This window comes from Peromyscus maniculatus, chromosome 23, assembly GCF_049852395.1.
Source record: "Peromyscus maniculatus bairdii isolate BWxNUB_F1_BW_parent chromosome 23, HU_Pman_BW_mat_3.1, whole genome shotgun sequence".
In the NCBI taxonomy this organism is placed as follows: Eukaryota; Metazoa; Chordata; class Mammalia; order Rodentia; family Cricetidae; genus Peromyscus; species Peromyscus maniculatus.
The window spans coordinates 13,808,637-14,052,429 of NC_134874.1; the positions used below are offsets into that span (position 1 = coordinate 13,808,637).

The 243,793-nt window shown below is 49.6% G+C and overlaps 9 protein-coding genes across 17 annotated transcripts; 6 read left to right on the forward strand and 3 right to left on the reverse strand.

Moving 5' to 3' along the window:
* The first annotated feature begins 5,171 nt into the window (after positions 1-5,171).
* Positions 5,172-21,226, forward strand: Ppp1cc (protein phosphatase 1 catalytic subunit gamma). Its single transcript, XM_076561020.1, has 8 exons — positions 5,172-5,359; positions 14,628-14,759; positions 15,463-15,693; positions 17,868-17,972; positions 18,719-18,942; positions 19,137-19,271; positions 20,001-20,061; positions 20,936-21,226. The coding sequence occupies exons 1-8, from the start codon at positions 5,305-5,307 to the stop codon at positions 21,004-21,006; spliced, it is 1,014 nt and encodes a 337-aa protein (XP_076417135.1). The 5' UTR covers positions 5,172-5,304; the 3' UTR covers positions 21,007-21,226.
* Positions 21,227-33,759: 12,533 nt separating this feature from the next.
* Hvcn1 (hydrogen voltage gated channel 1) lies at positions 33,760-66,993 on the forward strand. Of its 2 annotated transcripts, XM_006970756.4 has the most exons (8): positions 33,760-33,823; positions 34,189-34,327; positions 40,298-40,433; positions 56,711-56,980; positions 61,362-61,466; positions 62,657-62,888; positions 64,883-64,995; positions 65,303-66,993. In XM_006970756.4, exons 3-8 carry the CDS (start codon positions 40,413-40,415, stop codon positions 65,387-65,389), a joined length of 828 nt encoding a protein of 275 aa, XP_006970818.1. In that variant the 5' UTR covers positions 33,760-33,823; positions 34,189-34,327; positions 40,298-40,412; the 3' UTR covers positions 65,390-66,993. The 2 variants fall into 2 exon arrangements, with proteins under 2 accessions (XP_006970818.1, XP_076417207.1); XM_076561092.1 differs by lacking the exons at positions 33,760-33,823; positions 34,189-34,327; positions 40,298-40,433 and adding an exon at positions 47,401-47,776.
* On the reverse strand, positions 63,933-91,103 carry Tctn1 (tectonic family member 1). Its single transcript, XM_076561091.1, has 15 exons — positions 90,687-91,103; positions 88,303-88,423; positions 83,278-83,408; positions 81,307-81,458; positions 78,151-78,250; positions 76,070-76,179; positions 75,476-75,496; positions 73,994-74,128; positions 72,881-73,006; positions 72,481-72,568; positions 71,425-71,563; positions 70,453-70,615; positions 67,134-67,253; positions 66,306-66,469; positions 63,933-65,560 (listed from the first exon to the last, which is right to left on the reverse strand). Exons 1-14 carry the CDS (start codon positions 91,054-91,056, stop codon positions 66,326-66,328), a joined length of 1,920 nt encoding a protein of 639 aa, XP_076417206.1. The 5' UTR covers positions 91,057-91,103; the 3' UTR covers positions 63,933-65,560; positions 66,306-66,325.
* Positions 91,104-116,403: 25,300 nt separating this feature from the next.
* Positions 116,404-156,141, forward strand: Pptc7 (protein phosphatase targeting COQ7). Its single transcript, XM_042268553.2, has 6 exons — positions 116,404-116,849; positions 141,551-141,730; positions 146,457-146,655; positions 149,756-149,879; positions 151,517-151,646; positions 152,657-156,141. The coding sequence occupies exons 1-6, from the start codon at positions 116,618-116,620 to the stop codon at positions 152,713-152,715; spliced, it is 924 nt and encodes a 307-aa protein (XP_042124487.2). The 5' UTR covers positions 116,404-116,617; the 3' UTR covers positions 152,716-156,141.
* A 1,324-nt stretch (positions 156,142-157,465) lies between these two features.
* Rad9b (RAD9 checkpoint clamp component B) lies at positions 157,466-186,240 on the reverse strand. 5 transcript variants are annotated; one of them, XM_042267899.2, is made up of 11 exons: positions 185,542-186,240; positions 184,378-184,448; positions 183,473-183,622; positions 183,168-183,282; positions 174,390-174,489; positions 170,742-170,848; positions 166,526-166,632; positions 166,372-166,436; positions 165,621-165,743; positions 163,946-164,174; positions 157,466-158,136 (listed from the first exon to the last, which is right to left on the reverse strand). In XM_042267899.2, exons 3-11 carry the CDS (start codon positions 183,524-183,526, stop codon positions 158,026-158,028), a joined length of 1,011 nt encoding a protein of 336 aa, XP_042123833.2. In that variant the 5' UTR covers positions 183,527-183,622; positions 184,378-184,448; positions 185,542-186,240; the 3' UTR covers positions 157,466-158,025. The 5 variants fall into 5 exon arrangements, with proteins under 5 accessions (XP_042123833.2, XP_006970902.3, XP_015852199.2 ...); XM_006970840.4 differs by having other exon boundaries at positions 186,094-186,220; XM_015996713.3 differs by having other exon boundaries at positions 186,101-186,175.
* A 47-nt stretch (positions 186,241-186,287) lies between these two features.
* Vps29 (VPS29 retromer complex component) lies at positions 186,288-196,199 on the forward strand. The gene is made up of 4 exons (XM_006970755.4): positions 186,288-186,423; positions 191,954-192,145; positions 194,595-194,830; positions 195,711-196,199. The coding sequence occupies exons 1-4, from the start codon at positions 186,421-186,423 to the stop codon at positions 195,826-195,828; spliced, it is 549 nt and encodes a 182-aa protein (XP_006970817.1). The 5' UTR covers positions 186,288-186,420; the 3' UTR covers positions 195,829-196,199.
* Positions 196,200-196,913: 714 nt separating this feature from the next.
* On the reverse strand, positions 196,914-207,885 carry Fam216a (family with sequence similarity 216 member A). Of its 3 annotated transcripts, none has more exons than XM_076561294.1 (8): positions 207,816-207,885; positions 207,390-207,571; positions 205,649-205,707; positions 204,356-204,477; positions 200,541-200,670; positions 200,290-200,461; positions 199,246-199,328; positions 196,914-197,273 (listed from the first exon to the last, which is right to left on the reverse strand). In XM_076561294.1, the coding sequence occupies exons 2-8, from the start codon at positions 207,452-207,454 to the stop codon at positions 197,134-197,136; spliced, it is 771 nt and encodes a 256-aa protein (XP_076417409.1). In that variant the 5' UTR covers positions 207,455-207,571; positions 207,816-207,885; the 3' UTR covers positions 196,914-197,133. The 3 variants fall into 3 exon arrangements, with proteins under 3 accessions (XP_076417409.1, XP_076417408.1, XP_006970814.2); XM_076561293.1 differs by having other exon boundaries at positions 207,752-207,874; XM_006970752.4 differs by lacking the exon at positions 207,816-207,885 and having other exon boundaries at positions 207,390-207,743.
* A 126-nt stretch (positions 207,886-208,011) lies between these two features.
* Gpn3 (GPN-loop GTPase 3) lies at positions 208,012-221,725 on the forward strand. 2 transcript variants are annotated; one of them, XM_006970751.4, is made up of 8 exons: positions 208,012-208,170; positions 210,926-211,034; positions 213,774-213,941; positions 217,893-218,017; positions 219,583-219,698; positions 219,833-219,929; positions 220,916-221,044; positions 221,133-221,725. In XM_006970751.4, exons 1-8 carry the CDS (start codon positions 208,123-208,125, stop codon positions 221,193-221,195), a joined length of 855 nt encoding a protein of 284 aa, XP_006970813.1. In that variant the 5' UTR covers positions 208,012-208,122; the 3' UTR covers positions 221,196-221,725. The 2 variants fall into 2 exon arrangements, with proteins under 2 accessions (XP_006970813.1, XP_076417407.1); XM_076561292.1 differs by having other exon boundaries at positions 208,030-208,130.
* Positions 221,726-224,504: 2,779 nt separating this feature from the next.
* Positions 224,505-240,653, forward strand: Arpc3 (actin related protein 2/3 complex subunit 3). Its single transcript, XM_006970750.4, has 7 exons — positions 224,505-224,811; positions 229,955-230,054; positions 234,405-234,481; positions 237,186-237,254; positions 238,003-238,129; positions 239,313-239,407; positions 240,368-240,653. Exons 1-7 carry the CDS (start codon positions 224,806-224,808, stop codon positions 240,428-240,430), a joined length of 537 nt encoding a protein of 178 aa, XP_006970812.1. The 5' UTR covers positions 224,505-224,805; the 3' UTR covers positions 240,431-240,653.
* The last annotated feature ends 3,140 nt before the right edge of the window (positions 240,654-243,793 follow it).

Sequence of the window (243,793 nt, forward strand, 5' to 3'; positions counted from 1 at the left end):
TTGTTTGTTTGTTTTGTGTGTGTGTGTGTGTGTGTGTGTGTGTGTGTGTGTGTGTTTAGGGTCCTCGAGGAGTCCCATAAATGACCACCAGACATGATGCAATCAGCAAGAGTGTTTATTATCTCCAGAGTAAAGGTACCAGCATGCTGGGGCTGTGCATCCAACACGAAGGCAAAAATGGCGACCCCCCAAAAAGCTTGCAGACTCTTTTATACACAACTAAAGGAATTCTAAAGGCGGTGAGGTCATCCTATCTAGGATTGGCTTACACAAGTGGCAATCATATTAGTACATTTCTAATTGGTTAGGGCTGGGGGTGGGGGAGGCTAAGGCTATAGCTTTTCTATTCTTGGGAAGGTCTGGACAAGTCCCAGGATTTGTTCCCAGGATTTGTCCTTAGTTGGTTATTACCTGTGAAGGGGGTGGGAAGGGGTTTGGCCCAGGCTACATGCAGCTCCCCTGCATTCAAGAGGCAGGAACTGAGGTCTAGTTCTTAACTGAGTGATTAGGAGCCTGTCACGGTATTTGCCTGGCCCTCTCATGTGGGTCCATAGAGGTCAGAAGAGGGTATTGGATTGATAGCTCCTGGAACTGGAGCTACAGACAGATTTAAGCTGTCATGTGGGTGCTGGGAATTGAACCCAGGTCCTCTGGAAGAGCCAGTGCTCTTAACCACTGAGCCCTCTCTCCAGCCCCAGGTTTTTTTGTTGTTGTTTGTGGCTGTCTTGGAAATCTCTGCAGATTGGACAGAACATTCTTTTAAAACCTGTTTTTTTTTTTTTTTTTTTTTAAGGAAGAAAGAGTTTATTTTGGCTAACAGTTCCGGGGGATAGAGTCCATCAAATTGGGGAAAGCATGGCATGTTAGCATGAGCAGGAAGCTGGCTGATCACATTTTCACACACACACCAGAAGCAGAGTGTGAGAGCAGGAAGTGGGGTTAAGGCTACGAACCTTCGAAGCTTGACCCCGCCGTGACAAGGCTCCACTTCCTAAAGGTTCTTATGACCTCCCCACAGTGCCATGAACTGAGGGCCAAGTGTTCAATAAATGAGTCTGTGGGGGACCTTCTAATCACCATAGTCATATATATATGTATATATACACACACACACACATATATATATATACACACATATATATATATTAGGTTGAACATCATTTTTGGACCTGCTGAGTCTGAAGTGGCCCATGTGTTCAATGGAAATGATGTGTAGCAGGCAGTTGAACATAGAGACAAGAAAGCATGGTTGGAAATAATGATCTGGACACCACTCACAGAAAGACAACTTGTGGAATTACGAGAGTTGTAAACAGAGCATGGAGAGTACCTGGCATGACACTCGATGGGCATGTTCGTGTCTTTAGTCTCATTCCCTAAAACACCCAGAAGAATTTGTTTTCTTTCTCCTGTCCATGCCAAGAGTAGGATGTGTGCATTCTTGCCTCAGAGGGCTCTTGTGGTTTCCTTGTGACCCGGAGCTGAATGCCAGCTTCCAGACACCTGGAAGTCCACCCACATTCAGATTTTGTTGGGAAACTGTATGAGGGTTGAGGATGTGAGAAAGATAGATGTTGGGAGCTGGCCCTACAAAATGACTCTATAGTAATGATAGGAAGTTTGGTTTGTTTTTTTTGTCAACTTGATACAAGCTACATACAGTTATCTGGATAAAGGAACCTCGGTTGGGAAAATCCTCTTTTAGATTTCCTGTAGGCAAGTCTGTGGGCATTTGCTAGACTGCTAATTGATCAGAGGAGGGCCCAGCCCTGTGGAGCGTATATCAAGTCCTGAGTCAATGTGTACTGTTGACTTGAGCATAGCCATGCCAAGGACTCCAATGCCTCAGACCCGTGGGAATGGCAGGGCCTTCCCCTGGTCTGAGGGCTGATGTTCACAGTGTGAACAGGAAGTATCAATCACGGCTTCCTCCTCCTGGGTGATTATAGCCCGAAACTGCCTCCCGTACAGAGACTTCCTCCCCAGATCAGCTAACCTGCCTCCTCCTTCAGCTGTCTATAATAACCCCACCCCCTTCCTCCTTCACCTGTCTATATTAAACCTACCCCCTCCTCATGCCGCTGTCTATAATAAACAAGCTGAGTTTCTGAGCAGCTAGTGTGTCTCCATCGAAGCACATGCCCCACCCAATCCCAGCTTTTCTGATTAAAAACCTGTATTTTTAAGTAAAATTTCCTGAAGGGACTGTGATAGTGGTCTCCCAGCATGGGCTCTGTCTCCAGTCCGGCCCAGAGCAGGTTTGGCAGCCACTCCTGGAATTTCAACCTTCTGGAGGCGGAGGCAGGAGGATGAGTAGCTGAATGTCATCCTCCAAACAGCTATGGGTTCCTGGATGCAGCTGGGGCTCTCAACTTGACCTTTGCCACTCTCGAGGGAGCCAGCTCTCTGTGAGGCAGGCGTGGTTATGGACTCTGGAGGGAGAGTGTCCACTGAGGTTGCCCCATAGACAGAAACTGTCCCCTGTACCGGCTCGCTCTGTAACTTTCCTTCAGATATCACCACGTGGACTGCGTGACCTACACACACCTACTATTTGGCAGCTAGAGAATTAGGACTGTGTGTGTGTAAACATTTAGATCATTCCATCGGTTTCCCCATCGTGATACACACAGCGTATGCCACAGTTTATTGGGCTCCCGAGGCCCCATTTAGGGATTTCTTAGACAAAGGACCGTGGTCTCAGGCCGTCCCCAGTTCTAGCCCTGCCCTGGAACTTACCAGCTGCGTGACCTTCAGCAAACAACCTAGCCTCTCTGTGCCTGACTTCATCTGTAAAATGGGCGTGATGGGAACATATAATCTCCAGGGTTGTATTGGGGATTCAATGATATGATTTTTCTTTTGTTTAACACGGGTTTTGTTCTGGAGCCTTGGCCAGCCTGCGACTTCCCTCAAACTTACAAAGATCTGCCTACCTCTGCCTCCCCAGTGCCGGGATTAAAGGCATAAACCACCAACCATGCCTAGCCTTGAAGTAATTTTTTTTTTCATTAAAATATTTTATTACATTTTAATTTATCTTGTATATATGTCTGCGTGGAGGTCAGAGGACAGCCTGTGGGCGTTTTCTCTCTTCCTCCATTAGGGTGTTGGGGCTGGAACTCAGATTGGCAGGCTTGGTGGCAATCACCTTCGCCCACAGAGCCGTTTAGCTGGCCCCCACAATGAGACAACTCCTACAGATAAGAATGCAATGTGTTTGTCTCTCCATCCCACTGTATGAATCTCCCGGGAAAGAGAGGTTTTTCTGCCTTGTTCACCCTGCTCCACGCCTAGGAAATACTCAGGAACGGAGTAGGCAGTCTGTAAATATTTGCCTCCTGAGTGAACCTGTCTTTCATATTGCTGCCCCCAAAGTGTCATAGGGAAGATGCACCCCGCCCTGGAGGCGCCCAAGGTCCCAGAAACTGGGTGAGCGACGCACATGTAGACATTCACAGCAGGGCTTGGCACCCACCCCAGATGTCTAGATGTCTACTGAGCCAGGTGCCTTGGGCTCACGGCATGACATTTGTGGGACTGGTGGGCAAAACCATAGCATGCGAGAGTGAGTTGGTGACGGATCAAAGTGGAGCAGACAGCTGAGGGGAGCTGGGGTGAATCCCGAAGCTCCACCGTTGGCGCCAGCAGCAGGAAGGGGGCCAGGGATCCGGAAGGGTGCGCGCCACGCCATGTTGCTGCGGCCTGGGAAGGCAATTGCTCGCAGAAAAGGAATCTCCAGATGGGGAAGCCACCTTGCAAGGCACACATGGAAGAGAATCCCGGCATCCCTCTTGCTTGGAGAATCACAGGCTTCTGGAGTGGGGGTGGGGAAGAGAACTTTGTAAACTGTGAAGAGCTGCCTGGAGAGATCAATGGGTCAGGCGGGTGTGCATTTCCAGATCCAGGTAGCCTGCTGGGCGGCAGAGTTGGGGACCCCCTGGGGAAGGGGGCTCTTGGGGAGGCGAGGAAGCCAGAGGCAAGCAGCGGCCGAATGTGCTGAATGAAGCCTGGCGCGCACCGCGGCCTCTAACCCACATTCCTCCGGCAAAATGTGCAAATTCCCATCTTATCTGCGGCCGCGCGCTCATTCAATCCAGCTTGGGCTAAATCCAGGGGAGAACCTCTCAGCTATTATATAACTTCCTGGGTTCACGAAAGATCACGCCAAGATAGGTGGCACCTTACAGAGTTCTCCCAGCCTCCCCCTAAAAATGTAAAATCGCAGAAGCGCGCACAAGGGGTACGCACGTTCCTGAAAGATGTGCCTCTCGCAACGGATTAACATTTTAGTTTATCTGGGGGAGGCTTTCTTCTTTCAAATACTGGATCTCAGAGACTTCATTGCAGTATTACGAAATCTTGGCAGCGCCGGGGATTGAACCCAGGGTCTCGCACCCACGAGACAAGCGTTCTTACCCCTGAGCCATATATCTAGTTCTTCCGGTTCACCAATACGAGCCAGCAGCGTATTCGAACCGTCAACACTCCACAAAACCTACTTCTCCTAAGGATCCTTCTTCTTCCTCCATGGGCAACCCCAACCCAGATTGGTTCCCAGGGGTCACTGACTCCCTGGGTGGGCTCCCACCCCGCCAGGTCGGCCGGCCGACATCGGTCCCAAATGAGCGGGGACCTGGAAGGAGCTCTTGATCCTTGGCGGCGCGCGGCCGCCAGGCAGGACAATGCCCCCCAGCTCCAGCTCGGCGCGCGCCAACTTTGCAACTTCACTCCTCCCGCCACGGCGGGTGTCCTATTTCCACCACCACCCCCCGCTTCCCGCCCTCCCGCCCGTTTGGCGGAAGGATCCCGCGCGCGGCCGCGGCGACGCTCAACCGTCCCCGCCCCCTGCGCGCCGGTCGGCCGCCCGCTCGGCCGGCCCCGCCCCGGCCCCGCCCCCGGCCCCGCCCCCGCCCCGCGCGCCCTTATGGGCCCGTAAAGAAGTCCCGGCCGGGCCGCTGCACTCCCGCGCGCGCATCCGTGCGCCGCCCGAGGCTGGCCTGACGAGTCGGCGGCCATCTTGTTCTTCTCGTGGTTCCAGTGGCGAGAGGAGGAGGAGGAGGAGGAGGAGGAGGAGGAGGAAGCCGGGAGCCGGGGGCGGCTGGGGGGGGGGTGGACCCGCCGCGGCTGCTGCTGCTGCTGCTGCTACCGCTACCACCACCGCTACCGCCGCCGCCGCCGCCCGCCACCACCACCACCACCACCGCTCGTGGGGCTCGCGGCGTGAGGAAGGAGGGGGACGTGTGAGGCCCGGGCGCGAGCCGGCGGCGGCGCCGCTGCGGGAGGGCCGGCGGCGGGACGGCGATGGCGGATATCGATAAACTGAACATCGACAGCATCATCCAACGGCTGCTGGAAGGTGAGCGGCGCGGGGGCGGCCGGCGGGCGGGCGGGCGGGCAGGGGCCGGCGGGAGGGCGGGCGGGCAGGGACCGGTCCCTCTCGGAAGCCTCTCGCTGGGGTCTGGGGTGCGCACACAACCAGCGCCTCCGGGGTCTGGGGACTCCCGTCCTTTTTTATTTTATTTTATTTTATTTTATTTTATTTTATTCCCCTTCCCTGCGCCCTTGCTTTCCCATTCTCATCCTCCCGAGTGTGCAAGGGACCCATCCGTGTGACTTGGCGGGGCGACGTCCCGGGGCGATGATGAGAGCCCATCTCCTGCATTCTCCTTCCTCTACCCCCCACCCCCCCTAAAAAAAGAAAAAAAAAGCGATCCTCCCTCCGGCTCTCTTTCCCCTTGACCGTGCATCCTCTGCACACGGACCCAGCCCCGGGCCCGGGTGACCGTGTGGCCTCCCTGCTCATCATCAGATTGTTGGCCTGAGGATAGAGGGGGGGCACGCTGCTGCAATTTCAGCGAGCGCCCTGCCAGGTAGGTAGGTAGGTGTGCTGGTCGCCTGGGAAGTGCCTCGCAGGGGGAAACTTCAAAGACCTCGCTGGACCAAGGACGCAGTGAACAACAGTCAGGGTTTCCAAACCACCGCCACCATCCCCCCTCCCCCCCGGTAGCCAGGATCTAGAGAGAATCTGCTGCCCGCCGCTGTTCACTCCGTGAGAGCGCAGGGCATGCCCAGTGGCTGAGGGAAGGTTAGGAAATAAAGCTTTGCCTTATGGTCCGACCTCAGACGGGCTTGGGTGGGCTGGGTGGGGGGGGACACGCTGCAGTGGGCTCCTAGTTGTGAGAGATGAAAATTTTACATTGGACACTCGGGATCCCGCTCCCCCACACATTGCCGAGCTAATGCCGAGGTGTTCCGAGCCCCCCTTTTTGATTGGGGCTCTTAATGTTAACTAGCCGGCTTTCACTGCTTCCGCCTAAAATACTGTTGGGAGCGTAACGCAGAGGGCTGGAGAGCGGCCACATAGTTCTGCTGGTAGATGTTTTCCAATAAGTCATTGAAGGAAAAGTAAAAAAGGCCTGTCTTTTAAAAAATGTGTGCATTTTCTCCCTTTAATACTGTTTTGTTTAGATAGGGTCTCTTTTGTTTTTGGTTTTAATGAGACACTGTCTCTCCGGTCCTGGCTGTCCTGGAAGCTCTCGATGTGTAGGTCAGGCTAGTCTCAAACTCGCAGATCCATCTGCCTCCCCTTCCTGAGTGCTCGGATAAAAGGCGCATATCACCATACCCCCTAGATAAAGCCTCTCGGAGCCGGAACTGGCCCTGAACTCCTTGATCCTTCTGCCTCCCCAGTACTCGAGTTTATAAGCCACCAAGCCTGGTTTATGAAGTGCTGGGGATTGAACCCAAGGCTTCTTACATGCTGAGTAAGCTCTCCACCGTGACCTGGGCTGCATCCCCACCCAGCTTTTGATTATCTTTTTTTTTTTAGTGTTTACAACCTTGCTGAAAGTTCTGGCAGTCAAGTTTGCTGATCTTTTGTTTTAGAATTTATTTACTTATTTTTTTCGTGTGGGATGTGTGTGGGATTTGTGTGAGGACACGCAGGGCACAGGTGGGCATTAGAGGACATTTGGGGGTAGTTGGTCCCTATCTTTGTGTACATTCTGGAGCTCCAACGTAGGTCAGGCTTGCCTCACCAGTTTCCCTTTCTCCCCCTTTAAAAAGAAGTTTGTTTTTAGATTGTACATTTAAAGTTTAGTCTACATGTGTGTGTATGTGCACTGAATGCATGCCTATGCCCAGAGAGCTCAGAAAGGGACCTTGAGGCCTCTGGAACTGGAGTTCCAGATGGTTGTGAGCTGGAAATGGAACCAGGATTGTCCCCAAAGAGCAGCAAGTACCCTTAGCTGCTGAACCACCACTTCAGCCTCCCCCAGCACTTTTCTTTTTTTCAGGGGGGGGGGGCGGTTCAAGACAGGGTTTCTCTGTGTAGCCCAGGCTGGCCTTGAACTCAGAGGTCCGCCTGCCTCTGCCCCCAGTGCTGGGATTAAAGGTGGGCACCACCACTCTTTGTCCCCTATAGTTTCTTGACAGTTATTTTTAAAATTTTGAGACTGAGTATCACTACAAAGCAAAGGCTAGACTGAAATTCAGAGATCTGCCTGCCTCTGCCTCCTCAGTGTTGGAATTCAAGACCGTACCACTGTGTCCAGGCCGGTTTTTTATTTTCTCTTGAACTTAATAGCGTAAGGTACTGTATTTAATTGCATTGAGAATAAGCTAGCTACACAGTGTGTGTTTCTTCTTATTTCTGTCCATGAACTTAACAGAAACCACAGCCATCTGTTGAGGACGTGTGCACTTCTCCTTTAGAGAGTGTGGCATTGTGCTCTCTGTGACACCCTCGTCTCTAAACACTTAAGTAGTTCTCAGACTGTAGAGACGGCTCAGGCCTTAACCCTGAAGACCTGATTGGATCCCTGGGACCCCCACGGATGGAGAGGAGAGCCAGACTCCTGGAGGTGTCCCAGCTCCCCACAAATGCTCCTGGCAGGTGTGTGCTTCCACACGTGCACACATAATAGAAGTGCTTTTTTAAAAGTTTAATTCTGAAAGGGAGAGGTAAAGATTTGTAACTTAAGCCATTTTTTTCTCATTGATAATTGATCTTTTGTAGTCGGGGACATCTTGCTACCCCAACACTCTGGAGTCTGAGGCATGAAAAGCCAGACATTCTAGTCCAGGCTCTGTTGGTTAGCAAGGTGTTTCTCATTAGTGGAACCCTTCCCAAGAAATTCCAAACTTGAGGGCTGTATGAACTAGTTGAGAAGGGGTTCTTTAATAATAAAAGGTGACATTTGGTGTGGTGTCACACACCTTTAATCCCAGAACTGTGGGCTGGAAGGCCAGCCTGATCCACACAGCAAATTTCACACCAGCCAGCTACACATAGTGAGACCCTGTCTCACAAAGACAAGGGCTGGAGAGATGGCTAAGGACATACATTACTCTTTCAGAGGATCCAGCCTCAGTTCCCAGCACACACACAAGACTGCTCAATGCCTACCACAGCTTTAGGGGATCAGACACCTGGTTTCTGATGGCACACACATACATGTATGTATTTAAGCTGGGCATGGTGACACACACCTTTAATTCCAACCCTGGGAAGCAGAGGCAGTGGATCTCTGAGTTCAAGGCCAGCCGAATTTACAAAATAAGTTTCAGGCCACCGATGGCTCAATAGTGACATGGTATAGACCTATAGTCCCCTGGCACTTAGATGGAGTCAGGAGGTCAAGACTAGCCTCTGCTACATAATGAGTTTGTTAGAGGCCAGCTTGGACTACAGAGACCCTGTCCAAAAAAGAAAAGAAAAAAGAAAGAAAAACACCAAACCAACAGGAAATTGGGTTTGGATCAGAAGCACAGTAGCTTTGCGGCACTCTGAAGTGCAGTAGCTTTTCCTGAGCCCAGTTCCCTGTGTGGTCAGCCACTCTGGTGGAAGGTCTGTGTGGCGCTCCTTAGCACGTTCTGATGTTGGCACATTGCTAGCCCCATACTCAAGCAGAAGAGATTTAAATAGAATATAGGCTAGCTGTGTTTGCACTTGATCTCTTGCTCTGTTGTTTTGGTTTAAAAAAAAGGGGGGGGGGTGGAGTTGGGGTGCTTTCTTCATGAATCCCCCAGTGTTTTTCTTGATTGAGTACCAAGTGATTGCAAGTAGTAAGTGATTGTAATTGCTTCACATCTTGGTGTTCCTGTAAAGGAAGGTCATTGTCAGGGTGCATTAATATAGAGTGCTTCCCACTTCTCATCTCTGAAGACAAGTCTGAAGTCCTGAAAGTCTCGGTGGCTTCTCAGTGCTTCTGCTCTAGAGGTTCCAGAAGGCTGTAGCTAAGGTCCTGTACAAAAGATAAGTGAAGACCGTGAGCTTGATGCAGATCTTCAAACTGAGCAGAGTGCACAAGCAAGATCATTTTAACAAGGACATCCTGGCTTAAAGCTCTGCTCTCCGGTATGGACAGGTGTGTGTCCCCATACTTCACCTGGAAGGCAAGGCAGGACTCCCTCGTGATCTGCAGGTGCTTTGGGGTCTGTTTAAAACCCCACTTTGGCAGATGGCTCCCAGAGCCCCTTTGCTTGGGGGAGGTGGGGCAGCAGGGCAGTCCTAGGCTTTCATTGACTTATGCTAGGGTTGCTGGAAACCCCACAGGCCCCTTAAAGTAAGGCAGATCCCATTTTTTTGAGCTGGAATTCTGGTCTGTCTCCCCCCCCCCCCCCCCCACACACACACACACACAGGGTTTCCTTGTGTATCTCTGGCTGTCCTGGAACTTGCTCTGTAGACCAGGCTGGCCTCAAACTCACAGAGCCTTGTGCCACCACCACCCAGTGAGATGTCTTTCTAACAATTTCTAAAATACTATGAAGGTAAAAACATTTTATGTTTTAAACAGGGTCTTACTGTGTCGGTCAGGCTGACCTTGGACTCACAGATCTGCCTGGTCCTGCCTCCCGAGTGCTGGGCTGACTGCTGCCTGAGGAGGCCTGTCTTCAGACAGAAAGGGCTGCTGACTTGGTCCTTTTGGGCTGCTCTTGGTTTCCCATGGCCTGGGCTGGCCTGGACACTTCTGTGTAGATGAAAATGACCTTAAGTTTCTGATTCTCGGTACCAAGTCCAGTTTTAATGCAGGGGTGGACCCGGGGCTTGGTGCACTATGGGCAAGGGTTCCACCAAACCTGTGGAGAAGGCTTTTCTAGCCCCAGTTATTCAGTGTCCTCCACCTCCTCCTGTAATTTCCTTTGCTTGTTGCTAGGCTGTGGAAAGTTACTGCTGTCTAGAGATGCTAGGGCTTCAAATAACCATCATCAGCATCGGTTGATCTCGGGGTTTATCAGCTCCGGTTGAGCTTTGTGTTGGCAGTGGGGGTTTTGGTGAAACTTCTGTGATATACAGATGTTATACTGATGTTAGTGATGTTCGCTCTGGTAAGTAGTTTCTACAGAACAGCCTTTGCCGACAGCTACCAGCATTCCTAAATGCCTCACTGGGAGGGGCAGGCAGACACAGCAGCAGTGAGCTAGAGCACACCAAGCTAGGCAGACAGTAGGTCCCCCGACTTAGCTTCGGGAAGAGTCATTCTCCTTGGGGACACAGAACTAAAGCAGATCTTGCTGACTCGGCAGCTTTTAGAACATACTCAGTGCTCACTAGGAATGCCTGGCAAAGCCCATTTTGAAGCGTGTAGTCCTGTGCATATTGTGATTTGGGGAGCTTTTCAAGGTGGGGTTTCTCTGTAAATCGTGCTGGCCTTGGACTGCCTGCCTGTGCCTCCCAAGTGCTGGGATTAAAGGTGTGTCTCATGTTTTCCTTTGAAGGTTTTAAGTCAGCAGGAAAGATGGGTGAGACGTCCTCCTACATCAGGTGTCCCAATGAGCAGGCCAACCAGACTGACCATTGAGGCTGGTTCGCAACCATGTGTTGCCAGCAGTTCAGAAAGTGTGTGTTCTTGGAGCAGGGAGTGGCTTCTCCAGAAGTCTGGGCAGTCCTGGAAGGAGAGCAGTTGTTACCAGCTGTGGGAGGTGCTGCGGCAGTGGGTGGCTTTAGTTTGTTTTCCCTTGACTTACCTAGATGGGGTTAAACTCTGAGGCCATGTGTAATGTGCACTGGTTTTCAGATAGAAATCTGTTAGGAGATATGCATCTGATCTTTACATCAGAAGGAACAATACTCAACTCCTGTCCCATTCTGGCGGGGTGGGGGTAGGGGAGAGGAAAAGAAGGTAGAGGGAGTGAGGCTTCAGGAGAATTGTGAATTTCAGGGTTAGCCTGGGCTACATGGTAAGATCCTGTGTCAAGAATAACTGGTTGTGGTGGTATATATATCTTTAATTCCAGCATTGCAGAGGCAGACACAGAGAGATCTGAGTTCAAGATTGGCCAGGGCTACATAGTAAGACCTTGTCTCAAAAATCTTAAAAGAGAGAAAGAGAGCTCATAAACTGTCTGAAGGTGGCGGTGGATGCTTTCGCAACCAAGGAATATTAGCAACATCTGACTTTGTCTGGTAGAATCCTGTAACAAAGCAAGCCTGAGGGCTGTACCAGGAGAAGCCAGATAATGGAGATCCTCATCAAAGACACAAGAATGGGTCACTCATTCACAAGTGTGGAGCTCCACTGAAGAAAATTCCTATTGAAACCAGAAGCTTCCAGGAGTTTCCTCCTAACCAAAAATAAGTCTCCTGCTGGGCAGCCTGCCCAGATTTGTGCTCAGTAAGGCAGAGATCCCACCGTCTCTGCCCTGAGTGCTGCTGGTCTTGTCTGTGGCTCTGGTGGCGAAGGAAAGCTTTTGTGCTTGCCTGTTAACTCCGGCCCTCTCTCAAAGACTATTGCTGGACTGCTTCCGTCTCAAAATTGACCATGCCCGCCATATGTGCTAGCCAAGACTACACCAACACAGAAGGGACCGGTGACGGTGGACAGTGGGCAAGGGGCTGGCTGTGGAAGCCTGGGGACCTGAGTTCAGTCCCCGGGACTCCATGAAAGGGTGGAGGAGAGAGAGAACCAGCTCGACACATCTGTCCTCTGAGTCACACTCACACTCACCAGAATAAAATTGGGGGGGCGGGGCGGGGCGGGGGAAGATGGCTCAGTGTAAAGATTGTGTAGAAACGAGACCTGTTTGGCCCCACCAGAATCTACTTTTTTGGTTGTTTGTTTGGTTTGGTTTTTCGAGACAGGGTTTCTGTGTGTAGTTTTCGTGCCTTTCCTGGCTTTCGCTCTGTAAGCCAGGCTGGCCTCGAACTCACAGAGATCCGCCTGTCTCTGCCTCCCGAGTACTGGGATTAAAGGCGTGCGCCACCACTGCCCGACCCAGAATCTACTTTTTAAGGTTTCTGTTAGCCTAGTACGTGGGGAGGCAGAGACAGGATTCTTGAGTCCTTCAGTAGAGCCAAAAGTAAGGTAGAGAGTAAAGAAGGAAGGACCCCTGATGGCCTCAGTCAACTCCCAGCCCACGTTTTTTTGTCCTGAGTCCATCTCTTTTGGGGTGGGGCGAAGCTGTGCATGGGTCCACTCCCATGGGTTTGTTTTGTTTCTCTCCCTGCTTGGAGAGCTCACCCTTTCCTCATCTTTCCTTGCTTATTTGAAAAAACGGATGCTGCTCTGTGCACCATTCCATTTCTGATCAACTTGTTCCTTCAGAGGAGCGGGGGTGTCTGCAGCTCAGGCTGAAGGCCAGCTGCCCCGAGGCTCCGTTTTCCGGGCAGAGGTGCAGCCTTGAGTGGACTCCGCGCTACATAGCAGGCCTCTTCCGGAGTGTCTGCTCTATTGCAGACCCAAAGCTACATAAGCCTTAGACTTTGTGCTGTTACTCAGCTCTCAGGCCAGATGATTTTATGACTGGAAGACAAAGCCCACAACTGAACAGGATTTAATAAGCTAGTGAGATCATTCAGGGTTAGGGTTCTGCTAAAAAGAAACCCGTTGATGCTGGCTTATGGTGGACAGGTGCAGCCTTAAATGGGCTACTTAGCCTGCCTGAGGAACTCAAGGTCCTGCTTCATAGTCTTCTGGACCAAAAGGCAGAGACTCAGATTCCAGCCCACGGAGGGGATCAGGCCCCTGGGCCAACCAGACGTGCAGCAGGCGGGCCTGTGGCAGCCTTACCATGAACTGGAGAGTTCAGATCCTTGGCAGGTGAAGCTCTTTCTTCAGTCCACGTGACTGTCACGTGCGCTCTTGTCACCGGAACCCCCACAGCGTCTCCACTGCTGTTACACTTGCCTCCTGCGGCAAGGGCAGAGCTCAGGAGTCACTGTGACTGATCCTGGCCCAGGGCGGTTTTGGATGTCTGGGAAGAGACCTTTCTCTCAGCGGGTGCTGACATTTCTCATTGTGTGCAAGTTTATAGTGTGCACGCCAAAGTAAACATGGGGAGCGTGTGGCATATTTTGGATATGGATACCAGAGGACAACCTCAGGGTTTATCGCATCATTCGTTCAAGATAACCCCTCCCCCATAGGATCTTTCACTGGCTCACCAATTAGATTAGGTGGCTGCTACTGGTTGGCTGCCCAGTCCCAGAGCTGCCTGTTTCTACCTCTGCAGCACTGAAATTGTGGGTGTGGGCCATCAGGCTTGGCTTTTCTGTGAGGTTTGGGGCTCAAACCTGTCCTCAAGCATTGCTTGCAAGGCAGGCTTTTTTACTGACAGGGCCATCTACCTTCTTCCTAGCTTCTAGTGCATTCTTTATAAATTATTTTGTGTGTGTGGTGGTTTTGCCTGCGTGTGTTTGGGCACTGAGTACTTGTCTAGTGCCCTCGGAGGCCGGGAGATGGTGTTGGATCCCCTAGAGCTGGAGTTACAGACAGTTATAAACTTCCAGGTGGGTGCTGGGAATCGAACCTGAGCTCTCTGCAAGAGCAGCCAGTGCTCTGAACCACTGAACTCTGCAGCCGCTACTATGGCTGCAATGAAATGCAAACTACAAATTAAAATGAAATGCAACTGACACTCAGACCTCGTAAATTAGAGACCATGGCATTGCACCCGACCCTGAGAAAGTAGCGATGGGTAGATGATTCTGGACATTTCTGTTCCGTCAGGCTGCTCTGAGGACAGACTAGTGACATGACATGACAGGTGACCTTTCTCACTGCAGAAAACTAGAGAGGCTTGGGAGTAGAAGGCACTGTCATGGTGTCTTGAATGTGGCACAGGGTAGGAGTGTGTTCAGGGGATGGCACTCTGACACATCAGATCCGGGCCCAGCCAGGGTGACATTGGGACTACGCTAAAGGATTCCAGTTGAGACCATCTAGGCCAGCCAACTAATATCTGACAGGTGTTTAATTAACATTAAAAGGAAAATTATATCACACCACTCCCCCCCTTATCAAATTAAGTTTTGGTTTGGTTTGATTTTGGTTTTTCACGACAGGGTTTCACTGTGTGGCCCTGGCTGTCTTGGAACTAACTCCCTTTGTAGTCCAGGCTGGTGGGGATCAAAGGTGTGCGCCACCAAGCCCAGCCTGGTTTTTAAGATTCTTTTTATTTTAACGCATGTGGACTGTGCATTTGAGTGTGGATGCCAGCCAAGGCCAGAGACCTCTCTGGCCCCACAGATCTGGAGTTACGGGTAGTGATGAATTGCCTGCCGTGGGTAAAGGGACTGGAACTTGGGTCCTCGACAAGAACAATAGGGGCTCTTGGCCCCGAGGGCTGAGAATGAGATGTTTCTGTGTGAAGCTGTGTCCTGACTGCCGTTCTCTCCACAGTGAGGGGGTCCAAGCCAGGCAAGAATGTCCAGCTACAGGAGAACGAGATCCGAGGACTCTGCTTGAAGTCTCGGGAGATCTTCCTCAGTCAGCCTATCCTCCTAGAACTTGAAGCACCACTCAAGATATGTGGTGAGTGTGGCCGTCGCTCAGCTGACCCTCGGTTGTGGCACCTTGATGGCCCTTAATGTTGAGTGAGATTGTAGCTGTTGAGGAAGTTTTGAGTTTTAAAGTTGTTCTCTGAAGGATTATGGGTACTGCGGGGGGGGGGGGGGGGGGGAGGTGTGTGTGGCCCGGTCTAGTTTACCTCACTGCTGTATAGAGCAGGTGCAGGGTCATCCTGTAAAGCTGGGCAGTCGGGGTGGGTAGGGGATGCATCTCTGACTCTGGATAAACCATGTGTGTTTAGAGTGAGCCGCCATTGGCTTTGCTATGGCAGCAGTTAAAGATTGTGGCTGCGGCTGGTGCTTGGCTGCTAGTGTTGTGAGGGGCCAGGCTAACTGGCCACGCAGAAGGAAGTGCTGACACAGGACCCTGAAACTGAGCCCAGGTCTGAGAGGGACCCACAGGACTTGGCAGGAAGCTTCCTAAGACAAGATGCTCTTTACTCTTTACCACAGATAAATTAATTAGTGTGTCTGGGGGGGGCTCTGGACATGTCAATTTGCTTACTATGGTCACTTGGACTAAATATGCTACAAGGTTGGGAATTAGTGTTGGCTGTGAACTTGTTAGAGGCCATTGTCATGTGATGGATGTTTAGGGGGTCTTGCCAAGGTTTTGTCAGTGAGCTGATGGCTGTGCAGACGGTAACACTGAGAGTTCTTGTCTCCAGGTGACATCCACGGGCAGTACTACGATTTGCTCCGGCTGTTTGAATATGGTGGCTTCCCGCCAGAAAGCAACTATTTGTTTCTCGGGGACTATGTGGACAGAGGCAAGCAGTCACTGGAGACGATCTGCCTCTTGCTGGCCTACAAAATCAAGTATCCGGAGAACTTTTTCCTTCTCCGGGGGAACCATGAGTGTGCCAGCATCAATAGGATCTACGGCTTTTACGATGAATGTAAGTACTTGTGAGTCAAGGACAAGGGCTTGAAGGGCTGTGGTGGCAGAAGCTGGTGAGAGCGGAGCTGCCCGCCTCCCTTACCCTGGTCTTGGGGAGTGCTGCCTGAACGCAGGTGCTGATGGGATTGATGTGAAGAGCCCCCTGACTGTGATGGCACACAAAGCTTTGTTCTCAGTGCAGCTCTGAGACTGTCCACATGATTCCGCTTTCACGGCTCCACTTAGATTGGTTCTGTCGAGCGCCTGTGGAAAGCATATGAGTCAGTGGCCTGTGAATTGAGAGCTGGGCCACAGCCGCAGGTGATGCTCTGCTCTGTTGCTGGCTTGACCTGCTAAGGGCAGTGTGGGGAAGTGGGGCTTGCCGTGAAACAGTTGGTTTTGAAATGTATGTTATGTTCTTTAAGCATACATCTTTAAGCATGTATTTAGGAAAGGAGCATTAACTTTGTCTGAAATATGCTTAATGGAGAAAGAAATACTGTAAAAACTACATTTTGTGGGCCTGAAGAGATGGCTTAGCAGTTAAGAGCACTGTCTGCTCTTCCAGAGGACCCGGGTTCAATTCCCACCACCCAGGTGGCAGCTCACAACTGTCTGTAACTCCAGTTCCAGTGGATCAAACCCCCTCACACAGACATACATGCGAGCAAAGCACCAGTGCATGTAAAATACAAATAAAGAAGTTTTTGGTTTTTTGTTTGTGTATTCGATGTGGAGGGTGAGGAGGAATGGAGGAGGTCAGAGTTTGTGGAGTCGGTTGTCTCTACCCTTTCTTGGGTTCCAGGCTTCCACAATGAGCATCTTACCCCTAGCCATCACACTGGCTCTCCATTTTACCTTAAAGTAATATTTTGTGTATTTTCTGGTCCATTTTGGGTTATCTTACTTTGAGTTTTTCTGGAATATTCTTACTGAATAGCTCATGCTGGCCTCAGCCTTGTGGCTCCTGCTCCAGCTTCCTGACTGGGGGTCCTTCAGATGACCACCCCACCCAGCTCTGCATTGTCTAGTGAGGCTGCACTTTAAGTTGGTCGTTGACAAATAAGATGCTTCCAGAGCCTTGAAAAGAACTGGTGTGGGAAACCGGGCAGTGGTGGCGCACGCCTTTAATCCCAGCACTCGGGAGGCAGAGGCAGGAGGATCTTTGTGAGTTCGAGGCCAGCCTGGGCTACAGAGTGAGTTCCAGGAAAGGCGCAAAGCTACACAGAGAAACCCTGTCTTGAAAAAAAAAAAAAAAAAACAGAACTGGTGTGGGAAAAGGAGACTGGTTTGGTGGAGGGTTTGGATTGTTTCACACAAACAGAATGTCAGTTTTGAGCCTTTGGTTGCACTGTCCTTCGGGCTGGAGTGGCAGGTGCTTAAGGGAGTCTCGTGGCTGAGCGCTTGTGAATGTGTCTCTCTCTCACACACACACACACACACACACACACACACACACACACACACACACACACACAGCGTTTGTAGTGAAGTCCTGTGGGCTGTGGAGGGCTGGCCATGTGTCCTAGAAAGCTGCAGGCAGCTTGGGCACTCCTTCCAGGTGAGACTCTCCAAGAAGTGGGTGTAGGCCGTAGCTGTCCCTGTGTGCCATAAAAAAGGCAGTCTTAGTGTGGGGACAATACAAACATGGTACTTGTGTGGCATGGCCCCGGAGGCAGGGGCTCCCCAGCCTTGCAGTCCTTAGCCAATTGAGAGAATCAATCGGGTAGTTGCTGACTAAGGCGTCACTCAGAAGGATGCTGAAGGGCAAATGGAGGTGGGCCCAGAACCCTTATTCTTGCTTCTCCGGGGAGTTCTGAGTGCACCCATCCCCAGAGTCCCTAGACCTCCTTCCAAATAGGGGTTGGGGTTCTGTCTGGTTGTCTGGTTGGGGTGAGTGCTGGAGCTCAGCCCTGTAGGGAGAGTGACGCACGTGAGGATGTGGTGGCTGTCTTGAGAGTTGAGTTCCCTCTAGGTGAAGGCAGACAGAGCAGCCCAGGCTTTAGGAGAATGGCTGCTGCCCACGAGTTGTGGCGCTCTGAGGTGCCCCTGTCTAGAACTGTGTGGGATGTGTTGTTGCCTCTGATGGGCCAGCTCCAGGGGTCCTGCCCCAGCCTCCTGGGGCTGCAGGGCCTCTTGATGCAGGCGTGTTTCAGGTATTGAACAGTGAGCTGACCTTCTGCATTCTCACAGGCAAAAGAAGATACAACATTAAGCTGTGGAAAACGTTCACAGACTGTTTTAACTGCTTACCGATAGCAGCCATCGTGGATGAGAAGATATTCTGCTGTCATGGAGGTACGTGGCTGCCTTCACCCAAGTAGCTTGCACCCCTTCTGAAAGGTAGACTGGGCATGATGGCCTCCGCAGGCCACTGTGGTGCATGCTTTAGGGCTCGCCCGTGGTGACACAGCCAGTGTCGTTTGGGTCAAGTGTGAGGGAAGGTTGAGAGTAGAGCGTGTTTTTAATGCCAAACGAGCCCTAGTGCGTCTGCTCGGCTGTGTGTTTGCCTGGACCCTTCTGCCTGGGGCTCCTTCCAGAAGCGGGTTAGCTCTGCTCCGCGGCCTGCTGTGTGTGAGGTCGACAGAAACTGCAGAGATGGGGGGTTTGGGGTGACAGTGGGAATGAGGCAACTGTCAAAACATAAGACCTGCATTAAGGACAGTCTCGGCTCTGCCCTCATGGATGGGTACATGCAGTCACAGACTGTCGTGGCTCTTCATGTCCATTTGTGGTCTGGACAGCAGAGGCTCTGGAGCCCTGTCCCTGGGCCCGCCTTTCTGTGCTGATGGTGCACCACCTGGTGTGTCCACCGGGCTGCCCTCGGTTGGGAGGGAGGCCTGTGGAGTCTGGTCACCGGGTGCTGACTCACCAGTGCGGCAGATTTCGGGCATACTATTTGGTGGCGGGTTTTTGTTGCATTGTTTTCACCAAAACCAACTAAACGAAAGAGCCCCGGGTTTGCCTGCAGCAGCGTTTGGCAGCAGTCTCTATGGGCGGGAGAGCTGCCGGCGTGCTTCATGTTCTGTCCTCTCCCTTGATAGGTTTATCACCAGATCTTCAATCTATGGAGCAGATTCGGCGAATTATGAGACCAACTGATGTACCAGATCAAGGTCTTCTTTGTGATCTTTTGTGGTCTGACCCCGATAAAGATGTCTTAGGCTGGGGTGAAAATGACAGAGGAGTGTCCTTCACATTTGGTGCAGAAGTGGTTGCAAAATTTCTCCATAAGCATGATTTGGATCTTATATGTAGAGCCCATCAGGTATTGATTTTGAATTTTACATGTACACTTAGAGCATGTGTGTGAGCAGATTCTCCTTGTTGATTTTGGTGGGTAGGTATGGCTTGCCACACAGTGTGCCTCTGGGGAGAGCGAGCGGCAGGAGGCCGAGCTCAGTGGGGGCGAGGGCGTGGCTGGAGCTGGCGGCCGCTCACACCGACACCGTCTCCCCGCAGGTGGTTGAGGATGGGTATGAGTTTTTCGCAAAGAGGCAGTTGGTCACTCTGTTCTCTGCACCCAACTACTGCGGCGAGTTCGACAATGCCGGTGCCATGATGAGTGTGGATGAGACCCTCATGTGCTCATTCCAGGTGAGGCCGCGTGGCCGACTTCAGGGCAGCCAGTCTTGCGGTTGTTTCTGTTTGTCCATGGGGTGACATGTGGGGCCTTCCCCAGTGTTGAACTTGGTGTAGTTGAATTCTTGAAGTAGGTGAAAGCACCGGGTTGCATCATCACTTTACAGTTAGTGCTTTTGGGGAAGGGGTGGCTTTTTTGAAACAGTCTTTGTAGCCCTGGCTGGCCCAGGACTCCATGTGTAGGCCAGGCTGGTCTCTAACTTAACAGAGCTCCACCTGCCTCTGCCTCCTGTGTGCTGGGGTTAAAGGCGTGCGCCACCACCACATGGGGCTCCTTTTCTGTAACATCATCTCTGGCTCTTGGGCTGTTTCTCACATTTGCTCTGTGTGGTAGGCGTGATCCATTTCAAGTGTAGCCATGGAAGTCCTGAGGCAGCCCTCAGCATCCCCAGAGACTGCAAACGCCTGTGCCTTCCACAAAACTCCCCAAGGTCATGGGAGCTCTCTAGACTTTCTCATTTTACCCAGACAGGAACTTTTTTGCCAAGTCACATATTTTGGCAGTATGTCATGCATGTCTCCACCACAGTACTCATGCACTGGTAGCTCTGAGGGTGACGTGCTGGAGGGGTTTCTGAATGTGGGGTGGGGGTGGTGTTAGGCAGGAACTTCGAGTGAAAGATATGAAAAGACTTGAGACCCCGAGTGCATTTCCTAAGGTGCCTGGTGTCTTCATCTTCGCAGATTTTAAAGCCTGCAGAGAAAAAGAAGCCCAACGCCACGAGACCCGTCACACCGCCAAGGGGTATGATCACAAAGCAAGCAAAGAAATAGATGTCACTGACACTGCCTAGCTGGGACTTGTAACATAGCGTACATAACCCTCCTTTTTAAACTGTAATGTGTGCTGGTCAGCCTGCCGGGGGCCTGCTGGCCTCCTCCATTTTGGTTACCGCTGGCACTTGCTGGTTATAGCAGCGAGTGAGAGGCACTTCATTCTCAAGAAAGCCTTTTTGTTTTTAACCTGTTCCTTTGCAGACAACTGATGATGGTGTTAAGCTGCACACCTCGGCAGTTTAGCCTGTCCGAGGAGGAAGTGTACAATTGATCTTTTTTTAATTTAGTACAAATCATGAATAATGTCAATGCTTGTTTTCTTTAGGAGATAAAGAAAGCCCTAGGGTGCGTGAGTCTGTACGTGTAATTGTCATAACTGCATTCTGTTGATACGAACCACTGTGAACCATTTTTAAGTTTGTTTGAAAGGGGACTGCTCTTCCTGTCTTGTCATGTACAATAGTGTCGGCGGCAGCGGCCGGCCGCAGGAGTCCCTGCCGCCCGCCCGCCCGCCCGCCCCACTGCCCAGACTGTCTGAAGCACACACCCCCACCACCCCCCCCACCGCCCCCCAATGACGATTAAAGCCATTCTTTCCATGTTTGTGACTCCTTCCTGAAGCCAAAGGTTCTGTTGGACTGTATTGGCACACCTTGGACACGAGGTGGCCAGGGCATCGAGGCTGCGTGCACAGGCCGCCTCCTCCGTGGGGACGCAGAAGCAAGTTGTTTTTATTTTAAATAGCAGTAGTGATGTAGTGCTGGGTAAGCTCTTAGTGATGGAAGTTAATGACACTTTGTACCGTTCCCAGATAGTCTATTCACTGAGTAATCTTTTCACAGTTGGATCAGGCCTGAACCCGTCCATTCAGAAAGCTTCAAATTATAGAAACAACACTGTCCTATACGAGTGACCGATAGCGCTTTCTTTGGCTACATTCTTTATTCTGCGGTGACGCTGAGGCTTATAAATCAAAAGGAACTAACTTGCCGTCCACCCGTTTATACAGAACTCACAGTATCTATGACTTTTTTAAACTACGACCTGTTAAAATGAATCTGTTTCCACAGATGCCCGTGTACAATGCCATGTGCTGAGAATGACTTCAGACTTATTAAATGCAAGCTTGTTAATCTGTCCGTGTCTGTCTGTCTGGCGGCGGCCCCTCTGAGTCCTCTTCTCTTTCCTTATTCGGTCAGTTTGGGTCGGGGTGGGCTGTGGTGGGGCCTGGCTCTGCCATGTAGCCTGGAAGAGGGAGGAGGGCCGCCCTGCAGAGCAGGTGAGTTTCTCACTGTCGTGAGCTCCACTGTCCTTTCTGGAAGTTCTTTCTCTCCCGGTTCTAGGGAAGGAATGCTGTGTGTGTTAAGCCAGATGCTTTGATTGAAGCTGGGTCCCTGTTGCTTGGGGACAACCTCTGGTAGTGGGGGAGGACCAGAGATGAGGGCTGGCCCTGGTGCTTTTCTGTTGCCCACCCACCCACCCCTGCACACTTTGGCTTTGTTGAGCTTGATCCTAATGTTCTGCAAACTCTTCTGAGCCATTGATTAGGTCAGAGGCAGTTCAGGGGCATCGGGCTGGGCCTTCTGACATAGGACCCTGAGCAGAGAAAAGAAACGTGAACTTGCTACAGGGTGACACTCTTGAGGCTTTCCCCGTTTATCTGCATACACCCTGGTAACCCAGAGAGAGTCCTGCCCCTCTCAACTCCAGCTGGGGGAGTGGCTGCCTGGCCTTGACTGGCCTGTTGAAGAAGCCGCAGTTGTGAATGTTCAGGCATCCCTGCTGAGTAACACCTCCCGGACCAGTATCCACTGTTCCTGACACCATCCAGAAAGGGAGCACAGAGGGAAGTCACAGTTCCCCTCGGTGGTGGAGTTGTGAACTCACAGCCTCTGCTGCAGCTGGTTTGGGCAGTCTGCCATACTGCTCTATACAGTATGCCATAGACACAGAGCACACCTGTGTGGAGAAACCTGGGGCCAGGGACAATTGCTAATCCAGGAGGGGAGGGCTGGCTTTAGACTTCGGGGAGGAAGCAGAGGCCCCTGTGCCCTAGTAGGGGCCGGCCAGGCAGCCGAGAGAAGCCAAGGGTAAGCTGAGTATCATGGGCTCGGCAAGGGGCTGAGGCAGGGGAAACTGGGGAGACAAGTATGAGGACTGTACAGATGGATTGGTAGGGAAAAGGCAAGATGGGCCTTCTGAGGACAGAGATGGGATGTTGAGAAGACGGAGTTCAGGGGTAGAGACCAGCGGTTGGGTCCAGACCACCACGGGTCAGTCCCTGTCACCCATGTTGGGATGCACAGCTGCCCTTAGCTCAGGTTCTAGGATTCCAACGCCCTCTTCTGGCCTCTGTGATCCCCTACACACAAGACACATAGCTAAATTTTTTATTTTTGACTGAAAAAGGCTCAAGTTGGCTTAGGATGCTGGTGGTTCATTTAGAAAATAGTTTTCTACTGGAAGGACCAACCAATTGGTGTATGTTTGGGGGGGGGTGATGACTTTGAGGAATGGGGCTGAGTTCCGTTCTGCATGTCAGGTGTGTGGTCTAGGCAGACACCAGCCCAGACCGGCTTCCTGCCCCAGGCTGACAACAGCTGGAATATTCCCTGGCAGGATTAACTCACAGAAAACTGGAGGCATGACCACACAGAACAAGCAATCAGGCACCATCAGCCAGAGCAACAGCAAAGACTCAAAAGATTCAAGTCAGTGATGTGGGTTAGGGGAAGCAGACAAGCAAAAGCCACTTTCCCGAAGTTCCCTAGGAAGGATGCTTCCTGGAATGCTGTCTCGTGCATGCCTGACCACAGGTTCCTCTGTCCCTTCAGAAGAGCACACCCACAGGCGTGGTGTGTATACCGAGTTCTGAGTGGTTGCAAATATAGGTAGGTGTTTTCCCATGAGAGAATTCAGTTTTTGTCAGTTAAAGTACAGATATGTGATGGGTTCACTGAAACCTTCAACAGTTTAATGATCCAAAAGTCAGAAGGGCTGGGGAGATCCAGGTAAAGTGGCTGTACAAGTGTGGACCCCCAGCAGGACCCCCAGAAACCCTTGTAAGAAAAGGCTGGTGTAGTGGCGTGTGCTTGTGGTCCCAACAGGGCAGGACAGGTCCTGGACGGCCTGCCCTCACTGGTGAGGTTGATGCCAAGGGGAGGCCCTGTCAAAAAGGAGAAAAAAAGTCATGGCACCTGACCAGCACCTGAGGAATGACCCCCAAGACAGACAGACACGCATGCCCACCTGTGCTTGTACACACAAAAATGTTATGGGATGAGGTTTGCAAGGATTTAATGAACTACTAACCCACACATTCAAGAAGTTTTAGCTTGAGCTAAATGAGATCTTAGATGGGGCTGAAGAGGTGGCTCGGCAGTTAAAACTGTCAGGTACTCGGGAGGCAGAGCCAGGCGGATCTCTGTGAGTTCGAGGCCAGCCTGGGCTACAGAGTGAGTTCCAAGACAGGCACCAAAGCTACACAAAGAAACCCTGTCTCGAAAAACAAACAATAAAAATAAAAAAGTTTTAACATGTATATTTTAATCCGAACACTTAGGAGACCGGTAGCTCTCTGAGTTCAAGGTCTACATAACAGTTCCAAACTAACCAGAGCTTCATAGAGAGACCCTGTCTTTAAGAACAAAAAAGAAATTAAGAGGACTGGGGCTGGGGAGACGGCTCCGCAGTTAAGGCCACTTGCTGTTCTTGCAGAGGACACAAGTTCATTTTCCAATACCTATGTCAGGTGTCTCAACGACCTATCACATCAGTTCCAGAGAGGGTCTGATGCCCTCTTGCGGCCTCTGGGCACCAGCATGCATGTAAATATACGCACAAACCAACATGCACGAAGTACATTATAATCTTAACATAAAAGATTTTGCCAAATCTTTAATCCCACCCAGCGCTTGGGAGGTGGAGGCAGGCAGATCTCCATGAGTTCTAAGTCACCCTGGTCTATGCATTGAGTTCCAGGCCAGCCAGGGATGCACAGTGAGATCCCGTTTCAAATGCCAGAAGATACTTTTTCAAGATAAAAGGCCTGTAGAATATTGGAAGTGGCTCTGTGGAAATAGCCAGGTGCTTCTGGGAATAGCCTGGAGGTATCATGGAGAGCTTAATGTCCAGGAGTTGAGAAAGGTGAACGTTCCCCGAGGTGGACAGTCCCCTCCATGTTGGGATGGAGCACAGAGGAAGTTTGCTGTCCACCCCACCTACCACAGGAACTACTGACGAGACTAAGAAAATTTCCGCTGCCCGATGTCAAATGGGAAAAGCCTGGGACCCTAACACAGAAGGTAGCATGGATTTTTGAGGTAACTAAAACCTCAGATTCACCCTAGTACCTAAAACCAGTTCCCTGACTTAGGACCTCATACGTGTGTGGTGTGTGTTGTGTGTGTGTGTGTGTGTGTGTGTGTGTGTGTGTGTGTGTGTGTGTGTGTGTGTGTGTGTGTAATATGTGGGTGCACAGGTGGCATGTGGAGGTCAGAGGACCATCCGTGTTGGTCTCCTGTTCATTGCTGCATACTATTCATCCATCTCTGCATAGGAGCAAACCCTCCACCCACTGAACCACACTCTCAGTCCACCTGTGTACCCCGGGTTAGCCTGGAGCTCACATCAGGCTTGCCTTGGACATGTGATCCTCCTGTCTCTGCACCCCTCCCCCCCGCCCCGTCCAAGTTTGAAGGCATGTGACATGTTCCTGGGGACAGGTACTAATTTTAATACTCACTTGGCCAAGATGTAATTGGGAGGCAATTCAAGGTACCATTTAAGAACACTTTCTCCTTTTCCGCCGTCATCCAATTAACACAGTGGCAGATACTGTGTACCCAGTGAGGACCAGCCCACACACCAGTTGTTCAGGGCTCAGGATCCAGTGAACCAATCATTATGCTCTTGGGCAGCCTGGTGGCTTGGCCTTCCCAGCCATTTCTATTACCACGCATATGTGGTAGGGACAGCGGGTGGGCTAGAGGGGCTCCTCCAGGCCCTGGCAGTGAACTTGCCATCTGCTGCCTTCAGCCGTCAGCTCCTTGGCACTTGGGAGGAATCAGATTCCGAGTCCGAACCCCAAGTCACTTCCTGCCGAGCATGGAGTTCCCTTACTCCCCCTCACAGCTTCCTTCTGGTCCCCGGTGCCAACATTGGAGATTAAGAGAGAGCTGGAGTTTGACAGGCTGTGGACTCCATCCGTCTCCCGGGTGGAGGGATTCGGAGCTGGGCAGTGTGATAAGATGCGGGCTCCACCATCCGCTGGGTGGGTGGATGTAGCTGGGAGCCTGGCTGGATAGGTCTCGGGTCTGTTGGATGTCTCCGGTTTGTGCGTATGTGTATCTTAACTCTATGTCCGCACATGTGCAGGGGGTGGTCTAGTATTTTATACATTGCTCTGTTTTATCTTTGAAGGATTTTTTTTTAAAGAATTTTCATCATTCCCAAGTATGTTTATATGGGGTGGAGTTGTGGGCACATGAATGCAGGTGCCTAGGAGACCAGAGGCGTTGGGTCCTCTGGAGCTGGAGTTACAGGTGGTTGGGAACCCCTCAACACAGATGCACATCCTCCATTTTTCCCTTGTTTATCAGACGTGGTCTACAGCCAGCTAACTCCACAGACAGCCAATATGGCAGAATTCTGGGCACTTCTGACCTCCTCTCACAAGTTTACCAAGGACAGCATGTGAGCCACTGCCCTCGGCTCCCAGCCCCCTTCACTGTGGCCAGGGGTTCCTCCTCAGCCTGCAGCACTGTGGGGTGTGAGTCCGACTCCCCTCTCGTGGCTGTTAAGTGGGAGAATGTGTTTTTCCTTCTCCATCATTTTCCTCTCCACTCTTTTGTTTGTTTTTCGAGACAGGGTGTCTCTGTGTAGCTTTGGTGCCTGTCCTGGATCTCACTCTGTAGACCAGGCTGGCCTCGAACTCACAAAGATCCGCCTACCTCTGCCTCCCGAGTGCTGGGATTAAAGACATGCGCCTTCATGGCACCAATGTTGTAAAATGGCGTGCGAGAGGCCAGGGGGACATGGCAGAAAGTTACCGTGGAAGCAGTGCACCCTCATGGAAAGTTTTATTATTAAAGGGGGAGGGAGCGAGGAGGGAGGGAGAGAGAGAGAGAGCATGAAGGTGCACACCTGATGAGGATGGGGGGGGAGGGTTTTTTCCTCTTAAAGGGGGCTTTACATAAGATGACATCAGGACGCTAGCTGGGTCCCCAAGGGGCAGTTCAGAATGCCAACCACCCCCACCCAGCTTCCTCTCCACTTTTTGATGTGACATTCTGTCTGACTCCGCTTAGCCATTGCCCAGACATTTTTAAAGTGTTAATTCATTTGTGTGCGCACATACCACAGCACACATGTAGAGGTCAGAGGACAACTTGGCAGGAGTCAGTTCTCTCCTTCCACCAGGTGGGTCCCGGGGATCGAACTCAGGTCGTCAGGCTTCACTGCAGGCCCCTTTACCTGCTGAGCCATTTCGCCAGCCCTCTTTCCCACCATAGCCTCAACTGCTTTCCGGGACTCCGGTGATTTCACCAGGCTAGTGAGATGCCTACAGCATTCAGCACTGTCATGATTTGGGGCTTAAAAACACAGCAGCTTCCATAAATGTCCCACCTTCGATCACGCCTGGGCTCCCTCTCCTGTCCCGACACCAGAGTAGAATCTGAAGCGGACGCTTCCAAAGGCGCCAAGCACAGAGCCTCTATGCTTTTACCTCTTCCTCCTAAGTTTTGGAACTGGCCTGTGGATTTGGGATGGCTGAAGAGATGGCTCTTCAGTTCCTGAGAGTACTGGCTGCTCTTCCAGAGGACCCAGGTTCGATTCCCAGCACCCACATGGCCGCTCACAACCATCTGTTAACTCCTGTTCTAGGGGATCTGATGCCCTCTTCTGGCCTCCATGGGCACTGCACACATATGGTGCACTACATACACTCAGCTAGAACACACACATAAAATAAAAACAAGTCTTTAAAAACATGACCTTTGGGGGCTGGTACTGGAGATGGAACCACTAAGGGACAGCCTAGCCTTCTTTTTGCTTTTTGCAACAGGGTCACACTAAGTTGCCCAGGCTGGCTTTGAACTTGAGATCTCCTTGCCTTTACCTCCCAATGATCTGGATGACAGGCCTGGCTAGAAACAGGTTCTTCATCGCTCAGCATTTCTGCTGTTGTTATTTATTTATTTATTTATTTATTTATTCGTTTGTTTATTATTTATTTATTTGGCTTTTTTGAGACAGGGTTTCTCTGTGTAGCCCTGGCTGTCCTGGAACTCACTCTGTAGACCAGGCTGGTCTTGAACTCACAGAGATCCGCCTGCCTCTGCCTCCTGAGTGCTGGGATTAAAGGTGTGCGCCACCACCACAACCCGGCGAGAGTTTCTTATGCATTTGTATCCCACTCCAGAAAGTGAAGCTTCTATAATAAAAAGACTGTCAAGACTTACAGAATCCGCCGGGCGGTGGTGGCACACGCCTTTAATCCCAGCACTCGAGAGGCAGAGCCAGGCGGATCTCTGTGAGTTCGAGGCCAGCCTGGGCTACCAAGTGAGCTCCAGGAAAGGTGCAAAGCTACGCAGAGAAACCCTGTCTTGAAAAAAATAAAAAAATAAAAAAGACTTACAGAGTCCATAGGGGCTGGGGATGTAGCTCAGCTGGGAGAGTACTTGCCTAGTATACATGGGGCCCTGGGTTCGATTCCTAGCACTGAATAAACTAGTTCACCCCTGTAACAGCAGCATTCAGGAGGTGGAGGGAAAAGAGTTAGAAGTTCAAGAATGGACCAGTGAGATGGCTTGTCACCAACCTGAGTGACGATGAGCCTGATGACCTGAATTTGACCCACAGGAACCTACATGGAAGAAGAGAACAGTCTCCTGAAAGTGATCTTCTGTCCTCCACATATGGTGGAACCTTCTTCTCCCTCCTGGCCAGGCCAGGCCATGCCATGCCAAGGACGGTCATTTCCACCAGTGACCAGCAGGTGGAATAAGGCAGAGCTGCTGGTTGCCAGTGTGGACTCTGCCCAGTGTGATACCCTGTCTGGAAGACCCCAAGGAGACTCAGGGCCCAACCAGTCCTGGCACATGGCTCCCCTCCCTCTAGAGGCCCTTCTTCTAGCTTCCAGAGCCCTGGGCTTTCCCTTCTACCTCTGCCTCCTCTCTGTCCCCGGCCGCTCCTTTGTCTTCTCCACCAGGCTCAGCCCCTGGTGAGCTCCCAGCCCATATCTGCAAGACCTCCTGTACACCAAGGATGCTCACACACCTTGGCCGAGCTCCAGACCTGGACCAACTGCCCAAGCAGGATGTGGTGGCACATGCCTATAATCCCAGCACTTGGGAGATAAAGGGTAGAAGGATCAAGAGTTCAAGGACAGCCTCAAGTACTTAGTAAGTTTGAGGCTGGGCTACATGTAATACCTCCACAACAGCAATAGAAATAGCAGAGCGTAGTTCAGTTGGCAAACGCTGGCCATGAAAACAGGAGGACCTGAGTTCAATCCCCAGCAGCCGAATGAAATAATCCAGGCATGGCGGTTCATGTTTGTGATCTCAGCGCTGGGGAGGCAGAGACAGGTGGAAGCCTGAGCCTAATCGGTGAACTCCAGGCCCATGAGGGACTCTTCCTCAAAAAACAGTGTAGATGACTCTTGAGGAACAATACCCAAGGTTGGAGTCTCTTCTCCATTTCACACACACACACACACACTGCCTGCCTGACACCTGCCCACTGGCTGTTCAGATCATAGGATTGCACAGGTAAGCCACCCCTCACAGCCCTTCACAGCCCCTCACAGCCCCTCCGGACTCCCCATGTCATGCATGCCACTGCTGAGCATACCGCCCTGTCTCCCCTCCACAGCCAGCCCCCAGCTGCCATCCAGCTGCTCTCTCCACACCCCTCTTCCTGCCCATCTCCCCACAGGTCATCATCGTCGACCTGCACTTGTGATCTTTACCTTCCAGGAACCCCGATCCACCAAGCAACCAGAGCCAGCGTTGATGTTTTGGTTTAGAATTTAAAATTTGTATTTATTTGTATATGTGGTGAGTGTGTAGGGATAGGGGTGTGCCTCAGCGCGTGTGCGTGTGCGTGTGCGTGTGCGTGTGTGTGTGTGTGTGTGTGTGTGTGTGTGTGTGTGTGTGAAGTTAGAGGACAACTTGTAGGAATTCCAGAGTTCAAACTCAGGCCGTCAGGCTTGGCAGCAAGCTCCTTTATCCACTGAACCATTTCACCTGCCCCAACCAGACATTTTATTTATTATTTTTTCTTTTTGGTTTTTCCAAGACAGGGTTTCTCTGTGTAGCTTTGCACCTTTCCTGAATCTCGCTCTGTAGACCAGGCTGGCCTCGAACTCACAAAGACCCGCCTGCCTCTGCCTCCTGAGTGCTGGGATTAAAGAGGTGTGCCACCATACTTGACTTTTTTTTTTTTTTTTTTGGACAGGGTCTCAGACTGTAGTCCTTCTGACCTGGAAATCTCTGTGTATTCTAGGCCAGCCATGAACTGACCATCCCCCTGTGTCAGTGTTCTCAGGGTTAGGGCGGTAAGCACGTCCCGTCACCACTGGCTCGTGTTCTGTCTGTCTTACCACACACATCACAATCGAACTGTGTCCCTCCCTGCTTCAAAGGTCCATGACTTCTTGGTTCGTCAGTCACCCTGGGTCCCCTTTGGTCTTAACCTAGCCTTTACCCACCTCAGGCCCTTTGCGACTGCTTCTTCCTCTGCTCCAAAGGTTCTCCCTCATCTCAGGTGGGTTTCGCCTCATTTCCAGTAGCACTGAAATGTCACTTCCCTGAGAGCCCTCTCTTTTTTTTTTTTTTTTTTGTTTTTTGTTTTTTGTTTTTTGTTTTTTGAGACAGGGTTTCTCTGTGTAGCTTTGTGCCTTTCCTGGATCTCGCTCTGTAGACCAGGCTGGCCTCGAACTCACAGAGATCCGACTGGCTCTGCCTCCCGAGTGCTGGGATTAAAGGCGTGCACCACCACCGCCCGGCGAGAGCCCTCTCCTGACCTCCGTGCCTCGACGGTCCTCATCTCCATCCCCACCTCTGCCACGCTCTGCCATGAGCTCCCCGCATCCTTCCTTTTTCAAGGCTTTTGCTGTGTCTCTCTGTACAGAGCAGGCTTGATGCAGACACGTGGTACCCACTGGCCTCCGCTGTTTTGACACTCAGAGACTATTTGTTGAAAGATCGCTTGCCCAGCTAGCATGGGCAGGATGGAGGCCGGATTGAGCCCCACCCAGGCCTCCCTGAGGCCAACTGCTGTCCTGTTCCTCCACAGCATTCTGAACAACATGGCAGAAGTCAGTCAGCATCAGAGAATGGGGGTCATCCCGCTCACTTTGGTGGTGCCAGGGATCGAACCCAGGGACCTCACATGCTAGACAAGTGCTCTCCCACCGAGCTCCATTCCCAGGCCCAGCCATGCTGTGTCATCCCACGCAGGTCCCCGAGCGTCACACAGACATGGTCATGGGGCTGTCACAGCTGGTAGTGAATCACACGGAGTGGGCCCAGACAACAGATGTAAGTCTGGGAAACCCAAACCCACCCCTGGCTGAAACCTCATCCACTTCTCTCTTCAGTTTCTCATGTGCTCCCAGAGCTGGGACCTGGCTTGTGCTTTGGAAAGGGAAGTGGTGGATTGCCTCAATTGGAAGCACCGGAGACATGTGAACACTTAGAGGCAGCTTTCTCTTCCTGCTGGGGGAGACGGAAGAGCTCTGAAGTAGACACATCCTCCAAGGACTGAGTTCACATCTTCCTTGACATGCCCTATGAGCATCGGGAGGAGGGAGGGCAGGACCCCTAGAGAGAGCTACTGAGACCGTGGCCGACCCCCAGGCAGGCTGGGGAAGACATGTGAATGATGCGCGGGGGCAGCGACCTGAGTAGCGAACCGATCAGCTATCGAATCGCACAGTTCCGAAGCGTTTGCAAACTGTGGCCTCTGCTCAGAGCAATGTTCTTCTCTCCAGGCACAAAGTGACCTGGAAATGCAAATATTAAAACAATAGGCATGAGAAGCCCTAGCACTCGGGAGGCAGAGGCAGGCAGATCTCTGTGCATTTGAAGTCAGCCTGGGCTACATATAAGTTCCAAGACAGCCAGGGCTACTTAGAGAAACCCTGTCATAAGCAAACCGAAGGATGAAACTCCAATCCACAGCTACTCTTAACTACTATGATAAGTAGTATTTTGAAGTTGTATTAAGATATTTACCAGGGCTGAAGAGATGGCTCAGAGGTTAAGAGCACTGGCTGCTCTTCCAGAGGTCCTGAGTTCAGTTCCCAGCAACCACATGGTGGCTCACAACCATCTGTAATGAGATCTAGTGCCCTCTCCTGGCACGTGGACAGAATACTGTATATATAATAAATAAATAAAATCTTTTTAAAAATATATTTATCTATTATTATTATTATTATTATTAATTTTTTGAGACAGGGTTTCTCTGTATAGTCCTTGCTCTATAGACCAGGCTGGCTTCGAACTCAGAGATCTGCCTACCGCAGCCTCCCGGGTGCTGGGACTAAAGGTGTACACCACCACTGCCTGACTCTGTTGTGATTTTTATTTATTTTTTTTTTTTTTGGTTTTTTAAGACAGGGTTTCTCTGTGTAGCTTTGCGCCTTTCCTGGGACTCACTTGGTAGTCCAGGCTGGCCTCGAACTCACTGTTGTGATTTTTAAATGGTGGTATTTTTAAATGGTGGTATTGGTGCCGTGAAGGCAAATCTGGTCTGCTGCTTACCACAAGTTAATAGACATAAAGATGCATTTCCCCGCCTAAGTCCACGGGCCACTTGAACTCTTCCTGTGGGTGCAGGATGTTCCATCTTACCGATCGGTGGCCTTGCCTCTCCACCCAACTCCAGTGCGAGTTCTACAGGAACTGAAGTTGTTCTGTCGCTGTCCCCTGAGTGTCTATCAAGGACCAGGCATCCGTCCGCTGTCTGTGGGATTTTCCAGGCAGGGAATCACAATGGTGTCAGAGGACAGCTTCCCTCTTTAATCTTCGACCATCCTTGTTTCTTGCCTTAACTGCTTTGGCTGCAATGTTTGTTTGTTTGTTTGTTTGTTTGTTTTTTGAGACAGGGTTCCTCTGTGTAACTTTGGAGCCTGTCCTGGAACTCACTCTGTAGACCAGGTTGGCCTCGAACTCACAGAGACCCGCCTGCCTCTGCCTCCCGAGTGCTGGGATTAAAGGCGTGCACCACCACCGCCCGGCGGGACCTGGATCTTTTACAGTGCTGAATAGCAGCAGCGATCACAGGTGTTCATCGCCCAGTTACTAATTTATACAGTGATCTGGTTTCATCTCTGTTTCTGTCACAAAGACACTGACAAAAAAACTCACAATTCCAGTCACATTATAGTAGGGACATCAGGGCAGGAATTTAATGCCTCATGCCAGTAATCAAGAGTAGAGAGAGACTAACTCATGAATCCTGCTTGCTTCCTTGCCTCCTCTCTTGCTACCTTTCTCCTCTCTCGTGTGGCACAGGACCCCTGCCAAGGGGATGACGCCGCCCATAATGGGCTGGGTCTTCCCACACCAGCTAACAATTAAGAATCCCCTCCAGACATAGTCGCAGACAACCTGATCTAGAAGTTTCCTCGAGACTCTCTGCCCAGGGGGATTCTAGGTCCTGTAAAGCTGAGAGCTAAAGGGAATACAGCAGGGAGTCCGCCAGAGAGGCCAGAGCTGGAGGATGAGTAGCGGAAGCCACCTCCTGTCTGGACCGTTTGTAACTCCCAGCAGGACCCACTGCTGATGTCAGACCACAGCTCTGAGGTGGTCCCTTAGACGAGGGTCTGAGAGTCTGGGGGGAGGTGGGGTAAGGCTAGCTCACAACCTACAGGTGCTTACAATGAAACAAGTGTTGTAGATGACCCGCTCAGTTAGGCCGGATTGACATATTGGTTGTTTGAAGCTGAGGTCATTGGAACTGTAAGGTGGGAAAAAAGGCTTTAGGGTCTCATACGCAGGAGCCATGAAGGGCTGGAGCTCTGGAGAGCCTGGAGCATGGTTTCCATTTTGGAAATAAGCATGCTAGGAAACCCACTCCTTCCTGAGTGTCACCCCCCACCCTCCCTCCAGACTCACATCCATCTCTTAGTGATACCCCCCAAGCAGGCTCACATACAACATCTCTCAGTGATCCCCCGTTTACCCCGCCTCCAGCCCAGAGAACATGGGTGCGGTCATTCCTTTCCCAGCTTATATAATCCGTTTCTCCTGCCCTGACTTTTCTTGGGACTGTCTCCCTGGGCCCAAAAACTTTTCACTTTAATCTGCTCTTGTATCAATTCCCCCCCACCCCAAATCCAGCTAGGGAATGCATCTCCTTCAGGAAGCACAGAGACTTTGGAGGAGGGAGGGAGGAGGTGATCCTTGGGGAGGCAGGCCCACAGGGGGTCAGGGGAGCACGCAGTCAGCAGAAGAGTCCCAAGCCCTGTGCACAGCCTGGTCTTTGTCACTGGAGAGCCGCTTCAGAGTTGGGGGCCTCTCAGCTGTGTGGGAGGACACTGGTCCCCCCACACACACCTCCCCTTTGGAGTCTGCAGCAAGTTAGAGCAGCTGCGGAAACTCCCGCCACGCCACACCCCCCCACACCCCCACCCCGAGGACATGGGACCGCCCCCTGGGCTCCGCGGAGCAAGGGGTGTGCGTGAGTCTCTGCCCTGGAAGAAGAGAGCTGAGCAGGTAACGAGGACCGGGCTGGGGCCGGGGCCGGCCGGGGCTCCCCTCTTCCCTCCGGCCTCAGCCGCGTCTCAGACTGAGGGTGTCCTGCCCTGCAAAAAGCGGCTGCTGCTTTTCTGCAGACCGGCCTAGGGGCCTGCAGGGAGGAAGAAAGCCCTGGCCACCCTCCATCCTCGGTGATTCGAGATTCGCGGCTGCTCCTAGGCCGGACCTTTGTCCATCCTGGCTGGGGCCTGGCTGGGGGTGTTGGGGGCAAACCAGGCGCCGTGGGGGTGACTTGAGGTCCCGTGCTGCTTTGTGGACTGTGACTGCCCACCCCGCTGATCCTCCCTGGGGAATGGGGCACTGACAAGCACTTCCTCTCCTAGTGGGTGTTACCAGGGTCCACCGCCCTACCTCGGACACGCACCCACACACACCGGTGGAAGAGATAGCAGTGTTCCCGCTCCGGCAGGTGGACAGAGCCAGCCAAGGAGGCGCCCCCAACTCAGCAAGCCCTGCCAGCAGGTGGGTGTGAAGCCCCTGTGCCCTGTTCCCCGTCCCAGAGCCCCCCCACAGCCACTCCAGGGGGACAGCAGGAGGGAAGGGGGTCGGGGTAGTGAGCCAGCCCACCGGGGCATCCTAGCAGGAGGAATCCCAACTCTGCTGCAAACAACTTGAACCCCCATCTGTTGCGTTCAGGGGTGCCAAGGAACAAGAATGGTGGGTGGGCTGGGGCCAGGGTATACACTATAAGACGGAGAGCAGCCTGCATCCGCTCCGGGGCCCCCACCTTTACCTAGTACCTATGCCCACTGGGTACAGGGCTTTCTACACCTCAGCTGTGGGACTGTGCCTCTCTGTGTCTTGGTGTCCTTTCCTGCCTCCACGGCGTTCAGAGTGGTGCCTACCTCCCAGGACTGCTGAGATCACTGGGGGCGGGGGGGGGGGGCACCCCATCTAGCAAAGGGTCGCTTGGGAGCTATTCTGTGTCTCTCCACTTCGCCTTGCCCCTCTGAAAGCACTTCTGGCTCCTGGTCACCTCACTTCAGGCCGGCGGGGGACTCTCCAAGCTTTGTAGCGTTTCCTCACCGCCCACCAGCCGCTTGAGGTTTCTTGAGTAAGGCAGAGTTTGGCTGGGGACAGCAACTTCTGCCTGCAGGGCTCCCCTGGCAGAAAGGCTGGTCAAGGCAGGGTTTGAACATCTCCACGTTAAGACTTACCCAATTCCAGAGCTTCCTTTGGCCCACAACCCGCCCCTGGCCATGGTTTAGAAGGAGGAAGCCCGGACTGTTCATGTCTCCAGACTTCCTTTCCCAGCCTCTCCATCCCGTGGCTGGGGTTTCCATCATCTCTTCCTAACTCCCACTCCATCTAGGCCAGCCACAAGTTCTGTGACGCCCAAGTCCAGACCTCCACCCCCTTGCTTCTCCCTGTGATGTCCCCCGCTGTGACTCTTGAATCCCCAACTCCTCAGCATTTCTCATAAGCTGGGAGCCATAGTAGATCCCCCCCATCCCACCCTCCTTCCCACAATTTGTCTTTTTTTTTGTTTGTTTGTTTTGTTTTGTTTTTCAAAGAGATGGGGTTTCTCTGTGTCGATTTGGTGCCTGTTCTGGATCTGCAGCCCAGGCTGGCCTCGAACTCACAGAGATCCTCCCGCCTCTGCCTCCCGAGTGCTGGGATTAAAGGCGTGCGCCACCACCACCCCCCAGGCCCCACAATTTATCTTAATTCCTATCTCTCGCCCTGCTTCTCTGGTTCGGTCCACTCCCCACTCTGTCCTCTTTAAGTTTTTCCTGTCAAAGGACCTTCCTCTTAACTGGGACTCTTGTCCAGCCCCACAATCTCTTGAAATTCAGGAGGTCCCTGTGTCACTTCCTCAGGAGTCCGGCCACTCCACCTGAAAGAGCCAGGCTTCCCTCTTGTTCTTCTCTACTTTCCTCCTCCAGGGAGGCCGGGGAGTGTGGCCTCAGCACTGTGTGTTGTCCTTGGGCTGCCTGTCATCTCCAGGCTTCGTCCTTTTGTGCTCCCTGAACCCAGCCTCAGTGCCTAGCACAGAGGAAACGCTCAAATGGCCCCATATCTTTGCAAGCAATGAGCACAGACTTGGGTCACATTTATCAGTTCTGGTTGCTCAATGGCCTGCTTTCTCCACCTCTGCCCCGACCCTAGTGTGTCCTTCCTCCCCGCGTGTGTGTGGCTCTCAGCTTCCCCCATGCAGGTTTTGGGGGGTTGGTCACACCATTCGCTAGAACACTGCTGCCCATGGATGTGCCAGGGAGTCCTTTGGGATCGGTTCGCAGGCACAGTGATCAAGTCTAGGATGTAGCCGTTTGGAAGGTGCTGGTCCCTGTTACTAGATGTCTGTCTAGGTCACACGTCTCTCCAGCCACAGTGAGGTTTCTCCATAGCCACTCAGGCATTAGGTTTTACCATTTTTATTTGTTTGGGCTAGTTTTTTGTGGAAGACCTAGGAGTTTGAAACCCTCTGTCAGATCTGGAGAGATGGCTCAGGGGTTAAGAGCCCTGGCTGCTCTTCCAGGGGTCCTGAGTTCAATCCCCATCAACCACATGGTGGCTCACAACCACCTGTAATAGGATCTGATGCTCTCTTCTGGCATATAGGTAAACATGCAGAACATTCATACATAAAATATAAATAAATACATTTAAAAAAAAAAGAAAGAAACCCTCTGTCCTCAGTTGGTGAGGCCAATGTTTTTCTGTGTGTGTTAGTTTTGTTTCTTCGAAAACAAAGGAAATCTCAAGGGTTCTTTAGCTTCCCTTTGACCTACATGGAAGTTGTTTGCGTGTTTTGTTCTTCGAGACAGGGTTTCTCTGTGTAACAGCCCTGCCTGGCTGAACTGGAACTCACTCTGTAGACCAGGCTGGCCTCGAACTCACAGAGATCCACCTGCCTCTGCCTCCTGAGTGTTGGGATTAGAGGTGTGCACCACCACACCAGCAGGTTTGGTTGTTTAACTATACTTTGTGTGTTTGCGTGCGTGCGTGCGTGCGTGCGTGTTTGACACAGTGTACATGTGGCGGTCAGAGGACAACTTGCCCGAGTTGCTTTTTCTCCTGGGGACCCACCTCAGGTCATCAGGCTTGGCGGCAAGGTCTTCTACTAGCTAAGGCATCTCGCTGGCCCTTCACCTGCGGCTGTGAAGACGGAGCCCAGCTCCTGCCTGTGTGGGAGCACGTAGCGGAACCCCACTGTCCCCAAGCTGCTGGGACCCTTGACAGCCGTTTGGACCGCAGAACACAGAAGAGAAGAAGGGGATCCGGGGAGAGTCAGGTTGGGGAGGGGTTAACTCTTCGAATATTTTCCTCAAACTGATGACATTTTGTTTTTGTGGCTAGGAAAAAATAACTCGGGGTGGTGAGGAGAGAGCTGGGCTGGCAAAGTGCTTTGGCGTGCCAGCCGAGGACCTGTGTCTGACCCTGGTTCTGATGTAAAAAGCTGTCGGTGATGCTACATGTCTAGAATCCCAGCTCTGGGCGGTAGAGACAAGATGGCCGGTGGGCTCATGAGCATCCAGGCTCGCTGAATTGCTCAGCTCCAGGTTCAGTGAGAGAGCTTGTCACAAAACAATCACGCGGAGAGAGATCGAGAAAGACGCCCGATACCGGCCTGGCTCACATTCGGGAAAATGCACAATCTCACACAATGCAGAGTTAGTTAGTTACCCAGGAGGGTTCTGGGATGGGAAGGGGATGCGAAACAGCCAACGTGGCCACCAGCAGCCTGGCTGCATTCCCACAGTGGAGTACCGGGCATCAGAGTGAGCACCTCCGTCTAGAGCGAGCTGCCACAGTGGGGTCCCCCGGGACTGTGAGTGGCCTCGGTTTGCAGCAGGGACTATACATTTGGTGGTTCAAAAAAGTCCCGTCTATTATCTCACAGTTCTGTGGGTCACAAGCCTAAAGGCAGTTTCCATGGTCCAAACGGAGAGGCCTCCAAGCCCCGCCTCAGAGGCTCCAGGTGGGTCTAGGGGTCCTCGACAGGTTTTTTTTTTTTTTTTTTGTTTTTTTTTTGTTTTTTGAGACAGGGTTTCTCTGTGTAGCTTTGTGCCTTTCCTGGAACTCGCTTTGTAGGCCAGGCTGACCTCGAACTCACAGAGATCTGCCTGGCTCTGCCTCCTGAGTGCTGGGATTAAAGGCATGCGCCACCACCACCACCACCAGGCACTCACCAGTTTTTTGTTTTGTTTTTTTTAAATTACATTCATGATATTAATCATATTTGTGATATTCATAGATTACATTTGCAGTATTCATTCAATTATATATATATAATATATATATATATATATATAATATATATATATATATATTTAATTTTAAATGTCGAATGTCATTTCTTGAAGGGGGTAGGAGGTCTTAATTACAGGCTTACAGCACAATGGGAGGACCTTGGAGGGCAGAAGTTCGCTACTGATGTTTTACAATCTTGCATCTAAGCTGTTAACGCCCATTATTCAGGATACACATACAAGGAACTTCCCTTAAGCATTCAGGAAGGTGGAACCTGGCAGGGAATTAGCATTGGGAGGATATCAAGGTCAAGGTCTGCAAGCAAGGCAACAGTTACCCAAAACGGGGGCTAGGGCCCTGCAGGTCCCCCTTTTATTAAAAAGTGAGCTTCTGACTTGGGTTGCCTGGGACATCAGCAGGTCACCTTACCCGTCATGAAGACGCCTGCCAAGGCCACACAGGTGCTCTGTCTTAGGTTGGGCTCACCAGTTTTTAAGAGTGCACACAGCACGCACAAGCCTCCACTGTGGCAGCCACTCAGCATCTTCAGGCTTCTCTCTGCTGGCAGCTGCGTCACGCTCCCACCTCTGCTTCTTAGACAGACCCTCCTGATGACAGCATGTCCAGCTGGGCAGTCTCCTGTTGCACACTCCTGAGTGTAATCACGGTGCGCACACACCAAGTAACCAACTCCTGGGTTTGAGGGAAAAGGACCTGGGTGCTCGGGGGGACACTCTGTCATCTACCTACTCCACCCTAAAAGGAAATAAGAACAGTTCTGAGAGAGGAGCACGCCACTCACACGTGTGTAAGAAGAGAGTGAAGGGGCGGTATGCACACCCCTTCCGTGCGAAGAAAGGTCACCTCCCAGAAGGCCACAGAGCTGCTGGTCAGAGTGGGTGCTTCTGGGAAGGAGGCGCAGGGTAGAGACAGGTTCACCAGCAGAAAGCTGTCTGTAGGGTTTAAAGTTTTACTAAATGCCTCTGTCACCTATGTTAAAAATACTTTAGAAAAGTCACACATAGTCATTCCAGAACCAAAGAGAAAGCAAAGAGCTACCAAGGCCCCAAGTTTTCCTTTAAAGGGCGGGCCAGGACCTGGAAAGATGGCTTAGAGCTAGAATGTATGCTACCCTTGCAGAAGACCTGAGCTTGTTTCCCAGCATGCTGAGCAGCTGACGACCACATGGAACTCCAGTTTGAGGGGAACCTCTGTCTGGCCTGTGAGGGCACTTACTTTCACATGCACAATTACCCCCCACACACACACACATGCTTTATAAGTCTTAAAGGAAAATTATTTGTTGGCGGTGGTGGTGCACACCTTTAATTCTGTGCTAGGGAGGCAGAGGCAGGTGGATCTCTGTGAGTTTGAGGCCAGCCTGGTCTACAGAGCGAGATCCAGGACAGCCAGGGCTACATGTTACAAGCTTGTCTCAGAATTTCTCTTCAAAGTGTGTGTGTGTGTGTGTGTGTGTGTGTGTGTGTGTGTGTGTGTGTATCATAGCGCATGTGTGGAGGCCAGAGGGAAACCTGTGGAGTCTGATCTCTCCTTCCACCATGGGGTGGAAGGTCCCAGCGACCGAACTCAAATTGTCAGATATGGTGGCGAGCACTTTTACACCTGCTCATCCATCTCACCATCTCAGATTTCCCTTTTTTGTTTTTTGTTTGTTTGTTTGTTTTTGGAGACAGGGGTTCTCTGTTGCTCAGGCTGTCCTGGAACTTGCTCTGTTCGAGGCTGGCTTCGATCTCACAGAGATCCACCTGCCTCTGCCTCCAGAGTGCTGGGATTAAAGGCGTGCGCCACCACACCCAACCTAATTTTCTTTTTTTAATTTTGAGACAGGGCCTCACTCTGCATTCCAGGCTAGTCTCGAACTCATAATCCCCCAGCCTCAGCCTCCTGAGTGCCAGGTTACAGGTATACCACCATGCCAGGCTCAGCATACAAGATTTTGAATTTAGCCATCTGCCCTTAGTGTAGTGTTTTCAGGGCTCATCAACACTGTAGCAACTGTTAGTGTTTCCTTTTTGAAGGCTACATAGTATTCCATTGTGTGACTCTTTATCCATTCCCCTATGGACAGACAATAGTTGGTTCTCCTCACTGGCCACAGTGACTACGTCTCTCACAGATGCCTGAAAATGGATCCAGCGCTCAAGCAGGTGTTCATTAATATTTTGTTTGTCTTCCCGGATCGTACCCTTCCAACACGTTTTGTGACCTCCTTTTCAGACGCTGTTCACACTGACCTGTGAGGACAGATTGCGAACGAAGCCACACTCGGTGACAGCCGGGTGACACGTCAGCCTCCAGTTCTCTCATTGTTGGGTCCGGAGACGACAGGAAAATGACGTCCAATGACCAAAAGGTAAATCGCGTCTGCAGGTTCCCGCTGCGAGAGGAGAATCCTGCCGAAGTTTCTCGCAGGTCAGAGAGAAACCCCAGCGTAAGGTGTTGCGCCATGCCTGCAGCCACGGAGGAGAAACTGCTGCCGGGTTTCACAGAACCCAGTATCCGGGGAGCCAGGCTCCACCGTGCACACCATGATGTCAGAGCCTGGCTGGGTGTGGTGGGGCAAACCTATAATCCCAGTACTCAGGAGGTCGAGTGAGAAGGTCTGGCAGGGTCAAGAGTTCAAAGTCACCCTCGGCTACACAGTGAGTTCGAGACCAGCCAGAAGCGGCTCGATGAAGCAAGGCAAGGATTCCTCGATGTCCAGCTTCGAGAAAGCAGGGTCACAGACTTGACACTGTGGGTACTCACAGCGAGGCGCTGGGCTCTTGGGGAAGGTTCTTGGCCTCCAGCGAGGCAGGGGTCTGCTACCTACAACTAGTGGGATGGTGTTGACCTCAGTCTTTGGTGATAGTGAGATGGGGGACGTGAGGTGGCGGGAGGCGGGTGACATGGTGGGGGTGATGGCGACCCTGGCCCGGGGTCTCGCTTTGGTTTGCTCATGTGTTTTTGGGCTAATGACCGTGAGCGTTGATGTAGGCAGAGAGGTGTGTTCCAAGAGGAAGCAGCCACAGCTGAAGCTAGGATGGGGGGTCCAGGGGGGTGAGTCTGGGGATCCGAGTGAAGCTGGACAGTTGCAGGGGTGAATGATAAGGTGCTGAAGGCTTTGTCACCAGGCCGTGTCAGGGTGTGGGGCCAGCAGGGGAAGTGGACTGGAATGCAGAACCCAGCTAGGACACACCTTGGGGGGAACCGGAGCCAGGTGGGGCATGCTGTGGCCACAGAGGGGCTGTCTCCATTGTTGACGAGCCAGCTAGGACCCCTTGTGGCTGACTGGCCCTTGTCTGGTCAGATAGCATGTTCCTGCCATGGCTGAGCCTGGCCTGGGACACCATGCTTTGGAATGCTTGCGTGAAGAGTTTACCTTTATGGCCTTGAACTTGTCCAAGGCTTGGTGGCAGGTACTGTACCTGCTGAACCATGTTGCTGGCCCCTGGCCCACCTAGGTTTTGAGAACACAGGCATGGGGGGGCAGAAGGGGGGTGAATGTGCATCACTACACAGACCTGATTGGCAGTTGGGCCTGGCCACCTGTCTGGACACTCACCTGAGAGTCCCTTTTTCCTTCTTCCTTCCCCTGCTCCTCAGTTTCCCATTCTGGGAAATGGGGGCAATAACATTAGCCCACAGAGGTACAGTGATAAATATACCTAATAGTGATCTGTGGCATTAGCCGGGTACCCGGGGACGGCTGCCACTTATGCCGCCCGCTGCTGACTCCGTGACGGGACAAGCAGGGGTTGTAACCCATCTGCTGACCTTATTCCGCAGTTCAGATGAATGCACGTGCCTGGCCCATCTGCAGGGCTCGGGGAGCCAGGTGTGCAGAGTCGGGGGTGGGGTACCCCACGGGCTCACTTCCTCTGGAGGCACTGAGCTTGGCCGTGGCCTGTGGCGCTCAGCCTCACTGCACTTACAGGGTGCTCAAGAGCTGTGAGCGTGTGACCGTGTGACCGTGGTGTCCCAGGTGATCCCGGGTGTGGCTCAGTCGGGGAGCTTTGTCTGGTGTGCGTGAGGCCCTGGGTTCCACTCCCAGCACCGCAGGCATGTTTCCTGGTCATTCCAACATGCAGCTGGGCCTCTCTGTGAAACTGGGGGGGACACAAGCCTTGAGGGCTCCCTTCCCTGTTGGGAAGCGCCACTCAGATAAAGCCAGCTCCTTGACCGTGGCATGGAGAAAAATTTCAGGGGCTGGGGATTTAGCTCAGTGGTAGAGCGCTTGCCTAGCAAGCGCAAGGCCCTGGGTTCCGTCCTCAGCTCCAGAAAAAAAAGAAAAGAAAAATTTCAGGACAAGTCAGACTGAAACATAGATAGGGAGTTTATTAAGTATTTAGACAGACGTCTGTATAGAAGGAGGACAGACACAGCCTTAAGGCACGGGTTTCAGCTCCTTATGGGAGATGCACTTGGGTGTCTTCATAGCTGCATATTTTAAAAAAGTGGGGTGCGCTCTTTAGGCTGAGGGATGCGAGCAGGCACTAATCCAGGAGAGGCTCGAAGTCACACACGCCCCGGCCCCGAGTGAACACCATTCACTTGTCCTTGACGTTCACGGTCCAGGCGTCTGTCTTCAGGACAGCACACATTGTCCCTGTGGGTCATCTTTGCTCTGTTGGGGTGAAGTTTTTCTCGGGTAGCTGGAGACACAGTCTGGATGACAGAGAGTGCCTTATTTCTCTTTTGCATGTCCCCTCCCTGTTCCTTGGCTCATTCCAGAAGGGAACAGCAAAGGGGAGGGATCTGAGGCCTCTCCTCTGTGGACGCCATGGCTGAAGCATCACCCCACATTGGCCCCCTAGGTGACAGCATGAGGCTTCTAGATGGAGAACTCGCCCTTTCTCTGTTTGTGATGCAGTCCAGCCTGTGGTACCGAGGGATGTGGTGTGGCTGGTGTATCGGGCTTTACATGTGTCTCCCATTCCCTACCATCGTCCTCTCTGTCCTCTAGGGAGAGGAGCAGGACACTTCCTGGGTGGCCATCAACCCTTTAGAAATGCAATGGAAAAAGGGTGGACATTAGGAGGGATCCCACCTAGGGTAATGTGTCAGGGTGTGCCAGGGGTAAGGTATGACAATTCCTCTGTCTGGGGAACCTCTGTCCCCGGCCCCCACCAGCATGGGCTTCAGCAGCCCCGGGCCACATTCTCAGTGGGCCATGTAGGAAGCAAGGGGCCCTCCACAGGGCAGCTGGATTACAGTCCAGCTCTGTTTCTCCCTAGCTGTGTGACTTCGAGCAAGTCTCTTGGCCTCTCTGTTCTTGGTTTTGGCATAGGTAAATGAGGCCAAATTGGACCCATGTGGTAGGGATGCGGCATTGTTTTGGGCAATTCGGTATAGAGCTCCCGAGTTAGTGGATGTTCTAGAGCTGGGAAGCATGAGCCGTCATCCCATGCCTGTATGAAAGTCCTTGCCCCATACAGCCCCTCCCTGACCCTCCAGGTGAAGGTGAGGTGAGTGAGGAGCATATAGCTCTAGACCCCGGGTCACCAATACCCCCCACCTGAGCCAGTCAGGCGCAGAGGGGTTGTTTTTGCAAACCTCAAACTTCCTCCCCACCCTCAAGAAGGAAAGATTTCAACGCCTATTTACAGACTTCCCTGATTTTATAAATAGGCATTCCTCAGAACACGGAGCCAGCGTGGGGGTGGGGCAGGTGGGCTCACACAGTGCCCGGCCTCTCACGGGGAGACACTTGCTGCCCCCGGGGGGGTGTTCATGTCACTGTCCCTGGGTTTGGAGCCTGTGGTCCTGTCGGGCCTGGAAGGTCACGGTGTGAGCAGGAACCGGTGCAGGCCTGTACCCTGGGGTGTTCAGTCAGGCGTGAGGGTGACAGAGGAGATGCAGGAGATGGAGGGGGTGGGCTGGCCAGCACCCCTGAGCTGGGACACTTGGAAGGAACCTAAAAGAGGAGAGAAGAGCTAGAGGACAGTGTGAGAGAGGGGTTATGTATTCCAGGCCCGAGGAAGCTGCTTGTGCAGAGGCCCTGAGGCCAGACCAACCTGCCTGGTACAAAGGCTGAATGGAGGCAGTTTGGCTAAGCAGGAGGAGGCAGGTGAGACCAGCTAGGTGGGCCGAGCTGCAGCAGGAGGAAGACGGGGAGCCCAGGGGAGCGCCTTGTTCTTCACCATTTACAGTAGTAGGGAGCCAGAGACAGTTTTAAGCAAAGGACTATGGCAGGGGTCCCCAACACCATCTCGGCGCCTCCTTGGCAAGGCTGCAAGAAAGCGGACGTGTGTACCACACAGGTTAAGCCAGCCAAGGGGAAGGCACTGGGCTGAGACGGCAGGAAGCTGGCCACACGCAACAGACTCCCCTCCCTGGGGTTACACAGGACACACTGTTTCCTCCAGCAATGGGCTGTGACAGGATGCGAGGTGTTCGGGACCAGAGAAGCCCGTTAGGCACCAGACCACACCCACACACGGGTTTTAGTTTTATGAGACAGGCTCTTGTCTGGAGTTTTCAATCCCCCTGCCTCTGTCTCCTGAGAGCAAGGATCCCAGGTGTGCATTAGCGGGCTCAGTCCTATGAGGAAGGCGGTCCCTTGGGAACCCCCCCCCCGGGGGGGGGCAGTCACAAAGCCCCCGGCTAAAAGGACAGCAGGAGGTCACGTAAAGGAGGCTGCTTTCTATAGGAAGGAGGGGTGGAATGCCCAAGTTCTGAGATGTCCGGAGACTGAAAGGCAGGCAGGTCATTTGGGGATAGCAACTGCCAGCCGCCTGAGCGCTCTCTGTTCTGTACAGGAGGAGACAGGTTCTGTAGCTGTCCTCACTGCAGGTGGGGACATGGGCATGCGGCTGGGGAGATGACTCGGGTGTGAGAAGCTGAGTTCCAGTCTAGAAGCCTCAGGGAAAGCTGGGTGTGTTGGTGCACGCTGTAATCTCAGGGCTAAGAGGAAGCGGGAGAGGGCAGATTGCTGGGACCCACTGGCCGGGCGGTCTAGTCTGTACACTCTAAGTTCAGTGAGAAAGCCTTTTGGGGGAGGGAGTGAACAGTACTTGAGGAATGACCCCCTCAGGTGGACCTGTAGCTTTCACATGTGTGTGTGTGTGTGTGTGGTGTGTGTAGTGTGTGCACATGCACATATATGGATGCAGGGTGGGCAGCACAATGAGATCACATTTTAAAAAAGGACTAAAGCCGGGCGGTGGTGGCGCACTCCTTTAATCCCAGCACTCGGGAGCCAGAGCCAGATGGATCTCTGTGAGTTCGAGGCCAGCCTGGTCTAGAGAATGAGATCCAGGACAAGCTCCAAAGCTACACAGAGAAATCCTGTCTGGAAAAAACAAAAACAAAAACAAACAAACAAAAAGGACTAAAGAAACAGCGAGGTACCTCCTTCAAAGTATTCCTCTCCAGGGGCCCCCTTTTCAACACCTGTCTCCCACCACTGACTTGTGACCTATGACCATAGGCCAGTGTTCTTGCCTCCCCTGGCCTCAGTTTCCCCTCCTATGGAATGCAGAAATTGTTCCTCCTGCCCTGCTTACTTCTCAGGATTATGTGAGAGCAAGTGGGGTGGCCTGCGTATCCCAGCAGAAGGGAGTGGCTGGAGTTGGCTTCAGCTCCCTTTGGCTTGTGGAATCCCTGCTTCTGTCAACATGTGACCTGGTCCTCTGGGTCTCTTCTGCTCCTCAGGACACTGGCTGCTAACATCCAGAGTGAGTCCATCTTAATATCTTAGTGATATTGTCAGCAGAGACCCAAGTTCCAAAGAAGGCCACTTCCTGTTGCTCCAGAGGGGCCCCGAAGTTCAACTTATTAATGCTCTGGGCAGGGAACCACTAGCTGCCTGGGTTCTCTTTACCCTGTATTCTAGAACATGGTCCCTGAGTTCACACAGCCCTGGGGCTGAGCCTGACTCCGCCATCTCCCCCATACTGAGACCCTCAGTGCTAGCCTGGGCTACTATGGGAGGGAAAATCAGGTGTGGACTTGTGATATATATATATATATATATATATATATATATATATATATATAATGATAAATGGGCGTGGATGATGGTAGATGCTGCTGCTGTAGAGTCTTGTGGAGTTCTGGGATCAGGGATTGTGGTCAATAAGCAAATCAAGGCCCCCAGAGTATGAGGAGGGAACAGGGACATGGGGCAGGCTCTTGGGAACAGGGACTTGGGAGTTGTCCATGTTTCTTTTTTTTTTTTTTTTTTTTTTTTTTTGGTTTTTCCGAGACAGGGTTTCTCTTGTGTAGCTTTGCGCCTTTCCTGGATCTCACTTGGTAGCCCAGGCTGGCCTCGAACTCACAGAGATCCGCCTGCCTCTGCCTCCCGAGTGCTGGGATTAAAGGCGTGCGCCACCACCGCCCGGCTGGCCATGTTTCTTAAAAAGCACCCTTTTCTGGGGTGTTGGAGGCCATTCCGCAGGGAGGTAGGGACTTTCCGCTCCTCCGGGTGGCGGTTTGGCCCCTGTGAATGCTGACAGCCTCAGGAGACATGCATAGGTCTCCATTTACTTTTTCCCAGGTGAGTCATTTGCCTGGTGCGGCACCTGTCGCGTGGCCATTACAGGGCCTTGGAGGGACAGCTCCCTGGTTCCATTATGTGCTTAATTTGTTCATTAAATGTTTGTGGAGCCCTTCCCCAGGGCACAGGGGCACAGTGAGTTGACACCATGTGGTAGCAGCTAGTGGTGGAGGGGACAGCTGGGGAAGGGACATCTAAGTCCAAGACTTGGATGATATCCAGGGGAAGGTGGGTCCCAGTCCCGAGCCAGTGAAGTTTTGTTGTTGTTGTTGTTATTGCTGTTGTTTTTGGGTTTTGTTTGTTTGTTTGTTTGTTTGTTTTTTCGAGACACGGTTTCTCTGTGTAGCTTTGGAGCCTGTCCTGGATCTCGCTCTGTAGCCCAGGCTGGCCTCGAACTCACAGAGATCCGCCTGGCTCTGCCTCCTGAGTACCTTCCATAGGAGGGGAAACTGAGGCCAGGGGAGGCAAGAACACTGGCCTATAGTCATGGGTCACAAGTCAGTGGTGGGAGACAGGTGTTGAAAAGGGGGCCCCTGGAGAGGAATACTTTGAAGGAGGTACCTCGCTGTTTCTTTAGTCCTTTATTTTTTTTTATTTTTTTTTTTTTTAATTTTTTTGGTTTTTTCTAGACAGGGTTTCTCTGTGTAGCTTTGGTGCCTGTCCTGGATCTCGCTCTGTAGCCCAGGCTGGCCTTGAACTCACAGAGATCCGCCTGCGTCTGCCTCCCGAGTGCTGGGATTAAAGACAGGTGCCACCACCGCCCGGCGACAATTCTTCTGTAACCGTGTGGGTGGGGCAGTGGGGAAGATGGGACCCAGCCTGGCTGTGCTGAGCGTGGGGACCTGGTGTGGGGAGACACAGAGGATGAGTGAGGAGAATGGATCAGGGCCAGGCCAGAGACAGTGGCCGCCGCAGGGACCCATGAGCTGGGAGTTGTTAGGGCGACATATCAGAACAGGGGCAGTGGGAGGGAACCCAGCCGGATCTTCAGTTCTCAGCTTGGGCATGGTGGCGGTGATGCTGTGGCCCCAGAGGAGCAGATTTGGTGAGGAAGTGAGCTGAGCTCGGGCAGGGCACGGCACGGCACACTGGCCACTGAGATGGCGGCAGCTCGGACCAGGCTGGGCACTTGAACAGGAGCAGCACTGAACACCGGGCTGCGGAGACCCCCGGAAGTGGAGGGACCACCGGAAGTGGAGAGGCCCCAGCCTGCCAAGGTCAGGGTTGGGCTGCCAAGGAAGCCGGGCATGGTAGCCTGAGCAAGGAGAGGAAGAGGAGGGGAAGGGCCGTCGAGAAAAATGGGGTCAGCTGTCGGGGTAATGATTGGCAGGTCAGAACCTGGGGGGCCGAACTCCTGTGAGTGTGTGTGTGTGTGTGTGTGAGAGTGTGTGTGTGAGAGTGTGTGTGTGTGAGAGAGTGTGTGTGTGAGAGTGTGTGTGTGTGAGTGTGTGTGTATGTGTGTGCGTGAGTGTGTGAGTGTGTGTGTGTGAGTGTGTGAGTGTGTGAGTGTGTGTGTGTGTGTGTGTGTGTGTGTACACTCTTACAGAGGTGCAGGTAGAGGCCAGAGGTCAACCTTGGATGTTGCATGCTGTTCCTCAGGAGCCACCCACCATTTATTTGTTTGTTTGTGAGCAAGAGCCTCTCACTGGCCTGGAATTCGCCCTTTAGGACTGTAGACTCATGCCAGCATGCCCAGCTTTTAATTTTGTTTTTTTTTTTTTTTACTTATTTCTATTCTTAAAATTCTGTGTATGTCTGTGGGTATGTGCACATGAGGGCAGGTGCCGGAAGAGGGTGTCAGATCCCCTGAGGCTGGAGCTACCAGCAGGTCTGAGTGGCCTGGCTTGGGGGCTGGAAATTGAGCCTCGCTCCTCTGCAAGAGCAGCCCTTGCTCTTAACTAGCCAGCTCTCTCTCTCCAGCTGCTGTGCCCAGTGTTTATGGGGGTGCTGGGTATCGAACTCAGGTCCTTACACTTGCACATCTCTGCAGCCCTGGCCTGGGCTTTGATACAGGAAGGTGAGTGACCTCAGGGTCAGGAACACCAGGGCAGAGGAGAATGTGGATAGCGGGGGCTCCCGTGGAGACGTAGCTGCAGGGTGTCCACTCCAGTCACTCCATTGTAAAGCCCACAAGCCACAGTAGCACAGCCCTGGGCCCATGTGACAGGATCTTCAACGGCAGGGGACCAGGTGGAGCAGGGGAGAAATGATTTTCCGCACTGGTGACACAGAGTTGCCATTGAGGTCCACAGGAGCCTGGCCTGGGCAGGTGTTCAGCGGGAGTCCCAGAGCCCATCTTTCTAGGTTTGTGAGAGGCCGGGGTGACGGAAAGGGCTGTGGTCACAGCCCTTTTCTGGAACTTTCCTGCTTCTGACAGGACAGCCCTGACTTAAAACCAGAATTCTTTTTTGTTTTTTTGCTCGGCTGGACACCACATGTATTTTCATCCCAAGTCACATCTTGACTGGTCAGAAGGTTTCCGAGCGTAAACTTGCCTCTCCTGTGACGTGTGGTTTTGGTCGGGCCTCAGTGGCCTTTGCCTGAGGGCTGAGGTGTTTCCTGGGGGTGGGGTGGGGGTGGGTGGGGGGGATTCATGGTGGTCTTGAGGAGAGGGAGACTCGGGCAGATGCCTCAGTGGGCTCAGGGCACCCGGACCCTCCTTTGTGGTGCTTACAGGCTAAGGAACACTATAGTTAGGTACCGAGGGGAGGATTCTAGGGAGCGGAAGGGGAGGCTGGGGGACTGGGAGAGGAATCTGCCTTTGGCTCAGGGTCCGAGGAAGTAGCACTGAGGTCTATGAGGAAGAATAGACCAACGTCAGGCCGAGGCAGGTGAGGAGCAGCCAGGTTGCAGGGCTCTGAGGGGGGGGTCATGTGAGGCTACAGGGATGAGGGGGGGGCACGCTGCCGGAAGCAGAGAGGCCGTGCCCACCATGGGAAGGGGCTGGGAGGTTTCCCTCGGGCTTTAGTTGGAGACCACAAAGGAGCAGTTCCAGGGGTGGAGAGGGCCGAGGTGAGACCTGCCCAGGCCTGGGCAGAGAAGGGGGAAGCCAGGCATCAGTAGGAGGCCAGGCAGCCTCCTGGGCCACAGAGGACAGAGACTAAGAAGATGGGGGAAGGAGCTGGGCTGGCCTCTGTGGCTAGGACACAAGATGGCTGCTCCCAGGGGCCCATGCACTGTCTCAAGCTCTCTTTGGGCCTCCTGACCTTTGAAGACATCTGAAGCCTGCCGCTCCTGAGGTACCCAGATTATGGGGGCGGGGGGGGGGGGCAGCGAGGCAGCCTGGGCTTTAGATGCCTGCAGAGTCCCGGCTTCCACACTCCATGTCAGCTGCATCTCAGCTCTGACAATGGGGCCTTCCCCTCCATCCCCCCCAACTCCCCCCCGCCACCACCACCCACAGCACTTAGCTAGAAAACGCTGGGGCCGTGGGAAGTGTTTGTTGACCCAATCTAGTGCCTGGAAACATAAGGCCACACAGAACCCAGGGCAGTTCGTGGGCAGGGGGCAAGACATACCCCGCTTCCCCAGTCTGCTCTCACATGCACAAGCTGTCTTGCTAAGGACAGAACCCAGGGCCTAGCGGGCTGGGCAAGCAAGCACCCTAACCATTGTGCTTACATGCCTCTGTCCATTCTCTTGTACGGCCCTCTGGCTGGGAGTCCATTGTGTTTCAGTCCACACGTCTATCCTATCGAAGGTGACTGTTTTTTTCATCCATGTCAAATGTACCTTTTCATTTGTTGGTTGGTTTGTGTCTGGGCCTGGGGGTGTGTGTGTGCCACAGCGCACATGTTGTGGAGGGCTCACAGGAGTTGGGCCCCTTCTTCCACCATGGGAATGGCGGGGATTGAACTCGGATCATCACCTTTGCTCACCAAGCCATGTTGCCAACCTCAGCCATTATTATTATTATTATTATTATTATTATTATTATTATTATTATTATTTTAATCTCCCTGTCATCTTTTGGTACCACAGGTATCCCTACGGCCAGAATACTTGTTAGCGTTCCCCAGGCTCCTTTTGTTCTTTGTACTTTCTGCCAACTGATACTTTTGCACTTAAATGTTTGTGTGTGCGTGCGCGTGTATGTCGGGGTGAATGCGGGTGTATTCATACCACGGTGCGCGTGTGGAGGCCAGAAGACAGCCTGCCGCCTCCTTCCTTGATACGGGGTCTCTTGCTCCTCAGGGGGCACACCAAATTTCCAGGGATTGTCTCTACACCTCCCCTTGTGGCAGGAATGTGGGGAGGCCCCACATGGGATGCCCTGCTTGGCCTTAGGGTTCTGGTCATCTACACTCAGGTCCTCGCACTTGCAGGGCAGGCGCTCTGCAAGAGACCACTGAGCCATCCCCCCAGCCCTCCCACTGGTATTTTCTGTGGCTCTCTCTTGAAGGTCACTGATCGTTCCTTCTTGCATCTTGTTATTTTGTCTTTGATTTTTGGCAGGGTCTTGTGTAGCTCATCCTGGCTTAGAACTTGCTATGTAGCCAAGGCTGGCCTTGAACTCCTGATCTTCCCGCCTCTAACCTCCCAAGTGCTGTATTATGGCCATTCACTACTATACTGGCTCTTAAGCCTGTTCATTGAGGTTTTTTTTTTTCCTTCATTTATGTGTGTGTGTGTGTGTGTGTGTGTGTGTGTGTGTGTGTGTGTGTGCGCGTGCATGCATGTGTGCATGCTACAGCTGATTTGGTGGCCAGTTTTATTATGTGTGTCCACTTTGTGAGTTTTGTTCAATGGTCATTTCTTTAACCTGGGATCGGCTGATTTTTTTTCTTTAAGGGAAATGTGGACTTTCTTGTCTCTTTTACATTTACTTATTTGTGTTTGAGGGGACACACACATACCACAGCATACGGTCATGAAGGTCAGAGGATACCCTGTGGGGGTCAGCTCTCACCTTCTATCAGGTGGGTCCCGAGGATTGAACTCAGGTTGTCAGGCTTAGGGGCAAGCGCCTTTACCCGCTGAGCCTGCTCGCTGGCCCCGGGTGATCTTTTCAAGGCTTGTTTCCGGCTTGTTTGTCGGGAAGAGTCTGTTGGGTGCAGTCTGCCGTTTTTTCTGGAGTTCCCGCTGAAGGCTTGGGCTTGTGAAGAATTCTCTCCTGGCTGTTGGAGACAGACCACCCTCACCCAGCCTGGAAACATCTCTGTAGCCCTTCAGTCCCTCACACGTCCCTGAGAGGTGTTTTGTTTTGTTTCCCGAGTTAACATTTTACCTCACAGCGTCTGTGACAGACATTTAGGGTCCAGCAAAGGGGCATTTTTGTGTGTCCTTCTCCTTGCCCCAAGATTCCTGAGGAAGTAGGGGAGCTACAGTCTTCCTGGGCTCCTGTCTTCCTCTCCTCGTCTAGAAAGCTCCTCCAGTTCTGCCCTCCAGGCAGAAAGCAGGCTGGAGGGCTCGTTCCTTTCTCGGGAGCACAGTGTATTTTATTTGGTGACCACGGAGGGAATAGGGAGAGCAGCAGTTACTGTATCAAGGCCAGGAGTCAGAATCCATCCTTCAGGCCTCACACTCCTGCTTAGACTTCTACATCTTCTTTTAAAAAAACATTTAAATTACACATATTCACTTATTGGCACGTGTGGCAGTGTGTCTGTGGTGATCAAAGGTAAGTGTGAGTTCTCTCCACCACGTGGCTTCTAGGAATTGAACTCAGGGCTGGTGCCTAATGCCTGAACCTGCAGAACCATCTTGCTGACCCTACAGTGAGCTTTTAACATGTTGATTTATTTAAAATCTTTTAAAAATTAGCCAGATGTGGTGGCGCACACTTTTAATCCCAGCACTCTGGAGGTAGGGGCAGGCGGATCTCTCTCTGTGAGTTCGAGGCCAGCCTGGTCTATGAAGAGAGTTCCAGGACAGCCAGGTTCCAGGACAGCCAGAGTTCCAGGACAGCTGTTACACAGAAAAACCTTGTCTCCAAAACAAACAAACCTGGGCTGGAGAGATGACTCAGTGGTTAAGAGCACTGCCTGCTCTTCCAGAGGACCCGGGTTCAATTCCCAGCATTTGGGTATTTTGCTTGTGTGTACGTCTGTGTACTGTGTGCATACCTGGTACCTACAGAGGCTAAAAGAAGCCATCAGACCCCCCCAGAACTGGAATTATAGACGGCTGTGAGCCATTATGTGGGAAATGAGACTTGAACCCAGGTCCTCTGGAAGAGCAACGAGTGCCTGTAACACTTGAACCGTGGCTCCAGCCCCCAAAGAACTTCTTTAAAGTTACATGCGCATGTCTGTGTGTGGGTATGTGCTTGTGAGTGCAGGTACCTATGGAGTCCAGAAGAGGGCGTCAGATCCCCTGGAGCTGGAGTTACACATGGTTGCATTGCTATGTGGGTGCTGGGAACTGAACTCGGCCCTCTCAAGGACAGCATTTGCGTTGACCACTAAGCTGTTTCTCCAGCTCCCTTAGTTAGTCTTTGAGACAGAGTCTCACTCTGTAGCCCCGGCTGGCCTGGAACTCACAGAGATCCACCTGCCTCTGTCTCTGAGTACTGGGATTAAAGGTGTGCATCATACCTGGCTATTTCTCCAGCTTTTATTTCTCCTTGCCTGCCAGACATGGAACCCGGGGCCTTAGGCCTGCTGGGTAAACATGGTCCTACTGAATCACACCCCTTGCTACGCTGAACAGATGTCTAAAGATCTGATTGTGGACACATGAGATGGCCCAGTGGCGCACACGAGGACTTGAGTTTGAACCCCCAGTATCTATAGAGAAGCAGTGTGGCCCTGGACGCCTGTAATGTCAGTGCTGGTGGAGACAGAGGCAGGAGATAACTGGAGCTTGCTGGCTGCCAGCCTAACTCGAGCTTGTGAGAGACCCTGTCTCTAGGAAATAAGGTGGAGACTGAAAGAGCAGGATGGTTGATACCACTCTGACCTGTGCGTGTGTGTGTGTGTGTGTGTGTGTGTGTGTGTGTGTGTGTGTGTGTGTGTGTGTGCGCGCGCGCGTGCGCGTTCTGGCCACATTTAAAATTTAAAATTTTTATTTTTATTATTTTTATTTATGTGTGTGCCTGTGTATGATGTGTTTGCACGTGAGGACAGGTACCAGGATCAGATCCACCAGGAGCGGGAGTTACAGGCAGTTGTAAGTCACCTGACATGGGTTCTGGGAACTAAAGCCAGGTCCTCTGGAAGAGCAGGAAGTGCTCTTAATTGCTGAGCGGATCCGACCCTCTGGCCACATTTCTGTGTCCACTTAGTCACCTAACACCAGAGTGCTGCTGTGTGTACCATGGAGGGGGCGTGGGGAGGGGCACTGTTCAGGGTACAGCTGTACAAGATGGCAGACATCTTACTTGTCCCAGAGCTGAGAGCAAAGTGCGGGGGGGGGGGGGGGGGGGGGGGGGCAGAGAATCCACAGGCAAGTGCCATGTCATCACGGTGTCTCAGCAGCAGGGAAACACAGCCTGACAGCAGCCAGAGAGGCCACCCCACCCCAACCAGGCATCCAGTAGGAGACATCCCCAAATGAGCCTGAGCAAAGCAAATCCCAGCACTCGGGAGGCAGAGGCAGGCGGATCTCTGTGAGTTCAAGGACAGCCTGGTCTACAGAGCAAGTTCCAGGACAGCCAGGGCTACACAGAGAAACCTTGTCTCAAAAGCCAAATAATAAATAAACAAACAAACAAACGTTAAGTTTAAAAGTTAAATTTTCTTGAAGAATTCCCTTTTTTTAATGGAACCGTAAAGTGATGTGTGGGAGTGTGTGTGTGATATCTGTGGGTATCAGCATGTGTGTGCAGAGGTCAGAGGACAACCTGGGAATCAGTTCTCGCCTTCCACTGCTTGTGTACCTGCTGGGTGTGTCTACCTTGCTCAAAATCATAAGTTCACGCTGGGTACAGTGGCTCATGTCTGTAATCTCAGCACTCAGAGGCAGAGGCAGGTGAGTTTCAGGACAGCCCAAAATACACAGAGAAACCCTGTCTCAAAAAAAGAAAGACAAAAGAAGAAAGGAGTCATAAGGTGATTTTGAGGTTCAGTAGAGAGTCTGGAATGAGTGAAGAGCGTTAATATGTTGGAACTCAGGGTCACAACACGTGGCCCAAAGTGAACATCGTTTGGTGTTCTTTTTTTTTTTTTTTTTTTTTTTTTGGTTTTTCGAGACAGGGTTTCTCTGCGTAGCTTTGCGCCTTTCCTGGAGCTCACTTGGTAGCCCAGGCTGGCCTTGAACTCACAGAGATCCGCCTGCCTCTGCCTCCCGAGTGCTGGGATTAAAGGCGTGCGCCACCACCGCCCGGCCTCGTTTGGTGTTCTTAACACTCTTTTTTGCAATGTCTTCAGGAAAGCATGTGTGCAGGTGATCTTTGCTTTTGTGGGTGGCATTGAAGTCTCCCAAGGCTCAGTCAGCAAGAGAGGCAGCCTGGATCCCAGGGGGCGGGGCTTCTTTATCTTCTTATCTCCTATTAATTTCCCGCCTCTCTTTCCTGCCTCAACATAACTTCAATGACGCAATAAAGAGAAGCCTCCCCAGGAGCATGAATGACGGGAAGGACACCAGCAAGAGGGACTGTGGAGGACCACAGGAGAGCTTTTAGGCAAAGGCCTGCCACAGGCTCATTGTATGTTAGTTAGTTCTCTATAGTTCCCTACAGAAGGGGCGGTGGCAGGAGGCTCCTGCCATACTGCAGGCAGAGATGGACGGGAATGATGTTGGGACCAGAGATGCCGTGAGTGGGTCCTCTTCGGATCGGAGTCTAGAGGCAGAACCTTCAGAACCGCCTGTGTGGATTACACGCTTTAGTGGTTAACTCCGAGTCACCAACGATGCCTCGATGTCACATTAAGGAAAGGAAGAAAAGCACTTCCCCTTCGAGTCTTTTAGCCAAGAGTGAGTCCAGATTTGAATTCCTTCACTACATGTTCCTCTGCGGGAACCTGTGCATGCCTGATGGAGGCTGTCTTGGGAGTTTGTCTGTCCCTGAGTGTGACTGTGTGTAAGGGTGCCTTTTGTGTGTCTATGTCGGGTGACTGTGTCTGTCTCCCACAAAGCGTCCCTCTGTCTTTATTGAGCAGCACTGGAAGCCATCACACAGGGGAGGGATGGGGTACTTGACAGGGATCTTACCCCAGACTCTGCAAGGATCACGTCACCCCGACTGACCCAGACAACTATAGCAATACGAACAATGGTTTATGAACCGACTTCCATAAACGGATATCCACTTTAGAAGGTGGCTTCACCCTCTGTGTTTGCTGCTTTCAGCCAATGGCACACACGCACTGTTCTGGGGCAGGGGCAGTGAAGAGTACATGATTTAAGATTACAGCTCTCTGTTAGCTTAGGCTCTAAAAGTTGGTTCCACAGGAAGTCCAAAGCAAATAAGGTTGGTTGCCACATTTTTTTTTCTCGAGACAGGGTTTCTCTGTGTAGCCCTGGGTGTCCTGGAACTCACTCTATAGACCAGGCTGGCCTCGAACTCACAGAGATCCTCCTGAGTGCTGGGATTAAAGGCGTGCGCCACCACCACCACCACCACCACCACCTGGCTCTCAGCATTATTCTCTTAGAGGTAGATTAAACAGGCTGAGTACACAGCGGGATAGCATTATTATTATTATTATTATTATTATTATTATTATTATTATTATTATTTTTGCGATAGGGTCTTACTATGTAGCCTGGGCTGGCCTTGAACTCCTCATCCTCCTTGCCTCTACCCCTCAAGTGCTGGGATTACAGGTGTGTGCCGTGCTGGCTAATCCTGGGAGAACTCCCCTTTCCACCGGCCTGGCCAGGACTGGCCTGCGTCTGTGAGTTCTCTGTGAAACTGGACTTTTACTTTTGGATGCTTCCTCCCCAGCCCTCACCCGCTCTCAATTTCTCTGCGTGTGCAGGGCTTTTCTCGTATCTACACGTGGGCCTCCTGATGAGACCGGGCTGTAGTTGGTGACTGCCCGTCAGACCGCAAGGACATGTCTGGTGGGATTGGGGTTTCCTGTTGCCTCATATACAGAGATACTAGATTCTAAAAATAAGTGCCCCCCCCCCCCCCCCCGCCCCGCAACCTGACTTTTTTTGACCTGGGCTAGGGTACTCTGAGCACCCTAGGGCCCGGTTTGGGCCCCCTGCTCTCCATCACAGCTATGGGATCCTCAAGTGCTTGCTCTGTCCCGCCCCTCCAGGTCACTCGCAGAGCCAAGGTGGCTCCTGCCAAGAGGATGAGCAGGTTCCTGAAGCACTTCACCGTGGTCGGGGACGACTACCACACGTGGAACATCAACTACAAGAAGTGGGAGAACGAGGAGGAGGAGGAGGAGCCGGCCCCCACCCCAGCGGAGGGGGAAGGCAGTGCCGTGGGCGCTGATGCCGAGGCTGGCCCTGTCCCCGCACCCAGGCCGACCCTGGACTTCAGGAACAGGCTGAGGAAGCTCTTCACTTCCCACAGGTTTCAGGTAGGAGGCTGACGTCACCGGGTCTACCAAGGTGGGAGCCCCCCCCCCCACTTCTGCCGCGGCCACCCACCGGTGCATCCTACCACATGCAGTGCTCCGTGGTCCGACCTGTATTGACAGTGGGGGAGGGGAGGTAATAAAGCGAAGGAAGGTTAATGGTCCTTCGGTGGCCTGTCCCTCCGGATGGCGATGGCTTGGGCGGGACCAAGGAGGACATGTGGGGATGCATGCTGCAACTTTGAAAACAGGACTTGAGTGACAAGCCAGACAGGGGAGGTCCCAGGAGTGTGTGTGATGCCAGGTAGCCGAACCGTCCAGAATACTCGCAGCCGGGTAGACAGATGGGAGGCCGTGGGAGGGAGGAAAGAATGGCGGGGGTGGCTGCATGAGAGAGATGGGATTTCCTCTTGGGGCGGGGGTGGGAACACACTGGAACCAGCCCGTGGTGGCGGCTCTACAGCCTGGCGACTGTTCCCGCTGCCACAGAGCTTGATGGCAACCTATGAATGGTTACTTCACACTAGTCATTTTCACATTTGTGTGTATACTCCACGTGCACTGTGAGAGAGGCAGTCATTCTAACAGAGCGCCTGCTTCTGGACAAGGTCATGTGGGTTCCCTGCCTCAAAAATCTCAGACCCTTCCTTATGGAGCGGTAACAGAAACACGTGGGGCTGGGGAGATGGCCGAGTGGGTACAGTGCTTGTTGTGAAGCATGAAGACCCGAGTTTGGTTCCCCAGCGCCCAGGGCATGGCAGTCAGCACTGGGGGGCACAGACAGGCGGCTCCTTGGGGCTCTCTGGCCACTTGGTGAGCCCCAGGTTCCATGAGAGTTAGGGTGGAGAGTAACTGAAGACACTAACATGGACCTCTGGCTTGTGTGTGTGTGTGTGTGTGTGTGTGTGTGTGTGTGTGTGTGTGTGTGTGTGTGTGTATGCATGCGCGCGCGCACGCGCGCTCCACACACGTGCCTGGCTCTCACTGTTAACCTCTCTCCAGATGCTGCCGTAGGGAGAGGTAAGGGACTTCCTGGCTGAGCTCTGGGGGGACCATCTATCCCAACCTTGTGAAAGGCAATTTTTGAAAAAAGACTTATTATTTTATTTATGTATGTGTGCGCCTCCACAAGTTTATGTCCACCATTTGCATGCAGGAGCCCTCAGAGGCTAGAGGGTGTCCGATCCCTGGAGCTGGAGTTACAGGTGATTGTGAGTCACCTGATATGGGTCCTAGGAACTGAACCTAGGTCCTCTGCAAGAACAGCAAGCATCCTTTTTTGTTTGTTTGTTTGTTTGTTTGTTTGTTTGAGACAGGGTTTCTCTGTGTAGTTCTGCACCTTTCCTGGAACTACTCTGCAGCCCAGGCTGGCCTCGAACTCACAGAGATCCGCCTGCCTCAGCCTCCCGAGTGCGGGGATTAAAGGCGTGCGCCAACATCACCCTGAGGTAGCAAGCTGGTGTCTAGAAGCATGGCTGCTCCAGGAAAATGCAAGAGACCAAGGGCGTGGGAACAATCACAGCTCCTGGTGGGTCCAGTCCCACAGGGAGGCACTTTGGGGACGCCACTCTGGGCATCAGAGCTCAAGCCCCTGCTGGAAGCGGGGAGCAGCGCCACACTCTTCACTGACACTGTTCTCAGGGGGGTGGCGGGGGTGGTGGTGGTGGTGGTGGTGGTGGTGGTGGTGGTGGTGGTGGTGGTGGATGATTACACTGGTCTCCCCCCCACACACACTTCAGGGAAGCCCACAACCCAGCATCCCTTGCGTTCTGCCAGCCCCTCTGTGGCTGCGGCAGGAAACATGGTATTATGCTGTTGGGGTTGAAATCCAAACCTGCAATTTCAGAGCAAACAGAGGGAGCCAGCTTCCTTCCAGCTGTGAAGGGAGCCCCAGACCTACCCCCTCTGCATGTCCCTGCCTCTGGAAGGGGCTCAGCCCGCCACTCAGCCCGCCGGCCTTGGGTCTGACTCTCAGGCTGGAAAAAAAAGAGGACTACCATGAAGGCATCCCCTGAGGGGACAGTGTCTATGTATTGTAGATGGCAGCAAGCTGGATGTGACGGTCTGGAGTGGCGGGAATGTCCAATGCCGCTTAGCATGGCTACAGGGTCCCCTGTAGTGGGGCAGGGATGAGGTCTAAGAGTCTGGACAGGGACTGGGAGTCAAGAGATCCATGGCGACTGTCTCCTGACATTCACGGTTGAGCGTGGGGGTGGAAGGGCATGTTTCAGGCAGGGGACTGAGTTGCTCATGGGCCTGGGATGAAAGGAGACTGTGGCCTACTGAGTGGGGGAGGGGAGGAGGGGTATAAGGTTCCTTGGCTAAAGCAACAAGGTTATTCGACGAGGCAGGCAGGGGCTGCTGTGGATGGGCTGTGTGTGGGGGCGGGACATGACCAGATTTTGGATGGAAGCCAGATGGGATGGGAGCAGGGGACAGCGGTTCAGGAGTCTTACTCTCCGATGGTAGGATCTGCAAGACAGTGACAGAGCGTGCTGTCCCTAGTCACGAGATGGACATGGATGAGTCAGCCTCCGGGGAAGGCGATGTGAGATGGGTCTGGCACTTTGACCTTAATCCAGGGGTGGCCAGAGCTGAGGCTTTGGCTCCAGTGCGCCCCACAGGGCAGGATCTGGGTTAGCAAAGGGATGTGACTCCCCTCTCACAGAAATCGGCCGAGTAGAGGGGCAGATTTGAGGTTTGGGGGAATCAGTTCATAGAGGCCAAGCATTAAGATCCATCTTTGTCTTTTCTTGGTCTCTCTCTTTCTCACTTCTAACTTCAGGTGACAGTCACATGATATACAATTAATCTTTTTTTTGTTGTGTTTTCTGAGAAAAAGTTTCTCTGTGTAACAGCCCTAGCTGTCCTGGAACTTGCTTGTAGACCAGGCTGGCCTTAAACTCACAGAGACCTGCCTGCCTCTGTCTCCCTAGAGCTAGGATTAAAGGTGTACACCACCACTGCCTGGCTAAAATTATTATTATTATTATTATTATTATTATTATTATTATTTTGTTTTGTTTTTTCGAGACAGGGTTTCTCTGTGTAGCTTTGGAGCCTGTCCTGGAACTTGCTCTGTAGACCAGGCTGGCCACAAACTCACAGAGATCTCTGTCTCTGCCCCCCCACAAGTGCTGGGATTAAAGGCATGTGCCACCGCTGCCCAGCTAAAATTAATCATTTTAAAGTGAGTATTTCTGTGGTGTGTAGTGCACAGAGTACTGGATAGCTCACCACTAACCAGTTCAGAATATTGTCACTATCCATCCTGCCCCACCACCACCCAGCAGTCTGCATTTTCCCTGTGTTCTGTGATCACATCACAGGTGACCTGAGGGGCTGACTGCACGCAACACAGCATGTTCACAGCTCATCCACACAGTAGCACAGATCCATGCTTCATGCCTTTTGGTGGTGTGTGTGGTGGGCCTGTTCTCAATGCAGTAATGCTTTGGTTTTAGATCATGTGACTTTGCTTATCCCTCTGGTTCTAAAATAAACAAAAAACAAAACAAAACAAAATCCTGGCTGGGAAGATGGCGCTGTCAATAAAGTGCTTGCTTTCCAAGCAAGAGGACCCAAGTTCTGGGGTCCAGAACCCAGGCTTTAACAGAAGACAGAAGAACCTGGCATGGTATCGCTAAAGCTCTGAGACAGGAGAACTCGCTGGCTGGTTAGTCTAGAGAGCCCACTCCAGGGAGAGACCCCACTTCAAAACATAAGGTCAAGCTGGGCAGTGGCGCATGCCTTTAATCTCAGCACTCATTAGGCAGAGGCAGGTGGATCTCTGAGTTCCAGGCCAGCCTGGTATATAAAGAGAGTTCCAAGACAGCCAGGGCTACAGAGAAACACCGTCTTGAAAAATCAAACAGAATGGGACTCCTGAGTGCACTGTGGGGAGCTTGGGAACTCCTCTCCCTTTGGGGTCCACAGTCTTATTCTTGGTCACCCAGTCTGTTTCTCCCGTACCATCTCGCAAAGCAAATGCCACTCCTAACAGGCAAATAGGGTTTTGGTTTTAAGTTTCATTTTTTTTTTCTTCTTTTTCTGTGGTTTGCTGTTGCCGGGGTACACACAGAGCAGATGCTCATAAGTTATTCAACACACCCCAGTCTTGGGACTCTGAGTTCCAGAAGGGGCCCCCCAAAGGCTGCCTGTCCTCAGGGACTGGGGTGGCAGTGTTCTCACCCAGTGGGCGAAGCAAGCTGCTCCCAGAGTGTGACAGGCCCCCCCTGCATGGTCAGGGGCGAGGGAGGAGAAGGCAGGGCTTCCTGGAGAGGGGGAGGAGGGGGCAGGGGTCCCATTCTTAACCATTTCCCAGTGGTTCCTGAGAAAGAAGTGGTCCCATCCTGGGCTCACGTCCTCTGCTCCTCCCCACCAGGTCATCATCATCTGCCTGGTGGTCCTGGATTCCCTCCTGGTACTTGCTGAGCTCCTCCTGGATCTGAGGATCATTGAGCCAGACAAGAAAGACTATGCCGTCAAGGTATGCACGTGGTGCAGGCACGCATGTGGTACAGGCGCAAAGGTGGTACAGGCACACACGTGTACAGGCACACACGTGGTGCAGGTGCACGCCAGCCCCACCCGAGCCATGCATGCACCCAGCTCAGGTCCACAGGCAGCCAGGGCATACATAGGGCCCTGCGGATGGGGTCACTATCTGCGGGCGGGGATGGTGTCGACCGAGTCACCGGACGCTGCTCGGTGCACGTGAATGAGCCCATCCTCCTCCTGCTCTCTCGTTTCCCGGGGGCATGCCTTACTGTGGTGTGTTACAATCAATCTTACACCCTTTGTCCCCAGTGTGGTCACTGTGAGCCTCAGTAAGGCGGGCTACGTGTCCCTTTGACATGACCGCGGGAGCTGGAGTATGCCCTTGCTTCCCGGCTTCCTTAGAAAGAAACTGGGAACTCTTCAGGTACCACTAGTCTTTACCGCCGCCTCAGGGAGTGTGTGACTCTCCCCCAGGCCTCAGCAGTGGAGTAACAGTTACAGGAAGTGCCACTGTCTGTCTAGCAGGTGCATTCATTCATTCATTCATTCATTCATTGACAGGGTTTCTCTGTATAGCCTTGGCCATCCTGGAACTCGATTTGTAGCCCAGGCTGGCCTCAAACTCAGAGATCCACCTGCCTCTGCCTCCCAAGTGCAGGGATTAAAGGTGTGTGCCTTTTATTGGACACTGACATTGTCCCCTCCACACAGTTCGGCCCACAGTACTGCAGTGACCGGCCAATGTGCCTGCCCATCCATAGGCTCTGTTCCTCGCAGTGGGGTGGCTGGGCCAGAGGACACTGAGGGCTGGGGTTGTTGTTCTCTTCAGCACTGGAAAGCAAAGCCCCGGCCTTGCGTGTGCTGTGAAAGCGCTCAGGACAGAGTGCGGCCGGCCGCAGCCCGTCTCTATGGCTAGTTTAGCCAGTTTCACTCTGTGGCCCAGGCAGGCCTTGAATCCTTGCTCTTCCTGCCTCCGCTTCCCAAGCACTGGGTTGACAGCCAGGCCTGGCCAGCAATGTTCAAGTCTGGCATTGCCTCATTATCCTCAATGGGTGGAAGCCTTGTCTGTGATGGGGACCAGCACTGAGTCCTCTCTGGCACCAGGCTGGTGTGCTTGGGGTTGGCAGTGGTGGCCAGGGACTGCCCCGTGACGGCTCCCGGCCCGCTCTGTCCCCGCAGGCCTTCCACTACATGAGCTTTGCCATCCTGGTCTTCTTCATGTTGGAGATTTTCTTGAAGATCTATGTCTTCCGCCTGGAGTTCTTCCACCACAAGTTTGAGATCCTGGACGCCATCGTGGTGGTGGTGTCCTTCGTCCTCGACCTCATCCTCTTCTTTAAAAATCACCAGTTTGAAGCTCTGGGCCTGCTGATCCTGCTGCGGCTCTGGCGGGTGGCCCGGATCATCAACGGTGCGTCTCCCATGCTCCTAGGCTGCGGGGAGGTGAGGGGTGGGGGTGGGCACTGTGGTGGGTACCAAGGTGGCAATACAGTCACCAGACGCCCAGGATCTCATACCCGCTTTCTGTCATGGCTGCTGCCTCCTTGGAATCTGGAGAAAGGTAGATGGTAATATTTGGTGACAAGCTGCCACCTCTGGCTGAGGACCATGATTGCTCCCAAATCGTCTCACACTGTGGCCATGTTTTCATGGTTACCAGAAGGTAGCTATGAGCCGGGCAGTGGTGGCACACGCCTTTAATCCCAGCACTCGGGAGGCAGAGCCAGGTGGATCTCTGTGAGTTCGAGGCCAGCCTGGCCTACAAAGCGAGTTCCAGGCAAGGCGCAAAGCTACACAGAGAAACCCTGTCTCAAAACAAAAAACAAAAAACCAGAAGGTAGCTATGGACGTACGGGACTCTTGCCCCGGGCAGCACAGGAGGATGGCATCCTCCAGAAGGGAGGCAGGTGGCTGAGCAGTGCTCTGTGCTGACTGCCCAACCCCAGGGGCCCCTCATGGAGCTTCCAGTTTCCGTGAGTGACCACTGTTGCTGACCCTTGTTACCATCCCCTGGCTTCTGGCTCTGGAGAGGACACTCGGGGGAATCTGGGTCTGAGGAGCAGGGCTTCTGCGGGGCCATGGCTGCCGGCGGGTGACGCTCTTCAGTCTTCCAAAGAATTACTACAGTCACTTCCCAAGCTCTGTGCCCCTCAGCAGTTTTGCTGCCGAGAACCTGGGGCGTCCTCAGGGGATCGAGGTAGTCAGCTAGGCTTGGGAAGGCTGAGGTGAGGGAGTGGCAGTGACCTCGGGGGCTCTGGATGGCCACCTCCTGTCCCGCTGCCCACTCAGTTCCCCAGGGGCTGCAGGTAAAGAGGGCTGCTGTGGCCTGGGACTGCGGGTGGTCGCAGCTCAGCCAGCTTAGCTCTGGGCAGAAGAGAAAAGCATACGAGGGACACTCCTTTGTGTCGTGTGGAGACGGAGGTGACAAGCTGGTGACACATGGGGTTTACACGAATTAATCAAAAAGACAGAGGTAAAAGGTTTATTAAATACACCACAGTGCAGCCACAGTGAGTGGGCTGCTGATGGGGCGCCCTGGCTGAGGGGCTGGCAGCCTCACGGTGCAGCCGGGGCAGGTGCCCTCGTGGGCCTTATCTGGGTTTGTATCTGAGGGGCAGCACTGGTGTTTCTTGAGACTGGCCGTGGGGTCCGGAGCCGTGGGTCACTGGAGGTGAGCAAGGCACCCCAAGTTAGCAGGTCACGTGCCAATCAGTCAGGGCCAAGCACCAGCATAGGGGTCCCTGCTTTAACTTTTGGCCTTTTTGTCTCCACACTCTGGACCCAGGGAAGGCAAGCAGCTTCCAGTTACTGCTGGGGACACTGTCCTTGGGGAATGGGAACACAGGGGTCTGCAGAGACTGCCATGGGGGCCACAGGGAAATACTACCTAACTGCCCACTCTCTGGCTCAGAAATGGCAATCTTGAACCGGGCGGTGGTGGCGCACGCCTTTAATCCCAGCACTCGGGAGGCAGAGGCAGGTGGATCTCTGTGAGTTTGAGGCCAGCCTGGGCTACAGACTGAGTTCCAAGACAGGCACCAAAACTACACAGACAAACCCTGTCTTGGAAAAAAGAAAGAAAGAAAGAAATGGCGATCTTGCCCTCCTGGCTGAGGCTGCCAGTGACAGTTGTTGCTGGGGTCCCAAGTACATACAGGAATTAGCACACAAGGTCTTGGGGCTGACGAGAGGGCTCAGTCAGTAGAGACACTTGCCACTAAGCTTGATGACCTGCGTTCAAGCCCTAGGATCCACATGACAAGGCAAAGAACTGACTCCTACAGTTGTCCTCTGATGTCCACGAGTACCCCCCCCCTCACGCACGCACGCACATGCGCGTGCACACACACACACACACAGTTAAAACAAGCTGTTGTACCGTCACGACCCTCTCCTCCCTTCCAGGCATCATCATCTCGGTGAAGACGCGCTCGGAACGGCAGATCTTAAGGTTAAAGCAGATAAACATTCAACTGGCCACCAAGATCCAGCACCTGGAATTCAGCTGCTCTGAGAAGGTGAGGCTCAGGGACCGGTTCCACTGCCGTCCCTTCCAGCCCATGACTGCCTGTGCTCCTGTGGCCCACAGCCCTGCCTGCTGCCCCCCGTTCCCAGTCTTTCTGGCTTACGCAGCGGCTCCTGGAGCCAGGCCCAGTCCCTCCTCAGGGCATCTTGTTCCTGTGTCACTGCCCAGGGCCCCTCCCGGGAATGGCTCCCCTCAGCAGCCAGAATGCCACAGACTGGCTCTTAGCTCTCTGGAGCCCCAGGCCTGTGGGAATGTGGCTCAGAAGCTCATCACCCGGTGTCTGTCTGCTTTTACAATAGGAACAAGAAATTGAGAGACTCAACAAGCTGTTGAGACAGAACGGACTTCTGGGGACGGGAACTAGCCTTCCAGAAGCTCTACCCTAGAGAACTGTGTGCTGCCAAGTCCGGTCCTCATCTTTGCCTTGGCTTGCGCTCGCTGGATGCTGGGGACACACCTCCGTCCGCTCCGCTGCCTCTTCCGTCCGACCCGGAGCCACCCATCCACGTCCTCCTCCCGCAGTGAAGGAATCATGACCACCTTTTCTCAGCTGGACTCTGCTCGAAAATGGACAAGGAATTGGGCTTGTAAAACTTAATGCCACTGCTTCCCTCCGTGTGTAGGGGACCGGCCCACCCTTTCGTAAGCACATTCTGAAAGGAGGAGAAGCTGGCACCTCACCCCAGCCCCTTCTAGAAAACCTTTCTTGGCCGGCCCACAGCTTCTGGCACTGCATCCCCTAGGGGAGGCATCCTGGTACCCAGCCCCTCCTCGGCAGCATCCAACTGTGTCAGCTTCCAACTGACTCTGCTCTCATCAGCATCCCTCTCAATTACTGTACAATTACTGTATAAAATAAGCGCCCTCTTTCTCCTGGGCCTGCCTACCACACTCTCTCCCGGGTGGCAGCCCACACCAGCCCACCAGTTATAGAGCTAGCTCACTGCAGGGGGGGGGGGGGCAGGCGGCCCTGTAATTAGCATCATCTTGGGGTACAGTGCCCTTGTGGGCACACGTTTTTACACAGCCTCTTGCAGGTTTGTACTTCTCCAACATTGATGGGCATTTTGAAGACAGCTCCCGAGAGAGGAGGGGTAATGCACTGAGGAGGCTCTCCATGCATTGCTACATTAGGCTCTGTCCCTCCCAGCTCTCCAGAGGCGACGAGGCCCGTGACCACCAGACCTGACCCCCTCGCCCAGCAGGGTGAAGTTTCTGAGAGGAAAAGACAGCGGAGATGGGCAAAGGGCTGGCTTAAGGGGACGAGGACCTGGGTCAGGGTCCGTCAGGGTGGGTACTCACTGCTGCAGGGGCCACCCGCATCACACAAACGGGAAGAAGAAGCTGAAGGGTAGCCTGGCGTTGATGGTGGGCGGGGCGCGGAAGCCTGCCTCCGCAGGGGCCGACACATCCACAAACGTCACTGTGGTGGAGATGACCACCGTCCTCTCGGGCCCTGGCGGGGGCTGTAATGGAAAGACAGAACAGGCACGGTCATCCTCCTCCTCCTCGCTCAGCTGGAGTCTGGCAGGCCTGTGGAGTCGCTGAGGCCCGGCGCAGGCGAGCTGCACCACGCTGCAGGCTGACCCAGCAAGAGCAATGACGGTTCGGGGTTGACAAGAACTGGGACCCCCAAATAAAACCTGTCAGTGAGTTTTCCCCTCGAAGTACAAGTTAAAGGATGATGATGAAACTGTTTTAAGATTCGAGATGACCGTGAGGCACGATGGCACTTGCCCCTTATTACTCAGGAGGCTGACGCCAAGAGTCGCAAGTTTGAGACCAGCCTGGGTTACAGGAGACGAGCCTATGTCAAAATACCAGATTCCGCCAGGCACAGCAGCACTAGCTTCCTGTCCCTGAACGTGGGCTGTGACATGAGGATTAACAGCTCAAGTCCAGCCTTGAGACCCTGTCTTAAAAAAGACTGAAATCTAAATAGAAATTATAATCCTTCACACAAGTAATAAACTTTTCCTGTCACACCTGCTCTCACCTCGTCCTGTCTTCACCTGCTCCTCTCACTCTGTTTCTTTCTTTCTGTGCAAGGTTGGGGGTTAGCCCGTGCTAATCCTGGGCCTACCGTCAGGCCACACCCCAGCCCGTGGAGACCGTCGCCAGCAGGCCTACCTCTGGAATGGAGAAGAGCTGGGCAGTGACGTTCACTATCCTGGCTTGGGGATTCATCAGGGACCCATACTTAGTCCATTTCACTTCTATCCCCAGAGCCACGGGGAGCTGGCACGGGCCCTGCAGGAGAAAACTAGATTAAACCAGAATATTACACAACCGTGATCCGCAGCTGAGCACTTGAATTCTGTGTGTAAGATGTTTACCAAACACAAAACGTTCGGAACACAAGGGTGAACGCACTATACGAGTTCAGGTACAAATAAGTTTCCAGAGCCTGAGTCGTTACAGCCCCTCGGCTCCCACGACTGTACCACCCAGTGAGAGACAGGGTCCAGCCCCGCTATCCAGCAGTGGGACCTTCAGGGCCTCGACCGGCCCACATCCACCTCAGAGGAGCTTCTGGAAACTGGCCAGAGGGACAGTAGGGGAGAGACGGACAGAATTCAACAGAGAAAAGGTGAATTTGATTGTAGCTCGGGTTCAAGTGCGAACAGAGGAAACAGAAGCATGCTTTTATCTCATTTCACCAACTAGCAATGGAGATACAACTTGGGCGGGAGATGGCTCTGCAGTTCCGAGCACTGGCTGCTCTTGCAGGACCGACCGCCTGGGTTCAGTCTCCAGCACCCACACAGCAGCTCACAACCACTTGTTATTCCAGTTCCAGGAGATCCACCACCCTCTTCTAGCCTCTGAAGGCCCTACGCACCCGTATGGTGCACATACATACATATGCTTACACACAGAATTTTCTTTTTCAATCTTAAAAAAAAAAAATGCCGGGCAGTGGTGGCGCACGCCTTTAATCCCAGCACTCAGGAGACAGAGGCATGTGGATCCCTGTGAGTTCAAGGCCAGCCTGGGCTACAGAGTGAGTTCCAGGAAAGGGGCAAAGCTACACAGAGAAACCCTGTCTCAAAAAAAAAAAAAAAAAAACACAAAACAAAAAAAAAAGCTGGGCATGGTGGCCCACACCTTTAATCTCAGCACCCAGAAGGCAGAGGCAGGCAGATCTCTGTGAATTCAAGGCCAGCCTGGTCTACAAAATTGAATTCTAGGGGATTGGGGATTTAGCTCAGTGGTAGAGTGCTTGCCTAGCAAGCACAAGACCCTGAGTTCAGTCCTCAGTTCTGGGGTGGGGTGGGGGATAAAATAAAATAATTGAATTCTAGGACTCAGGGATTATACACAGAGAAACCCTGTCTTGAACCCCTCTCCCAAAAACAAGACAAAACAGCGAGAGACAGAGTCAGTGTCTGTATGCTAAGAAAGGTAATGGTGCAGGGCAGGTATAGTGGTGCACACCTTTAATCCCAGCACTCGGGAGGCAGAGGCAGGCGGATCTCTGTGAGTTCAAGGCCAGCCTGGCCTACACAGGGAGTTCCAGGACAATCAGGGGTGTAGAGAAAGACCCTGTGTCCAACAAACAAAAGAAAGGTAACAGTGCTTCATCTGCACTGCGGGGGCCAGCATGGGGCTACCCGAGCTAAGGCTGGATCCTGACTCTGTCCCGGGACCTTGGCTTGGACAGTCCCAAGGGAAATGGGCACTGGGCCCTCCAGACCATCCATCCTTTTGCTGATAACTGTGGAACTGCAGAAGCTACACAGTGGGTAGACGGGGAGCCCACGAAGCTATGGTACTTCCCATAGGTTTGACTTTCCACGTATATTTTCTGTAAATTATGTCCTGGCATTAAAAGCTAGCAGACCTGTGAAACTGGAGACCATCAAAAGCAGTAACAGGTTCCTTAGCTCGCAAGAGCCTTTAGAAACCCTGTCACGGAGCCGGCTTTGCCAGTATCCGGTTGCTAGGAGAAGCTGCAGGTGCAGCGGGTGTGAACAGCAGATGCCCTGGGCCTGCTGCCCCTGGCACTGAGGACTGGTGTCTTTACCCAGTGCCAGAAAGCTAAGAGTCATCCCCCAGGTTCACTGGTGGCTGAGCGCAGGAGTCAAGCGATCCTCGGAGTGGGGGTCTGGTGAGGTTCTTCTCCCCACGGCGGGTGCCACTCCTTAAAAATATCCCAAGCTGATAATGAGAGGCCTGCCGCAGGCAGCTGTGACAAGAAAGAGCTGGGCAATTAGGGGAGAATGGAGTGCACGCCTCCGCTGAGGACAGCCCACACTCGGCTGCTGAGACAAAAGGAGGAGGTGGGCGGAGGAGTCACGTGTGACCAGGAAGCTATTTGTAGGATGTCAGCTTCCATTAAACTCTTTGGGGAACTTGGGAACTGAAAGAGCTCATGTGTGGGTGGGCTGCCATTATAGCCCCCAGGCATGGGATGGAAGTGGTGGTGGAGACAGGAGGCCACATCCCATGTCCCTCCTGTCACCAAATGCCTGGGGAAGGCTTACTGCATCACTGCTGTCCAGGCCGACCATCCTGGGGTTTGGAATATTTGCAAAGCCGTGATGACTGAGAAATTCAGGAGGCTAGACAGGAAATCCATTGTTCATGTCCACCTCACTCAGTCTAGAAATAATGATACTTCAGTGGGCCCAAGTTTTAACCATCGCCACCATGGTGGTGACATGTTGTCACTTAAAGTTTCAGACTTGGATGTCATTTTTTTGGATTAGGAGATTTATTTCTCAACCACAGTGACGGTGGTGGTCACTCGCACTTCCAGTATATGGAGTGGCCCCTTGTCCTGCCAACAGCCAAACAAACTTAGCCCTCTCAACAGCCCTGTGGGGTCAGTGATGTTGTTTCTGAAGGGCTCTGGCAGGCCTTGCCCTCCCCCATTCCCTCTGCCTTGTTAAACGGTGAGATCACATTCCTAAAGCTGGCCACCAAGGTCCATTCCCTTATCTGGCCACTCCCTCGTCCTGAGGCTGACCACCAAGGTGCAGTTATCACAGGATTGAAGTCCAGTCATCAAAGCTCCCTTTGGCTACCCTAATTAACACGCCCAATTAAAACACACCAATTCATCCTAACATGGGGTTTCCTTCTCCCCTTTTGCCTAGGGACCATGTCTCCTCTATCAGAGGCAGGCCTTTGTCTCTCCAGAGCAAACATTCCTTCCCCTCTCCCTTCTCTCTCTCTCTCCTGTCTTCGTCTCTCACTCCCTGGTCTCTGTCGCTCCTTTGTGCTGAGAACCTGGTCTTGGGGTGTCTGGTGCTGACTCTGGTCCTTTCAGTTCCCACGAGCTGGGGAAGCCAACAGAGGCTGGACAACTGCTGACAGAGGCATTGTGAAGAAGTGAGAGCTGGAAAGCCTAGCCAGGCCACAGCACCCGACTCCCACCCCATCTGTGATCCAGCTGGCAGAGGAGGGCACACTAGCAGGTGGCCAGCAGCCTCCCCCTCTTTACCTTCACGTTGGAGGAGTGGGTGATATAACGCACAGGCACCCAGTCCTGCACGTCCTGGGCCCGGGAATTCCCAAACGCAGCCACGTAGTCGGGGAAGGCCTGGCCTCTCAACAGGCCCTGGATCTTCTGTGCCAGGAGCCCACAGGGGATGGCTCCTGTCAGTCTTTGGGAAGGAAAGAGGGGCCAACTCAGGGAGGCACTGATAACCTCCAGCCTTTCTTCCTCTCCAAAAATGCGATCTTCTAACCCCTGGTCATGGAGATGTCCCCAACAGCTTCCCAACCTGTATTTCACCCCCACCCCCCTCTACGATGTGCCAGGGCCAGAAGCCGGGCAACACAGTGGCTTTCCCATATCCTGTCCTCCTGAAGGGTGCTGGCACATGCGAGTTCCACAGGAGGGACCCGGGGTTTATCCTGGGCTGCTGCCCCCTGGCATCCTGTGGGGAAGTGTTCAGTGGAACCCTCAGGAAGAACTTGCTGCTCTGAGATCAGAGCCAGCAATCATACTAATGACCGAGTCCCTCCAAACCACGTGGGAAGGGCATGGGTGGAGACGGGAAATGAAGGGGCAAAGACGTGTGTTTTCACAGAGCGGAGATTCAGCCACAAACACACAGACCCAAAGATCCAGAAATGCCACTGCCGCGCCCGGGAGGCTGCGGTATGCGGCAGGAGGATCAGCGGTTTGAGTCTAGCCTGAGCTGTGCAGGGAGGCCTCACCTCCCATACCACGTTCCAGTTTTCATTCAGTGGCTCTCCTGTGCTGCAGTTAAAATCCAGAAACAGGAAGGGCTTTCAAGGGAAATGTGTTTGCTGAGAACTCAAAAGCTCTTAACCACAAGACACACACACACAGCTCTGCGATCGGTCCTCTGCCGTGCTGGGGACTGGCAGGGCTACAGTGGTTTTGCTGGTGACTGGGTGAAAATAGGGGAAGGGAGGATGCTCTCTCTGCCACGGGCACCCTCACCTGAGCTGACAGCCAGACTGCACGTTGTAGCCAAACAGCACGGGGTCGCGGAGGCCCCCGCTGGCAAGGCAGTCCTGCGCGCCTGCGCTGCGAAGAACGGTAAACTGGCCGTGTCTGTTGGCTGTCTGAATAATCCCAGACATTCACAGGCTGTTAAGGGAGGTAACGGTTCCCGAGCAGCCAGACTGTGCAGGAGGAAAATGGCTTCCCGGTAGGACATGAGACACGAGCGAGGTGCAGTGCCCTGCTCTGGGCCTCTGGGTTGTTCCCGGGAAGGGACAAAGAGATGCCAGTAAAATCTCTTCCTTGCCTGGCTCACCTTCACAGTTAACTCCAGCCAGGTGTGGTGGCCGGGCTGCTAATCATGCTACTAAGAAGGCTAAGGAGGGTTGCACACGTGAGGACTCCTGAACGAGTGAGTTCAAGACTAGCCAGGGCAACTTGCCACAACCTTGTTTCTAAATGAAGGGTAAGGAATGGGCTGAGGGACAGCTCAGTGGCAGAGTGCTCTCCTGGTACGCTCAAGTCCCCAAGGAGGATCTGTGAGACTGAGGCTAGCCTGGTCTACATAGTGAGCTTCAGGACATGGAGAGATCTGCTTCAAAAAAACAAAAAAAGTGAAGGAATAAATGATTCCAACCCTCCTGCCTTCGGGTGTCCTTGGTGCTGCTGCGTCTTTCTTTTGTTTTTGTTTTTGTTTTTTTTTCAAGACCAGGGTTTCTCTGTGTAGTCCTGGCTGTCCTAGAACTCGCTCTGTAGACCAGGCTGGCCTTGAACTCACAGAGATCCGCCTGCCTCTGCCTCCTGAGTGCTGGGATTAAAGGCGTGCGCCGCCACCGCCCAGCTTCGGCGTCCTTGGAAATACACTGTCATCTTCCCCCAAGTGTCTACTCACACCCAACCCCACCACATCTCACTGGCCCCGGGGAAGCTCTGGCCAGTCAGGTGCTTCCCTCCCACAGGCTGCCCACAGCATCCTCGGCAACAAAGGGAAACACGGTCCATCATCCATGCAGACAGGGAAGGTGACCGTCTCCACAGATTCAAACAAAGGATACCCCTTCTGAGGCTGGAAGCCAGCGGCCAGCGGGAGTCCCACTCTGTAACCGGGGTTGCCACTGCGAGGAACAGGCTTGCCGCCATGCTGAAAGACAAGGGCACGTCCTGTGCTACATCACTTCGGCAGCAGCGGGGGCAACACGGTGCTCCTCGTGGTAACATCTGGAAGACAGCTCCCCTGCTCTGAGGTATAAATGGATCCCGGAGAGAGTAGGAGGACAGCACTCTGAGCCCGTGAGGCCCGGGACAGCACCCGGCTTCCCGGCAAACCCCACACACCACGGCGAGTGCAGGCTGGGGAGCTGGGGCATGCTTCTAGACTGCGCCTCCCCCAGAAGTCAGGCTCTCCTTCAGCTTGGCAGCGGAACAACTGAAGAGAAAGAACACTGAGACTTACCTGAATAAAGTGAATCTCAAACTTCTGCTGCAGGAGAGTCACTGTGCTGCTGAATGTCCCCAGCACGAGGGAGAGGCTGGCTTCCCGGATCTGGCCTGTGGCCGTGTACAGCAGACTGTACTTCACCTGGGACAGAACGGGGCTCGTCCACCTCTGCCCACCACCGCTCAGCAGCCACAGAAGAGCCACAGACCCGACTCTGCTGTCCAGTCACACCAGTGATGTCCCCTTAGCATCCCAGGAGACAGAGCCACCTCAGCCTCGCTGTGACCAATTGTTTGATCTTTCAGATTGGTCGACTCAAGCCCAATTTGAACAGCCTATTTCTGCAGAAGAAATGTGTCCAATCGAATAAATGGTGGTGACAATAAAGTGTGTGTGTGTGTGAGTGTGTGTGTGTGTGAGTGTGTGTGTGTGTGTGTGTGTGTGTATGTATGTGAGTGTGGCCAGAGCGTGACGCGGTCTTCCTCTGTAACTCTGCCTTCCTGCCTTGAGACACAGTCTCTCATGGAACCACAGGCTCTCTATTTCAGCCAGGCTGGCCAACCAGTGCACGCTTGGGATCTGCTTGTCTGTCCCTAATGCTGAGGTTACAGCCAGGTACAGTAGCCATGCTTGTTTTGGTTTTGTTTGTTTGTTTGTTTTTCGAGACAGGGTTTCTCTGTGTAATTTTGGTGCCTGTCCTGGATCTCGCTCTGTAGACCAGGCTGGCCTCGAACTCACAGAGATCCACCTACCTCTGCCTCTTGAATGCTGGGATTAAAGGCGTGCACTACCACTGCCCGGCTCCTCCCATGCTTGGCTTTTTACATGGGTGCTAGGGATTCGAACTCAGGTCCTTATGCTTGTGGAACAAACATTCTTACGCCACTGAGCCATCTCCCCAGCCGCCGACAAGAAAATTGTGCCGTATTCTTGTAAGGTGTTGGGTTTAGGGAGACATGTAAAGACATGTCCTCCACTGAGTCAGCGGAGCAGCAGCAGAAACAACTCAGAGTCTGGGCCAGAGTTCTCCCTGGGGGGGGGGGGGGGGGCGGTGTGTGGCTCCCCTGCAGGCCGACGGCTGGAGTCGGGCAGTCAGAGCAGAACTGCGAAGACACACTGGGCACCTACCTCGAGAACAACGTTGCTGCAGAGTCTGTCTTGCCCAGCGCTGACCAGAGATGGCCGTAAGACGCCATGGCCTTCTAACCGGGTCAGCGTGTGATTGAGAGACCGATACATGACAGACTGGATCTTGAGGGAAACCTGAGAGGGAAGACAGCCTTGGTTATGAGGCTACTCCGGGCTACATATAGCACCGGTGACTGTTATGGCAACCAAAGTCTAAAATGAACCTTTAGTAACAATGATGCAAGGCAGAGGACATGCACACTGCCATGCACTGCACTGTGCGTGCTGTGAACCCACTTCTGCAAGAGTGCGGGTATTGCCTTGAAAACACACATACATACACACGACCTTCAGAGAAAAGTCGGAAGGCGGCGTTCTCAGATGTCTATTCATCCCGAGATGGAAACAGCCCAACAGTCCATCTGTGCAAGAAATGCTACTCACCCATAAAAATCAAACCCCAGGCAGGAGAGAGGGCTCAGCAGTTAAGAGCACTGGCTTCTCTTCCAGGGGACCCAGGTTCGAGTCCCAGCACCCACATGGCGGCTCACAAGTGGCTGTAACTCCAGTTCCAGGGGATCTGACAGCCTCTTCTGGCCTCCAAGACTAGCAGGCATGTACGTGGTGAACATACATGCATCAAGCAAAACACCCATGCACATAAAATAAAAACTAAAAAAAAAATTTAAAAAAGCAGCCGGGTGGTGGTGCACAATTTTAATCCCAGCACTCGGGAGGCAGAGGCAGAGGCAGGCGGCCAGACAAACTTTTGAAGGGACATCTGTCATTGTGACCAACACCAGAAGAGTGAAAAAGCATCAAGCAATCCCCTAAGGACAGCCACGCTGCTTCTGACAAGGGCTCTCCATTTCAGTCGTTGGAGGCCACTATCCGGGAAGGTGCCTGAGACACCTGCTCATGTCACTGTGTTCAGGGAATGCGGAGCTGTTTAAAACTTCAACTGGCAAGTGCTGGAGCCGTCACTCTGGAAACAGAGACGCAGTCTTTACATGCCTGCTCCCATGCTGCCCCAACAGCTTGAGTCAAGTGGGAACCCTGGGCTGTGTCTTACAGACACCATGCGGACTGGGCAAGTTTGGAACGGTAGAATCAAAGCACTTTCGAGCGGCTGGAGGGATGTCACAGAAAGGCCTGACATATGTTTTGTTGGAGAACAGGATCTCACTACTGTGTTGCACTGGCTGGCCTGGAACTCTCTATGTAGACCACACTGGCCTTAAACTCACAGAGATCTGCCTGCCTCTGCCTCCCGAGTGCTGGGATTAAAGTCATTTGTTTCTACGTCTGGGTAAAAATAAGTGTTAAGAAAAAAAAAAGGTGGATGACTTGTGGAATGTAATACTCATGGGTTGACCGTTGGCCAACAACATATGCACACACACATAGGCACCCCTGCCATGCCTACCCTGGGGGGGGGAGAGAGAGAGACAGACAGAGACACACAGAGAGAGATGCTTTTACCTGTGTTGTTGAATTGGGCACCTAGACAAAAGAAACCACACTAAACTTAGTTAGGCACAACAAACATGCATTTTTACAGCCCTTTCAGGCTTCAGCTAAGCCATTTTCATCCATCAGAGCCATCGCTAAGACAACAGCAGTCCCCCACTCAGGACTGGCCCTCCCGGGCTTCTAGCTCTGCGCCCATCACTGTATTTCCCTCTACAACCTCGTCCTTCCCATCAGAAGCATCTTTCCGCAGGCCTGCCCGCTTTGGTGCCACTGTGCCGAACCCCCTCATGGCCCTGCTGATTCTGAGAGGCCACCTTTGATGGTGGCGATGGGGCTGTCACCATCACAGCCATCAAAACACCAGATGATTTCTAAAGGTGTGAGCAGTCACTGAAGACCTGGCCTTGGTCAGCTGCTGCCAAGGTGAACGAACAGAAACGAGGTCCACCTGGAGCCCATACAAACATCCTGAAGACGACTCCGGCAGCCACCGACGCCATGGTGCTAGAGAACACAACCTCCCACCCGGGCCAGGCCCGTGCTGAGATCACTACATCTTTGTGCCAAGAGCAGAGCACAGTCGTGCGTCCAGGTGACCCTTACCCTCAGAATGGCAGGGCTGCTGTAATGAGCCATGCTGAGGGCTTCCATTCCTTCGCACTCTTCCATGTCCACCCTTCGGCTGCATTCGAAGGCCTGGCTCACCAGGAATGCTGGAACAGGGAACATCCCGGGGTGGGGGAATACAGAACATATCAGCTAATGAATGGGAACTAAAGCAGTCATGTAAAAAAGGCCACATAATCATCAACACAAATGCAGCGTGTTTCAAATGGGGCTTTCAAGCCGGGTTTCAAGTAGGAAATGCACACGCAAAATATTCTAAACTTAAAAGGCACAAAGGATACTGAACAGTGTCTCCCCCCAATTCTGTCCCCCACCTAGGTCCCTGCCCCAGAGGGAGCAGTGTGACTAGCTGCTGAAGCTTTCTGAAACACTATGCAAATAAAATAAAACACATACGTAAAAGGTTGGCTTTTTTTAAACAATTATTTTCCCCTTTTGGCCACAGATGCATGCACGATACTCTATAATGGGCATTTTTTCCACGAGCAATGACTGCATCCTGAAGACTCTCCAGCAGCCGTGAAGGGATAATTAGTGTTCTCTTGTGGATGTAGCGTAATTACTCCCCAGTTCCCTGCTAACGGCCACTGCGCTTGTCTCTGCCTCGGCTGCTGCTGTCACAGGCTGCATGGGGCTTTTGCACGTGGGCCAAGCCTTCCTGCAGGAGCTTTGGGAACGTGGATCCGTATGTTCCACTGCCCTTGGCAGGGTGGGACCAACTGTTCCACGAGCTACGGCAGGAGAGTATCTGTCCCCCACGGCTCCAAACTCTGAGCTTTGCCACACTCAAAAGTGGAAATGGCTTCTTAGTCTGGCTTGTTTGCTTTTGGAGACAAGGTCTCACTATGTAGCTCAGGCTGGCCTCAAACTGGTGGTCCTCCCTCCTCTCCCAAGAGCTAGGGTTCGAGGCTTGCCCACCTCACCAGGCTGCAGTTGGTTTTAACTGGCAGTGACCTACTATGTGCAGGAAGCTGCTTCTCAACAGAACCTGTTACTCAGTTGCTCATTATGGTCGCTCCCAGCTGGCTGTGGGTTAGACAGCCATGGCCTTAGCCTTCTGTTGCCCAGGCCCTAGGCCTCGGCTCCTCGGCTCTCCTGGAAGAAGTGAGTCTTACCCAGGCACCTGAGCACAATGGTCTCAGTGTTCCCACTGTGAGACTCAGCCCAAGAAATCCTGCACAAGCAGGCCTAGAGTGCGCACGTGGGATCCCAAAACTGGGGAGACTGAGTTGGAAAGACCAGGGTGAGATACACTGGGAGACCCTGACTCAGAAACCAAGTGAGAGCCAGCCATGGTGGCAGTGACTTGACCGCCAGCATTGGGAAGGCACAGGGAGGCACAGAGGCAGGTAGGTCTTTGGGAGCTCAAGGCCAGCCTGATCTATGTATTGAGGTCTGAGCCAGCTGGGGCTACATAGTGAGTCTCAAAAACTAAAAATAAATAAATAAACAAACAAAACAAACAAATAGACAAAACAAATGAAAAGAAACTGAAAGCCTCACCGTTCCACTTCTGAGAAGAAAACAAAGAACTAGTGATGTTAGCTGACCCCAAGGGATACTGTGTAAACCATTTTAATTTTGTATTACATTTGACCTGTGGGTGGGTGGCCGCACAAGAGATAGAGCATGCGAGTGGAAGGCAGGGGGTAACCTATGGGAGTCGATTCCCTCCCTCCACTCCACTCCAGGAGTCTCAGGGAGAGAACTCAAGGTGCCAGGCTTGGCAGCAAGCACCTTTACCTGCTGAGCTGTGTCTCTGGCTGCGGGATGAGGGTTAGCCAGAGGAACCAGCCTCATGCAACATGGCAAGCAGCACACATAAGGGCTTAATGGAATGCTGCAGAGATCTGCAATCCCCGAAATGTGTCTATGTGTCACTGTTTACAGGTGCTTACCATGCTTACTGCAGAGTTCAGGCAGCCATCGACCAGGGTAGAAAGGACCTCTTCAGGCAGGACCTTTGAGGCCTCTCTGCCTGAAGCGTCCTTAGGTTATGAAGCCTGTTTAACTGGCAAGCGTACGTGACTGACGGGAGGAGCAGGGCACGCTCTTACCGGCAGGGTTCTCATCTGTGCACAGAGATGACGTCAGAGGCGAGGGCAGGCTAAGAAACGAACCTGAAGACGCGCCCGCAGTCTGCAGAGGAACTCCGTACTGCAAACACAGAACCCACAGGTGAGACAGGCGTTCCTTCAGCATGCACTGGACACATGGCAGTGCCCATGGGGCTTGGGGTTTGAGGACACGTGCTGAGCACAGTCCCTGCCACACAGGGCTCATTCTCAGCTGCCAACCACATCCACACACACCTTTTTCAAATAAATTTTAAGTTTGTGTGATAGTGCACAGCTTTAATCCCAGAACTTAGGAGGCAGAGGCAGATGGATCTTTATGAATTTGAGGCCAACCTGATCTACATAGTCTCAGGCCAGCCAGGGCAACACAGCCAAACCTGTTGTGTTACAGTTTCCTCCAATATCGACACCTCAAAGAAGCTTCAGGAAGTCCCTGAAACTGACCAGATTCACTAGGCTCCATCCTGCCGGAGTAAGCAAGAAAAGCTGAGAGTCCTTTTGAGACAGGCAGAAGAGCTGGAAAGGAGACTCTCAGACCAGCCAGCGCCTGGTAGGAGCAGAGACCAGCTGAGCTGCCCGGAAGAGGCTTAGAAGAGTGGTTCTCAACGTGGGAGTTGAAGGACCCTTTTACAGGTGTTGCTTAAGACCATCCTCGTGTCAAATATCTACATCACGATTCATAACAGCAACGAAAATCATTTTATGGTAGGAGCTCACCACAACATGAGGAACTGTATTAAAGGGTCACAGCATTAGCAAAGTTGAGAACCACTGCTCTAGCCCCTTAATTAGCTAATTTATTTATTCATTTATTTATTTAGACATGAGGTCTTACTACATTGCCCAGGCTGGTCTTGAACTCCTCCAGGGCTCAAGTGGTCCTCCTGCCTCAGCCTCCCAAAGGATGGGATTAAAGTTGCTTAGGGCAGGTGTGATGATGCATGCCTTTGACCCAGGTTTAACTGTGTCCTCTACTTGGGAGGCAGAGGCAGGCAGATGTCTGTAAATCAGAGGTCAGCCTGGTCCACATATGGGGTTAGGTGAACCACGGCTGCATAGCGAGAGCCTATCTCAAGTAAATAAACCGAGGCTTGAGAGAACGTGAGCGCCTGTGTGTGCCTGCCACTGTACTGTTGCTTGTTTCATTATGGGATGCCCCTGGCACAGGATGAGAAGCTGAAATAGCGTTTACCTCTGTGGACAGGAATCGGACGGCTGAACACAGGCATGAACAAGTCACCGTTCAGGAACACTCATTTAAATGGCAGTTGTGATACTCATTAAAATCTTACAAGATTTTTGTGTGTGTGGATGTGGGGGAGGGGCCCGTGGAGGTCAGAGGTCAGCTGGATGTCTTCCTTAATTGCTCTTCATCTTAAGTTTTTGAGATCAGGTCTCTCTATTTACAACTGGAAGCTTGTGTCTGCTAGGAAAGAATGGTGGGGCAGGATGTTAAGAGCGCAGAGGGCACTAGGCGGTGGTGGCGCACGCCTTTAATCCCAGCACTCGGGAGGCAGAGGCAGGCGGATCTCTGTGAGTTCGAGGCCAGCCTGGGCTACAGAGCAAGATCCAGGAAAGGCACCAAAACTACACAGAGAAACCCTGTCTCGAAAAACAAAAACAAACAAACAAAGAGCACACAGTGCTTTTGCAGAGGATCCAATTCCGTTTCTAAACCGCCCCTCATAAGACAGCTCACAACCACCTGTAACTCCAGCTCCATGGGATCCAACGCCCTCTCCTGGCCTCCGCAGGCACTACACTCACTTGCACATGTCCCCACACACAAACATAATTACCCCGGCATGGAGGTGCACACCTTTGTGCCCAGCACTCAAAGGCAGAGGCAGGCAGATCTCTAAGAGTTTGAAGTCAGCCTGATCTACATAGCAAGATCCAGGACAGTCAAGGCTACATAATAAGACCCAGTCTCCAAATAAATATAAACATGCAATTAATGTTTTTAATTAAAAAAAAAAAAAAAAGAGTGGATAGTGGCTGGTGTAATCCTCCACTCAGGAGGTAGAGATGGGAAGATTATCACTTCAAGGACAAGCTGAACTAACTATACAGTGAGACTCGAAGGTGAAAAATTAAAAATGGATAGAAGGGCTGGGCCTGGGGTGCTGGGGAATGCATGAGCACTAGGGTCCCTTCCCCAGTGCTGCCAAGACTGGAATGCTGGGACACACAGCAGGCAGGCTTGTCAGGATGTCCTGACACTGGTCCCCAAGCTCTTTTCCTGCACCTGTTTCTCTCAGTTCAGTGGCACCGCCGTGTGTCCTTCCCAGCAGTGTGTCCTTCCCAGGCTGCGTTCGGCAATGCTGAGAAAGCCCTCCACAGTGCCTGGCACACAGGGATGCTCACAGAACAGCAACCAGCCTTCATATGACATGGGAAGACACAAAGTACTTAATCCCTCAGTTCTGCTTAGAGGCAGGGTTTCGTGTGGCTCAGGCTGCTTTAAACTTGAATTCCTGCTCCTCCTGCCTCCACTCCCCACCACTGAGATTATAGGTGGGTACCAGTACGCCCAGCTTTGGAAAAGTACATCCAACATTAACGGGTTTGCTAATGAAGGGGTATATAAAATAGCACACAGACTCCTAACGTCCACAAAACAGAAAACGACTCTGAGAGGACCTGGCATCCAGGCGGTGCACTCCTCATGCCCAGAGGCAGGCTTCAATCATTTTCCTACACTCTCCTGTGCTGAAAAGAATAGAAAATTATGCAGAGATAAAATTCAACTGCAGAGCTGAGCGGTGCTGGCGCATGGCTTTAATCCCAGCACTCGGGAGGCAGAGACAGGCGGATCTAGGGAGTTTGAAGCCAGCCTGGTCTATGAAGTGAGTGAGTTCCAGGATAGCCGGAGCTGTTACACAGAGAAACCCTGAACAAAAAAATCAAACAAACAAAACAAAACAAAAAATCCAACTGCAGAAGTGACCTGAAATCCTGGGTTCAGAATTTGAACATCACTTGAATTCCCATGCTCTTTGAGAGGACAGCAGTGACTCTCTGGTGTCATCCATGTCCCAAGGGCTGGCAGTTTGGCTTTCTATATTGATACTGAAATTAGCTTATGGAGTATTTCAGGACAGATGAGAGACTGTCCTCTAGTTGTTGGCTCACCTCGTATTTAGTGGGCTGTGGGGCATCTGATGGGGCCGTGGAAGGAACATCCGACTCGACACTCGGCGTAAAACCACCTGATGCTTGCATCAGTCTGTCAAAATTGTTCTCGTCGGGCACTTCGGGATTAGCAAAGGACAGTGCGGACTTGTCTGTTTTTAGACAAAGCGTTAAAAATCAGAAGAAAGGTGTGGAGTACGTGACAGCTCAACTTGGAAACCCCTTCTCAGTAGCAACGAGACTGATGTTAAGAGCCTGGCGGTGGTGGCGCACACCTTTAATCCCAGCACTCAGGAGGCAGAGGCAGGTGGATCTCTGTGAGTTCGAGGCCAGCCTGGTCTACAGAGCGAGATAACTACACAGAGAAACCCTGTCTTGAAAAACAAAACAAAACAAAACAAAAACAAACAAACAAAAAGATTGATATAAGAAAGTTTTTCTGGGCTATCTAGATGGCTCAACAGGTAAAGGCGCTTGCCACCAGGCCCGGTAACCTGAGTTTGATCCCCAGGACCCACATCACTAAAGAGAGAACTGACTCCAGAAAAGACCCCTCTAACCTATGCAAGGTTACACACACAAACAAAGGTAATTTAAAATGATTTTTTGTTGGATGGTGGTGGCACATGCCTTTAATTCCAGCACAGGCAGAGGCAGGTGGGTCTCTGAGTTCAAGGTTTACATAGTGAGTTCCAGGACAGCTAGGTTACACAGAGAAACTCTGTCTCAAAAGAAAAAAAAAGTTTTATTGTATATTTGCCTCTCCTGGGATTTCTTGAGGCTTGTTAAGTGAACAGAATCCCTAATCATAATGAGTTCAAGACCATCCTGGTCTATATGGCGAGTTCCAGGCCAGCCAGGATACACAACGAGACCCTGTCTTGAGAAATCAATGAACAAACAGAATCAGTAGACCTGGCTGCATCTAACAGTGTGGTCGGTAGTGATTGCTTCGAAGGCCTGCAGGGAAACAACAGCAGAAACCAAGAGACAGAGCTGGTCACTTTCTCCAGCGCACAGACAAGCGTCTGCTTCTTCCCGCTTCCAGGGATCACTCTCTGGGGGGCTGTGGGGAGATAAGACTCATTCATCTCTTGGCAGCCACCTCCTGTGCTGGGTATGAAGGGAGAAGAAGAGGCAGGCTCCATGTCCACTGGGCTGCTGTTATGGCTTAGACAGTCATCGCCACCGCCGCCGGACGGTGGTGGCGCACGCCTTTAATCCCAGCACTTGGGAGGTAGAGGTAGGCGGATCTCTGGGAGTTCGAGGCCAGCCTGGTCTACAAAGCAAGATCCAGGACAGGCACCAAAGCTACACAGAGAAACCCTGTCTCAAAAAACAAACAAACAAAAAAAGACAGTCATGGCCAGTTGTCACTGAGGATAAGTCACAGCACATTCCCCCAAGTCTTTAATCACGGGGGAACACTTTGGGATGAGACGATGAAGCTGGACTGCCAAAGCCATGAGTGTGCCTCTGCTATCCTGAGAACGGCACACACTCACGAGCAACACACTGCCTAGGCTGACTGCTCAGGTAAAAATACAGATCCTGTAGTCATGCAAATACTCTCAGTAAAAATAACAAAGAAAAAGGAAATGGAAACCACAGGTAACATTTAAAGATGAAACTGACTTTCAACTATTACTCCAAGAGGAAATAAACGTGCATGCACACACATGTACATGTATGCACACACGCACACACACCCCAGATTCCTATGTCTACAGCACATAAACCTCTTTGAAGTCAAGCATAAGATAAAGACAGCTAACAGCGTAAGGACTTGAAGACAGTGTGTGCCAAGGACCTATAAAGTTACTGTAAATTCAGCCTCCAGCCTTGAATTATTCACACAGCCCACACCCAGGATGGGCGCTTTAAATGGAACTGAATGAAGTGCTTTCCCCAAAAAGAAACTTTTAAAAGAAAGACAGGGCTTCACAACATCTATCAAAGCCAAATACTTACAGTTTGAAATATGGACGCAGAAGACGGAAGGGTTGATCTGGTCAGTGAGTCTAAAGACGCGGTGAGGAGGGTCTGCCGTCAAGTTCATCGAGTAGACGGCTGCCTTCTGACTACAGAACTGCCCATTACCCCTGAGAGTCGAAAACGACAGTGAGTTGGCTGTGCACAGTCTACGCCAGGCTTGTCTCCAGATCCTTCACTACACTAACAGGAACCACGAGGACGCCGATGGAGTCGGACGTCACAACAGACTCCGTTTGTGTTTATTTGCTCTTACAAGTGGGGCCCTGAAGCTTTTATCTCGAACAGAAAGAAGACAGGCACAATAACTTTGGCCAGGCATGCTGGTGCACGCCTGTATTCCCAACACCGGAGCGGTCGAGACAAGTGGGTCTCTGAGTTCAGGTCTACACAGCAAGTTCCACGTCAGTCAGAGCTACACAGACCCTATCTCAAAAATATATAATAACAACAACAACAACAACAAACAAACAACATTTAAGGGAAGGCTGCTGGGTGTGGAGTAGAGTGCACTTTTCCATAAACTTGAACAGCATTAAGATTTTTGGGATGATATTTTGGGAGCTGGAGAGGCGGCTCAGTGGTTAAGCATTTCCTGCCCTTACAGAGAACCTAGGTTCAGATCCCAGAACCCACATCAAGGCAGCTCATGCCTGTAACTCCACTTCCAGGGGATCTGACACTCTCTTCTGGATTCTGTGGGCACTACATGTAACCGGCACACACAGCACACACAGGCACACACACATCTAAATAAAATAAATATAAAAGCATACCAGGAAGATTTGAATGTATTTTTATTATATTTGTTTGATGTGTGTGTGTGTGTGTGTGTGTGAGAGAGAGAGAGAGAGAGAGAGAGAGAGAGAGAGAGAGAGAGAGAGAGAGAGAGAGAGAGTGCTTTTTCCACGGCACACATGTGAAAGTCGGAGGACAATTTACATGAGTCAGTTCTCCTTTTACTATGTAAGTCCTAGAGCTCAAGCTCAGGTCAGCAGGCTTGGCAGGAAGCACCTTTACCCACTGAGCCATCCTGCCCTGCTCTCTTCCCCATTCTTCTCTATCTCAGCTACCTGTTTGTTCAGTCAATGTCACAGCCTACAATGCCTGTCCCCCAGCTTGTGCTTGACCCTCAGGACTCAGCACAGCTCGGATGGTCTTTTCTAGAAAGCCTTCCCCGCCTAGCTGAGGTAGACGGCGTTCTCTGGGGTTCCTCAGGGCCTGCCTCGTTCACCCCTCTGGCTCATACAACAGTAAGCTCTTAAAAGCAGCACGGGCAAACTCAGCTCCATGTCTCGAGTGCTCGGAGGAGGTGCTCAAGAAGGCCCAGAAGGTGGCCAAGCGTAGAGTCCCTGCCTAGCCACACCTATCCTTTCCCCTGCTTTGCCATTGGCCGTTCAGCTCCTTTAGACCAATCAGGTGTCTTAGACAGGCAGAGTAACATAGTTTTACAGAGTTTAACAAATGCAACATAAAAGAACACATCACATCTTTGCATCATTAAACAAATATTCTACAGCATAAACAAATGAAACACACCTTAAACTAATATTCCACAACAGACTCTCAAGTCCACAGAGGAGCTGTTTTTATAAGATTTATAGACTACAGGCCTGCCTGCTCAGTCACACATTGGTGGCAGCTTTTGCTCAGCTACAACACTCATGTGACTGGTGAAGACTAACATGTTGCCCGGCTGGCCCTTTACAAAGCCTGCCATTCTCTGTTCTGAAAACTACAGTTTACATCTAGAATTACTGTATTTGGTGGCCAGGAAGATGGCACATAAGGTGATCAGCACCTGCTGCCAAGCTGATGACGTGAGTTAGATCCCCGAGACCCACCTGTGCTGGGGATGTTTTTCTATAGGCTGTGAATATATGCTGCTCCATTGGTTAATAAGGAAGGCTATCTGGCCAATGGTGAGGCACAATAAGGTTAGGCGGTACATTCCAACTGAAGATGGAGAAGAATAAGGGTGGAGTCAGAGGAGATGCTGCGAGCCGCCACCAGGAGAAGTAAGATGTGAGAGAGCAGATAATGCCATGAAGCCACGTGACAAAACACAGATTAATAGAAATGGGTGGAGTCGAGATGTAAGAGCTAGCTAACAAGAAGCCTGAGCCATGGACCATATGGTTTGTAATTAATATAAGCCTCCGGATGATTATTTTATAAGCAGCTGTGAGAGCTCAGGTGGGAGAGATTCGTCTGAACCGTGGGTCTAGGAGGGACCAAGAAACTTCCACCTGGGCTGGAGAGATGGCTCAGAGGTTAAGAGCACCGACTACTCTTCCAGAGGTCCTGAGTTCAATTCCCAGCAACCACATGGTGACTCACAACCATCTGTAATGAGATCTGTCACCCTCTCCTGTATATATAATAAATAAATAAATCTTTAAAAAGAAAGAAAGAAAGAAAGAAAGAAAGAAAGAAAGAAAGAAAGAAAGAAAGAAAGAAAGAAAGAAAGAAAGAAGGAAACTTCCAGGCTGGAGAGATGGCCCAGTGGATAAGAGCACTGGCTGCTCTTCCAGAGGACCCAGGTTCAATTCCTAGGACCCACATGGCAGCTCACAACTGTCTGTAACTCCAGTTCCAGAGGATCTGATGCTAATGCACATTAAAAAAAAAAGTTAAATAAATTTGAAAGAAACTTCCACCTACACACATGATAGAAGGGGAAAACTGATTCCCTAAAGTTGCCCTCTGACCTCCACTTGGGCACCATAGTTTGAGCATACATATACATAAATATAAAAAATGTATATATTTATTTATATACAAATAAATAAATATGTAATTTAATAAGGCTGCACAGGGGCTGGGTGTTATGATACATGTCTTTATTCCCAGTCTTCAAGAAGCAGAGACAGGCAGATCTCTCTGAGTTCAATGCCAGGCTGGTCTACAAAGTGAGTTCCAGGACAGCCAGGGCTGCATAAAGAGACCCTGTCTCAAAAATTTAAGGGGGCCAGAGCAATGACTCATCAGTTAGTTAAAAGTGTATACTGCTCTTGAAGAAGACCCAAGTTTGGTTCCCAGTACCTATGCTAGGCATCTCACAGCCTCCTATGACTCCAGGTCCAGGGAACCCAACACCCTCTTCTGGCCTCAGCAGGCAACTATACCCATGTGCATACCCTCCCCACACCCCGCCTAAGACACACATGCATACTCATAATTAAAAATAAAAATAATAAAAGGTAGCTGGGTGGTGGTAGCGCACGCCTTTATTCCCAGCACTCGGGAGGCAGAGGCAGGTAGATCTCTGAGTTCAAGGCCAGACTAGTCTACATAAGAAGTTCTAAGCCAGCTAGGGATATACAGTGAAACCTTGTCTCAAAAAAACTTAATTACTGTATTTTAATAAATGGCACTCCAATTCAAAAATGACATTCTTTCCCCACCCCCCTCCGGAGCTGAGGACCAAACCCAGGGCCTTGGGCTTGCTAGGCAAGCGCTCTACCACTGAGCTAAATCCCCAACCTCAAAGATGACCTTCTTACAGGGCTGGCGGTACATGCTTACAGACCCAAGACAAGAGCAGACTTATTTTCAAGGAAGGCTAAATCAATCTCTGGTCCTGGAAGCCAGAAAAGGACCCCCTCCAGCAACCTGCTCTCCAATCTTCTTCACAACATTTGAGGGGGATTTGGTTTCTCCCAAGGGTTGATAAAAAGGATTTCCCATGGCAAGAGTCCACTGTGTTTCCAAAAGGACTAAGCCTGCCATGTGGCTGTCACTGAATTTCAGTCAGCTCTCTCTGCAGTAAGCTGGTCCCACCCTGAATGCATGAGCCTTTTCAAAGGGCTGCTGTTTTTTGCAAAAAAAAAACACTGAAAAACAAGATGAGATTACTCAGAACTGATCGCTTCTTCACCTTGTATTCCCATGAGAAGGTCTCATCATTTCCCATGCACTGTGAACTGAGAATCAATCCTTGCTTTGTTTTCAACCAGAGAGGTGCACACCAAGTATCCCAACTAACTAGTTAGTGTCCACAGAAAGAGCTGGGAAAGACAGGGGCTGGGGAGGTGGCTCAGTGGGTAAAGTGCTCGACTCAGGAGCATGAGGGCCTAAGTTCGATTCCCAGCATGGGTAAAAGCCAGGCATTGGTGGGTATCTGTATCAGGGCACTGGGCAGGGGAGGAGACAAAGCTCTCAGTCAGTCAGTCTAGCCAAAAAAACAAAAAGGAGCTCCATGTTCAGTGTGAAAACCCATCTCAAAAATGAAGGTGGAGCTGGATGGTGCTGCTATAAGCCTTTAATCCCAGCACTAGGGAGGCCAGCTTGGTCTACAGAGTGAGTTCCTGGAGGGCTACACATAGAGACCCTACCTTAAAACAAACAAACAAACAAACAAAGAAAATTAAGGTGGAAAGCAACAGATGATGAGACCCATGTGACCTCTGGCCAACACCCATGAATACAAAGATAAGCACACCCATACTTATACTATACATGCACACCCATGCATATACTATATACACAAAGGTGCACACACACCTAGGCTGTATGAGACTAATTCACAGGTACAAACTGGTGACACATTACCTCTGCACAGCTCAAACATTAATCTACAAACACAGAGAGTCTTATTTCATAACACTCCAGAGCAGTGGTTCTCAACCTTCCTGATGCTGCGACCCTTTAATACAGTTCCTCATGTCGTACTGACCCCCAACCATAAGATTATTTCATTGCTACTTCATAACTGTAATTTTTTCTGGTTATGAATGGCAATGTAACTATCTGATATACAGGATATCTGACATGTGACCCCCAAAGGTCACCACCCCACAGGTTGAGAACGGCTCCTCTAGAGGTAACACACATGCCCTTCCATTGCCCACACTGTTGTGGGGTCGCACGCAGACAAGCAACTGCTTCTGACACACAGGGCTTTGCACAGCAGGGCTTCTAAATAGTGAGGAACACACTTTGTGTCCACAAATTTTACTGTCCTGGCCAAACTGCCATCAGAACTCCCTGTCGTATGCTTACGTGACAAGTGGGACTGAGCAGGCAGAGAAGACGCTGAAATCCATGGTGCTGCAGTCAGGGTCACAGCAGCAGTTGACGTCACACTGGGCTGGAAGCAGGTCACAGACGCACAGAGCAGCAACTGAGAAATAAAGACGGGGATGGGGGGGTGTTCAGAGGGTCAGAGGGCAGGCTGTTACTGCTCCCTGCCACCAAAGGACCCCAGAAGTCAATGTCACAAGATATCTGGTTCCTACAGTGCTTGCGGGAAAGCTACCTCAGTCACTTTGAGTACCCCCCATCAGGGTCTCCCTGAGGTGGCTGCAGATGCCTGCGCTCATACTTCAGAGTCGATTCCAAGGGAGGATTGTTGGCAACTCATCCCTTTCCTCACACACCCCGGTTGTTTTTTATTTTCAATTTTTTTTTTTTTTCAAGAAAGAATTTCTCTGCCTTGGCTGTCTTGGAACTAACTCACTCTGTATACCAGGCTGGCCTCGAACTCAGGCCTCTGCCTCCTGAGTTCTAGGATTAAAGGTGTACACCACCACTGTCCAGCCAAAATGTTCTTTTTTTTTTTTTTTTAATTTTAAAATTTACAATACAGGGTGATAAATTGATGGTAGGATAACACCGCATGGAGGAAAAGCAGGAATCCGCTCCTCAGTGCGGTAGCAACTCTGACCTTGTCCACCCTGCCGCTCATCTTGACTCTTCCGCATTCCACTGTCAGCCCCCCTTCACAGAGACATCCACATGAGCAGAGAGAGCTTCCTCCTCCAACGGACCGAGAGCTCTGGGCACTCAGTATTTGACTACACTGTTTCAATTCATTACTAACGTTACTGCCTTATTCATTCCCTGTCAAACAGAGAAAACCCTTTGAAAGAAATAACCGAGAGCCTGAAGAGAAGGCTAGGCAGTTCAGAGCACTGGCTGCTCTTGCAATGGATCTAACTTTGGTTCCTAGAACCCACATGACAGCACACAGCCATCTCTAACTCCGGTTCCAGGGGATCTGATGCCCTCTTCTGGCCTCTGCGGGTACCAGGCACCCTTAGAGTACACAGATATACATGCAGGCAAAACAGCCATCCACATAAGATAAAAATGAATAAATCTTAAAAAACAAAACAATACCAGTATGAAAATAACAAACTGAGTTCACGGCCCAGACTATTGTGAGGAGAGGGGAAACAATAAATTCAGGAAATAAAAATTTCAGTATTCTGTTGTTGCTATTGCTGTTTGCTCTGTTCCCCAAAACAGAGGCTCATGTGGAGCACCCTGGCCTCCTAATCCTCCTACCCCTTGGAGAAAATTCGGGATCACAGGTGTGGACCACCATGGTTCCTCCCTCCCCCAGCCAAGGCCTCACTGAATCTTAACTGTAATGTTTTGTTTTGTTTTGTTTTGTTTTGTTTTGGGGGGGGGGCAATCTCAAGCTACAAACAAAGGAAGGAATTTTAGTCAAATGCTTATAGGATGTCACACCGACATTCTTGAATGTCTGAATGAATGGTTTCACAACCGAAAACAGCTCTAGAGACAGGAGGCCAACACCTGTGCCTCCCAGTCAAGAAGGTATGCAGGTTATAGGCCAGTCTGGTCAACTTAGCAAAACTGTCAGCAAGGGAGCTAGGCAGGAAGGAGAAGGCGGGAGACTGGAAGGGTTTGAAAGCAGGCTGGAGAATATGGTTCAGGAGTTAAGGGCACATACTGCAGGATGGACAGATGGCTCAGTGGTTAAAGGCACTGGCTGCTCTTCCAGACCTGAGTTCAATTCCCAGCAACCACATGGTGGCTCACAACCATCTGTAATGAGATCTGGTGCCCTCTTCTGTATACATAATAAATAAATAAATCTTAAAAAAAAAAAGATTCACAAACTCAAAGGGTCACAGAGCCTCTGAAGTCACAGGTGTAAAGTCAGATTATCAAATACTCACTAAATGTGTAACTGCAAGACTAAAAGATCCGTTTCTCGGCTGGTGATATAGTACAGATAAAAGCACTTGCCAACAGGCCAGGCACCCACTTGGTTTGGGAGGAGCAAATTTCAAGCTGTCCTATGACCTCCACATGGCGTGGTATCTCATGCCCAAATACATAAATAAGTAAATGCAATATATATATTTCCTCCACGTCCCAGAAACTAACTTCATCTTCTTCAGCTGCGCAAATTTATTCATTATGAACTTTGGGCATTAACACTGCCCGGGACTAACTGAAGTTTTCCAAGATCTGAGAGTGTGTCCCACTTAGGCCCCGCTTCCCGCGCTCCGGTCTCCCTCTCTGGGTGAGGACAGGGAGCCTGAGAAGGACGGAACTTGGAGCGGTTATCATTTTCCCTACGTTCTCACTAGTCTTCTACCCGCTCCGGGGAGTTCACACTTGGTACCCACCGTCCGTGACCGGGGTGGGCCTGGGGCCAGAGAGCTCCGGAGCCCTGGGAGTCCCCGGGGTCCTAGGCGACGAGGAGGAGGGCTTGAGAGTGGCTGGGGTGGCCTCGGTGGAGTTGAGGTCCTCCTTCGTCATGGTCGGGGTGGCCGCGGCAGGAGTGGCCACAGCCGGGGTAGCCACAGCCGGGGTGGCCAGGGCCGGGGTAGCCGCAGCCGGGGTAGCTGCGGCCGGGGTGGCCACCGCCGGGGTAGCTGCGGCCGGGGTGGCCACCGCTGGGGTAGCCACGGCCTGGGTGCTTGCTGAAGCACAGCAGCTCAGCAGCACCAGCAGGAGCAGCGGGAAGCCCCGCGGCCCCATGGCCGAGCAGAGCATCCCGGGCCCGGGACTCGGGCCTGGGAGTTGCCAGGCAACAAACACAGCCGAGCGCAAGGTGTCATGGGAAAGGGCTCCGGAGGCCGCCATAGCATGAAGGAGGAGGTGGAGCCTGGAGCCAGGCCTGTGTGGGGATAGGCTAGGGGCCCGACAATCACGCCGGGGGCGGGGCTAGAGGCGGGGACTACGCCATGCTTGTAAGGTCCGGACTGATGGGCACGGCAGGGGCGGGCCAAAAGAGGAGGGCGGGGCCAGGACCTGCGGGGGCGGGGCCTGGGGCTGCTCTTTCTGGTTGTGACAGCCTGCGGGCTTCGAGGCGGTTTCAAACATGTAGATTCCAATCTACAGCCTCATGGTATTTGGAGTCCGTCAAGTCTAGGACAGAGCTTAGAAGTGAGTATTTCTCTTTTCTTTTTCTTTCTTTCTTTTTTTTTTTTTTTGATTTTTCGAGACAGGGTTTCTCCGTGTAGCTTTGCGCCTTTCCTGGAACTCACTCTGTAGACCAGACTGGCCTCGAACTCACAGAGATCCACCTGGCTCTACCTCCCGAGTGCTGGGATTAAAGGCGTGTACCACCACTGCCCGGCTGTGAGTATTTCTAATAAGAAGACATCGCAGGAGGTCGCCAGACGACTTCTACCCACAGTATTTATGATGAGGAAACAAACAAACAAACAAACAAAAACACCTTAATTAAAGAGGATCTCACTGTGTACCCCAGCCTGACCTCAAACTCAAGCCAGTCCTGCCTCAGTCTCCAAAGACACAGGCAAGCGCCACCGCGTCCAACCTCCATTTCTGCCTTTATGATTACATGACTTGGGGAGGTTTTTTTCAAGTCTTTTTTTTTTCAAAAGGTTTATTTGTTTATATGTTTTATGTATATAGGTGTTTTGTTTGTATGTTCTTAAAACTGGCAGAGTCTAAGCATAGAATAGCAACAAGAGTTCTCTTGAGGATCTTTGAGAAACTGTTTCGATAGCATGGTGAAATTCGGAAACACGGAATGGTGAAATTCACTTTATGTTGACTCAAGTATTTTAACATTTTGTTCTGTTTGGGGACCTTACCACACTGGGGATTTTTCCAGATTTGGACAGACTCTGGCACAAGTACCCCCCCACACACACACTTTGATCCAAAGGGGACAGAGCACACACCCAGTATAGGGATCCCCATAGTCATAGGCTATCCTAAGGAACTACAAGCAACATCAAAGCTGGGTTCTTTCGGCCACTTTGACCAGGTGGTTGATGGAAGTTGGACCATTGTCATAGGAGCAGGAGATAATTGAAGTGATGACTTTCACCTGTGCTCGGTCAGACCTAACCAGAAAAGTGAGCAGGGGGGTGACTTTTAGGGGACTTAAAGGCAGCTGCCCCCTGAGACAGGATGTGTGGTTTATAACACTGTTAGTGTTCATGGCCCCACTACAGAAAGGGCTTGACTAGTCTATTTGAGCATCCTCGGTCTCCCAGTCTCAACTGCAGCTGACAGCTCTGGATGCTGTAGACCTGTCCCCTCGGCTCCAAGGTAGGTAAGCTAAGAACGTGTGAGAAAAGGCAGCACAGCTTCCCCCACACCGTGAGGCTTCCAACCCAGTGTGCGTGCCCCGGTGTAAGCCAAGAACACGGCCAGAACTGGGCACAACTCTCTAGAATTGTTGTGTTACCAAGCAGAAAGGTGGCTCTGGGAAGATGGCCCCACTTTTAGCGGGGCCCTGGTTAAGTGGGGAGTTTGACTTTTAGACTCAGAAGTCAGATTCAGAGCAGTGAGGGTTCAGTGGCCCACCACTGTTGGCTTGAAGATTAGCTGAGCTCTATGGGGTAGGAGGCTCTGGGGCTGGGTAACAGCCATACTGACGAGCCAAAGACATCAGTTCTCCATACCCAGGACTGAATTATTAATGTGAGCTTAGGTTTGCCACCTTGGGGGGGGGGGCAGCAAAGGCCCAGCTTAACACATGAATCTCTGTTCAGATTATAGAGGACCCTCAGTTAGTCTTTAAGACTAGAATATTGCTGGTCCGGTGGTGGCACATGCCTTTAATCCCAGCACTTGGGAGGCAGAGCCAGGGGGATCTCTGTGAGTTCGAGGCCAGCCTGGTCTACAGAGCGAGATCCAGGAAAGGCGCAAAGCTACACAGAGAAACCCTGTCTCGGGGGGGAAAAAAAAAGACCAGAATTATCTACTTTGGTCTGTAGTCACTAAAGTTTATCACTTAGAGACTCTTGACTGCTTGGGAGAGCCCCACTGAGTGAAGTTCCCCACCAATGATGCCAGTTCCTCCCATTAGGTGAACCTGAGGCTGTGGTGATGTTTTGATTGCGCTCTAACAAATAAACCATGCCTGGAGCTCAGAGGGCAGAGCAAGCCACTAGTTAACCATTGAGGCCAGGCAGTGGTGCCGCACACCTTTAATCCCAGCACTTGGGAGGAGGAAGCAGGAAGATCAGGAGTTCAAGGCCACCCTGGGCTAGGCGAGATTGAATCTGTCTAAAAGAGAAACAGAGCCAGGTGGTGGAGGCTCACGCCTTTGATCTTAGCACTTGGGATCTCATTGCCTTTGATATCAGCACTTGGGAGGTGGAGACAGGAAGTGATGTGGCTGGGTGGAGAGAGGAATATAAGGTGGGAGGAGACAGGAGCTCAGCCCCTTTTTGGCTGAGGGGTTGGCGAGGTAAAAACTATCTGGTGGCCGGCTGCTCTGCTTCTCTGATCTTTCAGCCTTTACCCCGGTATCTGGCTCTGGGGTTTTATTAAGACCAATTAGAGTTCGAGGCATATAATTCCTGCACTCAGGAGGGGAAGTCAGGAAAATCAGGAGTTAGTTTAAGGTCAGCCTCAGCTGCACAGTAGGGTCAAAGCTAAGCCTGTGCTACATGAGACCTTGTCTAAGAAAAAAAATACAAAGAGCCTCAGAAAATGGGGTAGAGCTGCCCTGTTATTCCCCCGAGATCAGCTGCTCTTTCCTCCTCAGCGTCTGTTTGGGGTTCTATGTTGTCAACGTGTTTTCGTCCTTGTTCTGGGGGACCTGCAGGAAGTCCCTCACTTGGTCCCATCTTCCTGAAGTCGAGATGCCTTGTCACGGGCACTGCTGATGCACCTTGCATTACAGCACGTTCCACCCGCGTCCCCAAACTTAATGGGAAGAATGGACAGATTTAAATGCAAAATCGAGTCTGGAGAGATGGCTACGTGGGTAAGATTGTTTACTGCCCTTGCAGAAGACTGGGATTTGGTCCCTAGCACCCACTCCAGGCAACTCACAACTGTCTGTGAGTCTAAGGGACAGGACTCCCTCTTCTGGCCTCTTTGGGCACCTGCATTCACATGCACATATACACACACCCAGACACGCGTGTACACATCATTAATAAATCCTTAAAGAAATCATATAAAATGCATTATTAGTGGGCCACTGTGTGGTTTATTAAAAGCCAGGCATGGCGGTAAGCACCTATAATCCCAGCATTCAGGACCCTAAGGCAGGCAAGTTCAAGGCCAGTGTGGACCATATAGTGAGACACTTTCCCCCTCCATCTCCAAGACAGGCAGGCACAAATCCTCCAGAACCCTGAACCAAATGAACTTCTCTACAAATCAAAGAGAAAAAATAAAAAAAGCAAATACAAGACAGGATAATAAATCTTTGGCTCCTGAGTTTTGGTCCCCATCTAACCCTAGGAACCTTCCTGGGGTTCTTCAGCTCCAGCTAGCTGCCTTGCTATTCCGCAATTCCCTCAGCAAGGCTTGGGGTTCTACCACTCAGCCAGACCATGGGTCCTGTCTTTCAGGAAGTATCTGGGATGTCTGCTGAGCAGTGTCTCTCCCAGTTGTCTCTGGGTGTACACCTTTTGATCCCTCTATCGTCACTTCAGGAGCGTGTCTGTGGAGACTGACTACTGTGGACTTGTCTAGCATGTTTCTGTGTTTTAGGGAACATCCTGTGTCAGGCGTGGACGGGCAGGAGAAAGATGAAAAGAGACACATTCTCTAAGAAGTAGCACAGCACCAGGCTGAGGCACGGGGATGTACGGCAAAAATCTCTCTACCGTCCATTCAGTTTTCTGTTAATCTAAATTGCCCTTAAAAATGTTAAAAATCAGAGGCTGGAGAGGTGGCTCTGTGGTTAAGAGCACTGGCTGCTCTTCCAGAGGACCAGGGTTCCATTTCCAGCACGCACATGGCAGCTCACAACTGTCTGTAACTCAAGTTCTAGTGGATCCGACTCCCTCACAAAGACATGCAGGTCAAACACCAATGGATATCAAAATAAAAAAGAAATTTAAAAATGTTAAAGATCAGACACAGGCCAGGCATGGACACACTCCTTTAATCCTAGCACCCAGGGCTGGAAGGCAGAAGCTGGTGGATTCTGAGAATTTTAGGTCAACATTATCTACATAGAGAAATACAAGTCAGTCCAGGCTACATAGCGAGACAACATCTCAAAAACAAATCCAAATGCAAACCACACACAAACACACATAGTCATTCTGTTGAAGGCTCATTGGGTATACGTACTTGCTGCCAAGCCTAATAACCTGAGTTTGACCTCTGGGACCCATGCTAGGACCCAAGTTCAGTTCCCAGCGCCAATGGTCCGGTGGCTCAAAACTGTGTGTAACCCCAGTGCTAGGAATGTGATGCCCTCTGCTGGCCTCCACGGGTACTGCACCTATGTGGCACACACATGCACATAAAAACTAAAAAGTCAAATTTAGAACACATCTCAGAGCAGTGTTTGGGTTCAACTCCCCCCCACCCCCACTTCTAACACCTGCTAGTCACGTGACTGTGGATTTGTTCTGTGTGCTCAGATTCCTACAAGAAAGCGTGGCAGTGGTAAAATGTGGGGGAGCATGGCACTGGCCATTTACTAAGCTCTCAAAGTCTTGAAAACATTACCGGGGAAGGGGCAGAGTTCCACATATGGAAATGATGGGCACAGGCTGCTCCAGCACACATAAAACTAAAGAAAATGTAACATTGCCTTGAGGTTAACCAAACCTGCCCGAAGGTTTCCAAACTCTGCGGTTCTGGACATGCCAGTTGCACCTTCTACCTGCAGGTGGCAGCATTGGTCATTAAAACTCTCCCTCTCCAAGCGTGGGGAAGAAAAACTATTTTTTCATTGGCTCCGGTTTATTCCACGAATGTCAGTGTTAATTGAGCACTTACTGGGTGTGGAGAACCAGTGAGACCACAGAGGTTGGGAAGACACTCAGGGTCAGGGAAATGGCTCAGCGGGTCAAAGTGCTTCTCATCAGGCCTGACAGCCTGATTCCAGACCCAAGACCCACAAGGTAGCCGGCGAAAACGGGATCTGGCAAGTTGTCCTCTGACCTCCACTCACACACCACACACACCCCAAAATATAGAAAAAAATAAGAGTTTTTAAAGACACTTAGAACTTACCATGGGCATGGGCTCTAGAACCTTCTTTCAGAAAAGTTGAGAGATTTCCCAGAAAAATTATTCAGTTGTGTATTGTTAGTTTGAGGCAGAGACTTACTGGGGTTCTCCCTCAGAAATAAAATGCCTTTTTTTCCCATAAGCACACATTTTAAAAAAAATCTGTAAACGACATTATTTACTATGACTTTTGTGGATTTTGGTGGTTTTTTTGTTTTTGTTTTTGTTTTTGTTTTTGTTTGTTTGAGACAGGGTCTCTCTACAGCTCTAGCTGTCCTGGAACTCACACAGTAGACCAGGCTGGCATTGAACTCACAGAGATCCACCTGCCTCTGCCTTCTGAGTGCTGGAATTAAAGGTGTTCGAAACCATGCCTTTTATTGCTGCAAGCCGCAGAAATATACAAAGTAGGATTTCAGATTTCAGCCAATCATGACAAGCTAAAACCTGGAAGTAGCCAAGGGCCTTCCAAGGTCAAGCTAAGGTTCAAGGAGCGTTGGTGATATTCGGGTTTTGATTACCAGCCATTTCCTGCTATGAATTTCTCGTGTGCTATTGTAGCTTTTCCATCATTTATTGGGCATCATTTCCCCTCTGCTAAAGGAATATTTAGATAACCTTCTGCGCTGACAGCTATGTACAGCCAGAACCCCAGTTCAAGCCTCCCTGTAATTATCGTCATTGGCAGCATGGTCCATCCCCAGATGGAGGAAAGTACCTTATCAGAGATACCTCTGTACTCTCTAAGAACAGACTTAAGCATCCAGGTACCTGTTTGAGAAGGCCTGACGGATGTGCCAATTAAGTTTAACTTCCTTCTTTCCCAAACCTTATCTCTAGTTCCAGATCTCCCTTTAACTATCACCGGAGGCATCTAGCTGTACACAGGTTGCCTAGCGACTGAGCACATTTTCCCCACCCTGCAGAAAAAAACAGCAGATAGCTCGGACAGATAGGAGCCACAGGAAAAAAGAAGGCAGTTTTATTTTCTCCCATTGACCTAGCAACTTATAGATCCTTTTTTTTTTTTTTAATATTTATTTATTATGTATACAGTATTCTATCTGCATGTGTCCCTGCAGGCCAGAAGAGGGCACCAGATCTCATTATAAGTGGTTGTGAGTCACCATGTGGTTGTTGGGAATTGAACTCAGGACCTCTGGAAGAGCAGTCAGTGCTCTTAACCACTGAGCCATCTCTCCAGCCCTTGAACTTATAGATTCTTAACATTTTCTACTAATCACGTTTAAGACAATAGTTGAGCACATAAGAGCCCTCTTCTTAGATATTACCTGAATTTAGCCTTTAGTTAATTCATTTCCCCATTGGTCTCTTCCCTTTGGGGTTGCAAATGACAATTAATGGTTATTGCCTCTCTGTGATTCTTATCAGCCCTCCATTTGACTCTGGAAGCCTGGCTTTAAACTGCTAAGGGAATACTGCTTGTAAGTGTATATATACAGGACTTCCAGGGCACTGAAGGACAGAGAAGAAAAAAGAGAATGGAAGAACTAGATGGGTAAGAACTTGAGGAACAAACTGAGATGGGGAAGAACAAGATGAGAGAGAAGGAGATGGGAGAGGAGCTGATATGGGAAAGAACTAGATGGATAAAAACCTAGAAGGGGCAGAACTAGATGAAGGAATTAAGATAGAACCTGGAGGGGACAACAGATAAATGTAAAGAGAAATTGGGCAAGAAAGGAGCTAAAAATGAGAGCAGAGTATAAGCTTGTAGAGAGAGGACTGACTCAGAAGAATAAAGTATATGGACTAAGGAGTTTCGTGTACATAGATTCATTTCTTTTCATCAAAGATTAATTATCAGCTGGTTGTAGATTCTTCCCAGACCCTGGGAGGGGACTATCGAGGGGCTGGATCCCCATAGTCCAAGGTATTTTATTTTATTTTTTTTTTGGGAAGCCTACTCACATTTTGAAAGCGGTTCCGTTGGGCGTGGTGACCCCACAACTGTAAACCCAGCACTTGGGAGGTGGAGACAAAAGGATCAGGACTTCAAGGTCATCCTGTGTTTCCTAGTGAGTTCGAGGCGGCCTGAACTACGGGACACCCTATCTCAAAAAACAAACACATAAAACCTAAAGTGTAAAAAAATATCAAAAACAAAAACAAAAACAAAAAACCTAAGAAAGAGGTTAATAAGGTTTCAGAATGTCTACCTTCAGAGCAAAGTGTTGAAATACCAGAAGACATGGAGATGGGTCACCAGGGTAAAGAGAGGCCCGGGGAGGGGAGGAGGGTGGGAACAGAGGAAGATATATTGGAGGTCAGAGAACAAACACTGCCAGCACTCTAAGCCAAACTATTTCCCTTTAGGAAGAACATCCAAAATTTGGAAATAAGACCAAGAGATAACAGTCCCCTCCGTGCCTGGTATCCACCTGGGGGAGTCTGGAATGATCTCTCAGCAGTGGGGGAGGGGCAAAAAACCCCAGGAGGCTTAACACCTTCGTTACCCTGCAGGAGGTTAACGAGTTTGGTGTCCGGTAGACTGAGTGTCCTGCTTCCTCAGCCCTTTGAAGTGGCTTTACTATCTTTTGTTTTTGAGACCAGCCTAGCCTCAGGGTTCCACCTGCCTCGGCCTCCTGAGTGCCGGGATCAAAGGTCTGCACCACCACGCCTGGCTAGCGTCACCAGCATGAACTGTTTTGGTCTTTGGCAAGCTAAATACCTTCCTGCAGGGCGTTTGGATGAGTCAGGTTTTCATTTTTGACGTTCCTGCCGCTCACTTTTCTCTGTCCCCAGTAATGAACTGCAAAGCCTGCTAGCTGACTCGGAACGGGCGTCGGGGTGACCGAGACGGGCATTTGAGAATTGCTTTCCCGTGCAGTGAGAAAAAGAAACTCTGCGTGGCGGGAACAGAGGCAAGGACCAAAAGGAAGACCATGTGACTTCTCCCCACCCTGCATTACTCCACACCCCAAATAAGCCGAATTTTTTTTCTGTAACCCCCAAATGACCCGTGGGAGAAGTCCCTTCATCTTGCCCAACTTCACCAAGGTTTTACTTCCGCATTTCAGCGTTGAACTTCCGGCCCCCTGGAATCCCCCCACCCCCCCCCAACCTGGAGACAGGGCTTTCCTTTTGTGTTGTGTGAGACTTCCTGGGGATATGTGAATAAACATTGACTCACCCTCAGTAGAGAAGGAACCAAGAACAGACCAAAGTCCAACTTGGGGACCCAAGGGGTTTTATTGGGGTTGTTAACAGGAATATGGGCAGAGGGGTCACTTACAGAAGCAGAAGTGACTCACGGACAGCTGCATCACTAAAGCCCAACCCAGCATGGTTGACAGCTCACAATACCTGGAACCCTGTGAATGCTGCACAACCTGTGGGTAGCTCCACAGACTACAGAGTAGAGGATCTTCCAGGAAACGCGGTTTGGAATGACTCACAACAGCCCTTCCTAGTTATATATGCTTGGGGGCGGGGAAGCCCCCCCTCCCCTGCTAGTGAATCTGGTCAGTTTTAGGGACTTCCTGATGCTATCTTGAGTGGCTTACTTCCTGTCTAATGAGATTCCCTGCAGGATAAAATGTTTTAGCTTACACCATCCTGTTGTTTGACACACTGCCCGCCACTCCCCCTCACATACACCAGGACACTAAATAGTCCAGGCCAGCCTCAAACTCTCAGCAATTCTCCTGCCTCAGCCTCCTGAGTGTTGGGGTTATAGGCATGAGTCAACATGCCCAGTTTTCTCCAGGATATTGAAAGGCTGGTGTGTGTGTGTGTGTGTGTGTGTGTGTGTTCCTTTGTTGTTGTTCCTCAGGCAATGTTCATCTTTTTTTTGGGGGGGGGGGGGTTCTGAGACAGGGTTTCTCTGTGTAATTTTGGTGCCTGTTCTGTATCTCACTCTGTAGACCAGGCTGGCCTTGAACTCACAGAGATGCGCCTAGCTCTGCCTCCCACGTGCTGGGATAAAAGGCAGCCGCCACCACCGCCCAGCCCATCTTCTTTTTTGAGACAGGACCTCTCATTGGCCTGGCGCTTGCCACGTAGGCTAGGAGGCCAGGCCAGGGAGGCCCAGGAATCTGCCTTTCTCAGGGACTACAAAAAACTCACCACCAAATCTAGACATCTAGTGTGGATCAGGTGGGTTCTGAGGCTCGAACTCAGGTCCTTACGCTGTGCATGCAGCCTTCTCTTCAGTTTCTATTCTCCACGTCTCACCCACGTCTTGGTTCAAAGTCAAGAGCTCACCTCTATACTGCTGGAGCTAGCCTGGGTACTGCAGGCATCTCTGTGGACTCCTTAGAGTGGGTATCTCTTCCCATTTATTGGATACAAGGATTTTGTTTGTTTGTTTCTGAGTTGCCCTGTGGGCATTTAAACTTTTTGTTTGTTTTTTTGAGACAGGGTTTCTCTGTGTGGTTTTGGTGCCTGTCCTGGATCTCGCTCTCACAGAGATCCACCTGGCTCTGCTTCCCGAGTGCTGGGATTAAAGGCGTGCGCCGCCGCCGCCGCCGCCGCCGCCGCCGCCGCCGCCACCACCACCTGGCTGCATTTAAACTTCTTTTGTTGTTACTTTTTCCTTATTTATGTGCAGTTATCTGTGTATTCCGGATATGAGTTCCTTCTTTGTGCACGTGACTGATCTCTGGAGCTGGAGTTACTAAGATGAGTGCTGGGAACTGAACTTGGGTCCTCTGAAAGAGCAGCATGTTCTTGCCACGGAGTCATCTCTTTAGTCTCCAGATAGGAATTCTTTCTTGACTGTATGCATTATGAATATTCTTCTCTTCCAGCTTTCAGGATGCTGAGATGAGGATTGTGTTCAAGAGAAGCCCCCAAGAAAGACCAACAGTCAAGTATGCAATTTAGCAAGAGCGTTTATTTCCAGCATGATGAGGTGGCACAGAGCGACCCCAAAGGGGGTGTCACAAACTCCTTTTAAGCAGTTAGGGGAATTCCAGGGAGGAGGGATTAATCTGGTGTTGATTGGTGGAGAAAAGATTATCCTGGGAGCTGATTGGTGGGAGGCTGTAGTGGTTAGGGGCCCATTGGTGGGAGGGTCTAGCAGCTAGGGACTTGTTGAGGAGAGGGTAGGGAAGGCTATCTTTAGTTAGGAGAAGTCTGGGGGGCATCTGCTGAGCCAGAAGAAGGGGCTTCAGGGGGCCTGCTGAGCCGGCAGGAGGCTGGTGGGGGGGCGGGGGGGGGGCTGTTGATGGGTTGCCCCTAAGCTGTGGTTTTCCCGAGACTTGCTTGCTCAGCTCCAGCCCATCCTAGTGAACCGAAACTAAGGCCTGGTCCAAGTCAGGGCTGCCAGGGGACCCTGTTATGGCCCTGGTTTGGCCACCCGGTCCTCTGAGATTGCTGTGAGTCCGAAGCAGGCTAGCCTGGGCTACATAGTGAGTTCCCGGGCGTTTTGGGATACAGAGTGAGAGCCTTAAAAAGAGAGAGAGAGAGAGAGAGAGAGAGAGAGAGAGAGAGAGAGAGAGAGAGAGAGAGAGAGAGAAGCCCAAAGGGGCTGGAGAGGCAGACAGCTCAGTTGTTAAGAGCATTTGGTACTCTCTCAAAGAGGACCCAGGTTGCGTTCCCAGTACCCACATGGCAGTTCATATCCATCTGTAACTCCAGTTCCAGGGGATCTAAGTGATCCTATGCCCTCTTCTACCTCTTTGAATACCAGGCACATGTCACAAACCAAAAAAGAATGTTTCCCAACCATGGCTTTTCTTCTTCCTTCCATTTTTTTCTTTGTCTCTTTTACAGTGCAGTGGGGTGAGGGCAGGTCCTGGGGCTTGAGTCCAGAACCTTATGCATGTTAGATAAGTGCTATACACATCCACAGCCCTGAGGTTTTAACTCTCAAACAAAACATTAGGGCTGCCGGGATGGCTCAGTGGGTAAAGATACCTGCTACTAAGCTTGATGTCTTGAGTTCAATCCCTGGAACCCATACAAAGATGGAACCTACCTTCTCGAGATAGCCTCTGACCTCTACATACATGATGTGGTGCACACATATGCCAAATAAATAAATGAAGGTAATTTAAGAGGGGGTTTATGCCAGATGTGGCACACATCTTTTATTCAAGTACTGGAGAGACAGAGGCAGACCGATCTCCGTGAGCTTGAGGGCAACACAGTCTATAAAGAGAATTCTAAGCCAGCCAGGGCTATATACTGAAACCTGGCCACACAAAACAAACTGTGGGCCATCGAGGTTGCTCAGTGGCTTAAGACACTTGACACACAAGCCTAAGAATCCGAATTCAATTCCTGAACCCCACATGGTAGAAGGAGAAAATGAACACACACCCACAAACTCACATGTGAGTGCACATGTGTATACCCACTAATCATGAAAATGTAATAATAATATGTTTCTAACAAATGAACAGTGAGATTGGCTGATTGGGAAGAGCTTGCCAGACAAGCTCCTGCTGCGGGCCGCAGGAATATCATAAGAACTCAGCTGGTTATGGCAAAGTCACTACCTGGAGGGATCAGGGAATTCCTCCAGAGGAAGCCAAATCCCAAGGAGTTTTTGGTGTTACTTGGCTTGTTATATATCAGCTGTATTCTGTTATGAAAATCATGTGTGCCTTCATAGTTTTCCCAATTGATTTTTCCTAAGAAGGGCTAACAATGTGGACTGATCACTCTCTGGACATACACATTCCAGGCATTTGGAGAACAGCCTCAGGAAAGGCTTTCTCTGGAATCAGATATCTCCCCTAGCCACTTTCAAGGACTAAAGGAGACATCACCCAGGTGGTCACCCAATTTCCGAGGATTAACAGTGATAACAACCCACAGGCGAGTCTCCTGACTTAAGGTAAATTCCACAAGGGGACACCGCCTAGGTCAGGTGGACATTAAGTAGTAGCTTTACACAATTTAGCTCAGACCCCTCCTTTCTTACAGCCTTACTAACTTTATAGACCTCTAACTACTTACCTAACCACTTCTAGGAATATTTAGATAACCTTCTGTGCTAACAGCTATGCTCAGCCAGAACTCCCAGTTCAAGCCTCCCTGTAATTATCATTATTGGTAGCATCCGGCCAGGTCCATCACCGGATGGAAGAAAGTACCTTATCAGAGATACCTCTGTACTCTCTAAGAACAGACTTAAGCATCCAGGCTACCTGTTTGAGAAGGCCTGGTGGATGTGCTAATTAAACTTAACTTCCTCCTTTCCCAAATCTTACCTCCAGTTCCAGATCTCCCTTTAGCTATCACCAGAGGCATCTAGCTGTACACAGGTTGCCTAGAGACTGAGCACACTTTCCCCCACCCTGCAGAAAAAAAAACGGCAGACAGCTTGGACAGATAGGAGCCACAGGAAAAAAGAAGACAGTTTTTGTTTTTTTTTTTTTGTTTTTTTTTTTTTTGATTTTTCGAGACAGGGTTTCTCTGTGTAGCTTTGCGCCTTTCCTGGGACTCACTTGGTAGCCCAGGCTGGCCTCGAACTCACAGAGATCCGCCTGGCTCTGCCTCCCGAGTGCTGGGATTAAAGGCGTGCGCCACCACCGCCCGGCGGCCACCACCGCCCGGCAAGAAGACAGTTTTATTTTCTCCCATTGACCTAGCAACTTATAGATTTTTAACATCCTTTACCAAACACATTTAAGATTATAGTTGTGCACATAAGATCCCTCTTCTTAGATATTACCCATATTTAGCCTTTAGTTAATTCATTAGTCACTTCCCCTTTGGGTCACAAATGGTAATTAACAACTAGTGCCCCTCTTTGTAATTCTTATCAACCCTCCATTTGATCCTGATAGTGGACAATCACTGCCTGAGGAAGTTCAGGCTGAGTGTCCTGGGTGGAGGGGAGGATTGTGATTTTGGAGAGATATATAACTGTAAAGCAGAGGACAGAGAGGGGAGAAGAGAATGGAAGAACGAGATGGGTAAGAACTGGAGAGGAACGAACTAAGATGGGGAAGAAGTAGATTGAAGGGCTACCGGAGAGTACTAGAGGAATGAGATGGAAGATGAGGAAGAGCCAGATGAGAGAGAAGGAGACGGGAGAGGAGATGATATGGGAAGGAACAAGATGGATGAGAACCTAGAAGGGGCAGAACTAGACAAAGGAATTAAGATAGAACATAGAGGGGACAGTAGATAAATATAGAGAGAAATCAGGCAAGAAAGGAGCTAGACGTGAGAACAGAACTGAAGCTGTGTATAAAGGATGTTATGCCAGAGGAATTAAAGCAAGTGGACTATAGAACTTGGTGTGCTGAGATTATATTTCCTGATAATAGTCCTCGCCGTTAGTAGTTCTCTCTCCTGAGCCCCTGGGATGTATAATATTAAGGCTGGTCCCTCAAATATTATACAAGAAGCTCCGTAACTGGAGTTGGATCCCTGGGACCCACATAAAAGTGGGGAGAGAACCAATCCCACAAAGTTGTCTTCTGACCTCCACACACATACACCCCCACACACATTATACACACACATAGTAATAAATAAAATTTTTAAATAATAAATGATTGAAGCCATGCGGTGGTGGCACACGCCTTTAATCCCAGCACTCGGGAGGCAGAGGCAGGCGGATCTCTGTGAGTTCGAGGCCAGCCTGGACTACAAAGCGAGTTCCAGGAAAGGCGCAAAGCTACACAGAGGAACCCTGTCTCGAAAAAAAAGAAAGAAAGAAAGAATAAATAAATAAATAAATGATTGAAAATTTGCTTTTACTGGGGGCTGGAGAGATGGCTCAACGGTTAAAAGCACCAGCTACTCTTCCAGAGGACCCAGGTTCAATTCCCAGCACCCACATGGCAGTTCACAGCTGTCTGTGAACTCCTGTTCCAGGGGATCTGATGCCCTCATACAGACATATCTGCCGGCAAAACACCAATGTGAATAAAATAAAAAGAAATTATTAAAAAAATACTTTTACTGCCTGGAGTTATTTTCTCTTTTCTTTCTTTCTTCATTTTGTGGAATTTGTTTTTTGTTGTTTTTTTGTTCTTTTTTTTTTTCTACCAAGACAGGGTTTCTCTGTGGTTATCCCTGGCTGTCCTGGAACTCACTCTGTAGACCAGGTTGGCCTCGAACTCACAGAGATCCACTTGCCTCTGCCTCCTGAGTGCTGGGATTAAAAGCGTGTGCCACCACCACTGGGCTCATTTTGTGGAATTTGTGTATGAAGTCAGGGATCAAATTCACTTTTATTTTGACACAGAGCCTTCATATGTAGTTCAGGCTGGCTTTGAACTCTTTGTGAAAAAAAAAATTAACAGTGTGTGTGTGTGTGTGTGTGTGTTTACACAGGTGCTATAGTGCAAATACGGAGACCAGAGGACAATTTGCATGTTCCAAGGATCGAACTCAGGTCATCAGGCTTGGTGCGAGTACCTTTTTCATGCTGAGCCATTTCTTAACCCTGGCCTTGAACTTTCGATCTTTCCGCTTTAGATCTCCGTACAGGCTTAAACCACAAAACCCAGCTGCCAGTTTAAATCTTCCCAGAGGGATGACTAATCTTGAGTCACACTTAAGGGGAGAAAAAAACAAAAACAAAAACCTACCTCAGCTCCTTCTCGGGTTTCCTAAGACTTGTGGGTCTTTTTTCCCCTCTTAAAGCCTCTCAGGTCTTGAAAAGCTTCCTTCGCTCTCACAGCTGCCGGGTCTGTTTCCTAGGCGATTCCAGCCTGAACATCTGCTTCCGGCCTAGGCCGCTGTTCTCTCCGCTCCAGGCTTTGTCCTGGCAGGTGACTGGAGCATATTTTCTAGAACAATGCAGCCCTCCTGGATGTCAGGAGCAAGTCTGTTTCCATCTGCCTCAGGCTCTCAGGCCCTGGCCTCCCCCAGCCCTCTCACAGCTTGGCTTTGGGGCTTTCATTTTCTGCTTGATGTGGAAACACAAGGATCTACCTTCACTAGTCTTCTGTACGTATTGTATTTTACTCATTGATGGTCTCAGCATGTAGCCCAGGCTGGCCTGGAGCTCTCTATGTAGACCAGGCTGGCCTTAAAAGATTTATTTATTTATTTATGCAAATGAGTGCTCTATTCGCAAGTATAGAAATGTCACTAGACATAAGAGGACATTAGATCCCATTATAGATGGTTGTGAGCCACCGTGTGGAGGCTGGGAATTGAACTCAGGACCACTGAAGAGCAACCCTTAACCCATGAGCCATCTCTCCAGCCCCCAGGCTGGCCTTGAATCCACAGAGCTCTGAATGCCTCTGCCTCCCTAGTGCTGGGATTAGAAGTGAGTGCCACCCCCTACCCCCAGCCCTTTTCATTTTTTAAATTTCAAGATTTTGATTATTTATTTTGAGGCAGAAAGGACTGGGAGTAGTACAGGGGCAGTGTTCGCCTAGCATTCAGGAGGCCGTGAGTTCGATCCCCAACACCACCGGTGAGATAGCTCGGCAAATAAGGGTGCCTGCTGCCAGGCCTGATAACTCCAGTTTGACGCCAGAGGTCCCCGTAGTAAGAATTAACCTGGCAGAGGGAAACGAAAGAGTGACAACTTAGATCCACCTGAAGGGTAAGAGCCAACTTTTATTGGTCTGAGAGGGGAGGGGTGCCCAGAGACCCAGCAGCACAGTGCCTGCTAGTGCCCGGGGAGAACCGCCATGCTGGCTGAGGGCAGCTTGTGTAATTTAGAGTAGGAAGGAGGGAGGTAGGTGGGCATGGCTTCCCTCATCCAGAAGCCGTTGTGCTGGATTCACAACGTTTTGAAGGTGTGTCAAATTGCCCGTTTTTGCAATCTCTGGGCACGCGAGTCCGGTTAGCCATGTTCCAGGACTTTCACAGGCGGCAGACTTCCTGCACTTTGGGCCTGTGTTAGGACCCTGTTTTAGGGGGTGGGGGAATCTTTCTTTATGCATAGCGGAAGGAGAGAGCTGGCTCCTGCAGGTTGTCCACTGACCGCTGTACACAGGCCATGGCATATGAGTGCACACATCCATGCAATTAATGAATGTAAAACAAAACAAACAAACAAACAAAAAAAAAAAAAAAACATGGTCAGGCAGGCTCTCACCGTGTCACCCAGGCTGGCCTCAAATTTGTCATCTTCCTGCCATGGCCTTCCTGAGTGATAGTGTTACAGCGCGGTCACCCCGCCTCCCTCATTTGTTTTCATTAATAAAAACGTACTAATATGCAAAGCTCAAATACTCCTATATCCATGGCTAGGATTATGCAGCTTATCTAGGACACGGTTGCAGGCAGTGAAATCTCCGTCTACCGGTACCTAGCAGTTTTAGGCAGATCTCCTCTGGGACAGACAGACTTTTCCCCAATCATCTTGTCCCGGCCTCAACTGCTTGCTGAAGACAAATGCTGAGCCCCCGTGGGTGAAGTCAAGGCCAGCCCCAGAGGCCCTCGTCCTTAGATCTTTGGCAGTTACAACCCAATAGAACAACTTCAGATATCTCAAACCACCTAGACCCAGAATCCAGTTAAATTACCTTTAAACCCAAGACCCCAATTGCGCCAAAAATCTGACCTTTATGTGTTATTTTAGCCCCCTAGGGTTGGTCCTCGTGTTTGCTTCTCGAAGCTCTCCAAAAGGGAGACATCAGTGAACATGTTGGGATTTGTGGAGAGACAGCTACTGGTAACATTGCTGTGCAAATCAGGTCACTAGAAGTCTAGAAATCTAAGCTCTGTGTGCAAATCTCATACAAGACTCAGCTTGGTCAGTCACAGCTTCCCTGGGGATCAAACTGACTTTTCTAGTCCCAGGCTGGGTTACTTCAGGGACTAGGTATCTACAGGTTCCACGGGTATCCATAGAAGGCATGTCAGAGGGTCAGGACAGCTCAAGAAAGAAAAAGGAGGAAGGGACAGGCTACACACCCAGCATCTTATCCGAGCCCTCCCATCAGATGCTTGCCGGAAGTCAGAAATTGCCTTCAGTGGTTTCTCAGCCAAGAGGCACCGGTTCCCCTCCTGTATGCAAATAAGTGGAGAAGCTCCCTCCTCACAGCTGCCTTTGTTGTGGGAACTTTGTTCTTGACTCTGTTAGGGTAGCCATGGGAGCTGGTCGCGTGGTGTGTCTGTCCGGACTCTTTGTTTTGCAAGTCAAAGCCGGAGACTTACATCCAAGGCGGACCTCCTGTGATTTGCGACTGATCCTCCCTTGAGTGAGGCTGGGTTTCCAAGAGGCTTCGGTGAATGCCACAGTTGGTTTCTTCCCGAGAAGTCGGGAGTGGCGGCCCCCAGAGTCCCAAGTGTGCACCACATTTGCGCGTTGGGCATCGATCCCTCCTGCTTTCTACACAATCTCAAAATGGATTTCATTGGTTCGACGCTGGTCAGGTGCTTCCTCTTTCCATCAGTGACTATGACCAAGAGAATACGATGTGCCAATTGGCCAGAGCTGGGTCATGCCTCCAAGTTGACACATTCCCGAGTGCGTGTGCCCTGGTGCAAGTGTGCGCGTGCACGCGCAGCTATGTGGGCAGAAGCCAGAGGTTGATGTTGGATGTCTTTCTCAGTGGCTCCTCACCTTAGTTTTCGAGTTAGTATCTCTCCCTAACCCTGGACCTCACCAGGGAGCACCAGGGAACACCAGGGAGCCTGGATCTGCCTCCGCAGCACCAGGATTGTAGGGGCACAACTACTGAACCTGGCTTTTTATGTAGGTGCTTGGGATTCGAACTCAGCTCCTCAGGCTTGCCAGCCAAGCCACCTCTCCCGGCCCAAGGTGTCTGCTCCTGGAACATGGGTCCAAGTGCACAAATCTCAGAGACGGTGGATTGTTTTCCCTCCAAGAGAACAAAATTCTGTTATCGGAGAATGGAGAGGCGGCTATGGGCTTCAGGAGGGGAAACATGACCACCTCATTCCAGCAAAGCAATATGAGCCAATGGTTCATATGAGCACTGATGGTGCCTAATTCCTGCCTAGTCTTTAGCCTCTAGGAGGAGCCTAGACACCTCCCCAGGTCTCCAGTTTAGACCACTAACAATCAACCACCATTGGCTTCTTATGGAGTTTTCTGGGATTTGTTTACTTTTTTTTTTTTTTCAAGACAGGGTTTCTCTGTGTAGCCCTGGCTGTCCTGAAACTCACTGTATAGACCAGGCTGGCCTCGAACTCACAGAGATGCACCTGCCTCTGCCTTCTGGGTGCTGGGATTAAAAGCCTGTACCAGCAGACTCAGCCTTTTAAAATTTTTAAAATTTTTAATTTTTTTTTTTTTTTGAGACAAGTTTTCTTGGTGTAGCTTTGCGCCTTTCCTGGAACTCACTTTGTAGGCCAGGCTGGCCTCGAACTCACAGAGATCTGCCTACTTCTGCCTCCCAAGTGCTGGGATTAAAGGCGTGCGCCACCATTGCCCGGCCCCCCGTGGGATAAATTTTATATTCTCCCCCTTTCCTCAGCTGTAAAGCAGGCTGCTTGTTCTGTGTGACCTCAAAGGTTTACACAGCCTGGTCTGTCATTAGACGTTTACTTAGTGTCTGTTAAATAGCGGGCATGCCACTGAATCCTTGAGATAAAGGGCTGCAAAGACCAGATATGATGGATACGATTCCCTGCTCTTGGGAAACCTGAATTTTACCTAGACACTAAGGAAAATGAATGCTATGACCAAGTGAGGACAGGACAGGATTATTCTGCTGTTTATCTCCTCCTCCCCCACCCCAGAATCTGGAGTTTGCAATAGGAGGCAGTAAAGCATTTTCAAGAGGGGGTGGGTGATGTCCTAAGGGGTGTTGGATGGTCTTAATATGTCAGAGGTGCTGTAGGCAAAGAGCATGGTGCGTGCTCAGTGTATGCCGCTTTTCAGCTTATCCTGGCTTACCGCTATTACCACTACATTAACTGGGATAGTAAAAGCATTTGGTAGCCAGGTCTAGTGACTCACACCTACAATCCCAGGGACTCAGGAGGCTGAGGCAGGACGACTGTGGACTCAAGGGAGCCTGGGAAACCCAGGAAAACGGTTTCAAAATTGTTAAAGGGGGGGGGGAGTTGGGGGGCTGGGGATGTAGCCCAACGGAACAACACCTGCTTGGTGTATTCGTTATTTTTCTCGATGCTGTAATAAAATACTGGACACGAGCAATTTAAGGGAGGGAGGGCTTGTTTGCAGTTCACAGTTCACCGCGACCGGAAAGTAACGGTGGGAGGGGCTTGAGGCTTATGGTCACGTGGCATCCATGGGGCGGGGCCATAGAGTTGGTTTAGCTCCTAAAACCTGAGGCCCTGAGTTTCTTCCCTGGAACTCACTTGGTAGGAGCTGAGCATCCTGATTCCCGAAGTCAGGAAGCAGAGGGAGATGATCGCCAGTGCTCAGCTGGCCGACTTCTTTTTATCCAATGTGGGAGCCCAGCCCAATGGACCCGTGTTACAATTTAGGGTGGAGCTTCCCACCCAATTAACCAGTCTAGAAATCCCTCCTGCCCAGCGGTTTGTCTCCTAGGTGAGTCTAGAGCCTAACAAGTTGGCATTCAGTATTAAGCACCAACACCTAGCCTGCTTGAGGCTCTAGGTTCAATTCCAAGAACCACTAAATAAGTGCTAAAAAAATAAATGAAGCACAGGGTAGCTGGGTTGGCCTTGTGTACCCCCAGACTGGCATGGGCGACCCTCTGTACGGCCTTTTTAACTGACATACAATTCACACTCCATGAAGTTCTCTTTACAGTCTACTATCCAGTGGCTATTTACAGATTTTATAAGGCTGGGCCACCATTGTCACTGTGGGATTCCAGACTCTGAAGTTCCCCACGAGCAACCTGGTACCCACTCATTCTCCAGCTTCCTCTCCCATCAGGTCTGGCAACACTAATCTGCTTTCTCACTGGATGGACTGGCCTGTTCTGAACATTTATAGAAGTGGAAGCTTGGGACACACTGCCCTTTTGTATCTGGCTATTTTTTTCCTTTTTCTTTTCTTTCTTTCTTTCTTTCTTTCTTTCTTTCTTTCTTTCTTTCTTTCTTTCTTTCTTTCTTCTTCTCTTCTTCTTCTTCTTCTTCCTCCTCCTCCTCCTCCTCCTCCTCCTCCTCCTCCTCCTCCTCCTCCTTCTCCTTCTTCTTCTTTTCTTTTTTCCGAGACAGGGTTTCTTTGTGTAGTTTTGGTGCCTGTCTTGGATCTCACTCTGTAGACCAGGCTGGCCTTGAACTCACAGAGATCCACCTGGCTCTGCCTCGAGTGTTGGGATTAAAGGCGTGCCCCACCACCGCCTGGCTCCCCTCCCCCAAAAGCCTGGTGGTGGTAGTCGTGGTGGTGGTGGTGGTGGTGGCGGCGGCGGCGGCGGCGGCGGCGGCGGTGGCGGCGGCGGCAGCAGCGCACGCCTTTAATCCCAGCACTCGGGAGGCAGAAGCAGGCGGATCTCTGTGAGTTCAAGACCAGCCTGGTGTACAGAAGGAGTTCCAGGACAGCCAGGGTTACACAGAGAAACCCTGTCTTGAAAAGAAAAATAGGAAGAAAGGAAGGAAGGGAGGGAGGGAGGGAGGAAGGAAGGGAGGAAGGAAGGGAGGAAGGAAAGGCCTTAAGCAACCTGTGCTGGCCTGGGACTCACTATATAGCTGATAGTGACCTTGAATTCCCCTGTTTCCACCCCCTGAGGGAAGAGAGTACAAGTATGTTTGGTTTATGTGTGCTAGCGATCAAACCTGAGGCCTCCTGCATGCTGTGAGCACCTACCTGCTGAGCCCAGGCTCCAACTCCTAGGATGCTGCTTCTCCATGTGTCCTGGGGTCCTCCACCCTTGGGGCCAGCTGCTCCTTCCTGATTCCGCCTCCTTGGATGACTGATGGCAGCTGCATTTTCTCTCCCATCCGAGCCTCAGTGGGTGTTTTTAACCTAATGAGTGCTTGGCAATTATCTGTCCGCTTGCCTGGTATTACCATAACTCACTGGTTCTAAACCAGCGAGCGGTGACTGTACCCTCCGGGGGGTATCTGGCAACAGCTCAAACATTTTTCAGTTAACCTTCTGGGAGTGGCAGGGTGCTTCCAGCATCTTCTGGGTAAGAAGCCAGAGATGCTGCTGCCCGTCACCTCTGGTGTCCAAGGCAACCTCTCCGTCAAAGACATACCCGTCCCAAATGTCAATAGTCTCAATGTTGAGAAACCTTACCACCAATTAATGGCAAAGTGTTCCTTTCGGTTAGGCTAGCAACAAGGAGAGCAGAGGAGATCTTTGGCCTGGCCTGGCAGGCAGTTCTCATTAGAAAATGCATGCCTCTTTTCTCTTTTCTTTTTTTTAGGAGCTGAGGCTGTGGCAATCCCGTGCAAATCTCTTTCCTAATGGTCCAGAGGTGCCCCGAGCCCAGATGGTATTTGCAGCACTTCTTGGCCCCGGAGAGCAGCCACTGACCTCCCAGGAATCCCTGAAGTGCTAGGAATGTAACTTGGCTAAGGGTTTCTCAAGTCCAGCAAAATGTCAAATCTGAATTGTGCCCCGAGGGGAGGGCCAGAGAGAGGTGTTTTGCAAAGCCTTCTCCCCTGGCTTCTCAGGTGAAACTCCAGAGCGGGCACTAGAACCGCTGATTCCAGGGAACCTCTTCTTTAGGGACTGCCCCCGCCCCCCCAAACACAAGCTTTGAGAAAGGACTGTTAGCCACATGCCTCACGGAGCAACCAGTCCGGCAGGAATCTCAGTCGCTTCATACTCCAGGCAAGTGACCCCCAAAGTCACCACACTGAGACCAGCGGCCCCATCACCGCAGCGGTTGCTGGCTTCCTTGGGAGGTAGGTTACGGCAAATGCCAGGCAAGTGAGCCACCTGTGTTCCCACTGGCCCATCCAACCGGTTCTCATGACTGACACGGAAATTGGGTAATTATAGATGCCTTGAAAATAAGTTTGACTGGTCTGCAGGAGTCGGACAAGGCAAGAAACGGGTTGACATACCATCTTAAAAAAGCTTGTCCTTGGGGTAAGATTACCTGACTGGCTGGAACTGGCTAGTGGTGTGCGTGGTTTAAAGAACAACCTTTCGCTCACTTGGCAGAGACGGAAATGCCAAGCAGAATATTCCAGAGAGGCACCGCCTCCTCTTCTAGAGATGCACAAATTCTTGTAGCATATGCATATATATATAAGGCAATGTGTGAATGCTTTCCTTTATCCCCAGAGTGAACTTCTGTTTTATCCGTATATCCAACCAAGTGCCACTCACTATGGGAAGCGACTTATCAGGCTTAATTCCGACAGAAACCTTTGAGTTCCAGAAGCTTGGACTTGGCACACTGTGAACTGCAAGAGTGTTTAAGGATGAGAGTCATTAGGGTGGACATAATAATGTGTGCTGAGTGGGTAATTGGCAGGACTCTAGGTTTTATTAAGAAACTATGTATATATTTTTAAGAAGAACATTAAATAGGAATCTCCAGAGTAGCTGGGATCCCGTTTGAAGTGAATCTGGGAAAAGGCAAATATTCCTGGATGAGATATTTTTATGCTACAGTTAAAAATTCTGGGGCTTGAGAGTTGGCTCAGCAGGTCCAGGCATTTCCTGTGCACTCCTGGACCCCCGAGTGTGGTCCCTAAGCCATGTAAGGCGGCAGGAGAAAGCTGGTTCCTGACAGCTGTCCTCCGAGATCACGCGTGCACTATGGCAGTCCCCAACTCCCCACATCATGCGTATGCGAGCGTGCACAAGTATACACACACACACACACACACACACACACACACACACACACACACACTCGCACACAATAAGTTAAACTAAAATCATTCCACACTGGGTTACTAAAGGCCAGTTCTATGTGTGAATTTCATCTATCCAGCCATTTCCGTCCATCCCTTTATGATGCAGGATTCCAAGCCCATTGTTCTTTCCTCTACCCAACAGACCAGACAGTTACAAAGTCCCCTCTAGTGAGTCGGGCATTATATTCAACCAGGACAATAGGATGCCAACTTATCCCTACCCTGGAGGCACCTGGGCTGTAGTGAAATACCCATTCATTGAAGGAACTGTTATTGACTGTTTGCCCAAATGGTCTGGGAGAACGACAGAAAATGCAGGGTCCCCCCACCCCCACCCCCACCCCCCACCCCCCACTATAGAATTACATCCTAATTGGTAGAAGAAAGATGAAAAACAGAGGTATGGGGGCAGCTGTGTGCTTGGCAGGAAGCCAGGCAGTAACAAAGCACCAAACAGGTTGAAAGGTATTTGGGGCCTAGGTTATACACCGTGCCCACTGGCTTAGGGTGTGGAACCCGAGTGTGTGTATATCCATGCACACACAACAACATTATATATGAGCTAAACTGGGCACGGTAGTGTGTGCCTACCATGCCTAGCAATTGGCATTGGTGGAGGCAGGAGGATCAGGTGTGAGTTCAAGGTCAGCCTTGGCTAGCTAGAAAGTTCAAGGTCAGCCTAAGTTACAGGAGACCCTGTACTAAAAATAATTATGGGCTGCAAAGATGGTCCAGTAGTTAAGAGGATGGGCTGCTCTTCTAGAGGACCTGGGTTCGATTCCCATCACCCACAAGGCAGCTCACACGTGTCTGTAACTCTAGTTCTAAGGGAACTAATCCTCTCTTCAGGCTCCCATGGGCAACTGCACACACATGACACACAGATATACATGCAGGCAAAACACTCATACACATAAAATAAAAATAAATAAATCTTTTTAAAAACTCCCTTAAAAATAATAAAAAAAAGAAGAAGAAATCCTAGCTGTTATTCAACCGAAATAATTTCTGAGGGAAATAACTTAAAATAATCGATATTTGGGGGAATCGATATTTGGTATCTTTGAGCTAGGCTGAGAGCTTTAGAAAAAATATAATAGAAGTGGCCCCTCTTTTCTTCCTCCTCCTTCTGTTTTTGTTTTACTTATTTTTTTGGTGTGTGTGTGTGTGTGTGTGTGTGTGTGTGTGTGTGTGTGTGTGTGTGTTTGAGACAGGGTCTAAGTAGCCTTGACTTCCCTGTAACTCGCTGTATCAATCAGGCTGGCCCCAAACTCACAGATCTGCTTACCTCTGCCTCCCAACTGCCAGGGACTGAAGATACGGCCGCCAGTCCTGGCCCTTTCTTTCTGACGAGGGACGGACCTCTTGAGTTCAAGGCAGCAGCTGTGGCAGGTGACAGGAAGCGGCTCATCATTGTCAGTTCTCGGGTGGCCATAGTGTCCAACTCAGAGGCAGGGAGACGGCCAGCGTGGCCAGGTAGAGTCAAGCTTAGGATCTGGGACACAGACGTTTTAGACATGGGGCTTTCAAGGCACCGTAGGTATGGAAGTGTTAGGTCTGTGTACTGCTTGTTTCCCACTGCATACACTGTAAGGTATAGAACCCGAGTCTTGTTTTCTTAGAGTTATGTAAAGGAAATGAAGAGTGTGTGTGCTTGTGTGTGTCTCTTGAAAAAATATTGTTAAGCCGGGTATGGTGGCGCACAATTTGTAATCCCGGCGCTTGGAAAGTTGTAGTCAAGGAGATCAGGAGTTCAAGGCCAACCTTGGCGACAGAGTCAGCCTGGGCTCAGAACAGAGGTCAGCCTGGGCTCCAGCAGACTCTTAAAAATCCGAAAAGAGGGAAAAAAGAGATAGGGAAAAGAGGAAAAAAAAAAAAAGGACTCCCCTTACCCCCTTACCCTTAACCCCCCCCACAAAAAAAAACAACAAACCAAAAAAATCCCCCAAAACAGCCTACTCTTCATTCTCAATAATTGACAGTCCTCTGGGAAATCCAAATCATGGATCGCCAAGTCCAAAGCGACTACTATAACTGCTGAACTACGACTCCCAGGAGACACCGCGCCCACACCCTTCGCGCACGCTCAATTCTAGTGACTACATAGGGCCGCGAATCGGTAGGGGCGGGGCTTGGACCTGAGCCGCGAAGAGGGGGCGGGGCCGGAGAGGGGGTGGGGGCGGCGCTGCCGGCGCGGCCCGGAACACGCTAGTGGAGCGGAAGATGGCGGCGGCGGCGGTGGCGGCTGCAGCCGGGACCCCAGTTTGGCTGAGGCGGAGGAGCCGCCGGCTCTGACTTAGCTCTGGCTCCAGTGCGCGCCGCGGAGCGTGTGCGAGGCCCCGTGCGGAGGGCAGGGGCGGCGGCGGCGGCGGCGGTGGTCAGTGCGCGCCGCCCTGAGGAACGCCCCGGCGGCAGCGGCGCGGCTGCGGCGGAGGAGAGAGCCGGCTCCGGGCCTCGGCGTCCTCCGGCGCCCCGGGCCCCGCGCCTCCTCGGGGGGGCGGCGGCGGCGGCGGCGGCGATGTTCTCAGTCCTGTCGTACGGGCGGCTGGTGGCCCGCGCCGTCCTCGGCGGCCTGTCGCAGACCGACCCCAGGGCGGGCGGCGGTGGCGGCGGCGGCGGCGGCGACTACGGGCTGGTGACGGCGGGCTGCGGCTTCGGCAAGGACTTCCGTAAGGGCCTGCTCAAGAAAGGCGCGTGCTACGGGGACGACGCGTGCTTCGTGGCCCGCCACCGCTCGGCCGACGTGCTGGGTGAGTCCCCCCGGCCCCGGGTCCGCCTCCCGGGGACTCCCGGAGTGCGAGGCTTCCCTGCTTCCCCCCCCACCCCTCCCCGCCGCCGCCGCGGAGCGCAGCGCCCCGCCGAGCACCCCAAGATGCCTTTTTTTTTCTCTTTTTGCCTCGCGATCCCCCCCCCCAGCTCCCCGCTTTAGAGATGGGGAAACTGAGGGGCAGCGCGGTGGAGCCACGTGCCCACCAAGGTCACCGCCCGGGGATCGTGTCCAGTCCGCCCCGGTGCAGAGCCGCACTCTTCTTAGTCACAGCCCCCACGCGACCTCGTCCTCCTGGCTCGGCGGCACCTGCAGGCTGCTAACCTCGCTTTGCCTCGTTCCCTCCTCCCCTCTGGGCGCCCCGGGAATCCCTGCTTCTGGGCGAGCTCCTCCGGATTTGGCCACCGGGCCGGGCCCCAGCTGCGGGATGGATCCGGAGCCGACCGAAGACGGCCGGGAGGAGCCCACAGGCCCGCTTCGTCCCGTCGTCCCCCCACCCCCACCCTCCCGCTGCCTCGACCGTTCCCCCGATTTCCATCCTTTTCGGGAAAGGGCCTTGGGGTCGGGGGTTGACTGCTAGCCTGGTTAGAAATTCTCGCAGGGCTTTCTCCCAAACCGAGCTTGTCGACTTTGAGGTCACTTGGGGGTGGTAGAAGGTCTCCTTGACCCAAAATAGAACGGCCGGACCTGCTTGTAGGCTGCAGCCAAAGAAAGCTTTGGGACTCGGTCACAGCTTTTTAGGCCACAGGTGCTTCCTAAGACCTATCCCAGTTAGACCTTCGGGTAGAGGAGACAGGAGAGAGCTGTCCAAGGGGCTGAACCATACAGAAGCCTTCAGAAACTTTACCTAGTGTATGTGCCCTTGGAGATTTTGTGCATGCCGTTAAAGCCCTTTCAGTTCCTGAAGCTCTTCCCTTGAAATTGAAGGACATGCTGTCATTGGTTCTAGGTTCAAATGTCACTTTGGTTTCACTTCTCCGGTGACATTGAGTTTTTGGTTACCTAAAGTTTTATATGCTAAGACAGAATTTGGCATTGGAGCAAATAATTGTATTTGCGACGGTAATTGCTTACTTTTTTATTTATTTATCTTTTTTTTATTTTTTATTTTTGAGAACAGCGTCTCTTTGTAACCCACTTGCTGTGTAATGGAGGTTGACCTTGAACTCCCGAGCCCCCCCCCCCACCTCCCAAGTGCTGAGGGTACAGGTGTGTGCCATAACTCCCAGCTCATGACATTTTTTTTAAAAAATCAGATCCCAGAGTAACTACCTTGTAAGTTTTGGTTCTGTCATGTGTAGTGTTTGTGAACACGAGACTGAGCAGGTGGCTCCCATTTTAATTGATGAATGACCCCCTTACCTTTGTTGAGGAAAATCTTTTAGTATTTAGACAGCTCTATGGCCCCCCTAGGAGGTTAGGTTTTGGGAGTCACACAAACTCGCGGTGAAGTCTGGCCAGAGTCTGTATCCTTTCCAAGAGGCTGCCATCAGCTAGCTGTCTTTGCGAGTCACCTGGGCAGCACGGTCAGTGACCTGACAGTCTGTGCCGCCTTTAAAGTCACAGTCAGCTGTGGGTATGTAGGCTGCGTCCTCGCACCATGCAAGAGGCCATTGCTTCAAGACCCAGCACCACCAAAAAATGGTGTCAGGAGTTGCAGACATACAACAGATGAGGGGATAGGAGCCAGTAAGTTGCACTGTATAAAGCTGCTGATTGTAAGATAGTTGGGTTTTTTTCGGGGTGGGGGTGCCCACTGGAGAGAGGGCTCAGAGGCTGAGAGCATCCATTGGCTGTTTTTCCAGGGGACCTGAGTTCTAGTCCTAGTACCCACACGGCAGCTCACCACTGTCTGTAACTCAAGTTCCAGTGGATCTGACTCCCTCACAAACACCAATATGTATATTAAAAAAAAAAAAGGTAGGGTTTTTTTTTTTTTTTGTGTGTGTGTGTGTGTGTGTGTGTGTGTGAAAAACCTGTGATTTGTTTGATAATTTGGGAGTATAGTAGTTTCTAGTACCTGAGGTGTGAGAATATTTAAAAAAAAAAAAAATCCCAGGAGTAAACTATTCCTAAGTTTTAAATTCTGAGTAGTGACATGGGATCTTTCGCATCTGCCCAGGGGTCCTTTTGTTACTGTTTGGTTTTGAGACAGGATCTTGCTATATTGCCCAGGGTGGCCATGTACCTTCTTGCCTTGGCCTCCTGAGTCCTAAGGTACTAAGAGTACAGGTGAGCGTGCCATACCTGGTCAGGTCTTCTCGTTGTTAGTTGTATTCGCTCTAAATTACCCACCAGTTAGTCACTAAGGAGCCATCTTGGTTATCAGATCAACTGAAGATGTAGGGTACTAATTTGTGTAATTTTTATTACAGTATGTTCTAATATTGACAAATACTGTTACTGTCTCACTGTACCTAGCTTATAAATGACACCTTATCCTAGGTCTGTATGTATTTGAAAGAGGTTCATACATTCACTGTGGGCCTTGAATGTGTCCCTCAAGGAGAAAGGGCACGACTGTATCTGAATGTCTTAAACCCCTATGCTGAGGTTTAACATGCTACTCTCTTTTGGTATTGTGTCATATTTACAAGGATATGGGAGATAGTGGTCAGACCCTTTCTAAAAAAGCACAAACATAATTTCATGCTCTGGCGTTCTGGCAGAAACCATGCCTAGTTTGAGGTTAAGCTTTGCAACTTAGAGTTGATTTGTGGTCTTGGGTGGACTCTCTGAGTCTGCCATTCCTTATCTGCTGTTGAAAGGAGTAGGTTGTGAGACCTTAAGGCCTGGCTCTGGCTAGCCAGTCACACTTCCCTGTTGTCACCCCATGGCATTGCCACAGACACCTTCAGTGGACACCTCCTGTTTGTGTCTAGCGTTGAACACTAAGTTCTTAAATCACCTTGGTTCCTTGGCTGTGGAAGGAACCTCTCCAGAGAAGAGGGCAGAGAGGCAGGCTTGCGCAGACTCTAGCCTGCAGTCCTGCAGGTAGACCAGCATGCGGCACTGAAGGCCATGCTTGGGGGTCTGATGGAGATCCCCAGCTCCTTGTCTTGTAACGATGCCATAGGACAGCCACACACACACACGGCTGCTGTGTGACCAGGAAAAGGTGAGACAGTTGACAAATCTCACACACACACACACACCAGAAATGGGGGAGTGGAGTGGGCATGGGAACAGTGAGGGACAGGTTTTCCAGGACTGTCCTGTGGAGGAGCTCTTCCAGAAACCCGTCCTGAGAGGCACCTAAACCAGCTCTCTAGGTTGGCCTCGTTTGATGTTTGGCAGCCGTGACCAGTTCACCAGCTGGTGCCCTCTACTCTGTTGACGCTGCTGTCCCATCACAGCAGGGCTGATAGGACTTAAGACTCTCGAAGGCAAATCTCTGAGTTTGAGGCAAGCCTGGTCTACATGGGGTGACCTTGTCTCTGAATTGAGACTCTTGCAGTTGGTTGCTCACTGTGGGCTTCTCTTCAGCTGTTAAGAATGAAAGTTTCTTTTGTAAGAGAAAGAAAATATTTTTTTTTAATTGAAATTGACTGGGCATAGTGGCACAGGCCTTATATCCTAGCACTGGGGAGGCAGGAGGCAGGCAGATCACTGAGTTCGAGGCCAGCCTGGGCTACAGAGAGTTCTAGGCTAGCCAGAGCTACACAGAGAAACTGTCAATAAATAAATAAACAAAATGGAAACTGATCTGCCCTATTAGTCATGATAAAGAGCTCTTGATGCCTCATACTGTTATTGTCTCCACTGGACTTCTTTTAGGAAAAATTGGCTGTGGTGGGTGTGGTGAGACCAGGCACCACTCCCATCCCGTGGAAAATTGGCAGAGGCTCGTTCTCTCTGTTGGGCCAGCAGGAGTAGCCCACACGGCACGAGCTGTGGGGACTTTCCTTGGTCCTTCCTCCCTGACTTTGTCACTTGGCATGCTGTGCCTTCCTAGGTACATCACATCATGACAGCTACCTGAGGTCATCACTGAGTTCCCCCAGCCACAAGAACAACATCCAAAGGCTGCTGAGAACCTAAGACTTGAAAACCTTGGGGTTCATTTCTTCCATGTTTTTGTGATGAGCAAACAGAGGCCTTCAGATGGTGAGGTGACTTCAGAGCACCCCTAGTTATCGGTAAAGATGGGCGTCTCTCTGTCACACTTGGAGGGATGGAGGGACGGGAAAAGACGGAGAGAGAGAGAATGTGCATGTGTTTATAATTGCTTTATTCTCTCTGACTCATAACTGCAAAGCAACAAAAACTCCCCTGCATGCTAAACACAGCTTACAGAAGCCATTTATTTGAAAATGGCAGGCATGGTCTGTGCCATATAAATTCTGGCCTCTAAAGGTTGAGCTGTGAAGCCGCTCTTAAAAAGCCAAGGGATGTTTGTTTAAGCTCCGTTTGACTTGGAACCTAAACATGAAAATAAAACAGTCCTCTACTCCAGCCTTTGGTTTCAAGTTTTTACTGGGCCAGGCTTCTGAAGTGTTTCTGTGAGTCTTGCCAATCTTAAAAACATTCTTGGGGGGGCGGGGAGGGGCGATGTTTGTAGGTTTTCTTGTTTTTGTTTGTTTATTTTGTGTGTGTTTTAATTTTTAAAGGTTTATTTTGTGTGTTTGGGTATTTTGCATGCATGTATGTACCACATGCATGACTAGTGCCCTTGGAGGACATTAGGTTCCTGGAACTGGAATTTTGATGGTTGTGAGCTGCCACGGGAGTGCTGGGAGTCAGACTCGGGCCCTCTGCAAAGGCAGGCAGTGCTCTTGGCTGCTAAGTCATCTTTCTACCCCTGGTTTTGTTTTTGAGACAGGGCCTCACTATATGTAGCCGTGGCTGACCTAAAACTCACTATGTAGGCCAGGCTGGCCTCGAACTCATAAGAGATCCACCTGCCTCTGGCTCCTGAGTGCTGGGATTAAAGGTGTGAAGATCAAGTGAGCTCCATGTAGAGCTGAAGTGAGTGCGTAGGTTAGTGAGTTTGATGTATCTGAGTCTGAGCTGCACTTTTATCTAAGTAGTCACTACAGAGTGCACCGATTCCAGCTCCTCAGGAAGGCCTCTGGAATGTCACTCCTGCCAGGAAACCTGTGTCGCCTTAGGATCATGACTTTCTAAAAGTCAGTCTACCTGTTGATGATGACCTTGAGTTTTTGTTGTTTTAAGCTGAGCTGCAGGGCTGGGAAGGTGGCTCAGCCAGTAAAGGGCCACCAAGCCTAATGACCTGAGTTTGGGCCCCAGGACCTGTATGGCAAAGGAGACAGCTGACTCCTCTAGCTGTCTGTGTCCTCCACATTCTAGCCCCATTAATACATATCCATGAAAAGCCAACATTGAGTTGCAAAGACACATGGTATGACGCTCACTCTTTTAAAATGTATACTGTTTTTAAATCCAGAAGGATGTACAGCCTCCCCTACTGAGTCCAGAACTTACCCCCCTCCCCCACAAAAAAAAGGCCTGTCCACTTGCAGTTCCCAGCTTGTGGGTGTTTCCCAGTTCTGGTAGCGGCTTGTAGATTCTCTGCATTTGCCTGTTCTGGGCATTGTGTGTAAGCAGAATCCTAGAATATGTAGTCTTCTGTGCTGTTTCCTTTCACTTAGCTTCTCCTCTTCTTCTCCTCCTCCTCCTCCTTTTTCTTTTTTTTTTGAGACAGGGTTTCTCTGTGTAGCCCTGGCCTGGATCTCACTCTGTAGACCAGGCTGGCCTAAACTCACAGAGATCCACCTACCTCTGCTTCCTGAGTGCTGGGATTAAAGGCGTGCGCCAACACTGCTTGGCACACTTAGTTTATTTTCAAAGTTCAAGTTGGAGAATTTGTTAGTACTTCATTCTTTACTATGGCTGTATAAAATCCGATTTCAGGGATATACCACATTCTGTTGACCCATTCATTTGTTGGTATCTGTGGGCATTTTCACCTACTGGCCATAGTAAATTATGTTTGGCATATTTGTTTATAAGATTTTGTATGAACAGGTGGTACATTATTTTGGAGTGTGTGGTGGCATGCATTTTATAGTCTGGGCAGGCCTTGAATTCTCAGCCTCTCTCCTGCCTCAGCTTCTTAATGTGCCACCACATTTGGCTCTGCACATGTGTTTTTAATTTTTCAGGTATATATCTGGGAGTGGAATTACTTGGACAGATGATAAATTGGTATAGTTTGAGTATATAATTATTTTATATAAAGAAAATTATTTTTAAACTGCAGTAATTAAATATGTAAGTTCTAAGATTAATCAGTACTTTAAGTATGCCTGATGTCATAATGTATGTGTTTTCAAGAGAAAACCATCAGACTGGTTTAGTAACATACACCTTTAATCTCAGCACTTGAGAGGCAGAGGCTGGAGGATCTCTCTGAGTTTGAGGCCAGCCTGGTCTACATAACGAGTTCCAGGACAGCCAGAGCCACATAGTGAGACCCTGTCTCAAAGAAAAAGAAGAGTGTCAACTGTTGAGGAAGCTTGAGAAGTATGGCCTTAGAGCATGGGCTGATGAGGGCTGACTCGCTGCTGTCTGGCTTTGCAGATCCTGTTGGAAGATGACAGGGTTGCTGTAGAGGACGTCTGCTGTTTGCTGTGCTCTGCGCCTCCCGCCCTGCTGTGTAGGCGAGTTATACTTGGTGTAAGGTGCTTATGAGGCACCTTCACTTTCAGCCATTGCCTTCAGCTACTTTTCCTGGTCACTGGTTTATAATCTGGAGACTTTGGGCATTTTGACATTGTCCTGACTTTCACTTTACCCTCAAGGCGTTAGTAATCGCTAGAGGGCTCTGGATGGATCTTTCTGTAGATAAGCCACTGGATTTTAGAAGCATAGTGCTTATACTTTTTAGATAAATATTTGCAAAGACTTGTTAAATCCCAAAGGAAGGTAGGGTGCAAATGGGCTTTGGTGGAGAGGGATTTGGGGTGGGAAGAGGCTGTCCCCAACTTCAGCTGGCATCATGAAACTAAGCAGTATGTAATCTGAATTGTAGCAGTGTCCAAGTGGACTTGGTGCTGGTGTGTGGCTCCAGGAACACTACACCAGGTCAGAATGTGACCTACAACCATGCCCTCTGGCAGATCAAAGACTTGTCAGCTTGAGGCTGAATGCCAAGTTCCTTTCATATACTTTCCCCCATGTCTTTTCTAAAGGTCTTTCCTCAGGCTGCGCCTAGGCTGTAGAATTAGACGTCTCAGGAAAGTGTTTTGGGAAAGTAAGTTTACGGTATTTTATTTCTAAAGAAATTGGAGGTGAATTTATCTTTTACAATCTGTGTTGACTTCCCATCTTTTTAAGAAGGGGTGCTGCTGCTGTTAAGAGCATTTATGAATGTGAACTTCATGTCCTTACTGTTGCTAAAGTTCATAAAATTATTCATAAGTCCAGAGCCTTTGCAAAGGCTGCAGAGGTCACAGTGCTGATAACAGGCAAGACATTAGTCACTTGGCCCTGAGCTGGCCTTTGGTACAGCCCTTTTGGTTTAGTTTAAAATCAGTAGGGAAGAAAAGAGGAGCTAAATGCTTCCGTGAGATCCTGAGCAGGATTTGGGGGTGCACTGGAGGAGGAAACAGGTCCTTTGGTGTGAGGAGTGAAGACATCACTTTGTCTCTTCTGTCTTGTTCACACCTGACTCGGAGTCGGCCGCCTCTCTTGGAAGCAGCACTGGAGATGGCAGGCCAGTTCTGCTGCTCTTTTGAGATCTGTACAGCTCCAGACAGCTGCACTCACCTCTTGTCTCCTGTGGTTCCGTCGGTAAAGCTGCCAGAGGGTCGGTACAGTCGGTGTTGAGACTTGAACCTAGGGCGCAGTTGTATTGTCCAGTCCTCTGAAATGCTTCTGTTTTGTGCTTCTAACCTAACACTTGCTCAGACTGTTGCGGAAAACACCTTGGCTGGAATCAGCGCAGCTCCCTCTGGCCTTTGCACACGTAAGTGTGTACACACGTTGAGCAGCGCTGTTAGCTGTTTTGGTGTAGATGTTTCTGTGCTGACGAGCTGAGTTCATCACATCTCCTGCACTGTACACTAGAACTTACTGAATTGGCTCTACTTTCAGTTATTTAGGTTGTATCCATTGTCCTGTTGTAAAGTAACAGTGAGGTGAGCCTCTCTTTACATTGGACTAGCTCCTTAGAGCTGACTCTTTGAGGAAGCAGCAGGCCAGGAGTATGCAGGGGTGCAGAGAGCACCCAGGAACCCTCCAGAAAGGTTGCATGCTTATGCTCATCCAGGTGCTGGGGATCACTTTCTCCAGTAAGTTCCATGGCAGTCTGGAGGATTTTACACTTAACATATATGTATTTACCAGGCTCTCCACAGTTTATATGTGCTCTTGGTGTGAATCCCAAGGCCTGCCAAGAGACTGCAGCTTTGCCAGGGTCCACAAAAGTGACTTCCTACAGAGTTGTGTTGTGGTGGGTCTAGGAATGTACGGACTGTTTTGTTGACCACTTGTTTTGACCTTTCAAGGCTACCGTCACCTAGCACGTTTTCGTTTTCTGGCTTCTCAGACTCACTTGCACATCGTCATTTGAGGTGACTGCCGAAGGCTGGCTGCTCTGAATGAGGCAAACAGAAAAGCGCTTGTGTTTTCACTTCAGTGTTTGGACAGCAGCTCTGGGTCAGGCTTGAGCTGTTCCCTAAAAGCCAGACTTGAGCTTTGGCCACTACTGGGTAATAGGTCTCAGAGTTTCCCTGCAAAATGAGGTCTCATCCGGGATGTCGCACTCACAGGGTACCGTGTCTTTTTTGTGCTGTGTGGTTTCAAATTCAAAACTGATTGACCCAGTGTTCTGTTTCGAAGAAAAGCCTTATCGGCATGTTAGCTAAGTTGTCAAAACGTTTTTTACTCTCCTGAGTCGTTGTTGACACTTCTCTGAAAATATACACATGGCCATGTGAGAAGCGCAAGGGATACTTGTTGGGAGCTGAAAACAGAGCCTTTGCCTCCAAAGTAGTCCATGCAGTAATTATAAAGCCGTGTGAAACAGGACGGCCAGGTTTGTTCACCTCTTGCCTTCTCAGGAGTTTCCAAACAGCTCCTTGCCTGGCCACCGTGCTTTGGAGTCAGCCACCCCTCCACTTGCGGGTCGTGAAGCCCTGTCTCCAGAAGCAAGCAGCACTGTGTTGTAAAGAATGCGTTTACATGTGCAAGTAAGTGAAGACGGGTGTCTTTGCACGGAAGGACTTGGTCTGCAGGAGTACATGGGCATGGCAGTGTGGGAACGACAGATGGATGCTTCCGAATAGCTAGGTAGGAGCTGCTGCTGAAAAAGCTGAGCTCCACGGGGCTGTATCCAGGGCGCTTGGAAGGAGCTGGGTGGGCTCCAGGCAGTGCAGACAGAATGAGCAGAAGTTAGTGACACAGGACACCAGGGAGGGAGGGAGGGAGGGAGGGAGGGAGGGATGGGAGCTGGGTTGGTACCCAGCAGATTCTCGGGGGTTCTACTCTGAAAGGACAGGCTGAAGGCCACTTGTGACAGGCTGGGATGTGCAAGGGGAATGACCAAGTTTGGGAATGAAGGATGGCATTGCTTGGTGGCCGTTGGAGGCAGAATCTCTGGACTTGTAGACTGCTGAGTGCTAGGACAGCACCACCTGTGAAAGTCACCTGTGCCATGCAGGCATGGAGGACCAGGTCTGTGAGGGGTCAGCCACCCTCTCTCCACAAGCAAGCAGCATTGTGTTGTCAGCTAGCCACGGGGGTGGGCTGGGGGGGTGGGCTGGGCCCTGCGGGGAGGTGGGGGTGGTGGAGAGATGATGTTAGCAGCCATTGAGGTCATTGAAGTGACTGAAGAAGATGGTTAGCCCTTTGTATATTGCTCACTGTCTAAACTTCCCATCAAAACAAGCTCTACGGGTTGGGGATTTAGCTCAGTGGTAGAGTGCTTGCCTAGCAAGCACAAGGCCCTGGGTTCGGTCCTCAGCTCTGGAAAAAAAAAAAAAAAAGACGAAAAAAATAAATTAAAAAAATTAAAAAAAACAAAACAAAACAAAAACAAAAACAAGCTCTACACAGCAGGCAGCATGTGCCAAAGAGAGGCTTGTTAGATGAAGCTGCTTCTGGGGAAAAGCTAGTTCATTTCTTCCAAGTGCAGGTGCAGGTTTTGTTCCTTTGTGTTCCTCACAGACAGATATGCTTCCTCCTTAGCACTTGCAAATGTCACTGCTGAATAGTTAATGAGCTATTGAATGACAGCCTTGGGGAGTTGACTGGAGAACCAAAATGATCTGCTCACTCATTTTTTATACATCATCTGTAAGACATTGTCTTTTGGTTGTGAGCACAGACCAGTGTCTGGAGAGCTGGCGGCTTACAAACAGGAGTCAGAAAAGCTCTACAAAGTCCAAACACTCCCCTGGTGGCTGTAGACTGCTGGCCTCTGTGCTGCTCACTGGTTACTTTTTTCTTTTTTAAAGTCTTTTATTACTACTTTATGTGCATGGGTATTTTGCCTGTGTGTATGTCTGTATCTGGTGCCTATATAGGCCAGAAAGAAGGTATAGGATCTTCTAGGACTGGAGTTAGAGTTGTGAGCCGCCATGTAGATGTTGGGGATCAAACCTGGTCCCCTGGAAGAATAGCCAAGTGCTCTTAACCACTGAGCCAACTCTTCCAGCCCTGGCTGTTCCTTTTTTAAACCTTCCTATTGGCTGTGTTGGGGGCCCCAAGCCTTGCCATGCTTCACAGTGCTCTACCTCTGAGCCACATCCATCCCCACTCCTGTTGATGCGTTTGAGAGCAGATGTGACATATCTCAGGCTGACCTTGAACTCTCTGTGAAGCCAAGAATGATCCTCCTGCCTTCTTCCCCCTCCGTGCATCCTGATAACCAGAAGCTGGCTTTTCTCACAGAGCCAGCTGTGAGCAGCACACTGTGACGCACAGGTCTGTTGAGCCTGCGCTCTGACAGTGGGGTGGAGTTCACTGCTGCCCTTAGACAGCATGGTAGGAGCCCTCCGCTGTGAGTGAAGCCAGTGAGGCGGGTTCTGGTCTGAGTTTAGCTGGAGTTGCTCAGAGCCTCCTCAGAGCCTGCCCTGGCCCAGTGTACTGTCGCTTAAGGGACCAATGGTAACTTCTTTGTAAAAGTGGCGTTTGCTGAGTCTCAGTACTGTGCAGGTATCAGCTGGACCTGAGGTACTAGGACAAAGCCCTTGATTGGGACAAATAAGAGCCTTGTGTTGACTTAGTGGCAGCAGGTCTGCCTTTCCCTCCAGGGGATCTTCTGCGCGCCTGGCTCCTGTGCTGCATTGTTGGGGCTGACTAATGGTGAGAGGTTCCTGGCATGGGTGGAGGAGGCATTTACCTAGAGGCCAAGTTTCTCCACATGGGACTCTCTCTCTGAGCCCTTCTGACTTGTGCTTTAGTCTATCCTTCTGGGTGAAGGTGGCAGGGAACGCCTCAGCATCTTTCCAACTCAGGGTTCCATCCTTCAGGCTCCTTTTATAGACTTTTCCATGAGCATAATCTGTTGACCATTTTGTTTTAGTTTTGCTGTTTGAGGTAGGGTCATGTAGCCCAGGTTAAACTAATGGGTTTCTTACAGGATCAGTCCTCCCTCCCTCCTTCCCTCCCTCCCTCCCTCCCTCCCTCCCTTCCCCCCCTCCCCCCCTCTCCCCTCCCCTCCCTTTCTCCCTCCCTCCCTTTCTTTGTGGTTTTTCAAGACAGGATTTCTTTGTGTAACAGCTCTGACTGTTCTGGCATCTTCTTTGTAGACCACCAGGCTGGCTTCGAACTCACAGAGATCCACCTGCCTCTGCCTCCTGTAAGCAGCCTATGAAGCAAGTTCCAAGACAGTCAGAGCTGTAACATAGAGAAACCCTGTCTTGAATTGACACACACACACACACACACACACACACACACACACACACACACACACACACACACACGTACGTATCTGCCACTACCACCCAGCCCATGTCTGGCTTCTGGAGAGGCATTTTCTTAATTGACTACCCTCCTCAAATGGTTTTAGCTTGTGTCAAACTATCCAGCGCAGACATCTCCGTGTTTAAGAGCACTTACCTGCTATTGTAGAGGATCTGAGTTCTGTTCCAGCGCCTACTTCAGGCTCACAGCTGCCTGTAGCTCTAGCTCTAGGGGATCCTACCCCCTGTTTTGGCCTCTGAAGGCACCTGCATACATGTAGCATACATAGACTCACATATTCAGATAAATAAAATAAAGATCTTAGAGAGAAAACCATACAAAATGTTTTTAAAGCAGAAGAAATGACTCGCTTCCTGGCCGCCTTGAGGGGCTCACTTAGTGCAACGGTAGATTGGATACAGGTCGTGGTGGAGCTGAGGCTGCCCTGCACTGGGCCAACTAACCGTTGGAGGATGATGCTCTGAGGGGAGCACTACCCGGCTGCCTGGGGCGCTCGGCATCACCAGGGGGTGCTATTCTGGTCAAGCCCAGCTCTTGAAGTGAAGGGGTGAAGAAGGCAGGGGATACTGGGGTTAAGCATACATGGTTTGTGAGGTATCTGGTTTCCCTGTTACTGAATTGGAGAGGTGAGGCAGGAGGATGGATTGAGCTTAGGAATTTCAGGCCAGCCTGCCAGACTGATATACAGGGTTGGGAGGAGGGAAGGAAGGGTTCACTTAATTGTTATAAATATTAGGTTAACCCTTAGGGCCAACGGCCTAGATCTAATCTCACCAATTACAAAGAGAAGGAAAACCCTTCTGTCATCCTGAGGGGCCAGTGCAGGTAGAAACATGCCACTCAGAAAATAACCAATGAACAGCTCTTCCGGAGGCCTCCAACTCTGTACACACAGTGTCAGCACTGATCGAAGGTACGATCCAGGCAGGACACCTGTCCTCCCAGGGATCTGTTGGTCGCTTCCTCCGTCCATAGAGCATGGCTAATGTTAGTAGTGCTACTTGCCTTTAATACTAGCACTTGGGAGGCTGGGAGGCAGAGGTGGGTTGATCTCTGTGAGTTCAAAACTAGCCTGGTCTACGTAGTGAGGCTCTATCTCAAAAAAAAAAAAAAAAAATCAGAGAGCATTGTTAATAGCCCTTAACAATGGGGAAGATTGGGGTACAGGCCAGGAAGGAATGAAGTGGCTTCAGAGAGACAGCCTTCAGCCCTGTAGCTTGTGGAGGGAATCTGGCCAGTGATTCATACCAAGTCTGGAGGTTACAAGTTCCCCAAGCTGCAGTTGGCATTTGAGCCAGAGTAGATAATTCCCTAGTAAGTCTGTGTCTTTTTTTTTTTTTTTTTTTTTTTTTGAGACAGGCTCTCTATGTAACCCCGGCTATCCTGAAACTTTCTATGTAGATCAGGCTGGCCTCCAGGTTTGGCCTCACAGAGATCCACCTATCTGCCTCCCAAAGATTGGGATTAAAGGCATGTACCACCACACCTAGCTGCTTTTTTCTTTTTTCTTTTTTTTCTGTTTCTTTTCTTTCTTTCTTTTTTGTTTTTTTGTTTTTTGTTCGGGACAGGGTTTCTCTGTGTAGTTTTGGTGCCTGACCTGGATCTCGCTCTGTAGCCCAGGCTGGCCTCGAATTCACAGAGATCCGCCTGCCTCTGCCTCCTGAGTGCTGGGATTAAAGGTGTGTGTCACCACTGCCTGGCTTCTTTTCTTTAAGCTCTATTTTTATTATTCTGGGGGGTGTGTGTGTGTGTATATGAGAGAGAGAGAGAGAGAGAGAGAGAGAGAGAGAGAGAGAGAGAGAGAGAGAGAGAATGTGCAGGAGACAGTAAAGTGCCCTCTGAGGCCAGAGAAGTCAGATCCTCTTGGAGCTTGAGTTATAGGTAGAGGAAGGTGGGTTATCCTTGTGTGCACACACGCGCGCGCACATGTACACACACGTGCACACACACATGTTATTTCAAGCTTGTCTTCACACTCTTGTTTCCTGGCTGCCTTTTCAACACTTTTTAACAAGGCAGCTGACCAAAATAATGAAGATCTCTCTCTCTCTCTCTCTCTCTCTCTCTCTCTCTCTCTCTCTCTCTCTCTCTCTCTCTCTCTCTCTCTGTGTGTGTGTGTGTGTGCGCGTGTGCGCACGCGTATGCGAGAGATTGCCAGGTTCTCATGTTTGCTGAGCTAATGAGGAATAGGTGGCTTGTTTGTTTGTTTTTGTTTTTCTGGATTCTGAGACCTGAAGTAGGCCATTTGCTCCTGCTTGGATCTCTTGATTCTTGGGCAGTCTCTGTCTTGGGCAGAGTCTGGCTTTCCTACAGGATCGACACTTTTCTTCCTTTCTATCCTTTAGCTTGATCTTAGCTGTTCTGCTTAGAGATCTAGGGAGTTTGATGGAGACTCAGTCTCTGGAGTCAAAAGAACACAGGTTTCTTTGTGATTAACACAGAGTGGTTGCTTTGGGGAAATCTCAGTGCAGAGGGAATTCCTGGCTTGTTGAGGCAGGCAGAACATTGTAATCCCTGTAATTTCTCCTCTAGAGAACTGAGGACTGTTAGTCAAAGCACATCTCACTGTGCAGCAGCTTGATGGTTGAATATATATATGTATTAGTAATCTTGCCTTTTTCATTCCCTTTGGGATAATCATTTGCAGACACATTTCCCAGTCCTGAGTCACAGGGAGTATTCCCCAACGCCCCAATAGTTGAAGCTACAGAAATGTTGGTGTAAATATGACCTGTTCCTGTTGACACAGAATCAACTATGTGCTTAGATCTCGTTTCCCTCACACAGTCTTCGTGTTGTGCCCTGTCAGGGTTGCAGGAGAGCAGCGGCTGGGATGAGAGCCTTGATCTCCCCTCAGGTGGCCGTAGCACTTGGAGAAGTGATGCTAAGTGCTGTCTTAAGTGCACTCCGCCCTTGAGCAGCTCCTGCTGTATGGTGCTCAGCTCCTCAGCTAGGGGCTTAGTTCATCGTCCAGGCATTTCCCTTCACTGGCAGTACTCACATCCAAGCCACATGAGTTGTGTTTCACTGGCAGAAAACCAGTCCCTGAGCAGCAGCTTGCTCTGCTGGAGCATGAGGCTCCCATGTCAGTTAGCCGCGCTCCCCAGGGTGATGATAGTACTGTTTGCAGTTTTGTTGTCGCCTGTGTTAAGTGTGTTGGGATGAAGGAGAATGGCCACGTTTCCTTCACTGGTGTTTATATTACAGCTGGGATGCAGTGTTCTCTAGGTGTCATTGCTTAGAATGATTTTAGAAATAATTGCAGGTCGGTCTGGGAGCTGTGTGTGTGTAAAAGGGAATTCAGAAGAGCAGTCAGTCAAGGGGCTGGAGAGACAGCTCTGTGTCTCTTAAGAAGCATATCACTCTTTTTGTTTTTTGTTTTTCCGAGACAGGGTTCCTCTGTGTAGACCAGGCTGGCCTCAAACTCACAATCCCAAGTGCTGGGATTAAAGGTGTGCGCCGTCACCTGGCCAGTGCATCATCACTCTTGCAGAGGCCTACGTTTGGTTCCCAGTACTCATGTGGAGTGGCTCACCACCAACTCTGACTCCAGCTCCAAGGGAGTCTGATAGCCTCTTCTGGACTCCACTGGCACGTGTGCACATGCACACACACACACACACACACACACACACACACACACACACACACATGCACACACGCACACATACATACACACACATCTTTAAAAAGAAAAGCACTCACAACATGCACCTGCCATGGCTGGGAGTGTGAGCACTGTTGGAGACACTTCACTAATGGCAGCTTAGTTCAGGAGCCGTCCCAGAGTCCGCTTGCCTTCTGCAGTTCCACAGTTAGGTAGCTGTGTGCAGCTGGAGAGAGAGGATCGTAAAGTGCCACGGTTTGAGTTCATTTACTAATCCTATCTTCCTTGACTTTTGCTTAGAACAAAACTATTACATGAAATTAGTGATGAAAAGCTGAGTGATTATTTTACAATAAAGAAAAGCTTTGCCTATCAGTGGTGCTGAGGATGGAGCCCAGGGCACAGGCATGCTGAACTTGCACTGTGCAGTTGAACTCCAGCCCAGCCCTCCAGCTCCATTTTTATATGATTGTAACTGTGGCAAAGGTAGAAGCATGCTAATTTTAAAAAGTGAAAAGTATTACTTAGAATTCTGCTTATAAAAGTAATTAATCAGAGCAGAACAAAGAACAATTGGTTAAGGAAAGGCGAGAAAGGACTCCTGAGAGTGTGTGTGTGTGTGTGGGGGGGGCTCCAGGGAAGGAGTGTTCACAGGGGGCACCCTAAATAATGAGAGGTAGGGCAGAACTGGCTTTAGTGCATGCTTCCTTTTTATTTCTCCACTTTAGGAAAGCAGTGTATGGAAAACTTAACACTGTGGGGTTTTTAATTATTTATTTTTATTTCATGTGCATCGGTGTTTTTGCCTGAATGTATGTCCTTATGAGGGTGTTGGATCCCTTGGGACTGGAGTCACAGACAGTTGTGAGCTGCCATGTGGGTGCTGGGAATTTAAACCGGGTCCTCTGGAAGAGCAGCCAGTGCTCCTGACCACTGAACCATTTCCCCAGCCCCACCACTGTGCTTTTTATAACTTTTAAGATCTGGGTCTTTTTTTTTTTTTAAGATTTATTTATTTATTATGTATACAGTATTCTGTCTGCATGTGTGCCTGCATGCCAGAATAGGGCATCAGATCTCACTAGAGATGGTTGTGAGCCACTACCATGTGGTTGCTGGGGATTGAACTCAGGTCCTCTGGAAGAGCATCCAGTGCTCTTAACCTCTGAGTCATCTCTCCGGCCCCAAGATCTAGATCCTGCTCATAGTCTCTGGCCAGAAAGAGGAGGGTTGCTTCACATTCAAGGCCAGCCTCAGGTAGAGAGAGACCCTGTTTCAGACCAAACACAAATCTAATGCCGAATGTAGTTTGTAGTTGATCTTTTCCAACTCAGGACATTGGATGTAACTAGAGGACTTTCTGTGCTCTGTAACCCCCTCTCAGGCTTTTGATCAGCTGTTCTAATATGTAACCATTATCTTAATCTAATAATAGTTATAATTGGATTTGGGGGTCAAAGGAAACACTTGAGCTAGCTGTGTGCTCACAGAACATCACTACTGGAGACATAAGATGATTACAGTGAGTTAAAGGCAGCCTCTGAATTCCATGGCGACTCTTCAGGTGGCATTAAAGGCCATTTAATTTCATTTAATTTCACTATAGCTCAGCCTACCTTCTCAGCCTTTCTCTACTGATAGATACTAGATATAGACTGAATACATAATAGTTTCTTGAACTCAATCAATTATGGTCATCATTTGTTACCTGAAGTTAAGATACAGTCCACAGGTGAGCTCTTTGGCCAAGATTCTCATGCCTAAGATAAAATCGCTTTAAGCGCACACCTCTGCAATCCCTTACTTTGTCCTTCCCTGGGCCTCTCACCCACCACTGTGGCATCAGATCTCATCCAGCTCAGTGCCTGACTTCATGCAGACACTTCCACATGGTTGCTTGCTGACCCTGGGGCTTAGCACACATCCCAGGTGAGATCAGCATCTTGCACTGGCATCTCCACACTCTTCTAGCTGTGCATTAGCTAGTCAACACTCTACTGATACAGGCTGGGTGTGGTGTGGTAGTGCATGTAGGCATTAATCCTAGTACTTGGGAGGCAGAACTAGGAGGATATCTGTGAGTTCGAGACCAGCCTGGCTTACATATTGAGTTCTAGGACAGCCAGGACTACATAGAGAGACCATGTCTCAAACAAACAGACAAAACCCTAGAAACCTGTTGATGCAAGGTTTTCCCATGAAGCAAGCTGTCTTGACCCAGGGCAGAGTGCTCCTTCTCTTGAGTGAGAGGCATTCTTCTTGCTAGGTGCCGAGGAGAGCTGGAGGGCGGAAGCACAAGTCTGTTCAGGATGCATTGTGGGTGTCACTCTGCATGTTCTCACCTCGGTTACTGTAAGACAAAAGAGACGGACTCTTCCTGACTGACACGTGCTACTGTGTCTTGGCAGTGCTCCTGACCATTGCACCATCTCCCCAGCCCCGCCACTGTGCTTTTATAACCTTTAAGATCTGGGTCTTTTTTTTTCTTTTTTTTTTTTAAAAAGATTTATTTATTTATTTCCGTCTCTAAAGGAGACGATGTCCACTAAGATGTTGTCAGAAACCCATAAACAAAGAAGGTGAGAGGCCCAGGACCAGTGTACCCAAGATCCAGTGTCGTGTTCCTCCAGAGTCCTGTAACAGACGCTGACTCGTAGTGCTCTGAAGAAACGACACACTAAGGAAGACGAGAGGCCGCAGAAGATGCTGAACTTTTGGTCAAGAGAATGAAGGAAGCCAAAGAAAAACACCAACAGCAGATTACCAAGAGATGTAGGCTGTCCTTGCGGAGCACTTCTGCTTCGAAGTCCGAGTCCAATCCAGAATAAGTGTTGTGAGTCACAAGTAAATGATCAGACCTTGGGGAAGACAGTGGGGAGAGAGGGCCAGCAAGATGGCTCAGAAGGCAAAGGCACCTACCGCCAAGAACTATGGCCTGAGCTTGATCCCTGGGACACATGGGAAGGAAAACTCAGACCCCCACATATTATCATTTGACTGACACATATACTTTGGTGTGCCCACCCCACCCCCCATGAAAAATGTAATAAAACAGACCAACACGCCGGGCAGTGGTGGTGCACGCCTTTAATCCAGACACTGGGGAAGCAGGACCAAGCGGATCTCTGTGAGTTAGAGGCCAGCTTGGTCTACACAGCGAGGTCCAGGACAGGCACCAAAACTACACAGAGAGACCCTGTCTCGAAAAACCAAAAAAAAAAAAAAAAAAAAAAAAAAAAAACCCAGACCAATGCAATGCAGTTAATTTTATTACATATATTTAACACCTAGACCCGAAAAGTTTCTGTGTGTTGGGTAGGCAAACCCTCAGGCTGCCGTGCGGTGTTCTTGTAATCCAGGACTCTTCCTTTTCTAGTCCCATGGAGGACCGGCTCCCTGTGAGACAGGTCCCTTCCCACGCCTTCTCTGCCTGTGAAAATGAGAGGACCCTCTAGGGACAGCTAGGTGCCACTCAAAGAAGGCCTGTAAACATTCCCCATTCATGCTAGGACCCCAGAGGGGATTCCTAGTGCAGGCACACTAGGCTGCCACACACTGTGACCGCAGCTGCTGCTGTTGGTAAATACTGTGCTGATGTTTTTAGTGGTCTTCAGGAATCCTTCCAGGTCACCGTTTTAGCAGTTGTTCCCTTTTTTTCTTTTCTATTTTTTCCTTTTGGTTTTTTGAGACAAGGTTTCTCTGTGTAACAGCCCTGGCTGTCCTGGGACTTGCTTTGTAGACCAGGCTGGCCTCGAGTCTAACTCACAGAGATCCGCCTGCCTCTGCTTCCCAAGTGTTTGGATTAAATGTGTGCCCCACCATTGCCCGGCGGGTTTTGCCTTTATACATGCGTTTTTGAATAGCAGCTTTCCCTCAGGCTTGGTTCGCCTTCTCTTGTGGTCTGAAGTTTCAGATACACTGTGGTGCAGGGCCCTCTGGTTCTCGCTTGATTCTGGCGCCCCATACCCTTGTAGATTAGGGAGTGGATTGCAGGTGCAAACTAAGGCTTTTTTCTTGTGGTTTTATTGTTGAAGTACTGTTTGAGTTTCTTTTTTCCCCTCAAGAGGTTGAGCCCAAGGCTCCATTTTGCCTGGGATCCTTGTCTGTGAAAGGCAAACGGGTACCTAAAAGGTGGTGCTGCTCCGGGAGAGGCCTGGCAGCTGTGGAGGGCTGTCCGGTCACTCAGCCTGCTGATCTTTACTTTCAGCTAATGTGGTTGTTGGACCAGAGACCAGTTAAGAACAAGTTCTTTCCTTGAGCAGCCAGTGGAGAGTGCATGATTCATCATCAGATGGTGTGCCTGGACTGTAATCTCCAATTTTGTGCTTTAACATAAATTGTTACATTTAAGCCCTGTGCAGCAAGAGTTCCTCAGAAGGGTCCCAGTAAGCCTTCTTCCTTTCTCTGGCCTCTGTCTGGCACACCTGCTTGGAGACCAGGGTGAAACTCGCTACTAGCTCCTGTGAGGAGTGTCTCCTGTGAGGAGTGTCTCCTGTGAGGAGTGTCTCGCGTGGCTCCTGCCTGCACCCCAGCCCACTGCTAGGCTCATGGGTTCCCATGACGGCAAACCTCACCTGGCGGCAGCTCGTGCTGAGCCAGACTCTTGCACGCAGCAGGCACGAGGTGGCTTTTCTTTAGCTTTGTTAGTGTTGCCATCATTTTATTAAATTGATGACGTGGAAATCTTCCAGTATATCAAGGGAGAGGTGAGTGCAGTTCTCATTCCGCTTCAACAACACTCCATTCATGACCAGCCCGACTCCTCTCTCCTCCGTCGCCCGCACCTCCACCCCCAGTTATTGTGAAACAGATGCCGGGCTTCATCCACCCGTCAGCTGGTTTGGAGTTCTCCGAAGTGAAGTTTGCTCGCTCGCTGCTTCTGTCTCCTCCACTGTCTCCCTGTTTCCTTTTTCTTTCTGGACTGTGTGTGTTTCTGTTGATAACCACCGCCACCAGAGAAAGTTTCCTGTGTCCATCACGTTCAGCCAGTCGTGTCCAAGTATGCTCTTGGAAGGGGGCTGTGAAAGTTGAGTGTACAAAAATGCCAATGTTGTATGGGGGGCGGGGTTCATACTCAGAAAGTGTTGGGTTTGGGCCACAGACGTAGCTACATGGTAGAGTACTTGAGCCTTACAATATAAATACATAATTAAATATGAAATAAACAAGCCTACCTGTTTCTTCGTGTCTCTGTCTCTCTCTGGGTGTGTGTAGCCCAGACTGGCCTCCGACTTGCTATCCAAACAAAGTAGTTGGCTATGAACTCTTGGTTTCCCAATCCCCAAGTGCTGGGTTTATGGGTATGTGCTATCATACTCGGCTTTAAAAAAAATATATATATATATATATATATATATATATATATATATATTTATTAGTTCATTTATTTGTGTGTGTCTGTCTGTCTGTCTGCCTTTGGAAATGTGTATGCCACAACATTTAACATGTGAAGGTCAAAGGATAACTTGTGACAATTTTCTCTCTCTGTACATGTAGGACCTAGGGATCAAATTCTGCTCAGCCATTATTAACTCAGCCATCTTGTCTGCCCCTCCCCCCTAAATTTAAAAATAAAATCTTGGGAGCTAGGGAGATGACTCTGTTGATTGTTGATAAAGTAAGCATGAAGACCCGCATTTGATCCCCAGCACCCACATAAAAACCTAACGTAGCCGTGTGCACTATAGTCCAATGCTGCGGGCAGGAGCTAGGAGACTTCCTGGGCCTTCCTGGCCAGCTGCTTCATCCGGGTCAGTGAGCTCAAGGTTCCGTGAGACATACTATCTCAAAAAGTAAGGTGGAGAGCCCGCAAGGAGGCGCAGCGGGTCAAGGAAGATGCTTTCTGTTGGAGTCCCAGGAGCCACATAAGGTGGGTGGAGAAAACCAGCCTCATGAGTCTGTCCCTTGACCTTCACATGGGCACTGAGGCACACATTCCTCACACACACACATTGAAATGAGGAGGAGGAGGAGGGGGAAAGTTGTTGACCTCTGGTCTTCACACACATGTGCACGTACATATGAACACACAATAAGATAAAGCCATGGCCCATGCTTTGGTAAAGATAAAATTCAAGTAATAGCAAATGGTATGATATTTGTTTTTGTGGTTCTGGGGATTGAACCCAGTGTTTCACACATGCGAGACAGGTGCTCTTCCCACCAAACTGTACCCCCCCATCACCCCCTAGACATTCTTTCATTAATTGCTGTTGGTCCCTTATTTCAGAACAACTATTGTTAGTATTCCTTACAGCTCCTTCCAGAATGTGTGTATGTGTGGTGATATATTGTGTACCGTAATAAGATTTGCCTGAAGATCAGAGAACAGAACAAACCTCTAGATTAAACATAGAGGCCAGGCAGTGGGTGACACACACCTTTAATCCTAGCACTCGGGGGCAGAGATCTGTCTAGATCTGTGTGAGTTCAAAGCCACCCAGGACTAAATGAGATTGACTCAGTCTAGGAGAGAAACAGCCCGGCAGTGGTGGCACACACCTTTAATCCCAGCACTTGAGATCTCATGCCTTTGCTTGGGAAGCACACACCTTTAATCCCTAAGAAGGAAGTGATATGGTGGGTGGAGAAAGGTCTATAAGGTGTGAGGAGACAGGAACTAAAGGCTTTTCAGCTGAGGAAGCCCTTTGGCTAGAAGCCCTTTCGGCTGGAGCTCCTCCAGGCTGAGGAGTTGGTGAGGTGAGAGGTGGTGGCTGCGGCTTGTTCCTTTGTCTCTGATCTGTCATCATTTAACCCAATATCTGGGTCTGGGTTTTTATTAAAAAAACCGTTTAGAATTTGTGTTACATATATGTCTGACATTTTCTGTTTCTTTAAAGCCACTAGGCAGAAATTGATTTTAACTTTGCAAAGAGCAAGAAGCGTGTTGTTTTGCAAGGGGTGAGATAGGAGATGGTACAATATTGACGTCCAGGTTCTATTGACGGAACATTAGTTTCACGTCCTGAATGGAGCATTGAGCAGACTCTGCACTCACCAGCAGCCCTGTGGACCTGTGAAAGTCCACACTAGTATCATCCAGTAGAAATACAACATGAGCCACTTATGTGATGTTAAATGTCCTAGGAAAAAGTGAAATCAGTTTGTAGTGCATTCTCCTTAGTGAATTCTACCCAGAATGTTATTTGTTCAAGGCACTAGTTATTGGACCCAGGATTTTCTGAACGTTTAGGCAGGGGCTTTGCCCCTAAGCTATAGCTCAGCCCACTTCTGACTTATTATTTTGAAACAGAATCACTCAATTTCCCAGCCTGGCCTGCACTTGCAGTCTTCCTGAGTAGCTGGGATCATAGGCCTGTACTATCAGGCCTGGCTCCCAAATACTATTGGACTATCTAGGCAGTATAAAATAATGACAACATTCTCTCTTGTTCGTACTAAGTTTTCAGAGTCCACTCACAGCACAGCTCAGTGTGGACCAGCTTGTCTCCAGAGATCCCTGAGTACACATGGACTGGCCAGCCCAGCCCTACAGGGCTGTGGTTCTTTTCTGCAGGAGAGGAAAAGGGTGGAATATGTTTTCCATTTTGTTCTTTCTTTCTTTATTATTATTATTATTATTATTATTATTATTATTATTATTATTATTTGATGTAGCGTCATTTATATGTGTATTTCTTGCTTCTGGGGTTTGGTTTCTGTTGTAGACCACTAGGTTTCCTAGTGACTGTACCGGGAAGGACTGCATAAGAGGTTGATTGGACCACGAGCCTGGGTACCAGGTGTTTCTAGTTACTTGACTGTAACTAGCAAGGAGGAGTTCTTTTGCTCCTCCACCCCTTAGCATTGTTATAAATAGACCTTTGGAATAAAGTCCTGGATCCTGTTTGGATAAGGATCCAGGCCCACTCGAGTCTATCCTGCATTTCTCTCTGTTTCTAAGTCTCTTCTCCCTCGTTCCTCAAGAGTCCCTGGGGTAAATAATGGTGGGGGCTGGTCCCCTCCCCCCCAGGTTTTGTGTGCATGAGCACTTGCTCTGGCTCTGCTTTTGCCTTTTGTACTGAGTGCCAGCTCTGGCCCAGTGTTATCACTAACATTGGTACTTAAAGAAAGAGCCAGAGGCTGGAGAGATGGCTCAGTGGTTAAGAGCACTGGATGCTCTTGCAGAAGACTCGGGTTCGGTTCTCAGCACCCACATGGCAGCTCACAGAAGGTCTTATGACCTCTTCTGCCCCCTACAGGCAGCATGCACATGATGCAGGCAAAACACTTCCCTAGTCAGACAGTGATGGTGCACGTCTTTAATCCAGCACTCAGGAGGCAGAGGCAGGTGGATCTCTGTGAGTTCGAGGCTAACCTGGTCTATAGAGTGAGGTCCAGGACAGGCAGAGCTACACAGAGAAACCTTGTCTCGAAAGACCAAAAATAAATTAAGTGAATGAATGAATGAATGAATGAATCTTTTTAAAAAAATCAACTTATTCTTTCTTACAAAATCAACAATATTAATAACTGATACTTCTGTATAAAGGTAATAATTTGCTGGGCAGTGGTGGTGCACGCCTTTAATCCCAGCATCTGGGAGGCAGGCAGATCTCTGTGAGTTTGAGACCAGCCTGGTCTACAGAGTGAGATCTAGGAAAGGCACCAAAACTACACAGAGAAACTCTGTCTTGAAACTCCCCCCCGCCCCCCCCCCCAAAAAAAGGTAATAATTTTGGTGAGCTTGAAGTCTTAGCCAGTATACTATGCCCTTTGGTAGTTAAGTTTATTCATGAATATTTGATTTCTTGCTGCTGTTTTTGTTTTTGAGACAGGGTCTCTATTTTGTAGCTCTTGCTGTCCTGGAACTCACTCTGTAGACCAGGATGGCCTCATGCTCACAGAGATCCGCCCACCTCTGCTGGCTTGAAAGGCATGCACCACCACGTCATGAATATTTGAAAGACTAAATAGTAAGCAGATGATTTAGGGGTGCTGAACAGAGATGTTTGTACAGGGGTGCTCTTGAGTGAGGCTGCGTGGGCATCGTGGGGGTGAGCTGTGAGGGTGAGGTAGAGTTGCAAGGGTTGCTGGGAAGTTGGTGACAGTGGTTTCTTGGTTGTTTTGGGCAGTACTGGGGACTGAATTGGGGACCTTGTGTGTGCGGGGCAGCAGCTTTGCCACTGAGCTGCGTTCTCAGTCAGTGGCAGTGGTTTTCAGAGCACTTTTTTCTGTTTCAGGAGTTGCAGATGGCGTTGGAGGATGGAGAGACTATGGAGTGGACCCGTCTCAGTTCTCAGGGACTTTAATGCGAACGTGTGAGCGATTAGTAAAAGAAGGACGCTTCGTTCCCAGCAACCCTGTCGGGATTCTCACCACGAGCTACTGTGAATTGTTGCAAAACAAAGTCCCTTTGCTGGGTGAGTAGACGACTGGGCCTCCTCACACCACTCACTAATGGCTAACAAGATCTCACCAGTAACCCAGGCTGGCCTCGAACTCAGAGAGCTTTGTTGCCGATGGTGCCTGGCATTCTCAATTGCCAGACCCTTTCTGGTTACCAGGAGCCTCCCTTGCTCACACCTGCATTTGAAGTGGGCAGTGACATAAGATGTCCCCTGCCTTGGGTTTGAACCCTTTTCACAGAGGCTCCTTCTCACTGCCCCCTTCAGTCTTCTGTAAGCAGCTTCATCTTCCTCCTACTGGAAGCTCTCCTGGGGTTCTGCGTGGTGCTGCTTTTCTCAGCAAGCACCTTTTCCTCTTCAAGTTTGTATTTTATTAGTGGTACTATGGGTGCGTGCCCAGATGTGGAGGTCAGAGAGCAACTCAAGGGAGTCCATCTTTTCCTTCTTCTGTGTGGATCACTCAGGTGGCCAGCAGACACTTTACCTGCCCAGCCATCTCAGCAGTCCCCTGCGCTCCTCTTATTACTACATTTTATTTATTTCTTTGTGTGGGGGGTCTCGTGAGCCACAGCACATATGTGGAGGTCAGAAGACAGCCTCCTGGAGTGGGTTCTCTCTCTCCAGCACTCAGGTCCTGGAGCTGAGGTGCAGGCTGACAGGGCCTCTGCTGCTCCTCCTGCTGTGCTCAGAGGCTGTGCTTGGGTCAGTGGGACAGTCTAGATCCTGTCCCAGGAGCTGTGTCGGAGCTGTAGGACTGGGGATAAGTCACTGTGAGTGGAACGCAGTCTCCGGGGCAGTCTCCAGGGTGTTCCAGGGAGTGGGCACCATCTCTCCAGCCCTGTTGTTTACTTGGACATAGGGTAGCCAGTTACAGTGCAGAATATCCTGCTTTTTTGTTGCCAAAGGTTTGAATTGGGGAGTGGGGAGCTGATTTTTTTCTGCACATTTTCTTTCCTTCCTTTTCACTCCACGTAACTTGGAGATAGTAATAAATAAATTTAAGGACATATTTGAAGTTTGCTTATAACGTTGGGATTACTGTTTCTTCTAAAATCCTTTGTTGCCATGTTTGGTGTGCATACACCTCCCTGACCTGACCCACACACCTCCTGGGCATTTGCAGCTGAACTGGAGCAGGTCTGGCCGACTGACTGCTGAATTGACTAAACCTTGTTAAGTGGAATCGTAAACGAGATGGTTACACTCTGCTTTGATTTTTAAGTTATTTTATTACTCTTATGTGTGTGTCTCTGTGAGTGTGTCATGTGTAGGTGCTTGTGGAGGCCAGGAGTTACACAGGTGTTGTGAGCCACTCACTCTCTGTCTGTTCTGGGGATGGAGCTCAGGTCCTCTGGAAGATCTGGGTGCTCTTAACCACTGAGCCATCTCCCCAGACTGCCTTTGCTTTCTGATTCAGCAATTCTTAAAAAGCCTACAAAGCAAATCTGCTCTAAAGGGCAAGCCTTTATTGTTGATGTAAGGGTCCTCAGAAACCCTTACATACAGTAGTAAGTTCTTAAGTATCTGAATGGTTGCTGCCCACGGTGGCTCACGCCTTTAATCCCAGCACTTGGGTGGTAGAGGTAGGTGCATCTCTGAGTTTGAGACCAGCCTGATCTACAGTGCAAATTTCAGGCCAGCCAGGGCTGTACAGCGAGACCTGGCCTTAACTAGAGGGGTGGGGGAGTCTTGCAGTTGGTGCTCTACACCGTTTGAGCACAGGTCTAGCGTGCACAAAGCTGTTCAGTGCCCAGCACCACAAAAGAAATGAAGCTGAGGCTCAGACCTAGTAAGGTTGTACTTTATTTGGCTGAGAGGTTTGACCTGCGAGAGTTGCCCGGGCACCTGCTGGTGTGGGTCAGTCATCCGAACACCGACCCTCGTCTTCAGCCCCTCCTCTCCCACGAGGGTGGGGTCTGAGCCCTGTGCCCACGGCAGTCACTCGGGAGGAGTGTAAACTGCAGGCTGCACATGCCTTCGTTCATTGTTCCTGCTCTGGCCGTGGGAGCCCATCATCACTCCCAAGGACCATTCTCATTCCACGGGGGCATGAAATGGTGGCCTGGGATGGTGACAGTGAGTCACCGGGTGTTTACCGAGGAGCAGCTCCACGGCTGTGTCGTCCCTCATTCCATTTGATTCCATTAAGATTTAATGCCATCAGCTTCCAGAAGCTCTCTTGTGTAGCCATTGTGTCCTGAGGAGTGTTGAAGGCGTTTAGGAGGAAAGCTGGCTGTGCAGCAGGTCGTGAGAGGCCCTGGCGGCGCTCTGGCTGGCGGCAGCACCCGCATTGCCTTCTCGTAGGCACTGAAGGACTGTCAAGGTCACTATTAGTCAGTCTGCTTCCGGTAACAAGGAGGCTGAATTGCCGACCATCAGTGATGCAATGTGCTGTATTAATCCTTTACATTCAGCTGCACATTTTCATTGAGACAGTGTAGCAAATATCCGGAATCCCTCTGAGAAAACGGAATACTAGTCACATCTGCACTTCTTTTCCTTCCTCGTGTCTGTGCTCAGAATGGTGGCGCACAGTTTGTGTGTGCTGTGCCTTGCACCTGGTGAGGCAGGCACACAGGAACTCCCTCTCCACAGCTGGCTGAGTGGCTTGCCTGTGGTGAACAGCTGGAAAGCAGCGCTGTGGGACTCACCGAGTTTCTCCACAGTCCATTTGATTGCTTTAGCTTTTTTTTCTTCCTAATAAGAGAGGGTCTTATGCAGTCCAAGCTGGCCTCAGACTCAGTGTGTGGTTGAACCTCGTGCCTTTACCTCCCAAATAAGTGCTGGGATCACAGTTGTGGGCCCCACATCTAGTTTACATGATGCTGGTGACTGAACCCAGGACTTGGTGCATGATTGGAGAGCTACATCTCAAGCCAATACTGTTTTTTTTTGTTTGTTTGTTTTAATTTAACTTATTTACTTATCTTGTGTATATGTGTGTGCCTGAGTGTATATGTGTGTCCACAGAGGCCAGAAGAGAGCATTGCATGGGTCTCTTGGAACTGGAGTTCCAGACAGTCATAAGCCACCAGGTGGGTGCTGGGAATCAAACCTGGGTCCTCTGGAAGAGCAGCCAGTGCTCTTAGCCAGTGAGCCGTCTCTCCAGTCCCCCAATGCTAACTTTTCATCTGCTTGTTTCACTTACCTTCCCTTTCCAAGGGTATTCCTTAACACTTTCCTAATGGCTGTTATTGCATAACCCTACTTGAAGGGTGTGCCGTGACTGAACTGGTTTCTCCTGTGAGTCTCTCTGAGGGTGTACCCTTAGTCCTGTGTCTGTGAACAGGGAGCTGAGCAGGGCTAGAACGCACAGCCTGGGAGTGGCAGGGCTGGGGTCAGATGCAGATGGACTGACCACTGTTCCCACTGCTGAGTGTCGAGTGGCAGTCCTTAGCTATTTCTGTGCGGATGCTGAGTGCGGGACTGTGCTCACGCTTGCGAGTCTCGGGTCTCTAAGCTGCCTGCCTGCCTGCCTGCCTGCCCTAGTGGCACAGGGAGACGTGTGGCTCACTCCTAGTCCTCTGGCTCTTGGGCAGTGTTTTTATCTTTCAGTCTGATTTACATTTCTTACTGTTTTCTTACTCGACTCCTTTCAGATAGACCTGCTGGATAAAGAGTGTGTACATTTTTCAGAGCTCTGTGACTCTTAGATTCATTTTACCCAGTGCCTCCCCAGAGGAAGGGTGAGTGGGTTCTCTGTACTCTGCCCAGTCCTGCATTACCTTTTTACGGTTCTTGGTGATAATCTCAGAACCAGCTGTCTGTATTGTTGCACAGACACGGGCGTGTTCCATTTGTTCCCTGGTGAGCTGCATCTTCTGGTGGAGGCAGGTGCAGTCTTTGCTGCAGTCAGCCAGGCCGGAGACTGTACGCCTGGGTCCTTCTCTGAGAAGTAAGCAGGTGATCTGCAAGCCGCTGGTGTCCACACAGTGAGTCGTCAGGCTCCAGAAAGTGCTTCACGGCTTCCGCAGATGGCAGTCTGCTTTAGAAGGCTGGTTACGAGCCAGGCGGTGGTGGCGCACGCCTTTAGTCCCAGCACTCAGGAGGCAGAGGCAGGCGGATCTCTGTGAGTTCGAGGCCAGCCTGGTCTCCAAAGCAAGTTCCAGGAAAGGCACAAAGCTACACAGAGAACTCTGTCTCGAAAAACAAAAAAAAAAAAAAAAGAGCCGGGCGGTGGTGGCGCACGCCTTTAATCCCAGCACTCGGGAGGCAGAGCCAGGCAGATCTCTGTGAGTTCGAGGCCAGCCTGGGCTACCAAGTGAGTCCCAGGAAAGGCGCAAAGCTACACAGAGAAACCCTGTCTCGAAAAACCAAAAAAAAAAAAAAAAAAAAAAAAAGAAAGAAAAAAAGGCGGCTGGTTACGTCGCTGTTTTAAATGTTAGTGAGTTTAGTGAAGTCTTGCTGCCGTGACTAGAGAATAGCGTCAGGTGAGGTACCCTTGTTCCAGTGATTTAAGTATTAAAACACGGTGACCTGCTTTGGGGCCTTTGGAAGTTCCGTACCCTGGCACTCTACCACTGTAGGAGGAAGAGTGTGCGCCTTGGTGGCCCGCCTGCTGTGCTCCGCACCCCTTGTCCTCCGCACATCAGCCCTGCTTAGGTTACGGCTGAGGTTCTTGGGTGTGGGGCAGAGGAGGGTGGTCCTGTATAAACAAGATTCAGACCACAGCTGCCCCCTGGAGCTGAGTGACGCGTGGCAGCAGCCCAGGGAGAGTGACCAGGTGCCCTTCTGTTGGTAGGTAGCAGCACAGCCTGCATCGTGGTGCTGGACCGAAGCAGCCACCGCTTACACACAGCAAACCTGGGCGACTCGGGCTTCTTGGTGGTCCGGGGCGGCGAAGTTGTGCACCGGTCTGATGAGCAGCAGCATTACTTCAACACTCCATTCCAGCTCTCCATCGCTCCCCCGGAGGCCGAGGGGGTCGTCCTGAGTGACAGGTAAGCTTGCAGCCCTTCCCTGGAGCAGGATGTAGCTTGACACAGTTCTCCTGTTCTCCGGAGGTACCACAGCTGAGCCGGGTTGCTGTAAACATACCGTCACACGAGAGGTTGTGCAGGCTGTGGTGACTGACTGGGAGCCGAGGGGAGCACAGGCAGATGTCTGTCCTGTCTGTCAGATAACTTCCCACTCAGAGGTGCTCTCCATACACACACCAACAAAAGTGAAGTGTCCAGACCTGCTTCCGTCCCTAAGGGGGTCACTCAGGTGTTCTCTTTCTTGCTGATTGCGAATGTCTCTTAGTTTATTTGTAAACTTCCAGGAGGAACCTTTCCAAACAACTGGAACACTTTACATTTAAGTTGTAGTTGCTCTTTTTGTAGACTAGAGTAAGTCTAAGGCTCGAACCACACCTTGCTTGGCCATCTTAGGGACTGCGAGTGCTTACTGGCAATCCCCCGTGAGTTCTTCTGTGAGGAAACTCCTAGCGAATGCTCTCTGTGCTTATTCCTTTCTTTTCTGCCTATTACCTCACAGGGAGCCAGATCTTAAGGTCAAACTGACATAAAATGGGTATTTCTGCCATCTTTGGCTTTAGAGTGAGGATATGCTATAATTAAGTATTTGGTATTGTCTGTTTAAATAATCTGCTTGCTAGGTAGGCTTGCACCTGTAATCCTGGCACTCAGGAGGCTAAGGCAGGAGGATTACCAGTTTGAGGCCAGCCTGGGCTATATATAGCAAGACCCGGCCTTAAAAAAATGAGTGTTGATGCCGACTCCTAGAGAAAGGGAAGTGCTTTGAGCTTTCAGGTCAGGCTGATTGCCTTAGTGGGAAGAGCGTCTGATTAGACATTTTACTGTATTTTTAAAATATTTATTTATTTTGTATGTTTGGAGGTGGTGTGTGTGTCATGGCACAGGTGTGCAGGTCAGTTCTCACCTTCCAGCATGTGGGTTCCCAGGATTAACCTTGGGTGTCAGGTTTGGCAGCAGGTGTCACCCCTGAGCCCTCGCTGAACCAGCTCGCTTGTGTTATTGAGCGGGCTGTAACACACAGTAGCCAGAACCATTTGGAGTGAAGGCCTCAGTAGATACCAAGCTCCCCTGACAGCTTCTCCTGATTGGCTGCTGCCTGTTCTGACCTCTGAGTAGCAGATCCACCAGCAAGGTTGGGGACAGGCAGGCTAGTAGCACACTCTGCTGGCCTGATGTGAGGTGGAGGTGGCTGCCCGTGGAGCCCAGCTCGCCGGCATGTGACTGTGGCTCGGGTTTCAGTCAGTCGGGTTTCCAGCGGCACAGTGTGTTCAGTCGGAACGGGCAGAGCTGCTGCTGGCGGAACACCAAGCTCGTGGGGGGGAGTGTGAGCAGAGTACTGACTGTCCAATGGGAGGGAGGCTCTCACAGGCAGAATGGCAAAGGCCACTCGTGGGGAAAGAAAAACCTCAGCATAAAACAGAGCTCCCGTGCCAACCTGGTCATTAATCTGTACTTCTAGAACCCGACAAGCTTGCAGAGACAGCCGGCCAGAGTCTTGCATGTTTGTCTTGATTTTTGCAGAAGGCACTAACCCAGTTTCCACCAGTGTGATGGTGGCTTTCTCTTCCCGCTGCATGTCCTTAGTTGCCACTCTTAGCTATAAATGTGTGCTGCCTCCTTCCCTCGGCCATGTGAAGCTGAGCCAGGACGTTGCTCAGGGCACTGTGAGCTCTGACTTAGGCAGTGGAGGGCTGACTGTGTGTTTCTGTCTCACACACTTACACAGTGTGGGTTGCTACCAGCCTGGGTGCTTTGGCTCCGGCCCCTTCTCAGTTAGTGTCTAAGGCCTTCTTCTGACCACAGGGTCAGGCAGAGGGTTAGACTCCTGCTTCCCTTTCAGCCTGGGAAGCAGTGAAGGTGGCCTCAGGAGTGACCGAGAGCCACGTCACGGGACTGGAACTCCGGCCTGCGTCCTCCGTTGTTAGATCTGTTTTCCTTCAGGTTTGTCAGAGAGAACATCTCCCGTCTCTTTCTCTAGAAGTTATACTCAGTGTTACACACCTGTCATCCCAGCACCCAGGAGAATGAGGCAGGAGAATTAGGAGTTCAAGGCCAGCCTGGGCTGCATGTTGAGGCCTTCTGTCCAAAACAAACCAAACAAAAAAAGTTGTTCAGAAAACAAGGAGTCTCCCTCTGCCCTTGCTCCAGCTGCACATTCTTTGGGATGCTCCAGGGCTAGATTCTTTCCAGATAGGTGCTCTGAGTTTAGACGGCTCTGTGCATGTCTCCCCCTTCTCACAGAAGGAGTTGTGTGTGTCCCCTTCTCACAGAAGGAGTTGTGTGTGTCTCCTTCTCACAGAAGGAGTTGTATCTAGCATGGATTCCTGCCTTTTCTGTTAAACAAGATATTAAAGGTTCCCTCCCAGTTGGGAGAGCTATGTGTTTTTGCAGTGAGTCATTTAACATGTTTCCTGAAGCTCTACATGCCAGGCACACTCGAACAGGGTGGGGGGATACACAGTGCTTGATTGTGCCAAAGCCTCTCTAGGTGTCCCCAAGTAGTTATTGCTATGGGGCTCCTGTCCTCCTTGGGTGCCCAGCCTCCTGAGAGCCCGAAGGGTGCGCCGGTGTGGATGGAGAGAGCCTGGGATCCGAGGCTGCAGGCTGGAAAGGAGAAGTCGTTTCCACAGGGCCTAGAGGAAGTTAGATCTGCCTCCCTCTTGAGCCTCATGACGTGGCTGATCTGACTGCCCAGACTTGGCTCTGCTTGATGGCTTCCTCTAATAAGCCTCTGAGACACTGAGATGGTACTTTGAGCTAACCTTTCTCAGTGTGACTTATGTTGTGGGATGGGGCTCATGCCGTGGCAGGAGTGTGGAGGTCACAGGACACCTTGGGAGTCAGTCCTCTGCTCTGACATGGAGGTCCTTGGGATGGGGAACTCTCGTCAGCAGGCTCGATGGTGGTTGCCCTTGCCTGCCGAGCCACCTCACTGGCCCACTTGCTTTAGTCGATGCCATTTTAGAAGCCTCGTGACGTTGTGAAATTCTGGTGGTGGGACCGCTGACCCACATCTGCGGGCTCACTTCACCTGGCTGTCCTTCTTCTGTCCTTGTCACAGCCCCGACGCTGCTGACAGCACGTCTTTCGACGTCCAGTTAGGAGATATCATCCTCACAGCGACAGATGGGCTCTTTGACAACATGCCTGATTATATGATCCTTCAGGAGCTGAAGAAACTGAAGGTGAGGGCGGGGAGCCTGGGGAGCCGGGGGGCCGGGGGGCCCGGAGCTGTGTTCTCTCACTGCCGGGTTGTAGTGAGTTCCTTGCCTTGTTCCTTGGTTTGAAAAGTCCTTCAGGAAAACAATGGCTGTAATATTACAGGCCTTTATTACAGGGAACATTCACAAGAGGACTGGGAGGAAGCCCTTGCCTGAACCCCTCCCTCCCTCCTGGGGCTCAGGGTAGGAGGGGTTCTCACTACTGCTCCTCTTGGTGTTCACACACTCGCTTGTCCTTCTCCTTTGATTCTCCCCACACACCAGCAGCTGCTGAGGCTGGAAGGCTGGGAAGCAGTTAGACCAGAAGGCAGTCCAGGCGGCAGGGGTCTGGCAGGGGTCTGACCGACCGGGCTGCAGCTGAGGGAAGTTTGGTACCTGAGCCAGGCTCCCAGAGTCTCTTAGGCCAGTGCAAGTACTGGCTGGCAGAACCTAGCCCTTCTAACCATTCTGGCTCGGGCTGTATCTTCTACGGTCCAGGCATAGTGCCTTTGTCTGTAAAATGGGAAGGAGGAAAGGTCTTGTCCTTCACTCTGGCAGGGAAGACTAACCAAAACCACAAGAAGGGAGTCCTAAGGCCAGGCCTGGCCTGTGGTGCTCGGTGCCTGCTTCGTGCTCCCATGTAGTTCCTGCACCCTGTGCTACAGCGCTGAGCAGAAGTCTGCAGGCTCCCCTCCCTCCCTCCCCTGGGCTTACAGTGAGGTGAGTGGCTGGGAAAGAGAGGAAGGTGTGATCTGGGCTGCTGGTACAGAAAGGAAAAGTAAAGGGATTCTGCCTTAGGCTGGCAGGGGAGCCTCTGGAAGGAGGTGGTAGGAAGCACGGACCTGTTGGGTCTCCATGAATTCCTTTATACAGTCATTGTTTTTATCTTAAGTGTAGGAATGTTTGCCTGGTGCCTGGGGAGGCAAGGAGATAGTGCTGGGTCCCCTAGAGCTGATGTGAGTGGTCACGTGGGTGCCAGGAACTAAACCTGGGTCCTCTGCAAGAGCAGCCAGTGCTATTGACCTCTGGAGCCCCGTCGCCAGCAGCCCTGGCCCCTGGTGGTTTGTGTTGGGACTGAAGGACTTAGAGCCTTGGAAGGCAGGCCTGAGGGGTCCGGGCCCTCCCACGTCCATTTTGTAGATGAGGAATGGAAGCAGCTAGGACAGCCTGGCCAAAGAACACACAGCAAAGCAAGACTTCCGTGGCCATAGGAAGCCTGAAAGGCATCCTCAGCAGAGCCAGTACCAAGGTGCTTCTTACTTGAGGCAAATATGGCTGATTCGGTGTATTCCTGAGCACGGGGACTTCTGAGGCATCATGAAAATGTGGCCAGAACAAACCTTTTTAGACCATCCTACTTGAGCAAGAATACCTTAAAATTTTCAAGTGGAAAACCAAAAGTGAAACTCTAAATTGAAGATCTGGAACCATGTCAACAAAAGGCATTCTCATGGAGCAGGGCCACGGTTTGTCCCTGGCTGTCTCCGTGTCTTCTCTAACTAGAGGAAAGCCCAAGCATCAGGGGAAGTGTTCTGCCTCACCGTGCTGTCTGCACCAAGTGTCCTCAGGTACAGAACTCACACGAGGCTCGGTGGTAAAAATAACTCCGTCCTTCATTTTAGAATTCAAATTACGAGAGTATACAACGGACCGCAAGGAGCATTGCTGAGCAAGCGCACGAGCTGGCCTATGACCCAAATTATATGTCACCTTTTGCACAGTTTGCGTGTGACAACGGGTTGAATGTGAGAGGTAAGCATTCTCTGGAAGGTTCTAAGCTCTGGGTGAGAATGTGTAAGTGACCTTCCTGTCCTGGCAAGGTCAGGGGGTGGCAGCCAGTGTGTTGCTCGCTTCTCCTTGGAAGTGCCCTTCAGAACTGCCCTTGACTAGACGAGAGACAGGTGGAACTTGAAGTCCTTTGTTCCACACTGCCCCTCGAGTGGCTGATCCAAACTGCCACGGCAACCTGCACAGGGAGCTGTGTGCCATGGCCCTCGATTGTAATGTCTTTCTATCCTCTTGATGACGTACCCAGGAATTAGGCCGGCCCCCGCTGGTTGACGGTGGCGTCAGAACTGTGGGGCTGCCCAGCCTTTGCTAGTGATACTATGATATGCAGAGCCCATCTGAGCTCAGGAGACGTTCAAGTAGAGAAGAGCGCATGCCACAGCTGCTTGGCACGTTAGAATACAGGCAGTTCCTAGTTTCCAAACACTGGGCACGTCTGTCCAGATGAGGACAGTGCTCCTGTGAGTGCTGGCTGGGGCTGTCTGCAGACCATCGCCCTGCGGCTGATGCCATGCTGTGAGCCAACGCTGTGAGCCGACTGCACAGCCGTCACGTGGGAGAGCAGCCGGTGGCTTTGGGCAGCGGTTTTAAGCTTCAGTTAAATCACTTCTCTGTTTTAGTTTCTTTGAAGCAAGGTCTTAGATAGCTCAAATAAGTGGTGATCCTCCTGCCTCAGCCTACCAAGTACTGAGGTTATAGGTATGCAGCACCATGCCCTGGCTTCTTGGTGGTGTTTAACTGTTACCTTATTCATTTTTATTTTAGCTTTGGGGGATGGAATCACATGATACAGGCTGGGCTTGAGCTCCCAATCTTCCCAAACTTGGAGCTTGCCGCTTTAACTGTGCTCCACTCTGGTGCCCAGGCAAACCGGATCCACCGGAACATGAGCCCTTGTCTCTGCAGTGCTTACCTGGGCCACATCTTGGACAGGCTCTCCTTCACGCACACTCATGAGTTCATTTGTGTCGTAGGTGGCAAGCCAGATGACATCACCGTCCTCCTCTCGATAGTGGCTGAGTACACGGACTGATTGGCCACGCTGGCGACTCCTGCCTCCCCTTGTTGTCCACTTCCCCTGCCATGTGTGCTGATCCTGCTGGCAGGACCACGTTTCTTTGCCACTGATCTCAGTGGCCAATGACGGACGCCTGGCCCATGTTTGAGACCCATTGCGATCCTTGTTGAGAACCACTACTGTCGTCCACTAGCCCGGACCTGCTGGTGACCGCCAAGAGAAGCGAGGTGACCGCTTCCCTCTCCTGGAGGTTTTCAAAGCCTTTTACTTTTCAAAAGCAGTTGAAGTTTTGAGACTAAGTAATGTTGGTAAAGTGAATTTAAAATTTCAGTGTGTTAAAGGGATGTTAACATTCAACAAATAGAAAATAGTGACACATTTACCGGAAAACACACGGACCCTCCCAGGAGAAGCCCCGTGTCGGTCCCACAGGCACAGTCTCTGCTAGGCCTGGTGTGGCTTCGCGTTTCTGTATAAACTCCTGTTTTCCAGGAGCCCACAGTCCTGCTCCAAAACTGTGTGCCGGGTTATGACATCCCAACCCTAGCAACTTAACGGTTTTAGTTACAAATTGGAAGAAAATTTTCGTTCTCTGGATGCAAATATTTTGTGCTTTTTAAAAAGATGCTTACTGTGCTCCTGTGATTGAAGCTGTGGCAGTTTATGATTTGTCCAGGTCACAGGCTGGAGGCCCAGCCCACAGGAGGGATAGAGGAAGGAGACTCCTTACCAAAATCTACTAACAGAAATGCAACGCAAAATTGCAAAACTCCTCAAAGCCTGAGAATCAAATGCTGCAGCTGAAGTCGGCGGCGGCTCTGCCTGTGAGGATGCTCCCGGCCTTCCTGGGCAAGAGTGTGCAGCTGCAGCTTGGAATGGGGTGGGCTGTGGACAGCCTCGCCCCTTCCCTCAGGAGCCTCACACCGTAGAGCATGTCCCAACTGTGCTGTGTCCTCAAGGTGACAGCGTGGTGGCTGCAGCACACAGAGGCCACAGGAAAGCTAGTGATGACCTGACATTCGCGGTGACCCCAGCTGAGTGTGGGGTTCTGAGTCCAGCTTAATGTTTACAGTTCCAATAGCCATTTGCAGTAGGTAACGTTCCTTCTCAGATCCCCATTACTTGTGAGTGCACACTTCCTTTGCAGGTTTATGTACAGTTGACTGCTGTAAAGATACATATTTTTGGGTCCGTTCTTTCCCTTCTTTAACTTGGTGGTAGAAAACCGTATCTACTTAGAAGCCCTTAGTTAGAGCCGTGTTTCCCGTGCGAGTCAGGTGATGTTGGTGTGAGATCGCGTGAGCAGCCACACAGCCCTCCCTCTGCAGGAGACACCGGCTCCCTGGTTACTGCATTGACCTTGTGTTTGAGGTTACCTCAACTTGTTTGTAAGAGATTTTGTCTGTGAGTTTGTATGTTTGAGTAGCTGTCTCTTGTTTTATTTAAATTGTTTACCATGTACCATGTACATGTCACTGCTGTATCTCAGTGCACCATGCTTGTAACAGGCGTTTATTTCGTTGATAAGAATGAGGTACTCATTTGTAAGCTGTTCAGTAATTTATCTACTATTCCTAAATTGGCATAATGTTAGATTCCTATTTTGAATCACCTTTAATTACATGTCAGAATGCCTTAACTACCCTAACCTGACAACACTGAGTTCTTTGGTGAGGAGGTACAGGGGCCGGGTATGGAAGGAGACTGGGATAAGGAGATGCCATGCTCTGTTGACCACGGAGCATGAGGGGCACGTGGTGGGTATTTATTTTGCACAAACTCTTTGCAGTGTCTGTGTTTGAAACAGTAAGGTTGCATCCAGATGGGGTGTGTGACCCTAGGACCGACTACTTCAACTCTCCCGTGTGCTCTGTAATTAGTTTCTGGTCAGAAGTAGTGTAGCCTTACAATCTGGATATATTTTGCATTAATTTTCCAATGCCAACATTTAATTCCTGCTAAGAGCAGAGCTGGTCAAGTCACTGGCTTTTTTTCTGCTCTTGTTTAGCCCATCAAGCAATCTTTATAAAGGTAAATTGGTGTATTTTGTACAACTTAGTCAATTCACTTTTCTGAGCAGTGATTGTTAGAAATGGACAGTGGACTGTTCTAGTACACTGAAACCCATGGGACAGGCATTGAGATGCAGAGTGAAGATTACTTTGGGCCTGGCGCGTGGACTAGTGACATTGCATATTCCATTTGCTTCTCCCCTGTCCTTTTTGTTATACACTTAACCTTATGATTGTCGGAGGTCAGGTGGAGTGTGCCGCCTCGCACTCGCCATGGCCAGGGGCTGTCACACACCCCTCGCTAGGTCCCATTTGGAACCTGGTGTGCCCGTGCATTGTATTTTAAATCAAGCAATGTAAGCACTCGTATTTGTCTCACGGAGTGAACTTTTATAACAAAAGAGAAATTTGGATTTTAATTTACAAATGGCAAATTATTTATCCCTCTCTGGATGCACCAAAGACCAGTAAAGTTTATAGCTTTTCCATCTATATTTATAAAGCAATACTGTATTATAAAAAAAAATCACTATTTTTATCACATGCTTGAAATTTTTATTTTGTTCTGTTTTAAAAATGTGCACTCTAAACATATCAGAACCTTATTTCTTCCTATGAACTGAAGCTGCCTGCGCACAAAAAAGTAAGTAAGATTACCAAATGGAGATGAAGTAGCTAGAGTCCCTAGGCTCTTAGAAATGAAAAGCATCGAGGAGAAAAACAAGGTCTGTCCCGAGGCACTGTGCGTGCTTGACTTGGTTGATAGGTTCCTAACTCAAAGAATCCATTCCAGGTGTGCGTGTCTGGAGTAGAGACTGAGTATGAGCTTTCTGAGGCAGGAGAGTGCCCTTTTCTGCCGCTGCCCTCGTTCTGGATAGAGTAGGCAGTGAGAGCTCACGGGGCTGCCATCCTGGCGAGTGTTGAGGTGGCCGGCAGGATTGGATAGGGCTGTATGTGTTTGTACTTTCGGGTAGGTTCATGGCTCCTTGTCACTGTACGACAGCTATCTTTGGCAAAGTTGGAACACTCAGTTTCTCTGGAGACTGTCACAGTTTTGCATTTAAGAAAAATTTTTCGATACCAAGAAAAAAAAACTGCATAAAAAGCAAAATATGAACCAGAAGACATTTGGATTCTATTTCTTTCCAAAAAGTCAATTTATCACAAAATTGAACTTCTCAACCACAGCAGTGTCCATGTCAAGATGTCACTGTTAGCAGGTAGTTTGTGGTAAAGACAACTAAGTGACGAAGCGAATCTGAATGTGTGTATGCTGATGAGCTGTGTTTTCTGTTGAGACTATCATCGTTTGTCCTACCAGAGGCAATGACCTGAATCGATGTTTGAAATATAACTTATGCAGGAATAGTTCTGTAAATACATTTCAATAAACTGTAAAGATATTTAATAAATATAGTATTTATACTAATGGCCACTCCTTTGGTTTGAATGGTCAGGAGCTAAGACATCAGCTCTCGGCATTGTGGTCCTCCCTGTCACATCCTCAACCCCAAGCCTCTTGGTCCACCCAACAGGGAGCCAGCACTTCAGAGCTGTGTCTTCTGTGCTTTGCCATTTGAACCGGTGTGGCTGTTAATCAGCAGCTGTTTGTCTTCCTTGGAAATTCACCAAAATGGACTGGCAATCGAGTGTAAAATAGAGGGTTTTGTTTTTGTTTTTGTTTTTGCTTTTTTCCAGCTGGGGCATTGTGCCTTGCAAACAGTACTGAGTGAAGCTACCAAAATCTGCTGCTGTGAGGGCCAGGGCTTGGCGGCAGAGCACTGACCTAGTGTGTGCCAAGCCCTGGATTCCACCCCAGAACCATGAGAAAGAGAGAGCGCGCGTACGCATGCATACACACACACACACACACACACACACACACACCTTGCTTGTGCTCTGCTGTAATTTCAAAACCCTATGTACTTGTAACAGTGTCACTGTTATAGAATAGGGCTGGACTCAGGCTACTGCTGACCAAAGGTGCTTTGGAGTGAGCCCAGGCCTTGTCCTCAGCAGGGAGACCTACCGAGTTGCTCTGCAGCCCCCTGCATCAGTTAGGAATGTCAGAAATCCAGTCAGTCATCATTGTAAACATGAGATTCGCAAGTCCGGAGCCTACAACAGAGAGGACAGCGTCGAGATAGGTGGGCATTGCCAGCTTCCACAAAAAGCTCAGTGAAAGCCCATTTTCATTCACAGAGGAACATCTTGGGATAAAGTTGGGTTTTTATTAGGTTGCTGTGGGCAGCTGTGACTCATTGCTAAGCTACAAGAGCCAAATCACTCTGGTTTCAGCTAGAATCTCCTCATACTTCTGAAGCACGCTAATCCACTTAGGCAGCACTTCCAATTTCTCAGAGTCTGAAGTCCAGTGGCCTGCTGGTTGACATTTCCTATGGTTTGATGGTTTTCCGAAAACTTAGCACTAAGATGTTACCAAAGGCTCCTTTGTCGGCTTGTAATTGACTGTAAACAGGTTTGGGGGAGAGAGTCACACAATGTGAGGTGTTACATAACATTGTGTTTGTGCAGGTAACCAGCTCGATCTGAGGGGGAAAATGGACAGGCATTTGTCTCCCCCTCCCTCTTCCACTGCAGCCTGAGCCTGGGCTGCTGCGTCTGGGGATGACTCAGACATACTTGGCTCCACTACATGCTTTCTGCATCCCACTGCGTATCATGCAGGAACCAGAGCAAATGAAGCTTGGGAAATAAAACTATAGTATATAAAATGACCACAAAGTGAGGGATAAACTGTAGATTTCTTTATTCACAACCTACAATGAACAGAAACTGCCAGGTCATTGAATAACAAGGGCTGCATGACTGTTGTCTTCAGTCATGTACCCAAGAGTCCTAGGGGCTCCTGAGAAACGCCCCCTTCCACCGAGATGCTGAGGAAAGTCTGCCTTTACGGACCGGCAGAGGACATGTCAAGGCTGCAGGGTAAACGGTGTCTAGGAACCTTGTTAATGGCCAGGTGACGGTGGCTCATGCCTTGAATCCCAGCACTCTGAAGGCAGAGCCAGGCAGATCTCTGAGTTTAAGGGCAGCCTGGTCTACAGAGTGAGATCCAGGACAGGCACCAAAACTACACAGAGAAACCCTGTCTCAAAAAAGCAAAACAAAGAACCTTGATATGTTCATTCCTGTGCCCAGCTCTGTCCCCAAGTGGCACAATGGATTTGTAGTGCATAGTGATATAGGAAAGCCCGGGAACAGTGTCTGGTCCATTCTCCCTTGGCCTTCAAGGAGCCAGGGCTCAGCACCCGGTGCAGCTATCTCTGAGCGTCCGTCCGGCTGTGGACACTCATCCCCTCATGTCCTCCTCACTGTCACTTGCTATTGCCAGGCTGTCCAAAGGGTGGCCGGCGTGTTCTTGCTGCTCAGAAGAAACTGCTCCGAAGAACATGCAGGAAAACTGGAAGGGAAAACAAAAGCTTGCAGTTGATTCTGAAGACAAAGCCTGCTCACCAAAGGCTCCAGCTGAGGCTTTGGGAATGGGGTCAGGTGCTGCTGCTGTCTTTGATGGTGATGACTCATGGACACCATTATCAACTGAACTCTCTAGAACGAGAGCCTCTTCTGACGTCAGCAGCCCAGGCCAGGACCTTTGTGAATGGTGGTCCACTGTGACCTTTCCTGGAGCTACAAAAACGTCCACCAGGACTGGGAAAGGCAAGGAGTCTCTGCAGGCAAAGGGGGTGACTAGCTGTCTCCCTCCACTCCTGACCCCGTATCTGCCCTGCCCTTACAGGCTGAAGCCGATCTCCCACCCCCACCCCGGCCCTGCTGCTCTGTTGAAGGGCAGCTTCTCTGTCACAGACCTGCCTGTACTCAGGTCCTCATGCTCCTCCTCCCCACCCTGTCTTAAGCTTCCAACCTCAGCACCTCCCAGAAATGAGCCCCATGCCTGAAGCAGCCACCATAGCAGAAGACGTGAGACAGGCTGGAGAGAAGGTGCCTTCTGCAGGTGTGACAGCAGCAGCTTCTGACCTCTCAGGCTGGTCAGCCCCAGCTTAGCTGTGGTGAGCAGGACAACAGCCCCACCGTGGGCTAACCCTGAGCCCCCACCACACAGGTAGGTAGTGATGAGATCAGGTTGCTCAGCTGATGTTACCAGCCAGGTGGGTAAACACTTGACTGCCTGGTGTGGGGGATGGATCGGGACTACAAGCCTAAGAGTGGAGGAAGGTGCCAGACTCTGGCCATGGCAGAAGCTCCTGAAAGGGTCAGGCTAAGGGACACCCTGATGCTTGGCCCTGTGAGAACCATTTCACACTGTGACCTTTGGAACTAGAGAGGACGGTTGTCCTGTTCCTGCAGCGAAATCTGGTCACCTGGTAAAGAGCAGCAGCTGCCTTGAGCTCAGCTGGAGGCAGTCTCCATTGCTCGGCCAAGGTCAAGGTCCTGAGGCTACAGATGACCCGAGCAGCCTTCTGCTGGGTGTCTGGCCCTGTGCTCTCAGTAATGTCCTGGCACTCTCCGCGGCCGGCCACGAAATGCAGGCTCATCGTGGTGTTTGAGCATTGCCTGACTTTGTTTGCCCCCTGCCCTTGTTCTTGATGTCTACCTGGTCTTAAAATCTGTGGCTGGTTGCCAGGCATGGTGGCACACACATCTAATCCCAGCACTCAGGAGGCAGAGGCAGGTGGATCTCTGAGTTCAAGGCCAGCCTGGTCTACAGAGCAAGTTCCAGGACAGTCAGAGCTACAAAGAGAGACCATGTCTCAAAAAAAACACAAAAACCAAAAACCTCTGGCTGGCTAACCACCCTTCCTCCGTCAAGCAGGAACCACACGCACACACACAGGGAAGAAGGCAGGGCTCCGTGGTAGAGCATTCTGCTAACGTGCCAGCAACCTGGGTTCTAGCTCCAGCACCACAAAGCAAAGGAAGGTGAGAGACTCCTGGCCCTAGGTAACAAGTGTGAGCTTGAGGCACAGAGGCATGATCAAAAACAGTAAGAGGGGCTGGAGAGATGGCTCAGTCAGCAGTTAAGAGTGTTTGCTTCTCTTTCATAGGACCTGAGTTCAGTTCCCAGGACCTGTGTTGGACAGGCTCAAAACTGCCTATAACTCCAACACCTTCAGTCCTCCATGGACACACTACACACACATTAAGAAAGCAGTCACAACACTTGAGAGGCAGAGCCAGGTGGATCTCTGTGAGTTCGAGGCCAGCCTGGTCTACAGAGCGAGATCCAGGACAGGCACCAAAACTGCATGGAGAAACCCTATCTTGAAACCAAACAAAAGACAGTACTTGCACCACACCTTCCCCGGGATAGGGAGGAAGCAGGATGCCTGCCTCTGTCTGTGGTGACTATGCCGGGGAACCCAACAAGAGCCAGAAGACAACAGATCCGAGTGGAGAGACAGTCAACACACAGCAGAGTAGCTGTGCACACAAATGTTTGCAGTCAGTGCACACCAGTAGAGAGAACGTCTACGGCAACAGTCACAGAGCCCAAGCTGGCCTACGACTATGTGCACCACCACACCAGGCTCGTACAATGCTGACAATCAAACCCAGAACCCTGGGCATCCTAAGCAAGCACTCTATTGACCGGCCCCCCCCCCCCCCCCCCCCCCCCCCCCCCCCGCCCACGCACACACACACTTCACCATTTATTTAGAAACAGAATCTCTAAAGTTGGTTGGTTGGCCTGGAACTCACAATCTTCCTGCCTCACCCTCGAAAGTGCTTTAATTCCTAGCATGGGCTCCGTCCCCAGCCAGGAATCCCCTTCACAGTAGATACACAACCCCTATGAAGAAGCTAGATGTGCTGCTCACTTAACTCCTAGCACTCCGAAGGCTGAGGCATGAGGACAGAGTTTTCATCTGGGCTACATAGTGAGACCTTCATTATATACACCACCTCCCACAGGAACAAGCTGGGTGGGGTAGTGCATCCTAGCCCTTGGGAGATAGAGACAAGGGGTCTATCCTCAGCTGCAAAGGAAATTTGAGGCAAGCCTGGGCAACATGAGACACTGTCTCAAGAAAAACAAATGAAAAACAAATCACTTTTTAAAGTCTGAATTCTAAAAGAGCCCTCAGACACAAGTGGGCTTGAAGAGAAAGCCATCGCTTGGTTACGGGTGGATAAGTGAACAGCATAACGGTGCTTTGCCTGCCTAAGTTACAGAAGTGAGAGGTGGTTCAGACACCAGCAGGCATTGTGTTTGGAAATGGGTGAGCTGTTACTGGAGTTTAAATGACAAGTAAATGTTCGGGAGGAGAAAAGGATCAGTCTGCAAAATCCACCAGGCCACCACACTAGAGGCCACCGATGGAGGCAGTGAAGGCAGAGGGGACTTTCGGGTGGGCCACAGAAGTCCAGACACTGGCACAAGTGTACCAGGTTTCTGACACGGCAAGGGAGACACCGGAGCCCGGGCAAGGGCAGGCTGTAATTTAAAGGTTTAGAGGGTAGCTGCATAGCCATTCTGGAAAGACAAAGTTAGACACATAATTCACAGCATGCACGAAGACAGACTCCAGATGGCTCAGTGAGTAAACAAAGAGGAAAGGGGTGGATTTCTTAACCCGTGTAGGAAAGCTTTCTAATTGACTCAAATCATTTGAAATTAAAAAAAAAAATTTACTATGTAAAGGAAAAAAGGCTTTGCATGGCAAAAACAACAACAACAACAAAAAAAAACCACAATATAAGATGTGTAGGTGGGTGCACCGAACATCACAGATAGTGACTGAATAATGAGCCTGTGTGTCCAGTGAGCACACAGAGGGAACAGGGCTGTAGATTGTGCAGCTGGTAAGAGCGGTTCTGTTCTTCTCAAGACCCAAGTTCAGTTCCCAGAAGCGATTCGACTTCATTGGCAATCAGAGAAATGCAAACGGAAACCATGTGGAGAGAGTGGAGACTTGCATCCTGAGTTCTGTTCCCATCTTCCCACAAGCTGGGTGGCTCACAGCTGCCTGGAACTCCAGTTCCACGGGATCTGACCCCTCTTCTGATTTCTGGGTACTGCACACATGTGGCAGACACACATACACATAAAAACAAACGGTCTTTAGTCCCAGAACTAAGGAGCAGGTGGGTTTGTGGGTCTGAGGCCAGTCTGGTCTATATAACAAGTTCCAGGACAGCAAGGGATATGTAGAGAGACCCGAACTCAAAAATAAATAAAAAACTGAGCTAGAGAGCTGACTCTAGTTAAGAGCACCAGCTACTCTTGCAGAGAATCCAGATTTGGTTCCCAGCACTTACATAGGGACTTACAACCATCAGTAACTCCAGTTCCAAGAGATCCACCTCGACCTCTGTGGGCACCAGGTATACATGTGGCACACAAACTTAAACAGACTAACACATATATAAAACCTTTTAAAGGCAAACAAAGTTTGAACTATAAATTTGGCAATGATTTCTTTTCCAAGTTTGGCATCACATACTGTCTGCAGACTTGGGGAAACCTGTCACCCCCTTGACTGCTACAGCAAGCAGACAGGACCTCAAAGAAAACCTCTACACACTTGGGTCAGTTATCACACTTAGGAAGAATTTACCCTAAGGTCACACTTTTTATGTGTGGGAGGGATAGGTGGGGGCAGATTTCAAGACAAGGTTTCTCTGTGTAGCCCTGGCTGTCCTAGATCTCTGCCTCCAAGTGCTGGGATTAAAGGTATGTGCCACCACTACCCGGCAAGGCCGAACTCTAACAGGAGATGCATGTGTGACCCAGTTTGTTCTTAAAGCTTTTTATTTTATTTACTTTTTTATTTTATTTATTTGGGGGTTTTTGTTTTGTTTTTTGATACAGGATTTCTCTGTGTAACAAACAGCCCTGGATGTTCTGGAACTCACTCTGTAGACCAGGCTGGCCTTAAACTCATGGAGATCCGCCTGCTTCTGCCTCCTGATTGCTGGGATTAAAGACTTGTGCCACAACTGACTGGTTTATTATTTTAAGATAAGGTCTCAAAAAATACCCTTGGGGCTGGAGAGATGGCTCAGTGATTAAGAGCACTGACTGCTCTTCCAGAGGATCCAGGTTCAATTCCCAGCACCCACATGACAGCTCACAACTCTAACTCCATTGCTCACAAATGTCAGCAAGAATGTTAGGAATTAGGAACTCTTATACATTGCTGGTAGAAATGTAAATTAGCCAGGCGGTGGTGGCACACGCCTTTAATCCCAGCACTCGGGAGACAGAGGCAGGCGGATCTTTGTGAGTTCGAGGCCAGCCTGGTCTACAGAGCAAGATCCAGGACAAGCACCAAAGCTACACAGAGAAACCCTGTCTCAAAAACAAAAAACAAGCAAACAAACAAAAAAAAAACCCCACAAAAAACAAACAAACAAAAAGAAATGTAAATTAATCCACGCCTTAAGGAAATCAGTACAGAGATTCCTCAGAAATACATTTTATGCTAAGCATGGTGGCACACTTGTGATTAGTACTTGGGAGGCAAGTCAGAAGGATCAGGACTTCAAGCTGTCCTTGAGTACATAGTTCAAGGCCAGTGAGGACTACAAGAGACTGTCTGAACACCAAAAAGAGCCAGGTATGGTGGCATATGCCTGTAATCCTAGCACTTGGAGGGAGAGACACAAGTATCACAAGTTTAAGGCCATCCTTGGCTATATAAGGAGCTCAAAACTAGCCTGGGCTACATTAGACTCTCTCCAAAACAACATAAGTCCTAGATTTCTGTCACCATATGATATCCCAGCCATATTACTCCTAGGTGAGTGTATAACCATAGGACCTTTAACATGCTCCAAGAGACACCTGCACATCCATTTTATTGCACTATTCTACAATAGCCATCTTATATAGTCAGCCTGACTGTCCATCATCAGGTAAGCGTGGTATATCTATGCAATGGAATTTTATTCAGCCATAAAGAAGAATGAAATGATGTAATCTGCTAGACAATGGATGCAAATGGAGGTCATCGTAAGGAAAATAAGGATTGCATGTTTTCCCTGTGGATCACACATATGCAGATACATTACACCATATATATGATCATATCTGACACATACAGATGTGAAAGCAGAGGAGAAACTAGAGGAAAGGAGACTAGCAGGAGGGGTGGAGGGTGGGGGAGAGGAGGGTAGAGGGGTGAATTTCCTCAAAGTATATAATATATTGAAAGAGCATCCCACGACACAGGCAGCCTGGCTGGGTCTGCATCAAGATGGATGCTGAGAAGCGGGCTGACATGACCGCCTCAGCACCGCTCTCCTACCTTCGTGAGGTGTGAAGGGCTTGGCCCTTCCTCCGCGTCACTGACGACACTTTCAGGCACTTCAGAGATGTCGTCCTGGTTGGCGCTGGCTCTCTCCGTCTCTGTTGCAGAGCCGCTGTCCAGAGGCTCCTTGGGAAACAGCCTCTTGGGTGCTGCTCGAGAGATGCTCTCTGGGGCCTGGCTGCCTTGGCTTTTACACCCCTGGGCATTTGACCGTGTGGGGTCTGGCCTGGGGTATTAAGACGGATTAGATGGAGTTGTTTAGTGGGAAATACATTTTTACATAACTGAGAGCATGTGAGATGATGATGAGAGCTGTGGATTAGCAGTCTGGTAACAGAAGTACTTGTTGAAAGGTGAGGTTAGTGTGGACAGTCATTTAGAAATGCATGGAGTGTGCTGACCTGTCTGCTGGTGTGAATGACAGCAGCCCCCATAGGCTCATCTGCTGGAGTGCTTGCTCCTCAGTTGGTAGAGCTGTTTGGGAAGGATTAGGAGGTGTTGCCCTGGTGGGGGGGGGTGTCACAGGGGTGGGCTTGAGGCTTTAAAAGACTCTCACCGTCCCCAGTTCACTCTCTGCTGGTGAATCAAGATATGATCGCCTAGCTGTTCCTGCTGCCAACCATCATGACGCTAACTCTTGGAAACTATAAGCCCAATTAAACACTCTCTTTTAGAAGTTGCTATGGTCATAGTTTTTGTTGCTGTTGTTGTTGTTTTGTTTTTAAGATTTATTTATTATGTATACAGTGTTCTGCCTTCATGTCAGAAGAGGGCACCAGATCTCATTACAGATGGTTGTGAGCCACCATGTGGTTGCTGGGAATTGAACTCAGGACCTCTGGAAGAGCAGCCAGTGCTCTTAACCTCTGAGCCATCTCTCCAGCCCCTGGATTAAGTTTTATAAAAGTCATGAAAATGCATGTTTTCGAATCATAGATCATGACACTAGAACATGTCTGTAATATGTATGTCATGGAGAGAATAGGATTTAAAATGACATATGGCCTATGACTTCAATCTTTAAAAAGATAACTATGAGCCAGTTGTGGTAATGCCTTTAATCCCAGCACTGGGGAGGCACAGGCAGGTGGATCTCTGAGAGTTCAAGGCCAACTAATCTACATATTGAGTTCCAGGACAGCAGGGCTATGTAGAGAGACGCTGTCTCAAAAGAAAACTCTGGCTGGGCGTTGGTGGCGCACGCCTTTAATCCCAGCACTCGGGAGGCAGAGCCAGGAGGATCTCTGTGAGTTCGAGGCCAGCCTGGGCTACCGAGTGAGCTCCAGGAAAGGCGCAAAGCTACACAGAGAAACCCTGTCTCGGAAAAAAAAAAAAAAAAAAAAAAAAAAAAAAAAACTCTGATCTAATGGTTCACTCAGTTGTTTCCGCATGAAGGGTAAAGCCCTCACTACACAAGTGGGAGGCCCTGAGCTCGGACCCTGTTGGAAGCTGGACTCGGCAGTCAGTCTTGCTAACCCCAGTGCTCTTATGCCGGGGATAGGAGAATGTCCAGTTCCCAGGCCCACTGTGAATGGCAGCTACCTTGTACGAAGGAAGCACAGTGAAGGCAGGACTTACACAGAGCCATCCTCTGGCCTCACAGATGTGTGGCAGCACACCACACGCGCCATCCCCCAATATTAAAAAAGAAAGAGAAATCTGCCAGCCTCACCTTCTTGGTGTCTGGGAAAGACACAGTGACTGTGGTGAAGACACTCTGCTTGGCTGATCCGCTAACGTGGCCAAGATAAAGTTCGCCTCCAAGAGCATGTCGTCAACACTCAAAACAACCGGTCTAGAAGGACAATCAGCACAAACCATGCTCATTTCTGAGAGTGTTAGGAACACATCAGCAAGTACCACCAGCTAAGCGATAAAGACAGCAGGTGCTCCATCCATGTTTTCACAGGTCAGGATCCTAAGAGCTGGGAAGCACTTAGCAACCACAGGAAACCGATCTGATTCAGTTTTAGTTCTGAACTACATTAAAGGCTTACACAGAGCTCACGTGTTTGAGCAATGCATAATTTCCTAATTCGACAATTTTGTCAGGAGCCAGTCAAATGTTTCACATTGCAGAAGAATTAACATTCTCGGTCAAAGTACCAGATTACGTTTGTTTCCTTGAGACAAGGTCCCATAGCACTTGCTGGCCTCAGACTCCCTGTGTGGCCAAAGCTGACCTTGAACTCCTGATCCCACTGCCTCCACCTCCCACATGCCAGGACTGCAGACATGTGCTACCACATCTGGTCCATTACCAATTTTAAAGCACCATGTTATGGCATCTTTTAAACTTTTCGTTTGATAAATGTTGCTAGTAAAGTTGAAAGAGTCCTGGGGTGTGACATCAACTTCACCATGCTCCAAAGGCTTTTGTTTTTGGTGACAAAAGGAAAGACACAGAGTTCTTGAGGACCTACTTCCCAGGAAAGTCAAAGTAGATGGCTATGGGAGCGTGCATCACTTCTGAAAAGGTGAGGATCCCCTGCAGGGAGAGGAGGACAAAGTGGGAATCACTCTTCTACAAGTAATAAGAAAAACTCAAGTTTGACTTCGGCAGAAGCATTTGCTTACCTTTAGTTCTTTAAAGCAAAATGTTATTTCGGTATCAAGTCCAACTTGAAAGAAGTCAAACTCTTCTGGGCCGAAAGACATCTCACTGTACACAGAACTGCTTAAATCTGTTTGACGTAGGGAAAGAAAGGTTAAAACTGGACGAGAGGCATGTGCTAACGTTTAGCACAAACATGTAGTTTGTGAGTTAATTATAGCCAGGGAGTTTTGCTCTTCTTTCAAGGTGAGGTTTAAGGCACCCTGCCCCACGAATCTGGGTAGCCTGGTCTAATCAGGGAAAGGCAAAGCTCAGCCACACCCATAGCAGGCCAGTCCCAGCGGCTGCCCTGTGTGCGGCCTTTAGCTTTTCAGATGCTTCCAGCTTCACATCGTCTAACCACAGCTGCAGGAGGCCTCAAGTGGCAGCTGCCCAGCTGAGTCTAATCAGCCTGCAGAGTCCTAAGGGGAAGAAAGGACTGTCCCAGTTACTGTGTTTGGGGATGGCTTTCTGTCAGCAATAAATAACCAGAATACTGTAACAACAAACCTTTTTTTTTTTTTTAAGTTCTTAGTGAGGCAAGGTCTCACTAAGCCCAGGTTGGCTTCAAAATCTTTATGTGACCAAAGGAGGTTTTGAACTTCTAACCCTCCCTGCCTCCATCTCCCAGGTGCTGAAATTACAGGTCTGGTGTGCTATATACATCGTTAAGCTAATTTTTTTTAAGGAAGAAAGTGGATTTATTAGAATCTCACTAGTCCATCAATGGCTGCTACCAGTGGAAATTTGAAGAATTCAGTAGTTGTTCAGTTCATGAGGCTGTGTATCTCAGCTGCTCTTCAGTAAACACCACAATCCTAAGGAAGTGGGCTCTAATGCTGGTAAAGGAATGAACTTGGCAGTCAGAGCCAGGGCAAGCAGGGAAAATGATAGCTTCCTCCTTCAGGGTTCTTTATTATTTATTTTTTCTTTTATTTATTTATCTTTCTATTATCAGCTTGATACAGTATAAATCCTTATCCTAACAGTGAAATGTTTCATTGAGGCTTGCCCAGTGATTGAATAAAACCAAAACTTATTATAAGGCACAGTCATCCTAGGGTCCCCCCTGGTAACGCTAATTCTTACAGGGACTACTATAATATAGTTCACATGTAAAAACAAGTTAAAGTTTATTAGTGAACTATATCCCATGTTGTTTTAAAATGTTAAAAATTTAAAACCTCTCAAAAAATTTATAAAACTGAATTAAAAGATAAAAGGTAATCAGACTAAATTAGAAAAACATGGCTTAAAAAGGTGAACTTAGGGTTCAAGGCCAATTTAGCAATTTAGCCCTTGTCTCAAAAGCTAAAAAGATGGCTAGAGGCCATCATACCTATAATCTAGCATCCAGAAGGCTGAGGCAGGAGGACTACCAACAGTTCAAAGCCAGTGAGTTAAGCCACTCAGTGAGTTCTAAGCCAGGCTGAGCTAGTGTGAGACTGTCTCAAAAAAGAGAGGGGCGGGAGGACCTGGAGACCGGTGGTGGAGTGCTTGCCCACTGTGCGTGAGGCATGGGTTCAATACCCAGCACAGGAAAAAGAGGCCAAGGAGGAAGGAAACCGTAGAAGGAGGGAGGCATCAGTGACAAACCACGTTATCCTAGCTCTCAGGAGGGTCACAGGTTCCTCAGGATACATGAGGAAAAAGAAAATGCCTTCCTACAGAATTGGAGAAAGTATCTGCCGTTCATATATCTGCAAAAGGGCTGGTAGAGTAACTGGATGACATTATCCCAGGGAAGAGTGCTCGAGTCTGAACAGTTCTCCAAAGATATATGGTGACAACAGTCTCCTAGGAGGACATCATTACATTCAGGAAACAAATCAAACCCACAACCGGAAGCTACTTCATACCCACCAGGCTCCAAAGATGGCCAATAGCAAGTATTGTCAAGGGAGTGGAGAAACCTGAACCTCATCACTGCTTGGGGGTAATAAAATGGTTGCTATTTCCACCACTGGAAAACATCTGGCCATTTCCACAAGGCTAAATGGAAAGTTACGATATGACTTAGCAATTTTACTCTTAAATCTATGTCCAAGAGAAAACAGATGTCTACACACAGGCTTGTATATGGCTGTTCATGGCAGCATAATTCCTAAGTCACAAACTGAAACCACCGAAAGATTCATCAAATGGCCAATGGATATAGAAGATGTACCACATCCATGTAAGGGGATATTAGTAAATGAAGTAAAGATGACAGTCAGAAAAACCTAAGAAGACTGTTGAACGTGAGAGTGCAGACACAAAAAGGAACACGTTATGATGTCATGTCTCTGAAATGTCCAGTCTGGGCAACCCACAGAGACAGAGAGTAGACAAGCCCTAGGGCTGAGATGGGGGTGGACTATTTTAATTATAATGGCTGTACACCCACAGGTATACTAAGTGACTACTTGAAATGATCTATTGTAGATGTGTGGTATATCATAATAAAGCTGCTTCTTCAAAAGAATGATGAGGGACTTGCCCAGACTCAAAGTCCATCCATCACAAGGAACTTTTGTTTGCTTGGTTTTGGAGACAGAGTTTCCCTGTGTACCCAGGCTGTAGTGGGCAGCTGTTGGCGCCGTGCCCTGGAGCACCGCCCCAGGGAGGCAGCTGTAGCTGGTACGTTTGCCCATGACCTTGAGGTACCTGCCCCTGGGGCATGGCCATGGGGACCCTTAAGACCTGGGATGCAGGCTGAGAGATGGCTCAGAGGTTAAGAGCACTGACTGCTCTTCCAGAGGACCTGAGTTCAATTCTCAGCAACCACATGGTGGCTCACAACCATCTGGAATGAGATCTGGTGCCCTCTTCTGCAGGCTGAACACTCACTGTATACAAAATAAATAAATCTTTTTAAAAAAAGAAAAAAAAAAAAAAGACCTGGGATGCACGTACATGCCTTCTCTTGGCTACCTTGTGTTTTTGGATGCTGAGGGTTTTTTTGTTTTTTGTTTTGTTTTGGTTTTTCGAGACGGTTTCTCTGTGTAGCTTTGTGCCTTTCCTGGAGCTCACTCTAGACCAGGCTGGCCTCGAACTCACAAAGATCTGCCTGCCTCTGCCTCCCAAGTGCTGGGATTAAATTAAAGGCATGTGCCACCACCGCCAGCAGAAGCTGAGATCTTGGATCAAGTCGTTTAGCATGGGACATAGCTCAGCTTTTCAGGACCCTATGATAAATCTCCTGTGGTTGTGAGTTTACCCCCAAATAAATTCCTTTGATCATTAAGCTGATTCTGGGGATTGCTAGCAATTTAATCACATTACCCTGGCTGTCCTAGAATTTACTCTGTAGACCAGGTTGGCCTCGAGATCCACCTGCCTCTGCCTCCTGAGGGCTGGGATTAAAGGTGTGCACCACCACTGCCCCTTGAGGACAATGAACTTATTTTACCCAGTGAGCATGGCCCTTCACTTCACTCTGCACTTGATACTTTCACTATCAATTACACTTACTGCACTTATCCACACGAGACAAACAAAGTCACAAAGGTAACTAGAAAAACAATTAGCATTAGATCCTCTTTCACAACTTATGTCCTTTTCCTGCATTCTAGCCTTCCTCATCACCTGATGTCACCCTTCCTTGTTCTCCTTTCTACATGTTACACTGTATCCACACATACATTTGTTTACATATATACATCTATATGTCATACTGTAGATTCTACATATGAGGGGGAACATGTGGTTTTCCCTCTGTAGTTGGGTGACCTCTCTATATTATACGATCTAAGTACATCCATTTTCCTTCAAATTTTGTGATTTGATTTTTCTTTAGAGCTAAATAATATTCCAATTTTTTTTTTTTTCTAGACAGGGTTTCTCTGTGTAGTTTTGGTGACTGTCCTGGATCTCACTCTGTAGACCAGACTGGCCTCGAACTCCCAGAGATCCGCCTGCCTCTGCCTCCTGAGTGCTGGGATTAAAGGCGTGCACCACCACTGCCCGGCCTCTTTTAATATTTCTTAGTGTTGCAGTGTCTCACCCAGGCTCCCGGGATGTGCAGTCTCAAGTGTGGAAGATGCTTCCCCTCCACAAGAAGGCTCATGCCACAGCTAGTGTTGTAGCAGAAGAAACCCAATAGCGAGATTAGATGGTCAATCACACCGCTGTAGCCACTCATTAGAAAGCCCCTCTTGGCCAGTGTGGAGTCATGAGAAGCAGGAACACAAACTCACACAAGGCAGACATCACCCTTACCCAGGGATTCCCCGCTCGAACTCTTGAGGCAGAAATTCCCTGGAGTAACAGAAAAGGTGACTTCCTCTTGATTTGACGTTAGAAGAACAATGGCCTCAGCCAGCAATCTGTAAAATGTGAAGAAATGTATTGACATTATTTGAAAAACAGCTTTAACCTTACTGGTACTCAAATCTTGACTCTGGGAATAAACAGGGTTTAGGAAACTTCCTCCAAAGGTCTGCCTTCTTTCTTGCCGTGAGTGGTTTTAAACTCTACCTGCCTTGGCAGGCCCGCTAAGAGAGCTTAGAAGTCAAGGTCGTGGGGGATGGTAGGCAGTGCCGGCTCAGGAAAACATGCAGAAGCTGCAGTGTGGGCAGCACAGGGAGGCCGTGCTGTAAAGGAGACGGTGAACGGAGCTGCTCAAAGACAGCTGAGCCCCGCTGAGCCAGACGGAGACCCAGGGGATGGTTTGAACTGAGATGGCCCCCATAAGGCTCAGCATCTGAGTACTTGGTCCCAGTTGGTGGAACTGTTTGGGAAGGATTAGGACAAGTGTGGTCTTGTCAGAGGAGGTGGCACTGGGGGTGGGCTACGAGGTTTCAAAAGATAGGTGCCAGGGCTGGAGAGAGGGCTCAGCGGTTAAGAGCACTGGCTGCTCTTCCAGAGGACCCAGGTTCAATTCCCAGCACCCACATGGCAGCTCCTAACTGCCTGTAACTCCAGTTCCAAGGGATCTGACACCTTCACACAGACATACTTGCAGGCAAAACATCAAATGCACATGAAATAAAAATAGATGAATTATTAAAGAAATAAAGACAGGTGGGTGGTGGTGGTGGTGGTGGTGGTGGTGGTGGTGGTGGTGGTGGTGGTGGTGGTGGTGGTGGTGGCACACACCTTTAATCTCAGCACTCAGGAGGAGGCAGAGGTAGGCGGATCTCTGAGTTTGAGGCTGGCCTGGCCTACTGAGTAAGTCCCAGGACAGTTAGGACTAAAACCCTGTCTCAGAAAAACAAAAGCAAAAAAGTATAGTAGGTGCTTGAGAGACAGCTCAGCAGTTAAGAGCACTGGCTGATCTTGCAGAGGACCCAAGTTCCAGTCCCAGCACCCACAATGCTCCTCACAACCATTTGTAATTCCAGTTCCAGGGGGTCAGCACCCTCTTCTGCCCTCTGAGGGGACCAGGCATGCACGTGGCTGGCGCACAGACACAAAACACCCATATACAAAAAATACAATGTTTTAAAATAAAATTACATTATAACAAAACAAAGAGGAATTACAAGTTCTGCCATCCTTTTGAACTTGAAGTGCTGTTAGATAAAAATGACGTTCTTAGACTTTATGCAGGCCTAGTTGTTAGCCTGATGCTAGACATAGTTAACAGTGTATCTTGATGCCAGAGTGCCAGGAACAGCTATCATGTTCATCTGGGGACTTCTCCCTTGTTTAAAGGGAGGTGTTAGACACACGCCTAATAAATGTGTTCTGAGCCCAAGTCTTGCTGTGTAGCCCAGGCTGGACTTGAGCTCAATTCTTCTGCCTCTGCTTCCCATGTGCTGGAACACCAAATAATTCCTTTCTTTTGTGTTTATGGGGGTCAAACCCAGAGATCGATCTGTAGGTGTTAGGCAAGAGCTCTGTCCCTGGGTTATACCCCACACCACAGGATGCCAAATAAGTTCATATCAAAGCGATGGCGACACGGATGTGCAAGTGAAGGGAGGAGAAATGCCAGGCACAGCTGTGTGTGCCTAGAGTCCAGGCACGTGGGAGCACAGGCAGGAGGACTTTCAAGTTCAAGGCTCACTTCAGGTGTGAGACTTGTCTCAAAAGTCTAAAAAAAAACAAAAAACAAAAAACAAAAACCTGCTAATAAACAGAATTCTCAGAATCACTATTAACAACGAAAAGGCAACAATTTTACCTATGAGGTTGTCCTCTACCTAGAACTCCTGCACTTCTGGTGAGAAAGAGAAGTGATCTAAACTCCTCAGGCGACGACTGAGCTGTCAGAATACATGGGAAGTCAAAGTGTGCCTCAGCCTCTGAGCCACTGACTCCATTTCTAGGACTGAGAGGAGCCTGTACCACGGCCCTAGCGACCCCCACGTCCCTGGACTTGGCCCTTGCTCCCCTCTCTGGAGTGTGACTGGACCTAGACTCCTTTCCGAGAGAGACTGGCAGGAGCTGTGAGCAGCAGTTCTGGTCTGAGTGTGAAAGGCCTGAGGCCTGGTCTTGGAGCTCTCTCTCATCACTGCCATTTGTGAGGACTCGGGCAGCAACCTCATGTTTGGGAATGGGTCTTCCTGAGCTTCCAGCAGCCCTACCAGAGTTCGGGAGTGCCTCCCTCCCTCCCTCCCCGTGAGCCTTCAGATGACACTCACTGTGCCCTGGTGGTGTCTGTCTTCCAACTCAGGAGAGACCTTGACCTAAGGCTACCCAGATAAGACCCAGCTATTTCAACAGAGTAATAAACCCTGACTCGTGAAGGCTTGCATTTGGGAAAAATTTGTTCCACAGCAATAGATAACGGATACTATTCTGTTTTCAGAACAGATACCATTCAGCAGTGCTTCTGACAGCAAAAATCAGGAAGCAACCTAAACGTACCCCTGTAAGGTAATGAGTAGGAAATTATAGCTCAGACACATAATGAAAAGGAAAAAGCATTACTCAGAATAATGACGTGAACTGATAGGAAAGACCCTCACAATAGCTTACATTTCAGAGAGACGGCGGTCATGGGTCATGGGTCATGGCACTCGCTTACCAAACCTACTGCCCCGAGTTCCATCCAGGACCCATGTGGTGGAGGGAGAGAACTGACTCCAACATGCTGTCGTCCTCTGACCTCCACAGTTTCGGTAGCATGTGCATTCACATTCACACACACACACACACACACACACACACACACACACACACACACACACACGGTGGGGAAGGGGTAGGATGTGTGCTCCAGGGAGAGTCAGCAGACTGCTGACAGAGAGCTACCGAAGGTGGCAGAGCAGCAAGTCTCAGGTCCTTGTCACTCTTCAGTACAATTGGGTGTGCTGCAGTAACAAGGTTCCTTTTGTAATTTAAAAAAGCAGCAAGAGACAATCCACTTTGCTCCAGAGTCATGCTAATTAATAGTCCATGCTGCAGCTGAACTGAATGACTAAGCAGCCTTTCACCAGCAAATATGGCTCTCATTACCTGGAAAAAAACTGAAGTAAGAAAATCAATTTGCATAAGAATGTTCAGCCTCAAGCTGTGTGTTCCAAGGCTCAGACTGAAGTGTATAGGTGTGAACTATCACAATAGATTTCCCCATTTGGCTGGCGTCCCAAGTGTGAAGCCATGGGTGGGCGGGTTTTCCAGAGCTGCTGGCCCCCACCGGCTGCTTTCTCAAAGCTCCTTGACAATGTCACTGATCGCTGTAAGTCACGGGTCAGCCTTTTAGAAAGTGTAACTAGTGAGAAAGTCCTAGGAGGATATGGGGGCAAGAGAGGGTAACGGGGTGAGTGTGACCAATGTACAACGTACACAACATGAAATGTCATTTTGTGTATTGACTTAAAAAGCATCTTGAAAAGGACAGAAAAGCTCCGGCATGAACTGTTCCCCGCCTGAGGACGCTGTGTTCAGAAGAGGAAGAGGTGTCAGGAGACCCGTTACCTTGGTCTAATCATCAGGATATTGGCACACAAGCTCTTTTCAAAGAGAATTTTCAAGGGCTGGCTGTCTTGGAAATACACATTGTGCGTTCTTTTAATACCTTAAAGAGAACAAAGCAACCTCTTAATAACTGTAAGTGCAAAGTGAACAGGCTTTAAAAGCCTGCCTCTCACAGCTAAATTAAAGCAATAAAATTAATGTTTCCTGTGTGGCAGGTGCATACAACCTGCAGCGGAATGTGGCCTTAATGAAATGTGCTGTTGCCCCCTAGTGGACAAAGAGCAACATGTCACATCCTCTGAGCAAACTAAACCAGGTCTCATCCATCCCAGATCCTCCTGCCTCTACTTCCCAAATTCTGGGATTACAGGCACGCATCATCATGCTCACGTACTGGAAATCAAACCCAGGATTTCTTGCATGATAGACAAGCACTCTGCAAACTTAGCCACATCTCTAGCCCCTGAAAAGAAACTCCTTAAATGTGTGTGACCCAGTGACCGGTTTACAGGTCACAGAGCTACAACTCCTCTTCTGAATATTTTATCCAGGACTAGACTTCATAGGAACTTTGGCAGTTAGACATCTAAATCTGGTCTGTGATTTCTTTTGACTTTAGGAGCAACAGCAATGAGGCTGAGGTTCTTGTCCTAAATGCCTAGTGTCTCAGGGGCTGGAAAGATGGCTCAAGCCTTGTTCTTGCTGAGGACCAGGGTTCAGTTCCCAGCACCCTCATACAGCTTACAACTCTGGTTCCAGGGTATTTAGCACCCTTTTCTGGCCTCTGAGGGCACCAGGCAAACATGTGGCACATAGACATACATGCAGTATACATACATGTGAACAATACAGTCATACATGTAAAATAAAAATATTTTTAAAAAATGTTTCTGATTTAGAAGGATTTTTTGAACTATTTCTATAGACTTTATAAGTTGAGTATCCCTAATCTGAAAATCAGATTTGGGGGGCTGGAGAGATGGCTCAGAGGTTAAGAGCACTGATTGCTCCTTCAGAGGTTCTGAGTTCAATCCCCAGCAACCACATGGTGGCTCACAACCATCTGTAATGAGATCTGGTGCCCTCTTCTGGCCTGCAGACAGACATACATGCTGGCAGAACACTGTATACATAATAAATAAATCTTAAAAAATGTAAAAAAAAAAAATCAGATTTGGGGGGCTTTTAGATTCCAACTTTCAGATTAGGGTGCTCTGTGTGCCAGACACTAGGACACATTTTACATGCATTCTCTCTCGTCCTCACTGCAGCCCTTCTGGGGAGCAAGGGACTCAAACTCAGAAGAGAAAATCCGGGCCGGGCGGTGGTGGCGCACGCCTTTAATCCCAGCACTCGGGAGGCAGAGGCAGGCGGATCTCTGTGAGTTCGAGGCCAGCCTGGTCTCCAAAGCAAGTTCCAGGAAAGGCGCAAAGCTACACAGAGAAACCCTGTCTCGAAAAACCAAAAAAAAAAAAAAAAAAAAAAGAAGAAGAAGAGAAAATCCGCAGGTTGGTAAGGCTAAGTGACTTCTCAAGACTACAGTGTTCTAACAAGTACAGAGCCCAGGAGGATACAGGTGTCTTTCAGCTGCTTTCTACAAGGTAGCAGGCAGCATGATACTGCAGTACAAATCAAAAGATCTAACCAGAGAGATGGCTCAGCCAGCTGACAGAAGTGCTTGCCACCAAGTCTGATGGTTTTAGATTGAACCACACTAAATGTATGCACTCGCACACACATAAACATTTTTTTAAAAGTTTTTTTTTAAACTGCCAGGCATGGTGGCACAAGCCTTTAATCCCAACACTCAGAAGGCAGAGGCAAGCGGATCTCTGTGAGTTGAAGGCCAGCCTGGTCTACAGAGTGAGTTCTAGACCAGCCAGAGCTTGTCAGGTCTCACTTGGGGGTGGGGGGGAATAAAACCAGACACATTTCTCTGCTTATGTGTTTGGTGAGATTCTTTGTTGTTTTTGTTTTGCTGAATAACAAGAAGACTGACTGAGACGGTTTTAATGATAGCCTTGGCTGGCTGGAAACTCACTATGTAGACCAGGCTGGCCTCAGACATTAGTAACCCTGCCTTTGCCTTCCAGTGCTAAGTGTGCAGCACAGCACCCAGCAATTACTAACTTAATAAATATGCACATTTGTGTGTTATCAGGTCTTGTTAATTTGGCTGCATAACAAACACTCTGAAATTGAATTCCTTGTATAATAAACACCTGTTATTTCTCATGATTTTACTAAGAGGTTCCTGAGGTCTACCCTAAGCTTAGCTATGAAGGATCATCTGGGGTTGGCTTGTCTGTCTGTCTGTGGCCTCAGTGGGAGTAACAAGGGTGGCTAAGGCTGCATGGTCTATTCCAGAAGTCTATCCTTGGCTTGTTCTCCTGTTGGCAGAGACGTCCTGAGGTAGCATTGAAGCTGATTGGCCCAGGTTGGGAACCTATGCAGACCACCGTTGGTGTTAGAGTAAGACTGTGGTGAGCTGGGGCTGGAGAGGCAGCTCAGTGGGTTAGAGCATTGGCTGCTTTCCCAGAGGAGAGGGTTGAACTCCTGCACCCATATGGCCGGAACCCAACCATTCATAACTCTAGTTGCAGATAGCCTGACGCCCCTTTTGGCCTCCCCAGGCATTGCATACATATGATACACGTATGGATGTATCTATGTGGGCAAAACACTCATATACATTAAAAAAAAAAAGCCTGAGATTCAAAGTGGGGAACAAGATTCCAATTTCTGAAGTGAAGGGCTGCAGGTAATTTGGCAACTTTTATAGGTGACCACAGAGGGATGATTTTAGGAGATTGAAGTAGCAATACAGGGGAAGCTGGGATGGCAAATTGAGGTTATAAAGGATCTGATCTACTAAGCGAGCCGGGCAGCGGTGGCGCACGCCTTTAATCCCAGCACTTGGGAGGCAGAGCCAGGAGGATCTCTATGAGTTCGAGGCCAGCCTGGTCTATAGAGCGAGATCTAGGATAGCTCCAAAACAAAAACAAAAACAAGGACTGGAGAGATGGCTCAGAGGTTAAGAGCACTGGCTGCTCTTCCAGAGGTCCTGAGTTCAATTCCCAGCAACCATATGGTGGCTCACAACCATGTGTAATGAGATGCTGTATACTAAATGTATAATAAATAAATAAATCTTAAAAACAAACAAACAAAAAACCAAAAAAACTATACAGAGAAACCTTGTCTCAAAAAAAAAAAAAAAACAAAAAAAAACAAAAAACTAAGCTTGCTTAGGAAATACTAAGTTACACAAAGTAGAATTTAGCCAAAGGAGCACTCAAGGATAAGCAGTACTTACCACTACCATCCTCTGTCGAAACTGCAGCAAGGAAACACTTCAATATAACTGAAGTGTAGGTTTGCTGAGAATACGTTTCTGTTAAGATGTGCTCACTAGCTGGGCCACGGTAGTACGGGCCTTTAATCCCAGCACTTGGGAGGCAAAGGCAGGTGGATCTCTGTGAGTTCGAGGCCAGCCTGGTCTACAGTTAGTTCCAGGACAGCCAGGGCTAAACAGATCAATCCTGTCTTGAAAAACAAAACAAAACGAACAAGATGTGTTCGCTAAGACTGCCTCTGCCCATTAGGCCCATCCCCGTATCAAAGGGCATGCCTCTACGGTGCCGTTCAAAGTGGGCAGCACTGGGCCAGGGCCGCCAGCAAGTCCTGGTCCATTATGAAGTTCAGGTTCTCCTAGCAGAAATGGAATAATTCCTCCCAGACACAGGACGACCTTGGTGAACAACTTCCCTGGAAAAGCCGCCCTGGTGTACTCCAGGATGACTATCACAGTATTCTAAATCTGTGTAAATCTAAATCTCTCCATTTGTCCCAACAGCTAAGCCTTGGAATTTCTGTCTCTGTGAAACATGTCTAATTGTGCAAAGTGTAACTTGAGGCCACACAACTATGTAAGCTGATGGGACTTTTGTGCATTAGCCAGAACCAGTCACCTGCCATAAAGTGTTTCCTTTACGAATCTCTAAGCCTGGCATGACTTCTCACTGGGAAGACAAGTTAATTCTATAACACCAACAGAGAACCAATCAGACAAAAGCTCTGCTCTCAGACTTTTTATTTTTTAAAAAGATTTATTATTTATATGTATGTATGTGCATGTCCATGTAGGTGCCCAAGGAGGCTGGAAGAGGGCATTAGATGCCCTGGAGCTGGAGTTATAGGTGCATGTGCTGCTCAATGTGGGCACAGGGAAATGAACTTGTCTACTGAAATATCAGCAAATGCCACTAACCACTCTTAACCACTCCAGCCCTGAAGTTTTTTTCAACATTGTTTTTGTCTGTTTTGGGGGGTTTCATGTGCCATGGCGTATGTGTGGAGGTCAAATGACATCGTTTAGAGTCAGTTCTCTCCTCCCACCATGTGGGTTCCAGGGACTGGACTCAGGGCATCAGAGCTGGCAGCAAGAGCCTTTACTGGGTAAGCCATCTTGCTGGCCCCTCAGACCTTAAGAAACTGACAGGGTTGGTTTGTTTGAGTTGTAAAACAATAGGCTGTGTGGAGCTGAACACTCATCCTAGGAAACATTCCAGCGCTCTTGGTCCCTGGACAACAGTATAGGCCATTTGAAGGTCACTGGCTTTTCTCTGGCTAAAATGAGAAGATATTTCAGAATTTTGAACTGGAATGATATACTCACCATCTGGCTCTTTGTGTGTGTGTGACAGGATTTTGATGTGTAGCCTTGGCTTTCCTGGTACTCATTCGGAGGCTAGGCTAGCCTCAAACTGAAGATCCTCTTGAGGGCTAGGCTTACCGGTGTGTGTTCCACTGTCCCACCACTCCACTCAGCAGTGTGAGCCCTGACTGGCCTGGAACTGGGGTTCATTATGTAGACTAGGCTGACCCCCAGAGCTCCCTGCCTGGAGATTTTTGACTCACAGAGCTCTAATGCCTCTGCCTCCCAAGAGCTGGCATTAAAGACAGACCACCACGCCCGGCCTCATCTGACCCATTTTAAAGAAAGCACTGGGGCTGCTATTTTGGGAAAACACTAAGCTCCAAAGTTGATAAATCTCCTCTGCCATAGAAATAGTTGTGTCATGTATGCTGAGGTATACATGGTGGGAATCAGGAAGGAACCCTCCATGGAAGCAGCTGCTACAGTTATCAGGAGGTATGCTTTAGAAATCACTGATGTGAGCCAGTGTGGTGGTGCACGGCTTTAATCCCAGCACTGGGGAGGCAGAGCCAGGTGGATCTCTGAGTTCAAGGCCAGCCTGGTCTACAGAGTTCCAGGACAGCTAGAGCTGCACAGAGAAACTCTGTCTCAAAAAAAAAAAAAAAAAAAAGAGAGAGAGAGAGAGGAGGGGGAGGAAAAAGAAGAAGAGGAAGAAGGAGGAAGAAGAGGAAAAGAAAAAGAACAGTAATCGCCTATGTGCAGTTCAGCACTTCTCTCAGTGGCTCGGAGACGCTCCAACAGTTGACTTGAGGAGCCAGCATTACCGCACAGCTGCTCTATCTGTGGAGCTTGCACTTTCAAAGGCAGCGACACCTTCAAAGGTGCTCAGTTAGATAGGGCTTTTGAACCAAGTTGAGGTCATTAGCAGACCTGCAGGCTACCTTGCAACAAAAACCTAAAGACTCCAGCCTCCACTTTGGAGAATGCGTGTGCCTGAATCAGGACTTCGCTTTCTCTGGACCCACTGAGCCCTTCCTTTCGGAAGCCCCTTTCTGTGTAGGCCTGTCTCTTAGCTGGCACAGAACTTAGGTGAAGAGCGAGTTCTTCAGGGACACTCTGAAGACCTCGTGCTGAGCAACTCTGTGGCAGTGCAAAAGGAAACGAGAAGGTTGGGAGAAGCAGTAACAGGTGAGCTGAATCTTTAGGAGGACCAGTCTTTTCTCTCTCAGCACAAGTCTGGCAAGCCCGCCCTGGAGGCTGGTGATGATTACAGTGAAGGGGACTAGTCCTATGTCTGGGCAATTGTATTCTCCTAACACAGCTAAATTGCATTACTAACTTTGAATCCCCCCACTCCAAAGTTTCAATCTGTATTTCCAGCAGCTAACTGACTATCTTCTCCGATGAATTTCTCAACTGAACTTGAACAATGTCTCTACACCAGCTGATTGGCATAAAGTTGCATAATCTGCAAATCATGGCTGCTTTAGATAGAACTAGCCCGAGAGTGGAGCATCATCCATGGCCCATGGCCCTTCCTCTGAGTCCTCCCTCCTGCCAGCTCCAGGACTCTGGCTAAACCTGTACAGTAGAATGTGGCTCAGATATGGCAGTTGGCCAAGTGGATGCCAACACTAGCCCCTGGCTACCAGGTGGAGTCCAGGTTGGTGGAGGTCATAGCAAAGTCATGCTTGTTTGTCAAGGGATGTACAAGGCAAAGGTTTAGGAAGTGCCTGGTGTGGAAGAAGCATCTGTCCCTGCTGCTGGAGGAAGTCACTGTTACAAGCTTTGTTGTGGTGGTGCTGATATGTATGCTGTGAATCAAACTCTGTGGAGGCTGAGAGAAAAAGATGAAGAGGAGGAGAAGGAAGGAAAGGAAGGAGGATGAGGAAGAAGACAAAGAAGAAGGTGAGGAGGAAGAGGGAGGAGGAGGGAAGAGGAAGAAGGAAAAGAAGCGGGGGAGACAAGGGAGGAAGAGGAGGCATGAGAACCAGCAGCAGCAGCAGCAGCTGGGGCAGCCTGGACTGAACCATGGCTACAGCACAACTTCAAACTTTCACCTGAGCCAATGTTACTGAGCGGAATTGGCTGATTTCCCCCACTTCTGTTCTTTGTATCTTAAAGCATCCTGTATAATAGAACCATCCTATAAAAACATCTTAAATGAATCCATCACAAATATTCTCCTTTTACTTTTTGCTTGTGTTTTAAGCAGAGGCTCAGGAATTCCAGGCTGGCCTGGAACTTGCTACGTAGCTAAGAATGACCTTGGACTTCCGATCCCCTGCCTCTAACTTCCTCAAGTACTGGGACTATAGGCTCACACCACTAAGCCCAGTATGCGAATATTTCCTGGGAGTAGCTCTAATAGAGCCATGTTTGAGACACTTCAGATCCTGAACAGCTGGTTTCTGGAAACTCACCTGGAAGGGAGGGAGGAGGAGAAGGCACTAATAGTCAGGGTTGATGAGCACTCACTCTGCATCAGGCTCTGGCCTGTCCCTGTGGGACCTGACTTTCTCCTCACAGCAGCCTGTGGCAGAGGGCAAAGCTGCCCCCAGTATCCACGGCAGAAAGGGAAGGCTCTGGGAGCTCGTGTTCTCCCACAGAGCTACCAAGCAGAGGTGCAGACAGAATCCACAGCTGCGTTCTGTGTCACTCAGCCCTGCTGCCCTTTGACGTCCTCTCTTTACATGATGTGCTATTACATGGGTTTAGACTCAAAGAAGGGGAAGTAATGTTACACCATTCATATTTATAGAGAAAATTTAAGGGTATAAATACACACTGAAATAAAAATATATCATCAAGGGCTGGAGAGATGGCTCAGAGGTTAAGAGCACCGACTGCTCTTCCAGAGACCCTGAGTTCAATTCCCAGCAACCACATGGTGGCTCACAACCACCCATAATGAGATCTGGTGCCCTCTTCTGGCCTGCAGGCACACATGCAGGCAGAACACTGTATACATAATTAATAAATAAAACTTTAATATATATATATATTTATATAATTAAGATGAGTATAAGTCAAAATTAAGAAATGGGATTCTAGGGGCTGGAGAGATGGTTCAGCGGTTAAGAGCACTTGATACTCTTCCAGAGGACCTGGGTTCAATTCCCAGCACCCACATGGCAGCTCATAACTGCCTGTAACTCCTGTTCCAGAGGATCCAACATGTTCACACAGACATACATGTGTAAGGGTCCTGTGTCATGCACGCGCGTGCGTGTGCGTGTGCGTGTGCGTGTGTGTGTGTGTGTGTGTGTGTAAGACCAGATCTCAGGTATCATTCCTCAGGGCCTGTTCACCGTCTCCCCTCTCACTGGTCTGAGGCTCACCAAGCAGGCTAGGCTGCCTGGACGGCCAGCCCTGGAGTCCGCTTGTTTCTGCCTCTGCAGCATCACAACTACAAGCATGTGTCATCACACCTAGATTTCTGTTGTTTGTTTTGTTTCTGAGACAAGAATCTCTCTGTGTAGCCCTGGCTGTCCTGGAACTTACTCTGTAGTCCAGGCTGGCCTTGAACTCAGAGATCTGCCGGGCTCTGCCTCCCAGGTGCTGGGATTAAAGGTGTGCACCACCAACACCTAGCTAGATTTTTTTTTTTTTAAACATAGGTTCTGGGGATCAAATTCAGATTCATGTGTTTGCAAGGCTGACTGACCCATCTCCCCAGCTGGCCATTTTTTAAATCTCCTTTGTTTTGCATGCAGACCAGCTTGTGCTGTGAAGTACTAAGGAAGAGCAGCAGCCACCTTACAGTACAGCAGACAGGTGGCACCGCTGTCACACTCCAGACTTGTCCCTACCTCACCTCACAGTAAGTCTGCATACTGAATGCATGAAAATGCTAAGAAGCTGCCGGGTGGTGGTGGTGGTGGTGGTGGTGGTGGTGGTGGTGGTGGTGGTAGTAGTAGTAGTAGTAGTGGTAGTGGTGGCACGCCTTTAATCCCAGCACTCGGGAGGCAGAGGCAGGCGGATCTTTGTGAGTTCCAGGCCAGCCTGGGCTACAGAGAAAGGCACAAAGCTACACAGAGAAACCCTGTCTCAAAAAACAAAAAAAACAAAAAAAAAAAAAAAAATGCTATGAAGCACACAGCTTCCGGGGCACCTACCATGCCTGCAGAAGAACTGAAAGACGACTCTGCATTTATCCGTTCTGGCGACTATTCTGCACTTCTCTACACTTCTTTCAAGATAATTCAGACACCTAAAGATTGGCAGAATTGACTGCAACACAAATACATTGTACACATTAAACGCATACTTAGTACGGCTGTCCCATTAACTTTTTAAAACCCAACAGATGAAAAGTCTGTGTATTCACAGATGGCACTGGAATAATTACATACAGTACAGCTATTATGTCCTACAAAAACGAGTATTTCTCCCATATAAGAGAAAAACCAACTGTTTTTACCTTTATTGCCAATTTGCAATTTAAATTCATGGGTATGCCATTATCACTCATCATGGCTGAGGGTGACCATTGATAATGTTGAAAAAACAAAGACGAGAACAGGACATAGCCATATGTTGAATGAGAGGAATTCACAGATCTCAGGGCAAGCTGGAAAAAAATATGTTAGTTATTTCAGAGAAAACCAGCTTCTATCCTGAATTAATTCTATTATGAACATGATGCCACAAATATATTTAGATGAAACCAAGCGCATCGAACTTACACATGGGCACTTACGTGTCTATACTAAATATATATTTATAAACTCTATAATCCTAAACTGAAACTGTAAAGTGACCATAATGTTAATGCATAAAAGGGTAGGAATGGGATAGGAAAGAGCCCTGATGGACTGACTATCTCATACCTTGTTTAAGGGGAGAAGCTACCACTCGGTTCAGCCATCCTGGGAATGCGTGCCTGGAACTGTCAGGTTCTGGATTTTCAAGCGCTTGGGATTGTGCCCTCCACCCGTGTCCCTGGACTTGGCTCTTTCAAACCTTTTCTCCTGCTTTAATATATGATCAATCACTTTTTGAATTTATTTTGGCTTGTAAGACAGGTTCTCATAGTGCAAATTGGTCTCAAACTCCCTGTGTAGCTGGCTGAGCCCTGCCTCCCTGGTACTGGGAATACAGGCCTAAGCCATGACACCTCAGTTGTTTTTTTTTTTTTTTTTTTTTTGGTTTTTCGAGACAGGGTTTCTCTGTGTAGCTTTGCGCCTTTCCTGGAACTCGCTTTGGAGACCAGGCTGGCCTCGAACTCACCGAGATCCACCTGGCTCTGCCTCCCAAGTGCTGGGATTAAAGGCGTGCACCACCACCGCCCGGCTGACACCTCACTTTTTAACTGGACTTACTTACACCTTTCTCAGATGGGTCTAGCCACAGGTCATCACTCACTCGTGATAAGGTCTGTATTGCTTTCCCAAATACTATGAAGGAAAAGAAAGGTGCTGTTTATTCTTTCTAGCAGTAAGGATAAATTGCAGGACTACTTCCGCACACGCAGGACTTAAACGAAATACTGGAAAAGACAGTAGGATCAACTGAACAACTTAATCATGTCGGTCAAACTCTTCAATTGGTTCTACAGTTGAGCTCTTTGTTACCACCCTGTGGGTAAGACTCCCAGAGGTGGAAATAGGGGCCTTTCACCAACCAAATTACTAGTTATCTGGAAATTGTGGGCAACCATTCTAGCCAAATTTTAAGGCCTATTCCATATCACCTGCTTCAGCGTGGCTCTACCAGTCAGTCTGAGCTTGATCTTGGGAAAAAAGGTGGAAAGTAACTGGTTACCACTCCCTTTGACTTGTGGGCTATATAGACCGTAACAACATTCAGCATGTTGGCCTCCAGTATGTTCAGGTTAGACCTGATAATGATCTCAACTTTGATGCCATGTCAAGTCCCTAGCAAGGTTCATCACCATGAGAGGAATTCAGCATGAAGTGGCCAAATGTATGTGATGCCATTAAGTGACTTGAAATCCCCTTTTTCTGACTATGTCTTAACAATTTCCCATTAGGTGGTGGCATTTGACTTTTAGGCTTAGGGTGGAACAAAGCTCAGGATACACTTGAGAGTTAAATTAGCTGATCTATATAGTATTTTATAGATTAATTTACCTTAGGTAATACCTTATAATACCCTTTATGTACACAGTAAGAATTCAATAAATCTGCAGTGATATAAAATTCAACAAAATTTATCTCCCCTGCAAGCCAATTTCCATGCTAATGCTTTCATTTATTTTCCTTTTGGGTTCTCCCACCCTCTGCAGGGAGATGGAACCCAGGGTCTTATACATGCCAGGCAAGCTGTCTGTCTACCCACGAACCGTCTCGGGAGCCCAGTCATTCCCTTTTATAAGACTATGTACAATATACTTCCCCACATCGTCCTTCTAATTACTGAGTTCAATTCATGTATTTCTTTCTTTCTTTCTCTTTTTTTTTTTTTTTTTTTGGTTTTTTTTTTTGAGACAGGGTTTCTCTGTGTAGCCCTGGCTGTCCTGGAACTCACTCTGTAGCCCAGGCTGGCCTCGAACTCACAGAGATCCGCCTGCCTCTGCCTCCCGAGTGCTGGGATTAAAGGCGTGCGCCACCACCGCCGTCCCGGGAAGGTGTTAATCTTAGTCTCATTTTCCAACTGAGGAAAATGAGATCCAAAGTGACATGGTAGCTGGATGTTGATCACATATTCAAAGCAACAACAACAACTAAATTTCTCCGGCAGGATCTCGCAAGAAAGAGCGGGTCGTCTGCCCTGGGCTCAAAAATACTTTTGCTGGTCAAGTGTCAGTTGCCTCTCAACTTCTCCCCACATCGGCCCCCGTCAACCCTAGCTTGAGGCCGACAATGCCGCGGTGCATTTCCACGGCCCCCACATTTCCAGGCGGTCACGCTGTTCGAAGCCCAGCAGGGCGCTCGGGAGGGGCGCAGCGGCCGGCCGGGCTCTGCGGACTCCGTCCTGGGGGAAGCACGGCGGAGGAAGGCGTGAGACGACGATGGGGGACGCTCCCCGGACGTCAGGCTCTCCCTCTCCTGCGCAGCCAAGCAAGAACGGCCGCCCCACCTTTCACCTGACCGCCCGTCATCTCGCACTTCAGCATGGCGACCGGGAGCGCAGGCATGGCGCCCGGCAGCGCGCCCGCGGCCGGTACCCGGATGTGACCCGCCCCTTCCGCGACGCCCGCAGCCTCCGCCTCGCCCCACCCGCGCTGACTTCCTCCCGGCGCGGGTTCGCTTCCTGACGGGGAGCGGCCCTCACGGGCCCCCGTAGCACAGCCCTTCTCGCGAACTCCGCGTCTTATTGGTGGCGGGAGAAGTGGGCGGGTCCACTGCGCAGCCCGAGGAAGAGGGCGGCGGCGTTGGCGGGGACGGAACGAAGCCCGGTGACAGGATGGTGAGCGCTCCGCTGGCGGTGGCGGCGGCGGCGGCGCCCCGGGTCGGGCCAAGGAGGCTGCGGCGTCGGGGACGAGGACGATCCGGGAGGCTGGGGCGGGGCGCGGCCGCGGCGGAGGGAGGGGAGGGTCGCGGCCGGCCGAGGGTGCGGCCCGGCCTGGCGTCGCCCCTGGCCCCAGCGGCCAGAGGGCGTGCAGGGAGGACCCGGGCCGCTCGTCCTGTCACGAGATCGGCTCGCTGCGGCCGTGAAGGTGGGGGTGGAGAGAGGCCTCGGGCCGGCGTGGCCGGACGTCTCCCTCCTGCTTCTCCAGGGCTTAGCCGGGCACGGCCGGCCTCGGTGCAGAAGGAGAAGTAGCCGCTGCCCCCGCCGCTCCGGGCCGGGACCCGGAAGGGGGCTGCTTGTCTCCTGTGGCTGCTGCGACCCCTTAGAGCGAGCTCGTGGGGATCGTTTGAGGTCTGAGAAGAGGCGCGTGTTATTTGGAGAGCTTTAGCCTCCCCGGTGTGCATCAGGCCTTTGCGCCCCCAATCCCATAGATTGCTGCCCCTACGATCTTGCTGTATGAAATCTGGGGAGCAGACACGTCCCTGTAATCGGACTCTTTAAGGTGTCCTTTGCTCTCTAAAGTTTGTAGAGGGTTTCTGGTGAGCTTTGTTGTTTGGGCTGATGAAGCGAAGGCCCCTCTCTGGCTGATGGGCACGCGTTGCGTTTTTTTACAGAGATTATTCTTGTTCAAACGACCTTTGAAAAGGTGGTCTATAAGCCTTCCCAAGATGTATGCTTAAAGTCACCGGATTTTTTGCTTCTAAGCAGACTCCAGTTTAAAGTAGACTAGTTCATTTGTGGCAGTTTGGAGACACTTCCAGGGGAGAGGAATTAGCTGTCACGATCCATGTTTCTGAAGTCGTTTTGAGAAGTGAACAAACACATGTTTAAGGGTCGCTCCCCTGCTATTCATCGCGTTTCTTTTAAAAAAATTGTTTTCTTTTTTTATTTTTTGTATATGTGTGTGTCTGCATGAGTTTATGTGCACCATTCAAGCATAGGTGCCATTGGAAGCCAGAGGGCTTGGGATCCCCAGAACTGGAGTTACAGGCAATTGTGAGATGCCATGTGGGTACTGGGAACCAAATCCCGGTCCTTGGCAAGATCAGCAAGTGCTTTTTTTTTTTTTTTTTTTTTTTTTTTTTTGGTTTTTTGAGACAGGGTTTCTCTGTGTAGCTTTGCGCCTTTCCTGGAACTCACTTGGTAGCCCAGGCTGGCCTCGAACTCACAGAGATCCGCCTGGCTCTGCCTCCCGAGTGCTGGGATTAAAGGCGTGCGCCACCACCGCCCGGCTCAGCAAGTGCTTTTTAACTGCTGAGCCATCTCTTGAAGCCTAAGTCAGGCTATTAGGATGTAGCTCCAGGCTGGCCTGGAATTCACGAGATCTGCCTGCCTCTGTCTCCCGAGTGCTGGCACCAAGGGAGTAGTGTGCCAGCACACTCGGCGTGTGTTGGTTTTTATTGTCTTGATCTTTCCTTAACATTTTCATCACTAGATTATGTACTCGTGTTAGTAATGTCTTTTATAGCAAATAATAACTTCCCTGTGGAGCATGGTTTTTCACTACATGAACCTCAAACATAAAAAAAATAAAATAAAACCAGCGACAAGACCCGAGGAACCAGGAAAGGATAACCTTAACCTATTCCCGATGAATTCTTCAAATTATAAATATCTGATCTTACAAAGAGTAAACAGAATGAGAAATAAAGGGACAAGAGTCAATTTGGAAAGCCAGATTAAAAAATGACATTGGCAAGGCGAATTTGCTGTGTGTGGGTGTGTGTGCTATGTTTAAAAGTAAAGTGAGTCGTTCTTTTGGAATTATTTTCAGCACAGCTGATTTTTAACATTTCCTTCCATAACATTCAGAAATCATTAACAAATTTTGCATATTTGATTTTTTTTATTTTATTTAACTTTTGTTGCTTTCTTTTAACACTGGTCATGTTTCACCTTTTTTTTTTTTCATTCCCCTGTCTGCAATCAACTTCTTCATTCCACTAAGGCTGGGCACAGAGTAAGTTTCTTTTCTCCGCTCCTACTAACAATGGTGGTTGGGTGGCTGATAGCGGATCTCTCAAATAGGAAATGACCGGATCCCCATGCTGTGTTTGGGTTGTAATGAGACTGCCATTTCCGGGACCTTTGCTGCCTGTCCTGTGTGTCTAGCCTGGTTTGTCACCGTGGAATTTAGGCAGGGGCACTCTGACGAGTGTCATGGATTTCTCATAACTTGGTCACCAGCAGAAAACCATAGGGTTCTGTCCTACCGAGAGTCCTTGATAGTTCCTATGTGGCCACTCGTCCTGGGACAGTTTCCACATATTTAATGTTGATGGCACCTCCTAGAACGGGTGTCTCCACTCAGGATACAGTACTGTGTCTCACTGATGTTCTTTCTGGTACTTTCTGACTGAACAGTTCATTTTCAGTCCCAGAGATTTTCAGCCTGTTTTAGACATAGACCCTCTTAGGAGTTCAGAGTTCTTCCTTTTAATATAGAAAATGTTTTTCAGCATCCCACAGTAACTCTGTTCATCAATCCAAATCTGAAGGGATCCCCCTCTAAAATGAAGATTGTTCTATATCAAGGTACTTGTCTGTTCATTGAAGGTGGATACTTTGTAGTGGTTTTAGCTTCCAAAGGTTTTCCCCAAAGTGTGCTCATTTTGTGAGCACCTGTTACCTCAGCCACTCTGTGTCCTGATAAGTTTCTTTTCTTTACAGTCATTTTGATTTTTGTTGCCAGATGAATCATGCTTGTTTTAGTAATCACTCTTATTTCATACATTTTGGGGTTTTTTTATTTTGGATTTTAATTAATTTTTTAAAAAATTAGTGATTTTATGTGGATGTGTTCTGTCTGCATGTCTGTCTGTGCACCCATGTGCCTGGTACCCTCCAAGGCCAGAAGAGGGGATCAGATCCCTAGAACTGGAGTTACAGACAGTTGTGAGTCACCATGTGGGTGCTGGGAACTGAACCCAGGTCTTAACCACAGAACCACTCTCCAGCTGCCAAATTAACAATTTAAAATTAATTTTAACATTGTGGTGGCAACAGTATTTGTTCTATCATATTAAACATGTAATGCTTTCTTGGGTACTATTCAGGGATAGTCATGCCTTGCAAAGCAGTTAGAGCACGTGCATTGATGATGGAACATCTGTATGAGGAAGATCCTGTAAGGTGTGCCTGTCCTATTCAACATGGACAGTCTCTTCTGTTGCTCTCGGGGGAGCATGTGTTATCTTTTTTTTTTTTTTTAAAGATTTATTTATTTATTATGTATACAGGAGAGGGCACCAGATCTTGTTACAGATGGTTGTGAGCCACCATGTGGTAGCTGGGAATTGAACTCAGGACCTCTGGAAGAGCAATCAGTGCTCTTAACCACTGAGCCATCTCTCCAGCCCCGCATGTGTTATCTTTAAACGAACTTTTAAACAATACTTTGTTCAATCTTGAAATTTTTCAATTTAAAATTACATAGGATTGCCCCTACCCCTTTTTGGACAGGATTTCACTGTGTAGCTTTGGCTGGTCTAGAACTTTCTATGTAGACCAGGCTGGCCCTGAACACACAGACATCCGCCTGCCTCTTCCTCCTTGGTGCTTGAATTAAAGGAGTGAGCCAGCATGCCTGTCTTAGGCTTGGCTTTTTGATTCTTTGATATTCAGAGCAGATTTTTGTCATCTGAGACTTTGTGGCAACTCTAAACTACCTCCTGCTAAACTCATCACTCAGCTATCTGGGTTTTTATTTTACTTCTCTAGTGCACATAAATGATTGTGAAAGGGTTATTTTTTAACTTTACAAACTATACTGAGAGGGTGGAAGAAGCAGTTTTATCCAGGTAATATGACAGCGGGGGTGTCTAGTGAAAGAGTGAAGATAGCCAAATTTATAAATAGATGCACATATGCATCTGTAGAGACTCCAAAGCATAGGCTTTGTGCCCTGTAGCATACTGCTAAGAATTTGAAGTAAAGCCGGGCGTTGGTGGCGCACGCCTTTAATCCCAGCACTCGGGAGGCGGAGGCAGGCGGATCTCTGTGAGTTCGAGGCCAGCCTGGGCTACCAAGTGAGCTCCAGGAAAGGCGCAAAGCTACACAGAGAAACCCTGTCTCGAAAAACAAAAAAAACAAAAAAAAAAAAAAAAAAAAGAATTTGAAGTAACAAAATCAGTTAATTTTGGCTAATGTTCTCCAAAGAGTTCTTAGCACAAACTATAAAATTAACTTCTCCCCTATTATTTCATTTTTATATTTATATACATACATATATATGTATGTATGTATATTTTTGTGTGTGTGTGATAGTTTCACTTTGCAGCATTGGCTGGCCTAGAACTGGAACTTGCTGTGTAGCCCAGGTTGGCTTTGAACTAGCAGTCCTGTGTCAGCCTCCTGAATGCTGGGATTTACAAGCATGAACCACCACACCTTATATATTCTCATTCTCTCTCTCCTCCCTCCCTCTCTCCCCCTTTTTCTTCTTTCTCCTTTTTGAGATGAGGTCTCACTGTATTATCTTTGGCTGGCCTGAAACTCATTTTGTAGACGAGGTTGTCTTCAAACTCATGGAGACCCACCTGCCTCTGCCTCCTAAGTGCTAGGATTAAAGGTGTGCACCACAACAGCCCAGCCCTATCATTCAATTAAAACAAAAACAAAAACAACCCAAAAACTGTTTTGCCTGCATGTATCTAATCACACCAGCCAGTGCAGTACCTGAGATGGTCAGAAGAGGGTATCAGATCCACTAGAACTGGAATGAAATGGTTCTGAGCTGTCTTGTGGGTGCTGGGAATTGAACCTGGGACCTCAGCAAGAGCAGCCAGTGCTCTTACTATTTAACCCATCTCTCTAGGGCCATATTATTTCATTTCTGTAATTTCAACTTTAACCATGTTTTTGCAGTTAAATAGGTTTTTATATTACAGTTGCAGAAAGGATTACTGTGCCATTCTTCAAAACTGTTAGATGCTGTAGGTTCCAGCAGTACATTGTTCAGTTTGCAGTTTTCATTTATTCAGTATAATTTATAGGTTTCTAACTCAATCTTTTACTTTGTACTTTTTCTGAGACAGTATCTCCCTGTGTGACTGTGGCTGACCTAGAACTCACTCTGTAGACTAGGCAGGCCTTGAACTTGCCTTGATCTCTTGCCTCTGCCCCCCTAGTGCTGGGATTGCAGGTGTGTGCTCTCACACTTGGCTAGTGAAACGTTGTAGAAAACTTGATTTTATTCTATTTCTATTGGTAAATAAAATAGCACAACTTTTGATGTCCAAGATAAGATTAGCTTAGAACAGGTATGGTACCACGTGTTTGTTGAGCCAGGATAGGAACTGAGCCATGTTAGTAACTTCTGCTCTGTTGGGTTCTTGGATCACTGGCAGGTTTAAAGGGGAATGGGGGAGGGCCATGTTTGCCATCGTGTCTAATGCCGCTGTGTTTGTTTCACTCCGACCCCTGAAAGTTGGTGTTGGTCTTAGGAGATCTGCACATCCCACACCGCTGCAACAGCCTGCCGGCGAAATTCAAAAAGCTCCTGGTGCCAGGGAAAATCCAGCACATTCTCTGCACTGGAAACCTTTGCACCAAGGAGAGTTATGACTATCTCAAGACTCTGGCTGGTGACGTCCACATCGTAAGAGGAGACTTCGATGAGGTGCCATTTCCTTTCTTCCCCTCTGTGCCCCTTTCTCGCTGCTTTGCATGAACTGTGTCCTTTAGACTCAGAGTTCCACTGCTGTCCCACCTCCTTTGAAGGTCACCCCAGGGCCTAGAAAAATGTTTGGTACCTGAAATCTTATCCAAGTGTCCACGATGCCTGGGTTCAGTCCTCACCATCACAACTATTTGTCACCCAAGTATAAAATTACAGATTAAGTATCCATTAGTCTGCAGGCAGAAGCATTCTGGACTTAGGCATTCTCCCATTCTGGACTTAGGCATTCTCCGGTTCGGGGACACGTGCATATACATAAAGAGAGGTAGGGATGAGAGCCAGGGCTAAACAGCAAATTCCTTTCTGTTTCATTCCTACATACCTTATATGCGTGGCCTGAAGATACAAGGTGAATTCCAGGACCCTGTCAGGAGAGGGAATAAAATTAAGATTATGAAGGGTAGTGGTAGCGCACACCTTTGGTCCGAGCACTTGGGAGGCAGAGACAGCCAGATCTCTGTGAGTTCGAGGCCAGCATGGTCTACAGAGTGAGTTCCAGGACAGCTAGAACCACACAGTGAAACCCTGTCTCAAAAAACCAAAAAGAAAATAGTTTTTTTGTTTTTTTTTATGTTTTGGTTATTTTTTGGTTTTTCGAGACAGGGTTTCTCTGTGTAGCTTTGCACCTTTCCTGGAACTCACAGAGATCTATCTGGCTGTCTCTGCCTCCCAAGTGCTGGGATTAAAGGCGTGAGCCACTACCACCTGGCAAATAGTGAGATTCTTGAAAATTACTTTTCTTCTGACCTTTAATAAATATATCGGAATTGAACAATTCACAATAATTAACATGATTCCAATATGAAGAAATTACTTTGTGCTTCTAGGAATCTTAAGCTTTTCAAATATTATAACTTGGTTGGTGCTTTCAAGGGTTTAGGGCCATTAAGGTGGCTCTGGGTAAAGATGCTTGCCACTAAGCCTGATGACCTGGTTTCATCCCCAGGACCCACGTGGTTGAAGGAAAGAACCGATTCCAAGTTGTCTTTTGACTGACACGTGTACAGTGGCACACATGCACTCATGCACAGACACACACACACACACACAGACAGACACTAAAAATTAATTTAAAAATCTTAGGCACTGCCGGGCAGCAGTGGCAGTGCACCCCTTTAATCCCAGCACTCGGGAGGCAGAGGCAAGGGGATCTCTGAGTTCGAGGCCAGCCTGGGCTACAGAGTTCCAGGACACCAAGACTACACAGAGAAACCCTATCTTGGAAACTCCCCCACGCCCCCCCCCAAAAAAAAAAACAAAAAACCAAAAAAAAAAAACCTCAAAAACCACAAAGATTTTCTTTATACCAAACAAAATGAACATACAGTGTTTGTATTTAGCAGATTTAAAAAGATTTGGGGTAGACTGAAGATGGCATGGTGATGAAAGACTAGGGAGATGAAAGAATAGCCTACTTGTTGACTAGTGTAGAGGTCTAGTGTATTGAAAAATATAAGACGTCTCTGTGTTAAAGGCAGTTTAATTAGCAAGGCTAAGTTTCATTTCTAGCTTGCTAAGTGCACAAACTCTAGAGCCATGTAACCAGGGTTTGGATCTAACCTCAGCCAACTTATTTGGCTTGTAACCTTGGGCAAGTTACTTCAGCTTTGTGTCTTAGTTTCCTCATCCATAAAATGGGTATCATAATTATTAAAGCCTGGGATATAATTTAAATAAATCCTAGCTTACAGGTTGTGTGCCCTAGGTTGTGAAAAATCACAAGTTTGGGAATAATTATTCTCCTGAATTTTTTATTACAGTATTTATGTGTGCATGTGTGCACATGTGCCATAGTCCTTGTGTGGAGGTCAAAGGACACCAGCTTGTGAAGTCAGTTCCCTCTTCTCCATGTGGATCCAGGGATAGAATCCAGGGTGGGGGCAAGCACCTGGACCTGCTGGGCTATCTCACCAGCCCAGGAATAATTATTCTTTACAGCATGCCCCAAAGAACCCATAGTCTATAGAAATTAACTCAATAAAGTGGTTGCTTGGCAGCTTCCAGTTTATGTTGGCTGAATTGGTTTTTTGTTTTTGTTTTTCTAAAGTTTTATTATGTACACAGTGTTCTGCCTGCATGTATGTCTGCAGGCCAGAAGAGGGCAGCAGACCTCATTACAGATGGTTGTGAGCCACCAGGTGGTTGCTGGGAATTGAACTCAGGACCTCTGGAAGAGCAGCCAGTGCTCTTAACCTCTGAGCCATCTCCAGCCCCTGACCGGGTTTTAAAAACCATTGCAGTATTACAGGCCGAGGAGAAACTTTTTATAAATGTATTTGTTGTAGGGGCTGTCTGAAGGTAGCTATAGGAGGTTGGCTGTTTCAGCAAATGGAGTCAGTGTCAGTCTATCTGAAATGTGTATTGTCTTTGTGTCTCCTTTTTATATTAGAATCTCAATTATCCAGAACAGAAGGTTGTGACTGTGGGGCAGTTCAAGATCGGTCTGATCCATGGACACCAAGTTATTCCATGGGGAGACATGGCTAGCTTGGCCCTGCTGCAGAGGCAGTTTGATGTGGACATTCTTATCTCAGGACACACACACAAATTTGAAGCATTTGAACATGAAAATAAGTTCTACATTAACCCGGGTTCTGCCACTGGAGCCTATAATGCCTTGGAAACGTAAGTACCACAATTTAGTGTGTTGACGTTTGGAAAAGGTAGTGAGTGCATGTGTGATGTCTCATAAAGTGCATGTGTGGTGGTGGCACACCTTTAATCCCAGCTCTTTGGAGGCAGAGGCAGGCGGATCTCTGCAAGTTCAAAGCCAGCCAGGGCTACATAGTGAGACCCTGTTTAAAAAAACACACAATAAGAATACAGTGTGCAGGCGCGGCGTGTCCGAGCTGTGGCAGGTCGCCGGCGTGTGTTATTGTTTTCAAAGCTGAGAGAGAAGATTCACAGGTGCAAATAGTTACTTCTGCGAGCCAGGACGGAGGCTTTTCTAAACTGAGGGCAGCTCTGTTAAAATTTCTTCCTTTTAAAGTTTAAATTTGAGACAAGGCCTTGCTATATACCCCAGGCTGGCCTCGAACTTGTTTTTTTTCCCTCTTGACTCAGTCTCCAGAGTTCTGTGATTACAGACGCGCACACCACCAGACACAACTATAAAATTTCTGTAAAGGTATGTGTATACGGAATTTCATGAGTATATGAGTAAAACATTACTTCCAGAAAAAAAAAAAAACCACACACACACAATAAATAGGTAAATCTTTATGTCAACAATACCTTTTTATGATTCCTTTATTTCTGTTTTTGAGACAGGGTTTCCCTGTATAATAGCCTTGGCTGCCCTTGAACTCACTTTGTAGACAGGCAGGCTTCAAACATACAGAGATCCACCTGCCTCTGCCTCCCGAGGGCACCGCCACCACCCAGCTACTGTGTTCTTCTCAGTATGCAGGTAACAATCAGAGTTCTCCTTGAGTTCAATCCCTGAATTAAAATGTGCAGTGCTATTGCTTTAGTATGAAACACTGACTGTTTACTTTTCTTCCAGAAATATTATTCCGTCGTTTGTGCTGATGGACATCCAGGCTTCCACAGTGGTCACTTACGTCTATCAGCTCATTGGAGATGACGTAAAAGTAGAACGAATTGAATACAAAAAATCTTAAAGCTAGGCTTGTCTTGATCATTTTGATTTGTTTTTTCATTTCCTTGTTCAAATCAATTAATTAAACACTTATGAGGCACACAGTTGTATCACTTTTATAATATTTTGCACTAAAAAGTCTTCTCTGTTTAATACATAGTTGCTCTAAGCTTCTTGTAAACTGTAAGAATATACTTAGTTTGCAGTATATGATTTCTATGACAAGAAGTCCACCATACAGTACAGGGCCATGTTAGAAAAATGTATCTTTGTAAATATCTTCCTTCTTGGTATTTGGACTTCATTATGAAACTAGTGCATGAAGAGAAAGAATCCAGAATTTCTGTGTATGTTTTCTCTTCGCTGGTAATAAATGTTTACCTTCCATTTAGACTTCTTGAAAACCTGTGTTTAATTTAAAAACCACAGACTTGAAATCCCAGCATTCAAGAGACAGAGGCAGATGGATCTCTTAAGAATTGTATGCTATGCCTGGTGGTGGTGGTGGTGGTGGTGGTGGTGGTGGTGGTGGTGGTGGTGGTGGTGGTGGTGGTGGTGGTGGTGGTGGTGGTGTAGTATGCCTTTAATCCCTGCACTTGGGAGGCAGAGGCAGGGAGGCCAGCCTGGTCTCAGAGTGAGTTCCAGGACAGTCAGGGCTACACAGAGAAACTCTCTCCCAAGAAAACCACAAACCGCCGGGCGGTGGTGGCGCACGCCTTTAATCCCAGCACTCGGGAGGCAGAGGCAGGCGGATCTTTGTGAGTTCGAGGCCAGCCTGGGCTACCAAGTGAGTTCCAGGAAAGGCGCAAAGCTACACGGAGAAACCCTGTCTCGAAAAACCAAAAAAAAAAAAAAAAAAAAAAAAAAAAAAAAAAAAAAAAAAAGAAAACCACAAACCAAAAAAAAAACAAACAAAAACAAAAAAAAAAAAAAAAAAAACCCAGGGCTGGAGAGATGGCTCAGAGGTTAAGGGCACTGACTCTTCTTCCAGAGGACCAGGGTTCAATTTCCAGTACCCACATGGCGGCTCACTACTGTCTGTAACTCGAGGAGTTACAATACCTTTGCACAGACACACCTGCAGGCAAAACGCCAGTGCACATAAAATACATGTTTAAAAATTCACTTTTATTGGCAAGTAAAATTTTAATTGTCCCCAACTAGAAACAAGCACACATTACATGGCTGTCATTGGTACACAGAAGTATACTGGATGAAGAAGGCTGTTGTAAATTTCTCAACACCCAGATGACACACTGGTGACTAGCACTACCCCATCCATGGATCACAACTCTTCCCCGTCCACCTCTGGCTCAGCATCTGGATGTTAGCTGCTCCCTGAACTTGGTATGGAGCCTGTCGGGTTGAGGTGAGCTGTGCCTGGCTCCTGAATGGACATGGACTGCATGCACTTATTCAGGAGATCTTCCTCCTTTGTTTCTTCATTCATGCATGGTTGAGAATCCTCTAAAGAAACAGAAGGGAAGATTAGTGTTTATAGTGTGTTTTCGAAATAAAGTTTTTAGTATATGTGTATGGATGTTTGCCTGCGTGTGTGTCTACGTACTGTGTGTGTGTGTGTGTGCCCACAGAGGGCAGAAGAGGGCATCAGATCTCCTCGAACTGGATGGTGGTTGCTGGGAATTGCAGGTCCTCTGGAAGAGCAGCCAGTGCTCTTAAACGCTGAGTCTTCTCTCCAGCCTCATTTACCTATTTCTTGAGACAAGGTCTTTGTTGCTCTGGCTAGCCTGTAACTTGGTATGTCAGACCAAACTGGCCTCCCACTCCACAGAGATCCACCTGTCTTTGCACCCCAAGGGGTGCAAAGGGATTAAAGGTGTGTGCCACGGGGCTGGAGAGTTGGCTCAGCGGATAAGAGCACTGGCTATTCTTCCAGAGGACTGGGGTTCAAATCCAGCACACATATGGCAGTTCAAAACTGCCTGTGACTCCAATTTCAGGGTATCCAACACCTTCACACAGACATTCATTCAGGCAAAACACAAATGCATATGAAATGAAAGTAAATATAAAAGTGTGTGCCGCTGGGCGGTGGTGGCAGCGCAAGCCTTTAATCCCAGCACTCGGGAGGCAGAGGCAGGCAGATCTCTGTGAGTTCGAGGCCAGCCTGGTCTACAGAGCGAGCTTCAGGAAAGGCGCAAAGCTACACAGAGAAACCCTGTCTCGAAAAAACCAACAAAAAAAGGGGTCAACATACATTGCTGGAATATAAAATTCTAAGCACTACCTTCAAAATGACCCAGCTTTTAGCAAAGACAAATTCCCTGTTTTCCACCCAGTCACCCCCCTCCTTGCCCCGCCTCTTTCTTACAGTAGCCGCAGCACTGTATTAAAGCACCTACTGACAGCACACTAGTGTGCACGCCCACTGGATTGAAAAGTCTTCTGGTTGAGGGAGTTATGAGTTAAAGTGGTCAGTTACGTCTTCAGTGTCTCCATATTCCTTTAGTTCTTTCTCATGGCTTAAGGAGCTCGGCAGTGTTTCCTCTACTGGAATCTTCCTAGCCTTTTAGAACAGACTTAACCCTCTCCTGCCCTTTCCTGTATGTCTCAGGATAGGACTTTGCACATGGGAGGCAGGCATCTAACAAATACTTCCAAGCCTGGTGTAATGGACAAGCCCATAATCTCAGCACTTGAGAGGCTGAGCTAGAAAGATCCCAAATTCAGGGTTAGTTTGTGCTAGAGAGAGAAACCCAGTTTAAAACAAAACTACCACGAAACCCTGAAGGACTGGGGTGCAGGTCCCTGTGAAGAGCGTAGACAGCACAGGAAAAGAACAAACTGGACTCTCTGAGTAGTGCACTCTCCTTTTTCCCCCTGATTTTTCGAAACAGGGTTTCTCTGTGCAGCCCTGGCTGTGCTGAAACTCAACTGTGCAGACCAGGCTGGCCTCGAACTCAGAGATTCACCTGCCTGTCTCCCGAGTGCTGGGATTAAAGGCGTGCGCCTCCACTGCCTGCCCAGCAAGTAGTGAATTCCTTTAAATAGAAGCATAAACTATTTCACGTTTAGTTGTTTGGGTTTAGTTTTTGAGATAGGGTATTACTGTGTAGCTCTAATGAATTGATGTAGACCAGGCTGCCCCCTGCTTCTGTGCTGGAATATATGCCATGTGCCATCATATTTTTTACTTGTAGTAACAGAGCTCATCACACTTAAAAATTTTAATCAAGACATTACTAAAATGACTGTATCTGGTTTAGTATATTTTAAACAAAGTATTCAAAAATGCAAGGCAGGCAGGTAAATTCTGCCCACCTATAATTCTAGTACTTGGGAGGTAGAGGTCCACCTGGGCTGCATGAGACCTTGTTTCAAAAACAAAAATCCTTTAACTCTATGTATATATATATGTGTGTGTGTGTGTGTGTGTGTGTGTGTGTGTGTGTGTATGCCTGCTTAATTCCACATTTACCTGGTAGCAAGAGCAGTCTGCTTGGTCTTCTAAAACTCTTCAGTGACTTACATCTTGGTTTCGACGCATAGCCAATTTTTAACCTGTGACAAAGGGAAATACTTTAATTGGAGACAGCAAAGTGCACATGGCTATGGAACTCAAAATGGAAGATCCTTTTTACCAGGTGTTGGAGTCACCAAAGACCCTTCCTTCCCCCGAGTCTCCTGTGATTATTAACCCTGAGATGCAGCACTATTACCACAGTTTGGATACTGAAGCTTCTGGTGTGTGTTGTAAGCGGTGAGTTTGTTTTTTGAGACAGTCTCATGCAGCCCAGACTTGCCTTGAATTCACTCAGTACGCCAAGACACCCTTAAACTCCTCATCCTCCACGTACCCAGAGTCCAGGCTTAGCCACTCTACCTGCTGACAGCACGTTCCCCCTCCTCCCTCCTGGCTTCATAGTCCTCCCCTTGGCAGGAGCACCACATGCAGCTTCTGGAGGACTGCATCACTCAGAACTTGAATGAGAAGTGTAGTCTGTCTCTGGCTGATCCAGAATTTTTTTATTTGTTATTTACTGTGTGTTTGAATATGGGTGTGTATTGCAGTGCACACGTGGAGGTCAGCGGACAGCTTTGGGGAGTCTTCTTTCTCCCTACCCGGGTTCTAGGGATCAAACACAGGCTGTCTGGCTAGCATAGCAAATGCTTTTACCTGCTGAACCATCTTGCCCTGATCAAAAGATGTTTGCAAATCCACAAAGTATCTCGTGAAAAAGAGTGATGTGGCTGGGTGTGGTGGCAGACCTATACTTTCTAGCATGTGGGAAGCTGAGGCAAGAGGATTGCCTTGAGTTTGAGGCATACCTAGGCTACGTCATGTCACAGAAACTCAAACTCCCTGAAGTGTCATATCCCACTCATCTCAATGAAGAGGAAGTGGCCTGCCTCCCTGAGTTTAGCAGAGTGAACATATAGGAAATGGGAGTTCTAATCTCAGGAGGATCCCCTTCAGACAGAACTGGGTACATTTTTTCCTTCTTAAACTCAAGAAACAGACCCTTCTTTGTGTCTCAGTGGCCGCCAAAGGGAATGTATGATCATTTCAGGTGTTGCAGCTGCAATGCTCAGAGCGTCTCCTCTGTCCAGATGATGTCGCCACGCAGTGCAGGGGGAATGCTGTTTCTGTGAGTAGCGAGAGCTGATGTGGCTCCTGTGATGAGCGAGGACACCTGTCACACAAATCACCTGTTAGCTGACCCCCTCACTTCCCAGAAGAACTCACGAGAACCCAAGGGGCGGTGCACCTGCCTGGCTTTTGTGAGCCGTGGTGAAGCATGTGCATGTACTGCCTCTTCATTAAGGTCCTCATGTAGCTGGAGTTGCAGATCTTAGCAATGCTGTACAGGTAGCGCTTCTGGCCTGAGGTGAGTTCTGGGTGCTGAAAGACAGAATGAGGGGTCTACTGACTGCTGCAGTGCAGAAGGCCGGTGGGTCCTGGTGCTCACAGAAAGGCATGCTGGGGATGCTGAACACACACACAGGGTCATCTCTCCTAAGGGAGATTTATAACCTGTGATTGATAGCCTAGTGACCTTTGCACTGTGTAGCCAGGCAACACCAAATCCTCCCCCAGACCCTTATCAAGGAAGGATTTCCTCAGTTAATCTGTAGTACCTATGTTGTACTTTACAAAGAGTTTTGATGTAGTCATGTGTTAGCTTTGCTGTGCACACGGAGATTGAGTTAATTATTCCAGGAACTTTTCCCCAAATTGCGCTGTGCTTAATTATGGCCTAAAATAAACTGCTTGAGGTCAGACTCTTGAAATTTGACCCAACACCAGCCTCTGAGTTGTGTTGAACACAACTTATCTGCCTTCTTTCTCACAGAATGACACTCTGCTGGCCTTGGTGATCACAGAGACCGCCTCGCTGGGGAACACAGGTTAGCAGTCATCTTATTTTGAAAAGATGGATGTTGAGGGCTGTCCCACCTCGTCTCTGGTTTTCACATGCAAATCCAGCTAACTCAACTTGGCCAAAGGAGAAGGAAATGACCACTTATTACAACATGCACGTGGCTCTGGCTGCCATTCCACAGTAATTCAGGTATCCTTTGAGCTTGAGAACCAAAGGAACATGTTCCAGGAGGGAAGAACTTAGAACTAGGAAGGAGGGTCTCTGCTCTCTATCTGTAAGCTTTAGTACCCCATCTACCTTCTCAAGTTGGACATTTTGCCCTTTTTAACTTATTCATTTATCTATTTATTTAATTTAGTGTGCATGGGGGGAGGGGCTGGGGGCGGGGTCACGGAACAACTTGCAGCTATTGGCTGTCTCCTTCCACCATGCGGATCCCAGGAATCCAACCCTGGTCCAGGCTGGTGTCAAGCATCTCTCCCAGCTGGGCCTTCTCCCAGGCCCTCGCCATCTTACTATGGTTTTTGAAGGATAAGATGGGACCTGAAAGCAGCTTAGTTTGCTTGGTCTCCACTAAAGAATCTGCTGCTTCTTTGGAGCATACAGTAAGCTAGTTCCCAACCCACGTTTTTAAAAATTATGTGTCTATACGTAGGTATGCGCACATGTGCAGGTGCCCACAGAATGCAGAAAGGGGTGTCCAGTCCCCTGGAGACTAGACATGGGTGCTAGGAACTGAACTCTGGTCCTCTGCAAGAGCAGTGTGTCCTCTTAACCACTCAACCATCTCCTCAGCCCCTCATTTTTTTTTTTTTTTTTTGAAACAGGGTTTCATACATCCGAGGCTGGCCATGACCTTGATATGTAACTGAAAATGACCTTCAATTTCTGGTCCTCCTACCTCCATCTCCTGAAGACTAGGATTACAGGTGAGTGCCACCATACTAGGTTCTTTTTTTTTTTTTTTTTTTTTTTTTTGGTTTTTCGAGACAGGGTTTCTCTGTGTAGCTTTGCGCCTTTCCTGGAACTCACTTGGTAGCCCAGGCTGGCCTCAAACTCACAGAGATCCTCCTGCCTCTGCCTCCCGAGTGCTGGGATTAAAGGCGTGCGCCACCACCGCCCGGCCATACTAGGTTCTTTTTAAACCTAAGTTTGACTGAGTGTATTTCCTTTTTAAAAGAAATGCATCCTTCCTTAAGATGCACAACTCAGCCGGGCAGTGGTGGTGGTGGCGGCGGTGGTGCACACCTTTAATCCCAGCCCTGGGAAGCAGAGGCAGGTGGATCTCTGTAAGTTTAAAGAGAGCTCCAGGACAGCCAAGGCTACACAGAGAAACCCTGTCTCACCCCTCCAAAAAAAGATGCACAACTCATTTATATATGTATATATACACATAGAATTTATATTATTAAGTCATTAATCCAAAGAAGAGTAGGAATGTTGGCCAGAAGAACCTACCAGTCTACAGAAAACTTTATTAGCCTTAATTCATATAATCTACATTACTCTAGAAAGGAGACTTCAAGCAGCTATGGGAAGTTTTGTTGGTTGGTTGTTGAGATGAGGTCTCTTGTAGACTAGGCTGGCCTCAAACCATGAAACCTAAGGCTGGCCACAATTCCTGACCTTCCTGTCTGTCCCTCCCGGATGCTAAGATTATAGCCATGAGCCACCACCCCCTTAGACTCTGCTGGCTTGTCTGAACAAAGTGTCACTGTGTTACTCTGGCTTGTATCAAACTCCTGGGCTCAAGCCATCCTCTTGCCTCAACCTCCCCAGTAGCTGGAATTACATGCACACACCACCATGCTTACCTCTCACAGGTGTGATTCTTAATAATAAAAATCAGTTGGGTGGTGGTGGCACACACCTTTAATCCCAGCACTCAGAAGGCAGAGGCAGGTGGATCTCTGTGAGTTCGAGGCCATCATGGTCTACAGAGCAAGATCCAGGACAGGTACAAAGCTACACAGAGAAACCCTGTCTCGAACCCCCGCCCCCCCCCAAAAAAAAAAATCAATAGTTGTTAGCTGGGCAGTGGTGGCACATGTCTTTAATCCCAGCACTCAGAAGGTAGGGGCAGATAGATCTCTGTTAGAGGCTAGCCTGGTATACAGAGAGTTCCAGGACAGGCTCCAAAGCTATAGAGAAACTGTCTAACACCCCCCTCCCCCCCAAATCAATAGTTGTAAAATCCTTATTGCTAATTTCTTTACCGGCTTGCATTTTGTAATCCTTGAGTGACCTCTCTGAGTTTGGGTTTTTATCTCTGGAATGCCTTAGTGATTGGTACTTTCAGCTTCCTGATAGAGATACATTAGCTCTGAGGTACCATAAGCCTGGAAAAAAATCTTGTGACAGGGACTCTATAATCCTTGTAGTCATTCATGAATGAATCCAACATATTTACTAACTGACTCTGTTTTTAGGGCGGGTGGGTTTTGTTTTTGATTTGTTGTTGAAACAGGATTTTACTATGTAGCCCTGGCTGGTTTCAGACTTTCTTTGTAGACCAGGCTGGTCTCAAACTCAGAGAAATCTACCTGCCTCTCCTTTTCCAATGTTGGGATAAGGCCTGTGCTACCAGACCCATTTTTTTGTTTGGTTTTTCAAGCCTGAGGACATTTTTTTTTTTAATTTTGAGGGAAGATACAATAAGCCAGGTAAGCCAAGAACCCTGGCAGCTGCCAAGAAGAGGAGATGAGCGAGTCATGCCTTTCAAGTTGGTACAGAGGTCAGAGAAGCAGGGAGAAAGCCTAGAGTGCCGGGGAAAGGATGCTTAGGCCTTGGCAAGTGTCCAGAAGAAGAGCTAGAAGAAAAATGGAAGCAGACAGGTTGCACAGTGTTACATGAGCATGCTCTGTAGGAGGCTGCCTTCACAGACTCCTTGACAGTACACTAGATACACCAGGTAGTCTGCTGGGCTTTAACTTCTATCTAAGTAGTTTATTTTCAATCACAAGCCTGGATCTGTAGCTTGGTAGCAGATTACTTGCTTAGCAAGCACAAGGCCCTGGGTTTAATATTTGGCATCTTTCAGAAACATTTCAGAGGCTGGCAACAGGGCTTAGCTGGTACAAGGGCTTGCTGCCAAGCCTGACAGCCTGAGTCTGCTCCCTAAGTGGAAGAAGAGTCCTGGTTCCCACAACTGGTTCTCTGACCCTCACAGACAGCTATATTTCACTTTTTAAAGTCTGGTCTTACCTTCAGAAAAGATGAATCTGCCATTGATTTCGGGATATGAATTGTTTGCATCTGAGTGGTTTTCCATAACTCCTGCAGCTTGGCAATGTGTGAGTACATTCTGTGTCCCTCTTTGATTCTATCTGTAGGTAGAGACATGGCTTTCTGGGGCAAAGATCATTAATACAACACACACACACACAGAGACACACACACACACATTTATGGCTACTTGTGATTATCCTGAAACAGTTATAGGAGTATTTCAAATCAGATAGTTAAAACTTGAGGGACGTATAATATGCTCTTTATTTTTAGAGCACACAAACATCTAGAATTGACATGTCTCTAAGATGTCAATACATAACCACTAAACACATTAAAAGATGCTCAAAAGCCGAGAGCTGGTGGCACACACCTTTAATCCCAGCACTTGGGAGGCAGAGGCAAGCAGATCTCTGTGAGTTTGAGGACAGCCTCGTCTACAGAGCGAGTTCTAGGACAGCCAGAGCTGTTACACAGAGAAACCCTGCCTCAAAAAAAAAAAAAAAAAAAAAATGCTCAGAATCACTCATCATCAGTTTAGTGCAAAGAAAAACAAGATGCAGGCCAGCAAGATGGCAACCTGAGTGCAATCCCTGGAATGTAAAATGGAATGAGAGAGGTGACTTCACAGAGTTGTCCTCTGGCATTCCCTACACACACCCCTGTGCCTCCAAGGCCAGTAAACTACCTCACCTTACCCCTGCAACATTAGTAAGAGGCCCTTGGCGGCTGACGTTTTCTCTTAACTTCATCAGAAAAGAGTATTTTGAAAGTGCTCCCTGTGAAATAGTTTATGGTTTTTGAAGCTGTTCATGTAGGATTTTCTCCTTCAGCTCATGTGTAAACGACAGGTATGCCCTGTGCTTTCCAACCAACGCTAATTCTGAACACAGGTCTTTTAGAATTAGAAAAGAGAAAGAACTGATCTTTGAAACTCTCTCAAAGAGTTTCAAGTTTCCTGGGGATGTTAAAGTCTGTTAGTTAGGGCTATAGCTCAGGAGCTGTCTAGCATGCCCAAAGCTCCATGTTCACTCTAATAAAGTCGGTTTTACATTTGTGTGTGTGGGAGGCAGGGAGAGACAGGCAAGCGTGAGGAAGCTAGAGGACAACTTCAAAGAGTCAGTTCGCTCCTTCTACCATGTGGGTTCCGGGGGAACTGAACTCAGGCAGTCCATCTTGCCAGCCCTTTGAGCCTACTGTTAAAACTCCACTGTGTAATCAGTTACAGGCCAACTGGCTTCTCTCAAGTCTGTAATCTACATGCATTACCTGCTTTATGCTGCTCCCCAGTGCCTTTGGAACTCTGGTGATAAAAATGTCCAGCCGACCTGTTAGAAAAGAACATGCAGAATATGTAATCTGGCGGCTTGAGAGCCAGTGAAGACCAAATGTCCAGTGACAGAGGCAAGCGCCACATGCTCCTGACTTTTCCTGTTTTCATCAGTGTCTTGCAAATTTTCCCTTTCCAATTTGGCTACAAGAAGAATGGCTCTAAGCTTTCTCTAAGTGAGCTGTCAGCTTTTTATGCAAGTGAGTGTATTACCAGGGGATAGAACCCATGGCTCACAGATGACAGGCGAGTGCTCTACCACTGAGCCTATCCTCAGTCTCATTTATACTTTACTAGCAAGGATTTAGTTAAAAGTTGGTCTCATTTCCATAGCTTCTTAGTCTAATTCTTATAGCAATACCAAATGAGTAGTTTGGTTCCTGTACTACCCACGGGATATCTTGTTCATTAGTACTTTCAGTACTGAAAAGAGTAGTTATTTTGTGCTGGAACTAGTAAGTTGAACTAGAACCGGCCTGTAATGTTTCCAATCTTGTATCGGTTCTTGTTACTTTTCTCAAAAAGTTAAATTGCTTCCTGCAGTTTCTCAGTAACTGCTGAGTTTACTGAACCCGCACAGCACACCTCCATATATTGTGAAGAACAGGAAAGAATTCGACATCACATCTTTAGGAAATCTTAGCACCAAATATACAGTACAACAAAATGTACATTTAGCCGGGCGGTGGTGGCGCACGCCTTTAATCCCAGCACTCGGGAGGCAGAGGCAGGCGGATCTCTGTGAGTTCGAGGCCAGCCTGGGCTACCAAGTGAGATCCAGGAAAGGCGCAAAGCTACACAAGAGAAACCCTGTCTCGGAAAACCAAAAAAAAAAAAAAAAAAAAAAAAATGTACATTTAATATAAGTATTTAGCCGGGCGGCTGTGGCGCACACCTTTAATCCCAGCACTCAGGAGGCAGAGCCAGGCAGATCTCTGTGAGTTCGAAGCCAGCCTGGTCTACTGAGCTCCAGGACAGCCACCAAAACTACACAGAGAAACCCTGTCTCGGACCCCCCCCCAAAAAATAAATAATAAATAATAAATAAATAAATAAGTAAATATATATATATGTGTGTGTGTGTGTTTAATAAACATAAATAAATATGTATTCCATGGCCATGGATTCAGCAAGAGCCATGGTTGTGAACCTAACTGGATCCCAGTCATCCTGCTCTTGATTTTAAGGAAGGAAGCATGGAAGGGGACGGGAAGCATGGCCTCTGGCGCCATGACATCAGAAGTCTACCGTCCTCACCATCCAGGAAATAGGGAAAACCCGCCCAGGCCAGGAGTGACAGTCCACACTAGCCATCCCAGCACTCCGAAATGGAGCATGAGGATGAGTAGTTCAAAGGCAGCCTGAGCTCCGTGAGTGTGTGTCAGGAAACCAACCCCGCCAAACAAGTCATGATCAACTGGCTTGCTGGCCCACAGCCCCATCTGACAGAGGCGGCCAATGTCGCAGGGACTGGCTGGGTGGCGGGGCTGGGGCGGGGAGGAGCAGGGTGGAGGGCGGGGAGGCTGGGTCCTCGGTTCCCGCTGGGTTCGCAGGGCCCTCTCCGGGGCTGTCCCGCTCCGAGGCCGCCTCGCCAGCCCCGGGCCTCACCAGGAGCCCCTTCCTCTCTCTCTCTCTCTCTCTCTCTCCCGTGCCTCCTCCGCAGGGGTTCCCGGGCCTCACCCGTCGCCGCCTTCCGTCCTGGCCAACGCGGGCAGCTCTGCGGCCCCGGGACAACGGCCCGGCATCCCGTCTCGGCACGCGTGCGCGCCACGCGCGCTGGGAGGCGGCGGGCTCCGGCTCTACCCTGCGACCCTGCCCGAGCGGCTTCGGGACGGTGCCCAAGGTGACCCGAGACCCTGGAGCTAGACCCGGGGAGAAGGAGGCCTCAGGTGACCGGGCATCTCTCGGTGATGGGGACGCGTCAGGCCAGGGTCACACACACACGCACACGCACGCACACACGCACGCACACACGCTCCCTTCCAGCGAAAGGTGCCTCCCCCTGGAGTACTCCAGACCCTCCGCGGGTCTGCCAGCCTAACCCGAGAACCCGTGCACCGGCCCCCCGGGCCGCCGAGCGTTAGCCGCAGTCACCCAGGTAACCACCTCCGCCGCTGGACCAACCGACAACGGCCCGCAGCGCTCTCTCTGCGCACGCGCGAACCCGAGGCTCCGCCTCCTCTCCTCGTCCCGTCCCCGCCTTCCCCCCCCCCCCCGCAGTACGCGTTTCTCGTCGGATGTTTGGCTCTCGGGACGCTCCGTAGCTCCGGAGGGTGTCGCCCATCCCCGGTGACGAACCAGGGAGCTGGGCGCGCGATTGGCTCGAACCCACGTCCCCGGAGCTCAGGGAGCCTCGCTGCGCGAAGGCTGAAGGGAGGAGTGTGGCCGGCGGCCGCGCACCGGGGCGGTCGGCATGCCTCGGTATGCGCAGCTAGTCATGGGCCCCGCGGGCAGCGGGAAGGTGAGGCTGGAGGAGCTGCGGTTCGGGGGCGCTGGGGCCCCGGGGAGCCCTGGGTAATTCGCTTCCGCTCTCTGCCGGTACCTTGTTTTGGTTGGGGGGCGGTGGGGTGGGGGTAAAGGCAGCTTTAGTTGTTACTGGGGAGCAGGCGGGGTGGCTGAGTGCTTAAGAGCGTGTTCTGCTCTTCCGGTGGACTGGGGTTCGGATCCCAGCACCCGCACAGAGCTGCTGTAACCCCAGCCCCAGGCCTCCACGGACAGTGCATTCCTGTGCACGCACCCACACAACCCACACGCTTTTAAAATAATAATAGTGGGATGCTTTTGCCCCAGGAACTGCTCTGGCCGTCCCGAGTGTTTTCACAACCACTCCGGGAGTTCGGGCCTGTGCTACTCATTCTACAGATTAGAGAAAACCGAGACACAGAAAGGTTAATGTTTCTTTTTTCTTTTTTTTGAAAGTCTTACGGTTAGTTCTGGGCCAGAGTTTGAGTCCGTTTTTGTCTAATTTCAGAACAGGCCCTCGGCCACACATCCAGAATAGGGTCTTGTTCTTCACTATTCCTCGGAAGTTTGAGCCTTGGGGTCTATCCCAGGACCTGGAGGTGGGAGGAAAGTTGGGATATGGATTTCTGATCTATGTATCTCACTTGTGTGAACTGCCCAAAGAGACCAGAAGAAGGTGTCACTTGCAGAGAGCCCTGGTCTTGAGCACTCAGCCATCTCTCCAGTTTCTAGAGAATGTGTATTGCAGGTTTTCATTCCGTGTGTGTGTGTGTGTGTGTGTGTGTGTGTCTTTTATTATTGTTGTTTGTTTGTTTCTGAAACAGAGGCTCATTAGCTTTTAACGGCCTGGAACTCATTATCTAGACCATCTAGTCTCCACCTCAGAGATGCGCCTGCCTCGGCCTCCTCAAGTGCTGGGATTGAAGCTGTGCACCACTACCCCCAGCCTCTAGACTCAGCTCTTAGCAGGCAACAGTATTAGTAGCGTGTAGCAGTGGTATTGCCTTTGATCCCAACACTTGGGAAACAGAAGTCAGGAGAATCTTGAGCTTGAGGCCAATCTGAGCTACAATAGCAAGAAAGACCTTGTCTCCAGAAGGAAATACAAAACCTAGTTTTTGTATTGGCTGAGTTAAGTGCCTTGTCCAGTGATTAAGGTGGGAGATGAGCTGGTTATTAGATTAAGAAAATGAATGGCGGGTGCCAAGGCAGCCAGGGGTGGGGTCAGGGTTGATAAACACAGCATACCGCCTACCCTGATTGGCTTCCCGTATAAGATTCCAGAAGTGCTGAATGTGGTTTTGCACACCTGCACTTGAGGCAGAGGCCAGCTTGGTCTACATAGTGAGTCAGGTAGAACATCACACTGAACAACCATCTCAAGAAAAACAAAAAATGCCGGGCGGTGGTAGCGCACGCCTTTAATCCCAGCACTGGGGAGGCAGAGCCAGGCAGATCTCTGAATTCCAGGCCAGCCTGGGCTACAGAGTGAGATCCAGGAAAGGTGCAAAGCTACACAGAGAAACCCTGTCTCGAAAAAAAAAAAGAAAGAAAGAAAGAAAGAAAAAACACCACCTTCCCCAAGTGGGGCTGAGTGGTTCGTGTCTGTTATCCCAGCACTGGGGAAGGGATGTTGTGTGTGACATAGGCCGCCATCTAGCTTGGTGGTAGGTGCTTGCCCATGATGGACAAGGCCCTGAGTTCAGTCCCCAGTACTGTAAAAACAGCAACAACAAAAATAAAACACTAAGTTGAATCTTAATTGGTTTTGGAGACAGAGTCTTACTGTGTAGTCCATCCTGGTCTTAAATTCATGGTCCTCCTGCCTCAACTTCCTTTTTGCTGAGATGATAGGTAGGTAACCCCATATCTAGCTGGAGAAGGTTACTTTTTTTGGTTTTTCGAGACAGGGTTTCTCTGTGTAGCCCTGGCTGTCCTGGAACTCGTTCTGTAGCCCAGGCTGGCCTCGAACTCACAGAGATCCACCTGGCTTTGCCTCCCGAGTGCTGGGATTAAAGGCATGTGCCACCACTGCCCGGCCTTACTTAGGATTTTATAGTTACCTTCATACTATGAGAAATATACTCATAATTATTTTTTATTTTTAATTGTGATACAGTGTTTCCTTGTTTTGTTTTGAAACAGAATTTCTCTGTGTAGCCCTGGCCGACCTGGAACTCACTCTGTAGAACAGGCTAGCCTCAGAGATCCACCTGTTTCTCTCTGCCTCCCGAGTGCTGGACAGTGTTTCCTTGGAAAGACATTAAGGGAATGATATTAGGGATACTAGACACAGTAGAAAAGGCAAAGATAATGATCACATGTCACGTTTGGGGAATCCCTAACATGTGTGGAGGTATTGTGTCACTTGAGTGTTTAATGAACACATGGTCCTGAGTACCGGAGATGTACATGTGACTGCACAGAGCCTGTAATCTCTCTGGGAAGGTAGATAGCTGACCTGTCAGTTACAGTACATTTTGATGCAGCCAGAGAGAGCAGCGTGTCAAAAGGGAAGCATAGTGACTGTCGTTTGTGTAATCTAAGTTAATTTTTGGACTGTGTTAAGTTCCCTGAGCCCCAGCCACCTCTTGGTCTATAGCTCTGTTTTCACTGCCTTCCCAGTGCGTTCCCTGAAGGTGCCTCTTTGGCCTGAGTGGACACTGTCCCAAAGAGTGGAGAAATCCCCGGGGGTGTGGAGGGTGGCACCATAGTGCCCTCTTTGCTAACCGCCCCGCCTTATGGCCTTGCAGAGCACCTACTGCTCCACCATGGTGCAGCACTGTGAAGCCCTCAACCGCTCTGTGCAGGTGGTCAACCTGGATCCCGCAGCAGAGCACTTCAGCTACCCGGTGATGGCTGGTAAGTCCCGACAGAGCCACCTTCAGTAACGCGTCCCCCGGCCCCGAAACCTGGCTGCGCGGCCCAGAAACTGAAGATCCCTTACTCCCAGGCTCACCGCGGGTTTCATGATGAAGGAGATGAAGCCGAGGGTCATTGGGTGATGGGTGTCTGTGGGTGTGGGTGCGATGGTGTCCTTTCTTGGCCTTTGCTGTGAGACATAGAGGTGAGTGGACTCCTGCCTCTCTGCTCTTCTCTCTTGTCCCTGTGTTACCGTGGTAAGGTGGTTTGTATGCAGTAAACAGGCTCGGGCCTGGGGGTGTCCCTTTTTGGTGGTGGAATGCTTGTCTAGGGTAAGGAAGTCTTGAGTGAGAACCACGGAAAACCAAGTGGGGTGGTGTATGTTTGTAACCTCAGTGCTCAGGAAAACAAACCAAATAAGTTTTGTTTTTATTAAAAAATGATAAACCTGGGCTGGAGAGGTGGCTCAGAGGTTATGAACATTGGCTGCTCTTCCAGAGGATCTGAGTTCAATTCCCAGCAACCACATGGTAGCCCACAGCCATCTATAATGAGATCTGGTGCCGTCTTCTGGCATACAGACATACTATATACATAATAAATAAACAAACAAACACTAAAAAAAAAAGTTTAACATTTTTTTTTTAAGGCAGGTGGATCTCTGTGAGTTCAAAGCCAGCCTAATCTACAAAGCGAGTTCCAGGACAGCAAAGGCTACCCAGAGAAACCCTGTCTGAGGGCGGGGAGCAGGGAACCATGATAAACCCCAATCAAGGAGAAACTGCTCACTTAGATGGAAGATGCAGATATCTGGACCAGCAGCTCTCTAGGCACATTGAGCCCTGGGGATGGATGGTCGATCTCATGTTGGGAGGGCTTTGGTCAGAGAAGAGGAGCCGAGGCTGAGCCCTGATGGTGTGTGTTCTTTGGAGACTGTTCGAGGAAGTGGCATCAGGAAGGTGTGAGGAAGGTACAGCTTCAGAAAGGACAAGAGGGAGTTTTTCAGGAAAGCGGCGTTGTTCCCATTCAGTCCAGCCGAGCGGTTGTGTAAGACAGTGGCAGGCGGTGGCTGTTAGATGTGGGAACGTGGCGACATTGGCGGCCATGACCAGAGTCAGCAGTGGGGCTGAAGGAGAGTGGGAGTGGACTGCGGAGGGAAGTGCAGGGTGCTGCCTGCCGTGTGGACACTGCCACGGACTGTTTTTATTTTTGCTTGAGTTTTGAAATCGTCTCATGTAACTGGGGCTGCCCTGGAACTCCTTATATGTCTAAGGATGACTGTACTTCTAAACTCCCTGCCTTTACCTTTTGATTGCTGGGGTAACAGACTTGAGCCTGGGCTGTGGTCATGAGAGTGTGGACTTCTAGTAGGTGGAGCAGCAGGCTGAGGAGGGGGTGGAAACCACCTTGTCATCCTCCCTCTCCCCCCAGCTGAGGACCGAACCCAGGGCTTACCTAGCAAGCGCTCTACCACTGAGCTAAATCCCCAACTCTCATCTCTCTTGGGAGAAAGGCAGGCTGTTGTTTGGGGATCATGTGGGTGAAAGCGCTGAAGCTGCCTTAAGTGAAATGGTGTATTAGAAGGACCTAAGGCCCTCACAGAACCCAGGAGGAAAACTGTATGAGATGAGAGGCCAGCCCAAATGAACAGGAGCCAAGGCCAGTTTTGATTTCCCAGATGCCTGAGAACTGTTTGTATGCCAGGATATTTAATCCTTTCTGTAGGTAAGTCACCCAGATCCCACCCTTCCACCCCAGGACGAGTGTGCTCTGGAGTTAACTAGCCTCCTTGGGTCATCAAGTTAAGAGATAGGAGTTGGCTTCAGTTCAGTGTCCTTCTTGATGTAGTTAATACACGGTTGGATGGTTCAAAATGTGAGGACACAGGAGGAAGTTTGCAGAAAGATCTTCCGAATCGTGGCCCAGCAGTCAAACCTGCTCCTTGGGCAGCCAGTGTTACTGGTTTCTGATGAGTTCTCCATAAGCAACTTGTGCATCTAAAATCCAGCCTGAGTATATACTATATAATGTGTCTGTAGTGGACTTCGGTGTTCTGTGTTGGTTTTGTTGCCTTGAAAAAGGACCTAATTATATGATCCTCTTACCTCACTCTCCCAAGAGCTAAAATTATAGTGGACCATCACAACCCGCTTTTTTCTTCCCGCACACCCAGATCTTACAGGAAGCTCCATGCCTTGAATGTTTCACTTAACAATACAGCCGGGAGATTATATTATGGCAATGCCTAAAGAGCTTTCCTTTCAAGCAGGGCATGGTGGCACACGACTTGAATCCCAGCACTTGGGAGGCCGAGTCAGGCAGATCTCAGTTCCAGGACAGTCAGGGCTACAGAGCGAGACCCTGTCTCAAAAACCCAAGCACACAAACACAGGGCTTCCCCCCCTTCTCTGTCTGCATGTGTCCTGCTGTGTAATATCTGCAGTGATTTATTTGCTCTGTCGATGTCTTGCTCTCTCAGTCCACCGACTCCTTTGAGACGGGGTCTCAGCCCCAGCAGCCCTGTCTTCTCTACCCCACAGCACTGGGGTTAGGACGTGTGGCTGTGCCCAGCATGGGGGCTAGAGGTCCACTCGGGTCCTCGGGCCTGTGCACCAAGCACGCTCTTAGTCAGTGAGCGCCTTCCCAGCCCCGCGTGTGAGTTCTTAGATACCTATTCCCTAGTACTAGAGAGGATCAAGTTTCCAAGTGGAGACTCACTCTGGTCCCTGCCTGCTCTAGACATCCGGGAACTGATCGAGGTGGATGACGTGATGGAGGACGATTCTCTGCGGTTTGGTCCCAACGGAGGATTGGTGTTCTGCATGGAGTACTTTGCCAACAACTTTGACTGGCTGGAGAACTGTCTGGGCCACGTTGAGGACGACTACATCCTTTTTGACTGTCCAGGTACATCAGCCATTCGAATGTGCTGTCTGCTCTGAAGCCCCAGTGGTGTGTCCTCCTGGGGACCGTGGTTAATTGTTGCTGGAGGGCTTCTCTCCAGGCTCCACCAAGCCCCACAGTCCCATAATCCACGTATAAAATAATCACTCAGACGCTTATATTATTTATAAACTGTATGGCCGTGGCAGGCTTCTTGCTAACTGTTCTTATATCTTAAATTAACCCATTTCTATAAATCTATACCTTGCCACGTGGCTGGTGGCTTACCGGCGTCTTTATATGTTGCTTGTCCTGGCGGTGGCTGCAGTGTCTCTCCCCCCTTCTTCCTGTTTCCCCAATTCTCCTCTCTCCTTGTCCCGCCTATACTTCCTGTCTGGTCACTGGCCATCAGTGTTTTATTTATATAGAATGATATCTACAGCACTTCCCCTTTTCTTTTTTTTTTTATTTTAAAAAGGAAGGTTTTAACTTTAACGTGGTAAAATTACATAAAACAATTATCGAGCATGAATTACAGTTACAATATTAAAGAAGATGTCTTATCTATCTTATATTGTGAGTTTAAGGTTTTATATCTAACTTATCTTTTATCATAACTGAGGAAATTACAACTATCTAGTCTTCAGCCACATCAAAGACCTGAGAAGGAACATAATGGTACCTGAGAAATGGTAGATGGATGCAAGCAACTTTTGGGAATCTTGTAAGAGTAGACCAAGACAGTTGGCAGCCTGGACAGTCACCTAATGTTTCTCAGTATTGTTGGTGCATTCAAAGTGACTACAGGCCTAGAGTATATGACAGACCATTTTTAGAAGCAGGAATTCTGAAAGACCATCTTACCTTGTCTTGGCAGAGTATAGTGGTCGCTTTCCTTGTGTCCCACTTGTCCAGAAAGGACAGCATTGCATTTGTACTGTCAGCCATCAAGGCAAGGGCAGTTCTTTGCCCAGTAGGCCATTTTGTGCCAAAAAGACAAACTTCCAAATGGAAATGTCTTAGAAGCCCAACATTCTCTTGGGATCAATTTGGTGCAGCCAGGAGCAATTGTGTCTCACGTCAACAGAATTCTAAATTATTTAAATGCCATATTCTCTAGGTCTATGAAGTGTTTGAAGATTACCTATCTATCTGAAATATATCTATGTATACCTAGAAGATTTAACTAACATGGCTACAAATATCATTATCATAGATGACTAATTATTAATCTATTTCTTAATTATCCATTACAATTTTAAATGAGTTACATAAACATAATACCTCAAACAAGAATAGAAATATATACAAGATAACAAAATTAACTTTAAGTTTCTATCAATAAACTAAAATTTATACCAATGTAAAACATTTTAAACAAGTTGTTGTTCTTTAAAAGTAGGTTCATTAATCTACCATTTTTCTTATCTCTATATCCTATATATCATATCCCTTTTTCTTTTTTAGAAAGAGATTATATTTATAATCAATCTGTTTTAAATAAAAATATTGGTTTATTTTTTCTGTCCCACACCAGAGGGCTCTTCTGATTTGGGGTAGAAGAATCTCAACCATTTTTTTTTTTTTTTAAATATGTCTGGGTTTAGAGGGGGAGTGAGCCAATTTCATCTCTAAAGCCAGCTTGGTATATTTGGGAATTTGGGCGTAGCATCTCTTAATACTTCCTGCTGGAGGAGGGCGCTGTATCTTATGGGGACGCAAAGAAAATTTTAGGCCTATGGGGTAGTCCTTGAGGCTGTATTGTGGGAGCCAGTTGCCTTGAAACCGCTCTGGATGTTGGATCATCTGGGCCATGGTGTCATCGGAGACCTTTCAGGGGGTCTTGGCTGGTGAAACCTGATGTATCCTAATCGGGAACAAATCCATAGCCTCTGGCTTTCTGTGGAAACAAAAGCAGAACCTCTTTTCCAAAGTAACATATCTTTATATCTAAATTATGAAGTCAAAGTACCTTTAAAATTTACATTTTGGCATAACTGAACAGCTTTTATAACCAAATGTTTTTCTTTAGTTATGAATATCAAAGACAACATAATCCAGATTCTCTGTGTGATAGCCATCTTTACGTGGCTTGTTACCTTTACTGTTTTTTTAAACAATTTATTTTTAGATACTATTTGTTTATATAACGGTGTATATTTTTTTAAGCCTACGTACATTTTTACATGGGCTGCACTGAGGGACCCAGTTGGCTCCAGTTTATCCCCTGAGTTCATCACATGCTTACTGAGAACAACCTTAAGAGTAAGGGAGCCAGCCGGGCAGTGGTGACACACGACTTGAATCCCAGCACTCGGGAGGCAGAGGCAGGCGGATCTCTGTGAGTTCGAGGCCAGCCTGGGCTACAGAGTGAGTTCCAGGAAAGGCGCAAAACTACAGAGAAACCCTGTCTCAAAAAACAAACAAACAAACAAAAAGAATAAGGAAGCCAAGGCCAGTACCATGGAGCTTAGGGACCTGTGGCAAACAGGATAAAGAAAGTCACCCTGTGATTAATATTTGTGGCAGGTGACTCCCAGAAGGAGCATAGACCGTTGTGCAGAAGGGTTCAGGAAGTTACGGGTCGGTTGTCCTGTAAGCTCGGCTGTAGGACGAAGCTGAGCTGTGCAGGCAGAGGGCTGAAGACAAGGAGCCGTAGGCGGGTCGATCGGAGGTCAGGGTGGCTGGGCTCGGTGAGCTGAGGTGTTGTGAGGAGGAACTGGTGGGGGGAGGGAACTTGGAGCCGCCCAGCTTCCAAAGGGCAAGTGTGAACTTGGGGCCTGACCAGCTTGCTCACCTGTGGCTGTCTCTGTCTCTGTCTCTGTCTCTGTCTCTGTCTCTCTCTCTCTCTCTCTTTTCTGAGACAGAAATGAGACATACATTTCTCTATGTAGTTTTGGAGCCTGTCCTGGATCTCCCTCTGTAGACCAGGCTGGCCTCGAACTCACAGAGATCCGCCTGGCTTCACTTGCTTTCTTTCTCTTTTAATTAAACGCATGGACTCCACAGAAAAGTACGTGTGGTGTGGGTGCTTGTGGGTGTGACTATTCCCAAGCTGCACACCCATCTGTGCTGGGATTTTTGTTTTTCTGTGCCGAGGGTTGAACCCAGGGCTGGGACATGTCAGGGAGGCAGTCTGCCGCAGGGTCCCATCCCCAGCCTGGCAAAAGCTGAGTTGTGGAAATGGATGCTGAGTGCAGAGCCTGAGGAGGGCTCAGAGGTTAAAAGCACTGGCTCTTCCAGAGGACCCGAGTTCGGTTCCCAGCACCTATGCCGGGTGGCTGACAATTTGTGTAACTTCAGATCGATACCTGTTCTGGCCTCCCCAGGCGCCTGCAAACACCTGACATACAGACATACATAGATCAAAATGATAAAGCTCTTTCAGGAAAAAAAAAAATGTAGAAAAAGAAACTCAAAGGAAAAACAAAACAAAACTGAATGCAGAGTCTGAGGGACGGTGCAGTCACAGAGTACTCGCCTCGCCTGCTCAAGGCCGCAGTTCAGTCCCCAGCATCACAGACAAGCCAAAGCAAAACACCTGGACGGCGTAGCAGGATCTGACTTCCTTCTCTCTGCAGTAGTGGGGCTTCACACACACTAGACATGCATCATACCACTGTGTGCCCCTTCCCCCTTTACACCGTCTCTGTAGCATCCTGTGTGAACACGTGCTGCGGTAACCGGGAGCATCCCGTGTGTACGTGAGCATCCCATGTGTACATACATGTGCTGCGGTAACCGGGAGCATCCATGTGTACATGTGCTGTAGTAACTGGGAGCATCCTGTGTGAACATGTGCTTCGGTAACCGGGAACATCCCGTGTGTACATACATGTGTTGCAGTAACAGGGAGCATCCCATATGTACATGTGCTGCGGTAACCGGGAGCATCCCGTGTGTACATGAGCCTCCCATGTGTACACGTGCTGCGGGAACCTGGTTCCTGACTGCATTCTGGCGCTCTCCCTGCAGGTCAGATCGAGCTGTACACACACCTGCCTGTGATGAAGCAGCTGGTCCAGCAGCTTGAGCAGTGGGAGTTCCGGGTGTGTGGAGTGTTCCTGGTGGATTCTCAGTTCATGGTGGAGTCTTTCAAGGTCTGAGGATGAATCTCTTGTAGATTTTTCAGTCCTGGATAGAAAACAAGTGACAGTCTCTGCTAACTCTCTGTGAGTCTGGACATTTCACAGGCTGTTCTGTTTATTTAGTATTTCCAGTGACCAGATTATTATGTGAATATATACTTAACTAGAAAATAGATTTGAGCTGAACCTGGTGACACACGCCTTTAATCCCAGCACTCAGGAGACAGAGGCAGGTGGATCTCTGTGAGTTCCAGGCCAGCCGGAGCTCCCTGTCTCAAAAATACATATAAAAAATACATTTGAGAGAACTGCTTAGGAAATAAAAATTGAGGCAAATGAGCTCTGTATTAGATAAGTGTATTTTAAAATACTCAGTTGGGGAGAAGGGAGAGGAAACTGCAATTGGGATGTAATATATGAGAGAAGTATTAAAAAAAGAAAGAAAGAAATACTGGGGGCTGAAGAGATGGCCCAGAGGTTAAGAGCACTGACTGCTCTTCCAGAGGTCCTGAGTTCAATTCCCAGCAACCACATGGTGGCTCACAGCCATCTATAATGATGCCCTCTTCTGGCCTGCAGGGACACATGCAGGCAGAACACTGTATACATAATAAGTAAATCTTTAAAAAAAAAAAAAAAAAAAAAAAGCCGGGCGCGGTGGCACATGCCTTTAATCCCAGCACTCGGGAGGCAGAGGCAGGCGGATCTCTGTGGGTTCGAGGCCAGCCTGGAGTCTCTAGAGTGAGTTCCAGGACAGCCAGGACTGTTATACAGAGAAACCCTGTCTCACCCCCGCCACCCAAAAAAAAAGAAAGAAACACATCTTCTTGTCTTGTAAGAACATGGCATGTGTTTCAAAAAAATACTGAGCTGGGTATGTGGTTCATGCCTGCAATCCCAGCACTCAGGACGCTGCGACAGGAGAGTTGCTGCAAGTACAGAACTAGCCTGGGCTACAAAATAGAAGTGTCTCACATATAAAGATGAAAATAAACAAAAAAAAATCTGATTTTAATTTTCTGAGGACCTTTTGTCCAGTTTAGGAGTTATAGACTCAGTTTTGTCAGTAGTCCTGAGGGGTGTTAGTGTAAAAGAAGGCCAATGTCATGGTAAAGGTCAAGAAATGTGATCAGGGGCTGGAGAGACGGCTCAGTGGTTAAGAGCACTGAGTGTTGCAGAGACCTGAGTTCAGTTCCCAGCACCCACATGGTGGCTCACAGCTATCTGTAACTCCAGTTCCAGGGGATCTGACACGCTCACTCAGATATACATGCAGGCAAAACACCAATGCACACAAAAAAATAAATAAGAAAGAAATGTCATCAATGTAGATTGATTCATTGATGGATTTGGGATAGTCTTTCTTTGTAGCAAAGGCTGGCCCAGAACTTGATCTCCACCTGCTCAGCTGGGATTAAAGGCCTGCCACACCCCTCTGGTCATGTAAATGAAGTCACATCTTCACTGTCCCTTTTTAGCAGGATTAGTACCCTGGGTCATGTGCCCGTATCCTTCCAGTGAGCCGGTGTGCTCTTGTTGCCTGTCCTTCATCTTTTCTGCTTTCTTTTCTTCTCCAGTTTATTTCTGGCATCCTGGCAGCTCTAAGTGCCATGATTTCTCTAGAGATCCCACAAGTTAACATCATGACGAAGATGGACCTGCTCAGTAAGAAAGCCAAGAAAGAAATTGAGAAGTGAGTCGGGGCCATTTGTCCCCAACAGGGCGCTGTGTGGGACGGGCCTTCTGGGCGACTGAGACAGGTCCTGGGGTGTCGGTCTCTTCCCTCATGTGGTCCCCCTTTCCTTGCCTCCCTTCTCACCTTCAAAGGTTTCTAGATCCAGACATGTACTCTCTGCTAGAAGATTCAACAGGTGACTTAAGAAGCCAAAAATTCAAGAAGCTGACACAAGCTGTGTGTGGCCTGGTAAGCCTCAGCAGTGGCTCCTTTTAGACCTTCTGGAATGGCTCCTCGAGAGTCTGCCCATGACCAGCTAGTGTCCACCTGTGTAGGCAACAGTCCAACTCTGTCCCTACAGAAAGCAGGTGGGTGGGGAGGCACTTGACTTGTTAGTTCAGACAGACCCTTGACAGCTCAGAGCTGTTTGAGCCTTCACACTTCCCCCATGTCAGCGAATGTGGACTTGAGATGGTACCAGCGAAAGAGCCTTTAATCCCAGCACTTGGGAGGCAGAGGCAGGCAGATCTCTGAGTTCGAGGCTAGCTGTGTCTACAGAGTGAGATCCAGGACAGCCAGAGAGCTACATAAACTTTTGTTTGTTTGTTTGTTTTGGTTTTGGTTTTTTTTTTCCGAGACAGGGTTTCTCTGTGTAGTTTTGGTGTCTGTCCTGGAACTCACTCTGTAGACCAGACTGGCCTCGAACTCACAGAGATCCGCCTGGCTCTGCCTCCCGAGTACTGGGATTAAAGGTGTACGCCATCACCACCTGTGGGGCGTTTACCCACCACCCCCACAGCTTCCCAGAGTTTTCTTGAGTGCGAGCAGCAGGAAGTAGTAGATAGAAGGATTTATAGCGGAGAATCTTGTGGAGATAAACAGATAGAAAATAAAGGATAGCCTCGAGAGGGCCTGGAACCTATTCCAACGGGCCCGGACTGTCTCTGGTCCAGGGTTTTTATAGAGACGCCAAGGGGTGGAGCAAAAGACCTCCTCCCCCAGCACAGCCAAGTGCAGACCATCTCAGACACCTGCACTCAGGCCCATGGTCCTGATCATCCTCTATTCGGACCTGCTGGGTAAAGCCATGAGGAACCCCAGAACGGGCTCCCACAACCACCCAGTGAGAAACCTTGTAAAATCAAAAACAGAAAACAAAAACCATAGACCCAAGATGGAAACCATAAGCTGCACACCCTCAGAGTGACCCTGTCTTGACCCCCCCCCCCTCGTAGATCGATGACTACAGCATGGTTCGGTTTCTGCCGTATGATCAGTCGGATGAGGAGAGCATGAACATTGTGCTCCAGCACATCGACTTTGCCATTCAGTATGGGGAGGACTTGGAGTTTAAAGAGCCAAAGGTAGCTTGGGATTCGGGATGTGAACTCTCTCGAGAGGTCCCCCGAGAGGAGGGAATTCATCTTCTGTTCTGTGTTTCTTTTATGTCAGGAACAGGAAGAAGAGTCTTCCTCCATGTTTGATGAATATTTTCAAGAACGGCAGAATGAGTGAGGTTGACTACACAGTGACCATCTATCTGATTGTGGCCACTCAGAACACTCTTCTGGAGGAGGTGACCATGGGAAGACGCTGCTTGTTTTAATGTAAACAACACTGGGCTCCCCCTGGAGTGAGCCCAGATTGTGCTCTGAGCTCTGGGACTGCTGCTTTCAGAGATTTTATTCTGACAGCATCATTTTGGATTTAAAAAGATCAAATTAGCAATTCATACACAAAGACTTGTATATAATATAAATCAATCTACCCCCACACATCTCTCCTGCGTGCGTGCGTGCGTGCGTGCGTGCGTGCGTGTGTGTACAATTAGGGCCAGTCTAACTTTATTTTTTGTTTGTTTGTTTGGTTTGGTTTTTTTGAGGGGTATTCTTTGGATTGATTTGTTTGTTTTTGGAGAGGTACAATTATTGTAACAAAAAACATCTCCATTCAAATGAAAAAAATTGGAAGGTTATACATAAATCTTATTTTCCCAAACCAAACATGTATTATTTATATAATTAAAAATTAAAACCATGTTTTGAGATTTGTATGTATAAATGTATGTGTTGGATAGAAACAGGTCCTTCTTTTTTTGTTGAGTTTTTTGTTTGTTTTTGGTTTTGGGTTTTTTTTTTTTTTTTTGAGACAGAGTTTCTCGGTGTAACTGGAGCTCTCTGTTTGTCTGGCTGTCCTGGAACTCATTCTTTAGACCATGCTGATCTTGGAACTCAGAGATCTGCCTGCCTCTGCCTCCTGAGTGCTGGGATTAAAGGCCTGTGCCACCTCGCCTGGCCAGAAAAACTCTTCTTTAAACAGGCTAATTTCCCCAAGGGTCAGAATGTAGGCTGCGACTGTTTGGAAGTCTCATGTGTATCTGTAAGCATGGTGGCTCATGCCTGAAGTCCTAGCATTCAGGAGTCTGAGGTAGGAAGATTGCCTTGAGGCTAAGTCTGGCCTGGGCTTCATAGTAAGACCCTGTTTCAAAAAACAAAGAAATAAATCAAACAAATTTGGTTTGTAGTCTCTGACAGTTTAAAAGCTTAGATATTCTGTGTATAGTGTATCAGAAGAAATATTTTTCTTTTAACGTACTGTCACATTGAATTGTGTTCAGCTTTTCAGAGTCCTTTGGTGGCAGGTGGGATGAAGGTTATGGGGAGCAGACAGCTGGACGGTTTTGCTCCAGCATCCCTCAAAGGTTAAGCTCTGGCCTGATGGTGGTGTCACACGCCTTTAATCCCAGCACTTGGGAGGCAGAGCCAGGCGGATCTCTATGAGTTCGAGGCCAGCCTGGTCTCCAAAGCAAGTTCCAGGAAAGGCGCAAAACTACACAGAGAAACCCTGTCTCAAAAAAAAAAAACCAACAAAAAACAAAAAAGGTCAAGCTCTGGCAGAATGAGGCTCAATCTTATTGGGTCCTGTTAGACATTACATTACAGAGCATGTTACATCGTTTCTTTTGTTGAGTCCTTACAACAAGGCCCAAGATTCCTCTAGTTATTTGGTGACCAATCTTCCTGCTGATTGGTGGAAGGAGAGAGCCAATCTGAAAAAGTTGCCCTCTGACCTCCATAGGAACTTACACTCATCAAATAATTAAAAATGTAATATTCTAGGCGTGTAAATTCTTTTTGTTTTTGTTTGTTTGTTTTTAAGATTTATTTATTTATTATGTATACAGCATGTATGATTGCAGGGCAGAAGAGGGCACCAGATCTCATTACAGATGGTTGTGAGCCACCATGTGGTTGCTGGGAATTGAACTCAGGACCTCTGGAAGAGCAGCCAGTGCTCTTAACCTCTGAGCCATCTCTCCAGCCCCCTGTTTGTTTTGTTTTTAAGGCAGAGTTTCTCTGTGTAACAACCCTGGCTGTCCTGGATCTCGCTCTGTAGACCAAGCTGGCCTCAAACTCACAGAGATCTGCCTGCCTCTGCCTCCCGAGTGCTGGGATTAAAGGCGTGCGCCAACACTGCCTGGTTTAGGCATGTAAATTCTAAACACTTTCTTTGTATCTCATTTCAGCCTTCTAAATACTGTGGTCTCCATATTTAGGCGAGGAACGGAGGCACAGAGAGATGAATTAACTTGCCCAGAATTACACTGCTAGTCATGTTGGAACTAGGATTGGAACCCGGAACCGATTTACTTCAACTGTTACATAAAGAACGGCAGGTCAAGGCAGGCATGGCATGTACCTAAAAACTTGTGGTGAGGCCAGCCTGGGCTACATAGTTAGGATTTTGTCTCAAAACATAAAACGTGGGGGGCTGGAGAGATGGCTGCTCAGAGGTTAAGAGCACTAGCTTTTCTTCCAGAGCTCCTGAGTTCAATGCCCAGCAACCACAGGGTGGCTCACAACCATCTGTAGTGAGATCTGGTGCCCTCTTCTGGCCTGCAGGGACACATGCAGGCAGAACACTGTAGACATACATACACACATACATAAATCTTAAAAAACAAAACAAAACAAAACAAAACAAAACAAAACAAAAAACATAAAATGTGTTTGCTGGGTATGGTGGTAGCATATACCCTTAATTTGAATACTTGGGAGGCATAGGCAGGTGGATCTCAGAGTTCAAGGCCAGCCTGATCTTCAAAGCAAGCTCCAGGTCAGCCAGGGCTACACAGTAAGAGTCTCAAGAAAAAATAAATAAATAAATAAATTAGATAGGTAGGTAGGTAGGTAGGTAGGTAGGTAGGTAGGTAGTGGGTGTGAGTGGTGGGTTTGTCTTATCCTGGCAGACATGTGATATCACTCTGGCCCTTACAATACACTTGGTTTTCATGGCCACTTAGTCCTTGCCATGACAGGGGAAGACATACACCATACCTTGTTGAAAGAGTGGGAATGATATAGGCTACACATTTTGTGGGTGACAGACAGGTCAAGGTTTAGTAGGCCCAGGAGTTTTCTGCCCTTTACCCCCATGGCGGTCCCTGACTGTCTCCACGTAACACGGAAGATAGGGAGATAGGAACATCACAAGTAAACATCATAAAACTACGCAAAAACTCAGGAGTGATGGAAACCACAATGCCAGAATAAAGGTATACAGTGGCAGTGGGTGGATCATAAATTCAGGATACATATATATCCAGTTTGAGCCCAGCCTGGACGTCATAAGCCTCTCAAGAAAATAAGTGCGGCTGAGATGGCTCAGTGTGTAAAGGTTCCAGAGTTCGAGCCCCAGGGTCCCCATGGTGGAAAGTTAGGCCTGATTTCTACTTCCTCACGTGGACCGTGGTAAAAATAAAAAGAACTAGACATGGCAGAAGGGTGAACCAGGGAACTGAGTGCTCCTGGATTTGAAACTGACGCTGGGGGTGATTATTAACCTCTCAGGGACGCTTCAATCACAAAGCCCAACCTTTCTCTGCGCCCGTTTTACGCATGCGCTACACGCAGACCCTAATGCTCGCGCTCCCCCTGGCGTCCCTTCCGATCAGCTCAGCCGCAGCAACCAGGGGCGGAAGCTAGGCCGGAAGTGCATCTCTTCGCTTCGCCCGCCTCTTCCGGCTCACTTCCGCCCACTCCACCCAGGCAGCTGGCCGGAAGCGTTCCGCGTTACCTGGGTCCTGCTTCTCTGGATCGAGTCCGGACACCGCCTAACCGCCAAAATGCCGGTAAGGCTTCGAGCCCCGAGGGCGGGGAGCCGAGCGGGGCCGGGGCCCGAGGAGAGGCGGGAGGCCCGCGCTGGGAGGTCGGGGGGAGAGCAAACCGCCGCCCTGCTCTGCAGCCCGGTCCTTTGCCTCCAGCCTCAGGTCCCATGCCCGCCCCGCTGCCTTCTCCCTAGTCCCGCAGTGTTCCCGGATCCCACCCGAGAGCCCCGAAGTCAAGAACGGCGGCTTTTAATTTACTTTTAAATCTAGGGTCCAGCTTCTGCTTTTCTGTCCCCTGTCACTTCCACTTCCTCCTCCGCCCCAGGGAGTGGGTCGGCCTGCTGCTGCTAATCTGTCCGGCTTCACTTCCCTGATGGACCCCTACCTCGTCCTCCCAGCTGGAGCTCCCACCACCCAGTCAGCGCTGGTTTCCAGGAGTCTCCTTTTTTGTGTGGGAGGAAAAAATGACGATGGACTGGTAGTCCTTAACGTCTGACTGCCGGTCTCCATCATGGGTTCCGTTTTGCAGATTTAGCAAAGGGATGGTTGAATTGAAGGCCACACTGGACAAGCGTCAGTGAACTCTCACTGTGAAGCCAGCACTGTTAACAGCGGCGACTAAAGCCCCCTCCAGGAGCTTACATTTTCACGGGTAGACAATAACCGTGTGAATATAAATAGGAGGTGGTTTCAGATCTTAACAAATTCTATGAAGAAAATCAATAGATGACCACACTAGCCTCCCGTGGTGGCACTTACCTCTCATCCCAACACTTGGAGGCAGAGGCAGGAGGATTACAAATTTCAGGCCAAAGTGGACTACATAGTGAGTTCTAGGCCAGCTTGGGCTATATAGCTATAAAATATGGGGGGTGGGGTGGGAAGGAAGCTTGGGAAAGTGCTTGTTGTGCAAGAGGTGAGGCTGGGGGTGGGGGGTGTCAGCGCAGCAGCTCATGTTTGTTCCTCCAGCCCTGGAGAGGCAAGAGACAGGCAGGTCCTCTGGGCTCATCAGCCAGCCAGTCTAGCCCCAAATCAGCAAGTTCTGGGTTCAGTGAGAGACACTGGGGGCTGAGGAAATGGCTCAGTGTTTAAGGCACAAGGACTGGAGTTTGGATGCCTAGCACCCAATTAACAGTCAGGGGAGGAAGCTCCTGTCTGGAATTCCAGAGCTGGAAGTATAGCGATCCCTGAGACTCCTTGTCTCAAAAATAAAGTAGGAAGCAGTTGTAGAAGAGACCTCTGGCCTCCACGTGTGCATATACACATATACTTGCATGCACACATGAACACATATGCATACACTCCACACACAAAAGCTAGAAGTAATTGAGGATACCCAGCATTGACTGTCCTTCACACAAACACGCATGAGTGCATGCATGTACATGTGTAAAAAGTAAAACCAATACAGTCCCCAGTGACTGTGGGGTAAGAGGCTGGCATAGATCAGGTGTACTTGTCGTGAAAAGGTGAGCAAGCGTAAGTTTGAGCTGTGTGTATGTGTTTTGGCAGCACTGGGAATTGAACCCAGAGTCTCGTGGCAGGCTACATAGATCCTCTACCACTGAGTTACATCCCTACCTCCTTTTTACCTTTGTTTTGAGAAAGGGTCTCATAAAGTTGCCCAGGCTGGCCTTGAACTTGGGATCTTCCTGTGTCTGGGACCACAGGCCTGCATCACCATGTTTAGCTTTGTAAGATTTGTGGGTCTTTGTGAGTCTTACAGTTACTGACTATTGAGATGTATGTGGAGACCCAGAGTCACTGTCCAGATGAGCCCTTCACTCTCAGGATATCACTGTGAAACAGATGTTCTTATTGTTAGGGTGTTGCTGAAGGAACTAAGGCTCAGGGAATTAAGTCACGTGCATAATGTTGCTCACAAGTAATAAAGCCAGAGTTTAAGCCAGGAAGGAAAGATCTGTGCTCATTCCAGTTGGGCACAGAAAGTTCTGGACTTAACCTATGATTACTTATTTTGTGCCTGCTTTCTCTATTAGTATGAAATCTCATATATATGCCTATATGTGTATGTATATATACATATATATACATACATCCATATATACGATATATATGATATATACATATATATGATCTCATATCAGGGCCTAGAGAAGTGGCTCAGCAGCTGCGTGCTTGCTGCTGTTGGAAACGAGTATACTCGGTGTCACACAAACACACGAAGAAAACAAAAGCAACTTCACGAAGCAGTTTCTTTTTGACAAAAAAAAAAAAAAAAAAAAGGATGTGCCGTGACCTGGACCCAGACTGAGCTAGCAGGCCCAACAGGGTGGATAGTTCACGTCTTTTTCATTCTCACTCAGACAGTGACTGTGTCTTTCACGACTGGCTAGTTTTAAAAGAATCTTCGAGTAGGAAATGAAGGGAAGGGGAAAGGGGCAGCCCCTTGGGACATCATGTTCGGGCAGCACAGCAGTGCCTTTGGATAACAGAAGTGTGCAAGGGCTGGAGAGATGGCTCAGCGGTTAGAGCACTGGCTGCTCTTCCAGAGGTCCCGAGTTCAATTCCCAGCAACCACATGGCAGCTCACAACCATCTGTAATGGGATCTGATGCCCTCTTCTGGCATGCACTCATACATAAAATACATAAATAAATTTTTAAAATGTTTTAAATGTGCACAAAAGTTATACTAGGTGGGGCAGAGTGGCTCTTGCAGGGCTAGCTACCGTTGATAGGGAAAGCCCCATCCTCACACTGCTCTCGGGGAGCACTAGAAGCTTGTTCCCAGCATCCATATCCAGCAGCTCACAGCTGCCTCTGATTCCAGCTCCTGGGAACGTGACACCCACTTCTGGACTCTGTAGGCACTGTATACACATAGAAATCCCCATACACAGGTACAACACATAATTTTTTTGTTTTTGTATTTTCAAGACAGGGTTTCTCTATGTAGCCCTGGTTATCCGGGAACTCACTCTGTGGACCAGGCTGGCCTCGAACTCACAGAGCTCTACCTGCCTCTGCTTCCCTGGTTTTAGGATTAAAGGTGTGCATCACCACCACCTGGCCAATTACGCTGTCGCTCATTATCTCTTGCACAGAAAAAAGGTGTTTGGCAATCATTTGATGAATGAATGAACGGTTTTGTTCACAGCAGACATAAAAGAAAAAACTAGGGGCTGGAGAGATGGCTCAGAGGTTAAGAGCACTGGCTGCTCTTCCAGAGGTCCTGAGTTCGATTCCCAGCACCCACATGGTGGCTCACAACCATCTATAATGAGATCTGGTGCCCTCTTCTGGCCTGTGGGCATACATGCAGGCAGAACACTGTATACATAATAAATAAATCTTTTTTTTAAAAAAAAAAAAAAAAGAAAAAACTAGGAACCAGCATATAGGGTTGTTCATCAGTACGATTTTCCCTGTCCTTTAGTTCACACCTACTCACCAAAGGTGTAGTGTGTCTTACTCATTTTACAAGCTTAGAAACAGGCTAGTGGGATTGCGGTAGAGCTTAGTTGGTAGAGCACTTGCCTGAAGTCAACACTGGTTCTCTAGACCTGTCTTCCCAGCACTGGGGAGGCAGAGGCAGGAGGCTACCTTCAAAGTCATCCTCACCTACATAGTAAGTGAGAGGCCAGCCTGGGCTACATGAAACCCTCTTGGGGTTGAAGGGGGTGGGGGATGGGGAAACAAATTCTGGGAAGAAGCATGCAGTCTTGATTGGAGACATAAAGACAGGAAGCGGCCGATTCCAAAACTAGGGCTTGCATCCTGGCTAGCTGGAGGCTGGGAAACCTGTTTTGTGTGGTTTCTGTAGTGGAATGCGCCCACCAGAAGGAAACAGCCCTCCACACCACATTTCCAGCCTGAGGATGTGTTCCCAGGAGGCAGAGGCGGGCGGATCTCTGTGAGCCTGAGGTCAGCTTGGTCTCCTTAGGGAGTCCCAGGCCAGGCTGGGCTGCTCAGTGAGTGCCTGTCTCAAGAAGAGCTGGGGCTAGGGAGAAGGTTCAGTTGGTAAAGTGCCTGCCACTCAAGTGTGAGGACTCGAGTTCAGTCCCAGCCTCCACAACAATAGCCAGATATGGTGGCGTGTGCCCGTAAACCTCGTGCTGGGGCGGGAAGACAGGAGGGTCTCTGGGGGGCCTGCTGGCCGGCCATCTGGCCAGTCGGTGACCTTTAGGTTCAGTGATACCCCCTGTCTCAAATGTAAAGGTGGGGAAGTAATTGAGGAAGACACTTGACACAGACTTCTGACCTCTGCACCCACACACATGTGCAGCCAGACCCATGAAGACAAACACACAAAATACTAATAGCATAGAAGAGAATGTTAAGAACATAGACAACAGGGCTGGAGAGAAGGCTCAGTGGTTAAGAGCACTGGCTGCTCTTCCAGAGGTCCCAGGTTCGATTCCCAGTACCCACATGGCAGCTCACAGCTATCTGTAACTTTAGTTCCAGGGGATCTGACACCCTCACACAGACATGAATGCAGGCAAAAATACAAGTGCAGGTGAAATAAAATTAATTTTTTTTTTTTAAAAAAAGGAAGAAAGGCCAGGCAGTGGTGGCGCACGCCTTTAATCCCAGCACTCGGGAGGCAGAGCCAGGCAGATTTCTGTGAGTTCGAGGCCAGCTTGGACTACCAAGTGAGCTCCAGGAAAGGCACAAAGCTACGCAGAGAAACCCTGTCTCGAAAAACCAAAAAAAAAAAAAAAAAAAAAAAAAAGGAAGAAAGAACATAGACAGTAAAGCCAGATGTAGTGGCACACGCCTTTAATCCCAGCACCCAGCACTTGGGAAGCAGAGGCAGGTGGATCTCTGTGAGTTCTGGGCTAGCCTGGTCTACAGAGCGAGTTCCAGGACAGCCAGAGCTACATAGTGAGACCCTGTCTTGAAAAAAACAAAACAAAAAGGAACATGGACAACAGTTAGCTGTAGTTTTGTCAGTGGTGAAGCAGGGGTACTAACTCCCTCTGTGGCTCACGTCTGATTTAGTTAGGGAGCGTGGCTTGCTTAGCGACCAGCTGACAGACGTCCCCGGATCTGCCGGTTGGCTTTCTTGAGGCAGGGGCTGGTGGCATTGCTGCTGCCCCCCTCTCCTCCCGGAGTTGGTCTCAAGTGGAGTCCTCCTCTGGAGGACCGTCCTCGTCGCCCGGTGACGCGTGTTCTCTTTCTCCCCTGGCTTGTCACTGCAGGCTTACCACTCCTCCCTCATGGACCCTGACACGAAGCTCATCGGAAACATGGCCCTGCTGCCCCTCAGAAGTCAGTTCAAAGGACCCGCCCCTCGAGAGAGTGAGTCTCAGTGTTCTGTTCCGGTCGGGTTCAAACGGTCCAGCCACGCGGCTGAGGTGGGAGCAGGGCAGAGCCTCGCTGGGTCGCTTGCGCTTGCATTACTCTGCCGGGTGTGACACTTTACACCTCGAGACATCACAGGAAACTGCCCTGTCACTTCTGACTCCTTCAGGACGCCTGGGTGAACCAAAGAGGAAATGTGGCCTGGGGGCGGGGGGCGGTAGCTCGGTAGGGAGAGACCTTGCCTTGCATGCAGGAGGCCCCAGGTTCCATCCCCGGTTCACCCTGCGCCAGATGTTGTGGTGCACATCTGTAATCCTAGCACTTAGGTGGAGGCAGGGAGAGCACAAGTTCAAAGTCATCCTCAGCAAGTTGCAGGCCAACCTGGGCTACAGGAGACCCTGTCAGCAAAGAGGAAGAGGAAGTGTGTTTAATTCTGGCCGCGGTCACTGTCAGTCAGGTCAGACTAACTGAGTGCCGGGTCGTCATGCTGGAAACAGACAAGCAGCAGAAAGCATTCTGTGGCCATGGTGCTCTACGCAGGAGGCTGTGATGGGGGTGGCTGGAGTCTGGCGGTTCAAGACCAGCCTAAGCAACACAGGGAGGCCTGTCTCCAAAACCAGGAAAAATTAACCCTTCCCCCACCAAAGCTATTACTTCTCCTGTCAACTTTTCAAAAACAGTCATTTGCCTTGGGCTGTGCATGTTTGTGTGTGAGGGCCGACGCGTGCCCCCGCACACACACCCCCAGCACACACACAAGTGGACGTGAGAAGATGATGCATCACTTCCGGTTTTGACATTAGTCCGGGGATCCCCGCTCAGGTGGTCCAGCCTTCCCTGCAGTGCGCTGACCCTCTGAGCCGTCGGATCGGCACAGCCCTGCGGTGTCCTAGCCTTGGGGTCCTGATTTTCACCAAACCCCAGTGTTAGACCCTTTTTTGGATACCTCAGAAGAGGGTGAAACCGATGGGCCTGATGTCAGACAAGCCAACGTCAGTTTGTGGGGACCCTCCTGGTGACCCCCGCCTGCTTCCCCAGTGTTGGGGTGACAGGCATGTGCCCCACGCTGCAATCCTAACTCTCCATGTGCTTTGAAGCTGCTTGTTTCTGTTCGTGCTTTGGTTCTTCTGAACTTCATTGCTTGGCTCTAGTGGTGCTTTTGTTGTTTGTTTTAACTGGCTTGTTTTTGGTGGTGGTGGATTGTTTTGTTTTCTTTTTCTTTTTCTTTTTTTTAAATTTTGCTTTTAAACCAAAACCAAAAAGAGCTGGTTTAAAGAAGCCACTCAGACCCTTGCCCAGTCTCCGACTCTGTCCATCTCTGTGACCTGTAAGACTAGGTTGGCCATTCTGAAGCCGCAGAGCTTCACTTTGAGTATGGACAGAGCTGAAAATGGAAAAACTAGCTTTATATCCTCTTGCCCTTATTCATTCATTCATTCATTCATTTTCGAGACAGGGTTTCTCTGTGTAGCTTTGGCACTCTTCCTGGAATTCACTCTGTAGACCAGGCTGGCCTCACACTCACAGAGATCCGCCTGCCTCTGCCTCCCAAGTGCTGGGATTAAAGGCGTGTGCCACTACCGCCCGGCTCCTCTTGCCCTTTTACACATATTCTGTCCTTCCTTGTCACCTGATGTCACTGTTTCTTGGTCTCCTTTGTAGATGTTAACACTGTGCACACACTTACGCCTGCTTGTATGAGTATGTGGCTAGGATTCTCGTACAGGGCATATGGGGAGATCATGCGTTCTTTTTTGTTTGGAGTTTGAATCATCTTGATTAATATTTACTTTGCAAGTCCATCCACTTTATTTATTTTTCTTTTATGTGGTGTGTGTTTGCATCTACCAAAACCAGAAGAGGGCGATGGATTCCCTAGAACTGGAGTTACAGGTGGTTGTGAGCCAATGTGAGTGCTAGGAACTGAACTTGGATCCTCTGAAGAGCAGCAGTACTTTTAACTGCTGAGCCATCTCTTCAGCCCATGATTTTGTTTGTTTTTTGGTTTTTGTTTGTTTGTTTGTTTGTTTGTTTTTCAAGACAGGGTCTCTGTGTAGTTCTGGCTGTCTTTTAACTCACTCTGTAGACCAGGCTGGTCTTGAACTCATGGAGATCTGCCTACTTCTGCCTCCCGAGTGCTGGGATTGAAGGCGTGTGCCACCACCACCTGGTTGTATTATAATTTTTGATACTCGATCTCAGCTTTGTTTCCCAGTCTTGTCTGAGGCTCAAGAATTTTGGGGCCACACAGCGTATTCCCTGTTCATTGTTTGTCGTCATCAGATGGAATGCCCTCTGCCCCCACTACCCTCCAGATCCCCCATTTGATTTTGGAGGCAGTTTTTCACTGTTCCAGAAGCCTCTTTTCAAACCTGAAGCTTTCTGACGTGTTCTGAGATGTTCCGCCAACAGTGTCATTTCTGTGGCCGCAGACACAGCACCCCAGAGCCTGCAAATGTCTGGCCCGCGTTCCCTTCAGTTTCCATGACCACAGTTACAATTCCCAGCTGTGTCCTCATCCCTGCCCTTCCTCTGCCGGCTTGTTCTCCTTGACCCGCTCTTAGGTGAATTCGTTGTCAACACTGGTTGAAACATAAGTAAACTCAATGGATTTGGCAAGTCCCCACAGTTTTTACTTGATTCTGAGAAAAAGGAGCAGATGGACAAAGACAGACGTGAGGAGAACAGCCGTACTAAAAAGTTAACAGCCCCCCCAAAAAAGAACGTTGGCCCAGAACACGGAAGAGCCAATTGTCGTATAGTTACAGATAGCACATTGCACCCGCAGATTCAGCCACCCCAGAACGGAGAAAACAGGAACCACCTTCGAAGTTCCTCAAGGAGGAATGAGACCCTGAGAAACTGAACAAAGGAGGGGGACTGACCTCATTTCCCAGAGGGGCTGGAACTGTTGTCGTGGATGTCTGTGTTGTGAATTGTCTTAGCATTGATGAGATGAAATAGAGGGAGGGCCCTGTGCATAGCGTGTCTGAGGCCTGGGGTTTAAGATCACCTGCAGAAAACTTCTCCTCTGTCGTCAAATGTCTTGAGATGGCTTTGTGCGCCCCGCTCTGTTCGAGGCCCCTTCTCCTCCGCCGTCTCCTCCCAGGTGCTCACAAGTTTCCTCTTACTGAGAGCAGAGAACCGAGAGCACAGCGTCTAGAGTAAAATTCCGCAGGGACCCTCCAGCAGAGGAACTGGCTAGGTCGTGGGGCAGTCGCCCAGGGCTGCACCCTCGGGCCGCTCTGCCTTGCACCGTTCGAGAACATGGCAGCCGGGGACAGGAAGTGTCAGAGGTGCTGCTGCAGCCAGCTGCTGGCCATCAAACCTGGAAAGTCTGTCCTGTCAAAATGAAAAAGAGCGGAGATTGCCAAAGCAATTGTTGGATGAGGTCTGTGTTTGTCACAGAGTGCTTCTGGCTTTCCTCAGTGTGCGGCCACTTAGAACAGCTCATGCTGTGTTTAAGCCACAGTTTCCATAAAAAGAAAGAAAGTCATCTGAATCCCAGTGTTCCCAAATAATTGGAGTATTTGCCCTGAAACTACAGCGTGTGGGTTCAAATACAATTATATTGAATGCTTTTTTTTTCCATTTTCAGAGCCCTTAGTTAGACTTTTGGGGCTGGAGGGATGGCTCAGTGGTAAGGAACACTTCCTGCTCCTCCCGAGGACAGAGTGCCATTCCCAGCACCCACACTGGCCTCACAATCACCTGTGACTCCAGCTCCAAGGGATGTGACGCTCTCTTCTGACCTCTGTGCACATCTGCACTCGTACGCAAACACACAGACACACACAAAGGTTTTTTTTTTTTTTTTAAGGGAGTTAGCTTGTGTCTCAGCCCATTTCTGTAAATGCATTGAGGTCTTAACTGGTCACTGAATAGCAATAATAGTTTGTTCTGGGTGATAAGTCTTAATTAAGATGATAATCTTTTTTTTGTAATTGATTTAGTTTTTCTAATGAGCACATATGATTTTTTCAGAGATAATAAAACTAAAAATAAGCCACATTGGTTTTTGGAAATAGCGTTGAAGACTGTATGTATTTCAGTAGCCCTGTTTATTTTTCTAAGTTTTATTTTTATTTTTTACATCAGTGTTTTTGCCTGGCGCCCTTTGAGGCCAGAAGAGGGCGCCAGATCCCCAGGAACTAACCCAGGTCCTCTGCAAGGGCAGCCCGTGCTCTTAACGGCAGAGCCATCTCTCCAGATAGCCCCAGCCACATTCTACTTTATCCACCTCCAGATCTTGGGATAATTACGCTTGGAGACCCCTCCTTACAGCTTCTGTGGGTGGGTGGTTTGCCTTTGGTAATATCTCTGCCTTCCTCCTTGTTTCCTGCTTAGCAAAAGACACAGATATTGTGGATGAAGCCATCTATTACTTCAAGGCCAACGTCTTCTTCAAGAACTATGAAATTAAGGTAACTTCCAGAGATGGGGATGCATAGTTTTCAGACGGGGATAAATACCTCCCTCGAGCCAGGTGGTGGTGGTGGTGGTGCATGCCTTTAAACCCAGCACCCAGGAAGCAAGGGCAGGAGGATCTCTGTGAGTTCGAGGCCAGCCAAGTTTACAGAGCAAGTTCCAGGACAGCCAGGGCTGCACAGAGAAACCCTGTCTTGAAAAACAAAAACAAAACAAAACAAAACAAAAAATCTACTTTGAAGTTAGGGTTGCTGTAAAGGTTAAATGAAATGGTGTGTCTGCTTTTAGAATTTGAAAACAAGGCTGGATGGGAAATGCTGTAGGGTTTTGTTGTTGTTGTTTTGAGATTATTTATTTTAGGTTGAGCATGGGTGCGCAGATCTTTAATCCCAGCACTTGGGAGGCAGAGGCAAGTAGATCTGTGTGAATTGGAGGGCAGCCTGATCTATAGCGTGAGTTCCAAGACAGCCAGGGCTCTGTAGAGAGACCCTGTCTCAAAAAAAAATTATTTATTTGTGTGTATGTGTGTGTGTGTGTGTGTGTGTGTGTGTGTGTGTGTGTGCATGCGCGCGCAACATTTATGTGCAGTGCCCTTAGGGGCCAGAAGAGGGAGCTGGGAGTTGAGTCCCTTGTAACTCCAGTTAGAAATGACTGTGTGTGTGTGTGTTCTGGGAACAAGCCCAGGTCTGGGAAAAAGCAGTTGCTCTTAACCACAGAGCGCTCACCCCAGTCCTGTGTTAGCTTTTATTCTTTCCGAATCCTTTCTGCTCTGAGGCCGAATGACCCACTGCCTCTCTTTGCAAACCAATGTTGTGGGACACAGCCGCGTCCATTTCTTTCTGGATTAGCAGTGGCTGCTCTCATACTGAACTTATTGATCGGCCACAACAAAGACTGCCTTAGCCACAAAGCCCGAAAAGCTTGTTATCCAGCCTTGACAGAGTTTGCCAAGCCCCAGTCTAGATGCATCTGTGTTTACTTAGGTATTGATTAAGCACCCGGGAAGTGCCAGGCCCAGTTTATGGATAACCGGTCAAAAGTCTCGTATGCTATTTGTTCATTGGCTTTGAGACAGAGTTTTACTATGTAGCCCTGGCTGGAACTTGTTATATAGGCCACGCTGGTCTGGAACTTAGGGTAATCCCCCTGCCTCTGCCTCCCATCACTTTTTTGTATGTATGCAGGTTGGACACTGAGAATAAATTGCTGTCATTCCAGCACTTGGGAAACTAAGGCAAGAGGATTGTTGTGAGTTCCAGGCTGGAACTGTGTTTCAAAAAAAGTACAAGCAATACCCTCTCTCCCTACTCTAAAAGGCAAACAAGCCGGGCGGTGGTGGCGCACGCCTTGAATCCCAGCACTTGGGAGGCAGAGCCAGGTGGATATTTGTGAGTTCGAGGCCAGCCTGGGCTACAGAATGAGATCCAGGAAAGGCACAAAGCTACACAGAGAAACCCTGTGTGAAAAAAACAAAAAATAAATAAATAAAAGGCAAACAAGCCTGAAATGCTCTAGACCCCTAAGCTACAAACTGGATTTTGGAGTGTTTTGGATTCAGGAAGTTTAACTAATGAAGTCTGTGCAGATATTCCCAAGTCGAGACCACGCCGCTTCTGGAAGACTTCTGGTCCCAAGCATTTCAGAGGGGTGGTCTACTGCACCGCTGTGTCGTGGACCCAGCTAGGATGGGGGGGGACGGGACATGAATGGCTGGCCCTTCCTGGGACCACTTCCTCCCTCGCCTCCCTGTGAGGAGGGTGGGCAAGGAGAGAGTAGAGAGCCTGCCTGTAAAGGGGACAGATGCACGAAACATCTGCTGAGCCACCGAGATGAGCACAAAGAAGGGCAAGGAATGTTCTCGACAGCGTTGTAAACGATGAGACTTAGGCCTCTGCTCGCTCAGTTCTGGGATATCGGGCTCCAGCAGGATGTGGACTCCGTCCAGCGCTGACAGCGTTTCTGTAGCCAACAGGCAGCTTGTGCCGGCTTTGTGAGAGGTGTGATAGGGACAAGCTGGGTGTAGCATCCTCCTGCAAGGAGCCAGAGGCTGGGGGTTGTCCAAGAGTTAGAGACCAGCCAGGGCTGTGAAGCAGAGAGCCCAGCTCAGATCAAAACAGAGCGTGGGGGGGCACGTGACCTCTTTTCTGACCATGACTGCAGACCTGGGCCTGGGGTGCAGGCCCCACGCGACCTGTAGCCCCTGTCTGGAGATTCTCCTGCTAGTAGACGGAGATGTCGGGCCTGCAGAGCCCTCCAGAACTTGTCACACGTGGGGTGACTTCTTCCACTGCCTGGGAAGGGGTGAATCTGGTCTGAGACTCTCAAGGGAAAAATGGTTTTCAAAATGAGCCACCTTAGCCAGGCGGTGGTGCACACCTGTAATCCCAGCACTCGGGAAGCAGAGGCAGGGGGATCTCTGAGTTCGAGGCCAGCCTGGTCTACAGAGTGAGTTCCAGGACAGGCAGAGCTACACAGAGAAACCCTGTCTTGAAAAACCAAAAAAAAAGAGCCACCCTTGGAGTCACCCCCAGCTGTTCATTCTCCATCTTATACAGTGCGATCAAGGCTGTTGGCCAGGGCAGCCACACAGCTGGGCTTGGGGACCATGCACCCTGTGGGTTGCCAGCGGATAACGAGGGCAGAGATGCTCCGAAGCGTCCATCTCACGTGGCCACTATGTTGTTTTCTTCTCCCTTGCAGAATGAAGCGGACAGGACCTTGATCTACATCACACTCTACATTTCCGAGTGTCTAAAGAAACTCCAAAAGGTAATGAGGCTTGGCTCTTCCCCCAGGGACAACAGAAGGAGAGAGTCTATCCCTCACAAGCAACCGGGTCTGCGAAGACCAGAGGACAAGCCAAAGATCTCTCTGCTGCGGGTCTCCACCCACAGGGGACCTGACAAGAAGGGGGCTGGGAGGTGTGGTATGTGTGGAGACAGGAGTCTCCTTCGTCCTCTGAGAACAGTTGAGCATCTGCAGGGTGTGGAGGACAGCAGCACACAGCCATGGGCGCGTCTCCCCCACTTAAAGGCTCACAGTCCTCGTGTGTCTGAAAGAGCGGACTTTGAAACGTGTGCGCGTTTATCACCACTTCAGGATTTAACCAGTAAGATCTTAGCAGGCCCGAGTGTGATGGCGCACGCCTTTAATCCCAGCACTCTGGAGGTAGAGGCAGGTGGAGCTCTGTGAGTTCGAGGACAGCCTGGGCTACAGAGCGAGACTGTCTCAGAAAACTAAAAAAAAAAAAAATTAAAAGATATTATTGTGTGTGTTTGTGAAGAGAAATGTCTGCCTGGATGGTAAGTTTGGTTTCCAGTTTTTAACTACTGGATCCCAGTTGTGGGTTCTGTGGTTTTACTTCTTGGAAGCAGTGTTCTGAAGCGGCCTGCAGGTTCTCTGACCGCAGAAGGGCGCTCACAAAACCCTGTCACACCCCGGCAGCTGCTTGCACCCAACAGTGGCAGTTTGGGAATTAATTCCTCTTCTTCTTATCAAATGTGTCCTTTAACTTTAGTGCAATTCCAAGAGCCAAGGCGAGAAGGAAATGTACACGCTAGGAATCACCAACTTCCCCATCCCCGGAGAGCCTGGCTTTCCCCTCAATGCCATTTACGCCAAGCCCGCGAACAAACAGGAGGATGGTGAGACGGGACTGTGCGCGTGAGAGGGGTGTGCGTGTGTGTGTGTGTGTGTGTGTGTGCGTGCGTGCGTGCGTGCGTGCGTGCGTGCGTGCGTGCGTGCGTGTGTGTGTGTGTGTGTGTGTGTGTGTGTGTAGCAAGTAGGTGTGGGTGTGAATGCACTTGTGGGCATGTAGATTTGTGCGCATATGTGTGTGGACGCCAGAGGTTGGTGGCAGGTCTTCCTTGATCATTCTCCACATTGCGTGTGAGGAGGCAGGCTCTTTGACTGACCCAGGAGCTCACTGGTTCAGCTAGTGTAGCTGGCCGACGTGCTCCGGGGACCCCCGACTCTGCCCCCTAAGGGCTGGGAGGCCAGGCCACCATGTCCGTCCTACCTTTGCGTGGGTGCTGAAGATCCACACTCTGGTCCTCATGCTCGCACAGAAAGCTGCTTCTCCACTGAATCCCCCCCCCCCCCCAGCCCGCTGCCTGGTGCTCAGGTTGGGGGGGGGCAGCACTTAGCACGCGTGTGCTGCCTTTACTCTCACAGAAGAGCCGGCTGACACATGTAACACGCAGGGACTGTTGGACCAAGATGAATGTAGTTACAAACCATCTGGAGTCAGCAAGCTGGCTCAGCCGGAAGAGGTGCTCGCTGCCGAGCCTGATGGTCTGAGTTTGATTCCTGGGACCCCCACTGAAGAAGGAGTGAACCAGCTCCTGCCAACACACACACACAGGCATGCACACACACACACACATATAGGCATGCACACACACACACACACACACACACACACACACACACACACACACAGGCATGCACACGCGCGCAAATATATGCGAGTGTGCAGGGAGAGCGAGATGTAAAAAGAAAACCATCTAGCCGGGTGGTGTGGCGCATGCCTTTTATCCCAGCACTCAGGAGGCAGAGGAAGACAGATCTCTGTGAGTTCAAGGCCAGCCTGGGCTACAAAGGAGTTCTAGGACAGCCGGAAATGTTGCACAGAGAAACCCTGGCGGGGGGGGGGGGGGGGGGGGGGGGGGGCAAGAGAGAGAGGAGGGAAGGAAAAGGAAAGGAAAGGGTCTGGCTGGCTCTCTCTCTAAGCTGTCTGAATGTGTGCACATCCCTCGCTGGGGTCAGTGTCTGGCCGGGCAGGCAGCGGGTACGGCATGTGTCCTCAGTGCAGATTTCATGTTTCAGAAGTCATGCGGGCGTACCTACAGCAGCTGAGGCAAGAGACTGGTCTGCGGCTCTGTGAGAAAGTGTTCGACCCTCAGAATGATAAACCCAGCAAGGTGAGTCCTCGGCCCGTCCAATCGGATCTTAGCCCTTTGCCTTGCTACCATTGAAACCTCCGAAGTCTTCTGTCACAAGAACGCTCACTTCCGCCTGACCAGGAGGACTCGGCTGGTGCAGCGTTCACTGCCCCACACTCAGTAATGAACAGATTAGAGTCGTGTGCGGGGTTTACATATGGGATGTGTGGTCATTCCTTGATAGCCATTGGAGCCACAGTCTGGGTATCCTGTCAAATGGCATAATGTTTGTCTATGACCTGTGTGCATCCTCTGTGGGTTTGAAATGCCCCAGGTTACCCCCACACTGAATGCCATGTAAATGATGGCTCTATTGCAGTGCATAGGGAAAAGTCATGAGGAGCAGAGTTTGTGTGTGCTCAGGACATGGTAGGGCCGGCCCCCTGCGGGGAGGGGCTGGGACAGTAGCACAAGCTGAGCTTGAAGTGGCGACACAGCCAAGGGTGGCCTTGAGCTCCTCCTACCTCAGCCTCTAGTTCTGCAGTATACGGGCATGCTACTGTGTCTGGCTCACACTCCTCCCTCCTCCCCCCAATGTTTTTTTTGGGGGCGGGTTTCGAGACAGGGTTTCTCTGTGTAGCTTTGCACCTTTCCTGGATCTCACTCTGTAGACCAGGCTGGCCTCGAACTCACAGAGATCCGCCTGCCTCTGTCTCCCGAGTGCTGGGATTAAAGGCGAGCGCCACCACTGCCCGCCCCCCCCCCCAAATGTTTGCTACCTATGGATGGATGCCAGCCTCACGCCTCTGGAGGGCAAGTGAACAAACACGTTTGCCTGCTCTGCTGTGGTCACCTTGGAGTCTAATCAAGAGGCCAAGCTCGTTTAGATACAGTTGTGTTTCATACATTGACTAATGCTGGCCCGCCCGTGAGGTTGCCCTGAACCTGACCCTGACCCTGACCCTGACCCTGAGCCTGTTCTGTCTTGTGCCCTCACAGTGGTGGACTTGCTTTGTGAAGAGACAGTTCATGAACAAGAGTCTCTCGGGACCTGGGCAGTGAGTGGAGCGCTGGGCAGCATCACATCGAGGTGGACACAGTCCTTCGTGTCCGTTCATTATGTATGGCGAGGAGAGAGCGCGTCTTTGCCGGAAAAGCTCTTGATGGAGAATTTGGGGGTGTGTGTCGGGTCATCTGAATTTTCGGCAATTTCAAGCTGGTACTTAATATGTAATAAATGTCACTGCATACCTTAGCCATTGAATTAAAACATTTTTGAGATAAAGTTTACACAGTCCCTTTTATGGGAAGGGGTGTGGGTGGTGGACATTTGGGAGTGGGGTGGCTCTGGTTTTGTATTTATGATTTGGTTTGTCTTTTTTGTTGTTTTGGTTTTCCGAGACAGGGTTTCTCTGTGTAGCTTTGCACATTTCCTGGATCTCGCTCTGTAGACCAGGCTGGCCTCGAACTCACAGAGATCTGCCTGGCTCTGCCTCCCAAGTGCTGGGATTAAAGGTGTGCACCACCACTGCCTGGCTTGGTTTGTCTTTTTTGAGACAACCTCACTGTGTAGTCCCACGCTGGCCCATAACTCACTGTGTGCCCCACATGGGCCTTGACACTCTGTCCTGGGATTGCAGGTGTCTTCCACTGTGCCAGGCCCCATCATAGCCTTTCAAATCATGAACACTTTGGTGTTGTCAATATGTAGGTACAGTTTTCACAACCATAACCTACATCTGATGCCACACCCTTTTATCACACCCAAAAGATGTGCCTTTAGCAGAGACCTTCCAAGTCCTTTGCTCCAAAGTCTTCCTGCCCCCTAGCTTCTAAACTAATCTACTCCCTGTCTTCATAGATTTGTTTATTCTAGACATTTCGTATAATAGAGTGCTAGAGTGGATAATCCAGCCTTTGAGTCTGGCTTATTTCACTTAGCGTGTTTCTAAATCCATGCCTCCGCCCCCCATTCCTCATGTAAGGGGAATCAAACAAAAGTTATCCTTTCATATCTGGCTCCTTTGACTTAGCGCAGCATCTTCAACATTTATCCCTGGTGTTGCATCCATGTCCAGCTCGTTCCTTTTTATGGCTGAGTAATATTCCATTTTGGTGCAGATCACATTATGTTTATTCATTCATCATCCAGTGGACATTTGTGTTGTTTCTATTTTGGAGCTCTGACTGAACAGGGTTGCCAAGAACGTTCATGTGCACATTTTTAATGCGGACAACAAGTTTTCATTTCTCTTGCTTATTATATCCGTCAGAGTGGAACCGCCAAGTCACATGGGAGAAGACCTGTCTGTTTTTTCCACAGCAGCTGCACTGTTTCACATTCCCACGGCGACATGTGAACACTGGGTCCCCCCATCTCGCCAACACTTGTCTCCTTGTCTTGGCTCTCCCAGTGGCTGTGATGTGGAATCTCGCTGTGCATTGGTCTGTGTTTCTCTGAGATGGTTAGCTGCTTTGCGCGTGGTCACTTGGGCATCTTCTCCAGAGAACTGTTTAGTTCACTGTCCATTTTTTCTTTTTTGTTTGTTTTGAGACAGGGTCTCACTATGTAGCCCTGGCTGTCCCGGAACTTACTCTAGACCAGGCTGTCCTCGGAACTCACAGAGATCCACCTGCCTCTGCCTCCTGAGTGCTGGGATTAAAGGTGTGCGCCACCATGCCCGGCTAGATTTATTTATTGGTTGATGCTTTGCCAGCATGTAAGTCTGTGCACCCTTGCAGTACCCAAAGAGACCAGGAGAGGGCGCCAGGTTCCCTGAAACTGGAGTTACACTTGGGAGCCACTGTGTAGGTGTTGGGAACTAAAGCTGGGTCCTCTAGAAGAGCAGCCAGTGTTGTTTATTTGTTTGTTTGTTTATTTGAGACAGGGTTTCTCTGCAAAGCAGGGTAGGGCAGACAAAAAGAAAAAAAGAGACTGGGGAAAGTGATCTTTTGGTTGTTTTGTTTTTCTAGACAGGGTTTCCCTGTGTATCCCTGGCTGTCCTGGAACTCACTCTGTAGACCAGCCTGGCCTCGAACTCAGAGATCCGCCTGCCTCTGCCTCCCGAGTGCTGGGATTAAAGGCGTGCCGGCACCACCACCCGGCCCTAATTTCCTTTTTGGAGACAGAGTTCCAGGCCGGTTTTGAACTTGGGACCATCCTGCCTCAAACGCTCCATTGCCCGGATGCTGGTGAGCCACCTCAATTGGCTGAAATAAGTAGATGTTTTTATCATTTATTTACACTGGGTCTCAAGTAACTGTCTGTTATAGCTCATCCACCTCCCCCTGCTTCCACCTCCCCGGGCTGTGGGATCAAAGGCGTGGGCCGCCATGCCTAACTGAGCATGTAATTTGAATTCCTGAGCTCAGGGGTCTGGAGCATGTGTGCACTGAGCCGCAGACGAGTTAAATACCGCTTTCCATACAGCCCGGCACAGGATTATGTACAAACCTGTTCGAGGCTGGACAAAGGGTTTAGGGGTAGAGGCTGTGGGTGTCAGCCCAGTGTGAGGAAAAAAAGAAAAAGAAAAATGAGAAAACCTTCTGTACAATTTAAAGACACGTCTTAAAGCACAAAGGTGGTGTTCTTGGGTTATGTGTGGAAGTTTTGTCTTTTTTTGTTGTTTGGTTTTGGTTTTGGTTTTTGGAGACAGGGTTTCTCTGCATAGCCCTGGCTGTCCTGAATTCCTAGCACTTTGGAGGCAGAGGCAGGGGGATTTGACTTTTAGGCCAGCCTGGTCTACAAAGTGAGTTCAGGCCAGTTGGGGACGTATGAGACTCTGGCTCAAAATAAATACATTTTTAAATTCTTACTTAAAATCAGATTCTTGGTTTGGGGGTTGAAATTTCTGTTCCAGACCTAGCAACATGTTAAAGAAGAAAGCAAGCCACAGTGATTTATTTTGAGATTAAAAGTTTGTTTGGTTTTTACAGTTTTCTCCCAATTTGTATAGCATATTCTGATAGAAAACTGACTTCCTGCATGGCCTGTTCCCTTAGCCCAGTGTGGGAGCATGGTTCCAGGAGCAGGAGTCCAGACTGCAGAAGCCGTCCTGTCGGGGGGGGGGGGGGGGCTGTAATGGCAAGTAGTGGTTTATTTGGGGGTTTGTTGTTGTTGTTTTGTTTGTTTGTTTGTTTTTTGGTTTTTCGAGACAGGGTTTCCCTGTATAGCTTTGCGCCTTTTCTGGAACTCGCTTGGTAGCCCAGGCTGGCCTCGAACTCACAGAGATCCGCCTGCCTCTGCCTCCCGAGTGCTGGGACTAAAGGCGTGCACACCACCGCCCGGCTGTTGTTTTGTTTTGAGACAGGGTCTCACTATGTAGCCTAGGCTGGTCCCTAGTGTTAATATTCTGATCCGCCCCTTGAAATCCCACCCCTTGGGGCCACCCTGCGTCCTGACATGAAAGCCTCATTCTAGGGAAA

Coding starts and splice junctions, on each gene's coding strand:
- Vps29 (XM_006970755.4), top strand. Junction 192,146..194,594: donor TAAGAGGAGACTTCGATGAG/GTGCCATTTCCT, acceptor TTTTTATATTAG/AATCTCAATTATCCAGAACA. Junction 194,831..195,710: donor GCCTATAATGCCTTGGAAAC/GTAAGTACCACA, acceptor CTTTTCTTCCAG/AAATATTATTCCGTCGTTTG.
- Fam216a (XM_076561294.1), bottom strand. CDS start 207,454: ATGCCGGGCCGTTGTCCCGGGGCCGCAGAGCTGCCCGCGTTGGCCAGG. Junction 205,708..207,389: donor AGGACGGAAGGCGGCGACGG/GTGAGGCCCGGG, acceptor CTTTTCTAACAG/GTCGGCTGGACATTTTTATC. Junction 204,478..205,648: donor TGGGGAGCAGCATAAAGCAG/GTAATGCATGTA, acceptor CTCTACCTACAG/ATAGAATCAAAGAGGGACAC.
- Ppp1cc (XM_076561020.1), top strand. CDS start 5,305: ATGGCGGATATCGATAAACTGAACATCGACAGCATCATCCAACGGCTG. Junction 15,694..17,867: donor CTACGGCTTTTACGATGAAT/GTAAGTACTTGT, acceptor GCATTCTCACAG/GCAAAAGAAGATACAACATT. Junction 17,973..18,718: donor GATATTCTGCTGTCATGGAG/GTACGTGGCTGC, acceptor CTCCCTTGATAG/GTTTATCACCAGATCTTCAA.
- Arpc3 (XM_006970750.4), top strand. Junction 230,055..234,404: donor AGGACCCGCCCCTCGAGAGA/GTGAGTCTCAGT, acceptor TTTCCTGCTTAG/CAAAAGACACAGATATTGTG. Junction 238,130..239,312: donor CGCGAACAAACAGGAGGATG/GTGAGACGGGAC, acceptor TTCATGTTTCAG/AAGTCATGCGGGCGTACCTA.
- Tctn1 (XM_076561091.1), bottom strand. CDS start 91,056: ATGCTCTGCTCGGCCATGGGGCCGCGGGGCTTCCCGCTGCTCCTGCTG. Junction 75,497..76,069: donor GCAGCCCTGCCATTCTGAGG/GTAAGGGTCACC, acceptor TCTTTTGTCTAG/GTGCCCAATTCAACAACACA. Junction 67,254..70,452: donor CCCACTCCTCCAACGTGAAG/GTAAAGAGGGGG, acceptor TTTCTCCTGCAG/GGCCCGTGCCAGCTCCCCGT.
- Gpn3 (XM_006970751.4), top strand. CDS start 208,123: ATGCCTCGGTATGCGCAGCTAGTCATGGGCCCCGCGGGCAGCGGGAAG. Junction 219,930..220,915: donor CACAAGCTGTGTGTGGCCTG/GTAAGCCTCAGC, acceptor CCCCCCTCGTAG/ATCGATGACTACAGCATGGT. Junction 221,045..221,132: donor TGGAGTTTAAAGAGCCAAAG/GTAGCTTGGGAT, acceptor CTTTTATGTCAG/GAACAGGAAGAAGAGTCTTC.
- Hvcn1 (XM_006970756.4), top strand. CDS start 40,413: ATGACGTCCAATGACCAAAAG. Junction 62,889..64,882: donor GGTGGCCCGGATCATCAACG/GTGCGTCTCCCA, acceptor CCTCCCTTCCAG/GCATCATCATCTCGGTGAAG. Junction 64,996..65,302: donor AATTCAGCTGCTCTGAGAAG/GTGAGGCTCAGG, acceptor CTTTTACAATAG/GAACAAGAAATTGAGAGACT.
- Rad9b (XM_006970840.4), bottom strand. CDS start 186,151: ATGCCTGCGCTCCCGGTCGCCATGCTGAAGTGCGAGATGACGGGCGGT. Junction 183,623..184,377: donor TAGACCCATCTGAGAAAGGT/GTAAGTAAGTCC, acceptor ATTTTTTTCCAG/CTTGCCCTGAGATCTGTGAA. Junction 166,437..166,525: donor TTTGCTTTAAAGAACTAAAG/GTAAGCAAATGC, acceptor CTCTCCCTGCAG/GGGATCCTCACCTTTTCAGA.
- Pptc7 (XM_042268553.2), top strand. CDS start 116,618: ATGTTCTCAGTCCTGTCGTACGGGCGGCTGGTGGCCCGCGCCGTCCTC. Junction 141,731..146,456: donor AAACAAAGTCCCTTTGCTGG/GTGAGTAGACGA, acceptor TTCTGTTGGTAG/GTAGCAGCACAGCCTGCATC. Junction 151,647..152,656: donor CAACGGGTTGAATGTGAGAG/GTAAGCATTCTC, acceptor TTTGTGTCGTAG/GTGGCAAGCCAGATGACATC.